The sequence below is a fragment of the Lissotriton vulgaris genome, chromosome 5 (genome assembly GCF_964263255.1).
Source record: "Lissotriton vulgaris chromosome 5, aLisVul1.2, whole genome shotgun sequence".
In the NCBI taxonomy this organism is placed as follows: domain Eukaryota; kingdom Metazoa; phylum Chordata; class Amphibia; order Caudata; family Salamandridae; genus Lissotriton; species Lissotriton vulgaris.
The window spans coordinates 931,121,760-931,365,552 of record NC_141693.1 but is presented as its reverse complement, the minus strand read 5'-3'; the positions used below and the strand labels follow the sequence as shown (position 1 = coordinate 931,365,552).

General features: G+C 44.5%; 1 protein-coding gene across 1 annotated transcript; it reads left to right on the top strand.

Moving 5' to 3' along the window:
• The first annotated feature begins 365 nt into the window (after positions 1-365).
• PWWP2B (PWWP domain containing 2B) lies at positions 366-137,528 on the top strand. The gene is made up of 3 exons (XM_086922537.1): positions 366-707; positions 106,120-107,769; positions 137,029-137,528. The coding sequence occupies exons 1-2, from the start codon at positions 541-543 to the stop codon at positions 107,747-107,749; spliced, it is 1,797 nt and encodes a 598-aa protein (XP_086778663.1). The 5' UTR covers positions 366-540; the 3' UTR covers positions 107,750-107,769; positions 137,029-137,528.
• Positions 137,529-243,793: the final 106,265 nt, after the last annotated feature.

Here is a 243,793-nt window from a genome sequence, read left to right as displayed (position 1 = left end):
GGTAAGACCTTTTCTCGTGATCCCGCATTATTAAATTCAGAAGAAGCAAAACCGGTTGGTGTTAAGAAAAAATATAATTCTTGATGTAGGCGCGTATCTTAACCTTAACACGCTAACCTTAATCTTTATTTGGTAAACCATGAACGTCCTCGTTATTTCGAAAAAAGGACACAACATGTATGGATCTAAAGTACACTAATGCACATTCAAAGCACCTGAGCTTCAGAGCGCATGGTGTTGACGCAGCTTCCTGCTCCCCGGTGCATCGTCTCCACCGTTGATTTGAGCTTCACAGTTTGCAACCAAGTGTTGCACGGACCCCCTGCACCGTAACCTGCCACCCCCACCCGGAGTAGTCCCCGGAGTGACGTCACGCCCACACCAGCTCTTCCTGTCAGAGGTGACCTCGCCTCCGTGACGTCCCTGCCCCGCCCGGCACGAGTGCCCCGGGAGCGCAGGAGCAGAAGGAGGAGGAGGCGGGGCGGCAGAGGCCGGCTCCGGAGTGACCTGTCGCCGCCACTTGCACTACACAGGCGGGCCATGGCGACGGGGGAGGAGGAGGCGGTGGGGTGCCTCCGAGCCGGGGAGCTGCGGGCCGGCTCCTGGATCTCCGTGCTGCTGGAACAAGTCGTTAACGAGGCGCTGGTGGTGAGCTTCCAGTGGGGGCGGCGGAGCTTCAGCGGGATCCTGCTGGAGAGCACGCAGAAGTAAGAGCCCGTGCGCCGCGATTGCAGAGGGGGAGCTCGGCCTGCGGGACTCTGATGAGCAGCTGGAAGCTGGCCAGGCCCTAATCCAATTAAAGGGGCTGCCTCCTGCCATGATTAACGAAGCGGTAGTGTGCGCAGATACCCCCACCCCCCTCACCATTACAGCTGAGCGTGCAAGTCACAAGAGTGTGGGGCTCAGAAATTGTACTTTACCAGAGCGTATTTGCCCCCCACCCATCTGTGCTCTGCACCGTACCCCTGAGAGCACCCTTCAAACTTATACACGCCGGCAGCCCAAAACTTTATTCTGAAACTTTATAAGGGCTATTATAAAGGAAGGGACGTTAAGCGCTATCAAATGTGAAATTATAAAAATCGTGTTAAATAAGTGCATCTTGTTATGTTAAATGTAACATTTGTCGCTGTCAGATATTTTTACATGGAATTTAGAAGGCGACTTTAAATATCGATCTATTACTTCAACAGTAAAATCACAAGTGAACTGGGCTTTATGTTTATTCTGCGTTTACTGGTTACGTGCACGGTTAAATATTTTTTATTTTAATTTGTGGCAACACTGTTCTATAAGTGGGCGGTACGAAGAGGAGGCGTGTGGTTTTCATGCCGATGTTTATTAGCATTCTTAAAACTGTTAGCCAGTGCACTTGCCTCACGGCATAATACACAAATTGTTTTTTTTAAAACAAGGGTACTATATTATATGTCTAAAGTACTTTGACATCTAATGGTGTTACTTAAATGACCACTTCTAAAAATTCATGCTGGCAAAATCTGTTGACGTTAGGTGATACCTGTATGTCATATCCTAGGAGGACCAGGTCATCCTTTGACCCTTAAGAAGTTGATACCCTGCTTACGAGATATATATATATATTTACTATACTTATGAACAAAGTTACGGTTTAGGCAACATACAAAGGTATTGTCATTATCATCTATTATTTTTTTGGGGTTCTGTTTTTTTATTGTAAAGACATCATACCATATATGACCAGTGTTAAAATTTCACTGTCGGCAGGCCTTTTGCTAGGTTCTAAAACAAATGAAACAAAAAAAATGACGGTGCAGGCCAAATGTAATAAAGAGAACAATTTCAAAAAGGATTTCTAATGTAATAATAATTATAATAATAATAGAAACTCAGAACCCGACAAAGTTGCATTGTCTTTAACTTTTTTTTTTGGTTGAGGCTACCAGAAAGTGCAAGCTGTCTGGTAGCAAAAGACTTATTGTCAGTTTACTAAGATCTTAGAGTGGGGTTAAAGTTCACCTGTTGCTTCATTGATTGACATTTATGGTAATTCGGTAACTTATTGAATGGCTTGCCCTCTTGTATTTGTCTCCCCCCTGGAGCATATTAACATTACTTGTCTTTCCATTGCTTACCTTTAGGGAACTACTTTTTATTAGTAGTGACTCTCTCTTGTCGTTCCTCCCCTCCCCCGCCTTGTGTTGCTCTTGGCAGTCTGGTTTTCTCCTTGCTGTTCTCATAACCATATGCTTCTGTCATTACACACTGTGTTGCTTCCTCCTGCTTGGTGCCCCCTCTGAAGCTTCAATTACCGTCCAACACCTGTGCCTTTATTTTTTTCTTTTTTTATTAAATTGGCTTTTCGCTCTGAAAAATATTTATTTTTATCTACCAATCCAAGAAGCATCGACAATCTTGGATCAGTAAATAAAAAAAGAATGCAAATGGCATTTGCATGCTGGCGCGCACATATGTTCTGACACAGGCACACACCAGTGGAATGAGACGACCATCATTGCGCCCTTTTTCATTTTTAGGTCGCGCCTAGCCCAACTCGCATGCGCTGCTCTATCGGTGACTTCTTGTGAGCACTCCAAAACTTACCCAAAGCTTCTCCTTGTGGGTCTGGCAACTCCCACACATTTGATAGGCCTGTGTGTGTGGCCTTAAATAATGAAAGCACGCAAATGGCCAAAAGCAGGCGCATGTCCCACCTCTTTGTTTACTGGTCACTCCCACAGCGTTTTCCTTGCGGGAGCGAGCAGCGGCGTGCAGGGTGGTATCTGCATTCCTTACATTCCTTGTAATGCGCGCGCACTACTCGCAGTCTTGTCTTTCTCTCAGTCTTCTTGTTATAGGCAGATGCGATCTTATGTGTGGAGTCCAATGAAAGTGGAAATACAACAGGCTGACGTTTCCACTGAGGCATTCAGTTGTAGCCAGAAAATAGCGCTGAATCGGATGTCAGCAAGGGGCACGCGTTAAACGGAAAAGCATATTGCTGACAGAAATGTTCACATCAACAGTGCTACTGTGTACCTGTGAGTCTACAACATCATTAAATGAATCATTTTGTTATTTGAACTAGAGTGGTAACATTTTGCGCTGCTTAGTTGTTGTACAGTAAGCTGCCTATTCAGTGTTCTGGGGGCTGATTGGGATGGCTTGCTCGGCCTTGTGCATTGTGAAAAAAGAGATAGCAACGCGTATGTTTGGTACTGTTACCAAGTGAGTCTGTCACCAAGGATGTGATGCTGGAAACTGAGCAAGTGACGTTAACGAAGCAGCAATACCAGAATGCATTACTCCGTGAAAAGAAAAGCCTGATCTGTCTCCCTGTTCCTTTGTAATATGGAGTCCTCTTGTAACCTATATTAAGTGCCTCCGATTACTTAACCATGGTAACTGGGAAAAGCTGCAAAGTAGCTGGCATCCTTCAGGTTTGCTAACTTGACGGCGTAAATCTAGCAGGAAGCTGTCTCTAAAACCATTATTTGCACGTTGCGTTCAGGTCTGCCTTAACCTCATGGCTGCTAATGGTTTTCCCCTCCTGTGCTGAAAAAACGCAAATACCAGTGTTACATGACGAGCTGGGCTCGTCATCAGCGTGCGAGGAGGCTACACCATGATGAGCCCAGCTCGTCATCGGCCTGGAAGGGGTTAAATGACAACGGACCCCAATAATGCCAAACACTACAAAAATCTGATAGAAGATCTGTACATACCGACATGAGTCAAATGCCATGTGTTTGGGTATTGGTGTGTTCTCGTAAGCACTGCCCATCAAGACGTACCACACTCCAGCGTTTAATTGCACACATTAGGTTAAAGCTCTGAGCATACATCCCTCTTGCTCCTTATCTTTTGCCAGCTACCCCTCCTCTACCCTTATCTGTTCTCACATGCCTTTTCCTTGCTATCACCTACTTGTTGAAATCCCTTCCTCTTTTACGCCCTTCCTTTTCTCACCACTACATCTTTCTATACATTCACAGCTCTCCATTTTCCCTCCCTCTACATCTCGCTAAAAACTCTACTCCTCTCTTCATCTCTCCCGCTTTATTTGGCTCACTCTCACACTTCACTGCCTGCACCCCTCCCCATTCCACTTACCTCTGTCCTCATTGCAAAGCTCTATTACACTGCATAATTTCCACTTGTTCTCCCTCTGGCCAGACTAATTGCAGTGGTCTCTGTCCCAGTCCCTGGTCTTCACTTTTTTGGCCCCCTTCCTTAGGTTCTCCCCCGGTCCTCTCCACCTCAGTTAAAACCCTAGGTATCAAACTCAACTCTCAGCTCTCTTCACTCCCAGGTCAGCTCCGTGGTGTCCTCCTCTTTCCTGTCACTACGCACCATCCGCAAGGTATCTCGCTTCTTTACTTTCGATGCCTTGAAACTGATCATTCTGGCAATGGTCATTTCCCGCCTGGATTATGGCAACGCCCTATATGAGGGGATCCCTGCATATAGTTTACGGCGGTTGCAACTAATCCAGAACCAGGCGGCACGACTGGTGTTCAATCTTCTGAAATCTCACCATGTAACTCCCCTTCTCAGATCTCTACATTGGCTTCCTGTCCGTGAACGCGTCCAGTTTAAACTTGCCTCTATCACCTTTCAAGCACGACTGGGCGCGACTCCGGCCTTTATAACCTCTGAAATTGTTCCCTATGTCTCAACCAGGAAACTGCGCTCCTCCTCGCAATTCCTGCTTTCAGCCCCCCGCTTTCGGAGAAAGAAATGGGGAGGATCCAAGTTTGCAACCCTTGCCCCACTCCTGTGGAACTCCCTTCCTTTTGAGCTAAGATCCATGACTCTGTACCCTCAATTTCGGAAGCAACTTAAAGCCCACCTATTTGTCAAATGTTTTAACTAAACCACTTGATGTTCCCCCCCCCCCCTTCCTATTCTGTTTCCCCCACTCCTACTCTGGAGATCTGTCTATTGCAGCGCCATGAAACCGCTGGTGAAAGTGCGCTATACAAATATTTTAAACTCAAACTCAACTCCCTCCTGGCATGTGTGGCACGCATGGGATATTCTTCACTAGTAACCAGAGATCACACCATACCAAAGCACGCTGGCACCAGAGCAATCCAATTACTGACATCTTAGTTTTTTTCTGTGTACACTAATGTGCATGCAGAACTCCAGCCACAACTCTTGCATAACAAAAGTTTAAAACACTGCATCTGCTGTCAGGTGCCCAATTAGACACAAACTTTAGGGGGGGGGGGGTAATTTTAAACTTGTGGGTGTGGGGGGCTATCTTCAGAACCAGAGGGAAAATCAATTGCAGGCTTCCTTATAGTCTTGTGGCACACTGCGTAATAGGGGACGTTCTTTTCTGTGCCCATATTTGGTCAATGATGTACCACAATCCACTAATATTAGTGTCAGCTACTCCTACTTGACAGGGGTCTACGGTTTTTCTGAATGAGTTGTAACAAAATTAATGAAAAACGCTTCATATTAAACACTTTGGGCCGACAGACCAAGAATCTTTTGGAACCTCAGATTCTTATGTCAAGGACAATCAATAGCGTATTCATACAGCCTGAAAGACTCTAGGTGTTGTAAATGGATATTGTTATCTCTATGTGATTGGAGGTACTTACAAGTGTACAGTGTTAAGCTTAGAGCAGGAGGCATAAAAGGCTCGAGTTAAGTCTTAAAATTGTATCCGTTATGTTTGTTCCCCCTGCATATGTAACTCGATAGACAGCATTGCATTTGTCATTGCTATTTCTAGACCAGGTCTAGCTGCAATTTAACATAGCATATGAAAGCACTTCACAATATACAAGTTCATACTTCCAGTTATATAAAAATAACACTTTAAATACAAACTTCTCAGATCGTGCAATGCACCACATCTCACAAGAAATGAATACTCTGAAACGGGTTGGAATTATCACCGATAAGGGTAAGGAAATACAGTCTCTTATTGTTCTTTCTCGAATAGTTGTATTTCAAGATTTACCCCTTATTTTTATTAGACATAGTGACTCCCTCTATTTTCCTATGTCTTATGTTATTTAGAGTACACTGTGCTTGGATCAGACCATTCAGGTATATAGGCCTATGTACTCTTGAGTAGCCTTTTCCACCATGAAATGTCTTGCATGCTTCAGAATGGTGTTTTTACTTGTTCTACTTCTCTCCGGCAGTTTTATTCAGGCGACGAGTTTAACACTGACTGCACGTTCCAGAGAATTAATTTCTTGTGAGATGTGGTGCATTGCAAGACCTATTTTGGTCCAACATGTTTCATGTTTGTGAATATGTTTAGATTTGTTTGGAATATGATAGGGGTACGCCCCACACCAAATGTTGTGGGTTTCTTTTCCCTTATTTGGTCCCCACGAGAGATGGGTATTGTTAATTTTGTTCTACAGGAACATGTTATCCCCATTTCTTGTCACTCTTTACCGTGTTCTCCGGTCATGTTTTGTATCATTCCCAGCCCTGAAGAGTCAAAGACCACTGTCTCTCTGATGAAGCACGTGTTGTGTTGTTGCTGTGTTAACAACTAATTAAAGAAATACCAAAATATCTACGTTGGACTTTGCTCTATTTTGCTTATATAAATTAGCATTGCTTGTTTTAATACTGTATGTGTGCACGGGATAGATGATCTAATCACTCAAGACCCCACAAGACCAAATGGCCTAGCTGGTCCAGAAACAAAGACCCAAAAGAAACAGAGCCGCAATGTCCTCGAGTGAAGTGAAGGAAATAAATAAATCTTGCCGACTTGTATGACACGTCCACTTCTGTCACCTCTAGCTCCAAGGTACAGGTTATCGCCGGTTTCAGGAGAGATCACCCCTCCAGATCCCCAGCCATCCTCACCAATATCCCAAGGACCCCGCAAATAAAGAATCTCAATAATGAAGGATCCAACACCAACTGCATGCTCATTAACTGCAGGTCGGCCACCATACATGCAACAAAACTGGCTAAGACCATCCTTACTCACGACATAGACATCACGTTTGTTACCGAATCCTGGCTAAACGAGTTCTCTCCCCCATGCATGGACATGCTTGTGCCCCCGGGCTTCGCAATCATCCACAAAGACAGAAGAAAACAACGAGACAGGAGTATAGCAATCGTACATAAGAACAACATCTCCATGATAGAAAATTACACCCTTAAATATAACTTTTGAATGTCTGACTGCCGCTATTAAGATGAGTGACAACAGACAATTACTCTGCCACCTCTTGTACCACCCGCCAGGAAACACCTCCTCTTTCGGAGAATACCTCTCCGACCTGATAACTCATTGCTCATGCCGTGACTCTAACTACATTATCCTAGGTGACCTCAATCTTCACTGGAATGAAGAAAACACGTTAATCAAAACCTTAAACAATCTCCTAAGCAACCTCACCCAATACTGCACAGAGAAAACCCACAACAGAGGCTCAATCCTCGATGCTATTATCACTCAAGCAGACTCAGTCTCCATCGACCACACCTTGCCTGTCGACTGGTCTGACCACCACATAATTCTGTTCCACATGAAGCAAAAGATCCAATCCGAGCCCCGCACAAAGGACCCCCCCCCCCATGTTGGGCGAGAAATCTAAGTCGGATTCCCCTTCCAGATCTGGAGGCAAGGGTAAGCTCCCTCCTCCCCAACAACTCTGGTAAGCTCTCAACAACAGAACTCACCTCCCACTATAACACTACTATGACTTCCATTATGTTTACAAAAGAGGGAGGAGTTTGCTATATTCGATCTGCACATCAACACTTGTCTCTTTGTGATCCAGAGAAGTAATTGTAGATGTATATTATTTTTTGAGTGCAACCTTGATGTAAAATGCTTTTCCTCCTTAAGCATTAACCATGTACAAACCGCCCCACAGCCATGTTGCAGATTGTCACATCCATGTGCGACACAATAACATCAGTGCACATCACATAGTCTCTTTCAACCATGTGCTGTAAGCACGCACGGACACGATTTTCTTTGTCCAAAGGAATCACGTAGTGTAGCCAAAATCCAAACTTTATTTCTTTTAAAACACGGTTCTTGACAGCAGACGCGCGTTTCGCCCCTTATGGGCTTTCTCAAGGCAAATCTCCAATTTGTACAGTACTTTGTCTCCGAATACTTGTGTAGTTCACGCTCCCTTAAAAGGAAGTCCGTCCAATATATATAATCCAATTCTAGTGGCACACTGTCAGAGGTTGCGGTTGTCCTCCTTTATTTTCAATGTGGAGCCATGATAAGTTCCAGAATAAACTCCAAAGAATGTCTCTAACCGAAATCACACCACAATCAGGTTGAAAGAGACTTTGTGATGTGCACTGATGTTATTGTGTCGCACATGACTTCCATTATGGACCAAATAGACCCCATGAAACTAAAGTGTCCGGAACGTACCATCCAGATCATGGTTCAACACAGACATAAACTCTTAAAGAAGAGAACTAAGCGAGGCAGAAAGACTCTGGCAAAAAAAAACATCCTCAATCCTACGAGCTAGATTCAAATCAACACAAAGTTAATACAATAATTACATGGAGTGAAAAAGCGTCCTCCTTTTGCAATGCCCTTCGCAACGCAAAAAACAGACCTACATAACTCTACAATCTCATCAGACAACAAACTTCCAAGCCCCCTTCGACTCAAGTTGTAGTCTCCAAAGACCTGTGTAACAACTTTGCCAATTTCTTCAATGACAAAATCATAATACTCTCCTTGCTCATGCAAAGCAGTCTCCCAGACAGCCAGTCGCCCCCAGAGATAGATGATACCACACTAAAGCAACTCCCTAACTTATGGAACTCTTTCAACCCCATCTCCGAAGCAGAGATCATCAATATGATTTCCACCGCCAAACCCTCAGCACATGCCCTGGTTCCCATACCTGCCCAACTGGCCAAAAAACTCCAACTCTCCCTAGACCCGCACTGGACCAAGATAATAAACAGCTCCTTGAGTACTGGAGTCATGCCAGACTGTCTCAAAGCGGCTAAGCCACACCTCTACTGAAAAAAACGGGCGCTTACATAAACGATCTGCAAAACTTGAGACCTTTCTACAACCTCAGTCTCCTCCTAGTGAAAATCCTGGAAAGATCCTAGGCCCTCGCCAATCAGATTTCATAAAAGGATGCAGTACAGAGACAGCGATCCTAAATATAATAGGTGATCTGCAAAAATCTCTTGATACAGGCTAATGCTGCCTACTCATACTCTTGGACCTATCAGCAGCCTTCGACACGGTTGACCATAAAATACTCCTTAAGACACATCATGAAAGGGCTGGAGCAGAAGAGATGGTATTACAGTGGTTCACCTCTTTTCTACAGAACCGCACCCAAAGTATCAAAATCAAAAACTTCTCTTTGGACCTACACCCCATTAGCAGGGGTGTACCCCCAAGGATCAGTACTCTCCCCGCAACTTTTCAACATATACATGGAACCCCTCCCCACCATACTAAAAAAAATCCAACATACCCTTCTGCCTCTATGCAGACGATACCCAGATCTATCTGGAAACCTCCTCCATTGAAGACTTCAGAGACTGAACGGCGCTTTAAGAGAAGTCCAACACTGGCTATCTCTCAACCACCTAAAACTCAATCCAGACAAGGCAGAAATCCTCCTAATCCCCAATGATGAGGAGAACCCCCAAATCTCAGCATGGCTAAAAGCGATTGATACACTCCACTACAACCCTACCTTGGCTGACTCTGCAAAATCGCTGGGAATCACCCTGGACCCCAAACTTGACATGAACAAACACATCAACACCGCAAAGAACGCCTTCCTCAACCTAAAACTTCTCAACAAAATAAAACCCTTCATCCCTCCGAACGATCTCAAACAAACTGCTCAATCCCTGGTGCTGTCCAGACTGGACTATGGGATTGCAACCCTCACAGGATCAGCTAAATCTCACCTAGCTCCCCTCCGATCTTCTCTGAAATGCAGCAGCCAAAATGGTCACCGGAGTAAAGAAATAAGACCACTTCTCTCCTGCACTCAGAGAGCTAAAATGGCTCCCAATCGAAATGCCGACCAATTTCAGAACTGCCTGCCTCACACACAAAGCGCTGCACACAGGGAAACCCACTTACCTGGCCGCCAAACTCCAGAAGGCAGGTCAGACAAGAAGCCTAAGGAGTACCAACACCCTACTCCTGATCCCTCTAGAACTCGCAAACAAAAAACCGCATCCCGAGCATTCGCAGGAAATGCATACCAGTCCATATCAGGACTAACCACTCCTAATTGCAATTCAAAAGGCAGCTCTACTCTACACTACCTCACTCTCCTCAGGACTATCTCCTATATCCCCTCCCCCCACCTCCTGGTCCAATCCCGTCATGAGTCGTTTTGCTATCTCTGACGTCAAGGCCATGTACATACTATTGTGATAACATACCCTGCGAGTGACACTGTACGCTCTATGACGATCTCATGTGATACGTCCGGATCCATTGTACATACTATTATGTTTATGTATCCTACAAGCGACCATGCTGTAAAGTGCTCTGATATCTACTTGTCTGGCAAGCACTATAAAAAACTCTTAAATAAAGCAGTTTCCCATGCTGCACAGCACCACTGAAAGTAACTGGCAAAGGCAATTGGTCTCAAAGCCAAGACCGATTGGCTTTGCTAATGCTTTTTAAAATAAACACTTGCATAGTGCATTATTATTTTCTACATATCTCTGATCTTTGAACAGTCTGCTTTATTGACTCATAAGCTCTGTGAACTTAGTGGAATTGTACCTTTTTGATCAGGATAATGCCAGGACCGTGTTGGGACAGTAATGCCACACTCATGGTGCTTATGCGAAATAACTAACTGCATGTGAAGCTGGTATCCTGACTTAAGCTTCTCCTAGCTAACACTGTAATCTAGCATGTCCATTGAAGCCTAGACCTATCCATGATGACTGAGGTCCAGAACCTGCCATGTTACTTGGGAGTGGTGCAGCAAGCATGCCCACTATTTTGGCATGGGCTAAAGTCCATATTACAGGTTGTTGATGTAGAGCGGTGGTGACAGCATCCTGGTTTTTAGGTCTCGGCCTGATCCAGCGCATGTGCTGATCTGGTTGAGATATTTAGTAGGCTGCTTGGGAAAGTGCTACTTTCCCGGCGACCAGCTTACCATCGCGTGCACCAGCACGTGCGCGAGGTGCACAGCACCTTTGTCGCACGCGCATCCTTTGCGTGTTCTAGCGTCATCGCGATCACTTTCGCTTTCACAGCGATCGTGATTGCGATGAGGCTGCACTGTAGTCCATCTACACCAGACTTCGTTGAAGTCCTTTTACTATGACTACTATTGTTGTCACCAAACAGCCCTACTTCCCTGTCCATTATTTGTCCCAGTTTCTGTGTTTTAAAAACATAGTCACCATATCCCATTAAGATGCTGTGGCGTGGTTTCGTCTTCGAAGACGCTGTGACCCGGCCAGTAAGATATGGGTGAGAGTTAGAGGGTGAACACAATGAATCCACCCGCCTGCAAGCCCCCAGCACACCACATTCCTACAAGAACTCTCATATCCAGACACTTACAAGTACCTCACCTTGCTACTTTAGGCACACATTCACAGCCTTTCAGGCACTCCTCCAGGCAACCTTCTCCGCCACCCCAGCTTCTTTGCTGCATCCCTAATCTCCCGTCACTTCCCCAGCACTCACGGAATTTGCTAGCGGTGGTGCTGATGTTTAGGGCAGGTCCGCTTTTAGCTGTCCCGCTCCCCGGGGGCTCCCCGTTGGTGGGCACGAGCCTGGTGCCCCCTTGGTTGGTGCTGTCTGCTTCGCAAGGCTGCCCCTGCCGCTCCCAGCTGTTGTGGTTCGGGTCCTCCATGGTCTCGTCGTCCATACTGGCTTCCTCCATGCTGCCTCTCAGCCTCCCGGCCGTAGGTCGCGCGCCCTGCGGCTCATGCTGCCCCTAGCCTCCTCTCACTTTTCCCTCCTTTCAGTGCCCCTCACTCTCAATATCTGTTTAGTAATTTCCATTTGCATCAGCTATTTTCTGTCTTTTCCCTGCTTCTATCCTTCTCCTACCCTCTTTTCTCTCTCCTTTTTCCCTTCTTTTCTTTCATTCTCTCCGTCTTATTCCTTTCACTTACTTATGCTTTGCACCCTCTCTCTTCCGTCTCTTTCCCCCTGTCACTTCCCCTCTCTCGTACCCCGTTTCTCTCTTGCCACCCTTTTGCTCTCCCTATCTAGCCTTTCTTCTTCTGTCTCTTTCCTCCTGTCACTTCCCCTCTCTCGTACCCCGTTTCTCTCTCTTGCCACCCTTTTGCTCTCCCTATCTAGCCTTTCTTCTTCCTTGTCTTCCATTGTTTCATTGCCTCTTCCTCTCTTTCTCTATCCGCCAATGTCTGTGTGTCCTCCTCTCCCTTCTGTCTCCTCCCCCTCTCATTTTGTCCCCCCCCCCCCGCCACCCTCCTCGCCTTGTTTTTTAATGCTCTGTATTTATAACATTGGGTTCTGTAAATCAGTGGTAAAGCCTGGCCACCTGCTCTGGATTCTGTCACGCAACATCGCATATTCTGTACACAGAGACACCTGATAATCACGTTAGTATTTGGGAGCAGGACTGCTCCTTTGGAGGGGTGAACCTTTCAATGGATGCTACAGAATTCCTCTCGGCCCGGATTTTATTCCTGGAATCCACAGAAAAGCTTCCTCTCCAAACTTGCTGAGTAGTTTATGAGCATGAAAATATCAAAGCAAAAAATGTGTCTCCACACACTAATGTATTAAAATAATACAACAATCGCTTTTTAATAACCTTAAAAAAAAAAGCAGTGGTTAGTGTAATGTTGGTATTCTCCCCCACAGGACACTCTGACACATGTAGGTGTAAGTAACTCCGTTTATTATCCTTTCCAAGCAAGATACAAGCTAAGGGCGCCGAGCGTCTAACTGTGTACCGCTCCGGTCGCCAACTGCCGTTTCCTACGTTCGCGCCTTTTACTTTTGCTCTCTCGCGCATGCGCGTCTATCCCGCTCTAGTCTACGGCGTCACGCGTCATCACGTGTACGCCGGTAGACTAGAGCGCACACCACATATCTCCCCCCTTTACCAAACACAAAGTAAAACATTTCCCCCCCAACTATAAGTGTCCTCCAACTGTGAACATAGTCTATGTGGGGGGCCAGGGGGGTCGGCACCAAGCTAGTGTCCGTCCATCACAAAGTCACTATAACGAGAGGGCACCACAACTGCCCTTCCGCTGCGGGTGTGTCTTACCGGCATGTTCTCTCTCGCCTCCGTCTCTCCATGGGACACCCCAGCTTCTCTCACGTCTGTTCCCTGCTCCGCATTCGCTTGTATTCCTCCTCCGTCAGTCGGCCTGGCTCTCAGGACAACTTCTTCATTGTCCTCACCTGCACCTTCCCCTTGGTTGTCTGTGCCGAACTCAGAAAGAGGTCTAACCTCCTGGTGATCCATGCATCTTTCGACTTCCTCGGCCTTGGGCCAGACTAGTATTTTGTTGACTCTGGCCATGCGGTCTTGCGACCAGACCTTGCCATCACTGAGGAGAGCCGCCCTGCCACGCACCTCCTTGACTTGTAGCGGCTGGCTGAATTTGCTTTCGCCCTTCTTCTGTAGGGTGGGGAGTTTGATCCTAACCCACTCCCCTTCTTCCAGCGCCGTTTCCTTCGTGCTGCGTCTCTTGTTGTAGTGTGCTGCGTAGATCTTCTGGGCCTTCTCCAGATTGTGCTGCACCACGGCTGGGGACCACTTGCTGGTGATGGTCTTCTCCCTCCATGCCACGTTGTCCCGGGTGAAGGGATGCCGTCCTCTTAACACTTGGAACGGACTATACCCCACTACAGAGGGCGTTATCCGGTAGGCCCAAATCATGTTCATCATTTCCACCTCCCAGTCCTTTCCTTGCGATATGGCTGCCTGGATGGAGCCCATGAGCACTCTATTGAACCTTTCGACTTGGCCGTTGCAGGCTGGATGGTACACGGCAGTGTGTCTCACCTCGATCCCGTTCCTCTTCATGTATCTTCCCCACTTGTCCGACACAAATTGCGGACCATTGTCGCTGAGGATTGTTTTGGGAATTCCTTCTCTGAGGAACACCCCAGTTAGGAACTTCAAGATCGTGTCTGTGTCCATCGATTCTTGTATGTCCACTTCTGGCCACTTAGAATACTTGTCTATTAACACACAGATGTACTTATTTACTCCTACTGTCCAGGACGGGCCCCAGGATATCTATGGCCACATCCTCCCAAGGGCCATGCGGGGTGTCGAACTTCCCCAGTGCAGGTCGGAGTGGGCGGAGCACCTTGTCCGCTCCTTGGCACTGTCCGCACTCCCGCACTTGTCTCTCGATGTGGGCATCCATTCCTGGCCACCAATACATCTGTTTGACCAACGCCTTGGTTTTCACTATGCCCAGATGCCCCTCGTGGAGCACTTTCAGCAGTCGGGGTATCAGAGTCACTGGGGGCACCACTCTCTCTCCTCTGTACAAGAATATCCCCGAGTCACTCAGGGACAATTCTTCTCTCATCTCATAGAAACGTCGGACACCCTCCGTTAGCTTCTTCTTGTCCGGCCACCCCAACGTGAGATGTCTCCTTACTTCCATCTTCTCCTCATCGAGCTCGTAAGCCGCCTGCCATTCCTGCGCACTGATGGATGACTCATGATCCTCCATGCTGGCGACCATCTCCTCTGTGTCCGGAGTCTCTCCCGGCGCCTCTTCCATGGCCGATGCCCGGCTGAGGTAATCAGCTACCCTGTTCTGCGTACCTGGAAGGTATTCTACGTTGTACGTATAATCTAGCAACTTCAGGGTCATTTTTGCTATTCTCGGGGTGGCTGTGTCATGACCTGATGACGTCAATACTTTGATGAGTGGCTTGTGATCCGTCTGGAGTCTGAATCTCGTGCCCCATATGAACTGACGAAATTTGCTCAACGCCCACGTGACCGCCAGCATCTCCTTTTCAATCACGCTGTACCTCTGTTCCGTCGGGGACAGCACCCGGGATGCGAAACTGATGGTTTCTTTTGTTCCGTCCTCCCTTTCCTGCGCTAAGACAGCCCCCAAGCCCTTGTCGCTTGCGTCTGTCGTTACCATAGTCTTGCCTGTGGGGACATACCCCTGCAGTGGGATGGCATGGCTGATACAGTCTTTAATGGACTCAAATTCGGCCTGGGCCTCCTTATCCCATTCGAATTTTGTATTGTGCCTGGTCAGTTGTCTCATCCTGTACGTTCTCGTGGCAAAATGTCTGACAAACTTGCTGTAATACTCGGCCATTCCCAGGAATGACCGCACTTCCTCTTTGGTAGTTGGGGCTTTGGCGTCCTTTATTGCCTTCACATTTTGCTCCTTCGGCGAGATACCATGCGTTCCTATCTCGTGCCCTAGGTAGGTCACTGAGCGAGACCCAATTCTGCACTTGCTCCACTCCGCCGTCATTCCTTTGCCTTGCAGCACTCCCAGCACTTGATGTAGTTTCTTGTCGTGATCGCCTTTGTCGGAGCCCATCACTAGGACGTCGTCTTGGAAGTATTGCACTCCCGAGATGTCCTTAAACAACTTATGCATCAGCTTCTGGAAAACGGCCGCAGCGGATGCCAGGCCGAAGGGCATTCTCCTGAATTGGTAGCATCCAAAGGGCGTTATGAAAGCTGTGTACTTCCTGCTCGACGGGTGGAGTTCTATCTGGTAGTATGCAGACGTGAGGTCTATGGTGGAAAAATGGGTAATGCCTTTTGTCCTTGCTAGCATCTCCTCTATTCTGGGGAGCGGGAACCTCTCCACTATGAGGTTTTTGTTAAGCTCCCTCAGGTCCACACAGAGCCGGACCTTACCATTGGGCTTTTTTACCACTACCAAGGGCGATAGCCATTCTGCACTGTCCACTGGCTCGATGATATCCAGTTCTTCCAACTTCCGTAGTTCCTGGCGCACTGCCTCACTTGTGGATATCGGTATGTTCCGGACCTTATGCACTACTGGTACTGCTCCCTCCTTAAGGACCATTTTATGCACGAATTTGTCCAGTTTGCCAACCGTGCCCTCAAAAACTTTGGGGTATGCTGCTTTCCAGTCTTCCTCCCTCGAGAGGGGCCATTCGTCTGTTAGCAGGATCTGTTCTTTCCCTCCAGGATTGAGTATTATGCCGAGGACACCTGCGTCTCTCCATCCTAGGACGGATGGGCCCTTTTCCGCTACATACAGGGTGCACGTGGCTGACCGTCCTCTGAATTCGAACTCCAAGTCCCTGCATCCTACCAGTGGAATGGAATCCTCGGTATACGAGATGGGTCTGATGTCCGGCGGCTCCAGGTCGGGTCCTAAGACTGGCGCGAAATCCTCTTCCCATATCGATCTTTGCACTATGGTCCAGGGGGACCCAGAATCCACGGCCACATATACTTTGACGCCCCCGATGCGCATGTCGGTGCGGGGCTTATCCCTTCGCTTCCCGGATACGTCCAGCACTTGATCCTCTATGCATAGCACCAGGTCGTCTTCTTCCTGGTCCTCTTCTTCACTTACGTTGGCTGTGGCCGCGTCGATGCACTTGACCGTGGACTTCGTCCCTTTCTTTCGGCAGACCTTTTCAAAGTGACCGGTCAACCCGCAGAATGAGCACCTGGCGCGAAACGCGGGGCAACGCCTGTCCTGGGCCGCGTGCGCTGCACTGCCACATCGGTAGCACGCAAATTTCGTTCCCTGGCTGGGGCGAGGCATCTGCTTCCCAGACCCTCTTGTGTCCTTCTTCGGGTCTCCGTAGGTGCTTTTGGGCTTGCTGGATTGTGGCGCCTCATCAATTTTGTTGATCATCTGTTTCGGCCCGCTTTCTCTTTTTGCCGCGTCTGCGCCTCTCTTCGACATTTCCGCCTTCTTGACCATCGCCACAACTTCTTTCAGGGTTGTTTCATTCATCGCCCATAGCTTGTCTTGGACTGCTCTGCTGGTGGTGTGCATCACTATTTGGTCTTTGATGTATTCATCCTGCAGGTTCCCATACCTACACGTGATTGCTAGCCGGCGGAGAGCTGCCACATAGTCATCAATGGACTCTCCTGCCTCTTGTTTTCTCTGTTGAAAGTTATAGCGGTCTATCGAGACGCAAACTGCTGGGCGGTAATGGCTGTCCAGGTCGTCCAGTGCGTTCACAAAGACGTCCGTCTCCGCTGCACCCCTCTCTTTGGGCACCAGGTTCTTAAACACCCTGACCCCTTCTGGGCCTAAGTTGTGGAGCAATAGCCTCTTATTTCTTTCCGGCTTGTATTCCCCTTCGCTCTCATCTTCCAGGGCTTCAATGTAATTGAGGAAATATTCCTTCCAGTCTTCCCATTTTAGTTGGGGTTCACCTGGCCTGGTTAGGAACGGGACTGGTGCCATTAGGGCTGACGCCTGATTCGCCATTCTGGCTTCGCCTCTAGGTCCTCCTTCCTGGGCCCTTTGGGTAGGTTCACCGGACGCTCCTGCGCTCACTGCCGTGTCACCTTGACCCCTTGGGCTACCTGGGGTATTGTCCATCGTAGTGTGCGCTGTCTGCGCTGTCCTCCCCCCTTCCTCTGACTTGGGGGTGTCTCCCTTGGTTGCCAGGTTGCTGCCTGGGGGCTCCTGGGGTCTTGGGCCACACTAACCTGGCTTGTGAGGTTGGTGTTTTGTTCCTGGCCGTGCTGCTGCGCTGCTGCCACGCCCTTGCTCTTCCTTGCAGGTCCTGTGCCTTCACTGGCTCGTGGGTGTGGGCTGTGGGGGGTTTTAATTTCCTTGCCGTCGTCCCTGCACCTGGTGGTGTCCGGATCCCAGCCTCGTCGCCACTGTAATGTTGGTATTCTCCCCCACAGGACACTCTGACGCATGTAGGTGTAAGTAACTCCGTTTATTATCCTTTCCAAGCAAGATACAAGCTAAGGGCGCCGAGCGTCTAACTGTGTACCGCTCCGGTCGCCAACTGCCGTTTCCTACGTTCGCGCCTTTTACTTTTGCTCTCTCGCGCATGCGCGTCTATCCCGCTCTAGTCTACGGCGTCACGCGTCATCACGTGTACGCCGGTAGACTAGAGCACACACCACAGTTAGTCGTCGTGAAACATACTTTTGATCAATATATTTCGTGAGCATGGCATTTCATTGCACTCATTTATTTCTTAAATTGGTCACAAAATGATATATCAAATACAGTTGTGAGTCGACTAGAGCGGAGTTTAGGAGAGTGGAGTACAGCGGATCTATTAAGTAGCATGGAGTGGTGTGTATCAGAGTGAAGAGGACACAACAAGGAGTCGGCCTTGTACAATCTCTATGAAGTACAAGCTACCGGAACTCTGCCCCCAAAACACTAGGCAAAACAAGCATTTGCAATGCAATAGGTCTCGTATTATTATAGTTTAAGCTATTGGTGCTGTATTATTTAGCAATGCCAATAGCTCAAACTTTAATAATGCGAGACCTATTGCATTGCAAATGCTTGTTGTATCTTACAGTACTGAACAGACTTTGTTTTTCTGGTGCGGACTGAGTCCGATTTTTATCGGATAAGTCTTGCTCATATGAAACCCAGACCTTTGAGCTGACATCCTGTGTACTTGTAGAGCATATATGTGTACGGTATGCATGGTTGCTAGACTCAATGTTGTTAACTCTTATGGTTGCTTGGACTAGTGGAATGTATTTTGGATAGCCCTTGCTTTGATATGCTACAAGATGGAGGATGGAGTACAGCTTTACCAGGCAGGTGAAGCATATTGCCTGGATTCTTAGAGCTGAAGGGTGGAGCCACCTCTCACACTAAAGTGTAGGAGTATGAGCACAGCCCTACCGTAGAAATTTTGTGAGTACCTGTGAGGTGAGGATTGCTGATTTTGTTCTTCCTCAACACTGTTTGATGGTAGGAGAATGGGCATGAGTCAGCAAATTATTTTTTTAGGGGCATGTAATTTTCTAGGTATGGTACCTTTTTGTTTTTCTCTTAGTGCTACTTAACGAAGCTGATGACAGCCAGGTGCAGAGTATTCACACATTATTGTGCTCGTCTGAGAGCATATCCAGGACCCTCTGCCCCGCTGACATCTTCACATTCTCTGAAGACAGTATCCTTCAAACAGTGTCAAAAATGCTATAAACCTTGTGGGTGTTAATAGATAATAGCAATACAGGGTGATCCATATATAGGTTTGCTAATGGTCATTCTCCTGGGGCCTTGTCAGTAAGTAGGATGTTAGTGGCGACCATATGTCTCTGAGTCTGGATGCACTGGGTAACAGCTCAGCATAAATGGCAGACTGTTCTTGACAATATATCATATCAGTAAGCCAATCCTTACATTTGGGCGCCCTCCCCCTGCTCCACCTACAGGCTACCCGTCTCTTAGCCATCAATAATGCAAGGGCTGTATATCGGCGTTGTGTCAATGGTACATGTTTGACATAAATCAACAACGCAAGCAGTGGTGTAACTTCTATATGCGCATTGGTCATCTGGCTCAAAGCTGTAAAAACATGCCTCAAATATTCATGTATTGCTGGGCAGCTCCAGGACAAGTGTAACAAAACAGCTCGCGGCGCGTGACACCTATCGCACCTATCTGTATCTCGGAGGTGGTGTCTATGCATACCAACCGGAGTGTGGTACAGACTGTGTAGATATTTGTAGTGTATGATGCGTAGCCTGCTGCTGGCCGATATTCGCTCAGTTTGCGAGCAGCAGTATTCCCATTGTTCCTCCGTTAAGTCAATTCCTAACTCCTCTCCCCATTTAGAGTGAGACAGAAAAGTCTCTACATTATGCAGTGTGTATCGCTCGATAAATCAGGGATACTAAACCTCTAGGCGAAGGCTGTTGCAAAAGTGTCTGCAGTGGTGTAAGCATCAGAGGCTCATCTGGGAAGTCAGCATGCATGGATCTAATTCCCTGCTTAAGGCGTATGTATAAAAAAGTCTAATGGAGTGCACTGAGCTCCCTGAAACATACTATCGGAATCACAAAATTGTCCATTCTCATATAGGTCTCCCCAGGTTGTGATGAACGTGCGTTCCTGTAATTTTTGGAACAGTGCTTCTTGCAAGAGGGGCATGTGCGGATGATACAACAGTGGGAGCAGCGGTGAATAAAGTATGGGGGTCTCAAAGAGTTGTGCAATACGCTGCCATGCCGTAATCGTGGCATTGACAGTGGTCTGTGTGCGTTCGCGGGTATTCAAAGTCCTATATAAGGCACCCTCTATCGGTATTGGATGTACAAGCCAGTGTTCAGCTGCCAATTGTGGCAAGTACTTAGATTGTCGGATCCAACAATATAAATAGTGAGCCTGAGCACTAATGTAATAGAGTTCGAAGTCTGGGATACCAAACCCACCCGCTGAATAGGGCTTAGTTAGGACAGTCCATTTCAATCTGGCCTGTTTGCCCTCCTCATACTAATCGAATCAGTTCTGATCTAAGGGATTTTAAAAAATGCCGACCCGGAAAATATGGAATATTTAAAAACAAATAGAGCAGCTGGGCTAGAATCACCATCTTTATCAGTGATGCTCTACCTGCAATTGAGAACGGGAGTGTTATCCAACGGCTCACTTTGTCTGTTATGCGGGTCAGTGCCACCACGTAGTTGAGCCTCATGAGTTCCTCCTTGTTTCTGGTAATGCCAATTCCCAAGTATCGTAGTTCATCCTCGCACCACTCCAGAGGATAGTCCAGAGGAAAGCGCACAACTGAGTCTGTCAATGGGAAGAGGCAAGATTTCCCCCCAGTTTATCTGGACACCTGATAGGCGACCAAAGACAATGAATTCCCTAAGAATTGTGTTCAGATTTTTCTGTGGATCTCGCACATACAGGGTGATTTCATCAGCATACATGGAGATCAAAATTAGTCTCCTGTTGCATTGCAAGGCCATGGCATTGTGGTGCTGTCGCAGTCGCGCTGCCAGTGGTTCTGTCGCCAAGGCAAACAGAAATGGGGAGAGAGGGCATCCCTGCCGTGTGCCCCTAGTAATCGAGGATTTCTGGGACAGCTGTCCATTGATGAGCACCTTAGCTCCCAGTTGATGATACAAGAGACGTATCCAAGACAAAAACAGCGGTGGGAACCCCATGCGGAGCATTATTCCAAAAATGTAGTTCCATTCAATAGAATCGAAGGCCTTAGTGGCGTCTAAAAATATTGCTGCCAAAGGCAATTCAGGGGCAATGTTATTCAAGAGTGTAAAGAGTCCTCAATTTATGGGAAGTGGCTCTGCCAGGGACAAACCCAGATTGATCCGGGAGGATCAAGTGTTCCAGCAGAAGGCTCAGTCGATTGGCAATGAGTTTCGCTAAGATCTTTGCGTCGCATTTGATATGGGAGCGCGGTTGATATGATCCGCATAGGTGGGCTGGTTTGTACGGTTTTAATAGTGAAATGATGAGGGCTTCTCTCATAGAAGGAGGAAGAGAGCCAGCCTCTAAAGACTCCTCGTAGACTTTTCGAAGTATTTGGGCCATTAGATCTATATACGTTTTATAAAATTCCACAGGAATGCCATCCATCCCTGTGGCCTTCCCGGATTGTAGGCCCATTATGGCATCTCGAATTTCATCTAGCTCAAACGGTGCACACAGGACTTTACGTTGCACGTTCCTCAGCCAACCAAGGGCGACATCCCCCAGATAGGCATCTAAGTCCAAGTCTCGTTCACCGGAAGTAGTATACAGGTTTTCATAATGGCTATTAAAGTCCTCAAGTATACTTGCAGTATCACAGCAGCACGTTCCATCCGGCCTTTCCAATTCCACCACGTAGTTGGAATAGCGCGGTTTACAAATTGTATCTGCTAAAGTTTTGCCAAGGCGCTCCCCCTCCCCATAGAGGCGAGCCCTCCAATGTTTATCCTTAAAATGTGTTTCTCTCTGCGCCTCCGCCATGTACTCAGTAAGTTTGGTCCTGAATTCCCTCTGTGTGTCCCGATCTGGTGTATGCGTCAGTGTCGCCTCCAGTACCTTCAGTTCACACTCTAGTCTATAAAGCGTATTAGTAATGTCTTTGAGTATGCCCGATCCCTTAGATATGCAGAACCCTCTCAGTGTAACCTTGAAGGCCTCCCAAATGGTCTCTACGCTCTGCAACGACCCCTTGTTGCGTATGAAAAAGTCTTGAACCTCCTCCCGTAATTCTTCATTGAAGACTGCGTCTAAGAGCATGCGTGTATTAAGTCGCCAGGCGCTGCGCGGTGGGTTGAAATCCACAGATGAGAGTGCGAGCCTGACAGGTACATGGTCGGAGTACGTCCTAGCTAAATGCTGCACTGCACCGATTGCAGGTCCAAGTCCCCGGGATACAATCCAATAGTCTAGTCGTGCCCAAGTGGCGGCATATGCCGTAAAATGTGTTCCCTCCTGTTTCAAGGGGTGTATGTGCCTCCACGCATCTAGCAATTGATTATCTGTAATAATTTCTTTGAGTTAACTACTTGCTTTGGTCCGATGATGCGGAGCGGAATGTGATCTGTCCAGGGTCGGAGCATAAGTGACATTAAAATCTCCACCCCATATAATGTGATTTGACTCAATGTCTCTCACCGCTTCCCACAAGGAAAGGAAGAAATCCGGGGCATCTATATTTGGTCCATAACACACTAACTTGACCGACTCCAACCCCAGGCGTCCCCAGTCCATGCAGTACCTCCCCTGATCATCGCTGGACGACCTAACCAAATGGAAGGGTACTTGTTTCTTAATTAATATGGCTGTACCCCTAGCGTAGCTGGAGTATGAGGAAAAAACACTGTGCATGGCCCATCTAGATGCAAATGTGGTGGCCTTCTGGGGCAAAAAGTGAGTTTCTTGCAGCATTGCTATATGCGTGTGATGTCTGTCTAGATACGCTAACACCTGTTGTTTCTTTCTAGGGTCTCCTAACCCCCTGACGTTCCACGTAATAACATTCAAGTGTGATCCCATGTCGCTAGCCATAGAGGTATGATACAGAAAGATCAAGGTCATGTTCTGCAACACCGTAGCATCTCGCACAATGGGTCACACAATGTCGATCGCGGTGTACTCAGTGCTCCAATTACTTACAAATACATTATACATTCTATCATCTCTAAGCTGCGTATCTCTACCTTCCACAGAATAACCAACTCCCGTTCGTCCCTCCATACCACCCGCCCCTCCCACTGAAGCAACCCCAACATGCCAGCATTATACACCCACCCCACCCTCCCTGAACCCTCTCCCAACAAAGAACAAAGTGCAGCTCCCAACCATAATTATGTGGCAAGATAGCCTGGGGTAATTCCCTCTGGGGGCCATATCTAGGTGGCTACACAACAACTCCTCGCCCTCAGAGCATCCGCAGCCAAGTCTGCAGTTCCATCGGGCATGAAGGGGGCCCGGCGAGCTAGCGTTTAACACCCCAGGGTACACTAATCCATGGTTATACATACTCTCTATTGGGATTGCTCCCCAGCATTTATAACACAACTCACAGGTACAGCATTCTGTTACGAGTTCTACAATAGCCAGAGGCTTCATCACTTCTCTGGTCGTTCCTGCCAGCTGTGATTGTCGGGGATCTTCCTCTCCAGTGCCAGGTCTATTTGAGTGTTTAAGGTGCTTAAGGAAGTCTTCCACCTGCTGCGGTTTTGTGAAGAATCTTTGCTTTCCTTGATGTGTGACCCTCCACTGCGCCGGATACAGGAGGGCATAGTCAATTTGTGCCTTGCGCAGCTTCGCCTTGACATCAAGAAATTTCTGTCGTTCCTCCTGGACCATAGGTGTGAAGTCAGGATAAATAGAAAAGGATTTGCCATCATATGATAGTGATTGTTTGCTACGTGACGCTTTCAATGCCACATCTCGGTCCCTATAGTTTAGGAGTCTAGCAATGATGGGTCTCGGAGTGTCTCCTGGCTTGGGCTTAAGGCTCAATGACCTGTGCGCCCGTTCGAAAATAAATTGGTTAGAAAAGGCTTCCGATCCAATCGCCGTTAGTAACATCTTTTCAACATAGTCCTCCATTCGGCCTGTGTTGGTCGTCTCCGGAATACCTAAAATGCGAATATTATTGCGCCTACTTCTCGCTTTCAAATCCTCGTTCTTTGCTGCAATGACCCTCAACAAGTTATCCAGTCGAGAAAGCTGTGATGTATGTCTGGCAGTCGCATCTTCAGAGTCCGATATACGTCGTTCCGTTTCCTTAATCCTCTCTTCATGCTCATCCATTTTGTGGGCTATGACATCCATCCGCGTCGACATCCTGTCCACTTTGTCCGCTATTGTGGCAAACTCCTAGCGGACCTCTCGTTGGATGTCCTGTTCCTCTGTGGGTTGTTCTGATGGTTCCCCCAGTGATCCATTGCTGCCTGTTTGATCCTGTGTCTCTTACCCCGTACGGATATGCCTCTTAACTGCATCAAAGTTGATTTTCGGCTGTTTCGCATCGGTCTTGCCCATATTGGCTCCGGGCCTATCGGTGCAATCGCCCACTGGGTCGTTACCTTTACACTGAGGCCCGTGTATCGACTGCCGCTGCGGTGGGGACAACGGTGCTTCTAATAATGGAGGTGCGCGACAGGGCCTGGTAGGCACCTTTATAGAGCTACCTCTCTCTGATATTGTGATGGACCCACTGGGCGCTGTGTCTCCGTGAGTATGCCAATGATGTACTGCGTCCTCTTTTACATTACATACCAACCACAGTGTGCCTCCTCAGCTTCATGAGCATCTCGGTAGTCTTGTGTCTGAAGATGGCAGGTCGGGGTGTAGACTACGTCAAATATTAGTATTGTGGTATATTGGTGCCTGATCTGACCCAATCTTACAGCAGTGCCTGCTGTTGCAAAATGCCCTGATGCCAATTAGGCGGGTGAGCAAACCTGCATTGGTTAGGCTGACCTGTAAGCTGTTCCTCCAGGCAACTCTTAATGTGGGCTGCGGTTCATTATGATGTCCGTGGCCTCTAAATGCAAGTTGGACAGTACAGCTTATCTGTTCTGCCAGGTGGCTCTCAGGTCGTGGTCCTGCTCCACGGACTGCCAGAGAGAGAGGGGGGGGGAGTCGCACAAGTGCTTGGGGGTCTTCCCAAGGCTATGCGTTCCCCGAGCGGTCACAGTATATGCTCCATGGTCCAGGCTTTGATTACATCAAGGTTGGATTATGGGAACGTTCTCTATTTGGGAGCCAGCGCCAAGTGCACTCAGAGGCTGCAACGCATTCAGAATGCAGCGGCACGCTTGGTCTTGATGCTGCCCAAGAGACCCCCTCGAAGAAAGCACTGAGAACACTGCACTTGCTTCCAATCAAGGAAAGGGTAATGTTCAAAGCCCTGTGTACTGGCCATCGGATTCTACAAGGGAAAGGGCCTTCATATCTAAACAAACTGATTACCCCGTACCATCCATCCCGACAGCTCAGGTCCAGTCGGACAGGACAGGTCCTAGTTCCTAATTTCAAAAGAGTGCGAATGGGTGGACACTCCTTTCGTGTTCTAGCAGCCCAACAATGGAATAGACTGCCGGTAAATCTCCGGTTGGAGAAGGCAGAGGCAGTTTTCCGCAAAGGGCTGTAAACTCATTTATTTCCCAAGAGTAGGCAAGGAGTTGGTAGGGTAAGGTAGGATTGTGAGGAAGACGTAAGCAACTGTAGGTGAAGCGCTCGGGCTTTACGATGGCTTCTACAGCACGGGGACACACCAGTGTGGTGTAACCAGGCGCTTAACAATTTCAGTTATTATATTATTATTATTATTGTGTCCCCCCGCTTACCCTCCGCCCCGGTGTCTGCCTGTAGTTGTCCTTCCCCGCGAACGCGGCGGGGGGGGGGGGTGCAGGCCGCAGATGTTGTGTCGTCCGCCGCAGGTGTGCAGGTAATTCCTCCGGTCCGGCGAAGGCTCCGGGCTCAGAGACAGTCTCCACCTGCGGCCTATATCCTACGTGTGCAGCCGCAGTCCGGCGTAGCCTCCTCAGCCGGCGTCCGCGTAAGCGTGGCTCCACAGGTCTCTCCCGGTGAAAGTTCAACAGCGCTTCTTGGGTGCAATTTTCAGCCGATTGAGTCAAGTTTCGGTCCACATCTACCGGAGGGGCAGACAAGTCAATTGGATTCCTTGAATGTCCCCGAGGGTGTCAATTAAGAGGATAATTAAGGAATAAAGCCGCCGGGCGGCGAGAGCCTCACACAAAGGTGGCCATTCGCAAGTGCGCCTTCTGCAGATCTTGTCTATACTATAGACCGACCATTTCAGGACAAAGTCTATGGTGGGAAAGCCTTCATGACAGTAAACCATTATTATTATTATTATTATTATTATTATTATTAAACCATTTATTAAGCGCCTGGTTACCCAAAACAGTGTGTCCCCGCGCTGTATACTGCACAAAAAAGCTAAAGGCGAGATAGGGGTAAAACAATTAAGAATTTATAATGGCACCGGGATTAGTCCTGGGGAAAAAGAAAGGTTTTGAGTTTTCTTCGGAACATGCTTTCGGAAGGCTCCATCCGAAGATCGAGCGGGAGATCGTTCCAGCATTTAGCCGCTAAAAATCTGAATGAGCGTCCGCCCATCCTGGCTCTGGTGATTTTAGGAAGTTTGAACATCATCCTTCCGGCTGATCTCAAGTCTCTGGTGGGGCGGTGTATTGTCAGAAGGTTAAGGAGATAGGCCGGACCTTTGCCCTGAGCTATACGATGAGCGAAACAAAGAGACTTAAATTTAATCCGCTCTCTTATAGGTAACCAGTGGAGTTTGGATAGAGCTGATTTACCTGATGCTCTGCGAGGAAGTTTGAGTACTAGGCGAGCTGCAGCATTTTGAGCACATTGAAGTTGGTGCAATCCTTTTTGGCTCAACCCTAGGAGCAGAGCATTACCGAAGTCAAGGTGGGGGGTCACTAAGGCATGCACAATGGTCTTTCTAGAGTCAATTGGCAAAAGATCCAGAATCTTACGGAGAGCTTTCAATATACTGAAGCATCTAGCTGTAACTTTGTTCACGTGTGTTTTATATGAGAGATCTGAGTCCAGTGTTATCCCCAAATTGCGCACTGACTCCACAGGACGAGGGGGACTGCCCAGTTCCATAGGCCACCACATATGCGACCATACTGAAGCAGATTTCCCAACTACCAACAACTCGGTTTTATCGCCATTGAGGCGTAGACAGTTGTGGTTCATCCAGGCTGATACCGATGATAAACAGCTCGAGAAGTTGATGGCATCTCCTCTACACTCAGGCGTGAGCTTTAGTAGCAGTTGTGTGTCGTCGGCATAGCTGACAATGCCCACCCCAAAACTCTCAACTATGCAGCCCAGGGGAGCCATGTAAATGTTAAATAAGGTGGGGCTCAAACTCGAGCGGGAGATCGTTCCAGCATTTAGCCGCTAAAAATCTGAATGAGCGTCCGCCCATCCTGGCTCTGGTGATTTTAGGAAGAAACTTTGAATAGCAGCAGTCTAGATACGACTGACAAGCTAAGCTGCTGTAAGAGCTGATGACCATCCATACATGTGACCGTTTCACCAGTGTGTCTTTGTCTTGTTTCAAAGAGATTTTCCTCATTTTGATATTTGTATGCTTCTTGAATTCTCCCAATGACACAGGTGTTATCTAGAGGATAAGTACTTGACGGTTGTATAAATATTTGTGTAAATAGTGTGTTACATTCCTATAGGGACTAGACATTTTGAACCATTGCAAGTGATGAAAAGTTCTTTCTCTAGCCATTTTAAATTTAAAACACATTTTTACAAAGAAGCCTTGTTTGGTAATAGCTTGCTTAATGAGGCTGAATTCTAGTCTCACTTGTCTGGGGATGCATTTTGTTGAAAGCGATACTTAAAAGAGCTTGCATTTACTCAAGTATTTCTACTTCACACCCACATATGACTTCGCATCCATATGAAATGATTAGGAGTTGATGACCCTCAGTATAGGCAGCAGGGTTTGTCTTCATAAAACCTTATAAAAAGATAAAAAAGCTGAGGTCAGTGCCTGAGCCTTTACTCTGATTGGTTCTTTGTGTGCAGAAAAAGTGCCCATTTTATTTAAATTCTGTTTGCTGGAAAAGTATGTGGTTATTGAGAAACCACGGCCCAGATTTCTTGGTTGAGATTAATTTCAAGTTTATTAGTTACAGTGTATTTACATCCTGTTTTATGAGCCTTTGAAGACTAACTTTTTTCTTGCTCACTATGAGGACATCGTCCGCATAGAATCAACGCTGTCACGTGTTTTCCTACCAATTTGGGCGAATGAGATTTAGCTTTGTCCAAGTCAATTGCTAGGTAAGATATGTAGATGTTGAACAGTGCAGGTACCGAAACACGTCCTTATTTCCCCCTCCTTGTTTATAACCTTACAGAAGACCTTTTTCTGTCACCAATTTTTACCCATACCCATAGTTCAATCTGAAGCTGGTAGAGTCCTCCCAAAAGCTTCGCTGGTATTCCTCATATGGCAGATTTTGCCAAAGCATCTTTCTGTCTATATGATCAAAAACCACCATAAACTCCACAAAACGTCTGCGTAGTGTAATATTGGCTTTAAAGGTTCTGCCAATCACCATAAACCATTCTGTCAGACTGGATATTATCCCCATTCCCGGTCGAAAACAAGTCTGATTATAAACTATTTGATGTCGCTCCTATGCCTGTAAGTTACAATCATGTAAAGCTAGGCAAACTATTTTGCTTTATTTTCTAGCAGAGCGATTAACCTATATTTGATTTGCAATCCCCTATATGTATTTGATGCTATATCGTCTAATGCAAAGATGCAAGTGCAAGTATCTGTTAGTTTTTCATAGCGTAATTAAATTATTTGGCCAAAATACGGTGTTCTTTTTGAAAAGAACTTGGAGCAGACAATTTGGACCAGGGGCTCCATCATCCCTGCTTTTTTTAAATCAATTTTGGGAGTTGTGCAAGCAGGGTAGAGCAATGTGTCTGCAATGTTCCGCTTCTAGCAATTTCCTCTCAATGTTAATGGTAGTGTATTTGCTGAATGGCCTGGAGGAGGAAGTTCGTTCCCTTGTGAGGCAGTATAATGAGTTGAAAGATGGATTACCCACACCAACTCGGTAATGTTTGCATTATGAGCTCTCCTTTCAAGGTTCAAAGCAATATTCCAACATTCTCTGGAATGTTTTATCTCTACTTGCATAGATCTTTGCCCACAATTGATTGTTATGTATCCTTCTGGCTGACCAGACTGCTCTGTTATATTCTTGCCTTGATTTTCTGAATAAAATTACTTTGCCTAAGTTGTTTTGAGTTTTATTGTGGGCCCTATATACTTGTTTTTTTCTTCCTTTTCAACACTTTGAGTTCCAGCATAAACCATTTTGATTTGTGACATCCAGCCCAACTGTCGAGCGTTTTTTCAGGAAGAATACAAAATTTTCTAGCTATCGCAACAAGAATTTAAGATTCTATTAAGGACACGGAGGCGAGGATTATGCTTTCTCATTTCTTTACTGCACAAACAGCAGCCAATGAAAGTAAAACTACAATGGTAAACATTTCCCATGAGGCTTTGAACCTTGCCTCCAATAATAATAACCAATCACAGTAGTTACAAGTATATAAAGTATAGAGACACTAATCTGGCCTCCTCTTTCTTTGCGCGACCAGTCTTGTCATGGTGAACAAAGTCTTTAACTCTCAACGGAGAGAACAGTTCCTTTAGGAATTCTCAACGGAGAATAATCCATAACCATGAAGGAATCATCTTCCGCCAGGAAGGGACAGCAGCACAATCCAAAGAAGGCACTCAACTCTTGTTGGAATCATTTCCGGAAACAGAAAAAGAAGTTTGAGAAAAAGGAGCCCACAAACTACGTTTCTCATAGGGTGGGTACAAAGTTGTTAAACAACATCATTTCAAAACAACTTTACAGTCATATAACTATCCCAACGGGTGGGATAATTCTCGCCTCCGTGTCCTTAATAGAATCTAAAATTCTTGTTGCGATAGTTGGAAAATTTTGTATTCTATGGCAGGACCGGAGGCTTCTGATTATGCTGGTTCAAAGCTCATCAATCACAGCATCAGAAACATGAGGAATAGGTTTTTAATAAAACACTTTAAACTTTGAATCTGAAGACCAATCAGCCGCTTTAAGGATGTCCTCTAAGCGGGAACCTAGTAAATAGGCTTTAGAAGCCATCGCACCTCTAGCTGAATGAGCACCAAACACAGAAATATCGATGCCAGCCTCTGACATAATCCATTTAACCCATCTGGCTAAAGTAGCCGCAGCGACTGGCTTGAAGGGCTTCTGAACAGAGATTAACAACTGGCCTAAAGGATCAACCATGTGTGCCATAGTACGCTCTTCATAACATTTGAGACACTGCAACACACATAGTTTGCTGTTATGTGGAAAGGCGAGATACTCCACTGAGCGTGACATGGTCTTAGTTCGTCGTGTAATAACAAAGGAGACACCCTGAGGAGAAAACATCCTACCAGCTAAATCTAAGGCTCTAACATCTGAAACTCTGCGACATGAAATGAGACACAGCAACATAGTAAGCTTAGCAGAGAGCTGTTTTAAGGATAAATCACCTTAATCGGGCCAGGTTTCCAACAGTGAAAGAACTTTTGTAACCTCCCAAAGCGTGGAATACCTGGGTCGAGGAGGGTTTGCCACCCGCACTCCTTTGAGCAACTTACAAACCAAGGGATGCATCCCCACAGGCTTACCATCAATGTGATCGTGACCAGCAGAAATAGCAGACCTGAAATTATTAACTGACCTGTAGGCCAGACCTGAAGCAGCACATTCAGACAGAAAATTCAACACATCAGTCACATTTGATCCCACGGGATCCACCTGTTTTGGAAGGCACCAACCCACTCATTTCTTCCAAAATGCAGAGTATCGTTTCCGGGTGGAAGGAGCCCACGCCTGTTGCATAAAGCTGGAAGCTTCTCGTGAAAGGCCTGCAAGGCACTCCTGTCTCCAGAGAGCGTCCACACCATTAAGGTCAACTGGTTCTGCAGGATTAAGGGGTGGCAAGATCCCACTGGGTCCTGCAGAAGCGTCGGGAATACCGGGAGCCGGAAGGGAAGGTCCACAGACAACTCCAACAGTGTGGGAAACCACAACTGAGTCAACCAGAACGGAGTCACCAACACTATTGTCGCCCTCTGCCGGCGCACCAAGGCCGCCACTCTCGGGATCAGAGCAAACGGGGGGAACTCATAATTCCTCTGTTGCCCCAAATGGTGAAGGAACGCGTCCGTTCCCATTGCCATCGGATCCGGTCTCCAACTGTAAAACAGGGGAAGATGGGCATTGAGGCGAGAGGCAAACAGGTCTATCTGACAGGGGCCTCGCATAGTCATGATCTGAGCAAACAGCGACGGATGAAGCCTCAAGTCGCTGAAATCTCGAAGAAACCGGGAATTCCAATCCGCCACCTGATTGAATTTCCCCAGAAGGTATTCTGCCACCACAGAGATCTTGCGATCCAGGCAAAAGTGCCAAAATTCCTTCGCAATGTGGACCAACATACGAGACTTCGTCCCTCCTAACCGATTGATGTATCTCACCGCTGAGACATTGTCCATTCGAATGAGTATACAACAATGTCTCTTCAGCGGTAAGACCGACCTGATGGCAAAGGACCCTGCCAACAACTCCAGACAGTTTGTGTAGAGAGAGTTCGTCCGCTGACCACCGTCCTCCTGTGGTAAAGTCTCCACATCGAGCGCCCCAGTCCCATTGACTGCGTCTGATTCGATTACCACGTCTGGGGCTGCGCCGAAGATAGCTCGGCCATTCCAGGCTGACGTGATCTAGCCACCACTGAAGCTCCTCTCGGGCTTCGGGAGAAAGAGGAGGAAGGTGATCGTAGTGAAACTTCCTCTGTAAATAAAATATTTTTAATCTCTGCAGGGCTCTGTAATGTAAGGGGCCCGGGAAAATGGCTTGTATTGACGAAGCCAGAAGGCCCATAATCCTCGCTAGCACCCGCAAGGAGATCTTCTCCTTGGTCAAGGCGGAAACTATTGCCCTCTTGATGGACCTGATCTTGTGAAGAGGGAGGAGCAGTTGAGCTGACACAGTCTATCAGAAAACCTAGGAACTCCATCTGCTGGTTCGGTATCATCACCGACTTCTTGGTATTGATAACGAACCCCAGATTCTGCAAGAGGGACGTCGTCCACTCTACGTGGGAAAGAAGAAGGGACCGATCTTGGGCTAGAATGAGCATGTCGTCTAGGTAAACAATGAGACGCACCCCATCTCTCGGAGGCGAGAGATCACAGGTTTGAGGAGCTTGGTGAATACCCAAGGGGCTGAGGACAGACCAAAGGGAAGCACCTTGTATCGGTACCACTGCCCTTTCCAAGGGAACTGCAAGAATTTTTGATGAGAGGGGCAGATGGGGACTGTCAGATAGGCATCTTTTAAATCTAGACGGACCATCCAGTCGTTTTCAAACAGAAGATCTCGTAAAAGATGGATACCCTCCATCTTGAAATGACGATAAGTGACATAGGGATTGAAGTCTCTTAAATTTAAAACCAGGCGCTGGCCGCCTCCTTTCTTCTGTACCAGGAAGACGTTGCTGCAAAAGCCTTCGGGAATGAAGGGTCCTACAGCAATAGCCCTTTTGGCTAACAATTCTTCCAGCTCTGAGTCGATAAAACTCTGTTCTAGATGGGGAAAAAAGGAGGTTGAGGGGGAAAGGGTTGCAGGGGACATTCCAACATCTCTATCTGGTAGCCCTGCATGGTCTGAAGGACCCAAGCATCTGAGGTGAGACTCGTCCAATTAATTACAAAATGACTCAACCTGCCCCCTAACGGGACCAAAGGACACATTTGACTTACTAGAGGACTGATTGTCAAAATTTTTGTAACCTCTGTTGACCCCTCGATTATAGCGGCCTCTGAAGCCGCGGGATCTTGACGGGTAGAAACCAGCTTGGTCCGGTTCTTGTGTGTACCCTCTGCCACGTCTAGGGGCGTACCCTCTTTGAGGACTGGTATTCGAATAGCGGCCGGTCGAGCGTCCTCTGCCACGCCCGGCCCTATTAGAGACCTGGTGCAACACCCTCTTCAAGGAGGCTTGAGACTCCTCAAGGGACGCAAAAGTATTAACAAATTTAGCAATGTCCTTCACAAAGTTGTCCCCAAACGACTGTCCTTCCGCCAAAGGACCCGGCTCCGACGAAGCCAATTCTATCAACTGAGGATCAATCCGGAGCAAGACTGACTTCCGTCTTTCAGAGGCTAGAGCACAGTTGGCGTTTCCCAGCATGCAGATGGCACGTTGCGCCCAACCTGCTTGGACTTCAGGGTGGATGGCATCCCCTGTCTCTTGAGCTTGTAGGGCCAGTTCCAGGATCTTGGCCAACGGTCCCGAAAGGTCAAGGACCTTATTCTGGCACGCTCTGAGCGCGCGATCAATCCCTTTTTTGGGGTCTTTCTTATATTTCTTCAGAAAGGTGGTCATGGAAGGGTCAATGTCTGGGGTAACGGCCACCTTGTGGGCCAAATCGGGACGGGGGCACTCGGACTTAAGGCGAGCTCCCACCTCTTTATCAAAACCTTTACGGAAATGAGACTCCAGGTATTCCACCACAGGAGGGGGGGGACCCAGTCAGAGGACCTGGGATGTACAATGTCCGCTGGGTCAAAGGAGAAGGGCGAAGGGGTGACAGTAGGAGAGGCATGCTTACACTTCTTAGTGCGCTTGCGAGGAGCAGTATCAGAGGAGTCCGTATCAGTGCCAGTATCAGTAGTGGTGTCATTTGGGGTGGGGGAGGAGAGAGAACGTGAAGGTAAGGCCTTATCAGCAGAGGAAGACTTTTGATTTATATAGTTTATCATAGGATTGGGCATGGGGCCAGGACGGGTCAATAGCCAACTTCTTAGGGGTGGGGAGGCGGGAAAGATCTTTGCCAGGAAGAGGGAGAGGCTTACCAGGGACCAACAGCTCTAATTTCTTGGCCAATGGAAGCAGGGCCGAGGAAAGGGCTTTATCAAGTTTAGCATCCAATTTCTTGTCCATATCCTCCATGGATTCCTCCTCGTTATATTCCTCATTGCCCTGGTAGTCACACGCAGCACCCTCCTCATCGCAGTACTCCGTATCTGCCATAATCACAAGGAATTTTCCAATTCCACTCCAGTCCCCAGAGGGAAGCACAATTGCCAGCCCAGGCAAGGGCGTCTATCAGGGTGAAGTGCCAGGCACAGGAGCCAGAAATACCAGTAACATTTGTAATGAATAAAGTCCAATTCTAGGACTAATGGAGGGAGTAACCCTTCTCCAATCCAGAGAAGGGGTTCCAAAAATGAGTCCCGCTTCCTCACTCACTGGGAAGCAAGGGGTTAATGCTGGGAAGCTCCGGTGCAATTTGCGGTGAAAAAACGCTGCTTATCTGTGTCAAAACAGCCCTTCGGCTCCTGGCCAAACTGCGTGATTCCCCACTTCAGCCGGGGGTAGAGCGTCTAGCAGGCACTATCGGAGGTCTGCGCGCGCACACTGACGCGTGAGACCTCGAAGACGCACGCAGGGCCTCACCGGGCTCCGACGTGCGCCTCCTTCCCCGAGGGGGGGGGGCCAAACCCCTCACAATCGCGGACCGCGAGTCAGGCGGCCGCTAGAAAAGCAGCGATGTCGGGGAAAGAGAGGGGCCTACGGGCGCACCAAAGCTAAGTCGGGGCACGGAGCGGGCAAGAAGACTAAAGGGAGAGAAAAAAGTCGACAACAGAGTCGATCAATAATCGCACTAGCGTCACAAGCAGCGCATATAAGGTGAAAACAATTGAAATATACACCAAATCTGTAATACTAAACAGTTCAGCACGCCAAAGGCGATATCTACAACAATATGCCTGTCTTAGCACAGTAAAAGCATATAAAGTAAGGAGCACTTATCTGGGCTGCGGAGCAGCAAAGAAAGAGGAGGCCAGATTAGTGTCTCTACACTTTATACGCTTTTAACTACTGTGATTGGTTATTATTATTGGAGGCGTGGTTCAAAGCCTCATGGGAAATGTTGTTTTTTACCATTGTAGTTTTACTTTCATTGGCTGCTGTTTGTGCAGTAAAGAAATGAGAAAGCATAATCAGAAGCCTCCGGTCCTGCCATAGAATAGAGATTTTGTTTTTTTTAGTATCTTTACTATAAAGGACCGTAAGGTTGAATGGAGTTGATCCCGGGCTGCTGTACTGTTACTGATAATGTGTCACAATCGGTCATTATTTAATTTGACACGGGTGCATCCAATTTTAGTATTTTTGAGCATACTGAGAATGCTGAGGGTCCATGAACTATTTGCCTGCCGATGGAGTGGCGCCTTGGTGTAGAGGATCATCTGAATCAGGTGGTCACAAGAGGTTTTATCACCCCTCCTACTGGTATGACTATCTGATCTGGGACCTTCCATTCATGCATGATGGTCTTCTTTATGACCTTGAAGGGGGAGGTTTGAATTAAAATCGCCTGAAAGTATGTATTTAGAATTATTATGCTCTGCTTTTAGATCTGTCAATAGGGTTTTTTTTGGCCATGTCATATTTCTCCTTTGCAGCAGGGTCAGTATAGATGTTTAAAACCATTATTACGTTATTCACATTGTGGGACCACTTCTGATATTTCACAGCATGAACCTGTGGAGTATCTAATTGTATTGAGTGGCCTAAACATTGATTTCTGAGATGTAGGTGGTCAAAAGACCCTTTGGGTGCTCTTTTGCCTTAATGTTTACTGTAAATGTGTTATATTCTTTATATCCTAGTAAGGGGATGGGCATGTGTCCTATGGTAAAATTAAGTGAAAGGCTTTTAAAAATGCCATTGGCGTTTGTCTTGTAACAGATTTGCCAGACCACCCTCCTTCCACAAACAGAAAAGTTAACGTAAAAAAGTTTGCATATCCCTAGGTTGGCTCGATACCTTGACCCTATTTCTTTTCATTGGCTCATTGGGAAGGGCGGTGGGTAGGTAAGTCCCATCAGTTTGTTAAGTATCAGTACTATCTTTCTTGACATTAGAACCTGCGTCTTCTGTTGACCCATTGCCTCCCATGACAATGTTTTTTTCTATTGGGTTTTTCAAGATAAAAGGACCATGTTAAAGGATAACTGAATAAAGAAACACAACTTTATTAAGGACAAGGAGGCTAGCATTATGCATATTCTTTTATTCACTACTGAGCAGCAATTTGGGGCATTCCACCACTCCGCCAGCCTTAAATTTTGAAAGTCTGCGAGGAGACCAGTATGCCCTGTGAATTGTAAACAAATGGTTCTGCCTTAAGTTTGCAGATTTAACTATTTTGTGTAACATAGCCATAGTTACTTGCCATTGATTCTCCGTAGCGATGTCCGGCAAGCAATCACCCCACAGGACCTCAGGAAGTAGAAACGGCCCGTCTTCCATCTCGAGTATCGACCAGTACCAAAGGGCAACTTCTTTTTATAGGAGTGAGTTGAAAAGAGTTTTTCTTCAAGCTCATTCTGGACTCCCAACGACATTATCCACTTTACTTGCCCAACTGTAAATCTGTAACTATTTAAATTTTGAAAAACTCCAACCCCAGATCGTCTCGCCTTGCCCCCAGGCAATCAGCTTTCCATCAGGAAATAAATCACCCCAGCGCTCAAGACCCGCCGCTCTCAGAGGAGTAGCCAATGCATCCTTAGACCAGAGAGGTGACCCTGGGGCATCCCATATTGGGGCCATATGGCCATCGTAAGGAATTTTTAATACCCTCCTGATCTTAAACCAGAACTCAGCTGCTTCACGCAAAGTCTTGAGCCTAACTGTCTTGAAAAAAAAACCTTGGATCGGCAAACTTGCACAGAAAACCGTGCTCATTATAATTGCAGCTCTTCACCATTGCAGCAAACATTTTTCCAATAGCTGAAACAAACGGGATCCTTTCGAGGCTCATATAAAAGAGCTGATCTCGCTTTGTAACCTCTTAAACCAATCTTTTTTAAATGCCAGGGGAATTGTTTCAAACAAAAAAGTCAATTTTGACAGCATCACCATCTTTACCAGATTTGTACGGCCATACAAGGTGAGTGGTAAATGAACCCATCCTCGCAAAGTAGCAACTATTTCTCTTTTTATCTTAAAAAAAATAATTTTTGTAAGCTCTCCAATATTGTGTGTAATCCTTACCCCCAAGTATCTCATCTCAGCTTTACATATTACCCCTTCTGTATCTAGATTCCAGGACATGATCTCGGTCTTATCTTCATTTATCTCATAACCTGAGACCAGTCCAAAATCTTTGGCTAATTCTAACAAAGCTTGCATTGATTGCTGCAAATTAGGGGTGTAAATAATTATGTCATCTGCATATAGACCTATTTTCTTAGACCACCCTCCACAACAAAAGAGGGGATATTTTCTGCATTCCTAATCCTGCAAGCAAGGGCTTCTATATACAAATCAAACAATAGGGGAGACGAGGGGCACCCCTGCCGTGTCCCACGCATCACCTTCATGGACTGAGTTAAAATCCCGTTAATCAGTACCTTCGAGGTGGGTGAATGGTATGTGGATAACAAAGAATTGGTAAAGCATGTCCCTAAATTAAGATGACCCAAAAGGGCCTTTAGAAAGGACCAATTTACTCGGTCTAAAGCCTAATGCGGCATCAAGTGCTATTACCGCCAAGGGGAGTTTATAAACCGAGGCCATATCCATTGTGCCTATCAATGAAAAAGTAAGCTCCTTTAAAAATCTGCCCTTAATAAACCCCTTTTGGTCATCGTGTACTAATTTTGAAATAACCAAACTTAACCTGTCAGCCATAATTTTTACAAAAAGTTTGTAATCGCAATTTAGTAGTGATATTGGCCTATAAGAGTCCAAATATTTAGGTGATTTTCCTGGTTTTGGGATTAAAACAATAGTCGCCTCTTTCCATGAATCGGGCAATGCAGCCTTCCCCTGAAAAATGCTATTAAATAGTTGGAGCATTATAGGAGCAATATTACCCATCAAAGTTTTATACACCTCAGCTGGAAGGGCATCCGGCCCAGGAGCCTTGCCTCTCTTTCCCGACTTTATAGCCCTTTCCACTTCCAGTAGAGAGATTTCGCCATTTAAAACCTGCTTAAACTCAGCTGGAAGTGGATCCACAAGCTGTAACCAGCCCCTGATTGCTGAGGATTCAGGATTTAGATCTTCCCTGTAGACTTTCGAAAAATAATCAAAAAAGGCATCTGCTATTCCTTTACTATCTGTGATGGTGGTGTCTGACTCTACCAGTTTCACTTCATTGATGAAATTGCGAACTTGGTCTTTTTTCGCTTTCCATGCTAGAAGTTTACTGCAACCCTCCCCATCGCTAAAATGGGCCAATTGACTAGCTTCCCACTTTTCTTTAATTCTGTGAGTTAAGACTGCCGTAAGATCGGATTTCCACTCTGCCAAATTGTGTAGGGCCTGCTCCCCTATTGTAGATTCGCCAGTGCTTATGATCTTAGCTTCACTCAAGCAAATTTTTCCTTCCAGCTCTAACACTTTACTATGATAAGATCTCTGCTTTTTTGCTCCCAAGGCTCCTAATCTACCTCTCAAAAAAGCCTTGCAGGTTTCCCAAACTGTCTCAATCTTTGCCCTGCCCAAGTTTTTCTCCAAAAAAACCTCTAACTCTTCACTTACAGTTTTTAAGCTTTCCTGATCCAGAAGGACTGTTTGATCTAACCTCCAGGTTGAATCCGATCCGCTCATCTTTAACTTCATAGTCAGTGTGATAGCTGAGTGGTCTGAAATATGAACACCTACGTGTCCCACCGGCTTCACATAATCTTCTAGTCTAGAGTCAAGCAGAAAATAATCTATTCGGGATCTATGCTTATATTTTTTATTATGATATGTATAGCCTAGCCACTGACCTGACTTTACCCTCCAGATATCACACAACCCGTACTGAGTCATCAACAGCCTAACTCTATTGGACATTTTAGAGTTTATCAGCCCTCTCGATTTTTCTGGACGATCTAAATTATTATCCATTACCGTGTTGAAATCTCCTGCCATGATAATTTTCCCTGCAAGACCTAATAACTCACTAGCTAGAGCATCTAGGGGCCCATCATCATCCTGATTAGGACCATAGTACCCGATAATAATTAATGGTTCACCTGCCACCTTTACTTTCAAAATCAACCATCTCCCTTTCACATCTGCCACTGTAGATTCCACAATAAGATTTACTCCTTGCCTAACCAAAACTGCCACCCCTTATAGTTTGAGGCGTATAAAACGAATGAGCAACCCACCTTTGGGCCGAAAAAATTTCCTTACTCTCAGTGGCAGTTAGATGCGTTTCTTGTAAAATAATAATCTGGGCCAATGAATCCTCTAAATACTTTAGTGTTATCCGTCTCCTGGACTTTACACGTAGGCCGTTAACATTCCACGACAAAAGTTTCAATTCTGTTGCACTAGCCCCACTCATCGTACTCAAAACAGAATGCTCCAAACACCCTGTTGACAAATACGCTTCTGAGGAATTTTTTTGCTATTTTCTCCCATATCCTTACCCTCCCCAACCCCACCCCCCTGCTCCTTCCCTGCTACTCCCTACCCCCCCCCCCCTCCCTCCTGTGGAAAACCCAACCGACTTTCCCATGGCCTCGGCCCTTAGGGAGCCTACAGTGGTGGTGCTATGTAACTAACACGTAATAGTGAATATAATATGTACAAGCTAAATCTAAGAGCTATGCTTTAAGCTAACTTTATAGGTTTCCAAGCTACAGGGTTACAGACTCTCCTCTTGAGTCATCTCTTGACATTGCTCAATAAATGTGTCCACTTCTTCAACTACTCGGAAAGAGTACATCTTATTCCGCCACATAACTTTCAAAAATGCCGGAAACTTAAGTTGAACCTTGGCTCCCAAATTCCTAAGAGGCTCCATCAGCTTACCTAGCTCCCACTGTCTGTTAGCCGTAGCAGGTGACAAGTCAGATCTTACTTCGACTTTTGCCCCGTCAACTGGAATACTTTTCTTTTTAAGAGCAGCCGATAACATTTTCTCTTTCAAATTTTACATTAAAAAATGTACTAAAATTTTCCTCGGCTTAGTACGATTTGGATTCAACCTGAAGGGATCACGATGGACCCTTTGTATATCTGCAAAGATCACCTCTTCATCCTCCTCTAGTTCTAGTTCACACTTAAGAAGGTGTACCACATATTTTTTAATGTCTGAATCCTCTTTCCCTTCAGGTAATTTCACAATTTTTAAATTGTTGTGTCTTTGCATATTTTCGAGCCTTTCTACTCTGTCCTCCTGCACCCTCTCTCTAAACTTAATTTCCTCAATTTCCTTACGATTGTCCGCCACAAACTCCCGGATCTTCTTAGCCTCAGCCTTTAACAGCTCAGTACGAGAACTTAGCGCATTAAATTTTGCCTCTAATATGCTACAAGAAGCGCGAATACTTTCTTGATTTATTTTTGAGATCTCGAACCCCTTATGCATATCCATATCTAATTTTTTCAAAAGGGCAATTGCTGGCAAATCTCAAGTTATCTAACTCGATTTTGTTGTCCTCTAAAAAGTTTTGTTCAGGAACAAAGATATTAGTACTCGCTACAGCTTCTGCTAATTCTCCTGGAGGATTCAACTGAGCTATACTAGTTGTTGCTGAGTCTGCTGATTCTTTCTTTTCGTGCTCATCTTGTCCTGACCCGTCCATATCTAACGTAAGAGACTGGTAACGATTGGGACTCAAATGGAAGGACCAGTCTTGGAAGCCCTCAGCGCCGGAAACCTGCCCTTTATCCACCTCAGATTTTGTGCTCTGGCTAGGCTGCACGGGGTTAGGCTTTAATATCAAGGTCTTTGGGACTGTTTTGAAAAACGAATTAAGAGATGGAGTTCTCTTAAGTTTTCGCTCCAAAGTGCTATGCTTCCCTAATTTACTGCACTGTTTAGAACAATTCTTTTTCTTTTGCGCCTTTTTTAAATTGATATCTTGTGGGTTTTTATCTTTAACCTTAGGGGGACCAGTATACTTCGCTAGTGCCTTATCACCACCTCCCTTCCCAGCACTTCTCAATGTGTAGCCTGAGGCACCTACAGTAACAGCTTCAGCCAAATTGCTTAACTCTACTGGAACCTCTATAACAGGGACAGGGACAACAATACCTTCATAATTTTTGGCATCCGTCAAGTCTCTACCCAGTAGGGCTGTGTCCGCTCCCCCAACACCTCTGTAGCCAATTCATGCAGTAGCACGCCGACCTCTCCCCAGCTCGTACGCTGCTCTCCCCAGCAGCCCGGCTCAGCTCTCCCTGCCGCTACCGCTACCACTGACTCCTCCTCCGCCTCACTCCGGCCCGAGATCCTTCAGCCTCCCAGGCCGCCATACACAGCCGAGGCTCCGCAACAACACCACAGCAAACAATGAGGACAGCCGCTCAAACGTCGCCAACACCCGCTCACACCCCGGTAAGCATGGATGCGCGAAAGGAAACCGGGCAAAAAGAAACAAAATATGCCACCTGTGCAAGTAACTCGCACCACCACCGCTCTCTGCACCCGCGACCCTCTGCTAGCCGGTCGCCATGTTTTCCATCAAGGCTATTTTCAATCTTGCCACCAGAATGCACCTAATTATTAATTCCTGATTGACCCTTGGGCATTATGGCAATGATGAGGTTTTTTTCCTGACTTAGAACTCAATGTGTGTGTCATTCTAGTGCCGTTCGATTTGTTTAACCCGTTCGGCGCTTATGACGGAACGGTTCCGTCACGCGCCTCGGGTGAGCTGCGCTAGTGACGGAACGGTTCCGTCACGGCCCGCTCGGCGCGCCTGCGCGGTGCTGATTTTGCGCCTGCGCTCCGCGTTCTATTGAGCAGGCGCGTTCGTGACGGAGCCGTTCCGTCACTAGCACAGCTCACCCGAGGCGCGTGACGGAGCGGTTCCGTCACAAGCGCAGGTGAGCTGTGCGGCCCACCCCCTAGCACTGCGGCGGAATTGGCGCCGCAGTGAAGGGGTTAAAGTTTGTTTCTACTGGCCCGCTCCTAGCTGTTATTGGATTTGAATCAATGAAATCTGTGACCCCTCCTTGTTCCTCCTGATTGGGTTGATGTTTACTTTTATCTCCACTTGCAGACCCCTTTTTAGGTCTCGCCTGTCAATGCTCATTGAGCGGAGCGAGGCTATAGGGGCTTAAACAGAGGTTTAACTAGACTGGCGATTTGATGCTGTGCCCGTGCACTTTTAGGTCAATGCGCAAGCGCATTGAGCTAAAATGCGCGTGCACATCATCAAATCGCCAGCCATCTGTTCCCCAGCTTGGCGCCTCCACTCCTGCTCTCTCCTGGCTGCTCCTCCCCTAATTTTTCACGGCCGGCCGGCCGTACTTTCACTTTCACGGCCGGGAGGCCGTGTCTCGTTTTATTTTATTTACTGTCGGGTCTGCGATCCAACAGTAAATAGAACTTATAATCGGTCCAAGTTTCTTGTTTTGAGGTACCGAGGTTTAAGGTTTTAAATCATTTTTTCCGCTCTTTTGATTTTCACGAGCCCACTACTTTTTTTCTGTGCATTACTTTTGCGCCTGCTCATGTTACAAACCCTCGAATGTAACAAGGCAATTTTTACAGTAGGGAAGATCTGGGCATCTTTTATCCATGCTTTATTTCCTGTGTGTCTTGGGAGTTGCAGTCCTATTATCGCACTCGCATGTCTACCAAGTTCGGCGCAAAGACCAATTTAGATTGGAAGAGCTGCGTACGCATGAACCCGGCAAAGTAAGCGCTGACGGACGACACTACAATGGCAGAGTTTTGCCTGAAACAACTTCTCCATTAAAAACAGTTCTTAACCCTGGTGATTCTCATTTATTACCAAGATGAGATATCATTAAGCATGCATATGAAATTTAATCTTCCAAACCAACATTGCCAGTCTTCTTGACCCACGTAATCTCAACACATTATGCATTTCGATATGTTGTTACTCAGTTCCAAGGGGCATTCCATTTTAAATGAATGCAGTTACCCGAAAGAAAGGCCAATATTGCCTTTAATTTTCGAGGTCACTAAAATGCAAAAGTTTTTCCATTGTACCTATTGTGACTTTGTCTCAATCTTATCTTCTCGAGCTCCATCACTTTTCATATTTGTCATCCGTATACATTTCAGCAACCGTTTTGCCAGGCATGTTAAGCTTAACCAAATACACTCTTCATACATCAACTTGCTGTAAGATTAACAGTGACAGGGCTGCACCAATTCGAACTAAACTGAAAGCCCTGCAAACGGAATACAGTGTAGCAATCCTGAAACCCTCGCACCCCCACACCCTCGCACCCTCACACCCCACCACTCACCCTCACACCCCCTTACCCTCACACCCCCTTACCCTCACATACCATCACTCACCCTCACATACCATCACTCACCCTCACATACCATCACTCACCCCCACATACCATCACTCACCCTCACCCTCCCTCACCCTCACAACCCTCACACCCCCTCACACCCCCTCACCCTCACAACCCTCACACCCCCTCACCCTCACAACCCTCACAACCCCCTCACCTTCACAACCCCCTCACCCTCTCACACCCCCTCACCCGCACAACCCTCACACCCCCTCACCCTCACACTCACACCCCCTCACCCTCACACACCCACCCTCACCCACCCTCACACACCCTCACCAGCATAGCATAACAAAACATAGCATAGCATAACAAAACGCAGCATAGCATAACATAACAAAACACAGCATAACATAACATAACAAAACACAGCATAACATAACAAAACAAAGCATAGCATAACAAAACAAAGCATAGGATAGCAAAACAAAACCTAGCATAACAAAACAAAGCTTAGCATAGCATAGCAAAACAAAGCTTAGCATAGCAAAACAAAGCTTAGCATAGCAAAACAAAGCTTAGCATAGCATAGCAAAACAAAGCTTAGCATAGCATAGCAAAACAAAGCTTAGCATAGCAAAACAAAGCTTAGCATAGCATAGCAAAACAAAGCTTAGCATAGCAAAACAAAGCTTAGCATAGCATAGCAAAACAAAGCTTAGCATAGCATAGCAAAACAAAGCTTAGCATAGCATAGCAAAACAAAGCTTAGCATAGCATAGCATAGCATAGCAAAACAAATCTTAGCATAGCATAGCAAAACAAAGCTTAGCATAGCAGAACAAAGCTTAGCCTAGCATAGCAAAACAAAGCTTAGCATAGCATAGCAAAACAAAGCTTAGCATAGCATAGCAAAACAAAGCTTAGCATAGCATAGCAAAACAAAGCTTAGCATAGCATAGCAAAGCTTAGCATAGCATAGCAAAGCTTAGCATAGCATAGCAAAACAAAGCTTAGCATAGCAAAACAAAGCATAGCATAGCATAGCATAGCAAAACAAAGCTTAGCTTAGCATAGCATAGCATAGCAAAACAAAGCTTAGCTAAACAAAACACAATACAACATAGCTTGGCATAACACAATACAACATAGCTTAGCATAACACAATACAACATAGCTTAGCATAACACAATACAACATAGCTTAGCATAACACAATACAACATAGCTTAGCATAACACAATACAACATAGCTTAGCATAACACAATACAACATAGCTTAGCATAACACAATACAACATAGCATAACACAATACAACATAACATAGCATAACAAAATAAAGCATTGGATGGCAAAACTAAACATAGTATAGCATAACAAAGCATAGCATAGCAAAACATAGCATAGCCTAACAAAACACAGCCTAGCATAACAAATCAAAGCATAGGGTAGCAAAACATAGCATAGCATAAGAAAACAAAACCTAGGATAGCAAAACAAAACCTAGCATAGAATACAGCATCATTCAGCACCACCACAGCATCACTCATTCAAATATGTTCTCTCAATGTTTCAAGCTTTATTACAAATGTCACAAAAAAAAGTTAATATTTCACTTCTGTTCTTGAATTTTCATCACAATAAAATACACAAGTTATTTTCAAAAGTTTAAGCTATTGCCATTATAAATTACAATCACTTTTATTTAAGTATTGATTATTTGAAAAAATTAAGCTATTGTTATTTGTAATATCTATACATCTAAGTCACGTAAATACAAAACATGTTGCATTACAAATGCTATAGGTGTCACATTCGCGAAAGTTATAACTGTTGGCATTGTAAATGACAAAGCTATCAATTTAGCTATTTTAAAAACCAACACATAAATAAAAAAATTGTCATTTACAAGACCAATAGCTCTAACTTTTCTAATGCGAGACCTATTGCATTTCCAATGCTTGTTATTTTTTCATTTCGAATTATGGATGCTGGAACACTTTATATATAGGTGGTTATTTCGAACTTTGGGGGAGGTTTACTGGTTGTTAGCCAATTCTCTCTGTCTCCCTTTCTGGCACTGCTAGCATATCCAGGGGTTTGCTATTAACGTTGTCTAGTGAACTCCTTTTTATTTTTGTGTCTTTTGTGGGGGGGGGGGGGCGGGGGAGTGTGGGGAGGTTTTTGGGGGTTACAGTTTCTGAAACCCATTCTGTGAGTGGAAAATCTATCCATTTGTTTTGATTGAATACGTTTTCTGGGCCTAACCAATTATCATTGGTTGTAGTTAAAGGTGCTGTGGCTCAGTTGTTGGCTTCGTAATCCTGTGTCTGTTTTATCTCTGGCATTGAATCTTTGTTCTGTGGTGTCCTTTTTTTACTAAATATTGAAAAGAATTTGCTCTGATGCGATGTGTGCACTTATGAGGCCTTGCTCTTGGTTGTTAATGTTGGCTTATTTCTGCCTTTCCAAAGTCTTTTGCATTGGTGCTTTGTTGCCGTTCAAGCTTGGATCCTCTTGAGCTTTTTCCAACGACCTTTCACCGTTAGTAATTGTCAATTTAATTGCTATAACTATTTGCCAATGGCCTGACGGTTCACCATTATGTGTTGATGTGGGCGATTTAACCAAGTTGACCACTGAGTCTACAAATATGTTTTCATTAAGCATCTCTTTAGTTGATTTGTTGGTATTCCATGATGTTGATGTTTTTAGGAGAGTTGGCAAATCTTTTTCACAATGACTGACTGCGGAGCATATCATTTGTTGTTTATCTTTTGGCATGGAATGTGCTTTTGTGCATCTTTCTGCTAATTTCAACTGATTTTGATTCTGAGTGCTAGCTGGTGTGGCAGCCGACACTGGTGAGATGATCTGCGCAGATACAGTGGAAGCAAAATTTGAGATTTTTTGAATGGCTGTTTCCCCTTTCAAACTTTGGAGAGGCTATACTTCATTTTGTCCAGTAAATAGTAGGCGGTCACTTCAAGCTTTTGTTCTCCTGTTTTACTTTGGTACATTGAAGATGGGCCATTAATGGTTGCTCGGGTTTTTACGGTGACCTATTATATGAACCCCCATCCCTGTCAAAAGTCACTGATGCTTTGATGGTTTTATTCTTCTCCCCCTTTTTTTCCTAGTCCTTGAAACACTGTCTGCTAGGAGTCAACAAGGGACCACAGCTTTGTATAAAGTAGGAGTTGACTAAGCACTCTCGACTCTTTCTCCTTCCCAAATCGCTGTCTCTTGCTGCAATTCCGTGTGCGACTTTGTGCAGCTTGCCGTAACTTGTGCAGTTGGTAATAAGCCCTTTATTACGGAAGGGAGGAAGACCAGGGCTGGGCATGGTAGAGGTTCTGGGAAGGATCAAGCATATACCCCCTTGGGTCTTGGAGCCAGTGGGTTTGATTATGACTGTGCCAGAGCCCCAGACTTTAACCTAGCCTTCTTCCCAAGCTGGGAAGCTTTTACTCCGCTCGCGGATGGCCACCGTTCACCCTCCTATCGTCTGAGTCTCATCTTCTCTCGCCAGTACCATCCACCAAAGCACCTGCTTCCCGACAGCAAAGTGGCTGGCATTGGTGATGTTTGGTCAGGAAGGTTGATGTCTGTGGACCTAGATCTATTAATTGAAGTATGGGTTTCCCATAGTCAGGCTGCTGGCATCCTGGGTGGGCGGACAGGTGCAGAGGCAACCAGCAGATTCCGCATCTCACACCATACATGCATCTGCTCATCGCTCACTGCAGGTGCTGCTCAGGCACTCTGCTTCTCTGGATTTGACGCCTGCTGGGGAGCATTGAGGTGATGCTGTGGATGTATGATGCGTTCAGTGCGTATGATAGAGGGGCTGTAAGTATCGAAGGCACAAGCTGGATCAGCTCCTGGGTTGACTGCTTTTGTCCTCCAGGCGGCAACACCTTCTGTGCTTTGCCTCTTGTGGCCCTAACACCGCCTCAGGTGAGTCTACCTGCGAGCTTCCAGCTCTGAATCACCCGGTGCATGTGGCATGCTGTACGTCACCATCCCTCTAATACTTTGGCCATTTATATTAATATCCTTCTCCTTGGGAGCTTAAATCCCTTTCTGACTTTCAGTTCGTTCTCTAAAATGGAAACAATAATTTGTATGTCATAGAGAGAAGAAAAAAGTTTGAAACCAAATATATGGACTAGGGCTGCTGATAGGTAGGTATATATGGAGTCTGAATCAGCGAAGACCTGGAGGGACTCTTTGGTATAAGCAAAAGAGGAGGACGGGATAAAATAAAATGAATTGTGTTCAGAGTCCTGAGATGCAATTATCTTTGGATTCACTACAGTGTGGTGGAGCACTGTAAGCTTGACAAATTTGATAATCATAGGGATTAGAGTAGGACTAGCTGACTAGGTGAAGGCAGTGACCTTCTGCTTAGTAGTTGCTGACATTCTTTTTAAGACCATGGGAGGGGATCGTTCTTAAAGTTTCCAATAATGTGAAGGCACCGGAAAGTTAAGGCAGAATAACATAACCATAAGGAGAGTTGAGATGGTAATTGTATATGTGAAGTAAGATGAATAGATAGTTGCACGTTCTGCGAGTCCTGTCAGTGTATAATAGAGAAACCCTCAGGGATGGCAATATAGATATCCAGACAAAGTCAAATGTAACCATGTTTTAGTAGGATATGTTGCATCAGGCTTATTACAGTTAAAGAAGTCCCTGAAATTTAGACTGCGCTTTGGGAGCAATCTAACATTTATCAGAAATTAGTGGGTGTGCCCTTCAGAACAGCCACCTTTATGGTGTCACAGGAATAATGTATATTAACATGTCTTTCTGATTGCACCTGTTGAACTGGTCCACATTATCAGTAATAATAGATTTGGGGCAAGGATACGAATGGCCCTACACAAGCTCACCTCCTAGACTGGTGCTCAGCCAAGTTGATACATAGAAAATACATAAGGTTTTTGTAGGGTGTTAATTTTAACAATAGTTGTCAAATAGTGCATGCGTATAAATTGCATAGCTTTTCAATCAAATTTATTTAAGGCATACCACCACATCAAAAACCATGGTTACGGCAATAACACAACATTTCCTTCAAGTTTCATAACACCATGAGAATATACACATGCAAAAGGTTTAAATCCCCTCATGCATAACGCCCTCAAATCTGAATCCCTTTTGATTGCCCCAAATCTTTCGACCCCCGTAGAAGATTAGATCAAACAACAAACTGCTCTCAGCTGCCTCCCCCCCTATTATTGAACCTACTCGATCTTTAGGCATTATTCTCAACAACGATCTTAATATGCAAGATCCTATCCGTGCAGCCATCAGAGGAGCCAATCGCCAAATAAATATATCTTAAGAAAGATCAAACTCTTCTTGCCCCCAGTGGATTTTCAATTAGCTCTACAATATTTGAACATGTCCAGATTAGATTACAGGAGTGCCACTCTTGCTGAACTTCCCAATGTGACCCAGTTAACCCCTTCCATGCTGGTGACGAACCCCAGCCGTCATGCACTACAGTGCTCGTGTGCTGATGACGGCTGGGGTTCGTCATGGCCCGCCCGTGTTCGGCCGGCGGCCGCACACGGGAAAAATCGCGGCCGCACGGAAGGGGTTAAAGGCCACATTGAACTCAGCGGCCAGTTTTATAACCGGTTCCAGGAGAATTTATCACATTACTCCAGACTCAATTGGCTTCCATGTGAAGCTAGAATCCAGTTAAAGATAGCTTGCATGACGCACAAGGCCCTCCACCACAATACTCCTGTATACTTCGCCAAAAAAAATTGAGTTATCCAGGGGCAGGCGTTTCCTAAGGAGCACTGAGTCCCTTCTATGGAAACCACAGCAGTAAAAAAATAATAATAATAAATAAATTATTGCACCTCCTCTGGCCTTGTCCCTAGAATTTCGAACACCCTATCTCTGGAAATAAGGACAAACCCCTTATCTCTCCACTTAAAAAAAAAAAGCAAAAAAGCTCTTTATCTATAGATTCCTTCTCCAGGAGTGATGATCCTTCTTCAGCGTGGCTATCATTGGGTGGGCTCCAAAGGTTCTTAGAACTGATGATTTACATCCTACTGTATATATGTACTTCATGATAATTTGTTCTCTAATTGTCACTTGTTGTTCTCTTTTACTGCTGTTATATGACTTGATGGCTATATGTATAGCACTCGGGTCATGTTTGCACTATATAAAACGTAAAAAATAAATACAAAATAAAATAAATATTGATGAATGGGTTATTCTTGAATATAGGATATTTTCAGCAAGCGTGTTTCCTAGTGTTTAGTTGCAGATTCTTCAGTGCTGAAAGTGCAAAAACAGAGAATGCAACACTTTTTAGTCAATCTACACATTCTCAAATGAACCATAACTTTCCAAACAGTTTCAGTTTTCAACAGAAACCTCCATGGTGTCTCCCAATAAATGGGTTCGCATTTGTGTTCCAGACATCAATTTTCTAATACTTTAGCAGCATGTTAACTCATTAGCCTCCAATCATAGTCCACATAGGAATGAGCTCCTTGCATTGCATATCTCCTACACAATACTCTTTTTTTGGTTACAATTCCTCTTACTATACACATTTCTAGAGTGCAAAGCAAATTCTAGATATTAAATAATTATATTAGAGTTGACACTGAGTATAACATTTCCTAGCTATCGTGAAAGAAAGTTTCATCTGTATTAAGGACGCAGAAGTGAGGATTATGCTTTTCTCTTCCTTATTTTACTGCTCAGCAGCCTTAAGGAAACATGTAACTACAAAAGACTTCATATCCCACGAGTCTTTGTATAGTTCAGAAAACAACCATAGAGGTAGTCCCATATAAACATCAAGGAACAGCACTTCTCTTTCTTAGGGCGAAACACCTGATTCCGCTTTTCCATTAATAATCTGGTTTCTGTTCCGACCCTGAAAAGACAAGGAGTCAGCGTCTGAAAATTGATAAACATCTGGTATCCCTGTAACCCTGTTTTAAAGAAACCGGTTAATCAGCAATCATAAATTCACAAAACATAAGTTGCCTTACATAGGCATTATCCGGTAACCCTCCAGAGTTATGATACTTAGCCAACGTGTAGATTGCGACTTCGAGGAAGGGTAAGAATAACTAATCCACTGGGTGGGATAATCCTTACCTCCACTTCCTTAATAGAATTGAAACTTTTCTTCACAATAGCTAGGAAATTTCATATTCTATGTCAGGACTGGAGGCTCAGATTATGCTAGATCAAAGCTGATCGACCACCAGATAAGCCATGCCCAAAATAGGTATAAAGTAGAAGACCTTAAAGGTGGAGTCCGAGGACCAATCCGCTGCTCTGAGGATGTCCTGTAGGCATCCCCAAGGGCAAAGGCTTTGTAATCCATGGCTCCCCCTGCTGAATGGGCTCTGAAGGCTGCTGTATCAATGCCCGCTCAAATCCAGCTTCCTGGAGCACCCATCTCACCCAACGGGCAAATGTGGCGACTGTCTCTGCTTTTAAAGGCTTGAGCGAGAGAAAAAGTTGTGACATCCCAAAAGACCTGTATTCTTCCATAATAATCTCGTATGCGCTTAGACAACGTACAACACTCAACTCTGGGTGACCCAGGAAGGCTGGATAGTGAACCACTCTAGTGTTAGACTTTGTACATTGAGCAACTGTGAAGGACATTTTATTCGGTGTGAACACCTGTGCCGTAACCTCCAAGGCCCGGATAACTGATACCTGTTTACACGAGATGAGATAAAGGAGCATCGCTAGGTTACCTGTCAACTCCTTGTGGAAAAGGTAAGAGTTATCCTGCTAAGATTGCAGCAGACATAGCACTGTATTACCCTCCCACAAGGAGGAATTCCTTGGTTAAGGCAGAAGCGACAGGCGTATGCCTCTCAACAATCTACATACCAGAGGATGCCCCCCCACAGCAACCTCCTGAATGTGCATGTGGCCTGCAGATATTGCCGACCTACTTACATTAATCAAACGATAGGCCAAACCTTTGTCTACCAATTCCGACAAGTAGTTGACTACATGGACCACATCGACCCCCAACGGGATCCAAAGCCCGTTGTATACACCAGTGTAACCCTTTTATCCAAGAAGACCTATACCGCTTGACTGTAGATTCTGCCCATGCCTTCCCTAGAAGGGTGGAAGCCTTCACTGAAAGGCTCAGGACTTGCCAAAGTCCCCTGTAATCCTCCAACCCCTTACGTTTAAGGCTGTCCTCCTGAACCAGAGTGTAAGTTGCCCCGGGAATCAGTCAGCAGAAGAGGGGTCTAGGGAAGTTGGAGGGGAAAATCCATAGAAAGTTCCAGAAGAACTGGATACCAGACTTAGAACTCCAATGCGGCGTCACCAGTATGACTTCTGCCTCCGAACCAGTGCAGTGAGCCTGGGTATCATGCCAAACTGAGGAAACGCATAGCCCCTTAACAGTCTCCAGTCTTGCAGGAAGGCATCCTTTGTCTCCGCCAGAGGGTCCGAATGCTAGCTGACAAATCGGGAAATCTAGCAAATGAGACGCAAGGCGAAGAGGTCCACCTGACATGGACTCCACTGAGTCATCAGGCTCTCAAAGATAGCCGGATCCAGCTTCCAGGCACTTGATCCCTTCAAATTTCTGGAGTGCCAGTCCAGCGTCCTGTTGAGTGATCCTGGAAGGCAGTCTGCTGTGACCGATAATTTGTTTTTCAGGCAGTAATGCCAGAGTTCCTTGGCCAAATCTGCCAGGAGCTTGGACCGCGTGCCTCCTAACCGGTTGATATATCTCACAGCAGAGATAATTGTCCATATGTAGTAAGATGGCACAGGAGACCTTGTCGGCCGCCAGACTCCGAATTGCGAAGGATCCGGCCAGAAGCTCAAAGCAGTCGATAGTGTAGCGATTGCTCTTGCGCGGACCAAAGCCCACCTGTAGTAACGCCTCAACAGCGGGCGCCCCAACCCTGACAACTGGCGACTGATTTGATCACCAGATCTGGGACCGATCCGAAAATGGCTCTTTCATTCCAGGCTTGCATATGATCGAGCCACCAATGAAGCGCAATACATGCTTCCTGTGAGAGGGATATCTCCTGTGTATACGTGAGACCACGATGTAAGTGCTACATCTTTAGACACTGTAGGGCCAGGTAATGCAGTGGCCCCGGAAAGATCGCCTGTATCGAAGATGACAACAGACCGACAATCCGAGCTAAGTGGAGTAGAGAGAACTTCTCTTTCGCCAGGGTTCACCGCAGTTCCCTCTGGATGAGACGAATCTTCTGCTTGGGCAATCGGAGGCACTGCTGTACTGTGTCAAACTCGAGGCCCAAGAAGCTCATTTGTTGTGCTGGCACATAATCCGATTTCTGGTCGTTCAGGATGAACCCAGATTCTGTAGAAATTTCTGATTGAGTTTGAGCTGAGAGATCAAGGTGAGCTCCACCTGGTGCATCAAAAGAATGTCATCCAGGTACACTATGCGGTGCCCACCTCAAAGCAGGAGCCATTCCATGGCTGGCCTCAGCACCTCATTGAAGCACCAAGGAGCTGACGACGGCCAAAGTGGCAGACAAGTGAAATTGTATATGACCTTGCCCCATTGAAACTGTAGAAACCCTCTGTAGGGTGGTAAAATTGGGACCGTAAGGTAGGCATCTGTTAGGTTGAGCCGAACCAACCAATCGTTTGGCAGCAAAACATCTTCTGAGAAGGTGAATGCCTTCCATTTTGAAGTGGCGATACACCACCCATTGGTTGAAGTCTCGGAGGTTGATCAACGGCCTGTACCCCTTGTCATTCTTGTCGACAATGAAGATGTTGCTCAGGACCCTTGTCCTTCTCATCGACAATGAAGATGTTGCTCAGGAAACCCTCGGGGTGGAGGGTTGTGCGCATGATGGCCCCTTTGCTTAGGAGATCTTGTATTTCCCGGTCTACCACCTGCACACATGTGAGAAAACTAAAGGTCTGGGGCTAGGGAATTGATGGGGAATCCTATGTAACTCGATATTGAAGCCCATCACAGTCTGCAAAAACCAAGCATCCTCTGTAATTGCTGCCCAGTTGTGTCGGAACCACTGCAATCTTCTCCCCACCTCTGGTATGAAAAAAGGGTCAGTCCTTACTGGTGGGTCCAACAGGTGCGTTGTTGGCTCCTTGGGGGTTGCCTCTTCCCCGGGGCCCTCTACTGTGGCCTCTCGAGGGAAAAAACCCTCCGAATTTCCATTGGTCCTGCCATTGCATGGATCGCTCAGTCTGGAGATTGTGGGGGTTAGAGTTGGAAGGACGGCCGAAGGCGCGCCCCTACCTCTTCCGACCCCCCCCCCCCCAAACAAATTGCTGGCTGAACACTTCCTTTATTGACTGGTGTGCCTTGTCCAGGGAGGAGAAGGTGTTAACAGTTCTTTAATATTATCATAGCTAAGGATTCCCCCAATTATTATTTCTTTTAGGTCTAGAGGAGGGGGAAAGAACAAAATATACACTGTAAAGAAACCTCTGGACTGACCTAACTGGTTTCAACAAATTGGTATAACTCTAAATAAACGTTTTTCTACACGGACACAGCAAAACTTTATCGCACCCCCGCTGCAGTTACCGATATTGCCGAATTTGCATAATTGCTTTGTATCTCGATAGCGCACCCCCGCTGCTCTCACTGTTATTGGACATTTGTACTGCTGGCTTGCATTATAATAATAGTCGTTCTGCACTGTGTCATTGCTTAACTATAGTACAACTCCGTGTAGGGCCGCCGGCCATTTTGTTGTTTGTTGTTATTATCTCGCCCTGCCCGGGTCTCCACCCCGCTCCCGCCTTCCCTGCTGACCCTCCCTCGCCCCTCCCCTATCCACTATCCACTTATGACAGATGCACATCCGCGCAGCGGTCGCGCCGAGACCGCGCCTAGCGCCCGAACCCCTGGTCCACGCAATGCCCAGCCCTCCCGCATCACATACGAAGCCTCCACCCTCATAGCCCTTAACCCCGGCCGCCACCCCAACTGCGCCCAAGCCGCTCCTGGACTCACCCATGGACCCTTCTCCTGCTACTCCTGCAAGTTCGACGGCACCAAGAACAACTCCTCATCCACTAACACCAAACCGAGATCTGACCCCAACCACCTAAAATGCATCCTGCTCAACACCCGCTCAGTCCACAGACACGCCATCGACCTCTGGAACCTACTAGACACCATCTCTCCCGACGTCGCCTTCCTAACAGAAACATGGATGAACGCCTCATCAGCCCCAGACATCACCATTGCCATCCCGGAAGGATACAAGATCATCCGTAAGGACCGCACCGACCAAACTGGAGGAGGCATCGCCATCGTCCATAAGAACTCCATCCGCATCTCTACCAGCTCAGACGTCAACCTTGCCAGCACCGAACACCTTCACTTCCAGATCCACACCGACCCCAAGACCACACTCAGAGGCACCCTCCTCTACCGACCTCCAGGATCCCGCGCACAATTCATTGACGACATCACCGACTTTATCACCCCACATGCCCTCCCCTCCAAGGAATACATTCTACTGGGGGACCTCAACTTTCACCTGGAAAATTGCAATGACAGCAACGCCACCACCCTTTTGGACAATCTCGCCAACCTCGGACTCAAACAACTTGTTAATACCCCCACCCACATCGCAGGTCACACACTCGACCCTATCTTCTCCTCCAGCAAACATATCTCCTTCAGTCACACCACAACTCTACATTGGACGGACCACAGCTGCGTTCACTTTACCTACAATAAGACCACAACTCACAACCTCCCTCATCCTGAAACTGGAACAAAATCACCATCGACCAGATCTCCTCATCGCTGCTTCAAAACCCCCTTGTCCACTCCTCAAACCCCGACCAAGCAGCCATTAACCTCACCCAATGGCTATCCAACAGCGCCGACATCCTAGCACCGTTGAAAAAACGTCAAACCAAAGTAGGCAGCAAAAACGCCTCCTGGTTCAACGATGATCTTAAGAAATCGAAGAAACTCTGTCGCTCCCTCGAGAAGGCCTGGAAAAAGACCCAAACACCAGCACCAGGGACGCCTTCAAAAACGCCACCCGCATACACCACCAACTGATCCGGACTGCCAAGAAAGCCGCATTCAAAGACCGACTAGATAACAACGCCCACAACAGCAAGGAATTATTCAACATCGTCAAAGAATTTACCAACCCCTCAGCCAACTCCAACGACATCACCCCCTCTCAAGCCCTCTGCGTCTCCCTAGCTTCCTTCTTCCACAACAAAATCGCAGAAATACACAACAGCTTCGACAACCGACCCGGAGACCAACCCACCCAACCCTCCGCCGTACCTTCACCCCCCTTGAACATCCTTAATGACTGGAACCCTATCTCCACTGAGGACACCATCTCCACTGAGGACACCATCCGCCTGATGAACTCCATCCACTCAGGATCCCCCACAGACCCATGCCCTCACCACATCTTCAACAAAGCTGATTCCATCATAGCACCACACCTCCGAGACGTCATCAACTGCTCCCTCAACTCCGCCACCTTCCCAGAAAGCTGGAAACACGCCGAACTCAGCACCCTTCTGAAAAAACCCACAGCGGACCCCACCGAACTCAAAAAACTACCGACCCATCTCGCTCCTACCATTCCCGGCCAAAGTCATCGAGAAAGCCATCAACAACCAGCTCGCCGCCTTCCTCGAAACCAACAAATCCCTCGACCCCTCACAGTCCGGCTTCAGAGCCAAACACAGCACGGAGACCGCCCTCATCGCCGCAACAGACGATATTCGAACTCTACTGGACAATGGAGACACAGTCGCCCTCATCCTCCTCGACCTCTCCGCAGCCTTCGACACAGTCTGCCATAACACCCTTCTACAGCGCCTCAGAAACATCGGAATCCAAGGAAAAGCACTGGAATGGATCACCTCGTTCCTCACCGGAAGAACCCAGAGAGTCCGCCTCCCACCATTCAAGTCAGAGGCCACTGAAGTCATCTGCGGCGTACCACAAGGATCCTCTCTCAGCCCCACCCTCTTCAACGTATACATGAGCCCCCTCGCAGCCATCGCACGCCAACACAACCTCAACATCATCTCCTACGCTGATGACACCTAACTGATCCTCTCACTCACCAAAGACCCTAATACCGCCAAAACCAACCTACATGAAGGAATGAAAGAAGTAGCCGAATGGATGAAGCATAGCCGTCTAAAACTTAACTCAGATAAAACAGAAGTCCTTATCTTAGGAACCTCCCCCTCCGCCTGGGATGACTCCTGGTGGCCAGAGGCTCTTGGAAATGCACCCATCCCGACGGATCACGCACGGAACCTGGGCGTCATCTTAGACTCCTCACTCTCGATGTCCAGACAGGTCAGCGCCGTCTCATCATCTTGCTTCAACATTCTTCGCATGCTCAAAAAAACATTTCGCTGGATCCCCACCGAAACCAGAAAAACGGTCACCCATGCACTGGTTACAAGCCACCTGGACTACGGAAACACCCTATACGCCGGTACCACCGCAAAACTCCAGAAAAAACTCCAACGCATCAGCCAGACTCATACTAGACATCCCGCGTAAAGACCACATCTCCAGTCACCTGAAAAAACTCCACTGGCTCCCCGTCAATAAGAGGATTACTTTCCGCCTCCTAACCCACGCACACAAAGCACTTTACGAACTCGGACCCGATTGCCTCAACACACGACTTTCCTTCTACACCCCCCCCCCCCCGCCAGCTACGATCCTCCAACCAAGCCCTTGCTACCGTACCTCGCATCAATAAAACCACCATGGGAGGTAGATCATTCTCCTACCTGGCTGCTAAAACCTGGAACTCACTCCCCACTCACCTTCGTCTCACTCAGAACCATTTAGCATTCAGAAAGCAACTTAAAACTTGGATATTTGACAAGTAATTATCCACCCTTCCTCAAGCGCCTTGAGACCCTCTGGGTATGTAGCGCGCTATATAAATCCATTTGACTTGACTTGACTTGACATGTAGCACCCCCACCTAAACATTCCATAATAAAAGTAAAGCTAAAAAAGGCAGCTTTATTCATTCATCCATGTCTGTCTCACCAATCAAACTACTCAGGTTTCAGGTTTTAGAGTCTTTATTTCGATATCAAAATCCTAAAAGATAACATTTAAAACCTATGTAAGAATTTTAAACAGCTTAACAATATTCCTTTCCTTTATAACAGCATTTTACAGTAACAGCAACATTGTCATAATTCATTATAATTAGACTAAAAACACTTTTGAGGTTAAAAATGTTATTAGACATCCAAGAAATACAAAGACAAACCTGACCAAAAGATATGAAAAAAGAATTTTAAAAAATACAAAATAAGTAAAACCATTCCTAATACAATGTACATTATCCTGCATTTTGGGAAAACGGTTATACTTTTAGTGAACAAATTGGGAAGCCCTATTAATGGTTTTGTCTGCTTCTTGCCCTAATGGCCCAAGCCCACCCTAAAAATGTGGCTATGCTCACCACGAACACCTCTGAGGTGTTAGTTTTTAAAACCCAAATAGCCTCAGAGGACCTTCTGAAAGGGAGGCGCTGAAACAGAGGTTTTATCCATTTTGTTCGTGGCGCTGAGTAGGTCGGGCAGACAAACAAGAAATGACCCTCAGTTTCCTTATGACCTGGACACCAACTGCAAAGTTCTGTTGCTCCATTAACCCAATTTTTTGTGAAAGAATTCAGTGGCAGAGCTCCTACCCGAAACTGATGGTAAAGTTTCTTATCCAGCGGTCTGGTGATAATATCCCAATAAGTCTCACGGGAGGGATCCAACTTAATGGTCAGAAACCTTCCCGTTAGACTAGCAGAGCTGGAAGCAGTCACCAACGATTGACGGACCGAGGCCCAGTACAATGCCTTGAATTCCTGTTTGGAGGGAAAGGGATTAGTACTCAGAGATACCCACAGCTGTTCCAGTCCCATTTCGACCAGAATGGTTTTTACCGTTTGTAGCCAGGGAATTCTCCCGGAACCCCCAATTGACCTAACTTCAGCCAGTTCCTTCGCAAAGAGGGTAAGGTCAGGGGAGGTCCATATACGCCTCCAAAAGGCCACCAATCTAAATCTTGCCATCTCGTTAATTAGGTTGCACCCCAGATCCTGGCAGAGGGGTATAGAAGGGGAGGATTGAGGTAACCCTACCAAGCTCCGTAAGAACTTACACTGAATTTTGAATAGGCTAGAGAGATCCATGTATCCCCAGAGATCTGCGCCATATAGGATTGCAGCATTAATCTTAGTGTCATAAATCTTTAATGCTGGAGTGACCCGTTTTGTAATCGATCTCTTTTGCTCGCTCAAAAGGCAGCCAGTTAGTCGGGCAAGTAAAAGCTGTTGAGCACCTACTTGCTCTTTCCATCGCAAGCGACGGTCCAGGGTAACCCCCAAGTCATGGTCTCAACTTGATCCAAGTTGACTCCACTCATACTTACAGAGCTCCGAACAGAATGACTCCTAGTGAGGACCATAAACTTGGTATTACCCACATTTACCTTAAGGTCATTGATGACAAAGAACTCCTCAAAGCGGTCCAGAGCCCGCTGTAAACCACTACGTGTTTTAGAGAGGAGTAAAGTGTCGTCGGCAAAGATAAGCATTGGGTACCTTGTCCCTGCCAGCGAAGGGGCATCAGTGGGAGTGTCTGCGAAGAATTTGACTACTTGATCGATAAATAACAGGAAGAGTGTTGGCGCCAGGACACACCCCTGACGGACTCCTCGAGTCACGGGGAAGGATTCCGTCACTTGTCCCTGGCCTCCCCACCTCACCCTTGCATAGTTGTCCTCATGCATTTTACCTATTAGATCAAGTAGTTCCATTGGTAATCCTAAATGCCTCAAAACACACCACAATTTATCCCTCGGCACTAGATCGAAAGCGGACTTCAGATCAATAAACGCGGCAAAGATGGTTCCACCGCCGAGCAAAACCACCTTCCAGTAGATTAGACCGAATCTAAACACCGGGTCGATGGTGCTCGTACCCGATCTGAAGCCCGCTTGCATAGGAGATAGGATATCCTCTAGTTTAATCCAACCTTGAACTCTGCCCAAAACCATACGTGCAACTACTTTTTGGAGTGAGTCAATGAGACTGATCGGGCGATAGTTGCCCGGGTTGGACTTGCCGCCTTTTTTGTAGATTGGGAGAATCTCCGCCCCCTTCCACGACTTGGGGATTCTAGCCCCTTTAGCTATTGCATTTGCGATCTTGGTTATGTACGGCACCCAAAGGGCGGGCTGGCTTTAAACAAGTCAGCAGGGATTAAATCCATCCCTGGTGCTTTCCCCCGCTGGGTCAAGCCCAGAGCTAGTTCTACCTCAATTTTTGAAAATATCAGTTTCTCCCCACAAATAGGTGTCAAGGGCACCTCACCCAATCTAAAGGGGGTTCAGAGTTCTCAACACTGAATTGGGCCGAGTAATGGTTCACCCAAGCTTCAGGGGGCACATGGTTTGTAGGAGTACGGGAGTCTGAGTCCTTGTCCCATTTTACTAGTTCCCAAAACTTAGTCTGGTTATTCGAAGTGGAGGCATCCAAAAGATCTGACCAGTACATATCCTCCCACTCCCGTTTGGCTTCCCACTGAATTTTCTTATATTGCACCCTAGCTGCCTTAACAACACACATGTTCCGGGACTTAACCGCTTTGACAAGATGACTATGGGCCTCCCTGCACTTTTTATTGTACCATTTCTGGCGGGGGCGTATAATTTAGCGGTTCTCTTCTGACATGGTAGAGAAAGGAGAAGCTTAAGCTGATCAAAACAACACTCATGGAGGTCAATAATAGTGTTCTCAGAGCTACCCCCCACTGAATCATCAGGCAGTATTTCGTTTAACATGTTGGAAACCACAGTCTCAATGCTCTCCTGTAGGGTCTCATCCCCCGCTAGCCTAGACCATTTTAGCCTCCTTCGGTCATTAGTCAAGACGACATCCCCTGTCCGGGAGATGTCTGGTTCCTTCAATCTTTTCATTCCCGGCAACCTTAACTTGAGTATCAAGGGGTTATGATCGCTTTCTGGGCGGGGTACCACTTCCATGTCTACCAACAGAGGCCAAAATTCCAACTTTAACAAGAAATAATCTATCCGACTTTTCCTTAGTCCATTGTCGAAGGTATAATTGGCACCTAGATCAGATGAAGAGCGGCCATTTACAGCCCTTAGCCCCCAGGTTAAACATAGAGCCATCCAGTTCAAGGCAGCCTCAGTCGCATTAACAATTTTATTGGTCATCAAATCCGGAATATTCCAAGCTGCGTCCTCTGCGGACCCCCAGCTATCCCCGGCAACATAAAGCGGCTCAAAAGTACAATTCAAGTCTCCTGCTAAAAGGATAAAATTTTCTCTACTCAGTCCAGCAAGGTATTTGTCCAATACATCCAGAATACCAGGGCAGCGGCCGCCAGGTAAGCCTCGTGCGTATATTTTTTAAATAATCAAGTCCCGATGGCCATCCTTACTCAATTTAATGGCTAGAAGGTCCGGGTTCTCTACAAATATCTCAGTTGGATGATAACCCGATGACTGCTTCACCCAAATCACCAACCTCCCTGATGCTCGCCCTTTACTACCCCTAATAGCTGGTTTGAAAAAATTTACAAGACCTGCCCTATGAATTGGATCTGGTGCCCAAGTTTCCTGTAATAAAACAACATCAAATTTGTCAACAAACTCCAACCAGTCTTCAGAGTACATGCGTCCCTTAACCCCTGCAACATTCCAGGATACTATATTAAATGTTTCAGATGGGGGAACTGCGATGGGATCTGGGTGATGAACCATAGATGCTGATACAGCCAGGATCGCCAATTCACTCCCTTTTCCTGCCCTACTCTCCTTGTTGTCAACATTATCCAAACTTTCCCCCACCAACATGACCTCTATTGAATCCTCAGCAGCTGCTGCAGCATATTCCTCGGTTGCTTGTACCCCCAGACTTGCCTCTTCATAATTTACAAGAGGTGGGACCCCCCGGCTTGGCATCGCTGCCACATTCCCACAGTCCTCAACAGACTTAATCTTCCTAGTCTGTTTATGAAGTTAGTCTATAGCCTCAAGGTCGGAAAGGGGCCCAAAATGGTTAAAAAGTAGAGGATATTGCTGGGGGTGTGGTGTTCTTGCTATAGGGTACCTCCTAGCTGGTGGTCTCATGTGAGTGGGGCCTAATGGAAGATTACTATGTCTTTGAGGGTAGAAATAAGCAAGCCCCAAAGTTTGTACGTCCCCCTGTCTAGCAAACCTGGCTTCCCTTCGAATGGTATCCACCACCCAAGGATCCTTGAACAAAATTAATATACAGTCGCCCTCCAAGTCTTTGGTGCCATATCCCACCCAATCAACTCTCCTTAAGAGAATTTCAGTGGGAGATGAAAGTGGTAAGGGGCGGTTTTTATTCAACCAGAATATCACCTTGTTGCGTAGATCCCCATATGACTCCTTAGTACCAACTTTTAACGGGGCAACACCTGTTAGTACTATTGTGTATTGGGTTGCCTCCGGGGGTAAGTCTGCGCGGGGAATAGTATACTTATTTTGTCTCCCCACAATTGGGGTTTTGATGGTCTGGTGATTAACTATTTGCCCTGGGGGTGGCTGTAAAAAAATACTAGGGTTAGGTTTTGCCCGATCATCCGACCGGGATACTTGGGACCTATCTGGATTGGGTTTAGCAATGACCTTCTTAAGAGCCTGTGACAAAGTGCCTACAGCTGCGGTGCTGGGATTATCTCTAGGCCTTCCCCCCGCTGTCGGTTTGCTAATAACTACCCCTGTTGGTACTGGGTTAGTGGCTTTACTAGTGGATGCATTGTTTATACATCTTGTTTTAATTACTAACTGTGTAGGAACCCCTCCCACTGGACTGGGGATAGTTAACTTTTGTAGCAAGCCCAGATTTGTGCTCACTACAGTCTCCAGAGCATCTATTTTGGAGGTCATCAACCTAGTTCGTTCCAAAACAGGGAGCAGGAGGGTTTTAATCATAGCCTCCATTTTTACCAATAGGACTTCGTCACTATTAAGGCATGTTGGGCAGGGATTAGATGACCCCAAGGGAATAAAGGAAGGGCATAGCACGTTAGGGAATACAGAAGGTATTTGTGGATCTGGGGGATGCTCAAGGGCGGAAGCATCAGTACAAGATGGATCATTTAGTTTGGGCATCTTATGGTCTCTCCCCCCCTGGTGACTCAAATCTTGCTTTCTCTTGCGGGATATTGATCCTGATCCAGAGGGGTCAACCTCTACTGGAAGATTCGAGACAGCATTATTAGATAAATGTAGAATTTCTAAACTAAAGTCGTTTTCCCCGCTATTCTGAGTTTCATCCCCCCCGCATGACTGAGTATCATCCAAGTTCTGGTCAACATTAACCGGAAGAACTGAAGGACCCACCCCCTCTCCTTCTATGTGAACTAGTGCCTCAGTAGTAACAAAGTGTACACAATTTGATGATGCATGGGCAGCAGGACTGGTAATTGTTGCCATCCCACCCAACGAGGAGCGCTTACCGCTAACTAGATCTAAGGAAAGTCTTTTTTCCACCATCGCTATTTCCTTTTCCAATATCCCTGTTGCTCGGGTGATGAAAGCATCAAGTGGCCCCGAAACAACTCCCTTAGTTGTTTGTATTTGGACTGTACGATCTTTGCCTGATCTTAAAGGCATGTTACAATCTACTTGGGCCAGCTGTGCCTATATTGTATCTCCCACGCTAATAATATCAGAAGTACATGTAACTCTATGGAACCCACACAATGAAAGTGATATACCTTCTACCTAAACACAATTTGTAAGGGGTTTCGTTTGCTTCGTTCCTTGAATAGAATGAACGGGCAGGGGGGGTGGGCCCCGGCCCGGTCTCTTCCGTAATCGAACGGCCTCAAACGGCCCGCTCTTTGCCCCGTCTTCTGCCCGAACTTCGTCCCGCGCGCGTCCCGCTGCGCGAGACGGATAGACTGGTTTTATCCTCCCAGGCGAGGGGGCGTAGCCGCTGCGGGAAGAGGCTGCAGGTGTGGGAGATCGCCTCCCAGTCCCGCAGCGGTGTAGGCGGTGTGGGCGGGTCCGGGGTCCAGCAGCAGCCGAGGAGCGGGAGCCGCGACCAGGGAACAAGAGTGCAAAATCCAGCAACGTTCCAGGAGAAGGAAAGCAGCCCCCAGTCAGGTCAGCCCCAAACACTCATACATACTATCTCTTACATACTACGCACAAAGGATCTAGGAAAACAGACAACCAACCAAGTTTGCAAAAGCCCCCAAGGGGGATGTTGTTTAGATGTTGTATACAGATGCCTGCCCCAAAATTATCATATGCTATCCTTCTTTTGGGGATCCTTCTTAGTTGGATTTTCGGTTGTCTGTGAGTCCAAAGGTTTCTTTACAGTGTAACAGTTCTTTTATAAACAGGTCTCCAAAGAGATCTCCGTTTGCCACGGGCCCGGCTTTTGTAGAGGCCAGCTCGCCAAGTCTGGGCTTAATCTTGATCAATAGAGAGTGTCTACGCTCTGTTGATAATGTGCGATTCGCATTGCCAAGGAAACATAAGGCTCTCTGCGCCCATCCCGAGAGGATTGCAGGATCTATCAAGTGGCCTGTCTCTTTGCCATCCTCCGCCATGTCTCTTATTACGACCCCTGCACATCCAAAACCTTGTCTTGGCAGGGCTGCCAGGAATGGTCGAGACCCTTCTAAGGACCTTTGATGAACTTGCTGATAAAGGTGGCTATTCTGGCTTAAGTTTCCGGGTACTCGCCACTTTATTCAGCAGCGATGGTCGTGGGCATTCCGCCTTTAGAAGGCCGTGGACCTCCTGGTCCATCTGCTTCCAAATCCGGCTAGCCACATAGGACGCCATGATGGACGCCGTTACCCAGTCCGGAGAGCTGGGATGATTATATGGCCTCCCGGTTAAGCATACCCGAGATATCTGCAGAGTCCTGGGTTTGAGGTACATCCATCCGGGGTTTTTTGGCGCCTCCTTACGGTCGCCAGGGTCTACTCTGACCAGGCTCTTTGTCTGAGTCCCTGTCTAGGACGTCCGTGTCTTCCCCGGTACTGTCATCTGCCCCTCCTTGAGGGCAGAATTCCTCTTCGGGGGTCCCCTCCAGCTGGGAATCCTCTTGCACCTTGAGATTATCCAGGCGTCTCTTAAGAAAGGCCTGGCGCAGCCTCTCATAGGTATCTGGAGAGGCTGCAGTCGTAGGAGCCTTGGCATTGCCTTTGCCCGTTGAGGGCCCTTTTGCACCAGCCATGGTCTCCCTTCAGTCTTCCTCAGTAGAGGTGACCACCGTGCCCTGGACCGTGAGTTCAATAATGTGGCGACGCAAGGGTTCTAGGGCCAAGGATACCGCTTTCTCCAGGGATACATTAATCTCATCCACCAGTCCCATGTGAATGGGGAGGAGTGAGGGCTCCTCTTCTGCGTGCTCCCAAAAATTGAATTCACCTGCCATAGTACGGAGGACCGAGATGAGCCCCTTATAAACTTAATAGCACAGGTGCAATGCCCCCAAATAGTCACAGAACCGGTTAATAATACAGGCCCAGAGAGGCAGTTGGATGAGCCATGGCTTGTCTCTAAACCCACAATATTCCGAGTTGAAAGTGACTTGTCGCTCCGCGGAACAACCGCTGCACTGGAGCCCCTAAAGGATGCAAGGCAGTGAAATAGAACCTTTGACTCCCGCCAGGCGTGCAAAAAACTGACAGCCTTCTTCTGAAAGGAAACTGTTATACGCGCGGTACGACGGGAGTCGAGGAATGTCAAGAATGCAGAGGGGCTATCCTTTAACGCGATCTAAGCGCTCCTCCGAGGGAGAGCGACGCGAGTGAACTAAGAGGAACTGCTGTTCCTTTATGTTTATATGATTCTGCCCTATCCCTATCCTACTTCCAAATAGATTCTTCAACACACTCAAATCACATCTCATCAAGCTTGCGTGGGGTGAAAAGAGACCTAGAGTACGCTGGGACACTATGACACCCCCATACGAGAGGGGTGGTTTTGGCGCCCCAGACTTCATGCTTTATTATCTAGTCACACAATGCAGATTCGCTCACAGTTTTTATCACCCGGACGCTCAAATTCCCTATAATAAACCAAAGACTGACCTGGTGCTTCCAACCCCCCTACATGCTTTCCTGCCCCAGGGGTTTCCCCGGGACCCCGTGACATCCAGACAGTGTCAATGAGTTGGGCATGGCGTAAATTGTTGAGAATCACGGGGGTCCAACCCTCTTCTCCTCTGAAATTCCAATTGCAAATAAACTGTGCCTTCCCGTTCTGGAGGACAAATTAGTTCTGCGCACATTGTCATCCCGTTCTATCACCAAGTTCAGGGACTTGTTCCTGGACGGACATGTATTTACTAACGCGCGGGGGGTTTGGTGAGGCGTCCTTTATGGAGCGATTTGTTTTTACTAGAGTTCGTAGTGCACTCCGCGCCAAAATCATGGAGTTTCCGCTGGAGCCTGAGTCCTTTGCTCCTCTGGTGCTTTTAATGTCTAGCACAAGTGGGGACCAACTAAACTCAAAGCTGTATAAAACAAGGTGGCCCTTGTCCTGACTCGCAACACTAATATTCTTGAGGCATGGGAACGAGATCTAGGACATCTAATTTTAGATGACCAGTGGTCATTCTGCTGTACTCAGACCAGAGAGGTATCACTCAACAATAGGCATTAATTCATTCATTTTAAATATTTTTGGAGAGTTTATATGTCGCCTGTGAGACTCCACGCCATTGATCCCAGTCGCCACCACAGGTGCTTAACCCCTTCACTGCGGCGGCTATTCCACCGCAGTGCTAAGGGGGCGGAGGGGCGCGCGGCGGGCGCATGCTGGTGACAGAACCGCTCCGTCACCAGCCGCGGTTGCGCTGTGCTCATGACGGAGCGGTTCCGTCACGGCCCCACCCGCTCAATGGAAGGTTCAGCGCAGGTGCGGAATCCGCGCAGGCGCGGAATCCGTGCCGCGCAGGCGTTCCGAGCTTGCCGTGACGGAACCGCTCCGTCATGAGCACAGCGCAACCGCGGCTGATGACGGAGTGGTTCCGTCACCAGCAGGGAAGGGGTTAAAATATGGCAGCCCACATGCTGACTTTGCCCACCTAACGTCGAACTGTCCTAAGATCGGGGACTTTTGGGAAGGCAATATTTAGGTTAATTACTCAGAAGACACACTTGGAGATTGATCCCACTCCAGAGGTTGCGCTGCTAGGCTATGTATTAAACATGCCAAAGAACTGACGCAAGTTCATCGCCCTGGAGCTATTACTTGCTAATCATGAGAATGCTCTTAAGTGGGGCAGCAGGCTACCACCTACTACTAACGCTTAGCTATTGAGCCTTACTTTCAGCAACACTAATTGTGAACTCTATGCCACAATGCAGCCCCCATCATTGAATAGACTTCCGGAAATCCATTGGGACTACAGACAGGTTCGATATGGCTGGGGGTGAGGGAATAATTATAATGCAAATGGAAATGTGAATGATACAAAACTATCTGTCTTTTTTATTTCTTGACTGTATATGTGCACAATGTCTTGATACAGATATGTTGATTTGTGATTGAATTGTTTTGCAGTGAATTACTACAGCCAGATGATGTATATGTCAGAAAATGATAAACTAAAAGTTTTAAAATATATATATCTATATCTAGCAGTTTTGTTCTATGCCATGGACTTCTGTGGCAATGTGTGCTTTTGGAGACCCACCAATATTATTGCTTTATGCCATTGTTTGTTTTATTGGTGAGGGCCTGGCAACTCCCACAACGTTTGCAAAAACCATATCAAAACTAGACACGCTGTGACATAACCAAAAGTCTGACCATCAATATCAGTCCAGTTGGCTTTGCCAATGCTTGTTTATTTTTGTTTCCCATTATCATGTTGAAACTGGTTGCACTGATTTTCCATTTTGAATATTGTTTGGGAAATTGTAGCATGCACCAACCCATTTTAATAAATGATGCTTCAAAGATATGATTCCTTCAATTTCAGTCGTTAAGCAAAACCTTTTTTTCCTAGTTGCTTATTTTTGTGAACATTTTATTTTGAAAGTAAAGGATCATCAATCTTGCTTTCAGGCTTCTCAACATTCTTGCATCTAATTAGAGAGCATTTTATGTAACCTCATATTGTTAAACTTTGCAAATTTGCAAACGTGTGTACACATTTTCACTGGAACCACTGTCAGTAGTGCAGTCCGAGCTAACATTTCTCTAGAGCGCTCACCCATATAAGAAAGGCTTTGAATTTATGAACCATAAATACAAGTTGGAACGGCATGAACATATGGACACAAGTATTACCTTACTGCTGACCATGCCCTTCTTGATCAATACTGGTACTGTAAACTGGCAGCAAAAGGGTTTGTGCTGCAGGGTGTTAGACCTACTTGTTCCAAGGACAAAGTAAACATGAAATCTTGGGTACATAGCAATGTCCTTGACCCCAATGTCCAAGTCTAAGTCTGGAGGTCATCAACGTCCAGACGACTCAAACCCGGTGTTCATCGACGCCGGAGCCAATGCCCACGCTTCCCCAACACGTTGCTGCCGTGCCCCCCCCCCCCCCCCCTCCCTCCCGGACTCCTCTGACGTCGCTGCGACCTCCACACGGTGTCGATCGGTGCCAGCCACAACAACTCCTCCTTGTCAAGAGGTTGACGTTTCTCTGAATTGCACGGGTCGGGGGCCGATGGTGCAAGTGCCTTGTGTTGCCTGGCCTTCGGGTCAGTCTCAGAATCCTCAACTTTTGTTGTCAAGTGGACGGCTTAGTCTCCAACCGTCTCCTACGGACGGTTTATTATCACCTAACCGGATGGCAACTGAAACTAGTGCTGCTTACGCACGTGCTATTCGCAGAGCGGCTGCTATTTTTTTATTTCAACCTCTTGTGGTCCCCCTGCTTTCTGATTCTTTAATGGATCTGCTCTATATGGAGCCTATTGAGGTGGAGCCTTTGCTGCCATTTGGCGGCTGTTTATTTGACATTTTGCGTGACACATGGGCAAGGACCTCTTCTCGTGACCCTGTTGATCGGGCTATTGCTTGTAGGCACCATTCTGCTCCAGAAGATCCACTCTGCCTGTCCAGTCACTCTTCGGCTCAGGGACTCATTGTTCAGGCGGTCTTCGACTTAATCTTCATCCGCCATGCCATTATTGCCTCCCATTAGTGAGTCTAGGTGGCTGGACATGTGTGCTCGACAACATTTTGCCCCTACCAGTGCTAGCATCCGCACATTGAATACTGCGTGTGTGTTCGCACTTGCATCCTCGACCATTTGGGACTTGGTTGAGAACCATCTCCCTTCTGTTCCAGAGGAGCTGCGGCCACAGTTGCTTTGGCTTCTGCTTGATGGCAGGGGTATGGCGCACATTTCACTCTTTTCTTCCCTTGATGCCACTGACTCTGTGGGATGAGCTCTTGCTCGATCTGTGGCTTTGCGCTGCCATGCATGGCTGTGCGACAGTAGTTTCCCGGATAATGTTCGGGATGCCCTCCGAGATCTACCGTTCAATGGTGTGGACCTTTTTGATCGCCACGCGGATTCGGCAGTCTCCCTGATTGCAATAAATCTTGCACCTTTCTCTGCCTTATTTTACTAAACCTATATAACACACTGGTATAGTAGGTCACCCGGTTTATGTTGCGGCTGTTAGGCCATCTCTTATTTGTTAACATTCAGCCATAAGGGTGGTTTGATCTTCTTTTCAGACTGTGTTTTGTGCCCAAGAGGATCCCCTTATCAAGGGTGGACACTTACCCTATGTGGGGTATATGCTGGTACTGGACGACTGCCTTTGCCTTGGTACACTCCTATGGAGTATTCCTCGCGGACATCCTTCGGGGAGTTCTTCTCGGTCTTTTATCCTGCGATCCTACTGTTAGCATCGCTCTATTGCACTTCGGGTGCCTTTTGGTCCCGCTTGTCTACAGTGCTTCTGACCCTGCTTTTACAGCTCACACCTTCTACGCTGCTATGCGGCAATGCTTAGTACTATTAGTACAGCCATGGGCACGCAGTCCTACTAGATTACCATTTATATCTCCTACAGCAGTTTTTCCACATGAACCGGTGCACTTACATTGATCCTAACTGTTTCCGCTGTCTTGCCTGGTTGTCTCCCACCTAGCTTGCAGGGAACCGTGGTTCCTCCTGGGCAAGGGGAGGATGTTGCTCATTACCTTATCCAGTTTCTTTCTTTCTTTTCTGAATCTGCTCTGTCTTGCACAGAGAATGCATGCAGGCTCTTTCCTTCAAGGGGTGTCCGTGGTCACTAACCCAGTCTGCTTATGCCACCACCTATGTGGTGGGCGTTGCCCTCTTGATATCATGCGCTTCGGAGCTGTTCACGCTGCCCTGCAGGAGGTCTTCCTTTTCTGCGTGTGGCTCCGACGTCCACATGTTTTACTTAGGTGCCTTCCGGTATGCTTAGATATCTTCCAGTGTCGCTCCTACTTTGCCGCTAGGATGTGTGCCATTATCCCTTTCGCCGGTTGTAACAGACCGCCTATGTCTTGGCGAGTCTTCTATTTTGCTACCGGCCTTCTGGCCATGGATTGGTTGTCTGGCAATGTTGTCACATGTATCTATCTGGTGTAGCTTGACCAGTGGTTCTTCCACTATTCTACATACTGGCCCGGTATGCACTATCTGTCATACCGGTTGCCATCTCTCTGGGGTTTGCTTACAAGCGACACATTGCATCTGGTGGATCTCTCAAACCCTAGGCCCAGTTCTACTTTTGGCGGTGTCATGAGATTCCTTTTAATTCCAGCATATCTAGTATGCATTTTCTTGTTCCATACCGGCACTTGCTAGGCAGGAGTCATCCTCTTGCCTCCGGTACCCCATGTATCTTTGCAGGTTCAACAGTGTTTTTTCCACTGTTTTGCCTGGTCCACAGATAATTGCTTTTTGTTTTCTGTCGACACCTCGGATCCCTCAGGCCCTAGGCTTGGTTCTTTTTCCCTTTTTGAAGTTGTGGACTCTTGCTCCAGCACTGGCATTCTGGCTCTGGGCTTTCCCTCTCTCAACCCGATTTACACAAAAAGGGTTTTCATGATGTTCTTATCGGCTTATGGAACCTTTGCCTTCCGTTGTTCTCCACTCTCTTCAGAGCTTCATTGTCTAGGGGTTAGCTGCGCTGACATTACTGTCACCACTGTGCTTCGTCAGGTAATTAACGGCACTGTTTTAGTCACATTGTTGATGGTTAGGTTCTCTCTGGGACTTGATGGGGTTCAGTCGCAGACCCACCTCCTCTACGCGTACTTACCTTTTGGTAACGATGTATCTGGTAGAGACAGTCTAGCCGCAGACTCCTTAACACCCCCCGTCCTCCCCGTTCTGGGAGGACCTTGTCAGGTTTGGCTTTCTATACTCGCCTCCCTTTGGGTGGCTTGACCTTCGGCAGGGTGACCTTTTCTTTTCATTCTGACACAGAATGCTTCATCTATCTTCATTGCTGCTCTGCCCATTCTCGGGATTGGAAGGTATGCTAATACGTCATGTGTCTTTTCCAGCCCTCGGCCTGGATTGTGCGGTGTTAAATCTTTCATGTTTTTCCCTCCGCCCGCTCTCCCCTTTCCCATCGCCTTGGGGTCATTTACCACCCCAGCGACCCATTGGTTCAAGTCTATTGGCTCTGCCACATTCTATATGTTCTCTTATTAGGGTTACTACATCGGTCTCTGGTGACGTCTTGTGGTGCGTTATCCTTAACCCTTTGTTCCGGACTTGTTGTCCTTCATGATTCTACATTATGGGTGTGGACTTTGTTGTCTGCCAGACAGTTTTTTTTTTACATCCTCATCTCCCTCCACAGGTGATTTGGTCTTCGCTTAGTGGGGTTGTTTTTCAGAGCAGTGCTCTGCTCTTCCTTTTTCTACTTTTCAACATCCAGTGCCTGGCACTGTCCTTTCTGGGGCTGTTTTTTCACCTTTCAATTCCTTTTTTCATCATTTTTGCACACTTTTCCCATATTCTCACAGTTTTTGGTGATGGCTCCCCTCTGTGACGTGGAAAAGTTTCTCCGAAGAAAACTCACGTCCGTGCGCCTGGAGGGGCATATATGGCTCCGCTGACGTCATGTCCGTGGACGTCGTCAGGGCGGAGTCGTGCGGGGCTGCCCCCTGGCGCGCAGAGGTGCTGCTGTGGAATATTTTCCGGATCCAGTCTGACGCCTGGGGATATTCGAAGATAAGAAATCTGCGGCTAAACTATGTCTCTACCAGATACATTGTTACCGAAGGTAAGTAACTCGTTTGTTGTGGCTATATACATGTTGGATTAAATGATGTGTTCCCTCTTAAAGAGGTCATGGCCTAGCAGTTCAGGCTGCACTGTTCTGTTGGAGCAGAACCAAGACCGATTCTAATATGGTGGGTCTTGGTCTAGAGTGGCATAATGGATAAAAACAGATTGTAGCCCGAGTGATTTCATTACAAGATCGGAGGCTACCATTATGTTATAAGCTTTTATTGCTGCCCCAACATGCAACCCTCGACAAGATAAGTGTTTCTTATGCCTTTAATGCTTTATTGATATCTTCTAGCCTATAGCTTTTGTGCTTGTGTGTATAGGTTTCTCTTTTGTCAATTCAATTTATGGTTGGGCTGGGTGAGTATTAAGTGTAGGTTTATGTTATCCTTTTGTTTTTCTCTCTCTTTATTATTTTTAGATTAAAAGTTTTCGTCCCTTACCTAATCAGCCTTTAGTCCTTTAGTCAATCTGGCCTTTTCATTATCTTCGGCCCCTTCGCGGCAGTCATTGCTCCGTTGGAGAATGTGCTTTTGAAAATATTTCTGGAGACATGGCGCGGAAGCTTTTGCTCCCCTATCAGACCCTCCGTCTCTCCAAATTAAAGGGATTGTCTCCCTTAATCTTCCTTTTCTGTGAAAGTGGCGGCCTAGCAACCTCCTCGTTGCTGACTGGGGCAGCTGTCCTCCCTGTCTCTCTTATCCAGGTGATGCGCAAGTTATACTTATTTCCCGGATACCGCTGCCAGCCAGTTACATACTCTGTTATGTTTTGAAGGTCGGGGTTCAGCAGCTTCCTTTCGACTGAGGGCAGTTAAGAAATCATTATACTTGAGCTCTCCCTTCTGACTTCAGTTGGAATTTATTCATTTATTTATGAACTGTTGACAACAGGCTGACGGCGGTATTAGTTACCGGTCCAACGTTTTTGTTGCACCTACGTTACGTTCACAGAGTGCAAGGTCATGGTTAATGTGGGCCTTTGCTACTCTGTTTTCTCTGCCTTGTGGTGCACATGGTGTTTTTTTTTTCCTGCCTGATTCTATTGATATCCTGATCTTCCTTGGCAAATCAGGAATGGAGGGCTAGAACTCCCAGTCCCATCCGGTGGCTGATTTCATGGCACAATCCATAAAAATGTTTTTGGAAGAGGAACGCGGGTCATCTGTGAGAGAGGTGGTGGACGTCTCACCGGCTAAGAGAAAGAGGGCGTTGAACTATTTTTCCTTCTTTGATGGGGACTCCCCTTCTATCTCTGAACTTAGTGGAGGGGGAAAAGGTTTCCCACAAGAGGAAGCCTACTGAGAATGTATTAAGTCACGCCTACGGCAGAGGTAGCCTTTGCAGTACATTAGAAAGTGGTGTTCCTAGCAGCACAAAAGGAAGGGGCCACCTTGACTGGGCACAGCTAAGGTTTTTCTTAGCTGCATGCTTGGAAAAAGTGACCTTCATGGCAAAATGTTGCCGACAGGTTAAAATCCACTACAGATAATACAGACTATGATGACATGGAATGGGACGAATATGTTTGATTCGCAAGACAGCTGTGAACTGTTAAGACACCTGGATGATGACCTTGAACGGGCTTCTACTTCTAATGAGGTAATGGAACCCCTATGGGGAGAGGTGTTTAACTCCACAAGGTTAGAACCTCAACGCAGTGCGGAGTGGTGGCCAATGGACTACATTGCTAAATACCTAAAACATTGGATCAGAAAGTCCTTGAACAAGGAGATCCGCAATTTGCCGTTGGCTGAATGCCATAGACCGTCTACTGATAACAAGACCTGAAATACTCCTAACCTAGACCCGGAACTTATGACATTGTTGTTTAAGTTCGATAAGGACCCTAGAAAGGGACTTGAGAAGTGCCTGAAACGGTGTCCGGCCAATGTCCTCGACATCCTGGGTCCTCTCACCCGCATCTTTGATATGGCCGAAGAGGTCCGGGACAAGAATGGCAGAGTTAATTTAGATCTGTTGAGGAGTAATACCAATGCGAGCATCATAACAGAAAGGCATAAAGCAGTCCTTATGAGGATGACTCCCAAGATCGCGGACCTGTCCACTAGAGAGGACACAGGGAACCCCAAATGGGGGAAACCTTTGTGAAGTCCTTAGGGAAATACATTGTGCTTTACTGAAGGCAGTAGAGGTGGCAATCAGATATGTGAAGGGTCTTTGGATCCTGGGCTGTTTTTAGACTGGCTGACAGTAGGTGGCTTACTTTCAGCCAGGGGGTTTACAAGTCGGAATTTTACGCACTAGATTCAAGGAACTATGGTATCTATGGCAGGGGCTACTGCCCCAATTAAATCTTCTATCCCTAGAGAAGGAGAAGCTCAAGATCCTGTTGTGGAAGATCTAGGCCTTCAGGCTCCTGGCCACAAGGAGAGGAGTGCTGGTTCTTCCCAGGTAAAGGTAGGGGTAAATTTGAATACTTACCCACAATTGGGAGAGAATTGCAGGAGATGCTTGGGTTTTAGAAAACGTTTTTGGTTTCAGGATAGAGTCCTTGGATTTACCTCTTCAGGTCATGCAGCCCAAGGAGTTGGCATTGGATGCAGAAAAGATGTCTCCGATAGATTCAGATAGTCCCAGATGTTAGAAAAAGGGGCTTTGATTTGTGTCGCAGATCAAGAAAGATCACAAGGTTTGCAAGTAGAGTTTTTCTACTAAAGAAAAGGGACAGATTGTGACGTCCTGTGATACATTTTGTGGGAGCTGAGCACATTTCTGATCAACATTTTTGCTCTATAGGCACTTGAAGATGGAGGGTGGCCATCTCTTAGGAAACATTTTGTAGTTGATTGATTGGTTGATGAAGTTTAATCTGAAGGACGCTTACTTCACAATACCCTTGGATGGGGACAGCCAGAAGGACCTGCGATTCAGCTGGAGGAGAGTTCTTTAACAGTTCCTCAGTCTCCCTTTCAGGCTGTCCTAAGCTCCGGTGTGTTTCACCGAAGTGTTGCATACAGTGGTTGCTTCGTCAGACAGAGGGGCTTCTGGTTAATAATTTACTTGGATGACATTTTGTTAATGTCCCAGGACAGACTAGAACGTCTAGAATATTTGGCTAGGACGATCGATCTCTCGGAGAGTCTGTGTTTCATACTGAATACAGAAAAGCCTGTCATGGTCCCCACTCAGTATCTAGAATTCTTGGGTTTCTAGGTAGATACTCTGTTGTCCCAATTGGTTCTCCGACAGAAGAAGGTGACAAAATTTAAAGGAGGTGAGAGAGTGTTGTCAAAGACTATGCGAGAATTTGTTTAGGTTTATGGTATGGGGACTTCCCCTTTTAGTGGACCCTCAAGAGGATTTAGAATGGTGATTGAGGAATATTGAGAATTGGAACGGCAAAGCCATCTTCAGGAATGTCCCCGACCTAGTCAGGGAATCAGATGCCAGAAATTTGGGCTGGGGAGCACGTTTGAACGATTTACAAACAGGCCAAAAGTGGTGCAAGGAGGAACAGTTACATCACATAAATTGTTTAGAAATATTAGCTGGGCTGAATGCTTTGATGAGCTTCAGGGAGTTGTTTGTAAACTCTGTCACACTGAATCGGCTAGACAAAGTTAACAGCAGTATCTTGTATAAACCACTTGGGCAGTTCGAGGTCAAAGACTCTGGTGGATATGGTATGACTAATTTGGTGTTTCTGTTGGGATCACAAGATTGTGTTAAGAGCAGTACTTATCCCAGTCCTTCAGAATGTAAGGGCAGATTGGAATTTCAGATATGTCTGAGACTCCAGCGACTAGAAGTTAAATCCAGAGGTTTCTGGGATTATGTGGTCTGGTTCAAGTAGATTTGTTTGCAAGCAGGTTTACCAGTGGGCGCCATTCTGCAGGACTGGGGAGAGACCGGAGGTAATGCCCCCCCCCCCCCCACACCTTCTCCATGAATCAGAAAGTGTGAGCAAAGTATGGTTGAAAGCTTTCAACAATATTTTGGTGACTCCTTTTTGGAGGTCACTAGTTAGGTACCCAAGGGATGATGGATCTCGCAGTCGCCATACCTCCGGTTGTCTTGGTATCTTTGGGCTTTCTGGTGGATTCAAACGGAGAAGAGCATTCTTTGGTTTTAGAGGAGAAAGTGAAACTTCTTGTCTACAAGATTTCCAGGTTTCAAGCGGATATTCAGACCTTTTAAGGAGAATCTAAGAGTCTACTGGATAAGTCTCGATTCCCAGGAACAAGGAAAAGATACAGAGTTGTTTGGAAGAAATGGTGTAGTTGGTGCCAGGAAAGGGGTTCCGATCCTGTGAAGGCTCATGTACCCGAGGTAGCCAACTACCTAGCGGTCATGTTTATCTATGTTTACATATAGGACAAGTTATTGTTAAAGATCTGTCATTTTCGCTGGTCATGCTATGCTTAATAATTTCGCCATACGGAGTAATCCTCTAATAAGAAGATTGATGAAGGGTGTTAGATTATGGCAACATACCAAGGCTCTTTATGAATTTCTTTGGATGGACATGTTTACATTGCTGTTATAATAATCTGCTTGTCTTTGGTTCCATATCACACAAGGGTTACGACAACAAAAAATGTTTTAATGTCATTTTTATTCTGTATCTGAATTATGACGTTTTCATCATGGTGGTACGTTCCACTCTTTTAATGATTTCAACAGATCAAATAAAAGTATTTTTATCATTATCTTATAGTTGGATGTCAAATTAATTTTTAAGTTATTTACTTCATAGCCAGGTAATGATTACCTTTCTTTTAAACAAATCTCCTGCAAGCTTTTTTTCTGTTTGATTTCCTTCAAAAGGGTTTTGGCTTTTAAAACTTTAGAAATCTCGAATAGATTTTATTCTCCAGTATGGGTGCACCTTGACATTTGAAAGAGAATAAAGACCATGTCTAATTCAGTTTTCTACCCTTTTTTCATGGTAAAGAACAACTGCTAATGTCTTATGGTAAACCCAAAAGGGCAGTGTTTACGGCTACATTAGCTAGGTGGGTGTGTATGCTTATGAGTTCAGCAGGTTTAGATCTTTCCAGGTTTGGTGCCCACTCTTCCAGAGGCACCATGGCTAGTAAAGTTTTCTGGGCAGGAGGGTTATTACCAAATATCTTAAAAGCAGCAGATTGGTTGAATGCAAATACTTTCGCAAAAACATACTTATCTTGTTGCGGAGCAGCGGATAAAAAAAGGATGACTGCATGCACTTGATGTATTATATGTTCTGCACATTCTATTGCTTTATGATGTGTTACTGTTCTTTAACGGGCTGCATGTTGAGGCATCAATAAAAGATTATTGCATAATGTTAGCCTCCGTTATCTTTATTGAAATCAAGATTCTTTTTGCATGTTAATTGGAGGATCACCATTGCAAGTGAGACAATCATTTCCTCAGTCGTGTTTGTTGGATTGATTGATTTGTTGGACATTTAAGAGGGACTAAGGAGTTTTACTGTTCACCTGCCTAGTCTGATGAAGAAGTCTATTTCCTAAGATGTGGAGCGTTCTTCAGCTCAGATACCATTGCACAATTGAATGAAATTGATTTTTTTAGGAGAATATAAGGGACTAGTTACGTTTTTTTTTATTCTATGTTACTGCTAAAATGTGTAGTTGAAAGACTAGCCGGGTCTTCTTGATCCTCCTCCCATTTATTAGTTTTGATCTTTCCGAATAAGTATGAGCAGATGTGTCACATGCGAGAGCTGGTGTAAGCACTTCAAAAATGTGTGTGTCATATAACTACATACCTTGGGAAATAATCTGCAAGAGAGTATGTTTCTATTTTGTTGGCCACAGCTCTTTGTGTAAAATCAGTTATTTTATTGGTTCATAAATCAGTCTTGAAAGCATCTCTTCAGACTTCTGTAGAGTGTATCTTTCTTTGTGATAATGCACCAGTGAACTCTCATTATGCCTTGATGTAGAACTATCATAAAATGGGCAATAGGATTTATCTTTTGTTCGCTAATTACTAGGAACTTGTGAGATTGTGAAGTTGATATTTGGAAAATTTGTGAAATGATAATACTCTGTTGATAAATAAAGAATTTGTGAACTATTAATAATTGAAGAAAACTAATGGAGGCTGTTTCATTTAACAAAAAGGAAGGACAGTTTGAACAACAAGAAATAGCTAAAACATTGAAAATATGGAAAATTAAATTGAAGCTTCTTGTAAATGATGATGCCTTGGAAAGGAGGCCATTAAATATCAGGACTCGTAATATGTGCTTCTCAGTCAAAAAGCTAAAAGCTCTGTACAAAAATGCAGTTCTTGGGAGGTGGGCAAGCTCTGGTATACAGATTAATAAGAATGGAAAATAGTCTGAAAATTAGATTAAATATCAATTGACCAAAGTGACTCCGTATTGTTCAATAAGGTTTTTCAATTGTTTTGTAGTGATCCAAATAAGAAGGGATGTGCGGATCATGCCATGATTTTGTCATTACATTTCGAAGACAGTGGCTTCGGAACGTTCCTGTCTCTACTCAGTATATGTTCTCCACCATACCCTAAACACAGAAGGTTTAAACATTTGTGATGGATGGCTTTATTAAGTAGATTTTATAAATGTTTTAAAGGTGCCTTCTGGTGACTGATGTCCCAATAGATCTAAATATGCTTTGGTAAATGCAGGAGGTTTCGCCTGTGTGATTAATAAGCTGTTTTTTGTTGTAATTTGTAGCTTGGTTAGCAGATGTGAAATGAAAGTTACTGAAAGGTAAAAACAGTTTAATGATATTTATTGACTGTGACATTTTGTACGTGATGTGCATCTATGATTACATTTTAAAATAAAGAATTGTAGAGGAAGGCGAGCGAGTTAAATGAGGTGGTGATGGACGGAGCATCTGAACCAATCAAACACTCACTCCCAGTCAACAGATCTGGGTTTAATCCATCACCGTTCTTTAGCCCACTCTACCACCCCAGTTCAGACATGGCCATATGCAAATCAGTCTGACTCTGTGCCTCATGGGAACAGTCCAGCCCGAACTGCCACGCCATGCCTTCCCTGGACCGGAAACAAGCTTCCGAGGACCGGTTTCTGGCATTTCAGTCGTCTTCAGCCCGACTTGCTTGAACCCAGTGGCAAAGTGAGCAAGGGACTCACGTCTGAGCATACCATGCCAATTTATGGCGATCAAAGCGGTACAAAAGGGGGTGGTGATGGACGGAGCATCTGAACCAATTCACTCACTGATCGAACACACAGAGCAATGGTATTAGGCCATCTTGCATTATGTGAAACAAAGAAAATTTTTAAGGAGCAGTAGTGAGCTTTTGAAAAACTGCAGTATTCACCAACTTCTTCGTGCTCGCAGTCCGATTGGAAAACATAACAATGTATTTATTTTATTTTTAGTAGCCTCAACCGGAGGCCGTTCCAGACCTGAATGTGTAGGGGAAGAGCGGAAGGCGGGGATCGAAAGATTGCAAGCATGGCCGCACTGTGGGGACCAGACTAGTTTTACCAAGGCATTTGTACAGTACACTTCCTAAAATCGAAAAAGCCGCTGCAATCCTATATTGTGAACATGGGCTTAGAAATCATCATACAATAAACCATTGTTTCCTGTTACATGTGCGAGCAAGTTACAAACCATGCAGACTCACTGAAATGTAAACCTTTCTTGTTAATCGGAGCACCACTGACATGAAAAACAAAAACGTAATGTATAAGTGCACCCTGCTCCGGGCTCTGCTAAGGCATACCAGAGGCCCATGGCAAGACTAACCTGTAAATCGTACCTGCGCCGTAATCCCACCACTCTAAACGTCAAACAAAAGACCATACCTTTCATAGCGCTCACATTTAAAGGCCTTGGCTGGTGCCTCGGTGTAGAGGCAATGTTCGGTTTTCAGTCTTCGGCGCTCTTTCCATATTGGGCCTAGACTGAAAAGTTTTTGCCCCTTTAATGCCGAAGGCTAGAAGGAGCATTTTCGTCGGCTTTTGGAGTTTAAACAACACCACCCCGATGAGATAATAGGAAAATGCAGGGACAAAGGGTCGATTTGTCGTTTTAAGGTTAAATTAAATATGCCCCTTTTTCTTGCTTTCAAAGCGGGGCTTTCAGATGCAAAGGTTCTGCTAAGTGAAGTGTCGGAGGCATTGCCCAGGTGTTTGATTTCGAAAGGAAATGGGCATTAATTCGCGGTGCGAAAGACCAGTTTAAGACTCCCTACACTGGAAAAGTGCTGTTGTGTAATTTTTTTTCCTCTTTCGACCCATGCTATGACAAAAGTATCACTGATTTTATTACGCGACGAGCCAATCAAGTCTGTAAAAGAACGGAAGTAGGCGAAAATTAGATTTAATTAGCAAGTGTATAGTTTGCTTAACAGAATGAATGCACAGTGCTAAATCGTTTGCACCCACTCAGACTATTCTGATGGGCCTATCGGGACGAAAATGCGCCTCAACTCGAGGACAATTGCTACTGATTTGCCTGCTGTTCAGACAAGAGCCAACATCCTCTGTAGCAAGTGTGTTAAGGCGGACTGAACATTAATTCAGAGGCCATAGTAGGTTCCTGTCGATCAAAACTCTTAATGAAGACCTATAATAAACCACATCTCCGGTCAAACTGCAAGGCAACGCAACAACAAAGCAGCAACAAAAAACAGACCAAACATGAACCAGCAGATTAATTTCAGTTATTCAAAATTCTTACACAGTTTTCCCTTCAGGCCCTCTGTTTGCACTTTCTTTACTGCTGCTATGCAAATATGTGCCGGCCTCTGATGCAGTGCTCTGGATTGCAACCAAAAGGGAGCACTAGAATCAGCGCCACTGGTGAGTGCACTGCTTGGTTTCCAAACAAAAGGGAGCACCATAAGGTAGCCCTGCTTCGGCCCAGAGGAGACTGGTTGAATGTGCATTACGATCAGAGCATTGGCTTTCCACAGAGGTGATGATATGCTTAAAAGAAGTTCCAGCTCTTATGAAAACAGTACTTGGGCCACAGGAGACTGATAAGAGAAACACGAGAAACAACAGGAAGCATTATGCTACAGTCAATAGAAACAGAGGAGAAGTAAGTGGCAAGCATGCAAACCAATGAAAAGCAAGGGCCAGATGTAAGCACATTTTAAGATTCATATTAAATACAATCTTTCTAATACTGAACGTTTACAGTTTTTGGTGCGACTCGCTTTTGCAATGACCATAAACAAAGCACAAGGACAATCGCTGCAAGTGTGTGGACTAGATTTGGAGAATCAGTGCTTCTCACATGGACAACTGTATGTGGCCAGCTCACGCGTCTGAAAACCTTCTGATGTATTTGTGTACGCACCAGACGGAAAAACAAAAAATACCATGTATCTACAAGCACTCGAATAAATAAACAGAATTAAAACAACACTTTAAAATGTTTTCCATATTAAAATGAATATGTTTCAATAAAAATTACACAATGTAAATTGAATGTTATTGTGAGAAGTTGGCCTGGTATATAATGCTCACTAATTCTTAGTGATCACTTTGTACCATGCCAAGCAACCCTTATGGTGATGGTTGTAATTCAACCTTGTAGACCAGTTATCCTAGTGGTAACGTGGACAAAGCAGTCTTAGGCTAAACTCTGAAAGGCATGTGAAGCCAGCTGTTATACCATACACAACCCCCTTGAATACCAAATGAAAGGGACACCACACAGATATATATTGAAAATATATATTGATTTATTAACTATAAAATCCCCTGGACTCTTTATGAGCACAGAAGCACAAGCGTTAAATCACAAGACAGTTTAAAATACACAAAAGTTGCACAATATGGATGAGCCCTAGGGGCCACCTAAACCATATACTAAGAAAGTGGTATAAGAGATACCAATAGGAAAGGGAACAGGCCTAGGGCCTTGGGAATCGCTGGAGCTATTCGAGACTAGCAGTGACTAAGTCGGGAAAGGCCCGCGGGACTCGGGTGCAGTGTTCAAAGTGCACGCACTTTCCAATGCAAAGTCTATGGTGCGTAAAAAGTACAAAGTTAGAAAGTTAGGAACCTTCCGAGTGACCTATGGAGCTGAAACTTAAGACACAGGCCCTTGAGATGTGTACCAGTGTAGGAGCACTGGCGGAGCTGAGTTACTTCACCCACAGGAAGCGGGTGCACAGGGTCGAAGTAGTGTCGGGTTTCGTCACGCTGGTCGATGGTGCTTGGAGCTGAAGATGCTGCAGGCGGCTCGATGTGAAGAGTTCCGGTGGATCCAAGGGTGGATCTGAAGATGTGAAGACCTGAAAGCAGAGGGGACAATGTTCAAAGTCACTAGCCAGTGACTACCGTGGAACCAGATTGGAACCAGGCGATGTCGGGTGCAAACAGGCATTGTCGGGTAGCTTCTCTCTGCAGCCACGTGGACACCGGGGGTCGAGGACGTCCAGGAGTCGGTTACGAGCTGTCCCACGCAGGCTTCTCGCTGTTGGCGGTGTCGGCGACCTGATCGGAGCAAACAGGCCTTGGCTAATGCAAGCCACGCAGGAGTCAAAATATGCTTAACACTCGGACCAGCAAGGTCAGAGCGAGTGCTCCTTTTCACAGGAGCTTGGGTAGGTCTGGAGCAACCAGACCTGCTGTGTAAATCGTCGGTTTCGTCGCCAAGATGGCCGCTGACCACGTGGCTAGTGGCCGGGATGGCGCGTCGAGTGGCACAATGCAAAAGGGCCCCACGCAGATCGTGGAGATGCTGGAGGGCTGATCTTCGGTGCAAGGGCTGCTCGGTGGTGGGGGTTCTCAGTCCCCAAAGCACAATGTCGAGGATACCTCAGAAGCTGCGCAGTCAGCTTTTCGAGTGTCTTCCAAGAGGTCCGGTCCCACGTCACTCGGTGCCTCCACGGGTCCCTTCTTTGCAGGGACTGTGGATCGGGCTCTGAGAGGTCTGGGAGTCTGGTTCTTGTCGGGCTCTGGGCTCGGGCTCCGGCGGGAGGCGGCGGCAAAGCAGACGTCGAGTTGCTGATTGGTGCCTGTGTTCACAGGGTGGCCACTCCTAGGCCACAAGGGAGATTCTCTTCAGTCTTCTGAGCAGCAGAATGTCGAAGTCCAGTCTTCTTCTTTGTTTAAAGTTGATTCAGGATGATCTGCTGTGCAATGGCACTGCTCCCACTCTTATTCCCAATCTGAGGGGTGGATCACCTACTAGGTCCCTCCTCTGGGAGGAACCAGGAAGGGGGCGGTTACACCCCCTTTCCTTTGTCCAGCTCCTCGCCAGGCCTGGGTCTGGAAAGTCCCAGGACCGGTTTGGACTGGCCTATGCACGGGGACACCTTGTGTGCCCCGGGCATGTCTGATTCTATTCAGCCCTGTCCTACCCAATACACAAAACCCTGTCTGGGGTGGTGCTCGCACCTCCCAAGGCAGGAAACCCTTTGTCCAGGCCACCATCTGCCGAGTTTCGGTCAGCAGCAGGAGGCCAGACTCGTGTCTGTGGTGGCAGCATCCATTTTGTGATGCTGAGGCTCTGGTTAACTTTAACTGGGGTTAAGGCTACACACATGTCGTGTCCCTCTAGAAGGGTGGAATGCTATCCCCGTCGACAGAACTGTCGAGGGGATAGTATTCCAATTCGTATGACACCTTACTCGACATGTTTTGATAAAGCCAAACCAAAGATAGCATTTAACCGCGAGGATTATAATGCACTTAAGAGTATATAGTATGGCAATATCCCGGAACAGCTTAGGGAGTGGTTCCCGACAGCTACAGACAGGCTCAGCTCATGCTAGAGCACCATCTCACATATTTCCAAGCACTCTGCCTCCAGGATTGATGAGGCCTTCCATAGGAGTGGCTGATAGGAACATATGTGTCCAGTTTAGGGTTAGATATAGGGATACTATATCTAAGCAAGAGGTGATTACACCAACTTACCCCAGCTGAGTGACAGGCCAGTTGTGTCAAATCTGGAGGCCAGGCCAGGAGTGGCACAATCCATGCTGCAGCCCCTGGTAGGCCTTGGAAACACCTATGCCCTTGGTACCTAGGGTACACTGTTACAGGGGCCAACAAGGTGAACCAATCCCAATTGTGTTATGCACCTAAGGTACATGGAGTCCATTTTAAGGAGAGAGCATTCAGCCTGGGGCCCTGAATAGCAGGATCCCAGGCCAACTAAGTCAAAAACCAGCTAAACACCAGGCAAAAAGTTTGGGGGTAACCATAGTCAGATATCCACCTTCCTACAGTTATCATAACAAGTTTCCTTAAATTTCCTTTCTTCTGAGATCGCAGCAATGCGTACGCTAGTTAAATATAAAAATGATGGCTGTGTATTCATTGTTCAGAGTGTGTGTACTGTTAGGTCAGCATAATATAAACATTCTTGCAAAGTCATCCGAAGAAAGCAACAGTCAATAACCTGCTATTGCTACTCCTTGTAAGCACTTCTTTTAGGACGTTTAAAACTGCACAAATACCCCTGAACACCAACGTCATTTGATGCAGGATTATTTTGACAGGAGTACAACACCCAGTGGCAATGGCAGTATATTCGAACCATTGTCACAATGAAAGTTAAGCTTTAGAGTACTCACCCTACCTGCAAATGTCTTGCATTAATGGCTGACTCGCTCTCACTGACTATCACACTCACTGACACTCTCACAGACTCCAACACTCTCACTGACACTCTCACAGACTCGCTCTCTCACGAACACTCACAATGACTCTCTCTGACTCTCACTCACACGGACTCTCACTCACACGGACTCTCACTCACACGGACTCTCACTCACACGGACTCTCACTCACACGGACTCTCACTCACACGGACTCTCACTCACACGGACTCTCACTCACACGGACTCTCACTCACACGGACTCTCACTCACACGGACTCTCACTCACACGGACTCTCACTCACACGGACTCTCACTGACACGGACTCTCACTGACACGGACTCTCACTGACACGGACTCTCACTGACACGGACTCTCACTGACACGGACTCTCACTGACACGGACTCTCACTCACACGGACTCTCACTCACACGGACTCTCACTCACACGGACTCTCACTCACTGACTCTCACTCACTGACTCTCACTCACTGACTCTCACTCACTCACTGACTCTCAGTCACTCACTGACTCTCAGTCACTCACTGACTCTCAGTCACTCACTGACTCTCAGTCACTCACTGACTCTCAGTCACTCACTGACTCTCAGTCACTCACTGACTCTCAGTCACTCACTGACTCTCACTCACTGACTCACTCTCACTGACTCACTGACTCACTCTCACTGACTCACTCTCACTGACTCACTGACTCACTCTCACTGACTCACTGACTCACTCTCACTGACTCACTGACTCACTCTCACTGACTCACTCTCACTGACTCACTCTCACTGACTCACTCTCACTGACTCACTCTCACTGACTCTCTGACTCACTCTCACTGACTCTCTGACTCACTCTCACTGACTCTCTGACTCACTCTCACTGACTCTCTGACTCACTCTCACTGACTCTCTGACTCACTCTCACTGACTCTCTGACTCACTCTCACTGACTCTCTGACTCACTCTCACTGACTCACTGACTCACTCTCACTGACTCACTCTCACTGACTCACTCTCACTGACTCACTCTCACTGACTCACTCTCACTGACTCACTGACTCACTGACTCACTCACTCACTCTCACTGACTCACTCTCACTGACTCACTCTCACTGACTCACTCTCACTGACTCACTCTCACTGACTCACTCTCACTGACTCACTCTCACTGACTCACTCTCACTGACTCACTCTCACTGACTCACTCTCACTGACTCACTCTCTCACTGTCACTAACAGACTCTCACTGAATCACTCACTGTCACTAACATACTCTCACTGACCGACTCACTCACTGTCACTAACAGACTCTCACTGAATCACTCACTGTCACTAACATACTCTCACTGAATCACTCACTGTCACTAACATACTCTCACTGACCGACTCACCCACTCTCTCTCACTCAGTAACTGACTCTCCCACTCACTCACTGACTCTTCCACTCATTCTCACTCACTCACTCTCAACACATATTGCATAACAAATGCAATAGGTGTCACATTTCCGAACGTTTAAGCTATTGGCATTGTAAATGACAATGCTATTAATGTATCTATTTTCAAAACCAACACATAAATAATGTCATTTACAATGCCAATAGCTCAAACTTCCCTAATGCGAGACCTATTGCATTGCAAATGCTTGTTATTCAAGGTAGTAGTAGAACTGAAAGTAGTTATTTACAGTGGAAGTACAGCCTTACGAGCACACACCTTGTTTGTTCCTTTGTTTTTTTTCCAGTTAATTGCAAGTTAGTTTTGAATGACGGCCTGCACCTATACAGAATGCGGAAGCATGAACTGTGAAGGCTACTATGGAGTATGAGACCTATGTTATGTAATTTGAAATGTTAGGTGGTTTTAAACATACTTTGCTGGGTTCAAGAAATGGTTTAGGTGGTCCCTATACACATTCAGTTTTTTAAATCCAGAGATTATCTGGTAATGTTTACGATCATTATGGCTCATTTCTTGCCACTGTACTTCTAATTCTCTGAATGTGCATCATTTTATAACGTATATTTTTAATTCCCATTTAACCTGCTGTATGCTGAGCATTTGTAGAACTATAATAACCTGCCACCATAATTGTTTTGACAGGTTTTTGTGATTTTCTGAATTGTGTTGTGGATATGTAGTAATGTACTCATATCAGTGTTTATTACTCTTACTGTAGACCAGGTTTGTTTAGTGTAGTGTTATAGTGAGGAAGGTGATCTGGGGCCGAACGCTGCAGGGACTCGAAGTTCCAGGAGTCCCTGCTTCCACCTGGACACGCGTTCGCCCGCAGGCCCCGCCCACCGGACATTCCACACCTGGTAAGCCTTCCGTTGTCCTAGCTCCACGGGTGCTGCTATTGAACTAAGGAGCGTGGAGGAATTACCTGCTGTTACCTTCTGCTCTCTGAGGACGCACTGGAGAAGAGGAGGCTGACCGCAGTTACATCTCGCCTCACCCGCTTCGCGGGTTACGCTTCGCTGTCAGGAGCGGGGGCTAAGCTGTTGTAGTTGGGCCAGGTCTGCTGCCTGTGTCTTGGTGGCACAGTGAGGAAGGTGATCTGGGGCCGAACGCTGCAGGTGATCTGAGTCCCTGCTTCCTCCTGGACACGCGTTCGCCCGCAAGCCCCGCCCACCGGACATTCCACGTGCTATAAATTAGGATCTGGCACCCGCGTCGCGGGAGCGTCCCGGGAGAAGCCCGGGACAAGTGCTGGACCGTCTGTGGCCATCAGGGGCCAGAAGAGGCCGGGCTGGGCCCCCCCTTTTTCATCTATGGCTGAACTTTGCCAGAGACATCCATAAGTGAGGTGCGAGACATTCTTTGATCTGGTTATTCATTTCGATTGCTAATATTATTTCTGTCCGGGATCTGCCTAACTTTATTAAGCCTTAGTTCATCGATATGGCTAAAGCCAACTCTAAAATGTGCCCTGGGGACGGGGACTTTGGATTATTTTTTGAAACGGGCAGAATCTGTTGTGGCTAAGGAAATCGAACTAGTAGTAAGGAGTTTATCCTTGGATCCATCTTGCCAAACCGTTCTCCCGATATTAACTACAGAGACTTCTGTATGCACCGTCTCTCCCCCTGATCCTATGGATTCCTCTCAGGCTTCAAATGGGTCAGCGTAAGATGTTAGTTTATCAATCTCCTCTGGCTCTTCTCCTGCACCTAGTCTACCTCCCTCACCCCCAGCTACACGTACTAGGCAGCTACGGGCTATGTCGGCCATTAGTAGCAAAGTTTTATCAGTGAAAAGAAAGGCTAGTAACACCCCTAAAGGAAGCCGTCAACAAGCAAAACAGCCTAGGAGCAAAAATTCTGCATTTGGGTTGGGTAGACAGGAAGAAATTGTCACAAACCAGGTTATTGAGGGCAGGGCTCAAGGAGGAAATGAGCATAACGCGCAAGATGTAGCAAACACTATGGGGCGTAAGATGTCTGAGTTCATGAGGCTTATGAACGAACGGTTGAGGGTACTTATCTCTCCAGTAATGGATAAACTTGAGCAAATAGACGGTAGACTTAATGTTATTGAAAAATACTTTTCACATCAGAAAGTTCCAACAACCGGGATTAATTTACCTGAAGTGCATTCTTTGAGTGCACTTACAACTACAGTCACTGATCTGGTGGATTCTATGATTACCCCAGTACCCCAAGCCATAGCACCTAATATTCCATCTACAGCTATAGGAGCTAAACAAGGAGCAAAGTTTGGTCCTAGGGGCCCAGTGGGGAGATTAAGTCCTTTAGCACAGGCCCCTACAAGGGAGTCTTCGCTGCATCTCCCTCCGGAGGCATGCCCGTAGTCTATAATCTTGGCAAATGTCCGGAAAACTCAGGGTGGTGGAGAGGAACACTGGACCACACAACAAAATAAAGCCATCCATTTCTTAACTAATAAAACGGTGTTAGGGGAACACTTGTTTAATAATTTCAAAATGGTGAGAAGGGTACCATGGGTGGGTAAGACTAAGAAGATCATGAAGGGTGACTGTGTTGTTGTGAGTTTTGGCTGCCCCGAATTGGTTGACAATATACTGAGGCAGACCGGATCAGCTAGGATTTACCATGACTATGTTAACGTACTCCCATTGGTTTTTTTACCCACCTCATAAACCTGGAGCTAATAGTAAGGGAGAGCACAGCACCCAGATAGTTCCCTCCACTAGTTCTGTTGCATTGAGCAACAGATATGAGGCCCTAAGTTCACTGGATGCTAATGACTGACTCTGTGGCGGAAAAACTTTGGACCAGGGAATAGCCTGTCCAGTTGACTATCACAGAGTGTGCTCGCCTTCTGAACTTGGGTTGCAGGGTTCTATTTTTTCCGCAGTGATAGACAGCACCGCATCCACTGGTCCAGGAGATACTAATATTGCCCCCAGAGAAGTAGGCCAATTGGGAGCTAGAGAAGTAAGTAAGTAGGTAAAAGTTTTATTTGCACAATTAATTAAAATCATTGCAAAGTGCACTCGCAGAAATGACCATTACATAGTAAAAAAGGGGAGGAGCTACACAGATCAATTACAAACACAGAAGAATTGTAAATTAAAAGGACATATGATAATGTCACTAGGGAAGAAACAAACTCAAACTGGGTCAGAAGACAAAGTTAGGGGAATTAATTTCTGAGATAAGCTAGAGAAGACTGGGACCCCGTGGCAGGGGGATCCCCAGACTTTCCTAAGAGAGCCGCTGACCACACCTTAACATCATTGGTCTCATGGAATGTGGCAGGCTTCAAGAGTAAGGTCACATCTACAGATTGGCTGACATTTCTTGATGGGAGGGATTTAGTGCTCCTCCAGGAAACCTTGTTGCATGCTCCAGAGTACAGACCTGGATTCCTTAGTTTTAGTATCCTTGCGATCCCAAGCCAGCATGGAAGAGCAAAAGGTGGCCTTTTAACGTGGGTCAGACAAGACAGTAGATATAATGTGACCCAATTAGACTCCAAAAGTAGTGATATATTGTTAATCCAAATTTGTTGCCCCGATCGCAAAGATCTTTTTGTCTTTAATGTTTACTCAAGGGGCATGCAGGGGGGGGGGAAATCGTCCAAAACTGTTGAAGAATTAGAAACCCTCCTTGAGTTTTATTCCATTAAAGGTAATACTATAGTAGCTGGAGATTTCAATTGTTGTTTTGAACCGCTGGATAGCAATGATGTGGACCTCACTCAAGAAGATAGCATATGGAACATCCTTCAGTTGACACTTTCGCCAATCAAAAAATGGACAGAGGCTGCTTTACAGCTTAAGGTCCTGTGTGTTGGACTAGGACTGAGAGCAATTAATGGCAGATCAGCTTCTGACAAACATGGGGCTTTTACTTTTAACAATGGCTTACGTAAGAGCCGTATTGACTACATATTCACCAATAAAGAGAATTGGTCCAACTTAGAGGACATGGTGGTTTTAGAAAGGGTTTAAAGCGATCATGATCCGCTTTGCCTTACATTTATTTTATGGGAACCCTTAAGGGAGGAAAGTCCTCCTGATAGGGTTGACATCGTTCTAACAAACGATGCCAGGCGCATTAGATGGGCGAATTGTTCAACGAATGAGGCCAAGTTAGCAGCAATGAGAGAGCTGACCATCCAGGCGACAAATGATCATCCAAAAATGTATAAATCAGGAGGGGGTCGTGGCAGATCTAAATCTGATCCGATTTAATAAACTCAGGGCTTTTTTCATAAAAAAGGGCCCTTTAAAGTCAAATAGGCCTGTTAAGAAGGAAGATCAGTGGTACGGGAAGTCGTGCAGGACGGCGTACAAAGCTCTGGCCGTGGCAATAAAAACTAAAGATAGAGCCAGAGTTAAAAGTGCTTGTGCACTTTACAAAAAAGCTCAATATGATGCTAAACGTGCTTGGGATGAGGAGTACTGGAGGGAGCTGTATTGCGCAAGTAGGGAATGTTCAATGTGTACCTTTTGGGATATGGTCAAGTGGGGTAGGGGGATCCAAAGGGGCGAACCAACCAATTATGTTTCGCCTGACCTTTGGGTCTCCCATTATGCCAGTCAGTTTGCATCTCAAGAAACTACCATGGAAGTAACTGAGGGTCCCGTGCTCTCTAACTTGGGCATAGCTCCCTTACACTTCGAGATAATAGAGGTGAGAAAGGTTTTGAATTGCATCCCCAAGGGCAGTGCACCTGGACTGGATTCTATTCCAGCCGACCTTTTTATGCACGGCAAAGAGCTTTGGGAACCATATATCCAACCCCTAGCAAATGGTATAGCCAATGGCTCGCCTATACCAATTACCTGGAAGGGTGCGGAGATAATACCGATTTACAACAAGCATTGGAAATGCAATAGGTCTCGCAATAGAAAAGTTGGAGCTATTGGTTTTGTAATTGACAATTTATTTTTAATGTGTGGGTCTTTAAAATTGCAAAAGTAATAGCTTTGTGATTGACAATGCCAATACTTTAAGCTTTTTTAAATGTGACACCTATAGCATTTGTAATGCTAAATGTTTTGTATGTACGTGACTTAGATGTATTCATTTACCAAATACAAATGGTTTTTTATTTTTTAAATAATTAAGACTGAAATAAAAGCAATTGTGAACATCTCTAAAGTAAAAGCATATCTCCACCACAATAAGTGACACGCAACAGATATTCACAAACATTCTTGTCTCACGTTGCTACATCCAGAAATCTGCTTTTCTAATATGATGGTAAAAGGGGGCTGCATCCACCACTGCGCCTTTGCTTAATTACTACCATACATTTCAACATTTTAGATTTGAAAAGTGAGAGGTTGACAAAAAATCAGGGGAATTAATTCCCTATTGACTTTTATTGAAGCAGAGGCAATTTCATGCGGGAGACGGGTAAAATAAAGATGTTTGAGTGTTCAGAAATCTGGGTTCTCCCGGCGCAATCGGGTGTGTTGGCATGTGTGTTTACTACAAAGACATGGAACGGCGCCAGACAAAAATGTATCGTGATTCAACCACAGCGCTCACATTATGCGACATGGCCCCTGTTCTCGTTGTGCCCGTCAATTGCTTATTCGCACTGCTGCAGCTGTGTATTATTTTCTAGATGCGTAAAGGTTAAAATCAAAGTACATTTCAGCATCAGTTTTTCTAATACACAGCAGAGGTATTCATATATTTATTTCTGGTCAGCATAAGAGAGTTGTGTGAAAAAAAATCAAAGAAAGAAAAAGAGTGCATTTGCGTGAACTATTCTGTGTGTGTGTGTATGTGTGTGTGTGTGTGTGTGGGTGTGTGTGTGTGTGTGTGTGTGTGTGTATATATATATATATATTCACTGAAAAAACCATAGGTTTCACACCAGTTATAGTTAGGAATTAGCATTTTAAAAACCTATGAAATTCACTGAAAAAACCATAGGTTTCACACCAGTTATAGTTAGCTGGAAATTTTACTGATATAAAACCATTGAAATTCCCACGTTATAGTTAGTCGGACTCACTATAACTTGCGCGTACAATGCACTGCTGATGACATCACTCATGACATCACTGATGAGACCATCCAGTGAATGTGTGTCTTTCTGAAAAATAAATTTGTATTATATATGTATTTGTAAAGGTCGATGGAAGAATAAATGTTTAAATAAGTGTGTAAATGGATGTTTTTTTAAAAAAAATTGGTTGGGTAACTGGCATATTATGTGTATCTTAGTGAATACATATATTAGCGAGTATTGTTTAAATATTTAAATGTTTGTATCAGTGTTTCTCTTTGTGTATAAGTGGCTGCATGGGGTTGGTGACTGACTCACTGTTTGTATGTGTTTTGAAGACAGCATATGTGCAGGACTGTATGGGTGGATGAGTGTATATATGTGTGTGTTAGTGAGTGAATGACTGTCTCACTAGTGTCTTCATTAGTAACGACATATGTTTTAATCTAGTATATGTGAGTATTGATGTATATAAGTGAGTATAGTATATATAGTGCGAGATTGTCGGAGTTCCTGTGTAAATAAGTATGTGTTTCTATAAGTGATTGTTTAAGAGAGTAAGTATGGGTAAGTTTCCTTAGAAGTAAGGTGGCAGTGTGTGTATAAATGTATATGCAAATAAATGGATGTTTAATAGTTTATTTGCATGTGTGAGTATGTGTGTGAGTAACTTTTGGATGATTGCTGATGTGTAACAGGATGTGTAGGTGTATCACTACATATGATGAGTGAGTATATATGAGTGACTATATAGAACTGTTGGTGAATGAGTGGATGTGTATATAGATGGTGGAATTACTGAATTGGTTGTTGTTACTGGTTTGGGTATCTCCATTTTTTTGAAAATGTTTGTTTCTATTTTTGAATATGTGTTTCAAGCGTTACATTACACTGAAATTAGGTCTGTCACTCTGTCACAAGGATGGTGTCATCAGTGATGTCATGAGTGATGTCATCAGCAGTGCATTGTACGCGCAAGTTATAGTGAGTCCGACTAACTATAACGTGGGAATTTCAATGGTTTTATATCAGTAAAATTTCCAGCTAACTATAACTGGTGTGAAACCTATGGTTTTTTCAGTGAATTTCATAGGTTTTTAAAATGCTAATTCCTAACTATAACTGGTGTGAAACCTATGGTTTTTTCAGTGAATTTCATAGGTTTTTTAAATGCTAATTCCTAACTATAACTGGTGTGAAACCTATGGTTTTTTCAGTGAATTTCATAGGTTTTTTTAATGCTAATTCCTTTGTATATCGAGTTTCTAACCTTTTTTTTTTTACAATTTGCTGTTTTTTTTAAGTATTCATTTTTTTTAATATTTTTTTCTTTTGCGCTCTGGGTGCGCGCTCCTGGAAGCTTTCAGCTAAGCTCTCCTGTAAGCTTCTCCGAGAGCTCATCTGAAAGCGCACCCAGAGCGCAACTGTCGTTCGTGAAAAAAAAATATGAATGAAAAGTTAATAATAATGCAAAACATTTCGTACCATACAAATAAAATTTGTTTTTTTTAATATTGAAAATGATTATGCATTTCTATTAAAGATTGATGACGTCACTTCGGCGCGCAACGTACGTGCCCTCGGAAGCGCCTACGTGCGCGGCTCCTAAACGCACGCAAAAGCGCCTACGATCGCGCCACGTGTGCGCCCCGGAAGCGCCTACGATCGCGGCACGTTTGCGCCCCGGAAGCGCCTACGATCGCGCCACGTGTGCGCCCCGGAAGCGCCTACAATCGCGCAGCGTAAACGCACCCGGAAGTGCACCCGAGCGCGCAGCGTAAGCGCGTCGGGTCATGTGACCCTAAAATAACACTTTTCATTGGTTGCTAACAGTTTTTTTTTACAATGAATGAAATCCCCACCCATTTCCTTCACTTCTTCTTTCACTTTTGTGACTGAAAGACCTACCTTTTTTGCTGCTCCTTTTTTCTTGGTTCATCATGGCTGCCAGATCATCCAGCAGTGAAGATGACTTCATTGATGAAGAGCCACCTACCCCAAAGGTGAAGGGACATTTCATTTGGAAATTTTTTAAGTTTCCAGAAGGCCAGAAGAAGGTGAATGCACCAAAAGTAGAGTGCAGGATCTGCAAAAAGGTCCTGTCACGGGGTAACCCCCTAAAGAAATACTCTTTTGGCAACTTCACTATGATTCGCCATGTGGAGACCAGGCACCCCCAGAATTTTGCCCGAGAAAGTGTCAGGGCTCTGGCACAGGAGGTTCCCAGAGGTGGGGCCTCTACATCAACAGGAGGAACAACTTCTTCTGGAAGAGACCAATCTCAGGGGCAGGTGCCAAACATCCAACCTGCATTCAACCATGGGGTCGTCAGATGCAGATACTGCAATCAACTCCTCACCTATGGGGAGCAAAGTGTCCTGCTCATGGTTCGGGCATTAGAGAACCATCACTGCCCTTCCCACCCCTAATTTTTTTCTTTTCTTTTTGCTCCTGTTGAGCAGTTTCTATTCCCTGTTTTTGTTCCTCTTCAGTTAAAAGAAGAAAACCAAAAGTTCTTTTCAGAACTACCTCCAATTCTCATCAAAGAGCTATAATCTTTAAAAATGAAGAGTAAGTGAAATATAGTGCATTGATAATTGAAAGGAGAATGAGTAAGAAAGAACAGAAAGGTATGAGAGGTGAAAGGAAGTGAAGTAGGAGGACTGAAAGAAGGTGAGTGTTAGAAAAGAAATTTATGACACAGTGAATAAACTGGAGGCCTCATTTCTGAAAAGTGACGCATCGCTACGTGAAAATAGCGATGCGTCACTTATCTGGACGCACTCCTTATGACATTCCACATATGTCATATTTAATATATGACTAATCAATTCGCAAGGAGTTACAGATATGTCAGTATTTCTGACATATCTCTAAACACAAAAGTAACGCATTGCAGGAGTGCGTCACAAAAGTGACGCAACTCCAGTAATGTGTCCTTTCACATGGAAAAAGCACCATGTGAAAGGTTTGCTGAGAAGCAGGCGCAAGATTTTGGCGCAACTGCATCCTAAAAGTGACGCACTGCGTCATTATTAGCAAGCTTTTTGCAAGGAACACCCCCTCTGCATGCATTATACCTGACACTATTTTTTAAAAAGTGACGCATCTAGGTACATGGGTCACTTTTTAAAACTCTGCGCCATATTGTATCTGCATCAGGTATAATGTATGCAGAGGGGGCAATCCCTCGCAAAAAGCTTGGTAATAACAACGTACTGAAATCTATGAGATTTCCCTGCGTCATTTTTTGGATGCTATTGCGTCAAAATTTTGCGCCGGCCTCGCATCACTTTTATGTTTACACATATGTCAGAAATACTGACGTATCTGTAACTCCTTGCAACATGATTCGTCATACATTAAATATGACACATCTGGAATGTCATAAGGACTGTGTACAGAAAAGTGACGCATCACACCAGCAGTGTAATAAAATGTGCCTCGTTGCACTATATTTAAAGGATGCAACAGCATCCTAAAAGTGACGCAGTGAAATCTCAAACATTTCACTGCGTCGCTATTACAAAGCTTTTTGTGGGGGAACACCCCCTCTGCATACATTATACCTGACGCTATTTTTAAAAAGTGACGCATCTAGGTACATGGGTCACTTTTTAAAACTCTGCGCCATATTGTATCTGCAACATGATTCGTCATACATTAAATATGACACATCTGGAACGTCATAAGGAGTGCGCACAGAAAAGTGACGCATAACACCAGCAGTGTAATAAAATGTACCTCGTTGCACTATATTTAAAAAGTGACGCATCTAGATAGATGCGTCACTTTTTGAATATTGCATAACAATGCGCATTTTTTTACACCGCTGGTGCGTCACAAAAATTGACGCACAGGAAGCGCAAAACTAACAGCGCAAGGCCTTCATAAATATAGTCCTGGATTTAGGGGGTCAGAGGGGGTCTACTCTTCCCCCTTATGATCCAATCAGCTTCCTGCGCGCAAGTCGCTCGTCGCGCCTGGAGCGCTCTCCCGTGCGCGCACGGGAGAGCGCATATGCCCGCGCAAAACGAAAAAAAAATTTTAATGCCCTGCAGGACCCTATTTTAGTCCCTACATCAAACCTAGGGGGTCAGAGGGGGTCTACTCTTCCCCCTTATGGTCATTTGCCCCTTTTTTTTTCAAACCCCTTCTGTCTCGATTTTACCGAGACACAAGATGGCGGCCGCTCCGCACTGTTTAGAATGTTTACAGACAACTGAGATCCAATCAGCTTCCTGCGCGCAAGTCGCGTGTCGCGCCTGGAGCGCACTCCCGTGCGCGCACGGGAGCGCGGCTATAGATATATATATTTTTTTGAACCTTAATTACTTAAAATCCACTGGAGCACATATCTTGAGACATAGCAAAGGCACATCGGGCTACCAGTCCCTACAATTTTGCCAAGTTTGGTGGAAATCCATTCAGCCGTTCGGGCTAAAAGTGAAATCGACCGCCCTATGGAAATTAACATGGGGAAAACGCGTTTTGGGACCCCCCTTTTATCTCGGCCCCCGCTTGACGAATCCCCCCCAAACTTTCAGGGAAGGACCGGACCGCCATGAGACCATTTTCCTGAAAATTTCAGGCAGATTCGTCAACCGGCGCCAAAGTTATTCAAAATAGAATGTTGAGATTTAACATTGAAAATTATCCTAACTATAACTACCTACTGGCGACCGCCAGTAGGTAATATATATATATATATATATATATATATATATATATATATATATATATTATACATTTCTGCAAAAAGAAGAGAGGAATGCCTAACTATTAACGGTGCATTTGCTCTGCAGCATCTGGAGGGTTGAGGGCTGGGTGCAGAGGGGGAGAGCTTGCAAAGAGCTGCACGCGCCCTTAGGCCGAAATCTCAGCATTGTGTTGAGTCTTGCTGCAGATAAGAAAGCGGCTCGGCATGAAGTTGTCTGGCAAAGCTCAACTCTCCAGGGGCCGCCAAGAGATTCACATTTTATAAGGACTCTGGTCGTGCATGCTGTTTGGTTTGTTTTCCTGACGGGAGATATTTGCTTCCTGCAGCAATAGTTCTAATAGTGGGAGTTGTGTGAGGAGGAAACGGGGGTCACATCGTGTTATAGAGCGCCCAGCTGCTCCTAATCACTGGGACACATTATTTTCCAAGGAAGTAAACATGGAATGTAACTTGAAAAGAAGTTATGTAAGATTTTGCGTTTCAATCATTTTGTCTGTTAAGGGATCCGGTCGAGATGAAAGTCCAGTGGTCAGTATTCTGGAAAATTTACAAACACATCGATTAGAAAATATTTGCTGGAATAATGACTGTTAAAAAAGTACTTTTATCTCTATGATCCCGATAGATGTCTAATGTTAAGGTATTTACGCGTGAATCTCGGAGGGTTAGCTTGTGCCGAGAGAGCAGAGAAGGGGAGGGGGGAGGAGAAATGCGACACGGCGGGCAGGGGAGGGGGCCGAGCGGGGAGAGCGGCGATGAGGGTGTGAAGCAGCAGGGGCCTTTGAAGTGAAGCTAAGCTTCACTTCATAGGTGTGGGAGGCGTGCTGCTGTGGAACAGATGGCGATTTGATGATGTGCACGCGCAGTGTAGGTCAATGCGCTTGCGCATTGACCTAAAAGCGCACGGGCACAGCACCAAATCGCCAGTTGGGATACTAGTTGGGTAAAGTCTGTTTTAAGTCGCTATAGTCTTGCTCTGCTCAATGCGAATGCGCATTTAGAGGCAAGACCTAAAAAGGAGGAGCGCTCTGATCCAGGAAATTACAGGCCTATCAGTTTGATAGATAGTATCCAGAAGGTGGTAGCAAGGCTTGTTCTGCAGAGAATCCTAGGTTGGATTGAGGAGGAAGAAGTACTGTCACCTCTCCAGGCAGGATTCCGTAGTCACACAAGTACTATAGACCAAGTTTTTAGATTTCTTTTAATTTATTCGCGGGTGGTAGTCCTTGGGGGTGGTATGCTCTTTGCGGCGTTCGTCGACCTTAAATCGACGTTTGATTTGGTGCCTCGAGAAAAAATGTGGGCAGCTTTTGCAGAGCAGGGCATGCCACTTAGCATCTTGTCCTTCCTTAAGAAATTACATGAGGACAATTTTTCCCAAATCCGATGGAACCAACAGTGTAATGTTACAGATAAATTCCCTATAGAGAGGGGAGTACGCCAAGGGTGCGTACTAGCCCCGACCCTCTTCTCATTATACATCAACAGGGTGATCAGCTACTTTATGCACCGACGACGTCCCAAAGTTGGATGGTGAGCTGATCTCCCTGTTGATGTTTGCAGATGACACACTTTTGATTTCTAAAACGCAGCAGGGCCTTCAACAAGCCATTGATGTGTTTGAGGTCTTTTGCAAGGGCCATAGACTTGCAGTAAATGTTAGCAAGACCAAGTTTATGGTGCTTCACAAGTCCAAATATGTTAGAGGTAATGTGACAATGAATGGGGTAAGATTAGAACAGACTCAGGTTTTTTCGTACCTGGGCATCACCCTCGCATCCAAATTAGATTGGAAACCACACGTCACTCAGTTGGTTACTAAGCACGCTCAGCTAACAGGAGCTTTAACTAAGGAATCATTCCTTCCCAACACAAGGCCAATATCGCCCGTATTGAAAATTTATGATGCTAAAATAGCCACAGCAGTTTTATATGGGGCGGAATTGTGGGGTTTCAGCAATCTTGCTCACTTTACTAGGTCCCAAAATAAGTTCTTATGTGGGGTCACTGGCCTTCCAGTGTCAACCCCATTGACTCCCCTTTTCTATGATTTGGGCACCCAGCACCTGGAGGATAAGGCCCTCTATAGACCAGTGGCGTACTGGAGGAGATTGTGGGTAACCCCACAACTCTCCCAGTATGCGAGGGCCTTCCTAGATGTTAAAAATGCCGATAAGGCTCACAAAATCCAATGGCTGCGGGAGGTAAAGTCCATCTATTCTGCCATGGGCTTGGTTAGCTTATGGGAGGATCCTACAATCAATATCTTCCCCCCAGAAAAATCTTAAGAGATCTCTATTGGAGCCTGGTCACCATGAAGAGATTTGGTTCCACCATTGGTCCGTCATTGACTGCGGATTTCTTGGAACTTAAAAACTCGCCTGCGTATAAGGATTATTGGGATTATATTACTGTCCCAGAGGCTAGAAAGAGATACCATCAATTTAGGGTAGGAACACTACCAACTAATTCCTTCGCTTCTAAATGGAGAGAAGGACTTATTCCCACCTGTCCTTTCTGCCCCACTCAAAAGGACACCATTGGGCACAACTTATTCATTTGCACTGAGTATAAAGTTCCTAGACGGATCTGGTTAAAACCTATCTGTTTACAGCTTAGTCTCCAAACAGGCTGTGAGGCATTAAGAATTCTTAAAACTGACACTACACAGTCCGTGGTTATTGCAGTGGCTAAGTTTTTACATTGGACATGGAGAATCCGTATAAGTAAAACATGTCCAAGATGATTATTTTTAGCCTTCTACTGTGTACATATTCTATCTGTAGTCCTTTTTTTTAAAATAAAAATTATTTTAACTTTAGTCTAATGTGTATAATGGAAGCTCGAATATATAACACACTAAACTTAACTGAATTTAAATTATATTTTTAACTTTGTGGGTCGGATTGTTGTTTTGCTACAAAGCCCTGGGATGTTTTACCCAAATTGGAGTTTTGTAATTAATTATTATATATGCTGGATTATACGGTTTCTGTTTTAATCTTCCTGAAATTTTGCATTAGTACTGTTGTCTTTTATGATTCATCATCGAAATAAAGACTTTTTGATTGATTGATTGACTCTCCCACTCTCTGACTGACTCTTCCACTCATTCTCACACACTGACTCACTCACTCTCAACACATATTGCATAACAAATGCAATAGGTGTCACATTTACGACGGTTTAAGCTATTGGCATTGTAAATGACAATGCTATTAATGTATCTATTTTCAAAACCAACACACAAATAAAAAATGTCATTTACAATGCCAATAGCTCAAACTTCCCTAATGCGAGACCTATTGCATTGCAAATGCTTGTTATTCAAGGTAGTAGTAGAACTGAAAGTAGTTATTTACAGTGGAAGTACAGCCTTACGAGCACACACCTTGTTTGTACCTTTGTTTTTTTCCAGTTAATTGCAAGTTAATTTTGAATGACAGCCTGCACGTATACAGAATGCGGAAGCAGGAACTGTGAAGGCTACTATGGAGTATGAGACCTATGTTATGTAATTTGAAATGTTAGGTGGTTTTAAACATACTTTGCTGGGTTCAAGAAATGGTTTAGGTGGTCCCTATACACATTCAGTTTTTTAAATCCAGAGATTATCTGGTAATGTTTACGATCATTATGGCTCATTTCTTGCCACTGTACTTCTAATTCTCTGAATGTGCATCGTTTTATAACGTATATTTTTAATTCCCATTTAACCTGCTGTATGCTGAGCATTTGTAGAACTATAACCTGCCACCATAATTGTTTTGACAGGTTTTTGTGATTTTCTGAATTGTGCTGTGGATATGTAGTAATGTACTCATATCAGGGTTTAATACTCTTACTGTAGACCAGGTTTGTTTAGTGTAGTGGTATAGTTTGTTCAGCTTTAGTTCTATTTTTGTGGCTAAAGAAACAATATTGTGGGGGATTTTTGTGAGCTCTCAATTCTTCTTCCTATTTTAATTTATAGAGTTTGTATTTACATATCTTTGCAATATCTACTTAAACTCTTATTTACTGTAAACTGGTCTCTACGGATCATATTGTGTACAGTGCATTTTGGGGTTTCCTTAACTTTTTTATGTATAACATTATGTGAGATTAAAAAGAAAAAGCAATGAGAAGGTAAAGGTGTATATGGAGGGCAAAAAGAAAAGTGGGGGTTTACAAATACGTTGTTCATGTTTTATTTCCTGGAACTTAAATGGCCTTAACAATCCATTCAAGACCAATAATATTCTGTATCTGCAATATAATGCAATCCACTGTATTGTGCCACCATGGGTGCTAGTAATCGCCATTCCAGCCCTGCACGAGCAGCCTGTCTGCTCAAGAGTGACTCTGCACACATGTGCTGCAGGGCCACACCACAGCCATAATATAATTAAGTCATTCTTAAGGATGTCCTCCTAGGCCTAGAAGTTAGAGTGCATTATATTAAAGGAGAAGATGTATAAGTTTATACATATGTATCCTTACAGCAATCCTGTAAAGTAAGGTATTACTGTAATGACCGGTGGTCCATTGAGTAATATGGGCTGGCTACCGAGATAACATGAGGTAGCCAGCTCCATTATTATACATCCGAATTGTGTTCTGTTTGGTGTCAAACACAGTCTGTTTTCTCGTCATAAATGGAGCGCACGTCGCTAGCCCCTCCTCCGGATCGCCCCTCGGGACTCTAGTACTTGCAGTTCTTCAGTGGATCACCCAGGTGGGTGCAAGTCGGTACTTGTAGGACTGATGAATCTCTAGACCCGATACATGTCCCGGGTAAGGATATCGCCCGAGACATGTCTCGGGTTTCGGGAATACTTCCCTCATCAGTAGAGAAAGATTGTTTAGGGGTGGAAGAGAAGGCCGCCACACAACAGTCAAAGGCCTCGATGCCAGAACCGGCACGCAGGTGCGTCTTCCAAGAGCCCGTCGGCTCAAAGCTCAAGGGAGCCGTATTGTGTTTTGTCATAAATGGAGCGCACACCGCTAGCCCCTCCTCCGGATCGCCCCTCGGGACTCTGGTACTTGCAGTTCTTCAGTGGATCACCCAGGTGGGTGCAAGTCGGTATTTGTAGGACTGATGAATCTCTAGACCCGATACATGTCCCTAAACAATCTTTCTCTACTGATGAGGGAAGTCATCCCGAAACCCGAGACATGTCTCGGGCAATATCCTAAAACCCGGGACATGTATCGGGTCTAGAGATTCATCAGTCCTACAAGTACCGACTTGCACCCACCTGGGTGACCCACTGAAGAACTGCAAGTACCAGAGTCCCGAGGGGCGATCCGGAGGAGGGGCTAGCAGTGTGCGCTCCATTTATGACGAAACAGTCTGTTTTCTCCCCAACACAATTCTCGTGTCTAGGCTGAACTTGCATGTACAGGGGTCCCCCTTGAGTGGGTGCCCCCCTAGGATACAGTGACCCAGTGCTTTGGCGGACTCCCTGAGCCGGTTGCTGCCAAGACAAGAGTCTGCCCTCCTGCTGGTCATTCGAGCTCATCCACAGGATGGGCGACATCAGACCTTTGCAGGGCGCAGGTTACACCTCCACCCTCCCGCAATGGCTAGTGAAAAAGCTATAAAAGTGGTGAGTCTCAAAGGCATCAACACTGTTGCTGTGTAATGAACTTCCCACCCTGTTCAGCCCGGCAGGCTGTATAGTCAAGTAGTCTGGAGCTGTACTACCTAAAAGTGTAGCCACACCTTTAGGATGGGTTAGGAGGTCTGTACACAGCCAAGGAAGGACTCTGTCATGTTGGCAGACCCTAAAATGGAGAACTATGGGTAGAAAGGTGATTTACACCCACCGGGTGTTGTCACCTCGGGAGCAGATTAGCTGCGAGGACCAGTAGCCCATTGGCTACTGGCCCTCACACCCTTAAAGCCCCCTAAGCTAGGATTTATCGGGCTCCCTTGGCACCAGAACTTCAGTTCTGATTTAGAATCTGAGAAGGGGCACAAAGACAATGCAGTCCCCGACAACAGGACTGTGAACTCGTTCTCCATGTGAAGATAGGACTCTTAGGTGCCCTGAAGAGACCATATGCTAGAACCGTGTGCTCGACGTGTGTCCATGGAGAAAGCTTGTTACTTCCAGGAAGAGGGGCTACAGTGGACACCAGAAACCGAAGCAGACTCCCTTGGATTGGTGGACCAGTCCTCTGCAAACTGCAGGCAAATCGAAGTGTTGCGTGACAAGAATTGCGATGGCTGGGCCTGTTGAAAGTGAGCCCAAAGAGAAGTGGTGTCCTGCAAGCCCAGAGTTGTAGCTAACCTTTCTCCCAGTTTCAAGCCACTTCTCCACTCCTGTCGACCTCTAGCCAAGGCTTGGTGATCGGCAGTCGGGTAATCGACCCCGGGAGTGACATCTTCAGACTCATCGCAGTTCACAGCAACTGACCTTATCAACTACCCCGCTACTATGTTCTGCATCCTGAAGTTGAAGTTGTCAAGTGTGTGTCAAGACATCTTTGGCGCGGCCTGCCCCAATGATTGACAGCTTCCAACTACCTATGCATCTGGCGCTGCTGAGCAAGGTACAAGAAATCCAGCTGTTGATCCCTTGTCCCAGGACTCCAAAGGCTTCTACTCCCCATGGGTAGAGTGGAACTCCATCTCCAAGTGTGTCTTTGTCCGGTGCTGCAAGTTTGACCGCTTTTGCATATCCCGTTCAGTACCAAGGACAGCCAAGTCACCTCTGCACTTGGACTCCCTGGGCCAGTTAACAAAGTAATGACTTGGAATTTGGTCAAGGGACCTTCATGGCCTTATCCACAAGAGGGTTCTTTATTTTTGAACACTTCAAAAACCCACAACTCCGGTTGTATGTATAATTCAAAGTTCATTTTGTTGCCTATATTGATATAAAATACACTTTATTTCTATAAATTGGCGTCAAGGTTTCTTTCAAGTTGTGTCACTTACTTATTGTCAATGTTGGTACTGTGAAATGCTTAACACATGTTCCTCTAAGTACGCCTGACTGCCCTGTGGCACAATACCAAGACTGAGCTAAGGCAGCGATCCACTTTTGTGTATTGTGTTAGTATTACATAAGGCCCACTGACCTTATTACATAATGCTTCCACTTTACAACAGTTGCCCTTTGCGCTACAGTTCTAGAACAGTAGAATATTTCAGCCACTTTTCAAGCCTAGTTTTCCTGCATCTTTGGCTTAGGAGACGCTAGCCGCCAATGTGGCACAGGTTTTCGAGGGTGTCTCTGAACCTTGCAGCCAACTTGTAAGTGCATGAACTCCTAGAGTGCCTCAAAAAGGTGTTGGTGTTGATAATTGCACTTGCTCATGTGGCCATCATCTAGTAAGAGGCTATTTCGATTGTTGCGAGTGGTTAGTAGATTGTAAGTTTGTTGTGTGGCCTCCATAGGATGTGTTGGTGGTCATGCATGAGGCCTTCAACTATGTTGTAGTGAACTTGTGGTTGCTCTAAATCATCTTCTGGTTGATGCTCACATTTCTGTTCCAGTGAAGATGTCTGGTTGATTGTGGTGTGTACTTGTTCTCTGGGCAAAGTGGGGAGGTTACAATGTCTTCGGTGAGGGACTTCAATCTTGAACTACAGTTTTGTGGCTACGTCTAAGCCTTGTGTGCAACAGAAGAATGTGGGATAGATAGAGTAAGATGGCTTCTGTAGTCTCCTGCAGTGACCTGGGCAAATGACAACAAGATCACCAAGAACCACCAACGTGTAGCGATAGGGGACCAGTGTGGAACAGTTTTTCCTTCTCTGGCTTTGTTTCTAAAGTCTTAGGTGGAACATTATTGTTGATTCTCTGTGGTGGGTCTGAAGTTCTTGGCAGCACTAAATAGAAAATAAATCCTTTCATCAAAGAAAAACTTTAGTTTCAGTAGTAGTAGCCTATGTACAGATTGACAGCAGTATCTTTCAACTGGGTGATGGTAACAACATTCATTTAGAACAGAGGTCTTCAAACTTTTTGATGCCGAGACCCCCTTGTAAAACCTTTTTAGGCTTAAGGACCCCCTACCGACAAAAGTTTCTAGAAACTGGTACTCCTCATCATCAACTTTTGACAACCATAAATGCGCCTGTTAGACCTCATCACATCCCTCCATCATTCATCCACCCACACTTTCACACATCCATCCATCCACCCTTTCATCCTCCCATCCATACATCCATCCTTCATCCATCCACCCTTTCATCCTTCCATCCATACATCCATCATTCATCCATCCACCCTTTCATCCATCCATTCATCCATCCATTCACCCATCATTCATCCACCCATCTTTTTACACATCCATCCACCCTTTCATTCATCCATCCACCCTTTCATTCATCCATCCATCCTTCATCCGTCCACCCTTTCATTCTTCCATCCATACATCTATCCTTCACCAATCTATCCTTCACCAATCTATCCTTCATCCATCCACCCTTTCATCCTTCCATCCATACATCCATCATTCATTCATCCATCCACCCTTTCATCCATCCATTCACCCTTCATTCATCCATCTTTTTACACATCCATCCATCATCCATCCGTCCACCCTTTCATCCATCCGCCCACCCTTTCATTCATCCGCCCACCCTTTCATTCTTCCATCCATACATCTATCCTTTATCAATCTATCCTTCATCCATCCACCCTTTCATCCTTCCACCCTTCCATCCATACATCCATCATTCATCCATCCACCCTTTCATTCATCCATCCACTCATCATTCATCCACCCACCTTTCACACATCCATCCATCCTTCAGCCTTTCATCCATCCATCCACTCATCATTCATCCACCCACCTTTTCTGTGCCTCTCTCATGGGGGGGATCAGTCTCTCTCTGCGTCGTCTTCCTTCTTTCCCGCTCATGGGAGGACATCTCTGTGCCTCCCTGCTGGGGGCGTGGGACGTGTCACGGGACCCACAGCTCCAGGTGCGCAACATCCATTGAACTCAAAGGGCTACACTACAGCCACTCCCCCATCCCCCTCCCCCTCAGCCCCACCCCCCCTCCAGCTCCCCCTAGCTCGTGTATGTGAGCCCGGCTGTAACAGCTTCAGGGACACACACACAGTCACACCCAAGTACTTGACAGGTCTTTAAAAGACCTTTTACTTGTTAATGAGGCGTTGATGTTTTTCACACGTCGGTGTGAATTAGGCCTCCGCCGTGAGCACCCTCGATCAGCCCAATGCCAGGAACTGCACTCTGCAGAATCTGCGACTCCCTTCCCAGGACTCCACGACCCCCCTGGGGGTCGCGCCCCACAGATTGAAGACCGCTGCTTTAGAAGAATATGAGACTGCAAAGTAGAGCCATGTTTCTAAAACTCATTTACACATTCATATTTTGAATTGAATTCTGTTGCTAGGTATTAAGGAATGGAGTACATTTTCTTTGAATATGACAAGTCCATGAAATAAATTATGAGAACTCTTATAAGTGCATTGAAGTAATTATTGACTTCTGAATTGTTTTGATGTTGTATTCGCTTGCAATGCAGCTAATAAAATAGACCTATCTATCTGAAAATTGTTACTTAAACGTTTATTCAGTAAAAATGTAAGATGCATTCCATCAATTCATTGTTCTTCAAAGTGAATATTTCAATAAAGAGTCAATTCATGTCTCTTTCAATAAAGAGACATGAATTGACCTTGAAAACTTAGCATGAAAAGTACTCATTTGTAAACGACCGGCAACTGTTCTCCATTTCTTATAATATGTATTTTTCGTATCAATTAATGTGTTCTAAAGACTTCTGACTGCATGTACTTCTTTTGTACTGAAATAGGTCCGGGGTCTTTTGTGTCCCGCCGCCTTTGCTGCCGAAGCAAGATGATCCTCCTCCTAGCAGTGAAGTTAATGGGATTCATGAAGAAGGAGACCTTGAACAGCCACAGCTCGAAATTCCATATCCTTCAAGTGGTACCTTCCAGAAGAGAATCTGTGATTCAGATCCTCCATCAGTACCACCACCAGGAACACCTTCGACTTATCCTCCCTATTTTGAAGGAGCCCCTTTTCCTCCTCCAATATGGCTAAGGCATTCCTACAACCAGTGGGTACCTCAGCCCCCTCCAAGGGCTATAAAAAGAACAAAGAGGCGGTTGTCCCGAAATAGAGATTCTGGGAGACTAATAATGAGCACAATTAGGCTGCGACCACGACAGGTACTTTGTGAAAAGTGTAAAAATACTTTAAATCCTGAAAATGATGACCAGGGTAGTCCTAGCATGCACACAGTTGGAACGCTTGACATTCAGGGCAAAGATCAGAAAAGGGATGAAGAATTGGAATTTGATGACAGAAAAGGTAAAAAAGAAATGAAAGAAGTTGAGCATGTTTCTCAAGAATTAGTGCCAAGAAGTCCAGTAATAAAGATATCTTTCAGTACACCACAAGGGAAAGGGGAAGTGGTGGAAATTCCTTCACGGGCCATTGGGTCCGTTGAGCCATTTTGCCCAAGACGTATACTTCAGAATGGAGGAGGTGACCAACCCAAAAAAATTGACTTTGAACGGATTCAAGAAACCAGCAGTTGTGTGGAGAAGTGTGAAAGTAGTGAGCTAATTTCCATTCCAAAACTGAAACTGACAAGGCCTATGCATTCCAGCACCGATGCACCCCCTCCTAAAATCAGACTAAAACCCCATCGTTTGGCAAATGGAGGAGGTGTTTCAGTGTATAAAGCAGAACTCATCAATGAACTAAATATTTTTCAGTGCAGTAAAGAGTCTGAGTCGGCACCATTTTCCACAAACATGTCATTGGATAAAAATGCTTTTGCTGAAGTGTCTTCAGGAAGCTCTGGTGAAGATGATGACTTTAAGGGATTCCCTCACTGTAGAAATGGACACAGCAATTTAAACTTACTTATGAACTATCACAAAAGAAACTTGGATTCCTCAAGCATTTCAGTATGTAGCAATGACAGTTTAGATGATTCCTCAAAGTCTTCGAGTTCAGAACTCACATCGCCTGTGTCTGACTTTTTAACCTGCGATGATGTGTCTTCATCTTCGAAAGATGGACATAAGACTGTGCCACCGTTAACAGTAAGGTTGCACACTAAATGTGTTTCTATGTGTGTCAGTGATGAAGGAAAAACATTTACGATAGGAGATATTGTGTGGGGTAAGAACCATGGTTTTCCCTGGTGGCCTGCAAGCATTCTCAGCATTATCACCAGCCAGAGGGAATGTGGAGAGCCCCCCTGGCAAGAAGCAAAGGTTTCCTGGTTTGGTTCCCCAACAACATCATTTATATCTGTTTCAAAACTGTGTTCTTTCAGTGAGTTTTTCAAACTGCGGTTTAATCGAAAGAAAAAAGGGTTGTATCGAAAAGCTATTATAGAAGCTGCTAATGCTGTGGAACATCTTAGTCCAGAAATAAGGGAACTCCTACTGCAGTGTGATACGTAGCAGTTTAACTGTGAGGAAAGGTGAGTATTTTGTGGACTTTGTCTAATTGCCTGCAGTGGATCACATCAATTAAGTATATTCTGAAAAACGTTAGGTGCAAATTACTGTTATCCATTGTTCAGCATTACATATTTCAAACATTGTAATGTGGTATAAACATCAGGAGGGCAGATTATGTGATTGAGCGAGAAAATTCCAGTTATGTTTTCTTTGTTCATTTAGTATTAATGTTGTAAAGAATCCAATAGTAAAATGTGGATTCCCTTTGTACGATAATCCGCATGAAGTTTAATTGAAACTTGGATCCTGCTGCAGTCCTACACAGACAATCCAACTGTTTAATTTAGTTAAATCTGTTTTTGACTAGATAATGACTCTTCTGTTTCACCTTGGGCCATAATCTGTTGAGTTGGCAATCTCAGCTATTGTGAACACTGGAACAGTTCTTCAGTAGAAATGCATTCTCTTGAAGTATTATGCATCTCCTACACTCTACGCTTATCACAGTAAAATGTGTTTTTCCTATGCGACTGTAGTTCTGGCAATGATAGCTGGACTAAGAGACCAATATGACAATCTGTTTTCCAGCCACAAATTTGGAAAATCTACTTTAAGTTGTTTCTTAACCCCTTTAATTGTTTGGCTCCACCCAGTGCTGAACCTTTTATTTTGTGGCTGTGGTAGTTCACACTTAGGGCACCATAAAGTTTTTTTCACATAAGGTATCCACCCCAAATGTGTGTCCTTTTTCCCCAGCATCCTGGGAATTCTAAAGGTTCACAAAATTCCAAATTCAGCAAGAGCTCATATGTTTAGATCCCTCAATGTTTTCCCAAAGAAATTGACAGTTGAAATAAAGACATTTTGAAAATGAGAATGAAAAAGTGGCCATTTGTGACTTTTTCATCTGTAAACTTTTTGTCACAATAGCTGATTTTTGAAAGCAATATAACATTACGTCTACTAGACCCTTCTGGTTGTGGAGGTTTTAGGTTCTCCCTTAACCCACAGTACCCACAGCCAACAACTGAGCTGCATGCACTCTTCAATGGTTTTCATTGTGTACCAAGTATAAACCAATTCATTTGGTAGAGAAAAATATTAGTAGGAAACCTATGTATTTCTGAAATGTGCACAAGATATGTTTTTAAGAGCTATGGTTATTTGTCCCTCTCCAGATTTGTGAGTACCCATACCAGCATATGATTAAGAAGGTATTTTTCAAAATGTCTTCGTTCTTGCGTAGTGGCTTACATTTGGAATGCACATTTGTAGCAAAATCCAATTGGTAATAACCTACTATTCTATGCTCCCACATGCCTTCTGATAAAAATGGTACCTCACTTGTATGAGTACGCCTAGTGCCTGTGGGAGAAAAGGGCCCAAAACGCAACATGACACATCACATTTTTCCTCAGAAAAATTGCACTTTTTTGCAAGATCGGGATTTCTGGATTTTTGGACTTTCTGCCCTGGAGTCAATTCCGCAGTGGTAGAAGTTTGGTCATACCACTGCTTCACGACATCCTGGCTGGTTTCTAAGTTGTAGGAAGCTTGCTTCCACAACTTAGCTACTTGGCTTCTGAAGGCCACCTTGTAGCTCACTTCATTTTGGAGAATCTTCTTCGGACCTTGCTCCCACCCCTCCACCAAAATCAGAGGTCCTCTGACAGGTTTCCCATACAAAAGGTCAAAGGGGCTGAAGCCTACTCCCTTCTTTTGTACCTCCCTGTAACCAAACGTGCATGGCAAGTACTGATGCAGTGAAAGTAAAAAGGCCCAATCAGCTTGTTTTACTTTCAATTTAGTGTAATGTCAATACACTAAGGGCTAAAAAAAGACTCTGGAAGCTCTTCGAGAGTTTAAAATATAATAAAGGAATCCCTCTGGTGGACTGCATCAGAGGCCTCTAGATGCCGGTTCAGTGGCCGACATGCACTGAGGAGATAGTGTGGATGTCAGTCTGTCTGACACTCGCATTGAAGGGGTTAAGAAAAAAATGTGAAATATTAATTTTGATGTCCGTCTCTTCAAAAAGTTAAATATTTTCTGCAAATAACCAATTGAGCTCCTCAATGTTAAGCCATGTATGTTTCAAGATGCAAGGCAGCTCCTCATCAGGGGTTTACTGGAGCACATGTCAACATTTTCTGGCTTGGTGGCTGAAAATGCAATGCTGATTATGAGATTGGCAAACAGGAAAATCTGTTTCCCCAGTGGTATACGAAATACACAGTTATTTTAGTCTGGCGTTATTCAGTTAGAACTTAGTGACTGATTGGCCCTATTCTATATGTGTTGAACCTGTTTTGGGGCGCATGTGAGGGGTAGATAGACCAGGTATGCTATTTATTTAAGGGTATTCACCCCTGTAGAGAGATCATACTGCTGTACGGATGTTGCATGAATTTGTTTCTCTTCTGCTTTTGAATCAACAGTTTCTTAATTCTATATCCACCCTCTTCTTTTTCATCCTTCTACCCCTGCATTGTTATATCTGAAGAACAAGTAATATTCTGTTACTGAATGTTGAAGACGCACATGCCTGTGATGTTAATATTGAAAAGTTATATTTTCTGTGGTTAAGTTGTGATTTACAGGTAAATCTTTGTTTTAATATAATACATTTACAACCCTCTTGGGATGTAAAAAGCATACCTGCTTCTCAGTTGCTTTGGATCATGATAGAAACCCATAAAAGGTCAAGTCTGGATTGAATAGAAGATGTGGCATTAGTCTGAGCTGTTTTTGTTATCAAACTGCTTTTAAAAATATATTGCAAACATTTACTTCAATATGCAGTATCCTCTACAATTGAGTACCTATTTGGTGTCTGATTTTTGCAGTCGCCCAAGAGATGTTGTGTGGTTTCTAGGTAATTTAATCCTCCAAAGTAACATGGTACTTGAGTTTAAATCTAAAGATTGATATTTTCTGCGTTAAACCAAGAAACAAATCTATGTATGGACTGGGAATAATGTTGCCTGGAAATGGTCACAAAGGCTTAAGAATGCCACTCTCACTTTTATTGATCTTTAGTTGGCATGAGAGCACATTTTCAGAAGATATGGGGCCCTTTGAAATGTTGTTCCACCTATCACGAAAGTACAGTGTTATTACACCTTTGTGATATTGAATCCCTATATAATTAATGTGTATGAGATTTAGATACATAAAAAATAAACATTGAACATAAACACCATGGATTTAGAACACTGGGAATGAGAATGAAATGTCCTTGAGAGGTGAAGGGTACTTTTTTATTTAAAACAGATGGGGGAATCTTATCACATAGTGATGACTAATGTCATTTGTTTATCATTAACATTTTAAGACATTTTGAGTACCCTTCACCAGGAAATTAGAAATGCTGTCAGATAAACAATGATCAGATAGTCCACACCATAAATATTATGCTTTGTGAAGGTTGTAGTAAGGTCCTTATAGGTATTAGGGTCTACAAATGTAGGAAATGGCACACCCAGCGAAAGAGCTTGTGATTCTGGGCCACTTACAGAGTGTGGGTTTCCTAAATTATAATTATATGGGTGTTATTTGCTTCAGTGATAAAGAATTCCAGAAAAGAGTGGCTGCTCTAGAGAGTGACTGTTGTGGAATGTTGTGCGGTAGTGCTTTGACCTTTTTCCTCAACTGAATTGTCAAGTAAACTGATTTGACATACTCTCGGAACTTGTTCAAAGCATACAGGCCTGGAACCTTTGAGACCCAGATGTCCGTAACTTGATTCTGATCTTTTCAGTGTTTGTTTCTCACATGCTGAGAAGGAATCCAATCCTTCCCTTCATCAAGCATGAAATGTGATGCTAAAAAAAGATCATGGATGCTATAGGAATCTAACACTGCAGGTAGTTGGAATTTTTTTGTTGGCCAGATGTTTTCAAACATTTGCCCACCCGGAGTTGTGCAAGGAAGGCCCTTGTATTGCTGGCCTCCTGGGTATCTATGACCAAATGGACGTCTTGCTGGTCGGTTTGTAAATGTTCTCGTGTATAGGGTGCAATGGTTATGTCCTTTGTCTAATCAAGGTCTCCACAAACTGCTGTGATTCCTGATTCTGAGCTCTGGTACTGCTGTTTAATTGCACCGTTGGATACACAAGCCAGGTCTTGCGTTGGAGTTCTTACTGGACGGCTGGGGACAAGAGCACACTTTCTTTCCCATTTATCAGATAGGTTTCCAAGCGAACTGTGGAACACAGGTAAAACCTTTGTTCTTTTGTTTTACAGTTCATCCCTCTGTCTACACTAGAGTTTCACATTTACATGGATCTTTATTGATTTTAGAGCAACAAACGCATTTTAATGTGTTGTATCCAAGCTTTATATTCTGGACCACTGAGTTCAGGTTAAGAGAGGGATGCTGCAGTTTCTGCCAGGTTCAGCACTCGCCAGGGGTTATCATAGGAATGCTTTTATGTATCTGTTTGCCATGTATCTTAGGAACAGACTGGCAAATGGAACTTTCCTGCTAAAGTTATGTGGCTTGTCTCTTACTATATTTAAGTATGCAGACTACATTGCCACACCAAAAATACATGTAGGGTTACAGCCCATATTGTTTGCCATCGAAGCATAATGTAATGAAAGACATTTGGCTGAGAGTATCACAACTAATATTCGAAAATTTGACTCAAAACCTTTGAATTTGGGAAGATGAGTGACCGCTGTAAATGCTTTTGTCTGCGCATTGAGAAAAGAGGCGGCTATCTTCTGTATTTCTCCTTCCGAAAGTTAAAGGGAACATACAAATTTTGCTTTATATCCAAGGAACTATCTGGTCCACCCTAGTGCCAATTTTGAGTATTACCGAAGCTAAAAATACGTTGGCTTTGACTTAGTGAAATAAGGTCTATTGAGGCAAGCTATGAAGATGGACGGCCCGGTCCCAATGAAATTCATGTTCAGTTACCCATTGTGCTGGCTCAAGCCAAAATTATGCTTAAACTTGACCTTTCGAAACCAGCATGTGCAACTAAATCTAGTTTTCCAACTAGTTTTATGTAGAATCTGGGGTATGCCTTAGTGCATGCTAAAACTCATGTTGTGGACTTGGATTGTATTGTTAAATGAGTCCCCAGATATCCTTGGTGAGTGAACATGGACTACACATTGAAGTTACTTGCTAATCAGCAGAAATGGGATGGAGGCCACTGAGTTTGTTGCCTTTAAAAAAAAATAGTGGATTGAATTAGATTGATGTCTCTTAAAAATGGGAAAGAATATTACTGGGGTCCAATAGATCAGGTCATTGAAAGGTCCACATACACCATTTTATTTCTATATTTTGGAACGGAGATCCAGCTGGTGTAAATCTTTGACCCCCAAGAAATGTCCCTCATGTGGTTCTTGACCCTTGGTGTGACCTCAGTGGAACTCAATTAAAGTTTTTTGGCTCTTTGCAATTGCGAAAGGGCCCATTGGTGCCAAAACCTTGTTACTCGCATAGCCCACCAACACAAAGTTCCGTCAATCCGACTCTTGCCGCTGCAGCATCACCGGCTTACTGGGGGTGCCACTGTAAAGCTCTGGCCTGACTGTTGGTGACACCAGGCCTGCTATCCTCACTATATCAACCGTCTGCGACACTTCCCTGAATCTCGCGGCCCGCTCCACCTCTTTGCGCTGGTCTGATAGGTAGCTTTTCAACAGGATTAACCTGGTCCCTGTATTTGGCTTGCGCTCCCTCGTAGTCCGCTTGAACTTGTGACTTTCTCTCGGTCTCACACGACCAGAAGGCTGTGTGGGGCACTGCCAGGGTTTTTGGCTCTATTTTCACTCAAATATTTAAACATGTATATCTTCAGTTCTACTTATTGGATTTTTGTCCTTTTGGTCTTGATTTTTTTTACTATAGATTGCTGTATTTTTTTAAGTTGGTGTGAGAGTTTCCTTTTGTTAGGTTTACATTTTATTACTGTTTGAAGCACTGCATAAATACTTTACACATTGCCTCTGTTAAAGCCTGACTGCTCTGTCCAGCTACCAGAGAGCTGAGCACAGGCTAATTTGGGGGTTACCTGTGCCTCACCATAAAAAAGGATTGCGGTGGCTGCTTGTGTAGTATATTACCCCCCTCAACCAATCTCCCAATTTCTCACTAGTGTTCAGCTTTGAGGATTCGCAATTTTGTGCAGTGCCATACAGTAATTTTATGTTGCACTATCAACCTATATAAATAGTTTGAGACCATTTTGAGTTCTCTAAATTCTCTTTGATTGGCTTCTGTTGCTTTTTTCCAATCTACTCTCATTGCTACTAGATGACTGTCTCTGATCATACTTGCAGCAATAGAATTTGTGCTGGCCAACTTGGAAAATTACACTGTGACTGAGCTTAAACAGCAATGCGAGGAGAAGGAACTCCCCGCCAAGAAGGGTATCAAGAAGTTGAAGCTGCAGGAAGCTTTGTGGGACTGGTGGGAGGTTCACCAGTTGGTGTGTGATTTGACTTGTGTTTTCACTTTTTTACTGTTTGGGGTGCTGCTCAAATACTTTACACATTGTTAAGCCTGACTGTTCGTGTACTGAGTACTAATAAGATAAGCAAGGAGTGACTTTGTTTGATTAACTTCTAAAAGTGGCTGGTTTTACCATACTCCCCCCCCCCCCCCCCCCCCAACCCCTGTACCGGTCACTGCTCTATAGCGTATTCCTGATGTATAAAACACAATAGTCATAAAACGAAGACAATTGATAGGGAAGTACTGTGTAGGTGGCCTCGGCATATCAAAAGACCTAGTGCTCTTTTTCGGTGGTCATTTGTGAATTTCCATGTGAAAGAACGTCATAAGAAATGATATGTCCTGAAGCATAGATTCTGCTTCATCACCATAGAAGAAAATCTATTATATAGGACCTTCAATTTTGGCAGAGCCTGGAAGAAATGAAGGAAGGCAAATCCTCCTTACATTTTAGTATATAATTGCTGAACCTGCTGTCTTGTTTTAGAAGATCTGTATAAATATGTGGATCAAAGCCTATTCTCTTGAAAGATGTTCCCCTCTAGGGAAAGTGGGCCTTTGCTTGGAAAACCTATGGGTTGTTAAGATGGGAAATTAGTAAGATTTCTTCTGGGAAAGGCTAGGTTTAATGCACAAAGATGCCATCTTCAAGAAGACCTCAATGTTTGAATCAGTTTGGGATTTTTTGAGGTGCAGGCCTACTTCAAGAAAATAGCCTTGTTTATGATCCTCCGGCCCAGAACATTTGATTGGAGCTTTGTACTGGAATTATTGCATCATTTGAGCTCTAAGAAATTATCTTTCACTGTATCTTTTGCAATATTATACCAAAGGTTACTGATTCTGTTAACTCTTTGACCTGGGTCTTCTGTTGATTCAACTGAGTGAAGATTTTAAATTCTTTCTCTTAATTTTGAGTTACTTTTATCTTCTCCTTAATTCTGTTTTGAGACGTTCATGGGCTTGTACTGCATCTCTGCAATATCTGAGCTTGAGAGAGATTAGTGCCCTTGCCTTGAGCTGGAGTTTAAAATGGCTGTGACATACATCATACAGGATAAAGGTTTATTCAATCTGAATGCTCTATTTCTGCCTTTAGTACCTTCTCCTGGCAAGGTATAATGAATACCTTTAATATTAACTCGCACCATGTCTTTCTAAGCATATTTCTTTTCTTGAATAGAGGAGTTTGTTGCCAGTTTAGAGTATTTTGCTGCTGTTTGATGTCGGACTCCGATTACCCCTTCCAAAGTGAGGTTTTTTCAGTAAATCTCTTCTCTATGAAGCAAGTAGAATATCTACTACTGATTCATAAGGATGGGTTTTTACTGGTAATGTGGTGTAAAGAAAATAGTTGCATGGTACACCCTGTATGGTCTGGCATTCAGCTATTATTGCTTGTAACCGAGTATTCCCTCTTACCTCCATTCTGTTATTTGCTATGGACAGGGCCTGTTGTTGGCCGGAATCTCTGTCAACAGAAGATCCCTTCATATAGAGAATGTTTTTGAGGCTTGGTTGTTTAGCATTGTGGTACCCTTCTGAAACTGTTAGATGAAATTATCATTTAAGCATTTTTCACTTAACTCTTTACTGTAGTTGGTACGATTTACAGAAGCAACAGCCTTGCCAATAGGTAAACGTTCAAGAAAGTACATGTGTTATATTAAAAAATTATTTTTTCTGTAAAATATGCTTGATATTTATTTCAAGAATCTAAATGGAAAGGATTTACATAGTTTGTAGTTTGGATTAGCAGAACATTTTCTCAATCAACTAAACATAAATGTGATTAGAAGATTTTCATTTCCAGATCAGAAGCTAGAAGGTTGAGTTGCATGCCAGTGTTGTCTTCAAAAACATCTAAAACATCCATTAACGCCTATCTCATTTTCAAAGTTAATATTCATACACATTAAATTTTGTATCTCCAGAATATTTGATTTATTTGTGTTAATAGTCTCTATCATTGCATCTTCATTAACACTGAAATTCACTACCCAGTCCATTATTTAGAAGCACTTATTCCATTTTATTACTTACTACAACAAAGCTAGAAAATAAATATAGCATTTATTGGACATTACAAATCTGCGTGAAACAGACAGAATTGTGGACCCTAATGCTTTTTTAATTTACTGGCTTTTTAAAAGCGAACAAAAAGAAAATAATTTTGATTAGCAAGAGTCCTCACGTGAGGCTTTGCTGTCAGTTTAAGCATCCAAAAACGTTCTCAAATCCAGAATGCAGCACTATAACAACCATTCATTTTTAGTTTTTTCCTGTTGTCAGTAGTACCTCAGAACACAGGGCTCTGACATTTCATCTACTATTCTCACATTAGCTCACTGTGACATGGCGATTTTATGGTTTTTTTTTTCTTTCATGCTGTATTTTAATACTGTTTTGCATCTGGTTATAACTGAGTCCGCATTTATACTCATTGTTCTTTGCTTAGTCAATGGAGACTAATTTTTAGGTCTCAGCTACAGACCTCTTCAGCGGTCAGACCTATTGTTTGCTGTATGGAGTGGAATGTGGCACAGCTCTTTGGTCCGGAGTGGCTGACTTTGTTATGTGTCTCAATTGTCTGTCTAGATTCAGTCGCCTTCCTCCATATTCATGTTTTTGTTTCACACAGGAGCGTTTCTGACTTGGGTATCTTGTTGGTTGACGTTTAACGTTTCACTACTGACCTCTTTTCAGAAAATAACATTTTCATTTACTTAAAGCACTCCATGGCAGGGCATATGTTTCCTTGCTTTCTCCCACCATGTGCTACTTCCCCATTCGGCTTCACTTTTCATCCGTGCTCTTCAAATTGATCTTCCGAACTCGTCCTTTGTTACCTGCCTCTCCCGTTCTGGCTCCTTTTTAGGTCACGCCTGATCCAGCGCATGCTCTGCTCTGGCGAGACTTATAGTAAGGCTTCAGAAAATGCTACCACTGTGGCGATGAGCTTGCGGTTAGGCGAGCTCTTCCTTCATGGCTCATTAGGTGCATCGCTCCGTGATAACTTTCACTTTGACGGGCGCAGCTGAAGGCAGGATTTGCTGTTTCTCCGAGCTGCGACTCCATCACCATGGCAACACTGGGTCGGCTAACAGTGCTGCACTGTCACCTACTTGGTAGCAAAGGTACATAATGGCATCTCTTTCAGGCTCTTTCCAGTCCGTGAAATCATCCAGATCTGAAGGGCCATAAATCTACAGACGACAACAGCGCGCGATGGCGATCTTGATCAGTTTCACTTTCACGGCTGCGCCCGTTTCACGGCTGCGCGGCCGTGAAAGTGCAACTGATCAACATCGCGATTGGGCCCTCCACCCCCCTTACCACAGTAATCAAAATAATTGTACATAAAAATACGTGCACTGTAGCAGAGCGCGTCTTTAATTTTACTTTTGGGCCGTCCGCGCTTCTACTTCTTCCACCCCCCTCTCCACAGTGATTCACGGAAAGCACCCTCACCTAGCCAGGGGAGTCTCCGAGCTCTAGGCCACCCCTTTTTCAGGCCGTTGAAGTGCGCCTTCTGTAGTATTCATTGCGGGGGATTTCTTCCGCTGAGCACCCACTGTCATTCGGACCTGCATGGCTGCTTCGGGGTCACACCCCCTCACTGCTCCGGTGCTTGATGCATTCGCCAGAGTACACTCCTCTCTTTTCGGTCGCGAAGAGCAGCCCCCTACCTCTGCTGGTCTCGCTGCATTCTCGTCAGAACAGGCCTCCACCCGCCAGAGCAAGCCTCTCGGCCCGCCCGTCAGCACTCCACCAATACGGGGGAAGCAGGGACCCACTGCATCATTGACGTTGGCGCTGGAGTTGAATGCAGCTTTCACCCGCTCCATTCTGCGTTTCACCAGCGGTCCGCCCTAGACTCCAGCTGATCCAAGCCGGTTCACTCTGCTAACTTTGTCTGCAGGAGCATGCAGTTAGGCAGGCCATGCCTCGCGGTCTAGGCCGCCGTGCTTTGTCTAGTTCAGGAGGCCCGCTCCACTCTCGACGGACCCCTACCGATTGTACCGGCGGGCAATGTCAGGTCATCACCCACTGGATAACCGTGCAGCGAAAGGATGGTGTAACGGATGATAGGGGGATTGGCACGGCTGGCTGCTGGAACCCCTTCAAGATGCAGCCCTCCGAGTTGGCTGCTGGCGTTGCCCAAACAAATCCAACTCCTGATGGTACTGAAATTATGAGAGCTGACTAATGCAGTTTGGTAATGCTGGTGAATCCGTGGCAGAAGTGTGGTTGCTGAAATTAAACTGCTGATTAGACTGATGGTCGTGGTATTTGCTGTTGTGCCAGTTGTGTGCCAATGTGCTATGCAGATAAACAGGGCACTTCTAATAACGGTTGTCTTTGAAGCTGCCTCTTTTCAATTTCATTTGAAAACGCTGTGTTCATGATCTCCCTCCAGTACTTATTGACATCCCTTATTAAAAGGTAGGAAAATCAGATATTGCAGATATGTAACCGAGCTCGAGATTAGAAGAACACTTTGGAGACACCTATCTCTGTGTTTGTCCTGGGATATGTCTTAAAATGCAGTATTATGCTGCAGACAAGACCGATAGAACTTAGAGAATGAAAAACAATAAACCCCAATAAATTGATGGGGGGCAATGATACCCGTCCTACTTAGTGTGACATTATAAGTGTTTTGCCATGCAACAGTTGATGTTGTTGCACCAAGGATATTGTGCTGCATAACTAAGTACTTATAAGGTCCCAAAAGCGAGACCTATTGGCTATGCCAATGCTGGTTATTTTTTTTTACTCCTTTTTATCTTTCTCCAATGCTCCCTACCACTTGCTGCCTGACACCCTCTGACCTCATCGCCCTCGCTTAATATTTTATTTTTCTACTTGGTGGCATCTGTCGTGCTATTGACAGTTCCACAACTGTTTGACCATTTCAAGATAGCTGCTTAGGAATGTGCTTGCACATGTATGCATGTTAGGCACCTAGGAATGGGTTTGTATCATCTAACCAAAATAATCAGGAGATGGCCACCTATGCCATATGCTCTCATCCACTGTGGCTGTCTTTGAACTGGATTTATTAAAATACAACATGCACCGTCAAAGGTTGCCGATGTGAATGCAAGCCTGTCAATGATGACCATTTTTAAACAACATTTTTCAAAAACCTTACGGATATATTCAAAGAGATTCTTTTTAGGTTGGATAGCTACTAATGTCATTAGTACCCCTGAAGTCTACAAGAAAACACACTGTTACCAAACCAAAAAAAAACATGGGTGTAGAATTGCCATCATCTAAAAGGACATCACCCACTGCACGACCTCTCAGACGACTCAACCGCTATAATAGAGCATCTCAACTTCCAACTCAACACAGACGGAAAAGGTACCATCAGGGGCACCCTCCTCTACAGACCATCAGGACCTCGCCCCAGCTTCTGCAGCCCCATCCCTGACCTCATCACCCTAGTTGCCATTAATTCTGAGCACTATATCTTCCTTAAGGGATCTTAACTTTCACCTCAACAACCCCACGGACACCAATACAACCAACTTCCTGGAAAGCATGAGCAACATCAGCCTCAAGCAACTCTTCATCGACCCTACCCACATCGCAGGACACATGCTTAACCAAATTTTTATGTCTAGTGACAGTCAAGTGCACTGATGTCTCGCAGCTCACCTGGACCGGCCACTACAGCATCCACCTCACCATTTTGGAACCTACCAGCACTGACACCATGCCCCCAGCTCTGCGTACAGAAACTGGAAAAAGACACAGAAGACCAGTGGAACAACACGCTCCACTCCCATCTCCCAGGCACAACATCCAGCCAAGAACAGGCTGCAAATAACTTCTTCCAGTGGATCACAGAATGTACCAACACAATCACCCCTGCCAAACCAGACACATCCAGCGGATATGCCAGAAGAGACAGCTGGCTTACAGCGGAGCTGAAATCCACCAAATGCATCTGACGGCAACTAGAAAGGAAGTGGCAAAGCAGTATAGAGACAGGAGGCCACACCACCATCAAGACAGCACTCCACCAGTACTACCGCCTCCTGAAAGAAACAGAAAAGAAAGCCCTAGTAGACCACATAGAAGCCATCACAAATCACAGCGTGGGGCTCTTTTCTATCGTGAAGGAGTTCTCCAACCCCCCAGCTGCCGGAAACCACATTACCCCCTTTCAAAATGTGTGTGTCACCCTGACTGACTTCTTCCACAACAAGATCTCTGCATCTATGAAAACTTAAAACCGCAAGCCTCCATCGCCGACAGCCTCAGCCTGCTCACACCCGAACACAAAACCCAAACACCTGCTCACCCATTGTGACCATCTCATGACTAAAGGCACAATTTTCATCATGAACGCCATGCACTCGGGAGCACCCAGAAACCACTGTCCCCACCACATCTTCAACCTCGGGAGCAAGACAATTGTTACGAGCTCAAGAAAGTCCTGAAGACTTCGCTTACCTCGGTCTCCTTCCCTAAGGGCTGGAAACATGCTGAAGTGAGGCCCCTCCTGAAGAAACCATCCGCTGACCCTGCCGAATCGAAGAACTACAGGCCCATCTCCCTGCTCCTGTTTGCAGCAAAAGTTCTTAAGAAGGCAATCAGCCAGCAACTTACAGAACACCTAGAACACATCAACCTAGTGGACCCCTCTCAATCCGGATTCTGAGCCAACCACTGCACTGAGACAGCCCTGATTGCAGCCACTGATGACATCAGAGCCCTCCTGGACTGCGGCGAAATGGCAGCTCCCATCCTCCTGGACCAGTCAGCTGTCTGCAACACCATCTCCCATCACAATCTGTTCAAAAAGACTACACTAAATCAGAATCCAGGGGTACGCCCTCAAATGGGTCGACTCATAACTTACAGGAAGACCCCAAAGAATGTGTCTTCCGGTGTTCACCTCGGAACCCAAGGTGATCAGTGGCATCCCCCAAGGATCGTCCCTCAGTCACACCCTCTTCAACACGTACATGACCCCTCTGTCCAACACAGTCAGATCAGCCAGACTTAACATTCTCCTACGCCGACAACACCCTGCTCATCCTCTCGCTGTCAGCAATTCTAGAAGGGCCTCAAGACTTGGCTGTTCGAATGAACAGACCACCACGAAACAGCAACTCCAGCGCCTTGAGACTCATAGAGGTTATTTGCTGTGCTTTAAAACTCCTTCCATGATTGATTGAATGTCATGCATCCATGGCAGCCCGCTTTGAATTCATTTGGAATATTTTATTAATCTCATACCATGGTGGCCACTTTAGATGCTTGTGTAATCATAACTATTTATCTCCCATAAAAGCATTGACAAAGCCAGTAGGTTTTGCTGCTGTGACCTATTGGCTTGTCTGTTATGGACTGTCTCAAGCAGCAATCAGATGTCAGGAGACCTGTTTTCGGCTATTGCAATGTGCCAGCTATAAATCTGCTTGGTTGCCATCTTATTTCTTGAACAGAAGAAGTAATATGTTGCTCTATTTCTTACATTGCATACATGCATTGCATGTACTGCATACATTGCCTGATTCATATTATACGACTTCAGTGACAGATACAACGAAACAATTAAGCTTTTAACATCAAATGTGTTTTGTACATTTTCTTGCAAACTAAGTGCCGTTTTTGCCTCATGGTCCTACATATGAACTGCATAGAATCTTGTTAGTCAACACCCCTCCTATCCCTCACTTACCACATTTCCTCTACTATCTGATCTTTCCCCCTTCTTCCCTTTGTCCCGTCTCATTGATCCTCACTCTGCCCCTTCTCTCATGCACCCTCTCATGCACCCATCAGCAGATCCAGATTACATTGTTAAATAGTTGTTCTCCCATAATATAGAAAAATGTTTACACGTTTGCCATTATTCTTAGCCTGTGCATCCACTCTGCTCATGGCCAGTGTGCATTTTATTTTTTCCAATCATTCGATATATGCGGTCCATTATATAACCTATAAGTGAATGTCTTTAAAGGTCATATCAATGTTCTCTTTTTTTTGGTATTCACAAGCAAATCATTTAATAGTAACTTAATGACTGCACATACTCCGACATCGGGGCAGAGTACTCCTAAAAAAAAATATATACTTGTGCTGAAAAGATGTCCTGTAATAGATGGAGCCCCTTCATCATGAAACTGCGGTAAACAGCCATTTATTGAAGCCGCTTAGGTTTATCACTGGACTCAGACTTGTCTTTTTTTTCTACCTTGAAAAGATTTCTCAAGAACCCTCATGTGTGTAAAAAAGTAGGGGACAATTAGTCCCTTGTCCAGGAGAGCTGTTACCTCTTGGGTAATAAGGTTTTAGTTTGTTTCATAATAGATGGGTTTTTGGTTCTGGTGTGAATTGGAATTCCATATGACTTTCTCTGAAACCTGGAGACCGTTTGCAGAACCGAAGCAACCTGGTATTTCCCTCCATCTGTGAATGAACAGCCTCAACAAACTTCCCACATGTGGTAGGCAAGAAGGGGTACGCCTTGCCTGTAGTTCCTTCTGGGGCGTTAGCTACATCTCAGAATCTTTCTCTGCGTTCCAGACCAGCTCCTCTTTTCGGAAAAAAACTCCAAATTTTTTCCTCGTCCTAGAGTTACCTTGCTCTTATCTTGATGTTTGATATCTCTGAGAGGCTGAAAAGAAAGTAAGGCTGAGCACCTGATTTTCTCTACCGGCCCTACCAAAAACCTTCTTCATGGTTTGTTGAGCCTTATCCAAAAAAAAAGTGGTCACAGATGTAAACAGTTCTTATATGAAGGGATTTCTGAAAAGACACTCTAATGGCACCAGACCTGCCTCGGAAATTGCGAGATCACCCAACTTGGGATTTATTTTATATCTGGAGAGAAAGAGCACAGTTTGCATTCCCAGAAAGCATATAGACCTCTGTGCCTATCCCGACAAGATGACTGAGGATATCAAGTTGCCAGTATTCTAGGCCTCCTCTGCTTTGTTTAAAAGTTGTGTTAGTGGCCCCCAGATAATTTAGAAGCTTGACTTGGTAGACGTTCCAGGAATGAGCTATCCCTTATTTGGGGCCCTTTAGGAACTTGGATATGAAGGTCTCCATATTACCATCTATTTCGAGAGTCTGACCACTTTATCTTCAAAGATTGGTCTTCCCAATTTCGCCTTCAGCGGCCCTAACCTCCTTGGCCATGGGCTTTCTTATTCTGCTGCTCATGTACTGGGACACTTTTGCCACCAGTGCCCATTTGTCTGAGGGTAGATGGTAAATGTCTTCCGGATCCAGCATGCTAACCTGCCCTTGGACCTCTACTGCTCCCGCTGTAGGAGAACTCTCCAACCTGGAATGTGTGGGACCCTCCGGTCTCCATGGTCTTCTAGGATCTGTTCATCTTCCGAGTCCTCATCACGGTCAGCCGATTCTTCCCCAATGTCGAAACCATCTTCAAGCAGAATACCTGTTTTCTGTTGGGGTAGTACAAGGAAATTTGTGATTAGAAGGGTACACAAGTGTGCTATTTTAAACATTCCTATTTAAAAACGCCTGTCTGAGGCTTTCAGAGTTGTATGAACGAGGGAAGGACCGTGCCTTGGCCTTGCAGTGAGTTCTTGGAGCTCTCTGAGGTTCAAGCAGCCCAAAGGGAATAGTGCCATCACCCAGTGAGGGGGATCATGCTGCGCTTGGCCGTCGGCAGTAGGATTTTCCTGCTCTAGAGCATGAGACCTTGCTCTTTGGTATGACGCATCAGTAGAGTCGACCATATTCATCTTGAATGAAGGAGAAATTGCTCCTCCTAAATGTCTTTATTAGGACTGCCCTTCCTTATTCCTGCCATGTTTATCAGGAGTGTATATCATTTTAAACTGGTGAGGAAAGAATGTATGGCCCACAAACTTCTTTGTTAATGTAGGAAAAGAAACGGGCTTTTGCCTGGTATTACCCGTTTGATATATTGGGCTCATGTGAAAAAATAGGCCTTGCAAGACAAGTTCAGCCTCTGCGGAAAAAGAAGGGGAAATCGGCACACTAGCGTTCATGTCTGCTGCTAATACATGCAGGCAATAGTATTGACAAAGCTCTGGACTCAAGTGTAGTGAAAGAATGCACATTTCGGCCCCAAGACACCAAATTATGGTGTGGAATCTGTCTCCTCTCTGATACCTTAAGAGGAAAGCAGCAGGGCTCCTGACCGATCGAGCCTTCGCTCACAGTGCCCCTAGAAGTGTCAACATGTAACCATGCTTCTGTGATTCCGGACTTCTGCGAAGCTCTCTGTACAGCGGGGTGGGGACCTGAAATACACTGCCTTAGTTCGCTGAAATTAAATTTACTAAGGGCTCACAAAAGAGGTATGCGCCACAGCTGAAAGCACACATTTAAATGTTACAATATTTGGAAATAAATTGGGTACAGCATTAAGCTTGCATTATTACTTGAAACCAGTACCATATGACATAGGCAGTTGATAGATTTTCTTGTATAGAGTTGCATTTCATACGGAAAGTCTCACAAACCTGCAGTACCGCTGAGGACAAATCACCATCCCTTCCCTGCAGCCCAGGTGAATACCAGACAGAAGGGTCGGCCAGGCTACACTTCTTGGCCTTGCATTCTGGGATCTACAGTGTTGAAGCGAAAGGTCGTTCTTCCTCTGAAGACTGGTGTATATAAATGCTCCATATTGAATGGGACTTCAGCTAAAGCTTTTCTTAAACTAGCAATCAGCAAATCCAACCAGTCTTACCTGTGAAATGCTTTTGTCAACCTATTGACTTTCCTAGTGCTTGTTGCTGATAATAAAGAGTCTGCAAAACCAAAAAACAAGCTGTTGCAAAGCAATAGGTCTCGCATTTACAAGAGTTTGAGCTATTGGCATTGTAAATGATAATGCCTTTTAGTTAAATGTTGTTTTTAAAACGGATAAATAAAAGGCATTGTCATTTACAATGACAATAGCTTAAACTCTCGATAATGCAAGATCTATTGCATTACAAATGCCTTCGGCGCTCGTGCTATAATTTTCTTTAAAGTGTCCGAAGGGAGCGTTTTTCAGGCAGTACAAAGCTATTTGAAAATATAGTGCTGGAAGGCTGTAATGAAGGCCTACGATTAACAACACCCGTAACAGGCGGTGTTGCCATGGGAGGTTACAAAATAAGACCAGGCAGAACTAGGGAGAGACTTGAAGTATTCTCAATAATTCCAGGAGAGAATATGGTTCTTTAAATGAAGTTTTAATCCAGGAATAAAGGATCCCATCCACATACAATGCCAGCAGACATCAACTGACAACAATGGAACATCTCTGACACTAGCATTGACATAGCTAGTGATGTACATGAGATTCTATTAAAGCTGTAGAGCTAAATATCACACATCCTCCTCCCTTAAAACAAATGAGAATGTAAAAATAAATAACTAAATAAGATATAATAATTACACAACATAACAAGATGTACATATTATACAAAATCAGTAAGATAACCAGGCCTTTTAGACACACGTGTAGAAGACCTAATGTTACCAGAAACATTTGCTCTACCTTTCTCCAAATTCTCATCCTTGGAATCAAAAGTCGGTCCATCTTGCAATTTCCTTCTAACAACAACAATTCTATTTAGATTCCATATACGATGATCTTGGGTTTGCACTGCATTGTTGAAAATTTTGATAACTTTAATAGGCTTCATAAACTTTGTTTCAGAAGAACCCACCATGCCAGGTCGTCTCACCATGACCATATCTCCAACACAAACAACAGTTTTTTTTACATTCTTTTTAACATCAAAATATGCTTTTCTACGTTCTGCCTTATCCTTCTCATTTTCAAGAATTTCATCATTGTTGCACACACATTCTTTACCCTTGGACACTTCGTACTTATTAACCCAGAAAGGTTCAACCTGCGTGTTCGGAATTCTCCCACGAAACAACAAAAATGGAGTCTTACCAGTTGTGGCATGAGGAGTATAACGGTATTCCTCTACCTTTTCTAAAACACATTTCTTCCAGTCAGCGGACAAATTTTTAGCTAGACTAATAGTGTCCTTAATTACTTTATTAAATCTCTCAACCATACCGTTGGCCTCGGGGTGGTAAAGAGAACAGGTCTTGTGAGTAATACCCTTAGAGGATAAGTAACGCTCCATTTCTTTGGAAACAAACTGCACACCGTTATCTGACAAGATGGTTACCGGAAGACCTTCTCTGCAGAATAATTCACTCAAGCATTGAATAATTCTACTCGAATCGATTCCTGACAAAAAAAACACCTCTGGCCATCTTGAGTACATGTCTATAACCACTAGAATGAAAACTTGGGAATCTCTATGTTGTATAGGACCCACAAGATCTAGAGCTATGTCCTGCCAAGGACCATTAGGCCTTCTTCTTAAAAACATCGGTTGTGTGTGTGCACTGTAAGACTTGTCACTGACATTACAATGAATACAATCCCTAATTACTCTTTCAACCATTTTGTCCATACCCGGCCACCAATAGGACATGCGAAGCCTCTCCTTACTTTTGGATAGACCTGAATGAGCAACATGGACCAAATCAATCAAGTCCTTTCTAAGACTAGATGGAGGGATCAACCTCGTCCCACGAAACAGTAGGTCATTGTCAACAGATAATTCACTACGTACCGTCCAAAAAGGTTTAGTCAGAACAGAACCAACTTTGCAGCTGACCCAACCAGTTCTCAATAAAGATATAATCTCACATAGAGTAAGATCTTTTGCTAACTCCTCAGACCATTTTTTCTCAGATAGAAATTCATAATCCACAGCACACACCAACTCATCATCTAGATCCAAACAATCGTTTTCCAATTCTCCACTAGGAACCAAACGAGAGAGAACATCTGCTATTCCATTGTCAACACCTGGGATGTATTGAATACCAAAACTATACTCCTGTAGACCAATAACCCACTTTGATATCCTCCCAGAAACCAGATCCAAACCTTTCTTGCTAAAAATCTCTACTAAGGGTTTATGATCAGTATAAACATCGAAGACCAAACCCCAAAGAAATTTCTTTAGCTTCCTTATTGCCCAAAACACAGCTAATGCTTCCCTCTCTACAACAGAATAACGAGTCTCAGCATCCCTCAAACTCCTAGACAGAAACATTATGGTTTGCATGCCTTCTGGACCATTCTGCTTCAAAACGGCACCCAATCCTTTTTCACTCGCATCAGTGACTAGAATAGACTTGAGTTTAGGGTTAAAGCTTTTCAACGCAGGGGCACTATTTAATCTTTGTTTGATTTTAACAAACTCGTTCTGACATTCCTCAGACCACTCAAATTCCACACCTTTCCTCAACAAACACCTCATGTTTACTGTTAATTCAGCAAATCCTTTGACGAATTTTGCATAATATTCTATCATGCCTAACAGCTTCATGAGTTCCGATTTATTTTCTGGTGCCACCATTTTGTCTATAGTGTCTACCAATTCGGATTTGGGTTTTACGCCATCACGTGAAATGTTATGTCCTAAGTAATTAATGGAATCAGACCTAAACTTACATTTACTTGCTTTTACAGTGAGATTGTGTTTACTGAATCTTTCTAATACCACATTCAATGTTGCATCATGGTCAGAAATATTATCTGCAAAGATTAACACGTCATCTTGATATATACAAACGCCTGAAACATCTTTTAACACCTTTTCCATAACACGTTGAAACACAGAAGAAGCAGAGACTAAGCCAAATGGCATCCTTTTGAATCTATAGGTGCCAAAAGGCGTAATGAAAGAAGTAAGATCTCTGCAAGACTCCTCTAATTCAATCTGGTGATAGGCAGAGGTAAGATCTATTGTGCTAAAGACTTTAGCATTTCCTAATAAAACTAATAACTCTGCAATGTTAGGTAAAGGATATCTATCAACAATTACACATTTGTTTAATTGCCTGAGGTCAATGCATAAACGCAAATCTCCATTCGGTTTTCGCGCTGCGACAACTGGGGCCATCCATTCACAGCCTTCTATTTCTTCAATTATGCCATTTTCCATGAGTTTTCCAATTTCTACTTTCATATCTTCTTTTACAGCTAAAGGTACACTCCGGACTTTACAGCTTACCGGAACAGAGTCATCTCTAACTCTTATCTTATGTTGATAACCTTTAAGACAACCTAGAGTTTCTTTAAAAACATTAGGAAATTTCTTTTTTAATCCACATGTGAATTTATCTTCTAATGACTTCTCTTCAATTGATTTCTTGTCATCAATTACTTTTTCTTCACCATTTATAACATGTTTTTCCTCCTCATTAGTCACATTGAGAACTCTATCTCTTAATTGTATGCAAGGAGTGGCATTAGGATCTAAATATACACCCATATCACCTAAATGAAACCAGCTGATTAAACTGTCACCTTTCTTTGAGACATACACTTTACCGGCTACATACCTAGACTTATACTCTATGAGACCCATAAAATAACCATGTAGTTTTATAGGTTTTTTGTCATATCCCAATGGAATAATGTCAGGTTTCATAAGGGAAACCTTACCTTTCAACTTCTTGGTGAAAAATTCATCAGAAACGATGGTAATTTTGGCACCAGAATCGAATAAAACTTTAGTTTTTTCACCCTCAACTAATATTTCATCAATAGGATCAGGTTTTTTACGTGAGACCCCACCATCGCCAATGGCATTAACCACTTCAATATCACAATCAGATCCTGAAGAAGTTCTTTCAAAAATATCTACCTCCTTTACCTTAGATCTAATTTTTGTTTTGCACAGAGAAGAAACATGACCCTTTAACTTACATTTGGAACATGTTTGTTTTAGAGCAGGACATTTCTTGTCATTTGCTAGATGACCTGGTTTCCCGCATCTGAAACATTTGAAATCAGAACCAGATTTTTTGAACTCTGGTCTAGAGGCATCTTTAACATATTTATCATTTTTAGTTCTTACCACCTGGACTTTATTTTCTTTTTCAGCATTCTTTTTGATTATAGCCACACATTTAAGAGAATGCTCAATACGCTTGGCAATAGTTAATACTTCATCAAGGGATGGCTCATCCTTTAGCCATAATTCATCTCGAACTTTTTCTATCCCACAACCAAACATAAATTGATCACGAATACGTTCATCAATTAATGCTCCAAATTTGCATGAAGATGCAAGCTTTCTTAAACGGGTTACATAGGATTCAATAGTTTCTTCATCATTTTGCATACATTTAGTGAATTGATATCTTTCAAGAATAGTACTAACTTTGGGCAAAAAGTGTATATCTAATTTCTTTATACTAATCTCATATTCATTTAAATTATTTGCGTCTGCAGGAGAAAGATCAGGCAAATCATCAAAAATATCTTGGCCTTCAGATCCTAGACAATGAAGCAATAAAGAACATTTTCTCTCAGCACTGAGAGAAGTCCCACAGACCTTGGCATAACGTTCAAAAACCACTTTCCATTTTTTCCATTTAATTGGAGGTTCACCAGGGCTAGACAAAAAGAATGGAGCAGCTGTAACATTTTGCATAGTGTTAAATTCAGTAAAACAACAAAAAAAAAATATTATGACTTGTTTTTGCGAACTATTGCCCTTGTTTGACAAAATATACAGGAAATGCAATACCCAATCAAAATGCACAAACCAAAAATGTATGAGCCAATCAAATGCTTCGTATTGAAATTTTTCAGAATAGCTGCAGATGGCTGAAGATAGCAAAGAAGAGAAGGTAATATTTAAAATCCTTCAAACAATAGGTATTACTTTGTAAATACTGGTTATAGTTTAAATGTGCCAATAGCGTAGAAAAGGCTATTTGTTTTCTTCAGTGATAATCCCTTTCTTTAAGCTTGGTTGCACGTAGTAGTAATTCTCTTCAAGTTTGGCTGCACACGTTTTAGTCACACGCTAAATTGTTAAGAAGCTACAAATTCAGCTGCACACGTTTTCACAATGAGATCTCTATATACTGAGAAGCGGCAGTCTTTAACGCTCTGGTGATCGCGTTTTAATCACTGTCAATTGGCAAGCACGCCGCCTTCACGAAGAGTTTGTTTATTCAGAGACGATGTGATGACAGCCTTTTACAACTCAGCCGCTTGTGCTTGTGTTTGAAGTTCAATAGAAGTCAATTACCAAGCACGCGAGCGAAAATGCCATGACGCCGCTTGTGTTAAATTACGTGTTTGAATTCAATTAAAGGCTGAGCTCGTTTTCGGTCATTTCATTTCTTTTGCGCAGATGCGGAAGAGGCTGCTCGCGCTTGTTTATTTTTAATTGAGGGTCGCGCTGGCAGGAATAACAGCTGAAAGAATATTACGAGCCTTTTAACGTTTGAGTAATCACTTGGTTGCTCGCGCTTGGCTCGGGGTACTTTCAGAGACGGCAGAAGGCTGCTCGCGCTTGTTTACTTTTGATTGAAGATCGCGCTGGCAGGAATAACAGCTGAAAAGTCTACGAGCCTCTCGCGCACGGCACCAATAATTAAACACTAATGGATTCCACGTTACAAAGATTAAAACGATGTCAAATAGTCGGGAATCAATTGTTAAAAAAAATGAGACAAGGCTTAAACAGGAATAAAGGCTGAAAATGCAAATCCAAGCAAGTTTAAGCAATCAATAACATTGGCAGCTCGCAGATCAGAAGATAAATAAGGGCTTGAGTAGAGCAGAGAGTTAATTCAAAGTTTAACAGGACACAACATCTACTCACGAAGTTTACAGTCAAGATTATTGATGTTGGAAGTTGATATGATTGATGCTGGTTGCCAGTTAATGAAGGTTGATTTGTTCATACTCCTCAGAAAAACTGTTGTTAGGATCCATGTATTCCTTTAGAAAGTTTCCAATGCCGACTACGCCAGTGAAGTATTCTCAATAATTCCAGGAGAGAATATGGTTCTTTAAATGAAGTTTTAATCCAGGAATAAAGGATCCCATCCACATACAATGCCAGCAGACATCAACTGACAACAATGGAACATCTCTATGACACTAGCATTGACATAGCTAGTGATGTACATGAGATTCTATTAAAGCTGCAGAGCTAAATATCACAAGACTACTAAGCCTATTGACCAATGAACAGTCACAGTTTACAGTGGATAATGACGCAAGCAATTAAAAAATATGGGCAGAGTGGGCGGAGCTTCAAGTCCCTACATACAGCATGCGTAGCAAGCTGGTGGACAATTTTTCTGTTTGTTAATTTATTGTGCCAAGATGTTGTACACTGGCCATTGTAAGCTAAGCTAAAAAATGTGCTGAAGCACATTCTGATGAAAGATAAGAGCAACCAGTTAGCAGCTGCCGTGCCCATGTAAAAAGAAAAATATAACCGTTAACAAAACAAAACTAACAGAGCTATCACTTGGGAATCACGATCGGGAGAAGTGGAGGAGCAGGGCATTGGGGTAGTGTTGAAGTAACTAAATGCTGCCAAGCAAAATTGGGAAGAATCAGTGTTGTGGTCGACCTCCCAATTCTGAGCACACCCAGATAGATTCCCTTCGCCCCAAGAGAATAATGCATATTGCACCCCTTTCGAGAAAAGGAAAATGGACAGGTCTCTCACTGTTCTCTGACGAGTTAGTCAGATTCTTGCCAGATAAACTTATCTGCAGGGTTCCATGTATATACTTGAAACCACACTTCGGCCCCTGGAAACAGTAGACGAATGGTTGTTTGGTGTTTCATAATAAAAAGTTATTTAATATGTACATAAGGCACTGTGCAGATTTTGTGAAAAGTTTCATTTATATTGGTTCCATTTGAAACAATTGTTTAGTTTGAAGCCTATTACCTCAGTATGAGTGGGGTAGTAGGCTGCCCTTTCTTTTTTAAATTATAATATAGGTCAGCATCAAATGATGATCATCATCTTGTTGCAACGTATGTCTATTTTATGAGCTCTTGTCCTATCAAATACTTTAATTGAGGAGCTATAGCCATTGGGAAATGCTCCAATAAAATTAAGCCTAATGTAATCCATGAAATGACTTGAAATGGTGGATTCTTTCCCATGTTTGGGAGTCATTTTTGATACATTGCTCAATTGGATGCCCCTTTTTCGTGTGTTTATTTGTAAGTATCAAAGAGTGAATCTTGTAGGGTACTAAAGTACACGAGACATGGGAGCATGTATTTTTAAAGTATATTAGGCCAAAAGCCCTGGCACTGTCCAATATAGTGCAAGCAGATTAGGTCAGATCCGCTTTTATAGATGATTTTGAAATTCTATTTTGAAATTGAATATTAGATCTCCCTTCTGCTGTTTATATTTTTTTATTGCCACCAGTAGACGGGGCTGTGAGACTGTAAAGATCAGATCAAATGTGCTCAAATTTCACTCTAGTTCTCTCCATAGGTTAACCCTCAGGCAGCACAGTCGAGAGATTCTTATATACATGATCTGGGAGTTGGTGGAGAGGCAGTCATTGCATCTTCTCTCCTTGTTGAGTTATTTTGGTAAGGTTACTTGTTGCTTAGTGCTCTTTGTGAAAGGACCATTCATGCCAACTTGCCACAGCTGCTGATCAGTGAATTGCTAACATATACTTGGATCATGTCATGTGGGAAAAGGAAAAATTTGGCGTTTGGAAATCTTCAGAGAGGATATATGTGAGAAATTAGGTTATATGCGGAGAGGGGTGGAAGCTCCACTGTATAAAAACGGTCCTGGTCAGGGTAAACCATAAAAGTCATAAAATAAGCCTCTGCTTAAACCTCCGGTAGCATGGCACAAACCTGTCCGGCTTATCTTAGTGGGAATGTGTAAAATATTTACTCTTCCCTTTTACCATAAAAAAGGGATAAGGCAACCCAAGAAAAATCCAAAACTTATTAAAATGGAGGAAAAATGGAAAAGATAGCAAAACGAGAAAAAACCAGTCAGTCGAACCGGAGCTATGAGTTTTGAATGTTTTAGCTGAGAACAGCACCAAAAATCACAAAGCGCCACTCACGTGTATCTGGTTGTGCTGGACTGGAGGAAAAATCCCAAGTTCAGGCTTATCGTGATTGAGTGTGAAAATGATATAGGGACCAGGAATACTTACTCTCCTAAGTCCGTGGAGGAGTGCCGTTTACAACGGCTGAGGCGGTGAGAAGGCTGTCAGCACGAGAAGCAGAGCAGGCATTGCGGTTGATGCAGCGTGAAGAGCTTGTCTCACTGGAGCTTCACGTTGGTGGTTTTGCTGTTGGTATGAAGAGGAGGTCCTGCTGGAACCTCTTGTTGAGTGTAGTCAAGTGCCATGGATTCTCAGCACTGAGAGGTCACTTGGTGGTCGCCAGGGTCCCAAAACATTTGTGTCTTCACCTTTTCTTCAGAAAGTGTACACTCTGAATGCCAGTGAAGGACCCAGGAGGCACCTCAAGGCTTCTCTTGTGTAAAAGGACTTGTGCCAGCTGCACAGCCTTACCAGGTCCAGGTAAATCCAGTTGGTGCAGGTCAGTTGCAGGTAGGCGTCTGGAAGCATGTCTTGTCCCAGTAGCGCGAACAGGAGGTAAGCCAACTGACCCTTACAGTCACTTCTGGGGAGCCTGGGTTCATGGGCTCAGGCAAGCAGGTCCAGTCTACTTTCAGACAGCAGGACAGTCCTTCTGAATCTTCACTGGTCAATGTGTGTTCTGATGAGAGGCTCTGAAGGTTCCTTTTATTCCTGGTGCCTTTGTGTGGGGAATTCCCTAGCTTACCCCAAAACTGATCCTGGTCAGTTCTTCCCCCTCTGCTGTTCCTGGGTCCAAACTGTCTGGGGATACCAGGCAGGCCTGGTGTCGGGTTCTTTTGTGGGTTCTGCTGGCGGTTCCCTTTAATGTGTAATGAAGGCAGGGCACAACTCCTCATGTAAATTCTCACCCTCCACATCTAGGCTTCTTTTGTCTCCGTGTCTAAAAGCAATACACTAAACACGGGCGTGCCATGCACATTCAAGTGACCCACATTCATGTGACCCTGTACACAGACAGAAGGCACAATTGTTTTAGAGCCGAAAAATGTCAATCTTCTAAAAGTGGCACTTTCAGAATAGTAATGTAAAATTAGACTTTACCATCAAAGAAGATTTGAACTCGAATTAATTATTTGAGTATAAGCAGCATTTCTCTATCTGTTCTAAACCTCAGTTATGACTTGTTAGTATGATGAGGGATCCCAGTGTTTGGTTATAGGAAAGATTGCCTTACAGCAGTGAAAAACGACTGTGTTTAAAAGCAAGCTTACTTTTTAAATCCACGGCACCCTGCCCTCTGCACCTTTTTATGGCCTATTGTAGGAGTAAATTAAAAAGGAATGTTTAAGCTTGGCAAAAGGTGTAATTTGCCTGGTCAAAATATCAGGTTTCAATTGCACTATACCCTAAGACATGTTTTAAAAGGATGCTTTAGTGGGTAGCACAATGAGCACTGTAGCCCATTAGTAGCATTTGATTTACTGGACCGAAGTGCATGTGGTGCCATACACTAGGGATTTACAAGTAATAGTATACCAATCAGATGTAGGTCAGTGCTACCATATTTAAAATGACATCACAAGCACTTTACCCCTGATTAACAGGAGTAAATGGCTCAGACCCTAAAAGCCAACAAATACAAAGGAGGGCAGAGGAAGTTAAAAGTCTGGGGTGACCCTGCAGAAGGGAACAGGCTTAACAGTGTACATCATAAAGTACTGTACTGGTCAAGAATGCTACCTGAACCGGATTCTGATAACAGATTAGCTTTGTTTGGTGACTCGTTTTAATAAGGTCCGATTAGCAGGCATGGTCAGCTTTCCTAAAACGAGAACGTCAAAGTTCTTGGCTCATGGACACCTATGGGATTTCTCTCTCTGCTCAATCCTATGAGCGCTTTTTTTCCCTTACGCCTTTTTTATCCTGGCTAACCTCAAATATCTAAAACTTCATTCAAGATCTGTAGTGCAGCGGCATTTGTCAATGTATGAACATTAAACTTTACTCTATTGTGCTGTGCTGTTTTTAAATGTCTTGAGGCAGTCATCAAGATTAGAGAGAGCCTTATTGCAAAGTACAGATATGGTAGAAATGGGATTTAGACGTGCCTTGATTTTTTTTTTTTTTTTTTTTTTTTACATTTTTGTGATGAGAATTATTCTTTCTCATGATGTAAATTAACTGTTTATATTGCATTTATTGTGTTTTTATAACTTTTTGTTGAAATAAACTAAACTGATTGATTACCCTTCCAAGTTACTTTAATAGTCTCTTTTACCAGAAGTTGGAATAAATTCTATAGAGAGAATGTCCTCAAAATTAATTTCCAAGGAAGCTATTTCTGATTATAGCAGTTTAATTATTTTGCTGTGACTTCAGATATCATACCTTCTACGCGATAGAGAGTGGTCTGTAAAATAAGTCACCACAGTTCGGTTTTCCTTTGCAAATGCTCCATGCAGAGTTTTTTGGGCCTTTTTTAGGTTTTCATTTTAGATCGAGCCTTTGGAAAATACCTATTGCAAGCTTACAGAGAAGATAGGGGGCATGTAGTCCACCCATTGGTTACCAGTGGTTAGCTTTCATGTCAATCTCAATTGCTTCTTCTTTCATTACTTTTTTTTATCAGCCCTGTGTTTGTCCCTCCGATACGGCATAGCGTCCTTACCATCTCATTGATTGGCTGGCTTCTATGCATCTTCCGTTTGCCTTTACTTTTTTTTCTTTTTGTTTAAACACTCCGTTCGAGTGCATGGGTTGCCCAGCTGCCTCCTTTGTGTTTTCATCCCCCACTCACTCTTGAAATTTGTTTCTGTTCCCCCCCACCTGCACTCGTGTTGCTCTCTGGCTTGTGCACTTCTGGTGCTTACGCCACAACTCCATGTTGTTAATTCACCCATGTTCCCACACTCTTGTTTCTTATCCTTCGCACTCTGTGTTGCTGCACCCCTGTCACATCCCATTTTCGCAATCCCCTTATCTTACAAAAATTATTTTCTGAAGGCTTTCGCAGTGCTTTTCTTTTTTGTGGATCCATCTCGTATCGCTAAGTAAGCATGTGTGTTGAACGTGTGTTCATTCCTACAAAGTGAGGTGGTGGTGGAATCACTTTTTTTTGTTTTTTTCGTCAGCCATGCTGCACAGCAGTCATGATGCTGTGCAGCGTGGCTAAAAATATTAGCAAAGCCAAAAGATCTTGTAGGCAAGACCCCTTTGCCAGTTTACTCAGTCTGTCTACCTCATTACACTTGTATAGGTTCCAATCACGTGTAATTGACACTTCTTTGGTGATTTTAATATCCGTATGCTGGGGCTGCATGGTTTATTGGTTTATGTGCAGCAACATAGAACTTGCAGAAGTTACTCAAAATATCTGATTTTTCCAGTTGCAGTTTGGCTTGATTTAAAAAAAAAATTGACTGGACCGGTCGAGGCTCTGGAGGGCTCACTAAAGAATGAATTGGGGTGGAGTGAACAAGAAGGAAAATTCTGTCTTGAGCGGTTGTTCACTCTGTTGTCATCACACGGCCTGTGACAAGTTCAGGTGGTTCCTCTGTAAACAGTAGTTTTGTAGGGAGAAAGTTATCAACACATTGGATTGATAAGTTCAGGTGACTCCTTGAAGAGCTTTGGTTTTGTAGGAAGAAACGAAACTGCTTTATTGTAAGTACACTTTCCTTTCAAAGGTTTTTTCTTTTGTTTGAATTATTTTTGCGTTCTTTTGACTGAGATGTTTAAAAAGCCAACCATTGGAAAGTTTCAGTGTGTTTATGCACGTACATATTAATAGTTGAAACGAGGAGTGTATTGGCAACACGCTTATTTGTCATCTTCTTAAATGATGTAATCCATGTATTTTTCGTTCCTTAAAGGTAACGAATACCCAAGCACAGCTGTTCTACTTAAGTTTCACTGTGTCTGCACACATCGAGGCGTGTCCTCAACAAGTTTCTGGAGGTTGCCGTGAGGACGCCGCAGGACGAGTTGTTTTTCCCCAGACTGTACCGACAACTTTGAAGTACGAAAGTCACATCACCAGAGCGAAGAGGCCTTTGGATGGTTCTGAGAAAAACCTCGATGGCATGTTAAAATAAATAGACTGAGTGTATTGTTCAAATGATGAAAACAAGGCAAAACACGCACACAGTCCTGCAACGTCTAATGTGTTTGTTACTTTTCTCCACATTGCAATACGTCTGTTGCTGCTGTTTCTTTAATTAAAATATTTCACTAAATCTTGACATTGACATTAACTTGTAAAGAACGAAATGGGCGACGTTGCCTTATGTAAAGGAGTTATGTGCCAATGATGGAAATCTAGAAACAAACGATTGCTGTCTTTGCACTAAATAAAGCTTTTTTTTGCGAAACACAATCCTAGTCATTACATTTTAACACCATATAATCTGTTTGTTAGTCATTGTTCACTTCATGACCAATGTTTCTGATAAATGGTAAGTGCCGTTTTTTTTACTACTGCTTTCACTGTTCATTCACCAGTTATAAGTTCTTTGAACCTTTTGCACTTCTTTCAATAAAACCACTCTCCAAAAAACATCTACCTCATTAGGTTCAAGTCTCAAATAGTATTCTGTACAGGCATGAAGTGAAGAACAACTCATATTTTTGTGATGTATTTTCATCTTTGCACTATGATTAAGCTTGTTCGTTCATGAGGTCTGGTTGCAGGCAACTTTATATTTTTAAGAGTTAATGTCAGTACAACAAACAATATGCAGTTTTGGGTCAGACCTCTTCATTCATTGATTGCTTTTGGTCAGCGATTATCTATGTGTTGAGTCTTTTATATTTTGGAAGTGCTCACTGCATTTTTTTATTTTTATTTGCAGTTTTCAATTTACATTGGTGATTGGCGCTAAAATAATCTGACCCCTGACCTGACGGTGTGCTTCCTGTCTTCGATTTCTGGGCTTCTCAGTTGGGCCGGCAGGGATCTGCACAGAGCCTAGTTTTTTTAACAGTAATTTTTATTGATCTTTTCAACTAGGCCATAACATACAGCACAGAGCGACATCATAAGCAATACCAAAGCGTACTATAGTCCCCATTTAACAGACATGTTAATGATGCATAAACACATACGTTTACTATAAAGTGATTAAAAACCATCTTAAAACAAGAAAAAAACACCCACCCAATGAGCCCTTCGATGACTCCGTCCTAGGCTGAAGTCAGGGGGTTACGGGTGTCAGCAGTTTTGTTGTGCGACTGTGGGCCCTAAGTTATGACATCTGATCGAAAGGGGATCTGAATTGCGTGGATCACGCTAGATTGTGACCTAAATGATGATACTGTGCCTTTCTCCATAAAGTATAGATGGTCTATATCGAGAGGCTTCATCATGGTCCCAACTAAGGGCGCTTAGTATAGTCTGTCCTCACCTGACAGTGCTCCCATCCGGGCCTCCCAGTCACAGAAGGGGGACTCCACCACGTCCGACCCAGTCCAGCCACCAGCCCACGCAAGCTGCCCAGCCTCTGCGTGGCAGCGGACGTCGGGCCCAGCCACGCGGGTCTGGGAACCAGCGAGCGAATCTCTCTCCCCCCCCCCCCACCCCCCCCCCCTGCCCGCAGCAACTTCCAAACCCTCCTAGTCTGACCCTTCATGCCCATCAGCAGCCAGTAGGTTGTAGGTTTTGCCATCACCTCCCCCACTGGCAATCCATCCCGTCAGACAGGTGGGTTTTGCTACTCCCCTTTGAGACTACCCCTCCCTCCATGCCACCTTCTTTCGATCACTTGGCGTTTCTCTGCCCGTAAGTTTCAGCTCTCTTGGCCTAGGGTCCCGCCACCAGAAGTAGAAGTAGGAGAAGGAGAAGTTCAAAATGCTAGCCTTGGCTCAGGTCCTCTCTGCCTTTGACCCTGGAGACTAGATGGTTGCGTTGTACTTGCAGGACGCTTATTTTCATATCCCCATCCTGCCAGCCCGCATACGTTACCTAAAGTTGCACCTGACTCTCATTCGCTTCCTTTCATCGGAGCTGTGCTGGACACAGTGCAGTTTCGGACGTATCCTTCCGAGCAGCGTGTCCGGGATATTTGGCTATGATGCCAATGTTTCAGCCTCTATCCTGGATTTCAGTGAGAATGTATTAATATTTGTCATATTAATACATATCAGGGAACTCAAATCTAGGAGACTAATCCAGGACATGTTTTACGTGTAATGTCTATGGAAATAGCTCTATCCCTTGATTATGTGATTCCAGGCGTCGACGCGTTTCAGGGCATTAGCCTGGTGGTTCAACACCTGGCAGGTTCTCTGAACCCCAGGGCGGATGAACTCGGCCGCCGGTGCCCGGTGGATTACAAATGGCGTCTTCACTCAGAGGCGGTGCAAGGTCTCTTTCAGCAGTGGGGAGAGCCGTGGTTAGACCTGTTCGCCACCAAAGAGAATGCGCAATGTCAGCAGTTTTGCACGTTGGAGTTTTCAAGGCGGCACTTGCTCGGCGACGCTTTTTAGTGCAGGTGGAGTTGTGGCCTCCTGTACGCCTTTCCGCCTGTACCACTTCTGCCCCGAGTGCTGAAGAAGATCAAGCGTGACCGGCCTAATTATTTTTGTGGCACTGGACTCTGCACAAAGCATCTGGTACCCCGAGCTCCTAAACATGGCCATCGATCCTCAGATCATACTGCCCCTTCGGGAGGATCTACTGTCTGAGGAACAGGGAATGGTTCTCCTTCCGAACCTGGCCAGTCTCCACCACCTTGCATGGAGATTGAGCAGTGACAATTGACTGCATTTGACCGTATTTCTGAAGTTTGCAGTGCACAGCAAATGCTGTGGATCTCCTTTCTTCCCCTCTTCTGAGGTTATTTTGTTCCTTCTTTCTTTGGTCCAGCAGGGCACTGCTCTGGGCATTCTTAAAGGCTACCTGGCAGCCATTTCTGCTTTTCTTCGGCTACCCGATCAGCCATCTTTTTTCAAGTCCCCTATTGTGAGTAGGTTCTTTAAAGGCATTAGTCTTCTCTTTCCTCCATCTCCTTTCATAGTGCCTCAGTGGGACTTGAACCTTTTTTTGACTTATCTTATGTGCTCTGCCTTTGAGCCTCTTCCAACTGTCCTCTTAGGCTTCTCACTCTTACGACTGCTTTTCTTTTTGCCAGCTCCTCTGCTTGCAGAGTGAGTGAGCTTCAGGCTCTTTCTTCTAAGCTCCCTTTCTTCTCGGTTTATCCGGACAAAGTGGTGCTTCAAACGCGGCCGGCCCTCGTTCCTGCCTAAAGTTGTTACTCCTTTTCACATCGGACAGACTATTACTCTGCCCACCTTTTTCCTGCCTCCACTCCCTTCCAAGGAGGAGGAAAGACTCCACCGTCTGGACCTTAAACGTGTGCTGTCATTCTACCTTGGCCACGTAAAGGATTTCCGGGTAGACAATCAACTCTTCGTTGGCTATGTGGGTTCCAAGAAACGTTTGGCTGTGCAAAAGGGTACCATCTCTTGATGGGTTGTCCTTTGTATCCAGAATTGTTACGCTTTAGCTGAAAAGAAGCCTCTAGTCCTTCCATTAGAGCTACGGCAACAACTACTGCTTTGTCGCATGTTGTCCCACTCCTCGACATCTGCCAGGCGGCTGCGTGGGCTTCTATGCACACATTCCCCAGACATTACTGCCTGGATAGTCATGCCCGGAGGGACGGCTACTTTGCCCGTTCTGTCCTCCAGGACTTTCTGGTGTGAACTTGATCAGCAGTACCTCCTCCGGGGTTGATATTGCTAGGGTAACTATTCTAAGGTAAGTAATCTATAAGTAATAGGCTATTCCAGATGAACAAGTTACTTAACTTCGGTAACGATGTATCTGTAAGAGACATATGTTAGTTATAGATTCCTTACCGCCCAACCCATCCTCCCTGCTCTGCTAACTGGCTTCTAGGGATAGGGATTCCCTTGCAGGGCCCTAGTGTGGCGCACCAGTTGTCAGTGTCTTTCATGGCTCTGCACTTTTTGTGTGGAAAGTAGTGTCAGAACTGATGTCAGCGTGCAGGGGCAGCGTTTAAGTAGGCACCACGACGTCATCCGGGCAACCACGGCACCGCCAACAGACGCAGAGTCGACCGACACCACCTACCGACGCGCAGACGTATTGCTGAAGAAAACTTCTCCGGATCAAGTCTGATGCCTGGGGGTAATTCTAAGATAAGAAATCTATAACTAATATAGGTCTCTTACACATACATCATTACCGAAGGAAGGAAAGCAACTTGTTTATTTGGTATAATTTATCGTGATTTAGACCTAGTGAAAGCGGGAAAACAATTTGTTAGTCAAGCTTGTACATCTAGCCCAAATGCTTATGAGGAGACATGTCCACCGATACATATTCCCAGATGGCTCTTAGGGCTCCCAGTTTCGCAAGCAGTGTTCAAGGGCCAATGCAAAAAAGATTGACAATTGGCAAACCTGCCTGATGCCCCTGGCGATAGCATACTCCTTCGAGGTGCGTCTCCGTGATATTTTTTTGGGTGCTGCCTATCAGGGTAGGTCCAAAGACCTAACGGTTTGATGTAGAGTAAATTTACTCCAAACATATGGTATTGAAGGCTTGTTCTAAGTCTATAGCAATAAAGGTCAAGGGGAAACATGGCTGCAGCAGGCTGAGCTGCCGTAGTGCTCCGGTTTCAGGTGCTCGCAGTGTTTAGTCTTCTATCCATGAAGGTTCGAGATGCTGAATGAGGAGATAAGGAGCCATACATTTTCATTACTTGCCTCTTTTCTTCGCTGTTTGCTGTTTATTGTTTTGCCTCATGGTCCATCGGCTCTGCAGGGTTGGTGCTCGCGGTCAGGCCGGGGCCGGGTTGGAGCTGAGCGGAGTGGCGGATTAGTTTGGAGCTCGCCCTTGCCCTTGCGGCTGTTTGTTGCTGCTCCGTGGTCCATCGGCTCCAAGTGTTGGTGCTTCACCGGTCGCCCGGGGCGGAGCAGCGGATTCGCTTTGAGCTCACCTTTGCCCTTGCAGCTGTTTTTCTTTCTTTCCCCGTGGCCCATCCGTTCTGCAGGGTCAGCGTTTGCCGGCCGGATCGGAGCAGAGTGGAGCAGCGGCTTAAATTGGACCCACCCTTGTCTGCGCTCTTGTTGGGCGGTCTCCAGTGTTGGTGCTAGCTGCCCCGATCCTCTATGTGTTTCGAGGAGGCAGCTTCAACAGGTTTGCTGCCCATACAGCAGCAAGGTTTGCTGCATTGGGGTTTGGCCGCCCTGGAGCTCCGTAAGGGGAGACTGATTCGGAGCCTTCTGCAGATTACCTGGGGTTTCGTTGAGGGAGCTGGTGACACCAGTTATACGGAGTCTCAAGGGCAGCAGACTGAGTAAGACTGTACTGTTGAGGTGAGCCCTGAGCAGGGGGAAGAGCATGATGTACTGGTTCATTTAGTTCCATCGAAAACGGGTCCAGTAACACGGAGGAAAGGAAAACGAGGGTCAACAGCGAAAGTCTACCCTAAGGTACAATAAGTACATGCCGAGTGTGTGAGTGACCTACCTTCAACAGCTAAAAATGTAAGGCCAGGCTCTGCTAGTGGCATAAAGGGGATTGGCTCTGTGCCGAATTTGCGGGCTAAATCTCAGTCTTGGTTACAAAAAGGATCTGAAGAGAGTTTCTCCACTAGTAACAACTAAGGGCGTAACTTAGTGTGTAAATAGCTGGTTACAAGGCTTGAGTCACAGTTCTGCTGAGGTTGAAAGTAACAAGAGCAAGCCCTCCTCTTTTTTAAATGCTGAAGTTAAAGCTAAGCGTGCAAAGGGGGGCAAGTTGGCAAAAGTCACCAAAGCTGCTTTCTTGAGCTCAAGCACAAGTGTAGAAATTACGTCTTCTTTAAGGTCTTACTTTAAGGTGGTCCCTCAAGTCCTTGATCTAACGAAGGAGCTACCTTTATCTGACCTTAATATTCCCCTTTTGCCTGCCTCGGTCTCAGCCCTTTTCTCTTTCTTTATCTGTCTCAGAGGGCAACATACTTGGTCAGGGCAATATGTCTTCTAACAGCATGACCTCGGAAGTTACACATGAGTGAGATAATGGTATAGAAGCTGAGAGCAGGCCAGTGGACCAAGTCGATCAGGAGGAAATACAGCAACAGCTGTAGCAGTCTCCAGAGATTCTGGCTGACTTAGATCAACCAGATCCAAGGGTGGCTTTACATGATGACTTGGCTCCATTGGCAAGTGGCCCACAGGGAGAGTCTAGCTCCATTTCGGCTGAGATCTCATTAAAATCTATGTTTGCCTCTCTATCTTTGGATATGAAAAAGGGGTTCAAGGTTTCTGTAGCCAATCAGTCAGAGATAAGGAATTTTTGCGAATCTCTGGACAACAAAATTGACGGTCTCAACTCTAGGACTACAGCTTTAGAGGAAACTGTGGCGGGACTTTCCTTACATTTAGACCAAGCCAAGACAGATATTGCGAACCTCAAAAAAGAAGATCTCGCCCTCTGAGAGAATGGAGACGCTGGAGAATAACGCGAGGCGTAACAATCTACGAATTCTTAACGTCCCTGAAGAGAGTGAGGGTTCCGATGTAAAACAGTACATTATCACGCTCTTAAGGGATTCGCTACATCTTGAACAGTCAGTGGAAAATCTGAGTTTGGATATCCAAAGAATCCACAGGGAGCCTTTTAGGAAAAATCTGCAAAGATCTAAACCTAGGAAAATCCTACTCCACTTTCACACCTACTTCCCTTAAAGAGATGATCCTTAGTCAGGACCTTAAACAAAAGTCTTTGAGTGGTCAGGGCTTTACCTTCCAGGTAAGTTCAGATCTTTCTAGGGCAACTCTGCATAAACAATGGGAGTTGGGGAGGAGACTGGGCGCCTTTAAGTAGTTTGGTGGCTCCGCTCAGCTTAAGATCCCGGCCGCATTAAAGATCATGTACAATTATAAAATGCATTTCACTTTCAACCTCCCTGGGTCGACAGATCACAATAAATCCTGCACTGGTAATCTTTGTAGTTATGGATGGGGTGATGGGTTCTCACAAATATCTCCTCTTCTGCTCTATGCTTCTGGCCAGAAGAGAAATTTGTAAAAAATGGAAGGACTCCATACCACCATCTCTTTCCGATTGGCAGGCATCGACGTTACAGATCTCAAAACTTGATCTATTGAGATCAGGGAACTTAAATAAGAGAGCCTTTTGGCATCTTCTGAAGTGGAACCAACTAGGAATCATATGGGTTTCCCCCCCCCCCGTTTGGTCCAATGACTGCTGCCTTCGGAATCCTTTGGTTCTTTCTCTACTGGCATACCCTGGCCTGTTGATCTCTAACTAAGGGCAGGTATACCTGTGCAGCAAAACAGTGCCTTAATGTTTGCGGACTGTGGGTCCTTGATCGCGATTTCACGGATTAGGTGACTCTGTAATAATACTGGTCTACCTATCCAGCTTTCTGAGGCAGTGTGTCGCTCTCTACTTGACTTTGTCGGTGCAACCAGGGCAGACAATGAGGTTTTATAGTTTTTTTATTTTTTGTTCTGTTAGTGGCGGGGAAAAATCTCTGTTCTGTTCAGGAGATATGAAAAGGAGTGTGTCTAATTCCTTCACGCCTGATTACTGGGAGGGTGGGGGAGAATAATAGCTCATGATGTTCTTTGAAGGTTAAATGTTTTTTTTGCATCTGAACCCAATGCCATCTCCGATTAATTAAGGTCATAAGTGGAGGATCTAAAAGTAGATGTTTAACTAGCTAGGTAACCGCCTCCCTGCTCTCACCCTTCTGTGTGATGTGGGATTTGAGAGTTTTATATAGCGTTGGCTATACCCGGAGGTATCAGAGCGCTTTTACATAAGGTTCGACGGGAATTACAAAATGACATCATTTACACGTTACATCATTTACTAGAAAAAACATTTCAAGAGCGTAGAAGACGAAATAAGTGGCGCTTAGAAGGGTAAGGGGTGGGGTAAAGGAGTAGGAGGTAGATAGGATGGAGAGACGAAGGAGAGTCTGCCCAAAGTCCGGCTGGGTAGGTGACAGCCAAGGAGGAAGTCCACAGCCCATCTCCTCTTTAGTTATTGGGTAGCTCCACCGGGCATCCGCCAAACAGCTACGTCTCAACGAGAAAACAATTAAAGAGACAAAGAGGAGGGAAAATAACAGATCAGGGAGAGTTGGAAGTCCAAAGGAAGGAGATAGCAGCGTAGGAGAAGACGAGACAAATGCCAGAAGACCGGCTGGGTAGGTGACTGCCAAAGCTGTGTGCCAGAGCCAGTCCCCCCTATAGCTGTCGGAGCAGCTCCAACGGGGATCCGCCATGCGGTTTGGACTCCGCCGGCAAATGGTGAGGAACAGGAGTAGGTCTTTGTTGATCACTGTGGCTCTGAGGCTGGGGTTTTTCAACCACAAGGCTTGTCCATGTGAGATCAGTGGCCGCCATTGTAGGGTCAGGCGCTGAGTGTTGTTCAAGTCCCTTGTTGTTTAAAGACAGACCAGTTCCCTGGATAGAGATTATGGTCAAACCGGGCGACTACAAGATGATCCAGGGAAGAGGTCACCAGTTGAAGAAAGCCGAAAGGTCCTGCCCTAGGAAAAAGCAGCCTGGGCGCCTTGTTGTGGTCAGGCTCGGCCGGGAATCAATGATTGTTTCGAGCAAGCCCTATGGTAACCAGGGCAGGTCCAGTCCCCCTCCAGCGATAGTTATGGGCCGATTGGGTAAATACACAAAATCCCCACACACCGTCGGCTCTAAGGAGTCATCGGAAACCCGAGGCGCCATCTAGTCCAGCGTGTCCACTCCCTGGGGCTAGGTCTGGGATACTCTATTTCCCGTCCAGAGTGAAGGCTCAATGCAGTCTCCGCACTCCGCTCCTTTAGGGGCACTCCCCACGCTATCAGGCTAGCGCAATCTCAAGAAGTCAACAGGGAGCCCTGTCCTGGCTTAATATGCGTGGGGGGTGCAGGAAGCAATCCACAGGTCAGGGGAGCACTTCAGTATTTGCACCTCCCTTCACCACTGCTGCATACTCCTGCTCCCTGGTCTAAATGCGCCCATGCTCCTGTACTGGGCACCACAGTCCACCCGTGTCATTAGCTGGAGGGGTGTTAAAACAAATCCCCAGGTCTCCACCCCGCTCTCATGCTCGACAAAAAGCTGATGTCTTCTTGGCTTCGTCATATGTTGGGGGTGAGCGCTGTAATTAAAATCCTCTCCCGGTCCTGTAACCTGTCTCACCCATCTGCTGTGGCCACGGCCCACCATCCACACACTGCGGTCGGGCCACACAGGCAGATGGAGGCTGCAGATCCGGCGATCACGGGCTGCACCTTCGGTGTAACCGACTCTCCTGAGCTGCGGGCGCCTGCCGGGGAAGATGAAAGGCCAGCAGGGGGCCCGCTCCTGATGTCGTGGCCCCGCACTATTACCTCATAACGTGGGTCCGTTTCACATCGGGCTCCTGATGTTGCGGTCCCCGCACTTCTACTGTTTCACCTCGGGCGCCATCTTGAGGCGCTATCGCCATCGGAGGATATTGCCGATATCAAGGCAGAGCAGCTGCTGGAAGTATCGGCGGCCACAGTGGCAGACGCTCCAGATCGTCCGATGTTGGCATTTGGTCCTTTCTGGTAATTTAGTGAGGCTTGAAGGGCTGCGTTAGGGGCTTACATGGAGCTGAAGCTCTGTGGAAGCTCTGTGTGTCCGTTTAGCAAACTTCACATTGTCAGTGCACTGAATATGTTCTAGATTTTAGAAGGTCTGCATGAGCTTTATGCTCCACCGACCGTTCACCCTCCTTAGCAGCGTCAGTGCTATACTCTTTTATCAGCATCCGTAACTGGTAATCTGCTGTTTGGAGGTCTAGTGTTTTACGCACTCCTATAGTGGAGTGCATACAGTTTCATCTAATAACCACTTTAAACGCCTCCTATTCAGTGAGATTAGAAGAGGCGCAGGCCTCTTTTTTGAAATAGTCTATTGCATGCTGCAGTTAATCACAAAATATTGGATCCTCCAGCTATGCTGGCTTTAGTCTCCAGGTAGGAATTGTTGTAAATACTGTTTCAGCTCCAGGTCCATTGTTTATTGATTTCTGTTTATATTTGATGATCTGATACAAACTTCTAGCTGCAGCTTCCTTACCTTTGAATTTCCCAAGTGTCAGACTGGATCCAGGAATTATTGCTTGAGCAGTACCCCAGCACGCTGTTGGGTGGCTCTGTTCGGTCCTACGTGACGTTGCAGGCATCGGAAGTGATGTCACGTCCCCATAAGAGATGCCACACAGGCGTTGGTTCTTTTCTTTACGCTCCAGTTAGTTCTGTTCCAGAGAAGAGATACCCCTATGTTTCTTTTTGACAGGCTTTATCCTCTAGACTGGTAGGTTTCAAGCAGTGTGGCACCTGTCACCACACCATTTCAGTTACCGACCCTCATCTTGTTTACTCATGGTGTCTCGAGCACAACTGTGACTTGATGTTGTGCTTGGGCTGGCGGGCCATGGCACAGAAGGCTCTGAGGGAGCAATCATGAAGCTCCTTGACGCCTGCCAGTGGATGCCATTGAGCGTGACTACTCGGAGGTCCTGGTCACGATCGAGGAAGAAAATGTGGCGTGAACGCTCCAGGACCCAAAGTCCTCTTCGTCGCATTTGAGGTCGTCCGTACACCCTGGGAATAGACCGAAGAAAAAGAATCCAAATGGATTTTGACTTCACCTAGTCTGTCTACGAGACCGGTGGGGAGCATCAACGCTCCTGAAGAATCGTTACAGGTCCGACTCCACGCCCCCTCCCATTTCCACAAGTCCAGGTGCCGTGTTTTTGAGCGGGCCGACTCCTCTGGTGCGCCTTCAGGCACCAAGCTGATGGCTCCGGCCTTGACAACTGTGGGGTCTCATGGATCCGATTCCGGGTTGGCACCGGTCGTGCCAATGCGACCTTCTTCATCGCCGATCCCAAAGTCGATGATCCTGGCGCCGCCAGCCTCAGTCTGATACCCGACTACTCCGAATTGGGTCAACGTCGACTCCGGCACCGACGGAGGCCAGAAGTTCTGCATCATTGCCTGTCCATTTGGAAGAGGTTTCAGTTATGGGAGAAGAATCTGAGGGTTCTCTGGACCCTTTAGAACACCAGTTGGACGCTCCTTGTGAATAATTAGACTGATATGAGGAGCTTGGAGAGGTCAATGGACTGGACACATCTCCAGATACTGGTATGCTCTCACCTAATTTGGCTACGGAAGAGGGCGCATTTTATGCTATTCTGGTGAAGAGGGCAGTGGAGGTCCTTGGCCCGCCCTTAGTGCAGACTGACTCGCTGGGTTGTGTAGTTTCCTCAACAGTGGCATTACGGTGCCACTCCTAGCTGAGAACATCTGGCTTTTTCGGGGATGTCCAGGCCAACCTTATGGACATGCCTTTTGATGTGACTCTTCTCTTTGGACAGAAAGCAGATTCAGCACTGGAGCGTTTCAAGGAATCACGGGCTGCGGGCAGGTTCTTGGACTTCTAAGTAACACCTCGCTTCCAGTCTGCCTCTCACTCCTTTCATGGCAAGGGAAGGGGTTTTCAACCACATCAGCCATACCTCAGCCCTGCACAGCCTCCTCAAGTTGTGCATGGACGCGGTGCATTCTTACCTCGTGGGTATGGAAGTCTGAAGTCATCCACTTGTCACTCCTCTGCAGATGTTGCCTCCAAGCTTTCCTAGTTTGAAGGAGAATTCAACATCATCTCCCCGCTGGTGGTCCATAACATCGGACAAATCTGTCTTGGAAATCATTCAGGATAGCAACACTCTTTCTTTTCCCTCCTCCTTTACGCCCGACTCAAGTACATGTGGCAGAGGATCATGTGTTATTTCTCCAAGAGGAAGTTACAGCTCTCCTAGCCAAGGGGACTAGAGAGAAGGTTCTAATTTCAGAAGTAGGCAGTGAATGTTACTCCCGCTACTTTCTGATGCCAAAAAAGGAACAAAGGTTTGCGTCCTATTCTAGGCCTCCGGACCGTCCATCTCTTCCTCAAAAAGAAATTCAAGATGCTCAAAGCTGGCTCAGGTCTTGTCTGCTGTAGACCGCGGGGATTAGCTCTGGTGATCGTAAACCGAGATTTTCATTGAAACAGAATCCCCGCTCCATCAAATTTTTAGCAGATGGATGGTTTGTTATGAGAAGAGGTGTAATAGATACCAGAAGTTAGTGTAATGCCCTAGTCCCAAGTTTGAAGATTGACTTGATGCTGTGTAGAAGGCGGTTGCTCTATTGAATGTATGAGTATCAATAGGGTTATGCGTTGCAGTAGTTGACTTTTTTTCTCCATATGTTGAAGAATAGTGTTGCATGAATTGGAGATGTTTATGTGCTTAAGAAGAAGTTGAAGAGGTTTCGGACTCTGAAAAAGTCCAAGATCCCAGGATAGATAATTTAGTTGATTTATGGTTTTCTTGTCTGCTAAAGACATTTGGTGTAGATCATGAGGTACTGTTGACTGCTCGATTCAAGATAGGGATTATAACACTTAGTTGTGAATGTAGGAATATCGATTGATGTTGGCAGAACCCATAAATACTTGGCTGGCATACATTTGTGCCTCCATGTCACTAAAATTGCCAGTTGCTTTTCCTTTGGTGTTGAGGAGTTTCTTAAGTGTTCCTGACAGGAAGACAATATTATCTCCACATGATGTAATGATGGGACATGCAATGATACTCCCTGCTGTACCTGTTAATGCACTTTTGGTCAACACAGGTGACATGATACTCTGTTACTGAAGGGATTTGCTGATGTGGTGCATTTTGCCTGTCACCAGATTGAAGTGCTACCTTGAATCTGCAACAAGAACAGTGCCATGACATGTGTCCAGGTGACTGTGTGTTGACCCAGATCACTTGCAAAGGTGTTTCTTGGAACCGAGATGGAAAGGCTAGGTGATTCTCATCACAAACACTGCTGTTAAGTGTGCCGAAGTTCCACCTGGGTACTTGCAATGCACACTTGGAGAGTAGGAAATCCATATGAAGAAATAGTCTCTTTGAGCCAGAACGACGAGCACTGGTGTCTGAATCACCGCAAGCTGGTCAATTGCAAGGAGCAATACAAAAAAAGGAGAAAGGGGTGAAGACCCGCAGACAGTCTTACCAATTCCGGTTTGTGTGCTTTCACAAAGTAGTAATAAAGTCTCTGAAGAAGAGACAAGAACTTAACCTGATGAAACAGTTGAGACTGCACCACAACAAATAGACAATCCGGGTGAAGGAAAAAGTTCTGGATCAAGATGAGTCACCCATAATGCTAAATGGCCACAAAATGATGGTCAAAGGAGACTGAGAACAAGTGCAACAGTTGAACGCATACCAGCGACTATTGAGAGGAAACAGTCAAGTGGTGTAAGTGACAAAGAAGATGATCAGCAGACAAGAAGATCAAATAGAACACTAGTGGCTTGTAGAAGGTGTTCTGCACCTAAATGGACATACTGCACGAGTGAAGTGAGGATTTGATTAACCTGTAATCTGAACTGTTTGAGTCCCCATTACCTCGCAATAAAAACAAATTTGGATAAAGGTGTTTGAAAAAGATTTCTGAAAAGAAGCCAGAGTTGGAGAGACATTATTAAATAAAAGTGCAAAAGACTGAAATAAAAAATATTTTAAAAGAATTAAGATGATTCCCTAGGTCCAAGGCTTCTGTGGAAAAGTATGGAGAACACATTTAGAGAAGACTGAGAAGAGTTGAGGTTGACTATATGAAGATTGCTGTAAATGAAAAGCTAAAAGAACTAAATGCAAAAAGAAACTGCTTACAACAATACTCAAGAAGCTGCCTGAAGAAAAAAAAATCTGAACTGAACTATTGCTACTATATTTTTGCTTAATGATCTGACTGCAGACAAACATGTGGTTCCTCAACGGGGCTAGTGCAAGATTATGTGTATTACATTTTTAATAGCAGTGTTCATGATTATAACAATATTAATAGTATTTTATATCACACCATAGAAGGAGAAAATTACTTCGAAACTTGCTCCTATCACATCGGCACACTCACCAGATGAGGAAAAATGTAGGCAGAATTTGTCAATTAAAAGAAAGGCAATTACTCAACATGTTTATTCTAGATCAGTTCAAGAATACAAACGGGAACTAGGCACAATGGACTGCTATGTCTGCGCACACTGGACCTCCATCAGCTGCAGGAGTTGCATATCTCCACATGTCTTTCAAACGCAATCACTTGTAGTATTTTGCTTAGCTTAGTGTATAGGCGAGAACACTCAGTATTGCTACTCAAAAATGACTTGATTCTTTTGAAAATTTTCCATTACAGTAAAGCATGAATCTATACCCACAGGCAAAAGAAATGTGCACAGCTTCCTATTATTTCAGACCATCATTGCCTATAGATGGCCATCTTGCCACAGATTCCTTACCTTTGAATTTCCTAGACTAGTCAGACTGGATCTGGAAGATTTTTGTGTGAGCAGTACCCCTGCACACCGGTAGGTATTGTTGATCGGCTTGGTGAGGTGTTGCCTGCACCGGAAGTGATATCCGCATCATCTGTATAGGAGCCACATGGTACATCATCTATATAGATGCCTAATGGCGAGCTGGCGTCAGTTCTTTTCTTTCTGCACCAGTTGGCACTGATCCGGAGAAAGAGCTACCCGTCTTGGAAAATTCTTTTTGGAGGAATTTTTTCTTCTGGTGTGTCTAGTTGATTTCTTCGAGGAAGACAGGTTTTAAATCTTCTGGCTCCTGTCATCACGCCAAATCCATTACTAACCCACATCCGATGTGTCTGTGGTGTCTTGAGCGCAACCACAACTCCAAGTCAAGCTCGGACTGCCAGGCAATGGCACCAACGGCTTTGAGGGAGTGGTCCCTGTATCTGCTAGAGGCCTAGCAGGTGATACCTTTGAGTTCTTTTCCCCAATCGAGAGGGAGTTGCAAACCCACTTCAAGAGCCAAACTCCTCTTCTGCCCATTTCAGGTCATCGGGACATTCAGGCAAGAATGATAACCAGGACAAGAAATCGAAGCTTTCTTCCACTTCTCCTTGTCTGTCGACAGACATGACAAAGGAGCATCAACGTTCGAGGCACTGTCCTTCGGAATCATTGCCAGGACCAACTCCGTGCCTCCCAACCTTTGTGGGAGCTAGAGTGACCCCACCTCCCCTAAAAAAAATTTGAGGCCTTGTGCCACATTCTTGAGTGGACCGAACCCTCCTTCCCGCCTTTGGACACTGAGGGGGCCTTATCGGGTTTTGTGCCAGCGGCTTAAGCCCCAGCATGTGTATCTGATCCCAAATTCAGACTGGTGCCTGTCATGCCACAGCAACCTCCCCCAACGCTGGTCCCAACACTGAAGATTCTGATGCCAGCGGCGCAGGCTCCATTTAAATCCATGAGTCTGACATGGAGCTGGAACGGCATTAATCAATGCTGATTCTGGTAACCCGTGGGTCCTAGGTCGGTGCCTGAGCCTATTTTGAATGGCTAGGCTTTCAGGAAGATTGGAAGGGGTCACTGGACTCCTTAGAATACCGGTTAGAAGGCAGGAAATGAACTGGTGTGAGGAACTCAGGATGCCAGTGATCTAGACACATCCCCAGATAATAGTATGCTTTCTTCTTTACCATGTCTACAGAGGAGGAAGGTCCAGGTTCTCAAGTTGCCCTCGGTGGCAGTCAAGACTAACACCTTGAAAGAAGTGCTACAGCTGGGAGTTTCTTATTCCGAATCCTTGCTTTTTAATGAAGCATTTATAGATGTTCTACTGGGATCCTGGTCCATGCCCAGCACAGGAGATCCTCAGTGGGACACAGTTGAGCAAGTGCTGCCACAGGTCCTGGAGGAGACCCAGGCATTGCTCTCCTAAGTGGTCAAGGAAGGGAGAGATGCAGCAAAGTACACCATTTGGTGTGATTTGGATATGACCGACTCACTTGGCAGGACAGTTGCGACTGCTGTGGCACTTAGATATCATACCTGGCTCAGAACATCTGGCTTTTCAGGGGATGGCTAACTTCCCTCATGGACATGCCTTTTGATGGCAACCGTCTTCCCGGAAGACCAGGCATACTGCGCTGGAGCGCTTTTAGGACTTGAGGGCTACTACTAAGTCCATAGGCCTCTCCGTGGCTCTGCGTCAACACCAGTCTGTCTATCGCCCCTATTGTGGCAATGGAAGAGGTTTTCAATCACTCCAACCATAATCCAGCCACCCCCCCACGTGAGGTTCCCAGACTGTGTAGGGGCGGGGACGCGGTTCTTATGGACCCGTAGTTCAGGTAGCCAGAGGTCTGCCACATCCACTAATCCGCCTGCATTGCAGGCTGTAAGTCCTCCTAATCTTTCTCTACAAGATTACGGGCATCCAATTGTTAGCATAATAGCGTATAATCTCCACCACTGGCAGACTATAACAGATAGGTGGGTCTTCCATATCATTTGGAACCCTTCCCTTCAAATCCTCCCTTTCCCTCTTTGCCTCCAACTCATGAACGGCTGACTGAGGATCATTTGTCCTTGCTTCACAAGAAAGTCACAGCTCTCTTGGCCAAAGAAGCTGTGGAGAAGTTTCTGGTGTCAGAAGTAGGCAGTTGTTGCTATTCCCACTACTTTCTGATTTCCAAGAAGAACAAAGGGCTTTGCCCAAATTATAGATTTGAGGACTCTTAACGTCTTCCTCAAGAAGATGTTCCAGATGCTTACATTGTCTTAGGTATTGTCTAATCATATACACAAAAAAGAGGGGATAGAGGTACTTCTTTTCTGTCCTCCCTTATTAGTAACCATACACACAAAAGGGAAAAAGGAGGAAGTGAAATATCCTATCAAATCAAGAATCTCACATGATGAAAAAAACATGGTTCTTTAAAAATGCCCTCACTAGTAGTGGCATGCTTAAGCATTGAGCGTGCTACGACATTCCTGCACAGATCAATGCCAGGGATGGAACAAAGGGATTTAGGAAAGACAATACACACATATAGAGAGATCTACACTGCAGAGCTGAATAGTGAATAGATCTTCCTCAGGGACGTACCGGATTCTCTTTAATATTGGGCTCCTGGATATGATTGAAAAGTTATTAAGTGGGGGTATTAGTGCCCCTTCATCCCTGCTATCTTGTCGACCTGTTTTGGCCGCTCTCCGTCTGCCAACTGGGTTGTTTGGACTTCCTCAGGGTGAGAGATCCCACATGCTTTTCCACCTGTTACTTTTAGTATTTGTTTGTGAAATGGGTATACATGTATCCAATATGCAATGACCTTACTTGTCACTCCTATGTAACCACACTATGAGTGATCCAAGTTTCTATGAGAATTTCTTTGAAACTGGAGGGCGAACTGGAGCTTTCTCCATGTAGTCACACAGTTATCAAGGAGTAGACGCCGATTCTCTACGTGAACGCGGGGAAGTGGCGTCCATCCCTTGATAACTGTGTGACTACAGGAAGACACAGCAGTTTGCACTCCAGTTTCAGAGAAATTCTCAATTTGAAACATTGGATCATCCGTGGTGTGGTTACATAGGTGTGACAGGTAAGGTCATCGCACAAAATATTAATTTTCTTCCTTTTTCCCTTTTGTGTGTATGCATCAGGTTTTGTTTAACCTGAACCCAGGAAACTAGAAGGTAGCATTAGACTTGCAGGATGCCTATTTTTGTTTTCCCGCCCTGTCTGCCCATCAGCATTACCTACTGTTTACGGTAGGCCACAAGCATTTTTAATTCATTGTGCTCCCTTTTGGCCTTATCAGTGCCTCTCTGGTGTTCACCAAGGTGATGTTGATGGTACAGCTCATGTGCGCAGATCAGGGGTGCCAATCTTTTCCTGTCTCAGAGACTGGCTTCTTAAGGCGGGATCGCCCCAGGCTGTCGTCTCCCACCTCCAGACTATGGCGAACCTTTTGCCTTCACTGTGGGTCACTATCATTGTGCCAAAGTCACAGCTGACTCCCTCTCAGATGCTCCCTTTTATCTGAGCAGTTTCAGGAAAGCCCAGGATATTCATGCTATGACCGATGTGTCCGCCTCTATCCTGGATTTTCGTGAGATTGACTCTGTGGCTGCTTGGACTCTTGGCCTCCTGCATCCTGCTAGTGACGAATGGCATATGTGAGCTCTGCAGTGGAACTTAAAAGTTTCAGTGGGCGCAGCACCAGGGAAATCTCTCTGATAGGGTCCAGATCTTGGAGGGAACTGCAAAAGACCTGTAGTGTTGGTTAACAAACTGCTATTGGATCAGAGGCAGAACTCTCTCCCTTCCCCCAACAGATCTCATAGTAGTGACGGATGCGTCACTCCTGGGATGGGGCAGCCGTCTTGGAGGGGTGGAAATCAAAGTTCTCTGGTCTCCGGCAGAATCCAGATTTCAAATAAATATGCTGGAACTCTGAGGGATCTGACTGGTATTGAAATCCTTTCTACCCTCCAACAAGGGATTGCTGGTACAAGTGTTCATGTACAACACAACCGCCATGTGGCGCTGCAACAAATAGGGCAGGGTCGGGCCATGACCATTTGCCAAGAGGCCCTGTATCACTAGAAATGGCTGGACCAGCAGGGCATATCCCTTGTGGGTCACCACGTGGAAGGTTCTCTGAAAGCCAGTGCAGAAGAACTCTGCCGTCGATGCATAGCGGATTATGAATGACGTCTCCATCTGGAGATGGTACAAGGTATCTTTCTGCAGTGAGGAAGCCTTGGTTAGATCTGTTCCCCTCTACTGAGAACGTGCAATGTCAGCAGATTTGCACACTGGAGTTTCTAAGGTGGCTCTTACTCAGACACTTTTCGTCTCAAGTATAGCTCTGACCTCCTGTACGTCTTTCTGCTCCTAACACTTCTGCCCAGAGTTCTCAAGAAGATTAGTAACAACCAGGACCAAGTCATTCCTGTGGCTCCAGACTGGGCACAGAGAGTCTTGTATTACCAAGCTTCTCAGCATGAGAATGGATCCTCTGATCAGCTGCCCCTTTGGGAGGATCTTCTTTCGCAGCAGGGGGAGTTCTCCACCCAAGCCTGTCTATGTGGACATGGAGCGGCGACAGTTGACAGCTTTCAACCTTCCTCCTGAACCTCCTCCACTGTTATACTGGCAGGCAGACGTACCTCCATCAAGATGGTATAAGCCTGCAGGTGAAACAAATTTGTATTGTACTGAAAAGTCTATTGAGCCTCTTTCGGCTTCTCTTTCTGATGTCCTTTTTATTCTTACCCGAGCCCAGCAGGGCTCTGTTTTGGGCACTCTAAAGGGCTACCTTTCTGCTCTGTCTGCCTTCTTGAGGCTGCCCGCCCAGCCCTCTATGAGTGAGTCCCCTATTGTGACTCTGTTTCTTAAAGGTCTTGTAAATATGTTTCCCCCTCTCCTTTCACTGTGCCACAAAGGGACCTTGAATTGGTTCTCACTTTTTTAATGTGTGCTCCATCTGAGCCTCTTCATAATTGTCCCTTCCGGCCACTCACCATCAAGATAGCCTTTCTAGTGGCAATAACATCAGTCCAGAGGGTACAGAACCGGACCATTACGTGCTGGGTCGTTCTGTATTAAAATCTGCTACTTTTTGGCCAAGAAGCAGCCCCTAACGGCTTTAGGGCTTGTACGAGGCTGGCTTAGTTTGTGGTGCACACTTAAAGGAGTGATGCACCTTGCACTAATCCAGGCAACCCTTATGGTGATTTTAGTGGTCTTTGGTAAACTGAAAAGGTCTCAAATAGGTAGCTGTGGAAAGCAGCCTTCAGGCTGATCTTGAAGGAATGTAAAGCAGCTTGTTTTACCACATTTAATCAAGCGTGTAGATTACATGAGAAAGAACCACACAATATTTGTCAAAAATATGTATTTATTATTACAATCACTATCACTTGTAATATCTCCTAACGAGAAATGTCAACAATACAGATAAGAATACTTCAAAGAAATCAGGTATCTAGCACAAATATACATAGGGCTCCAGGGGGAGACCAAACCATATACTAAACAAGTGGAATGCGAACTGCAAAGGACAACGGAACATGGACCAAAGGACTTAGAAGAGCTTGGAGAACATGGAACCACCCAAAATTAGTACCCAGGTACCCCAAGGAGGCAGTGTGAAGAGTGGAAACAGTTTGTTCAATGAAAGCCAATGGAGAAGTCACAGTTGCAGTTTTAAAGACAGAGGACCCTTCCCAGAGGACCCTGAAAAAAACCCTTTGGAGGACAGAATGTTGGAGAGCCATGGATGCCCCGGTAAACTGATTACCTGCACCGTGTGAAGTGACATCGGAACCTCTTCTAGATGACAGTGAAAGACTCTGGAAGAAAGGTCTCTGTGAACGTCTGTGAAGATGTCTATTAGAATTCAAGAGTGGATTCTGGAAGAGGAGAACCTGCAACCAGAGGCGACCGAGTCTAAGCCACCAGGTGGTGACCCGGAGGCACGGAAGCACAATGCCCATCCTTGGCAGGAAGTTCAGAAGAGTTCACAAGGACCTTGTCACTGCAGCTGTGGGGACCGGGCGACACTGTGGAAGACCAAGAGCCTACACAAGCTATCCCATGTCGGATGTCAGTGTCCAAGTGGTCAGTGTCCGGCGGGAGCACTAACAAGTCTTGGTAGCCACAAATGGTGTGCAAGACGAAAAGATACAAATGTTGGGACCAACAAGGTCCAAGAGGCTCACCACATGCAGGTGAGTCAGATCAGGCCCTTAGCAAGCAGGGGATCCCACTATAGCGGAAGACTACCTTTGAGAGGCCCCACAGTCTGAGGACACAGGAGTCGTAAGAGGACCTAAGGTAGCTCACCAAATATGGCGGCCTACGATCCAAAGGATGTTGACCTTCGAGGGATTAGGTGCTGGAGGCTAGATCTTCTTGTAGCCTGAAGATCTCTGGAGTGCAGAGCCAACAAGCCTTTGCAACAGCAAGTCAACGCAGTGCACAGGGTTTTCGACCCAGCGTCTCTGTTGAGGGATAAAGTCCTCCAAATTGCAAGGAAGACAGGTCAAGCCTCTGAGGAGCCACAGATCTGCCACCAGTGCTTCTGAGCCTCAGGAAGTTCATAGGACGACAGAAGCAGCAGACTGATCAGCTTCGATGATGTGCCTGCAGAAAGTGACTCCTTCAGTCCAAGGGACATTACTTCATATTTCCTTGATGCCCACAGGTCCCTGGAGAGCCTGAGAGAAGCACAGACACAGACGAGACCGAATACTTGCAGAACAGCGAGACCAGAAGCAGCAAGTCTTCCTTGATGTAGTCTCTGTTCCAGGTGAAGTCCAAGTGTCCAGACGATCGAAGAGTATCTTGGTTTCAGAGGTGAATTTTGTTCCTTGGTGAATCTGAGGACCCACCCAAGGGGGAGCCCTTAAATAACCAAGCAAAGGTTTGGAACGACTCTGGGATCCCTCCCAGAGGAGGGGTTAGACAGAGGGGCGGATACTCCCCTTTCCTTTGTCCAGTTTTGTGCCTAAGCGGGAACCAAGGGTTCCTGAACGGGCTCAAACCGGTGTATGGGAGGACCTCACCAAATGCCTTTCAATGTAGTTTGGTGGTGCTGTAATGCGTTACACCGTAGCCCAATACACTAAGCCCTGTCTGTGAGGTGGCTCCCTGTGACAGGAAACCTATTGGTCTACCGTCCTCTGCTTGGCTCAGCAGCAGGAGGGCAGAACAGTGTCTTTTTTCGGCAGCAGCAAACTAGCTTGCTGGCAGACCTTGAAAGGCTGTAACCGGGAGTTCAGGGGACTCCTTTAAGGAGTTCCCCAATCATGGGATCATACCTCCCAACACCGGACTCTGTGTTGGGGTATGATTTCAACATGTTTTATACCAAACATTACCAGGTATGCGCAGCCATTATATAGTTAGACGTCTCGTAATGACTGATATCCACTATAAGTCTTAAAATATCTGACTGCACTTAAGAAGCCTGGATAATCAACTCAGGGGTTTGTAGGGGTGTCCTGCTCTTAAGGGGGTATCCTCACACTTATAACCCAGCACCCTGCCCTCAGGACTGAAGGGCCTACCATTGGCGTAACTTATAGGCTTTAAGTGCATTGACCTCAGATATAAAGAAACATATCTGTCATGAGAAGTGCAAGCACCATCTTACAGAGGCTACAATGGCAGGGCCGTAGTCAGACTTTGAGTACTCCCATGGGTGGCACAATACATGCTGCAGCCCATGGGAGACCCCTGGTGTGCCTATGCCCTGGATACCATATACTAGGGACTTATCAGGGTACACCAGTAGCCAATTGTGGAGGTACCAAAGCCATTTTGAGGGATAGAGCACATGTGCTGGGGTCCTGCTTAGCAGGATCCTAGCAAACTATAGTCAAAACATACTGACACCTGGCAAAAAGTGTGGTGTCCCTTAAAAGAACAGTCCTACTTTCCTACAGGGCTCATTCTAACAGGGCTAAAGCTGCTACCACTGCTTTAGCACGTAGAGTCTGAGTCCACGGCATCTCCCAGGCAGCAATGTGGGCTCCCATGCACATGTTTACCAAACACTACTACCTGGACAGTCTGGTCCAAAGGGATGGACACTCCACCAGTTCGGTCCTGCAGAACATTTTAGCTTAGAATTTGTCCTCAGCCTAACACCGGGGATGGTTTTGCTTGGGAATCTATTCAAAGATAAGTAATCTGTGGCTAAATATCTCTATCAGATGAGCAAGTTGCTTACCTTCAGTGACACATTATCTGGTAGAGACAAGCTCTAGACGCAGCATCCTTATTGACCAACCCATCCTCCCCTCTCGGCAGTACTATTTTTAGGGTCCGAACTGATCCCAAACTCGGACCCTAGTTTGGACGCACTAGTTTCAGTATAATTCCTGGCTCCATGCTCCTGTCGTGGAAAGTCGTGAAAAGTGCCTGACGTTTGCGCGGAGAGGTGGCATCTATATAGGTGGCACGGACATTACTTCCAGTGCGGATACTGCCGCGTGGATCTGATCAACGCCACCAAGCGGCGTGCAGGGGTATTGCTCACGCAAAAATCTTCTGGATTCAGTCTGACGCCTGGGAAGTTCAAAGGTAAGGAATCTGCGGCTAGATCTGGTCTCCACCAGATAATGCGTTACCAAAGGTAAGTAACTTGTTCAACTTTCATGATGAGTCCCTTAGAGAAAATATTCATTAGAGGGAAGACTAACAAATATTTCACGTAGTAAAAACAGGGAGAAAGACATTTTGAAAAACGTTTGGAAGAAAGAAGATGAATTTAGAAATAGAATGGTATACCCAAAACTAAAATTAGTCGGGAATCAAAAGGGTAACAATTGTGTTTACAGCAGAAGAAACTAAATTAGCAATAGACCTGTCAGTGACAAGTAGAGTAGACGTGAGTAAGAGTCAACCCCATGCGTGATACAGGCCGTTTACGCAAGGTGAGTTGTCATTGGAGATAATTATTATGCTCTGGGGAAACGGGAGTGCATGTTACATTGCTCTCTCATTCACACTCAACAACTAATTTTTATAGATGATTGGCTTATGCACTAGTGTGCTATTATCGAGTGCACGCAATTAGGTTTACACATCAATATATTATTTGGCGCTCCTCGAGTAAGGCATCCTGGCTATAGTGAGAGGTGGATATAAGGTTTTCGTCACAGTAGACTTGGATCACAAGCATATTTCAATGAGAAATATATCCACAGGGATTTCGTTTATTTTCCACAGAGCGTGCCCATACATCGGTGTTGTGTACACATGTTAGTTTAGAAGACCCATTAATCCTCGCCTGCATTGTTGCAGCTCCTGAGTTGACTGTATTTACAGTGAGAGTACGGATTAATCACACAGTTGCCATTTATCACAGTAAGTATATTGACGTAGTTTCAGTCATTCAGGTTTACTCCATGAGTAGTTGGTACTTTTCTGAACAAGCTGATAGGTTTTCCTATTTTTTCCATCAGGGCCATCGCGTCAGGTTTTCTTTTCATCACGTTCAGTGATCTTCAATTTTATTTTTCAGTACACGTGAGTCCTGTCGAAGACAGGGACCTCGTTTCCTGTTCTTTCACTAAGTGATGTCTTTCAGATTTCGCAATTAATCACGTGACCGTCTCTTTTGGAGTAAGGATGTTTTATCTAAAGAGGTGGCAGGGGTTTGTATATTTCACATAGACATGGTGTTCTCTTGGTGGCGTAGCTACTATTCAAATCGCTTTTCAATCCTCCTTGTCACTTTTGACCTCTATAATAAGCTCATACAGTGCTATCTAGTGTTGCTGGCTCTGTCCACTTTGTTTGTAAATAGAACTGCCTGCTTACACTGATTATAAACGAGTATTTTGAGCCATTTAGCTTGTACTCTTGAAATATATTGCTACAATGAGTTGATATAATCTTTTGTTTCTTACAGTGCCCCTGAAGAAGGGAACCCCCCGAAATGCATTGGGCTTTTTATTTTAAATTGTGTTTTTTCATCATCTGCTTGTCTTTTGAGTCTTGTTTTAATTGACATGATTGATTGTACCTTTATGTCTTTATAATCACCACACAATTACGTTGATGTATTTGTTTTATTCACTACCATATACAAATTTATCAGTTTCTTGGATCTGTAATATAAATGTACAGCTTGAAGAAATATAAGATTACTTTTTGAAAAGACTCTCATGAGTGATTACTAGGTTAAGTAACAATGGATTAATTGTTTCTAATGGTAATACTTTAACCACGTATTGCGTTTGGAATACTAGTGGAGTTTCCACCAGAGGTTGATCATAAAAGTAAAGTGCACCATACTGCGATTGCTACAATAGTTAATTGTGGATGCGTTAACAATTGATGTGTGCACTGATGGCTGGTGGTGTGTGTGCCTGGTGGAAGCATGCACTGCTGGCTGGAGGTGTGTGTGCTTGGTGGAAACGTGCACTGATGGCTGGTGGTGTGTGTGCCTGGTAAAAGCGTGCACAGACGGCTGGTGGTGTGTGTGCCTGGTAAAAGCGTGCACTGACGGCTGGTGGTGTTTGTGCCCAGTGAAAGCGTGCACTGACGGCTGGTGGCGTTTGTGCTCGGTGAAAGTGCGCACTGATGGTTGGTGGGGTGGTGAGTGTATGGTGGTGAGAGTGTGGTGTGAGTGTGTGTGGTGTGTGTGTGGTCTTATGTGTGTGTGTGTGTGTGGTGGACTTAGTTCAGGTTTTCGGACCCTGCACACTCTCACACTTCCCCTACACACTCACACCCTGCTCACCCTGCACACTCACACACTGCTCACCCTGCACACTTACACAATGTTCACCCTGCACACTCACACACTGCTCACCCTACACACACACACACACACACACACTGCTCACCCTACACACTCTCACACTGCTCACCCTGCATACTCACACACTGTTCACCCTGCATGCTCACACACTGCTCACCCTGCATGCTCACACACTGCTCACCCTGTACGCTCACACACTGCTCACCCTGTACGCTCACACACTGCTCACCCTACACATTCACACACTGCTCACCCTACGTAATGTGAAAAGACCTAGCTCTGCCCTTTGTCCTGTGTTGTAATCGTACAGTAGGTTGTGAGTAGTTGCGCTTGATTGGTTGGGGCGTCCCCTCCTTGCTGCTCCCTTCACAGAGGGCTGCCTCCATGAAGCTCCCAAGACACGTGTTCAGCTGTTCTTTGTTTTAGCTCCTGTGTGTCAGTGCACCGTGTGAGCGCACAAGCATACCCTGCTCTCTCTGGAACACTCACTCTGCTGTCACTCTCACTCTGCAGTCACACATGCTGTCACTCTCACTCTGCAGTCACTCATGCTGTCACTCTCACTCTGCTGTCACTCTCACTCTGCTGTCACTCTACAGTCACTCATGCTGTCACTCTCACTCATGCAGTCACTCACACTCATGCAGTCACTCACACTCTGCAATCACCCTCACTCTGCAGTCACTCACACTCTGCAGTCACTCTCACTCTGCAGTCACTCCCACTCTGCTGTCACTCTCACTCTGCAGTCACTCCCACTCTGCTGTCACTCTCACTCTGCTGTCACTCTCACTCTGCAGTCACTCTCACTCTGCAGTCACTCACACTCTGCAGTCACTCACACTCTGCAGTCACTCACACTCTGCAGTCACTCATACTCTGCAGTCACTCATACTCTGCAGTCACTCATACTCTGCAGTCACTCATACTCTGCAGTCACTCATACTCTGCAGTCACTCATACTCTGCAGTCACGCATACTCTGCAGTCACTCATACTCTGCAGTCACTCATACTCTGCAGTCACTCATACTCTGCAGTCACTCATACTCTGCAGTCACTCTCACTCATGCAGTCACTCAAGGAGAAAATAAAAAATTGGTGAAAAAGGCGCGAAAGAAAGAGGTAAAACACGAAAGGGGGTTAAAAAATAAAAGGTCAAAGGATGAAATGAACATGGAAAAGGCATGCGGTTTGGGAAAAAGTCATCATGAAGTAAGTGCAAGGAAAAGTGGTAGAAAGGAAGGAGCCAGAGCTGTGGCAGAGGGAGGGGACAGGAACGAACTGAGCCAAACAGGAGCAGAGGGACTGGCGACGGGAAGAAAGCCAGGCAGATAGAGCCCGTGGAATGGGAGATGGTTGCAAAGCAAGACAGTCAGTGATAGAGGCAGGAGATTTAATGAGGAACGAGTAAACAAGAGGGAGAGAGCACAAGGCAACTGCAGAAATGTGCCTGCCCGAGGCCACCCGGTGGCCATCAGGAGGGCGGGCCTTTAGTCGCGGAGGGCTGCCCCGTCCCGAAATGTGGTCAGCCACTCCTCCCCAGGGTAGGCGTTGCCCAGTTGGAGGTGGGCGGGTCAGGTGACGCGCGTCCTGGGCGGCAGGCAGGGAGAGGGGGTATATCTCTCCCCCTCGCCATTGCTCAGGCCTCTTTGCTGCTCCGGACGTCGCGCGCACTACGTCGGGGGACACTCTTTTTTCTCGTCTTTTCCGGCCTAGGTGGTCGCGCCGAGGAGCTGCTGCGTTTGTCAGGCGTCTTGTTCCCGGTCCTTCTCTTTTACGTGGTGAGTGGTTTAGGGACACTCTTGTCGTCCTCGTTTAGCTGGCTTAGTGGGATCGTGCCGAGGAGCGGCTGCAGTTGTCTTTCTAGACGTCGTGTCCCTGATCTGCCCTGCTTTTGGTAAGTGGCGGGGCATTCCCAGCCTCCTCCAGTCGTCCCCTTACCATGGGTGACATGGGCTTAGTGGCCCGGTTTGCATGGCCTGGCTGGATTACACGTGGGCCAGGTTTGTCTGCCTTGGCGATGGGGGCAGTGGTTTTCCGGCCGGGTCCACCGTGCTGTGTGCAATAAGAGTATTGTGGAGGGTTCCGAGTGGTGAAGATAGTTCTGAGAAACGATTTGTGTCCTCATATGGCAAAGCTGGTGCTATGTGAAGCGCGCTGATGCACTATTTGTGTTGGAATTAGCCGCGTTAGGGTAATCTAAAGGGTGGCAGAAGTTCTTCTTTGAGTGTGTCGGGGCATGAGAGCGCTTGTTGGTTGCAGCCAGGCGGGCATACTAATTTGGTTGTATCGGCCTTTCAGTCGGTAGTTGCGGAGTGTGCACTTTCGGTGTTCGACGGTTTAAAACATTACAGGTGTGCTTAGGCGCCAGCACTTCATTCAGTGTTCAGAGCAGATTGCGTGTTTTATTTGCTATATTAAGACTGTTCATTATGCGGATGCGGAGCGCCCGTGCAGCCTAGTGTTGGCCGGTGAGCATGATCAGATGATCGTTGCGAGGTACCCGGCTATTATTTGATTCATCGTAGGGTTGTGCAGCGAAGCAGTGTACAGCGGATCAGTGGGCACTGCTTTTGCTTTGAGTTTTGACCGCTTTTCTTTAAGCTCAAAAAGCGGACCTCTGAGGCTTACACGTGTCCAGTTCGTAGGTGTAAGGTTCTTGGGGCGATCACGTTAGCTATGCCCCGGTATGAAGCTGTTGTGCACCAAGTGTACGCCTTTTTAAATGTGTCATTGTTCAAGTTGGAATTAAAATGTTTTATGGGGACCACTGGCCAAGTGGGGTGTAGAGCACCCGTAGAGGCCTTTTCACGTCGTAGAGCGATGAACTTCCAGGCGCTTTCAGCCAGTGCCGCGAAACAGATCCCCACAGTTATAATTTTAGGTGGGAAGAATTGGCAATTTTCCACATGGCCACAAGTGTTTTGTTTTATGCTTGTGTCCCAATATCGAGCACGGTGGTGGACCCAGCACGTGTGAGCCTCTTGCCAAGAGGCCTTTATGTGATAACTGTGTATGGGATGAGAAGTGTATTTTGGCAAATGCTCTTTGGCCACGAAATGGGTGTCTTTTCAATTTCAACATGTGGCATGGAATTTCAGCAGGATGGATAAGCCTATTCTGTGTGCTAAGTTGTGGAGGGTGTCCGTATTTACTAATGGTGTATAGTATCTTCGGGCCATAGTACATCTGCCCATTTGTGTCACTTATTCATTTAAACACGTGGCATTGCAGTTTTGTGTGCAATGTGGTGGATGGTGTTCGTATTTACGAAGGGGTATAGTATCCTTCGGCCATAGCATCTCTAGACCCATTCGAGTGACTTGTTCATTTTACACGTGGCGTCGCTTTTGTCAGCGCGATGGGTAATCTTTTCGTGCGCAAATGTTCGAAGGTGTCCGTATTTGCAAAAAGTGGAAAGTTTCAGTAGGCCATAGTACCTCGAGGCACTATCGGGTGACTTAATCAGGTTTACACGTGGCATTGCAATTTAGGTGCGAGGGGTAAGCCTATTCCGTGCGCAATCTGGTTAATGGTGTACATGTTTACAAATGGTGTATAGTATCTTTGGGCCATAGTATCTCGAGGCCCAATCGAGTGACTTATGTCTGCTAACACGTGACACCGCATATTAGCGCGATGGTTATGCTTCTACGTGCGCAATATTTGTTCATGGTGTCCGTATTTTCATATGGGGTATGGTATCATGTGGCCATGGTATATAGAGGCCCAATCGAGTGATCTATTCAGGTTGCAAGTGGCTCGGCAGATTTCAGCGCGAGAGGTAAGCCATTTACGCGCGTAATTTGTTACCAGTGTCCTTATTAAATGGGGTGAGGAGTAACATTATGCCATAGTATCTGAGGCCCGTGGCGCGGTTTGCTTGGGCAACTACGCAATCACGTTCAGGTCCTCGGGCTGCTCTTTTGGGGTGCGTGCTGCGTAAAAGATTGATCCTGGATATTTCAGCAGGCCTGTTGTAGACGTTGTGCTAGGCAGCGAGACATGAGCAATCCTTGTAACAACAACTATAATGAGATGCGTTTGCGTGTATGGAGGGATGTATTGTTAAGGGAGGATTGCTTACGGCTCAGACCGGTAAAGACTAACAGATGTTGACATTTGCGAAAACGTATCACTTGTCCGGTTTTATGAGGGCCAAGTTACGTGTTAGGAGTCATAGCTCTTTCATTTCAGGTTGCCTCGGTTGCCGTAATGCAGGGTTCATCTGCGCAGTTACATGTAGCATGGACAGGAGTCCGTAATACGAGGTTCTTCTGCGCATTTTCAGGTTCTTTGGACACGAGTACTTCCAAGTTGTGGCGTTCCATATCCTCTGGCAACTTTTCTCTGTGGCACTTCGTGGGTGATGTCTCCTTGGCGTCTGCCCCTCCTTACAGGCGGGATACAAGGCCTTCTTGTACAGGTGTTGCCTGGCGTTGGCTCAGTCTAATTGCAGTTGTTGGGGTGGGGGCGGGAAGTGAGACATTCCCCGTTTTCCGCCCCCCCTTTTTCGGGTCCGTCTTTGGCCACACGGTTCCCGTGTTAGCCCAACGAGAGGCCCCCGCCCACGCTGATCTATAGGCTGTCCTACCTTTGGAGTTCTTTGCACGGCCAGTTTCTTTTATTTCTATGCTAATTCATGCGCCGTCTGACCCAGGGTCTCAGAGCGCTTCACTACGGGTACAGTATTGACACTCATGGCGGGGAAATAAGTGAAGTGAGCAAGTTCAGAGCAAGCTCAAAGGACATGCGGCAAAGTGTCAGTAGATAGAGTCCGAGTGACATAGTTAGCAAACGTACTTTACAGAGGGTATCAGTGAGACGTGTCCAGGCTTCAAAAGCATAGGGTTAGCATTCCCATTTGCCCTATTGTCTCCTGGTAGCTTCGGCCAGTACAACAGGGCGTCCCCCGATAGTTAGTGCGGGTCAGTAATTTAGACTACATCGGGTGCAACGCAAGTCGAGGCATGCGCGAGGTCATCGGGGTGCTTCCTACACCCTGCTGTTGGCTACCGTTGGTCACAGAGGCCGTTTTTTTTGGCGTCTTTTCAATTTTGTCTCCAATATTATCCAGCCTCTCATCTTTGCCGATGAACGGGTAACGTTCCTGGGAGCTTTTTGCCCTGCCGCATCGTCTGGGGTATAGGGCCATGCCTCTCAGCAGGCATGATGCGTTGTGATTTACAGTAATGCAAAGGCGATCATTCCAGTGCTGTAGGAGGCGATGGAGACCGGGTGGTAGGATTGGTAGTAACTCCAGTGCGCCTTCTGCCCCCGCACTGCGCTCCTGAAGGCGGCAGAGCGCTTCACCTAGGAACAGTAATGTCACAGGAGGAGATATTTACAAATGTACAGATTACAAAGCTGTATTTCAGGAGATAAGAGGCGTGTGGATGTTAAACAATCGAACCTAGATCTGGCGCAAACTTTTTCTAGGTCTGAGTGCCGCATATAAGAACCGATTTTCATTATACTAGCCATGGCTATGCTTCCATCAGGCTGCGGGGCAGGAGCTGTATTCGTTTAGTCAAGGGTGTTGTTTATAGCGCGATCTTTGCACATAGGTGTCAGAGCGCATCACTGAGAGTCAGTTGCATCACATTTACGCTGGGCGAATAATCTTATATTAGACAGAATCATTCACAGATGCCTAGGAAAGGTGGTGAGCGGTAGCTTTTCAATGTTACACAAGCTATGAGGTGCCAGTGGGGATTGTGTACACCTGTATGAAGTTCATGTGTGAGTGTGAGGCAACCAGGCTAGCAGCAAGCCGACTCTGCATGTATACTCAGTAAGTACATACCTTTGAGTGCCTGCATTAGTTTAGAAGATATACTGAGTTTGTATACGGTTTGTGTACCTGCAGTTGGGGTGCGGTACATCAACGAGTGTACTCTGCGTAAGGCCGCTAGAGGTACTTGTGACTGGGTGCCCCTGTGCAAGAGGTGTGATACATCAGGCAAGCAGCAAGCTAGAACTGTATGATGGGATTAATGTGTACGTGTAACTGAGGACCCATGTTAAGAATTTGGGTTCTTCCAGACAAACAGTGAGCCTGCTATGCATGAGGTGACCAGTATGTGCAGGTGCCCGGTATCCAGTTCTAGGACATATGCGAGACTCCAGCCAAGCAAATGCTACTGCATAGTGTGGACAATATTTACACACAACTGTTTGCTGGGGTATAGGAGATGTGCAGTACTTAGGCCACCAGCGTACAGACACGGGAAGATGTGGCTAAACTATTCTGGGTTTGTGTGCCCATCTTTAGGGGACGTTGACAGAGCAAGCCGTCCACTGTGTGATAAATGTATACATGTGACTGTGTGCAGGTTTGTAGGAGAGGTGGTCGCACCAAACCCTGCATGCTGTGGTCTGATGGCACGTAAATGTGTGGCCATACAGAGGAGTTGCATGGAACAAGACACTGTGTGAGGTGTGCCTGTCACCCACAGGTGAGGTGCCGAGCAACGGGTCATGTGTGCACAGCAGACTTTTGTATGACTGCTCGGTCCGGGAGAGGTGCGTAATTGTGCGCTCAGGGTACATATATGTGTTGGACACCTGCTCTTGGGCTTTGGTAGGGTCATTGGGAGCGTTATGAATGGAATACTTCGAACATTACCTTCAAAACAGGATAGTGCTGCTACTGTCGGTTCAGTATGTACGTAGGCCACAACAGTGTAGCATCTGTGTACCATAGATTTCAGTCACGTGTTCAGTACTTAGCGTCCTGGGGGTCTGTTCACATACAGTGTAGAGCAGACACTTCCTAGAATTATATGTCTAAGTGGGGCGTTGTCTCCAGGGCCATTTCCTGCGTGTGCTTGGCGCACGCCCTCCCCCCTGCAGTCCGGGGAAGGTGATAGGCCACTCTATCACCGAACAAGTGGCATTGCCAGCATTTCAGCTTCCCTCAACCCAGCGGCCAGATGTCTTTGCTCTACACCCCTTCACGCTGTCTCCCCCCGGTAGCATGCTATGGTTCCTTGTATCAAACATATCTCCGTTTTGCTGCCGGGTCTACCGTGGTGCATTTGGGAGGGGCCCTCATTTCTTTCCCCGCTTAGCGTGCGGGGGCTCATATGATCTATCTGGTATTCCACCACCCATTGGCTCGTTTCACTATATGGGTGGTGACTTGGCCATTGGGTCCCTATCAGGATTTGGTCACACAGCTTCTTTATCATGTTTAGTGTGGTGGGACCCCCCCTGGCTGATGTGTACAGCCTCGTGTATAACCCTGAGTAACCATTAGATTCCATTGGAGCCCCTCCCACGGTAGAGAAGTTGGCCGAGGTACTGATGTCCCCATTTCTGGGGGCACCCTGGTTCAGTCGCATAAACCTCTTTTCGGGGGGGGGTTGTAAGTCAACATTATAGACAAGCTTCCTTGAGGTAGCATGGACTAAGCAGCCGCCAGGCCGAACTAGGGGGCATTTCATGTCAGCTGTTTCACCTTTGCTTCCTGTGTATCATAGGTAAGGCCACCACGCAAGTGACATACTATAAATCTATGTATTTCACTTTTGAAGATCTCTCTGTACTCTTCTGGAGCATAGTGGCACAAGCGTTTAAACACAGCTCAGTTTTCAGTTGAATTTTGGAGTACCGCGTTCGGCAGAAGTTGTACATTCTGGATGTTGCCTGCTGATGCTTGATGTGTAGGTGTGTTGAGGATCTCAGTGGCATGCTCTGGTTCTGCTATTGCATAGATATAGGAAGCATTACCAGCAGGGGAGGCCCCCGCATCACCTGGTCTTTTACCTAGGGGTATGACCTCACGATCCTGGGATAGTCTTCACCATTGCGGTGGAGGTATTAGTACCCGGGGGTACTATGCTGATTGTGTCAGATGTGCATGGGTTTCAGCAGGTATGTCACTGCAGGTCTGTATCTTAAAGGGGCACTTGATCCTGTCACAGCAATCCCTTGGTGGTGGTCGTAAGTCTCCCTTACAGACAAGCTCTCCGAGGTAGCATGGCCTAGCTGCTTTGAGATTAAAACCCAAGAGGCCAGGTGTAGCCAGTGGTTTTCCCATGGCATTCATTCAAGCATATGTAGGGACATCGCCCAAGTATTATAGTATTATATGTACGGATCCCTTCGAGGCCCCTGTGATCTTGTGAGTTAGCGGCACAAGCGTTCTATGTAACACACTTCCTCTATGATATGCGGAGGACGGCGTTAAAGCAGTGTGTAACTCACCGGGGTGGGTCTGCTGACGCTTTGTGTAAGGTGTGTGGTGGAGTTTCAGTGGCATGTGCTGAAGCGCCGTCGCACGATACGAATAGTCTTCAGCAGTGGGGCCCCTCCTCTCCTTTGTCATTTGCTGGTAGTATGACCTTACGTATCGGGGTTGGTTACTCTAATGTGGTAAAGGAATAAGGACTCGGGGGTATCTGCAGATTAGTGGCAGAGGGGCCTGGGTTTCTTCAGACAGGCAATGTTCATGTCTGGAGCTAAGGTCGGTTGGAGGTGGAAAGGGTCCACCGCTCCCCTGTCATTTTGGTATTTTCCGTGGGACTGGCGAGAAGCTCTATATAACTAGGGTTGCAAGTTCCCTAAGAAGCAAAGTGGTGGGGGGCCCGGACGGCGACGGTGGCCGCCGGCCGGGCTGTGGCGGAGTTACAGGGCGATCCAGAAGCAGAGAGGTACAACACTGTACTTCAGCGGGGACATAAGGGTGCCAGAGCCTAACCTAGAGCCTCATGGGAGGTCCAGGAATCCGTGTCGGCGCCCCAGTAGTCCTTCGGGCGGTTGTGGGCCTGTGCAACCGGGGGTTTACCTAGATACGCCCCGCAAGGGGCGTGAGTAGTTTTATTACCATAATGGTGCAGCAGTTGGGTTGTTCGTCACTGTGCTGATTGGCTCAACAGGCGGGCAGGTGGCGAGAATGCGGCCTGCCCTTGGATCGCCCGTAAGATAACCCACCGTGATTACATAATGTTGTATGTAATAATAAACCTGCAGCAACTTTTCCCAACCTTAACACTTGTGTCTGTGTGTTATTGGCGGTATGTTGGATATGTTGGGGCGGGGGGTCCTGTGGCCCTGAAGTGACTATGTGCCTGCCCGAGGTCACCCGGTGGCCATCAGAAGGGCGGGCCTTTAGTCGCGGAGGGCTGCCCCGGTCCCGTAATGTGGTCAGCCACTCCTCCCCAGGGTAGGCGTTGCCCGGTTGGAGGTGGGCGGGTCAGGTGACGCGCATCCAGGGCGACAGGCAGGGAGAGGGGGTATATCTCTCCCCCTCGCCATTGCTCAGGCCTCTTTGCTGCTCCGGACCTCGCGCGCACTACGTCAGGGACACTCTTTTCCCTTCCTACCTCTAACCCAGAGTGTCAGCTAGGGGGGGGGGGCTCCTAAGGGAGTTTTTAATGTGTTCCTTTTTCGTTACAGGCGGAGTTACAGGGCGATCCGGAAGCAACACTGTATTTCAGCGGGCACATAGGGGTGCCAGAGCCTAACCTAGAACCTCATGGGAGGTCCAGGAATCAGTGTCGGCGCCCCAGTAGTCCTTCGGGCGGTTGTGGGCCTGTGCAACCGGGGGTTTGCCTAGATACAACCCGCAGGGGCGTGAGTAGTTTTATTACCATAATGGTGCAGCAGTTGGGTGGTTCGCCACTGTGCTGATTGGCTCAACAGGTGGGCAGGTGGCGAGAATGCGGCCTGCCCTTGGATCGCCCGTAAGATAACCCACTGTGATTACATAATGTTGTATGGAATAATAAACCTGCAGCAACTTTCCCCAACCTTAACACTTGTGTCTGTGTATTATTTGCGGGATGTTGTATATGTTGGGGCGGGGGGTCCTGTGGCCCTGAAGTGACTGAAGTGACTAAAAGAAAGGCGCGCCTCCATAATACAAGATACAGCTCACTATGCTGGGCTGCAATAATTGTAAACAAGCAGATTCAGAATCATTGCAGAGGACTTCGACTTGCATACAACGGCAGGCCAGGCTATTGTTTCTGAAAGGAGCTCTGACTAGCACGGCAGCAGCACCTTCTCTCTAGCAGGCCCAAACAGCCTTTAGAAGCTTCCGATAGTAGCACCATTAATGCAAAGAAAAACATCTGCATTGCATTAATAACACACCGAAGAGGTGTTCACTGTCTGACTTTCCCATACACAAGTACATTATACTCAAATTAAAAAGGTGAAAACCTCATTAATTGTTGGGGCAAGGGCAGACTTCATGAAGCTGTATGATTTGAGTACCGGGGCAGTGGTTGTGGGGGCTTCAACTATCATCTTCTGCCCACGTGTATTTGTTGTTACACGGGATTGAAGGTCTCTGTGAGAACCCTTCTGCAAACAGTTCTTTGCACCTGTGAGGAAGGCTGTAAATTACTGTACTTTTAATAGAGACATGGTTACACGGTGTTCTGCACAAATAATGTAGAACACGACGCAAAAGAGCAATAAGCGTGATATATTGCCCGTAAGAGCGTGCAGCAGGCATAAGAAAAACACAGAGAAAAGGAAAGTACAATGGAATTAAACTCGTAATTTGTTGCAAATATGCGGCACACCTGCAGAACCTGTAAATCAGTCAACCAAACACTAGGAGAAATTAACGCCGCCTCTCAAATATTGGTCCAAAATCTGCGCCAAGGTAACTCCAACGGGATCCGGCAGGATATTTAGAGGAACCAATCTAAAGTGATTTATTGTCCCTCTGCTCGATTTCACTTAGAATGGCTCGTCGGGCTTTATGGGGGAGAAACAACAGTTATAATGAACAATGAGAAGGAGGAATCCTAAATTTGTAGATTTTGACAATAAAAAAGTAGGTGTGTGTATTGGCGGGATTAGCAAAGCCTCTTTTTGGACTAAATATTTACCGTTAACATAACACCCACTTTCAAGGGTATAATTACTAACTAATTGCCAGGATGGGGTAGACATGACAAATTGTCCCTTTCCTGTCTTCTGAGTTTGGGGGTGGGGGTACTGGAAAATTGAAAACTATGACCTGCTTATGTTGTAAAGCATGTTTATCCGCTTTAAGACAAATAATGATGTATGTTTCAAGGTAAAAGTTACAATGCTAAAACTTAAAAGCCTTTACGATGGCCATTTGATTTTCTCAGCGTCGGCACAGAATGATACCCGATGAAGACCAGTGTGATGTCAACCCTGCATCGGCTATAGAAGAAAAAAAATGCTGTGGGATAGCAAAAATGCTCATCATCATGGAACATACTTACGTATTTATCACATGCACGATGTATGATTATGCAGTTTTGTCCACAAGTTGCATACAACAGATTGTGACTTGCCTTCCACACCCCCTATTTTGTCCAAAACAATTCACTGTTATACAAACAAACCAATGCATTAAAATACGTATCCATTTGTTAATTAAATATTCGATCCATAAATAGGCCAAACTCGATTTGGTAATGAGAAGCAGCATTACCATTTTTTTGTTTTTTTAACCTAACACGAAACAATTTGTGGTAAAATACGCCATTTAAAATGTGAAATAGTAGTGAAAAACGCTTCCTAATGAAGACAGTAGCGAAGAAAAATATTATTTCTGATCTTTAAATTAGTCTGTAATTCGCAAAAAAAATCCCTCACCTCTCTACACATAAGCAATTAGGTATATATAATTGTGTGTTTATCAGTATGCTTTCATGTAGACCACATTATATTTGGTTGCAATTACAGTAAAAAGAACAGTAATTAATACATATGGAGTAGGAGACTTTACATTCCTGGTCCGAGGAGAGGGGAAGGAAGAATCTTTGATGGGTCTGTGCTGCACGAAACAACTAAAAAATAGATCGAAAGCGATCGCCACTGTGAGCAACAGCCGCGATACTTCAAAACATATGGGCTCTGGTGCGCGTAACAGACACCAATAGGCCATGGGCGGAGCTACACGACCGCCCATGGCCTATTGCGTGTTCTTTTCAAAAACAGCACGCACGCGAAAGCCAATGAAAATGGACCTTGGAAATAACATGCACAAACTGCGTGGAATTTCCAGGTCCATTTTCAAATCCCCGGGAAAAGGACTCTCGCTGCGCGACACTGTATGCACAGTGTACGGCAGGCCCGAGTACTAAAAAAGGGTAATTTTATAAAACACATACATTAACCGTAGTCAGGTGACATAAAAAATTCATTCTAATATAGATAAAGACGTATTTAAAGTAAAACAGTCACCCATAAAATACATTTGAACTCTTAGGTGAGATTAGATAGGATGGCAGCCACGGTAAGAGGATCCATTAATTCAGCAAGACCTAGACTAATGGTACCACCTCCACAAGTACAGTAAGAAGAAGAAAGGGGTGAAGAATTGTGAGTCAAAAAATAGATTCAAAAGGGAAAAGATGGCGGGCTGCTAACGGGCAGGTCGCGGATATACTTGAGTGCGTCTCAGAAGGCAATGAATTGTCCGTAGAAAGACTGTAGGAAACCAAAACACAATCTGAATTTGGGAATTGGAAAAATACCTTGGGCAGTGTGGCGGTTGATCGGCTGATCAGGTGTCCACGGGAGAACCGGGCTTTCCTACAGTGTTCTGTGGCTATCGCTGGAAACACGGCAGAGCAGTCGTGGGGGAGGGCGACGCGGGAGCTGCGGAGGGGTCGGCGCGCTGCTGCAAGGTTTCTCTTACTGGGCAGAGGAGGAGGAATCAGAGACAGCGGTGTTGGGTTTGGTGCCTGAGCCGAAATTGCAGTTGAGGGGCGTTGCAACAGTGAAGAGCGGGTGGAGTGTGAGGAGAGCAGGGAGAGCGGTGAGGTTTGGACGTCAGATAAGGAGAGAACCCCCGCAAGAGACGGTAAGTGTAGGGAGAAAAGTAAAAGCGTAAAAAAGAAGTGAGGAGGGTGCAGGCATTTCAGGTTCCAAGGGAATATCAAGATAAACTCTTAGGAGCGCATGGAAAGCGAGTGGTGGAGGAGCCCTGGAGTTGTTTAGTCCGGTCTTGGTAGACGAGGAAGGTGAAACAGTGAGGCATAAAGAGGTTAAAACCAAAGACGTAAGCAGGTCTGGGTCTACTATTGCTCACAATGAGATTCTAAAGACACCCATCCCTGACCATAAGATTAAGGTCACTCCCTCGCTCAGGACATATTTTAAGGGCTTCCCGAAAAATCTAATTTTGGGCAAAGCAAGGTCTTGAAGAGTTAAATAAAAATCCAGAAGGAGTAAGTGAAAGGATGGAGTAGACAAATATGGGCGACTGGTCTAGACGTTGGAGTCCAAACCGTTATGAGGTTTTGGCGCTGGCCGCAAATATTAGGACTATATCAACAGATTAGGTAGACTCAGGCACTAGTGAAAAAGAGGCCGGGGGAGTCAGGGTAATGCGGAGAGGGGAGACCAATCTGTCCAGTCGGTCAGTGCACTTCTTACTACTCTCATGCTTGAAATAAAGAGCAGATTTGAAACCTCAGAGTCCAACCAGAAAGAGATCAGAGCTGCTTGTGAAATTTTGGAAAAGAAAATTGATGATTAAAGTAACAGAACCTCGATGTTAGAAGGTGAGGTCAAAGGTCTTAAAGAGATAGTTAAAGCTAATACAGTTGAAATTGAGAGTCTCAAAACAAGGGAGAAAGAACAGCAGGAGAGGGTCGCAAAGCTAGAGAGCTTTCAAAGGAGGAATAACTTGAAGATCTCAAAAATCCTGGAGGGCAAAGGAGAAGATATTAAAACCTTTATAGTAAAGTTAATTAAGAGAGAAATGCAGGTGGAGGAAATCGAATAAGAGATCGCAAGAGACATTCAAAGGATTCATATGGACCCTTACAGACTTAACATGAATTGGGCTAAACCAAGGAGAATCCTACCTAATTTTCTAACCTACACACTTAAGGAGAAGATCCTGGCCAAGGCATTGAGGAAAAAAACGATGTATGTGGACAGGGCTAGGTTTGAAATTAGATCTGACTTGTCTAGTCTCACCTACAATAGGCAGTGGGAGCTGGGAAAAAAATCGAGCCTTTAAAAAAGTTGGGGGCTTCGATTCAGCTGAAATTCCCCTCTTTTCTGAAAGTGATGTTCGACAATAGAATGCACACTTTTCGATTTGTTGAGGAGGTGGATAAGTTTATCGAATCAATTCAGCCTTGGGGCTAGAAAGTCAATATGGCATAAAGGGGCTCTGTAGGGTTTTTGTAGTGTTAATATAGGTAATTAACGTGTTAAAATTAAAGATAATTGAGTCCTACATAGTATATGTATAAGTTTTATTTATTTTAGGTTTGCTTTACGAGACGCACTTTGGGGGATGCCCATAGGGCTTAGGCCATGAAGAATCGGGTAGGGTTTTCCATGGGGAGGGGGGAAGGTGTAGGGTGCACAGGGTGGGGAGCATAAGGGAAAAAATTAAAAAAAAGTCCTCAGAAGCGTTGTTGGTATTACACTATACCAGTGTGTGGAGCCTGCTCTTGATTAATATGGGTGAGAAAAGAATAAGGGAGATAAAAATTATTTCATGGAACGTGAATGGACTTCGGGTGAAAGGTAGGCTAGAGAGAATTCTGCAATATCTAAGGGATTGTCCTGCACAAATTGTTATTTTACAAGAGACACACCTAACGGAATAAGAATGTAGAGAGCTATTCAAAGCTAGAAGATGGTTTTCTCTGTTTCTTCATACAGAACAGACAGTAGTTACAAAAGGAGTGGCTATCTTGGGTAAACAAGGGATGAACATTTCTGTTGAGAGTAAAATCTCAAGTATAGCAGGCAGATGGTTGGTGGGTAAAGTAAATATTTTGGACAGAAATGTACACTAGTTGGGTATTATGGTCCAAATCTGGATGATACTGGCCCGCTGGAGGATTTATCTACTGAACTTAAAAAATGTCCAGATCCAATCTTTATGGCAGGTTATTTTAATGCGGTTTTAGGTCATAAAATAGATAGGTCCCTGAACAGGAGAGCAGTAGTTAACCCCAAGATGTAGAAATTGTTAAGATTAATTATGGCCCAAATGGGACTTAGCTACATTTAGCGTATTAAGGCAGGAATTCAGAAAGGCTTTACGTTTTACAATAAAAAATATAGACATTTCTTATGTATCGACTACTTTCTGGTAGATGATAAATTAAAAGATCAAGTTATAGATGTGAATAGGAGTGCACCTCAGCAATTCTATCACATTTGAAGGTGGTCGAGAGGTCTGTTCAATGTAGGTGCACATTAGATTGCTCGATATTATTAGAAGAAGGGTTTTAGATATTCTGAAGGAAGAGACAAAGGATTTTCTTTTTAATAATCTGGGTTCATCTATGTTAGGAATAGTATGGGATTCATACAAGGCCTTTCTAAGAGTTAGATTGGGTTCTCTTGTGGCAGGAAAAATGCAGGCATACCATAAAAAGGGGCTTGGAAAAGATCCTTGGTGAAATAAATAAGATAAAAATAAATCTAACTGGAATTTTGCAGGACAGGGTCAGAAAGAAATGGGAGTCCAGTTGATTAGCTCATTTCGAGTATGAGGTAGCTCATTTTGAGTATGGGGAAGGTTGTGGCAAATTGTTAGCCTGGAAGGCTAAGAATGACCAAGTCAGGAATACGATTAAAGGAATTAGGTGTGGACAATCGGGTAACCTTATTGAAGAGAGTCAGGGTATCGGATCGGTTTTCTTCAGTCATTTTCAGAAAGTATATCAAGAGGATCTGAATGTGACGGAAGTAGAAGCACTGAAGTGGCTAGGTCAAGAGCATTTTGACCCCTTACCAGTTGAACAGAGGGAACTGCTGAACGATAAGATAAAATGCAGAGAGGTGGAAGAGGCAATTGGTGAGGGCAAGAAAGTGAAGGCACCTGGACCAGATGGTCTTCCTCATTAAGTTTATAAAGCCCTTGCTAGTGTATTAAGCCCCGTATTATGCGATCTGCTTAACGCAATATTCCTGACAAATGTGGTAATGCCGAATTTCTGGAAAGAGGCCATTATAACCTTAATACCCAAAACAGGAAAATGCCCTAAAAAGTGTTACTATTAAAATTGTGACTGAGCTTTTTGCTAAGCTTTTTGCAAACGTTTTAGCTAAAAGATTGAATGAGGTTGTCACAATTGGTACATGAGAATCAAAAGGGGTTCATTAGAGGCAGACTGTTAAAAGAGCTTACATACGCTCTTGTAGGGTCTATTGATTTGGCCTCTACTTATGAGCTTCCCTTGGCAGTCATGACCCTGGATGCTGTCAAGGCATTTGATCAGGTGAATTGGGTTTATTTACAGGCAGTGGTCAAATCTCTTAATCTGGGCCCTAATGTTGGTAACATTTTGAGGGGAATATATTCTGGTCAATGTGGGACTGACAAAAGCTGTCCAGATTACAAGGGGTACAAGGCAGGGTTGCCTTTGTTGTTTTATTTGTACATTGAAGCATTGGCCAGGAAAATTAGGAAGAATACGAACATCTCTCCTTTTGATTTTAATGACTGGAGCAAGAAAGTAGGATTCTATGCAGACAATATTTTAATTTTCACGACCACCTTAAAAGAATCCCTGAGTTCAGTTTTAACTTTAACAGCAGATTTTGGCAAAGTCTCAGGATATGATATAATCAAGGAGAAAACGAAGGTCATGGCCTGGCATACAGAGGTTGGAGAGATAAAAGTGTAAGAAGGAAATGAGATACCTTAGTAGTAAAATTACCCATGATATTACAATACTGACCAAAGGAAACTTTGAAAAAGTGAGGAAAGAAGTGACAGGCTAGCTAAAGAGTTGTGCACATTTTCCGTTAAAATTGTTTGGTCGAGTTAATCTCGTAAAATTATAATTCTGCCAAAGTTTACTTTCTTGTTCGACTGGTTTATTAAGATACAAAAGCAAACTAACACTTTTATTCGGGAATCCAAAGGAGCACAGATATCTTGGAAGAAACTTAGAAGGAGGCTGTTGAAAAGGGGCCAGCTTTGCCAGATCATCTTCTTTATTCCTATACTTTCTTATTGAATAATGGCAGAATGTTACTGAATAGTCCTACAAATACGAAGATTGGTAAAATGTTTGCAGTTATGTTAAAGAAAGAGAAAGGAGCAGACTGTGGCTACGTGTATAAATATGCAGATCCTAAAGATTTTTTAAAAGTCAGGTTGAGGATTTTAAGGAGTATGGCTGAGACATGGTATAGGATTAGAAAGGTCACAAAACTGCCATATTTTAGCCACTTAGCCCCTATATGGGAATCTCCGGGCTCTCGGGAATGGACAAAAGATGTTTTGGCACTGCTATTGAAAGAGGCTGGTATATTGAGATGGAACAATTACTCAAGGACGGCGACCTGATTACCTGGGAATGGTGTGTACAGGAAATGGCCCATGGCATTTCAAGATTTAAGTTTTTGCAAATACAAAGTTGGTATCAAGCGGAAAATATAGAAATAGGAGAACCCAATGAATTTGAGGAGAAATTGCTGTCGGGGTCGTACCATATAAAGAAACTGCGATGTGGTACTGGTTTATGGTAAAGATGGAGGATGGGGCTTTCACCCTACCACATGATCTCTGGGAAGGATGCTTGCCGGAGTCTACGCTGGACGACCAATGGCAAGTATCTATGTCTATGTTATACAAAGTAGTCAAACCTGCATACCTGAGAAGGAATCATCTCTTTACGATTCATAGGGCTTACTGGACCCCCCAAAGATTAAATTTAGGTCTCGGGTGATGTGGCGGGCCCAAAGTGTCGCAGTAAGAAGGAAGACGTCTTGCACATGTTTGTATACTGTCTGAGGATTCAACCATTCTGGGAGGCCGTGAGTAATGTGTTAACTAATGTTTTGAACTTGCAAGTCAAAGAAAGTGTCTTATTGGTTATTTTTGGGAGCTTGGATTCGCAAACTACAGCTAACAATGATTTTGCTAAACTGATGTTTTATGCCATGTTTTTGGCACGTAGAGAGATCTGCAAACAATGGGTATCACAGTCTCCTCCAAGCTGTGCTGATTGGCTAAAAGCTGTGAAAAATGTGGCCATGTTAGACATCTCAGAAAAGGGGAAGAAGAGGTATGAATTTTGGGGCTCCCTTCTTACGCTGGTGCGAGCAATAAGTAAGAATGAAGATCTAGGGTCCAATGATTAAGCCTCTCGCCACCTCGGCTGGCTCCATTCTGCTTCGAGCAGTGAAGCTTGTGTAGTTTGGTGTACATTGGAAATAAAGGAGGATGGATCTCGCTATCTAAGGGCGTTTTGGATGCAAATAAAAGAGCAAATCCCCTTCTCATTCCTTTTCTCAGTAAATGAGGCCTGAGACACCCAGTGGTGGAAACGTTGGTAGAAAGGTGTAAAGGAGGCAAATGAGGACAAACGTACTGAACGTCACATTTGATGATCTGTGTGATGTGAGATCTGAACTGTATGAACCTTCCTAATGTTATAGCTTTGAAAGAAAATTTGAAGAGTCAAAATTAATAACTGCAAACTATTAAAAAGCTGAAAGAAAACCAATAACTGATCAATGATAAGGAACTGTCCAGTTAGACGTTTATTATTTTAATTTCTTATTGTACAGAAGATCAACATAGACCAGAGGCTGTAGTTGAAGAGTAGGGATAACAATATAGAAGACCACAGAGTAGGCTTAAGGATTGTATATTTAGAAATCTGAACTTTCAAAACTAAGTTGTCTTAAAAAGCTACTAATGAAATCCTACATTGAACTGTTGAACTTTATTACACCTAGCCTGATTCAAGAGAAATGTGTTGCAATAGAAATTGGTTTTAATATATTATGTGCTCAATCTTCTTGATAACAGAAATAATGTTTACTATAGTATTTGTGGGATTTTATTTAACCCCAGAAGTAGATCATAGATCAAATAATACAACTAAGCCACATGCATACCTTAATGATGAAGACCAACTAAGAACTTCTTTTGGTGACTACAAGAAAGATGATTTTTCCACAAATGTTTACTCTAGATTGGTACAAGAATACACTCATACTTTAGACGTGTTAGAATAAAAAAAATATGCTTTTGCATTGTTTTATTTAAGTTAGCATTCACATGCTATTTTGTGTATGGGCGCCATTTTAAATCATGATCGTAATTATTCCTTTGCTATAAAAACGGTTATTTTAAGTTATGTTGCTTCTCTTTGATTTCGGCTACACTAATTAATGCACAGTTCTTATTAGTGCATATCTTTTCCCTTTAGATATAGTTCCTCTCCCACTAGTCTAGCGGTGGACACAGGCAGAGTGACCATGAATGGTAGATAATGTGTGCCCGGCCTCAGAATCAAAACTTACTCCTTTGTAATTTACTGTCCAGCTGCATCTGCTTGAAAAATTCCATGGTGGGCGTGCTCTGTTTGGTTTTGAAGTCCACATAATGTATCGTCTTGCTTGTTGATGTCAGTCCCTCTGCAGCACTCCTAACAGACTGGGCTCCACTGAGTGTATCTGAATAAAAAGATATTGGTTTGTATTCTCTACTGTTCAGACCGACTCTTCATTTGGTATGGAAGGCTGACAGGTGGTACTGAATGGCCCGGGTGATCCTATTTGGGCGATTTCCTGGCGAACAGGGACTCTTTCTGGTGAATGACCCATCCTCTTTTGCGGACAGGGGGTAGGTCGAGGACATCGTCTGGTCAGATGGGCGGATCAGGGATCCCTGTACGAAGAATTCCTGGTACTGGCAGCTGCCCCTTCTGTCCTGCCATACAGTGCCTCGCCAAGTGATCATCTTGACTGGAGTCCTGAACGGCGAAACCTTTGGATCCGACCGTTTGGTGTGAAGAGTCAGCAATGGAGAATCCATTTGTTTGACATGCATATATCAGGTGAGTTTCTTTTGGTTCTTTGTGGATATGGTACCATTTTGGTCTGTATTTGGTATGGTCTGAGGACAGTCTTTTGGATAAAAGCATTTGCAATTGTTTTGCCAGGCATAGAATAGTGAGTTTGTTCTCTTTGAGAATGCCTGGTGTTAGTAAACAGTTTTCTTGGTGTTGTCACTGTTGTTCTGCTGATGCTCGGTTGGAAGAAGCTCAGCCGGCGCTTCCAGAAGGTACTTCGAATTTTGATATGTATGTGAAGCATGGTCTTGGCCCTATTATGTTTAGTACATTATGGCACAAATATACAAGACACAATGCCGAGTTGCAGTGGAGGTTGACGAGCACTTTCGAGGAACAGAAAATTGAGTATGTACAAGAACAGTTGCTTAAGATACAAAGTAGGCAATCTATGTTTGATTCCTTTAGAACGTTTCAGAAAGCTGCTAGACAGCAGCGATTGAAGGTAGAGAAAGAAGCCCGTAACGGGAAAATGCAGACATTGACTCAGAAAGCTGTAGCATATGATCGGAAAAACAGGAGAAGGGAGTTGAAGGTGAAGATAGGAGGTTTCAATTGCATGTTGATAAATTGTATGTGGTACAGGAAGAAGATGACACTTTTGTGGAAGAATTGTTAGATACCCTACCCCTGCCTCCATATGCCCCACAAAGGAATTATCCTACTGCCCAGGTATCCTCGCAGCAGCCCATTACTGTTGCTTCTACTGTCTCTATACCTGCATCTACCACTATCCTTTCAACTAATGTAGCTTCGGCTCCTCCTCCTTCTATGTCTCTGCTGTCTGAGGCAACTGTGACTGTTAGTACCCCTGCCACACCTATTGTAAAAGCATCCCTCTCGCCAGCTATTCTTCCTGCGGTGCAATTATCAGCGACGATAGATCCTGTTACATCGATTGCTTCTCCCACTATGGTTTTTCATCTTTTGACATTAGTAAGTAGCGAAACACCAATACGTGGATTTGAAGTCAGGGATTGGATGAAAATTAAGGAGCGCATGGGACCATTAGTGTGATCTGATGTGGGAGATGATGAGAAACAGGCACTAGCTAATTAGGCTGTGTCAGATTTGGGTGTTCTCTAGTTGGCACAGGTGGGTACTTGTGAAAAATAGGGACCCTTGCGTCTAGTCAGGGTAAGGGGGATACGCTCCTAAAATAACCCCTGCTCACCCCCTTGGTAGCTTGGCACGAGCAGACAGGCTTATCGCAGAGACGGTGTGTAAAGCATTTGTGAACACATACAGTAACCCAGTGACAACACTACAAATGGACACCACACAGGTCTATATAAAAAATAAGTATTCTTTATATAGACTTAACACATTACCATTAAACGGCAGAAATCGACAAAACTATACTTAAAAATTGGAGTTTTAGCTTAGTTCAGTTCTTAAGATGCGACACTTTGCATCAATGTACCTTACAATGTGTTGCGCTTCCACAACAAATAATGTTGCAGCAATGGAAATGCGGCAAAGTTCTGGTGCAAAGAAATAAAGACGTGAAGATCTTCCAGATGCGGCACGCTTCTCTGATGATGTGAGAAGTCTCGATTTGATGCCTCAGCTGCAGCGGCGACACTCTTTTTCAGCAATGCAACGGCAACAGCTTCAGCTGCGACACTCTTCGACATTTGCGAGAAGCTTCCGCACAATGCGACAACTACAGCGGCAACATCCTTGTTTAGAAATGCGACGGCAACTGCTCCGACGGCTGCGTGCTTCTCCGGGGATGCGAGGCGCTTTCCTCGATGCAGTGCAATGCGACAGCGACAGCGGCGACACCCTTGTTTAGAGATGCGACAGCAGCCATAGCGACACGCTTCATCCTCGTTGCTCGTTGCGAGACACTTCTCTCGATGCTGTGCAATACGACAGCTCCAGCGGCGACACCCTTGTTCAGAAGTGCGACGGCAGCAGCAGCGATGGCGACACGCTTCCTCTTCTTTGCGAGATGCTTCTCTCTATGTGGTTCAATACGACAGCTCCAGCGGGGACACCCTTGTTCAGAAGTGAGACAGCAGCAGCAGCGACACGTTTCTTCCTCGTTGAGTCGCGCTTCCAGCTCCTTACGACACGCAGTCCCTCAGAAGGCCCAACACAGCAGCAGGCACTTCCAAAGAACTCTGGGGAGCTGGGGTTTGAAGTCTGTTGTCCCTGATACTTCAGCAGGAGGCAAGCTCCCTTTCCAAGCCCTTGGAGATCCTTCACAAGTTGAAAATAAAGTACACAAAGTTCCTTTCTCCTTCCTTTGGCAGTCAGGCAACGACTGCAGGCTTTCTTCAGGTTCCTCTCCTCAGCAAAGGTTACTAATTGTAGTCCAAAAGTGATCTAATTTCTTGGGAGAAGGGTCCAATTTTTTCTACCCCAAAATCCTTTGTCCTCTGAGGGCAGAGGGGCCTTTGCCCAGTCCAAACCAGTTCTGGAGCACTATGTTTACATGACTTCTTTCCTTTCACAGTGCAGGGCAGAAACATCACACGCCCCACAGGAGATGGAGCCAGCATTGTGGATGGAAAGCACAGCCCTGGAGCACTTTGTTGGCATGATTCCTTCTCTTCTTTCACTGTGCAGGGCAGAGACATCAGACACACCACAGGGGGTGGAGCCAGCACTGTGGGGAGCAGGCACTGTGCTATTCAGGTCCTAGGTGCAACTCCTCCCTCCCATCTAGATGCAGATCTCTCTATTCACCACTGGGCGGACTCACCCTGTCTCCTGGAATCCCCCAGCCCTGTCACTCAAAACTCCAGACAAGGAATACGCATCCTAGCAGAGGCAGGCTTGGAAGGTTAGACAAGAAAATACCTACTTTCTAAAAGTGGTATTTTCAAACACAGAATGTTAAAACCAACTTCACTAAAAGATGTATTTTATCATTCTGAGTTCACGCATACTAAACTCTTTTTCTTTTTTTTAAATAGTAAAAGTAATCTTTATTGTACAGTTAATTAAAACTCACAATTTAAAGCTCACCGTTTAAAAGTATAAAATAACTTTTAAGCTTTAAAATACATAAGTCAGCGTTATCTCGCATTATGTGTTAATAAGTGAAGTTCATGTTTTCAGTCTAGTTTTTCAGGTTTATTCTGTATGCCACAGTCCCAATGGCTATCTCTGTTAAATGCACTAGATGTAGTCTGTCTCCGCGTTTTGCTGATGTTTTAGTCTTCCAGCCACTATATCAAAATATTTTGAGAGACGGCAGTTTAACTGGGTCTCCTGCGGGTTAAAACACAGTTTGACTGCCTGCCTACAAGTCCTGATGCCCTTCTGGTTCCATTTGGCTCGTAGTAAAGCTCGCCTTTTGTCCGTTAAGCCTGGGCAAATACAAATTATATGTATTAGGTCCTCGGGTCCTGTTCTACAAAAACAACAGGTTTGCTCTTCTTGTCTCCTTTTCCAAGGTGCCAGGTGAGGGAGGATTGGTAGGATACCAAACCTTAGCCTTAAAAAAAAATCTTTTATCTTTTGTTTAATTCCCCTGTGTAAGTAAACTTGTGGTTTAAGTGCTTTATAGTCATTCAGCACTATCCAGCCGTGTGCCCTCTTTGCCAGAGTTTCCTTGTCTTCTGTTAAGGATATCATTTTCGTTACTTTGGTTACGACCTTTTTAAAGCTCTTGTGATATACTGGCGATTCCCAGAGATTGGTCAGTTCAAGTTTCTCTAGGGATTCCAACAGGTACTCTCTGGCTGATGATTGCGCTCGTTGTAGCAGCTCGATCCAAAGGTGGGCATTTAGAGTTCCTTGCTCTGCGTCTCGAACCTTGTGCCAACATTTTATGTAGATGCCCCTTCTTTCCACTGTCTGCTTCTGGAGGCCAAATTCGAGGTGTATTTGGGCAGGTGACACATAGTTGGGTAGCTGGAAAATTGCTCTATATGTTCTGCTAATCACTTTATCTAGAATCAATGCTTTTTTTTCGTGTGTTGGTTCGCTCCCATATGTCAACATGGGCTAAAATCGTGCTCTGATTACTTGTAGGAGGGGGTCAAGAGTGCAGTCTGGTAAAATGTTCTTCAGAGGCTTCATCGCAAGATAACTCATAGTTCCCTTTCGATGCAGGGTCTCTAATTGAGGTTTAAACGAGCCTCTGTTGTCGACTAGTACCCCAAGGTACTTATAGCTTGTTACCTGGTCCAGTTTATGCCCTTCCAGATGCCAAGTGATTTTCCTGGTCTTATTGTAGTTCACGGTCATGGTTTTTGTTTTTGTTAAGTTAATGCTTAGTCCCTTGCGTTGCGAAAATGTACTGGTAGTGTTCAGAAGGTGCTGAAGGCCAATTGGATTCCAGCATATTAGGACTCGGTCATCAGCGTAAAGGAGATTGGACAGTGAGATGTCTCCCAGTCTTGGGGCATGTGAGTTTGTGTTGTCCAATTCCACTAGAAGGTCTGCTAGGAAGACATTAAACATCATGGGGGCTAGGACGCACCCTTGTTTCAACCCTTTGGAGGTGTTAATCCACCTTGAGAGATGCGTCCCATCTCCCAGATTAATCTTGACCCAGGTGTTAGTATGAAGTAAGATCAGCTGTTTCATGAGATGACTTGGTATTCCCCATTTTTCCAACTTTTACCATAACTTGGCCCGATCCACGTGGTCAAATGCTGCACTGTAATCTATAAAACATAAAAATTGTGAAGTCTTTGCTGTTTTTGCTGCGTCTTCCAACAGGGTTAGCGCCATGATGTTAGTGGTGGTGCCCTGTCCTCTACAGAATCCTGTTTGATTTACCGGGATTATTTGTTTTGAAGATGCCCAAGATGTCAAATCCTCCAGTACTAGGCCGGCGTAGTACTTTGCCTCTATATCAATTAGGGCAATCAGCCGGTAATTGCAAGGGTTACTCCTGTCGCCCTGTTTATAGATTGGACTTCTGATCGTGCCTTTCCAGGATGCCGGGCTGGTTTCTAGCTCTTGAATGCCCTTGAAAACTGGTACCAGTATGTTACTCCAAAATTCAATGTCGTGCTTGAACATTATTGGAGGTATACCATTTGGTCCTGGTGCTCCTTCCGACTTGCCCTTCTTTATTTGTATTTTTATCCGAGCCGCTGCTATATTAGTATTGTTTTCTCTGCTATTTGATGTTATTTTTGGGCTTATATTTCCTGCTCCAACTTCGTCCTTTTGTTTTTGCCGTTTTACGTCCCATATGATGTCTTTCCTAGTTCCTTGTTTGGCCTTTCCTATGCTCATGACCTTCTGTTCTATCTCCATTTTCTGTGGTTTCTCTTCTATTGAGTTTCCCTCTTGCTTTTTGTCATTAAAGTGATTGTACAGGTAATTTGCCCACTCTATGAATGAGCTTATTCCATGGTGACCTGGCCGTTGGAGACTATGAATTGTCCGCCAGAACCTGGCACTGTTTTTCTGTTTCGAATCGTGCGCTATTTTTGCCCAGAAATCATCATTCACCTGTTTTTTCTTTTCCCAGATCAACTTTTTTAGCCTGGCTTTTAAATTGCGTAACTCCCTTTGCAGGGCTTCATTTTGTGGTTGTGCTCGAAGTCGTTTTAAAATTTTATTTATTCTACGTTTGAATCTTTTTGTCTCAGGCTAATTTATCTTTCCTGATGTGGGCCCATGAGAGTTTCCTTTGAAGGTCTTTGGTTTTGTGGCATGCTTAGTCCCAACGGCCTTCGTGTACTCCTCCCATGCTTCAATTGGGGTTGTAGTCAGGTTGACTTGATGAATTAATTCCTTCGCACTTGTGGATAGTTCTTCAATCTTGTCTGGTTTGTACCTTATTTGTGTAAACTCCGGGGTGTATTTGAGCCCAACGCTTACCCTTGTTTCCATATGGCTTCCTTCGGTTACGCTTAGCACAATTTTTTGCGGTAGATGGTCGCTTTGGTCGTTATCACCCAATCTGAATGACTTGATGATGTCAAACAGGGGGAGAGTTGCAAGGGTATAATCTAGATGAGAAGAGATGGTTGTTGAGTGAAAGGTTGATGTTGGTGGGGTGTCCTCTTTGAATCGACCGTTCAGTACCCTTAGGTTTAGTTGCTCTAAGTCCTTTAGTAATTGATTTGAGTACCTTGTTTGTTTATTTGGAAATGCTTGGGCTTGGTTTGGTATTCCCCATGCTATGTTGAGTTCCTGTGCCAGTTCGTCTTCTAATGCAGTTCCGAAGAGAAAAAGATTGAAGTCTCCTGCCAGGATCAAGTTTTCCACATCTCTCTCTTCTATGATTCTTGCTGTTTCCTTGACCAATTAATTTGCCCCTTCCTGTCTGTGCCTCGAGTGTAATTATGAGTTGACTATAACAAGTAGCTGATCCACCTTTCTGATTCTGATTGTTATGGCTATTGCCTGTATTGCACTTGGAGGTGGTTTTGATCTTTATCTCGTCTGTTGTTCCTTTAATAGGAATTGAGGAAAATATCATCGAACCGCCCGCACAATGACCAAAAGTTGAGGTCCTAGTGAGGTCCTAGTGGCTGGTACTATTTGTGACGTGTATCCTTCAAGGGCTATCCTGTGCTCTTCCCAGTTTTCTTGAAGTAATATCAAGTCGAATGTCCTTAAGTAATTTAATATTTCCGGATCCTCCAGCTTATTCATCAGACCGTTGGTATTCCAGATACATATTCTAAGATTAATCGGATCAATATGTAGTGATGTCTTGGCGGGTGACCCTTGTCATTACCCTCCCCCGTTTGTTATTGTTCGCTGTATGTTAGCCAATGTGGGGACTGGTGGTTGTGTTATTACAGTTTTAGTGTATAAGAGCTTTCCGTGGGGCCCTGGTGACTGGCTAAGAGCTCCTATTAGAGTTGATGTTACTGTATAAAATTGTTCTTTTTTTCTTTCCTCTAAAAAGGGTGTTGAATAGGCTAATCTTTTTACTAGTTCCAATTTTATTCCCCACTGAGAGAATTTGATAGTTTCTCCTAGAATCCGATCGGCCAGCTCATTTGATATCCATGTTGTCTTTGTAGTTTCTTGATTGAGGGGATTGCTTGTAGATTGGAATTCGATTGCAAGCAAGTCTGTTGAATTGATGTCTTCCAGTTCCTTAATTGAGTGGACAAGTTTTAATATGTTGCCTATATTTAAGGTGTCCACTCCTCCTCTGGATTTGTATTCTTGGTCAAATAATATTGTGTCTGTCTCCTTTGATGTGGTGGCCCTGGTTTCTTGGGCTGAGGATACCTCGTGATGTTTAACCCGGTCGGAGAGTTGGCTGTTATTTTTACTGTTTGATGTAGCAGTTTCAGCTCCGTTGAATTCTTCCCTGGTTTCTTGGGCTCAGGATATCTCATGATGTTTAACCCTGTCGGAGAGTTGGTTGTTATTTTTCCTGTTTGATGTGGCAGCTTCAGCTCTGTTGAGTTCTTCCGTTAGCTGCTCTAGAGCCAGCTGCTTCCCGCTTTGTATTCTTTCCCTTAATTGACTGTCCGTCTCCTTTCCCTACTACGTTCATCACTTTCTGACTCAGCTCTTTCCCATTGTTGCATACGTGTTGCCATTCTACCCTCCTTTTGCCCAGGCTGTTCACTTGTCATCTCTGATAGTTCTTTTGGCATTGGAACTTTTGCTTTATTTATAATTTTTGTGATTTTCAGCTTCTTTTTCAAAGGCGGAGTCTGCTCAACCTGGATGGATGTTGACACTTTCTTTACTGGTTCTACTGGTCCCTGCGTTTCTGCTTTCTGGTTCTCCTCTTGGTTGATTACTGTCGTCATTTTGCTGCTCCTGCCCTTCCTTTTTTATTTCCGGCGAGTTTGTGCGTTCATAAGTGCCTCAACGCTGTCTCTTCAGTAGTTTGAGTTACTTAAGATGGAGTTTTCTGGGGATTGTTTGGGATTGAGAGGGCAGTTTTCTTCTTTTTGCAGTCTAGTCTGCTTGTCTTTAATTCCTTTTACTTGTTTGTTTTGGGCTGTGTTTCCCGCTTTAACTTTAGCTGTTAAGTCTGACATTGTGTTTGGTTTCAAGTTTGCCAAGAGGTTCCCTAACATTGTCGGTAGCGTTGATAACTTGTCTATTATTGGGGCACAGACGCATTCTGTTCTTACTAGCTCAGAGAGTTGTGCTGCTTCCTGTCCCCTTTTTATGAGGCAATTTAAATCTCCTAGTTTCCTCCCTATCCCAGAGGTGAATTCTGCTAGTGTTTGAAGTACTGTTAACTGCATGTCTAGTTTGTCAAATTGATATTGCGGTAATGTTGCTGATAATTGAATCATATTTAATAAGGATGCCCAAAATGTATTTGACAGACTTTTGCTCCCTTCTCCATACATGCTGGTATTTCATCTGTGTTGATGTTTCTGACGGGTTTTAGACTATATGAGGCCACTAAATCTTCCCACTCTTAAAGGTCATATTGCTGCCTGCAGTGTGCGAATCCTCCTGTTGCTGATTCAGGGTTGAGTTGAATTGGACAATTTCCCTCTGTTCTTTAGCGGATGATAAAGTGCCTGTTTTTGTGTTCTTTAGCATTGGTGAGGGACTACTTTTTGACTGAGGTGTTATAGTCCTTACGTCCAGTTCGTTTTGAGTTTTTTGTTATGGGAGAGATGTTGACTGGTCACCTCAGTCGTTCGATCCCTGGTGTTCTGGAGTTCTTGCAGGTTCTGTTGCCCTGTCCATTTTAACCCCACTGGGTGATGTTTCCTTGCCTTGAGGGCTTTTTGATTGGTTATCTGTTGGGCTACTATCATTTGACAGCCAATGACAGACCTCTCTCACATCAATGCAAACCACTACATCTCTTGAACAACTTCAACAAACCCTTCACCCGGTTTGTGACTTTTCAGTGCCATGCAACGGAACAAGCTTTCCAGGGTTTGAAGATGGAGCCTTCTTACTTAAAACAAGCATTGGCATAGCCAATAGGTCTCGCCTTTGGGATATTATAAGTGTTTAGCCATGCAACAGTTGATGTTGCACCAAGGATATTGTGCTGCATAATTAAATACTTATAAGGTCCCAAAGGCGAGACCTATTGGCTATGCCAATGCTTGTTTAATATTAACTTATTGCTTTTATTCTTTTATTACGTGCATTTGTGTAGTGTTCCTCATGGTGGCACGTTTCACCCTGGATGATGTGGTTTATTTCATTGTGGTATGTTCCACCCTTTTATGATTTTAACAAATCAAATAAAAGTATCTTATTATTCATTCGCGTTCAAGGTTAGCATCAAATTCAGACCTGGATACCCTTAGTCGCTTCATCCTCTCTTGGCTAACAAAGTCCATAAAAAACCAGGAAGTAGCTCTCATTTAGTTAATGCAGTTTTTTATTTAATAAGCTTAATTGCAGAGTCAATGCGATTGGCAGACTTTCATACAAATTAAGCAAGAACCCTGGGTGCTATGCCTTCATTTAGAGTGAGTAATTTGCCTCATTGCTATGGTGTACACAGGATGCCACGAGGCAGTCATACTGCATGCCATCAGCACTGATGTGCTAACAACAAACTGCATCAGTCGCTCCCGGCACATGTTATAGTCAACATTATTGGAAACATTTCAAATGGCTGACGTCCATGTCTATTTTGACAGCGCTCCACGCTGTGCAGAGCGCTTTACTACTGGCAATCAAGTAACTGCTCTAAAAATGACAAATGCGCACACTGTTTCTTTTTAAAGCACTAAAATGGCTGAAAACGTCTACTATGCTCATCAACGAATTCCAATGAAGTCATTCTGTCGAAATAGAGAAAACAGACTTTGTAAAAGGAAAAATAGCCTAGAAAGAAGGAGTGAAGTCTCCTTTTAACCTGCCAGTGAAGCGTGAAGCTCCCAGCGAAGACAGATGAATGCCCACAGCTTCTTCATTGGATACTGATAGGGGTAACTCACAAGTGGGCACAAGACACAGTGGATGAGAATGAGTAGAAGAAATCACCATATAGTGTCACTTGCATCTGAGGCGTGAGTCAGTGCCAAGCAAAAAGTCGGTACATCTAATACAGTTTAACTGCATGCCAAACCCTAATTAACCCGCGCCCTGTGCCTCAGAGGTAGAAACTGTTCTCTTCTTAGGTGTATTGCAATAGTGCACCATAAATGAAGATGCACCATAAAGGACGAACTGCATGGCAGTAAATCATCCAAAACAAGACAGTAAGGTTGATCCTTGCTTGTCACTCCGGACAAATATTACCCATAAATCTCTTGCACTCTTCTGCTCACTGTGCAGGAAAGTCAAGCTCCAGAAGGCGATCAAAACCTTGACAGAAATTCAGTGACTGCTGAAGCTTCATCACACATGGCCGAAATGCAGAGAGCTTGGAATCTGGATATAGCTTGGCTGCAGCCACTCACATGGGTTACTTAAGAAACCAGCATTGGCAAAGTCAATAGGTCTCTCCTATGGGCGAGCTATTGGCTTCAGCAATCGGGAGGGGGTGGGTAACGGAATGCTTTTAAAAAGTGCTAGGAAGCATCCTGAAACAGAATTTGGGTTGGAGGAAGAAATAGGATGGGGGTTGGGGGGACAGGATGAGGGTGGGTGAAGGGTAAAAGAAATAGGATGGGGTGGAGGGAAAGAAACAGCGTCGGGGAGAGGAGAAGAAACAGGATGGGATGGGGTGGGGGTGGAGAGGAAATAGGATAGATTGGGGAGGGGAGAAGAAACAGGATGGGGAGGGGAAAAGAAACAAGGTGGCGCAGAGCGAGAGGAGAAGAAACAGGATGGGGTGGAGAGGGGAAGAAGAAACAGGATGGGGTGGGGGAGGGGGATAGGAGGGCAAAATTACAGGATGGGGTGGGGAGGGGATAACATCCAGGATGGATTGGGGAGAAGAAAGAGGGTGTGGAGGAGAAACAGGATGGAGTTGAGGTAGGGGAGAAGAAACAGGATGGTTTGGGTAAGGGGAGAGGAGAAGAAACAGGATTGATGTGGAGGAGGGAAGACGGAACAGGATGGGGTGGAGTGGAGGGGAAAGAAACAGGATGGGTGGCTGGAGAGGGGAAAAACAGAATTAGGTGGGTGAGAGAAGAGGAGAGAAGAAACAGGATGGAGTTGGAGAGGGAAAGATACAGGATAGTGGGCGTAGGGGAGAAGAAACAGGATGGGGTGGTGGAGGGCAAAAGAAACAGGATGGGGTGGGGAGATGGCAAAAAAGTGCAATCAAATAGCCCCTGAATCACAGCACAAGCAGTGGATTGCCAGCGGAGAGACAATAATCAAATTTTATTAATCTGTGCATTGCCAGTGTGCCCCAGAATGTAAAGGAAGTGATGCATAGCAAGCACTTTCAAATTAGAAGTCAGCAAAATAGAGGGACGATGAAAATGAATGGTAGGTAAGTAATGGGCCAGTGCCAAGCCCATTATTGAACACAAGAGTCTCACAAGCGAGCACACATAGCGCATGCTCACACAGGCTCGACTTAGTGGCACCAGACTACTGATGGATATTTCAACCTGCACAGTTTGACACGAAGCATGAGGGGGAAGCCTATCACTAAAAAGGGAAAACAAACAAAGGTACTAGTGCCACAATCCATTAATGATTTTAAATCTCCTTAAAATATAATTGATCTATTAGCCGCATTACACTGCATGATAGGGTCATTTTTGATGGTTTGCTGGAATTCTTATACTTGGCTAACCATTCTGAGGTCAGGCAGCAAGAGGATGGGTACTCCAAGACCGAAACACAGAAACCCACAATCAAGGGCGAGATCAGGAGAAAATCTGCAGCTATAAAATTTATGGGAGTGATAAATGTGGCTCTCCTTCCCCAGTCTCTTAGGACATTTATTATATAAATTTCACTTGAGATGGTAGCTGTCATCAAATGAGTTCTCAGATTACATCAACAAGTTCTAAGGAGGAACTGTACTTAAAAAATAAACACAAACACCATGGCTATTTGGCAGCACTTAATGTACCAAGAGATGAGAGAAGCTCCCAGGAGCAAGTACTGCCTTTTTATTTTGCTACATGATTACATTTTGAGCAGATCACTAAATTACTTTTTCTGGTCAGCAATTTTTCAATTCATTTGACAACTTTCCTTCAGTGTGGCTGGAACATTTGTTATGTTCTTCTCCCCTCCTCAGTGCATAACTTCTTATTTGAACGATGCTACAGAAATCATAGAGTAACTTTTTGTCCTGATGAGGATCTGCTGTTATCTGCTAAACAAGGGTTGAAACGTTTAATTCTGTGTGGTTAGGCTGCATTCTATTGGATACTTTGTGCCTCTTGAATGTAAGATACGTTGTAATAGGGTTTTTGCTCTTCTCCAATTAGATCTGATTGAACCAAACCAGATGTTTTTTTTTTCATATGCCACATTATTTTCCCTTTAATCGAAGTCACGTATTACTTTTAATATTTTGAGCAGATATCATTGAAGGGTGTGCCTTTTGTGATTTTTTTAAAATATGTTTAAGCATCGAAGTAGGTTATGCTATAACGAAAAATAAAGATGCCCTTAATTAGAGAACACAGGTCAGTTATACAGTGCCTATGATACACAGTTATAATATATTATTTATGTCTCAAATTTTTTTTCAATTATGGGGCATAGCACTTATGGTTATAAAACTGTATATCTATTGTACAAAATCTAGGATTCCTTGGGCAGCCTATTTTTTATACTGATGCATGTGCAGCCAGATTTAGACAGTCTTCCCCACACCACCAATCAGAACTAAGCCTTAACTGTTCAAGCTTTCTGTTGGGTACACTTCAATGCTTGTTGGAAATCTTAGGCTCAGACGCCCCTGAATTCTACTGACTCAGCCACGCCTTAGAACACCATGACGACTGTAAACCACAATTCAACAAGTGTTAATTTTATACGTCGGCATCAGAGCAGTTCTTTAAACAACATTTTCTGTGGTGGAAGGGGGATGTGGTTTTAGCTTGACAGCTTTAAATTAAGTCAATAAGAGGATGCAGACGACTGCAGACGTGCGGAGCACAGCTCAGGAATAAATCATTAGGGCACTAAAATGGGCACCATGGCAGAGTGCAATGAGGAAGTGATGAGTCATTGATATGGTGAATGAAACTGTCCTTATCTCAGTTAACGCATTACACTACTTGCTTGCGATCGTTAATTAAATGGCCTTCCTTACCTGAATACATCCAGGTTTCTTGGGCTAGGCTTCTTGAGCCAATGAATACCTAATTTGTATCAGATTTTCAGACCGACTAACACTTCCTCTAGTTTCATGAAGCTGTTCAACCACTGAAGAGCGCTCTATGTATTTCACTATGTAATAAGCTTACTGAGGACCAAGAATTTCTTGCCAAACACCTTCTGAAATATCTCTCTCCTACTAACTAAAATACTTGAGTCCGATGCCCAAATCTCTTCTGAACTCTAGGAAGTGACCAAAAAAATAGAATCCTATATATATATCCCAATACTGAGCAAGATTATGAGGCAGGCAAACAGGACAGTCATTTCGGAAATTCCACCTCATGAGGTAATACAGAAATTCTTACATTTCTTCATTCCATCTGTATATCCTTCTTTTTTTTAATCTTTCCCTCTCTCGTTTATCTTTCAGTTCCATATTTTTTTCCTTCCTTCTATTCTTTCATTCTGTACTTTTTCCATCCATCCATCCTTCTCTCTAGCCCACTTTAGTCCTAATTTTATCATCCGGACAATGTCACAGGATTTATCACTTTCTGACCCCCTCATCAATGTCTACATGCAGTAAGTTTTCACGACAATCTGGCATGCCGAGGGTCTGCTTCCTATACATAAAAATTCTTAAAAGTCACCAATTAACTGGGCATTCTTTAAAAAATCATGGCATGAATGTTAAGTGCACAGAAATGGATATATCAGAATTGGACCTGTCTTAATGACTCCAAGAATGAGGTATTATTCTCGGGCCTAGGCAATCCACCCTTGCTACCTTTCAAGTGGCCTTCATCCCTGTGCCCACCGCCCAAGCTCTCTCACATGTTCTCAACCTCGGTACCTTGATACAAAATTGTCATTCACTAAACAAGTGACAAATGTGAAAAATAATATATCCACCCTCAAGTCATCCTCAACAAAATCCTGCCTTTGATACTTGTGCTACTAAATATTGTTAAGGTCAACTGTGATGAAGTCCTCTCTCAATGATTTTAACACAATCGAAGTGGCCTGTATGTTAGGATAGTGGACAAAGTCCAAGAACTGGCAAAAAGCACACCTGTCTAAAGACTGAGCTGAAGACCATGTTACTAGTTTAAAAGCCCTTTGCAGTCATGCTTGTTCACACCTCACCAATTTGCTAATTCCTGCTTCAAGAAGTGACGTGACTGCTGAAATTCATCTCTCCTGATCAAACAGGGCAAGATGCCACCTGAGTAACACACTGTACCGTTCATCACTCCTCCTCTGCCTCGTTAGTTCAGAGCTCGGCTACCCTGACTCAGCCATGCAACAATGGTTTGGTGTCTTGACACAATTATCAAAAAGAGGAAGCCATCAATAGCATAGCTTCTGGAAATTCGGCTGCAGGAGAATTAAGTATTAGGCACTGATCGGCCTGGTTCTTGCGGCTGGTACAGTTTCTTGCCTGAATTGGATCCAGCTGCCGTGGATCCAGAGAGTCCCTTCCCTCAATGTCATGATGGGCCAGGGGGTGAAGAACACTAAGATGCAACCTGTGGCTCCATCAACTTCTGATGGTGCTGTGGCCGGGATGGTCTCCTTGGCGCTGCCGTCAGTGTGCTGCGGATCTGGCCAGGAAGACAAAACCGGGGAGTCTGCCAGAAAAGGAAAATGGTAGATCAGCTGGAAAAAGAAAGCACAACGGTCCACCAACAGAGTCTTGCATTTAGGAGGTGGGTGCTCGCAGCCTTCCATTGTTACCTTGTTTGCAGCTACTCATATTGTGGGCTCTAAATGAGCTGCCCAAGAGAAAGTGACATCAATTGGCATGATGGTTTCTCTTTCTGGAGCTCAGATACAGCCAGGCAACGGACGCATGAGAGATATTCCCAGAGAAAGCTCAGAGTCACTGGTGCCCTAGGTACAGGAGGGTTCACTGATACAAAGGCCTACATATGAGGCAAAGACAGGTGAAGGCTCTAAAAGCAATGTAGAGTCACACAAGGTGATAGCTCCTCCCTGGATTCCAATCAGCAGTAGCATAATGAAGTAAATACTTGTGCTAAAAACTCTGGTATTCCCTCAACTACTACTGGAAGTAATCCTGTGGATCAGAGGCAAGGAGTGGTTATGTCCCCCTAGATTTTTGGGCACAATTTTGTTTTCATTAACAGATGAATCTCATTCCTCGAATCAGGACATTATTTTGAAGAGCAATGAGTAGGTCTCAAATACAAGTAGCAGTAGCTCAATTGTGAATTCACTGTTAACGCAGAAAAAAAATCTTCACAAAAAAAAGAAATAAGAGGGGGAGCAGTCAACAACTAAAATGAGAATACTCCGCTATGCAGCTTACCTATCCTGATGAGAAAAAGCTTGGATAAAAAAATAGGTCAGGAAGGGTGTGTATATGGGGGAGCCTATGGATCCCTCTCATGCTACTAACTTTCACTCCATAAAACAGCTACAGGAGGAAGTCAGGAAAGATAGCCGGAGGGCAAGAGTAGCCTCTAAAAACCTGAATAGGGAAGTGGAATAAAACCTGTGTAGGTATTGCAGATTGGTCAAGAATTGTGGAAGGGCAGAATGAGAGCTATGAGATGGACGTTAGCTCACTGAAAATCCAAAGTACATCTCAAGTTGCCTTCATGTCTGATGTCATGTGGAAACTAGAAGACCAGGAAAATAGGCAATGGAGGAACAATCTACGATTTTTGGGGATACCAGAGGGGGTTTGAGGGGACTATTCATCATGAACCTCCTGAAGGTGGAAGGGACTATTTACCATGAACCTCCTGAAGGGCGCATTCTCTGATTTGATAAAATGGGACTGGGACATGGAATTTCAGCGCACACATCATTTTCCCTTAATGATGAGAAAGCGCCAATCAAATGAAGTTGAGAGGCCTCAATCAATGCTTGTATATTTTGGGAACTTCCAGCTATAGCAATATATTTACAACCAAGCTCACCCGAACACTAAAAAAAACATGAGGGGTTGTCTTTTTTTGTTAAGCCAGATTTCACACATGCCACTGTTTAGCATAGATGGTGCCTGCGACAACTGTTTCCCCCATTTCAGAAAATTTGTGCTGAAGTTTAGATACAAAACCCAGCAACATTGAAAGTTATGTTTAACGGGCAAACTTGCAGTTTTACTTCAGAAATCCAAGCTCAGGAATATTCTAAAGAGCTCAGCAGTGGCCAGATAACATTAGATATTTCCGAGTGGGGGTCTATGGATGCACTGACAAGGGATCTATATAATGGCAATAAGTGAGAAAAGGGTGTGTTAAAGTTGAATTTCTCAATTATCTTTTTTCTTCTGGCAGGGGAGAGTGGAGCTGTGGGTTTTTTGGGCAGGTGTACATCATTCAGGCATGGCCTGATTGCTTTCTCTTTCTTTGGTGGGGATAGGGGTGGGGTTGAAGTTCAGGGTGTGGTGGGCCATTGGGGTCGGGCCATTGGGGTGGGTGGGAAAAGGAGGCCTCACACATTAAAGGGTTTTTGAGATGGGGAAAGAGTTTGTTATTTCTTCTTTTTTAGAAGATAGATGTAGAGCTTTACATATAAGTTATAGGAGCGGCATGCAGTACGTGGAAGCCAGGATGACCTGATGGTGGGAAAGGGGAAATTGTGGATTGCTACCCTTAATATCTGCGACTTGAATGATGCCAGGAAGCAGCATAGAGTTTCTCAAGGGCTTCAATTGCTACAAGCGGACATAATTTGTTTGCAAGAAACCCATATAAATGGTGCACGGAAGGATGTGCTAAAATCTCTGGGTTACAGATAGATCGCAGGGACCTCACAAGGTACACGCACTTGTGGGATGGCAATTTTAGACCGCATAACATGATACAAGTCAAACAAACATGAGTGGTTTCGCATGCAAGATGAATTATTGCTGAATATTTTTCCTCAACATATATCCCTTTTACACTATGTTCAAAATATGGAAGCATAGCAGATGATACGAGCGTATTTGATTGGTTATCAAATGAGCTTGCACATTGGTCTTTGCCAATCATAATGTGTGAAGTTTATGGCGGGATCATGGGCTGATCGATGTATGGTACAGTAAAAGATCTGATTATTATGGGTATACATATCACTCTGCCCTGCATCAGTCTCGTGCCCTACTAGGCTATTTTTTTGTATCAACTGCTCTAATTCAGGATGGTCTGACTGAGCATTAACTGCGGTTTTCGTCAGACCATAACCCTCTAGTATTGGAGATCCAGGGGATTCCTGAGTTTCTGAAGAGGAAAATAGGTAGTGCATCAACAGAGGTTGTGTGGGACACTCTGAAGGAGTGCATCTGGGGGGAGACACTGCAGTTATATTTAAATTAGGGGAAATACGAAAAAAGACTTCTCAGGATGGCCGAATAATCTGGCTTTGGCTGAGAAAAAGCTGGTAGTAGCTGTGCAGCAGGCGAACAAGGTGGAGGAGGCCCAAATGGAGGTAGTATTGGCTAAGGCAGTGATAAGGGAAATATTTGTTAAAAAAGCAGCACATAAATTAGTCGTGTGTAGAGAAAAGTCCTATGAATGTAGTGAAAAAGTAGGACAACATCTAGCAATGAGAACAAGACAGGAAAATGTATACTATGAAGTACAAGTAATCAGGGATCCAATATACAGGATGGTTTCAGATCCGAGATGAATAAGAGCTATTAGAAGGGCCTCTGTCTTGGGAGGAGATCCTTTTTACAATGACAAGTTTACAAGCAGGGAACGAAGCTGGTACAGATGCTATACCCTCCAAATTTTATAATGTATTTTAAGGTCAAATTAAGGAATATATTATAACTCTTTTCAAGCAAATATATAAGGGTGTAGCCCCTTATAGCTATTGGTCTCTCTCTACAATTATTGTATTTCCAAAGAAGAATAAACCTACTCAGGAGCTTGGCTCTTACTGCCCGATTACTCTAATTAATGGGGACTGGAAAATCTACTCAAAAATCCTAGCTACACATTTGTCACAAGTGATTCATGAGATTGTTCTAAATGGCAGGACAGGTTTATTGCTGGGAGAGGTACAACAGATCACATTAGAAGAGTCATCTCTGTTATTGATGCAATGCAAGTGACAGGATATCCTATGGCTTTGATCCTGCTTGACATGGCAAAAGCCTTCAATAGGGTCTCCTGGTACTATCTTTGGGTTACCCGGCAGAGAATGGGTATAGGTCCAGACTTTATTCAGGCAGTAAAAGCTCTGTATGTTGAGCCATGTGTATTTATAAATGGGAAAATCTCAAGGGGAACGCAGCAAGCTGTCCCTGATCCCGGTTATTATTTGTGTTGTATATCGATCCTTTGATAATGAGACTGGAAAATAATAAAGCTATTCACTCGGTTCATATGCAAGGTTATAACACTACGACTATCAACGTTATCAAAGAAGAGGTTGTGAGGTTGTGAAGTTCGGGAACATCTCTGGGTACTCTTTAAATAAAGACAAGACACAAATTATCATCAATGAGAAGACTCACTTGGTGGATAACTGAGTTGTTAAAATCGCTGTGTATTTTGGTGTTAGCCTAACTACTAACACAGATGAAATTGTTGAAGAAAATTTGGCTCCTCTGCTTGGTAAGACCAAAACGTGCATTTTATGCCAAATAACTTGCATCTATCCCTGGTGTGTAGATGTATTGTAGTTAAGATTATATTTTTTCCAAACATTCAGTATTTATTTAGAGCTATACCATTAGAATGTTCTAATCAGTAGTTGAAAAAAGCTTGATGGTATATTCTCTCAATTTTTATGGGTCACTTCTAGACCTAAAAGATTGTTAAAATTTCTGTCACTTCCAAAAGAAAGGGGACGGGCCCTTCCTAACCTTGAGCTCTATTACTGGGCCACTACCATGCAGTACTGCTCTATTCTACGACAGGAGCGACCCAGCGGAGAAGTGCAGGATTATATTCCCTCTCCCTTTGAATTGTTAATCAGCGTAGAAGCCTGTGGTTGCCTCTGGCGACAGATGGAACTAGATTATTATAAAAAAAAGTGCTTTAAGACTCTTTTGGGCACTTTTAATGTATGGACGTTGGCTTGTAGATTGATGGGTATAGGCATATTTAATTTTTATACGCCCCTCAGGAATAACAAGAATATACCAGGGATCTTCAGGCACTATTATATGATTACCTGGATTAATGCCGGAGTTAACAAACCAGGGGTATTTTTCTCTTTGACCAACATTATGTTATTTAATTAACTTAACCTAACTGGTCATGATAAAGCTATTCACACAGGAGCACCCGTAGACATTTCACAACGCATGGGAAAAGTAGAGAGGAGGGAACAACACCAGCAGTTAACACAGGCAGCTTTCAGGATAACCTGAGGGGTTGGGCCCAACCTGCGAATTACTGGCATGTTTACTACAATGCAGCATTGACTGTGGCAGTAATCTCGACCGGAGGGCTGGAAAGTGCACACAGGACTGGATACTGTAGTGAATAGATGGGATCTACTTACTTGACAAGTGCATTGGCCCAGCGCTCAAGCAAGTAAAGGGGCACATAGGGTATATCTGCATGCCTTGACCCTAAATGCAGCTAAAAGGGCTACAGCATTTTGGAGTGGACAAAGGAGGACCCACCACAAGCACAAGAACGATTACTAGTAAGTCCACCTGCCATACTTCAACAAGAAATAACAATTGGGGAGTGAGGCACGAACCATCGGGCGACCAAAGGGGAAGCTGCCTCCTAGCAACAAGCAGTGGAACCAGAACACTCAATGCACACACCCTCGCTTGACTTCAAACCGCCCACTAATGCTTGCAAACCTCGGGACAAGCTGAATTTAATTCTACAAGACGTGAGGGAGTCTCATAAGGCCATAGAGCAACAGATTGCTTCGCTTATGATGGGCTTCTTGCTCCTCATGGCTACCACACCAAACTGGCACCTACACTGAAGACCATCAGTCTAACGTTGGAGGAGCTCTTACCCCAACATAAGGAGCATGAGTCGCAAATCCAATAGTTACAATGACAAATCAATGGACTACAAGACAGAGTCGACGATACCGAGGGAAGAACTAGGCGGAATAATGTACAGGTCATTGGGCTTCCAGAAAGCAGTGAGGGATCCACTGCTGCCAGGTTAATGGAGCAATGGTTCTGCAAATATGTAGCCCCGGAAGGTTTATCTGAATTGTTCTGTGTAGAAAGGGCCCACAGAATCCCCACTGGCAGACATAAGGTGAGAGCTCCGCCGAGGCCGTTGATATCCAGGATTCTGAATCGTAGAGATTGGGATGTCCTACTCCTAAAAGCTAGAGAGCGAGCACAGATACACTTCGAGAATCACTGCATGTCACTATAGCCGGATTATACCCTCATGGTCCAGCACCAACGGTCCTCCTATCAACCTGTCAAGAAGAAATTACTAGCTCTGAATCTCAAATTTGCATTCCTCTTTCCGTCTCGTTTGAAAACTATCCACGAGCAGAAGACATACTCTTTCGATAATCCGGATGAGGTAGCAGAATGGATAGAAGTTATGGATCCTACCTCCATGTTAAACAATACATCTCAAAGCCCACCAAATAGCCCCGGCAAATAACTGGGGAGGCGGTCACATCACACCATCAAAGCCGCCTGCAGGTCGCAAATGATCAGTCCTTCCCACGAACAGGCTCAACAGAGCAAAGAAGAGGCGCTGGCAGCAGCAAGCACGTTCAGAGAAGGTGTCCTCCACACCGTATTGGAATCCTCAGAGGGAAGTACTGTGCAATCAGACTCTGAGGGCAGCATCACCTTATTCCCCACTGTAACGCCTAAGACTGCGAATGACTTGCTGGACTAGTGTGGCCCACGGAAAATAACTTTGCAGGCTACCTAGACATGAAATGCAGCAGCGATGGCACATATCATTATCAAGTAAATCCTTTTTTAAGGCTAATTTGGAAAGTAATGACGCAAGTATGAGTCCCGGGCTCCTCAGGGCTCAAATACATGAGTGCTACACCATGGATGGCGAAAGTGACACCCCCCAACCAATTGCGAATGCACCATACAAATGTGGCAATGTTTGCACAGTTGCGTTTTTAGTTTGGACCAGCATAGTTCAATGACTGGACCTTGTATTTACAGTTAAGGGGAAGCATAGGGGTCCAGACACACAACTGATGCCACGTCCTGGGCTGCGGTGCTTTTTAACTACTTTGACTCTGCACATAACTGTTACCACCAACCACACATGTTTGGCTCTTACAACTCAGTTACCTGGAATGTGCGGGGCTAGGCTCAATACAAAAATGACATAGGCTACATGCACAACTGATTAGGCGAAAGGCGCAAATAGTATTCCTGCAGGAATCCCATCTCACAGAGACAGAAGTAGGGAAAATATGAAAGAAATGGAAGGGGCAGATATACTCTACCTCTACTAACTACTCCACCTTTGCTAGATGCGTGAAGATCTGGATTAGGTATGGGGTCCCAATCAAGGAACTAGAGAGGAGGGTAGACTCACATGGCAGGTACATATTCGTGCATTGGATACTTGATGGCATCTATGTAGTAATGGGTAACCTAGTCGCCCCAAATTTAGGTCAGGATAAATTCTTCATGAGCTTAAATACGATATTGGCGGATTGGGTTGGGCACCCATGGATTATAGGGGGAGACTGCAACGCGGTCATGGATACATTACTAGATCGATCACACCCCCTCTCCATGGAACAGGATCCATAAATCAGGCAGAGGCTCTCAGTCGGTAGGTAGATGGATGGGCACTGGGTGATGTGTGGAGAATGCAGAACTCGACAAGTAAGGAATATTCATTCTACTCCCAAGTTCACCAATTGCATACCGATTAGACAGACTACTATGCTCACTTACCATAGTCACGTAAGTGACATATGCCACTTACCTAGCAAAATCCTTCTCAGATCATAACCCATTAGAGATCTCCTTTAATTGGAGCAGAATCCCCACACCGGACCCCACATGGAAGCTATGGCCCCAAACGTTGGAAGACACAGTATTTTGCAACACTCTGTCCAATGGCATCAACAATTACTTCGAAGACAATAAGAACACTGCATCGCGATTTTAGTTGAGTGGGACGCACTCAAAGCACTCATAAGAGGTACAGCGATAAGTGCCACGGTGGGCTCAAGACAGGAATTACATAATAGCCTGAAAGATTTGGAGAATAAACTGAACACATTAGAACTGGAACCGGTGCATGAGCCTACGAAAAAAGCCACCCAAACTGGAGAAATTGTACAGTAGGTCACTGGAGAAATTGTACAGTAGGTCACTGGAGAGAGGCCACCTCCCCCTACCACCATGCAAGTATTAGTGATGTCCCTTCCCAAGCCAGGGAGTGACACGTCAGGCCTAGCAAGTTACCGTCCACTATCTAAACTGGCTACAGAATATAAAATATTATGCAAAATATTGGCAAATAGACTTCTCCCCTACCTAAATAAGCTTATCCACATGGATCAATGCACCTTTGTACCAGCTCGCATCACATCCTTGAGCACTAGGCGGCTGCATCACATCATAGCGGCTACCTATGAGAATTATGACAACGTGGGATGTCTTGCACTTGGCTTGAAACAGGCATTCGATACCCTTACATTGAAATATATGTTTAAGGCAATGGAGAAATTTGGCCTTCCCCAGTAGTATCTCCAATGGATAAAATTACCATATGTAGTCCCTACTGAAAGAGTTCGCACTAGCGGCCATATATCGGGTGTACCAAGTATGTCGGGGTACAAGGCAAGGATGCCCTCTGTCCCCACTACTATTCGTGCTAGTGCTAGAACCACTGGTCCTAAGGTTGCGCCAGGAGGCGGGGCAAATTGGGATTCAAATAGGCACATCTACACATTTGGTATCAGCCTAGGCGGACAATATCATTATATATGCGCATGACCTACTGGGCCTGTTAGAGACAATCCCTAGTATCTTCTCCCGGTTTGAGCACATATCAGGCTTAGCTATCAACGAGGCCAAATCGAACGTCTTCTTCTTCTGGAATAATGCCCACCCAGACACGATCAGCTTCGGGTCATATACCATACCGCTGGCACAGCACACGTTTTAATACATAGGCATAAATGTCTATAGAGCTCATGCAGACATGCTTGAAGGCAACTTTACTAGAGCGATTGGGGCAATATGGTACAAAGTGGCCTTCTGGACTGCTCTGCCATTATCGGCAATGGGCAGGGTACCTGTGTCTAAAATGGTGGTTATCCCCCGACTTCTATACTACTTCACCAATCTACCAATAATAATCCCCTCTTCTACCTTTCAAATCTTAGGCACTATACTCACAGACCTAATTTGGGGGCCTGGAAGACCAAGGGTGAGCCTAAAGAAAATGCAACTGGAGACGGCCAATGGGGGATTGGAAGGGGGCACCAGCTTTTAAGGCCTACTACCATGTGAGTCAGCTACGATGGTTGTCCTACTGGACAGTGGGCCACAACCTACAAGAGATAGGATACACTAGGCAAGATATCAATCAGGGGACTCTCCACACATTATTACTGCCAAAGAGTAAAATCCCCACAGATGCACCGCCTTTACTGAAGACAGCGTTACCATGCTGCAAAAAAGCACTGCAATACACGTACCAATGCCCTCCATATGCTTGTAACATTCCACTGTTGGAAATCTCGCTACCCAGCGGTATGCTCACGAGACGCAGGATCTCGGCATGGTCTAATGAAGGGGTCAACACGTTCGGGGCACTATTCAATAATAAAATACTCCTTGACCATCAAATGTTTGTACAGGACACTGGGGTGCCCAACCATTTATACATGGTGCATGCAGGTGTAATACAAATCCTGAAAAAACAGTTGGTCCTTCAGAGGGAGGAACCCTTATTAAAGGATTATATGTTGGCACCAGGGCACATGCAGGAGTACTTCTTACTGATTTGCGGGCTAAATGGTCTGAGGACATAGGACGGGAGGTTTCTGATAAGGAGTGGGCCAATATTCTGGAACACCCTAAAACAGTGACCAGTAATGTGAAATTTAAAATATCCAATACATGGTTCTCCATAGGGCATACCTTACACCAAGATGCCTGCAACGGATGTTTCCAGACACACAATATTGCTGCCCTCGGTGCAAATAGAAGAAGCAGATCCAGCCCATATGCTACGATCCTGTCCGTGTCTCGGAGTGTACTGGGGGGAGGTACGACAGGACATAGAAACAGCCACGCACCTTCACATTCTGGACACAGCAGCGGAATGTCTGCTAGGCCTTCGCAAACGCACAGCCCCACAGACGGTCCAACTCAGATTTCTAGATCTAGCCCTCATCATAGCCAAGCGGTCAAAAACCATGAAATGGAAATAATTAAAACCTCCTGAAATCTCACAGCAGATACATAGTGACCAGCTATAGTATCAAAAGTAGCAATCCAGAGCAGGCCTAACCAGGCCACATGCCCACCAGCGCTACACGTATAGAACAAGTTAGCCTAAGACATGGACTCATACCTGGACATGGATAACATAGGTCAGGACGGGAAGGGAGACATGAGTGGGGTGGGCGATTGTTATAAATCAAAAGCCAATCATTCCAAACATTACAGTGTGCACAACTACAGAAATGTACTATGTATACGATTGATATAATACTAACTGTACCAATCTAGCCACTGGATATGTGATGCATGTACTCCTATACTGTAAACATCGGAACAGAAGGAGATGTAATGTCTACATATAACATAATGTATGCACCGGATATAACATAGAAAATCAATAAAGTTGTGTTTAAAAAAATCATGGCTCTGTTTTATTCATTCATTATTACCTATGAGAGCACCTGATATTAAAGAATTCAGGATGTGTGCTGTACAAAAACCTCTTGTGCTTGATTTTAATGGGATACATATTGGGTGCGCATGACAACTGACTTTCCTCTTAGTTCACTAGAGTTGTTGTGGTCGGGGGAGGCCGTAAAGTTTATAAGTTCATGTGTAACAACTATCACTTTGAATAAATTCCTCTCAATGCAGTGATATAAACGATTTACTAAGGTGAAACCTTTACACACGTTAAAGAAATACACTTTTCCGAATTCGACCAGCCCCTTCCTTGTTAAGGTATTTCCTTGGCACTTTAGGTGTATGTCCACGTAGGGAAGGTACCCTTTGCTTACTGCACTCAGTTTCAGTTTATAACTTTATTCGAATGTTTTAAAAACATCATAAAAGTATACAGTTAAAACATTACATATACATGATAAACAAAGTGATGAACAGGGATAGCTTTGTCACATGGTGTGGGAGTTGCTGCACATGAATTTACGGGAAAACCATACTAAGTCTAGCTCTAATGGATTTCAAAAATGAAAGTAGCAGTAAAAAAACATATATCTGGACTTGAAAGTGAGAAAAGAAGCCTCATAGCGTTACCTGTAGTATACATGGAGTATTTAAGGAACATAGGCTTAAGATAACAAATACGCTGCGCTTTATACAAAGGACAGAGTAGTAAAAAGTGCGGTGTGCTTTGTTTGGTAAAACCGTCACATGGACAAGGAGTAACTGGGTGAGATTTCATTGTTGGGAAGGCAACCAGGTTATGGGCTATACCTAATCTCAATCTTGAGAGAACAAACTGATGAGACTGTCTGTGGATAACATTAAGGTACATGGGTATATCACGACTATCATCTTTCAGTGAGTAATGAAAAGTATGTGTGGAATATTCTCTGGTAGCATTACTTCGCACATCCGATTTCGCCCTAAGATAATCGTTTTTTAGTTCCTGCTTGCTCAGAGAATTCAAACAGGTGGGGTCGTTACATATGTCCATGTCAAACAGATCCTTAACAGTTGAGATCACATATTTTAACCATGGGATACTTAAAACTTTATCCAAGAGTAAACAGCCCTTGATAATGTCTTTAGTAAAGGCAGTTTCCGTCTTGGTAAAAATGGATTTCCATACCAACAATGGCCTTAATCCGGTTAGATCGGACAGGTAATCCAGGTCTAGTCCGAATGGTTTAAAACAGTAGATGCCGAGGAGGGAAGACAAAGCAGCCGTTTGAGGAACTTATTTTCTACAATTTGCAGGGCCCTTACGTTGCAGTGTCCCCACACCCCCGAACCATACAATGCTATCGAGGTACATCTGTGCTTGTATATAGTCAGCATGTCAACAATACGGCAGCTTCCTACTTTAGAGGCAAAGCGGAAGACGCCTAGGGATGCTTTCCCCATTCTGGCTTTGACATTTATCTCCTCTGGAGCCCACGATCCTCTGTCATTAAAAGTAACACCCAAATAACAAAAATTGGTAACAGTCTCAATATGGTTTTCCTTAAAACAAAAGGGTTTAAAAAGTTTCAGCTTTTTCCCACACACCATGACAAAGGTTTTGGAATTATTGATTTTAAGTTTCCTTCTCTGTATAAAATCATAAAACCCGTCCATCAGTTTTTGGAGGCCTATAGGAGTCCTAGATAGTAGGACAGTATCGTCGGCATAGAGTAATACCGGTATGGGAGTGCCTCCTACTTGGGGGGCATCAGCATGGATTTGCTTTAGTTCTTGCTTAACCGAGTTAATGAAGAGCGAGAAAAGCAACGGGGCCAATACACATCCCTGTCGGATACCAGATCTTACTCTAATCTTTCGTGTGCACTCCCCCACTGGACCATAGCGAATTTGGGCAGATAAATTAGAATAAAGTGTGGCTAAAAAATGAATAATGTCAGGGGGGGCTCCCATACCCAATAAAGTTGACCATAACAAGGCATGGTCAACCAGATCAAATGCGCTAGAAAGATCCGCGAAACACAAAAATAGAGATCCCGGTTTGGCCTTGGTATATTTCCCTATTAAAAGGTTCAAGTTGATACATTGTTCAATCGTACCAAGGCCCTTTCTAAAGCCATATTGGGATAGGGCAAGAATATGGTTATCTAAGGCCCAATCTTCCAAACATGCTAACAGGACCCTACTCAAGATTTTTAGTGAGGAATCCAGAAGGGAGATAGGGCGGTAGTTCTTAGCCTCTCCTCTATCCCCCTTCTTATAGATTGGAATAATAATGGATTCACCCCAGGTAGAGGGAGCCCTGTTATCCATAGCGGCGTTAAAAGCTATGGTCAATAATGGACTCCAGAGGGCTGGATCGAATTTATATAGGTCGATTGGTACCCCATCTGGGCCCGGAGCCTTTCCCCCTTTACTATTCATTATTGCCATATCCACCTCGTGGATCGTGATTCTCGGAGTTTCAACTGGGGTAATACAATTAATATAAGAATTATCATTGGGTTCTCCAGTTGGGTCAAAGATCCCTGAGAAGTGAGACACCCAGCCATCTTCGCTAACTTGGGCGGTAAGAACTGGGAATTCCTCTTTTTGTAGGAATGGGCTATTGATGGTACTCCAGAACAGTTTGCTGTCCCGGAGGGCTGCAGCTTTGCTCAGATCTTCCCAGGCTATTTCTCTTAGTTCTTGTTTCCTGAGTTTTAGCTCATTTTTGTAATTAGCCCTCAGGGATGTGACTGCTTCCCTGTCTCTGGGGATGGTGGAGAGGGCAAGTTTAAGGGCTTTTAGTGCCCTTGTACATGCTTGGTTAAACCAACCCTGTGTATCCCGTTTAGTTTGGGCCTTCTTGGTGGTAAGGGTTTGCTTAATTATGGCGCCCAATTTCTCAAAGTTATTTACGGATTGTTCTGGTGGGGCTTCCGTATCAAGGCAACTAAGTATCATATTTAGGCCAGCTTTCACAACACTACGGTGTAGATTCTCTGATTTTTCCCCACACCACTTGATGCGTGCCCCATTTGGTCTACATGGGATAATGTCGTCAACAACCCTACCGGAAAGTACATTCCTAGAGAGCTCACAGTATATGATCATAGTAAGAGCATTGTGGTCGCTCAGACCGAGGTCTAAGATCTGTGGGACCGAACAATGGGGAGCTAACCGGTTGGAGATGAGCAGAAAATCAATGATAGAGGTAGTATTTCTCCCCGTGAAGGTGGGGGCCAAGTTACCCTCATTATCAGGGGCATGTTGGTGAATGGATACATCAGATTTTAACATCAGGTTGTTAAGGGAAGTGCCGTATGGAGAGTGTAGAAAGTGTAGTAGATTCTCCCCGTTATCCCCATCGTATCCACATGTAGTTGAGTAGGAGAGGGGGCAAGTTCTGATGTTAAAGTCTCCCCCCCAAACAATATCATAGGATACAGCCGATTTGCAGAGAATTGAGTCCATAACAGATTCAAGTTCATCTACTACAGTAGTACTGGAAGGGTCAAAGATGTTATTGTAGTGGTTAATCAATAGTAAATTTCTGTCCCTACCTACCAATATTTCCAGGATTTGCGAATGGGACCCCACTATATGACTTTTCCTTACATGTATAGGGAGGTGTACAGATAATAAGATCAGTAATCCACCTTTGGCCCTCCCCATTACAGATTCTACCGCATTACAGTTGTATGAAACAAAACCATCATAGAAAATATCTTCCACTGACCACGTTTCTTGCAGACATAGGATGTCAAAGTCCATAATGTGCTCCCTCCAACCCAGGGCTGAAGCTTTTTGCCGCCACCCAGCAATGTTCCAGCTCGCCAATGAATATCCCTTTAACCTTGGGTCCTGTACTGTATTAGTGTGGATAAATGGGATAAAAGGTGTAGTGTGGGCCATATCGGAAGGAATCTGGTCCGGTTCAGTGGAGATAGCTGGGGTAGGAATGGTGGGAAGGGTTTCCAAGCATTGTGTAGTATGGGCCATATCGGATGGGATCTGGTCCGGTTTGGTGGAGATAGCTGGGGTAGGAAGGGTTTCCAAACATTGGGTTGGTAATTTAACCGTAGGTAGGGCTTCAGTGTTAGCTGGGACATGGGTCGGCTCCAAGGAGGAAGAGACGGGGTGTAGTTAGTCGACTCCCTCTAAGCCTTCTAAGCAACCAAAGCGGTTGTAATCCGTGAAGGGGTGGAATTGGGGTACGTATTGGGGTTGTCTAGGTGGTCTGGCATCGTATGCTCGTTGCCTGCCCCTCCGTTCCACAACGGTCCAGTCCCCTCTTCTCGGGTGGTGGCGAGGGTTAGTTGGTTGAAAAAAATAAGAAACTGGAAGGGTCTGGATGGTTGAATCGAAGGATCTGTTGAAGCCTGCACAAATGTGGGATACTGTACGGGGGTCTCTGAAACTGACGGTTAGGCAGTCCCCATTGATGTTTTTAGGGGTCTTGCCTATCCAAGGAACCCTCCTGACCATAATAATTTCGTTGTGTAAGTGGCCCGGGAGGGGTCTGTTCCAGTTGAGCCATTTGATTACCTTGCTTTTCAGGGAGCTAAAGGTTTCTGATTCCCCTGTTTCTAGTGGTGGTACTCCAGCTAGGATGACAGTAAACCGATTAGCCTTCGGTGGGAGATCAGGCCGTCTAGGTCTAGGGGTATTGTGTACCTCATTCGGAGGTCCCTGGTTTCCCTCAACCATATAGACTGATGGATTAGATTGACTTGGTTGATGACTCGCCACGTTCTCGGCGGTTGAATTACTGGGCATAGAGGGAGTTGGTAAGCAGGTATTCAGTGGGGGGATATTTAGTTGGTTCGGGTTCAGGTTGGGAGGAGCAGGGATCGAAGGAGTTGAGGTAGTCGGAGGGATATATTGACTGTGGGGGTTACCAAGGGTGGCTAAAATGGAGGCAGTTGTTTTCTCTACGTTGGATATTCTGGAACATAACCTATCCAGTTTAGCCTCTAATGGGGATATAATTGATTTAAGTAAAGCCACGGCCCATTCCATGGATATTTCTCTACCCGGGGGGGAGACATCATGGGGGTTAGTAGTGGTCTGGGGTGGCTCCCCCCGCACCTTGGCTGATTTTACAGACCTTCCCGTTTTAGTTTCTTTCTTGTTATACACTCTTTTCCGTTTCCTAACTGCACCCTCTCTCTCCCCTTGTCTCTTATTTTCAGTAATGCTCACTTCAAGGTGGGATGAAAGGGAAACATTATTGCTTACGGGGACACAGTTAATGTCGGCCACAGTGTCAGTTGTGGTAACCAGGGTAGCCAAGGTGCCAGGGTCTTCTCTAGGCGGGGATGTTACCTCCGTAATAGCAGACTGGTCGCTATTTCTATTGGGCGTTTTGGCGTTAGCAAGGGGTCCTATGGATGAGCGTTTAAGAGAAATGAGTTCAGTTGACAAACGCTTTTCCAGGATGACTATCTCCTTGTCTATGATATTATTGGCCCTTATGAGGAATTTCTCCATACCTCCGGCGGTTGACAGGCTTCCGGTTAACGAGGATTTGATCCTGTTGTCTCTACCAGCCATTGCCCTTAAATAAAGAGACTCACACAGGTTAGAGGGATGGCCCGGTCCGGTCACTCCGGGTCACGAACGGCCACAAACGGTCCCGCCCTTGTCCCAGGCTTCTCCCGGCGCCCTCCTGTGCGCTCCCACTAGCGGGTACTGTCTATCCCTTATATAGATGGTCCGTTGGTTTGCAGGCGGGGCGTGGTGGACAGGGAGAACGGCCAGGTGTTGGTGGGCGGGCGCGGTGTGCAGAGGCTTCTGGTCCTAGAAGTCCTGCTCCGCGCGCTCGCAGTCCTGGTCCAGTCCACGCAGCTCGATCCTGCTCCCTGCAGTCACAGGAGCGCAGCGGGACCCGCGAAGCGGGTTCCGCAAGTAGTTGAAGAAAAACAAGGGTCCAGAGATGCCCTCTCACCACGGCAGCAGCAGTCTCCGCTTACAGGCGTCCCACGGCGATCTCTCCACTCCGCCCTTTACAAGAGCTGCAGGCGGGGCGTGGTGGACAGGGAGAGCGGCCAGGTGTTGGTGGGCGGGCGCGGTGTGCAGAGGCTTCTGGTCCTAGAAGTCCTGCTCCGCGCGCTCGCAGCCCTGGTCCAGTCCACGCAGCTCGATCCTGCTCCCTGCAGTCACTGGAGCGCAGCGGGACCCGCAAAGCGGGTTCCGCAAGTAGTTGAAGAAAAACAAGGGTCCAGAGATGCCCTCTCACCACGGCAGCAGCAGTCTCCGCTTACAGGCGTCCCACGGCGATCTCTCCACTCCGCCCTTTACAAGAGCTGCAGGCGGGGCGTGGTGGACAGGGAGAGCGGCCAGGTGTTGGTGGGTGGGCGCGGTGTGCAGAGGCTTCTGGTCCTAGAAGTCCTGCTCCACGCGCTCGCAGCCCTGGTCCAGTCCACGCAGCTCGATCCTGCTCCCTGCAGTCACTGGAGCGCAGCGGGACCCGCGAAGCGGGTTCCGCAAGTAGTTGAAGAAAAACAAGGGTCCAGAGATGCCCTCTCACCACGGCAGCAGCAGTCTCCGCTTACAGGCGTCCCACTGCACTCAGTTCGGGTGTCTGCAGAGGAAATGGCAGAGTGGAATACCCTTTCAGTGCCTCGTGCGAGTTTAAAATTCTCTTGCTGGTTTTAATTTGTCTATTTCCTCTTACGTCACCATGAAAGGAATGCCTCAGTCCACTTCAAAACAGAAAAACTCCCCCCCTCCGATTATTGGGAACACACATGCAGTTATTATAAAATGCTGTTTGCGTGTCGCAAAAGGAGTTGCACAGCAATATGCATAATAGTGAACGATAGCCACAAGTACTCCATAGTTCACCAGTTGGTCCAGTTTATTTCGACATTTTATCCATATTGTTAACCATCACGTCAAGGCAAAGTTTCTATTATTTCATTCTTCTTAATACTTTGCTCAGGCATGATTAGAAACTTCTTAATTCCCAACGTTCAAAATTATCCAATGCATTTCGGTCATCCTGACCTTCTTCGGAGGGTCTCTACAATGTTAAAGATGAATATCAATGTATATATTAACCAACCTCTCATTTATGATTTTCACAATGAACATTGCTCCTGCTCCTAAAAAGGGCTATCTAACAGTGTATTTAACCGTACAAGTAGTTACTTGTCACGATGTTCACTGCCCCATCCTGCAATCACGAGCTTCCCGCTGAAACTGCCCCAGTTGTCTTGACGCATACCTCTATATGCCCTCCTCGTAAACATCGCGCTGGTAACCATTTAAAAATAACAACTACAGCGTGCCAAGTGTAAACTGAACTCTCCTCCCCACCGAAAACCCTCTCGTGTCACCCGACCAAAGAATTGCACTGAAAACCCTTTAGAACTAACGAGTGTGTGCCGCGTATGAGCCTACTCTTCTTCCCACCAAAAACCTCTCGTATCTCCAACCTTAAATGCATCCTTTACAAAAAAAACACAGATCCTTAAGTGTCCGCTACATACCTTATCTCACTTCGGCACCCATTGTAATCACGCAGCTCCCTATGTATCTCAAGGTTAAAAATATGGATGAAATGTCGAAATAAACTGGACAAACTGGTAAATTATGGAGCACTTGTGGATATCGTTCACTATTGTTCATTTTGCTGTGCAACTTCTTTTGGGACACGCAAACAGCGTGCCACGACATGGACTCTTAAATATGTCGGCGCTTTTTGGAACGGATCGCAACGGAGTGCTGCGCGCTAAACAGAGAGAAAATAACAATGTTTGATGATTTAAAAAAGACAAGGGTGTGCTTCAGGTGCAACAGACTTGATTGTTATTATAAAATGGACATGCACTGAATTCAGTGCGGAATTCAGGTTGATGACCGCATCCCATAGTTCTCTCGAGTTTTATACTTAGTAGGTACCCTTGAACGAAAGAAAGGGTAAATATTTGTGAGGAGTGTGCTGGCCCTAGAGAAGCAAACATTGGTTTTAGATCCCTTCAGTTTGGAGCTGTTCTCCCCCACCCACATTTGCCTAATTGAGGCCCCTACTTATTGCTTGAAATTTCCCAAATGGAAATCTTGTTACACTCACTGGCAAGGATGCTGTATCCCTGGGCGGAAATTGTGAAACCACTTCGGGCGCTCTAAGCATTCCTCTCGTGGGCGCTTCCAGAGACCTGGGTGCGCCGCACCTGGAGGTGTCCTTCCCACAGGCGGAGACACCCGTCGCCCCTTGTGTAAAAGCCCTCACTCCACGGGAGCCGGTCGGGCCAGCATAGCATTCCAGACTTCCACATCAGACAAGGCGGAGCTCGTGCTGGTGCAGGCCGAGTTGTTGTGAGAACTAGCTGTAACGCCGTGTCTTCTTTACAATTCTGTAAAGACTCAGGAGAAAAGATTATACACGAATTTTGTCAATATAATTCGAAACAAATTCTAGAAGCTCCTCAGAGGTGGGTGGAGTCCCTATATATGTGTTAATCCCAATCAAAGAAGGCGCCAATGTCAGTAAAACCCCGGATTCCCAGTCCAAGATGGTGCTTCCTTCCTGTTGATGTGATTCCCTGCTAAGACATATGTCGCAACACATTCCATAAGTAGTTTTTCATCACATTCATTGTTCCTTTTACACTCCTTCCTCCTTCAGGCTACTCATCGGGATTCCAGACACTGAAGTTTGCTTCAGTCCAGTAATATTTCTCAGAATCTACCTCCAGTCATCCAGTATTTTTGATCAGCTCCTGCTTTCAAACATCTAGTTTTTAATTGTTTTAGCTTCTGCTTTCAAACATTTACCATCACATTGTTTTTTTTATGCCGCAAGGTTTCTCATCCTATTGACGAGTTCATTCGAGGAGCACCTGTTGCCTGTCAAGTGTACAGTTAGCAAGGGGGCATTGTTGCTACCAGAAGGAGTCGTTCGTATATCTAGCAATCAAAGAAGGATAAGACCCGCGGCCTCTGTATCGAGTCCTTGGCACACCTGTACCACTATCAGCATTCTGTAGGCCTATCTGGAGGAGGTTGTCCCGCACATCTTCTTATGAAATCTTGGTTTTGAGTATGGGCCTAAACCAATAATAAAGTGGTATGGTAGACAAGTAATAGGGTAGTGTTTGTTGGGATCTTTGGAGGTGTAGGCTGATATTTTTGAGGAGCACTGTTATGAAGGAGCGCTTCAAAGTGATTCAGACCGGGCAATATGTTAGGAAACTGTTAATAAATTGGTTGGCTAGTGTGTGTGAGCTGCAACTATGGAGGCAGGGCTGGAGGTGCGAGAGTCGTTCCAAAGTCTGAGACCTTTAAAAAGAGTGAGGAAGTTGGGTAATGTTAAAGGTGTGAAACAGAGGTGCTTAGATCTTATCTTCTCTCAGTTATCTACCTTGCACACGCATGGTCTGTTCCGGTTCTACATTTCTAAGAGGCAGATTTCTTTTTTTTTTTTTTTTAAAACACTTCAACTATAGAAGAGGACACCTCTTTTTCCAGAAAGATAGATAATATCATTTTAGACAACATTTTAGACAACCTAACTTAATACCGTATCTAGACCTGATCATAGTCTCTTCGGGTGCTCCTAACCTGTATCTGGCAATCTGAAAGTCATTTTAGCCTTCAGTCAGTCTATGATGCCCCTGGTGGTGAACAATGTCATAAAAATCGTTTTAACTACATTTGCACAGTCCACGAAATCAGTGGTCATCTCCAAAATCGATGTATACAATGGAATCTATGCATGATTTCCAGAAGGGGTGATATGCAAGCCCAAAACAAACCAAATCAATAGTCCTTGTATCACACCCTGGACTGAAGCACCCCGGGCAAATCTCACCCACTTTAATGTTTCTCAACTGACTTTGACTAAGCAACAGGTAGCATTTCACACTCAATGCATTGTCCATAAAGGTCTTCAACATGCGTAACTTCTCATGTTCGCAATTTGAAGATAGTGCACCAGCCCTCTAGGCGCAAAACGTCAGTCACCCAAAACAGTCTCCTCATCCACACTGCATATTTTAGGGAAGAAGGTTTCACATACAAGTATCCTTCCTCTGAAATGCTCTTTCAGTTCCCTTCTGCCTTAAAGACATTTATCGGTGAACCCCAAAACCACATCTCTTGAGGCATGTCTTTGGACTAACTGAGAATTATAACCACTAATTCGGACATGCTGCCTTCAGTAAACTTTCAATCCGATTTGAATTCTAGTAACCTTCATCCCTACCCTATACATTATTTGAAACCCCTTGACGATAGTGTCAAAACTGCACAAGAACACTAAAATGCATGTAATAACCTATTGATATTGAGATGACTGACACACTTGGTTGACAAAAAGCCAGGGGAAGTTATTACTCTCCCATTTGAGCCTCCTTTCAAGTCCTTCGTCAAAATAGAAAAACATCTCACATTTAATAACTTGGAGGCTTCTCTCAGGATGAGTTTCTTTCATCTCATTCCTTACTGACAAGTGGTGAGCACAACTCCTTATCAGGCCTTAAAAAGAACCAGCACGGATGTGACAAGCTGACTATGACTAACTGGCAGAGATAAACGGCTATGTGACTGCATATACGAGCTATCTCTGAGTTTGCAAAACTCCGAAACTCATGCATGGGCAAAAAGATGCTTTCTGTATTCCATACTGAGGAACCTTAAGACTTGACTGAACCTGATATGATTTTTAGCAAAGCGAGAAAAAAGACAACAAACTGAGTAAAATATCTAATATAATTTGGTGTTTAAATAAACTCTCCCTTTTCTCTGTTCTCCGCCAATAGTAAATTGCATATTCATATCAAAATTCAAAACTAGTGATTGATTTTATTTTTTTGAAGAATAGTTGTCCTCATGGTTGGCAGCAAAAGTTGGTTCAAGCATATAGTAGCCCACATTTCCAGGAATGGATAGCAGGTCTTGACCTAATCCTCAGTGCCTATGTGTTTTCTTGGTGCCATTTAAGGACATTATTTTCTGAAGCATGTCTTGAAAAGCCCACCCAGCAGAGCTGTGTGCCATGCTGTTCCGTCTACAACGGAGGGGCTGAGGTGTGAGGGTTGTGCATCTGACAGGTGTTGCTGGACCTGATGGGGATACCAGGTCTGATGCTGACTGAAGTAGAACAACTATAGACCTTCAATGAGCTGATTAGGGCCAAAGCAACGCCTTAACCATCGACAGCAAACACAACAGTAATCTAAACTGACTGAAACCTACAGGGTCACACAGAACAGCCACCTCCCGCCGGAGCGCAGCAACCAGTTTCAATTAAAATCTCGGTTTACCATCATCCGGGCTAATTCCCACTGTCACTCAAGAAATAGATCTTTGCTGTTGTTTTAGAGGTCAGGAGCTGTGCATTACAAGCATTAAAATCACAATCACCAATCTATTTTCAGTCAATAAAGAGAGTTTGGTACGAGTAAAAGGGTTTTGTTTTTTACAATCTTTAATAAATAATCTTTATTAAGGTCACAAGTTAATTTAATTAATCTCAGTTGTTCGAATCTCATTGGAAATCAAAAATCAATAAGTAGTCAATAAATCACAATAAAACCACATTAAACATGTTCCATAATGGAAACAATCCCTATTCTAAGAATCGGGGAAAAGATGTAGGTCAGAACCCATAAAGAGTTCTAGTTTGAGAGAGAGTGAAAGAGAGAAAACATTAAGGTTTTGCATCAAAAATCAATTTAATAAATCAACAATCAATCAAAACATAACTTCTCATAAAGAGAAGTTCATGAACTCAGTAGAGTCTCTGAGCAGTGTGGAATGGGGACAGTGGATACATTGGAAAAGTCCAGCAAAAGTCTGGGTCTGCTCTAGGAACACACACTATTGTAGACTACACATTTGATCAATGTGCAGCTTGTGGTTTTCTTCCTTCTTCAGCCAGTCAGTCACCTTCAGATATTCTCATGGTACCAGGATCACTCCTCATCTTCTCATAAAAAAACACAATGGCTCTACATAGCCGCTTTCAATGTCGCTTATTGCATATCATCTAGTGGTTACATTTAGACTACTGGTAATACATTTTCTTGTTCAAAGCTACTTTCCCATGCATGAGGACATTTTTAACCTCTATCTTCTAAATACCAAAACGTAGTTATTTATTAGCAGTGATTGTTGTGCAAAAAGAAACCTTTGCAGGTTTAGGTTAAAAAAACATTTATGCAAACATCATTCATTATGAAAACATGGAAAGGTCAAGAAATTAATATTTGCTGCTCATTAAACATTTTCTAGTCATGTCAGATGTTGCTTCAACCATTTGAGGACTAATACGAGTAAACATAGCTGCCTATTACTATTTTCCATTTAAGCACATTTTTTCATTAAAGACTGTACATTAATTATTCATGTTAAAATAAACTGTATTATTTGTTTGATATTATTACTCACTCCTTTGATAGTCTCTAAGTAAGAGCGATAGTGAGCTATATGATGGTATACCACCGTGTGGTCGGATGGGAAAGAAATGAAAGTAGATCCTATATAGGCATTAAATGCTGTTGGTGTTCTGCAGATAGTTTTCTGGGGTGCAACACATGCTGTGTAATGTGTTTATGTTTATTATCACCAGTTATTGGTCGTGAGATAGTGCTCCTTATTCAAGTGATCTGTACTCGTGCTTGGTTTGGGTATGGAAACCGTCTTCTGCACGAGTATGTGTGCTGGTATTCTGGGTCAAACTGCTCTTTGGTCGAGTTCAAAAGTGAAGACTATATTTCTATTGGAAAAAAACTAGTTTGTTTCTTTTCTAAATGGAGCATAAAATAATATACAGCCTAGAAGAGATGACAGATTTTAGTTTTGATATTTGAAGTTATTAGCTTTTAAGTATACTTAGGACCCCTCCACTGGCCCAACTGACCAATAAAGGGACTTATTGGTGTTTGAAAGCTTTGAGCATAAATAGGAGTGAACTTTATGAGTGTTTTGTGTCTGCAAGAATGCATGTGCTTTTTTAGTCTTTTTGATAAACAAACGGTTTTTATGTTATCGTTAGTTTCTGTCACTAGTTATTTGTATGCCTCAAAGATTCTTCGGGTAAAACTGTGCTTTTTGGAGTCTTTGCTGCAGTACGTTGACTTAGTGATGATTCCTTTAAATCTTGCCATGTGTGTATGTGCTGTTTGTATTGCAGCGGCCTCTATGCTGAAGGTGTTCTGTGCTGTCTGGCTGTTGGGTTGAGCATTTTGAGCATTTCATTGTTATTTCTGGGTGCAAATTTATAAACGTTTTTGCTCTTTCAGAAAACTGATGTGGGAAGATGTCTTGAAAACACTACGCGGTAGGTATAATTGTAATAACTGTCTTGGGGCAGAACATGTCTGTCGTTCCTAAATCTATATTTGTAAGCAAATTCGTATTTCATTGATTTTATGTTCATTAACGATTTGGCCTATGTTGAGAATTAAGATGATTGTTGAGGTTATTAACATTTTTACATGTATATAGCCTAAGTCACTTTCCTATATTGGAAAAACGGGTACAACTGCCTTTTGTAGTTTTGTTCTGTACTCAGTGATTACTTTTAGACACAAATAAGGTTCAGGTATGGCTGTATGATGCAACACATGCCTTTACCACGCATGCCCTAACCATGCAGCCTTTACACCGCATATATTTTTACCGCGCATGCCTTTACCATGAAAATACACAGCATTATATTAGAGTTACCATTACCAAGAGTAGCTTTACTGCACATGAACTTAGCACGTAATCCTTTAAAATGTTATTTTTTTAAAAATACAAATTAATACGCTAACAAAAAAGAACTATTCAATAATTAAAAATGGCCCTGAAAACATCTGTCCAATTCTAAAGAAAAGCACTAAAATTAGGTTAAACAATTACATTTCCAAGCAAACACATACATTTAGGAAAAATAAATACAGTAATGCATGAAAAACACAAAATCGTATAAAATCTCTTTGCAACCTCAGCTACACTACAAAGAAGGAAAGACAACATATCCCTGTGTATATAAGCATTCATTTGGATTATATGTATGAATCTAGATATGTGTGTTCCTTTGAATAAATGTGCATAATAATTATGTTTATAAATAGATGTATATTCATTAGGTCTGCTTAACAAATGTACATATTAATTATGGTCATATTATTCTATGTTTAACATGCATATAGGTCACTGTATAAATAAGTACATTTTTATCATGAGTGTCTGCAATTGGTTCACTACTAAATTATAAAAAGGAAAAAAATACAAACACAAATAAATTAGCTTATGGTACAGAAACACTTGAAAGTCTAAGCATAATAAATACAACTTAAACCTAGACATATTACTTCCTTATAAAGTATACACTTTCCATGATCTTATGTATCTTTATATTTATTACTTTACTCCTAATTCAGCATCTCCAATGCACTACCCTATATCTCATCCTATACCTCTCTCAATATATCCTCTACCTCATCCCAAACCCCATTCTGCTACTATGATCCCTATAATAATGTTTCCTAGACTCATCCCTCCTCTACCTCTCCTTCCATCATCTTAAACCTGTTTTGCTATTCAGATCTCCCAAACAAGCCTTTTTTAAACCCTCCCCTCATGTATCCCACCTAGACTTATCCCATACCTCATCTTTCTCCCTAATCCACTTCTAGAGACTCTTTCCCCATCCATCTCTCCTTTACTCATTCCAAACCTCTTCCTACTGCTATGATCTTCAAATAAACACTTTCTAGACCCTTCTCTCCCCTCTATCCCTCCACTATTCTTTTCTGTCCAACTAACCGACTCACACGTCCACCGCTCAAATTAATTTCATATTTCCCTAGATTAATTCATCATTAATCCTTTCGGGTTCCGGAGGAGTGTGCTATCGCTGAAAAGCACTTTGATGCCTCATCAGGGGTAGTAAGTGCTAGTTAAATGGAATTACAGTCTTAAATACCAAGACATCAAAAGCACAACAAACTATCAAACAAGTACATTTTTCACATGAAATACAAATGAAACTTAACAACCACATTCTATTTTCAAAACAGGAAATTAACTTAGAATTCTTTTCCAGTTTGAAGAGTTTTAAATAACTTTTTTTCTCAACAGATTCCAACAGTTAACCCTTCAATTGTTTTATCTCCCTAGAGGAACAAACAACAATTTGGAAAAATGTACGATACCACAACATCACACTCATAAATTCTTCTCTTTCAGATCTTTAAAAAATTGGAAATGCTCATAATGCCAGCTATATTCCTTCCAAAATAATATAATAGATGTTTGAAAAATGGTGGTCATATTTATGGAAAGGAGAGATTAACTGAGCCCAGGGGCATTTGTAAGTGGGTTGATTTCTCATCCTGTTGCAAAGACAGAGAGGTTACTCTTGGTGACATAGTGAAAAGAACCACAGAGCATAACCTCTCTACAACTGTAATTGTAGTAAGAGAAAATACAGATTAAGTCACTTGCTGCCACCTCCAATGAGCCCGGTGGCTCAGTTTTAAGGGGTGGTTGCCCAGAACATCTCCATGCACATTGCCAGTGGTATCCCCACAATCACAAATCTAAGAATAATGGTGCACCTGCAAAGGCAGACAGTAATCCCCAAAGAGTAACTCCTCAAACCTCCTCTGCTATTAACATACCACTTGAACTAATAGAATCCTTTAATCATGAACCTTGTCTTCTCTAATACACCAAAGGGCATGGAGAGCACACCACCAGGGTTGGAATTTCAAATAATGTGGAGGGAGACATGACAGGCTTTAGGGATTCAATCACAGGGCTAAAATGTTTCAAAATGGGGAGGGATCCTGTCTCCTTGCACCTGTAAAGGTCACGGGGAGCCGCTCCCCGCTGCCAATTACTTCAATTAAGGGCAGGGGCATGCGCAGCCACTTTCCCTGAGCCATTAATGGCCCTGGGGACCATATGCCCCAGGGCCGGCTCACATGATATATCCCAGAGAGCCCACTCCCAGGACATAACAGTTTCCCTGCCAGCACCGACCCAGGCAGGGAAACCTGCGTTTTCTCCCGCTTGGTGGGAGCATTTTTAAATGTCCCAACAAGCAGGAGCAAACGCAAAGTCTGCCACTAGCTGGAGGGAACTTTAAAAATGTCCCACCAGCTGGGAGCAAGCTTTTATCCTGTTTCATTGCCCACACTCATACGGGTGGAGAAACAAATAATGATATTTGTCTAGCCTGAGGGAGCAGGATTTGTAGCTGCTCCCTGCAGGCAGGAGCAATATCAGCTTCAGTTGCATGCGGTGAGCTGAACGGGGGATGTCTGTTTCATAAGGTATTTAGGATTCTTTCCCGAAAATGCTTGGGAGAAAGCCTCACCTCTTCCTGGCCACTGCTCAGGGTTGGAGTGATCCTGAGCTGAGGGATCCTAAATACCTTATGAAACAGACATCCCCCGTCTGGAAAATCCAATGTACGGTAGGATGTTTTGTATCATTAATTTGTGTTCATTTTTGTTTTTTTCACTAAGCTTAGGTCAAGCTTAATTGCAGTAGTGTTCAAGAGGTCCTGACGAAAGCCGGGTACACTTTCCTACAATGGCTGAAACATGTTGACCAAATACCATTCTTAATAGACGGTTAATGTGTCAAACTGTCTCACACTCATTTTAATTTTGACACCATGATTTTCCCTAATAAAGTTTTCCTTAAATCATGGTAGCCAATTTTACATCTCACTTTTTGATTTTTTTTGCACATATTTTTTCTCATTGCAATTTAACATCCCACACCATTCCAAACTGATTTGACTTTTGGTATGATCCATCACTGGTGGTTCCTTGGGTTTGGTAAAGCACATAATTTCAACAGGTGTGTGGCTCCTTAACCGGACCATCTTTGGTTCTATCTCAGATGATGAAGCTCTGCCATATGGGTGGGCTGATGGGATTCATTTCCTTTTTGTTGTACACACTTTACAGGTAGACACAGAGTCCGTCACATTTTTCTTTGCCCTCATTAGTTGTACAGACCATTGACAGTCCTTTTGTATTGTTACAAATTCCAGCACCCGAATATAGGAATATAGCCCCAAATGATACTCTTTAGGCTGAAAAGTAAAAGCCAGAGCTGCCGTCTGTGGAACTCGGGAACAAGGTTCAAGTCCTGGCATCAGCTCAACACCCTGGGATTCTGGGCAAATCACTTAAACCCGCTGTGACTAAAAAAGGGGAAAAAAGCTATATGGCCTTGTGTAATGTAACGTGGTGCTCATGTAAAGTGATCTAATGTCTTTGGGCCAAGATCACGCTATATAAAATCTGAAGGGGAAAAAAAAAGAAAAAGTATGTTGGGAATACTGTCCGTGTTGCCAGCACCAGATTTGCTGAAATCAAGTGACTGGCCTACTTCAAACACACAGCGTGCAGGTCACCCTGAAAAAGTAGACAGATATCATGTATTTCAATCTGGTTGTGGCTGCTTTCCAGCACTATGATGTAATTACTCAATTTTTAAATCTAGCAAGTAGAGCAAATGAGGGGTATCCAATCAAATTTCGGATCAAAAACCTTTTATTGAGTCTGATCCATCCAGGCTGGCCCAGTGAAATATGCTGAATTTACCCCAGTGTAATTTGCCTACACCAGAACCTACTCAACAGTGCTCATACATATTCTGCTTTCTGTTCAGAGCAGCAACCTGCATGAGAAGACTTCCTTATTTTCACTTCCAGCTGGGTCCAAAATAAAGGCCTAATTTAAAGGGCCATCAGCCCTCCTTTTATTGGGCTATCATCTGGCTGGTAGCTATCTGTAGCATAATACCTAAATAACAAAGTAATTGACTGAAACATTGGAATACTTGTTATCATGTCACAAATACTAAACAGAAACCATGATTTGGAGTAAGGTTTTTGACTTTGCTCAACCTCTGCATATGAGAGATACCCAGACACGTAGGAATGTTGAATGTATCGATCTTTTATGAGTAATTACACAAATAGTGATTTCCTTAGCAGTTACTTTTTTATTTAATTCTTTTATAGTGGTACTTGCGCCAGTAAAGGATATCAGAAAGCTTTACATCACATGGACACATTATTTAAAGACAATACATCATATACGTGTGTAAATCAATATAAAGAAATATTACATGAAGTGACAGGTTGGGGGGGAGATTAATGAACCAGACTGATCTGTGCTACAGGTTATTTTTGCATCCAAAAATATATTGCAATGGGTGCAGGATGCTGTTTAGAAATTAGAGGAGGATTGGATGCTGCTAGCCTAGATTGGTGAAAACTGGATGGACAATAGTAGTATTGGGGTTTACATGCTACCATGTTAGTATTATACTGTATCAAAGTTCATGATCAATATACTCACAGCACAGACAACAAATGCACGCATTGTACTAAAGACTAGGCTGATCACAATGTCTGGAAATGTAGCTGACAACATTGGATAGTCATACAGAAACAAAGGTTGCATAAGACGATGAGAGTCACAAAGCTTAGGAGTCACATATCATCTGGAAGTAATTGTGGACTTAGGCGGCAATATTTGGCAGCATTATCCTTATACCTTTTCTTTGTTGTGATTAGGTTTTCTTGAGCTGAGTGTTGTATTTTTCTTAGATGTTCCTGAAATTCCTGTTTTACTGGTCTCGAAAGAGGTGGAATCAAATCTAAAGTGATCATTCTAGGACGTATTCCATTTGCACAGTAAATGGAGGAATACACGGTATAGGTGCTAGTAGCACTACTATACACAAATTCAGCAATTCATAAGGCGTTAACCCAAGCTTTATCAGTTTGGAGCACGTGGCAATGCAATATCTGCTCCAAACTCTGGTTGACCCCTTCAATATGACCATCTGTTTATGGATGATGACAAGAGGATAATCTAGCCTCTATTTACAAATCTCCAGAATTTAGAAATTAATTGTGACCCTTGATATAAACTTATAACAGATAGGATGCCGTGTAGTTAGACCTCCGTCTGTAAAGACACTATTGCGATTAAGAGGACGTGGCTAAACCCTTTAGTGGGTTGAAATTGGTCATTTTGTTTAAATGAGCAACAGCTACCAAAAGAGTTATGAATTCTCCTTGTGATTTTGGCAATTTAACAATAAAATATAGTGATAATGTCCCACGGCTGGGGTGATATGGGTAAGGATGAAAAAGTCTGTTAGGGACCAAATGAGCGATATTCCCTTCAGTACCCATTGTGCATGTTTTTACACATTCCTTGGTGTTTGTAGAGATAGTTGGCTGCCACAATGTCAGAGAAATTCCTGAGTTTTCTATTACCCCGGATGCCTTACAATTATACTTTTTTTTTTAATTGAAATGTTTAACATAGAGATATTTCAAATAAATAAGCACGAGTCCCCCCCTCCCCCCCGGACAGCGAATAGGAATATGTAACAAAATTGGACATTTCAACTCAATTCCATGATCCCCTGGTACCCTGCCTCTCACTGGTCGCCCGATATTTGTAGGAAAGTGTATGCTTGTATGCTATTCCAACCTGGCACTTCTACCCACGGGGAGAGACAATAGTGTGCTGGCCCTGTCTAAGCCGATTTGCTCCAATCTTTGCAGAGTGGGCCATCAATAGCCACTCATGTTGCAAATACTGGAATAATATCATCCCCTGTCAGTCAAAGCATTTACTCTAAGGATTCCTTCTCTGCATGAAGAGTCAGATAAATCATGAGCAGTCCCCAAATGTCTTTAGGTCTTGAGCAGATAGGGGACAACTCCCAGAATACATAGAGTTTTCTTGGCCCTGCCATGATACTTGAGTGAGACAATTTCATTGCTTGAGCTTTTAACAAGATAGTTGAAAGACAAAGCACCTTTGACTTAGCATAACTTGGAATGAATAACCCTCTTGGGATCCTGTAAAATGCATTGAACCTTTGAGTCAGAGAGGCAGTTTTGTGACTGGTTCTTAAACTCTGGTACCGTAACTGCTCCTAATATTTTCTCTGAGGGGATAATTAATGGAGGGGTAGTATTTGTCTAAGTTGCTGCGTACACATACCGGGATAAAGCATCAACTTTTCAATTTTTCTTTTCCGGACGGAAGTGAATGACGAAGTTGAAGTCATTAAAAAATTGTGCCCCCCTTAAATGACAAGCGGATATTGCCTGGGCTGATTTGAAGAATTAGAGATTCCAAGGATCAGTAAGAATTGTAACTATGTGAAATGGCCCAAGAAGACAGGCCCTCCATTACTCAAATGGCATCATTATGGTGAGTAATTCTATATCGGCTACTGTATCATTTTGTTCAGCTTGACTTCGTCTTTGTGGGAAATAGGCTACTATGTGTAATTCTCGGATTTTAGTGTTTCGTTGTAACAATACCTTTCCCACAGCCATATGAAAGGCATCAGTCTGTACCAGTAAAGGTTGCTCGAAATCTGGTAGACCAGGTCTGGGCCACTCACATATTTTTGCGTTCTCTGCAACTTCATTCCAGTGGAATTTGACATAATTCCTGAAAAGGTTGTTGTTTGGGGTCACATTATTTGAAAAATATTCAACTTCAAAAACTATAGTACCTCCTTCACACTTTGGAGTGACTTCCAGTGTTCTATGGCTTCCACTTTCTTTGGGTTCATCTGAATCCATGACAGAGTGATAATGAATCCTAAGAATTAGATTTTTGTGAATTGAAGGACCAGCAAATGAGAGAAGGAGGCAGAGATACCCTGGAAGACTGGGCTTAAAATGCCTCAGTCCTCAGAGTAAACAGATTACTCACCTCATGCTTGGAAAAAACTGCCACTTTTGGCACCGTTCCTGCACTCATCATTGCTTTTACAATACAAATTTGGTTGTGATATCAGGGAAAATTTGAAGGTACTCAGTGTGTGTCTCTACACTGCTATGCAGTACTTCTACTACTAGGTTCTGCAGCAGAGTTATTAGGCTAGAGGATTGCACCATAATGGCTTGGTTGCGCAGGTCCAACGTTATAATGACAGGTGTTAAAAATAAAACACATGTCAAAAGTCTAAAGTCCAACTAACGTTTAATGCCAAATAGCATGATGTACCTCAAAAAGATCAAAGACAACTGTCATTTCAACTGACCAGCGCTCTCGTTATCAAATGGTCCTTTTGAGCCAAGAGCTAAAATGCAATGAAAATAGCTTACTATATATGCAATTCATATGCATGCAAGTGAATGGAGTATGACCATGTGACAGAAATTAGTTACACTTACCTAATGTACAGGTGTCAGGATCTCCCTCTCAAGGAAGCGCAGATCATCTTTTTTTTTGAAAATCTTTTTGTTAAGTTCACTCATAAGGCCATGCAATTCCAGAACCGTTGGTAATACTTTATACGATATAAATATCATAAAGTAACATACATACATTTTTAATGACAAGTAAAAAGTTTAGGATGGCAATTAATAACCAGTTCTTGATAAAATGAGATTAAAAACAATACAAGGATATGTATACTCAAGTTAAAACAGATGTTTTGACAATCTCTCATTCCATAGCAGCAATATAAAAACAGCGATTCTGCTCCCACAAGCTCGAAACATTGTTACTATTTAACAACTTGGAGCGGGTAAGACAGGCGCTTGATAAGTATTTAGCAACTCCGCATACAACAACCAGAGATGTTGTGTCAGTTGAAAGAACCACATATGCATGTACATCATTAGGTTGCTTTGACATATTAATGTACCCCAAGAGGTGTATAGGGCATTCCGCCTCCCAGGACTGAAAAAGGAACAGTACCATCACATCAAACGGAACCAGATTAAAACATATATTGGAGCCCAAACTTACATTCTCTTTTGAATTAGGCTATTGCATAGTTCACAAAACCCCCAAGATAATTCTGTATTTACGCCATGGTGCCCATATCTTCTCCCACTTTTTGACGCATCCCCTACTATTGCATTCTGTCTCCTCAGCTCTTTGGCACCAGTCCAGATCTCTCTTCCATTCATTCAAAGATAGTGGTTGGGGAGCACCCCATCTCCTTGCAATGTTTCTCTTAGCGACCCCTGCCGCTAGGGCCAACCAGAGACCGATGTATCTGGGACAGTCTTTCCCTTCATCATCAATAGGAGCAATCTAGCGTCCATTGGGACATCTACTCAGGACACTTTGAACATTACTGTTATGACCGTCTGCCAGTAACGGGTGATTCCAGGGCACTCCAATAGGATGTGGAAAAAGGAACCCTTCTGCTGGCATCCCTTAGGAAAAAGCGCTGCCTGTGCCCTACCCTATTTGTGTAGACATGTGCAGGGGTAGGAGGAGCTATGCTGTGTCTTGAGGTGAACCAGCCGGAATCTTGTATGGATTGCAAATCCTCTAGGGCTCTGTAGTTCCTCCAGCCATTCTTCATCATCTATATTCCCTAAGTCATCAATCCATGCATCACGTACGGCCGCTGGGGGGTCTGGTATGTTGTTTATTAATTTGCGGTATGTCATGTAAGTCGCATTTTCCAGGGATGGGGTCAATCAACAGTCTGCCTTCCAAAGGGGAGTGGTCGGGAATGAGTGTGCCCCGCCGGATGAGTCCCCGCAGGGCGTGTGTCAGCCTCAGATAGTGATATCTTTGCATCGGATCAAGCTTTATTCCTGTTGTAAGCCTTCAAAGGGGAGGGGAGCCCCACTCCTCTACACATCTCCCAGGTGGTCGATGAAATTTTGCCTGTCAACCCCTGAAGCTTTTTAAAGCAGCCACCTCCTTCAGAGGTTCCCCAACCCACAGGGGTGTCTAACTGGTTAGTTTCCCTTGCCATCCCAGAAACCTGTTTGCCTCGCTCCAGCACGCCACCACCGTCGCAGTATGTGTAGGCCACTCTGGACTTACCCTTCGGGCATACAGGAGCAGCTCACAGTTCCCTCCCGACATGGCATCCCTGTCCACCTTGGAGGCCGCCGGTTCATTACTGTCTGAATAGACAGAATCATTTATTACTAGCAGGCGCAGATCATCCTTGAAGGGAAGATATCATTCATGTGTAAAATACAATTTCCATTATTTCTCACAAAATCCTTTGCCTGGTTTGAAATTAAGGTTGGGCTCTTGCAGAATGTGCCAAGTACAACACTGAGCAGTATAGCTTTCCCAACTGCTAAGGTCGTAAAAGTCTTGCAAACAATTTAAGGTCCAGAGAAGCTTCAAACAAATCGAAGGCCACATTGATATTTGATTAGTAGTTAATACATTCATAAATACATATGCGGTTGTTAACATAACTGTTCATATTAATATATGAATATAATAAAAGCAGATTCTACATTTTGTTCACAAGGGGCTGTCCACAATAAGCCAAGAATGATTACTAATATGCCAAGGTATGCCCCACCAATCTAGATATGTCTCCCCCATATGAGGTGATCTCAGACTCTTCTCAGTCTTCCAAGCACAAATTGCAGGCCCTGCAATGCACTCAGCAATCACTGTGATTAACACTGCTAGGCCTTTAACACAGGTAAACATCATGCAGTGAAATTATGCAAGTGCTAGCCACACCCTTCCTGTCCACTTCCAACTTTTGACTGGCTCACACGTAAACACCAGTGCCATTAAAACAGATGGCCGACGTGTACCTGTAAAAAGACGCACAAAGGCAAGATAAGAAAGAAGCAAAAGATCAGGCAAAGGTTCTCAAATGTTCTCATTACATGAACACATGACTATCAGTAAAGATTGTCATACTTGTTTTTGCTGTTGCGCAGTCTAATTTTTCATTTTGCTTATTCATATCAATTATACAGATAAAGTGGCACATGATGGTAGTACCTTGACTGCAAGCACTCACCCTTTTGTTGTGCTGCACATAATCCTGAAAAACAAGTTTACAAGTTGTATGACTGAGGAACGTATTCAGAGCTTTTATTGGTCTGTACAACAAGTCTCACTTAAAAGTAGATTCGATGATAGATTAGAATAGCAAACTGAAGAGTTTAATAAAAGAATATTTGGTGTGGGTGAAATTGTAAGTGCTAATGGGAAATTAGATTTGAGTCAGTTTTCTTAGAAGAAAATGTTCTGCAAAAGTTAATTCACATATATATATACCTTAGAAAATCATTATCCTCTATTCATTATCCTCTTGCCCCTCAAATTAGTAACGTGTAACATTCTGTCAATCTCTCTGATAGCAAAAAAATGCTAGAACAAGACACAGGATCTGCACCTTTGTTTCATAGACTTAAAAGCTCCATTCGACAGTGTGGACCGGAAACTATTGTGGGCAAAATTAAAAGCCTGGGACATACTGGAGACAATCTTAAGGGGTCTATTGTTATTTTATACAGATATTTGAGTTTGAGTGAAACTTGGAAATGGTGCTAGAATCTCAAGAAAAGTTAAATTACTACAGGCCTGAAACAGGGGTGTGTGTTCGCCCCTCACCTGTTTAACTCATATCAGACCTATCTGGAAAGCTCAACAGAATTAACTCCCATTCACCATACTTTAGTAAGTTACTTCTCTCGCACCTTGCTATACAGACAATATTGTCCTCTTAAGTCTAACTAAGGTTGGCCTGACCAGGCTATTAAGCAAACTTTCTCAGTTTCTGCCCACAAAAAAGCTGAAACTCAACATATCAACAACGAAAACAATGCTTATTACCAACCAGCGCAGCGAGCCCTACAACACAGCTAGAAGGCAAACTATTGGAAAATGTATCAAGCTACAAGTACTTGGGATGCTATATAGATGACAAGTTATCCCTTTGTGACCAGAAAATCTACATTGCACAAAGAGCGGGCCCTTAAGTTAGCCTTCAGTTCGTTGGCAAAGAAGTTGGGGGGGACCACCACTAAGGCCGCTCTAGTCGATCATATGCGCCAAAGCACTGCCAGCCTTATCTTATGCTACCGCTGCTATGCATGGGAAAGATTCGGAGATTCTTAATAACCTAATAACAGGCATTTATAAAAAGGTTCTTCAACTCCCATGACCGCCTCGCCAGCGCAAATGCACCTAGAATTCGGGTTAATGAATGAATCATTGGGTAGACTTTATACGTATATAAAGGTGTGGTACCGGATAAAACAAAATACGAAGGAAAATAGCCTCAGCGAATCATTATGGTTGGAACTGGAAAAGGATATAAAAAATCCCCGGCCAACCAATTTTTGGACAGCGCACTTAAGGCAACTTGTACAAATGATCTCTGGAATAAAAACATTTGTTTTCCAATATTCAAGCTGGCACTAAATAAAGCGGAAAAATGTCATTTGCTGACATTGGACAAAAGCATTTTCTTCCAAAGATCTCACTCGTGGACAGTGATTAATAACTACAAAGTCCTTAAACCATCGGCCTACCTATATTCTACATACTCTATCCAAATAAAAATACAACTTATGGCACCGTCAAAAGAATGCCGTCTTTGCGGCAATCAAAAAAAATCGTATTCATCTCATATGTCACTGTAAGAAACTGCAACCAGGCGAGTCACTTTCTTAAGGAGAGCTTTCTTGGATAGTGGAATAAGCTCCTGTAGACCTGCCATCATTAGAGGAATGGATCCATCTGACCCCCAATTGAACTGTAAACTGATAAAGCTTCAACGCGCTCACGACCAAGCAGTGAAAGCAGAAGCAATTTAATGAGGTAACCTTAACAGGGGAGGAAAGATACTTCCACTCGCTACTGTACAGAGGAGGAGACGACACAGGCGGCCATCACCGATTACCTGAATTAACAAAGTGGCCCCCCTTCAGTAGTATTGCCAGTACAGTTTTGCTAGTTAAGGGACTAAGACTTACAGATGTAACTCATAGCCAGATAGGAAGTAAATAATTAGACGGACGCCAACATTTTTTACTTTTATCACATGCACTTTATTGATATTTTAGCATGCTTAGCTAGCAAAACAATGAAGAGCCAAGTTGACACACTTTATACACTGATTTTACACTTGCTGATTTTTATACACAAATTTTAGCTTGTTTTACATTTTTGAGTGAAGGATGTTGTCTTATGTAAAATTGTTATGGTTTTAACTGACTATACAATAAATTAATATTAATAGTAATGTGTGTGGGAATCAGGAGTAATATTTGTTCTTAAATCAGAAATTAGAATAAGAATGTTCAGCTGACAGTAGCTTTAATATTAATTTGAAACTACAACGATTTTTAAGAAAGGTGAGATAGAGACCTAATTTTGCCAAGATTCCCATTCCCACCATTAATAAGATGGAGGCTACATGGTTCGGACCCCCCTCCACATTTACACCACCTAAACATTTGATGTCACATAAGGCACTAGTTTTTTTAACAAGTTGTACTCCGGGATGTCAAGGAGCTTCTTTACCAAAAAGAGTTTTTAAAGTATAACATCAGCAAGAAGGAACTCATGAGTCTAGAATCATTGAAGAGGAACATGGATATTGTTATCAAGAGAGAGGGCAAATAGGTGTCAGTACTCTCTGGATTCTGAAGTACAGCCACTTTTGGCTAGTATTATAGCCATGTTCAATTGAATTTTACTGCTTTTAAATTTGCTTTTATCTTCTTCATTTAAATTGTTTGCCACTAGCACTTTACAAATACCAGTTTAACCATAGAGACGACCGCTCTCCTCGAAGGTCATAGAGTGTATAGGACAGCGTTCTGGCTGCTCGGGTACGCTTATTTATGGTGGCAGCAGCGTCGACACGCAGCGGACACGTGCAGCAGGTGCGCCGCTGGGGTGCCAAAAGGTGCGCCAAAGAAAAGCCCGTCTGCGCCCGACAGGGGCCGGGAACCCTGCCCAAATCGCCATTGATCACCCAAAACACCTGAGGTATAATGCAGGTGAAATAGTGCAGCTTAGGCCCACCCTGTCCCCTCTGTGAGCTCATACCCTGGAGCCGGACAGTCCCACAGGAGTTGGAGAGGTGTGCCCGCATAGTAATTTTGCCCTAAATAGGCATCTATACAACAACAGCGTAATACAGGACACCCAAGGGACGAATGGATATTGGAAAATTGGGCTTATAACAGCAGGTCCCTTTCAAGGCACAAAGTAGAGATTGGGCTGTTACTAGAGGAAGAATCTATTGATGTACTGTTCAAAACAGAAACTTGGCTTAAAGAGAGTTCAATACTGGATATCATCATGGCCCTCCGCCCGGGGTACGGTATTAGCAGACAGGACTGGCTGGAAAAGATAGGCGGATGGGTGGCCATCATCTTTAAAGAACAGTTTAGTTGCTCTATCACACCCCTAACAGTAACCAATTGTGCCGCTGTGCAATTTGGAATCACACTCTCCTTTCCACACTCTTTCTCCGGAATTCTCATTTACAGGCCTCCAGGGCCATGTAGCGTGTTTTTAGATGCTTTCCCTGATCTTCTATCCAGTTTCATCATAGGGAAAGGAGCTTTCACCACACTTGGTGACTTCAATATTCACCTTGATGAGATTTACAATCCATCCGCCAACAGACTTCTATCAAACCTGGAAGCCTTGCAACTTACCATCCACACATGAAAAAGGGCACATACTCGACCCTCTCTTTTCTAATGACCCTAAAATACAGGTGCTCACTTCTCTCCCAGTCCCTTGTCTCATTTCTATATTCAAAAACTTCCACTCAACCACCTTTGAGTGGTGATATGAACTTAGGCAGAAAATGGCCCAGGGTCGTACCAGATAGATGGGTTAACTTCTTAGGGTCCTCTACACCCCCGCCAATACAAGACCCTAACGAGGCCTACATGCTCTGGTTAGACTGGATAAATCATTCGGTGGACAAATGCTTTCAGAAACCCAGACTTATAGCACAACGCAAGCCCCCAAGAGCCGCATGGTTCAATAGCCAGTTAGCTTCCCAAAAAATAAGGTGCAAGAAACTTGAAATGAACTGGAGGAAGACATGTACCCCAGACCTTAGGATTCAACATAAAAGATCCGTCAGACAATAACGCGATGATATAAAGAAGCTAGCCCAGGCTAAACATTATGAGGAGAGGATTAACATGACTTCCAACTCCCCAAAGAACTATTTAAAATCGTGAAGTCACTTACTACGATTGAGAAGGCATCCCTCTGCATCAATCATCCAAGGAATATGCAATGAGTTAGCCGCCTTCTTTCAAAACAAAGTGGAAAACTTATATAATTCATTGCATGCTAGCTCCATGGGTGGACCTGAAGTGGGGCAGGGTACATCTTGTGGGCCACACCGTATTCCAACACAGACCCATCAGGCCCAATAACCGCTCCTGTACTAAATAATTGTTTGGCCTTTAACAAAAATCACACGGATCACCTCTTGAGGAACATTAAGTCTGGCACACCTCTTGATCCCGCACTCCGCACATTCTACTCCAGGGCAGGGCCTGTATCCTTTACTCAATGGCAGATCTTATCTCTCTATCACTCAGGACCAGGATAGTCCCCATGAAGTGGAAACATGCTATTGTGACACTCCTGCTTAAGAAGCCTCATCTAGATCCCACGGTACTGGGGAATTTCCACCGCATCTCACTGCTGCCGATTTTGGGCAACGTAGTAGAGAAACATGTTAATAGTACCATTTCACGGTATCTGGAGGAGAACAACATCTTGCATCAGACTCAGATGGGCTTCAGTCCGTAACATAGTACGGAGTCTGCACTCCGCGCGGTCACCGAAAAACTCAAAATGCTACTTGATCAAGGGGCTCTGCCGCAATTCTGCTTCTTGACTTAAGCGCAGCTTTTGATACCATGGATCACAGTACCCTAATGCACAGATTAAGGAAGTTCGGTATCCAGGACAAAGCTATCCAATGGCTAGCCTCCTTCCTAGGTTGTAGATCCTTCCAGATTATGGCATTCATCAACCTATCAGACACGTTCTCGGCCCCATGTGGAGTTCCACAGGGCTCGGCACTCAGCCCCACTTTGTTTAACATTTATATGCGTCCGCAAGCACAAATTGTGCAGGAGTTTGGGATGTCAATTGTGTCATACGCTGAAGACACTCAACTAGTAGTTTCAGTATTGGGGGAGACGAACTCCAAGCATCTTCAATTGGTGCCATGCATAGAAAAGGTGGCAAGCTGGATGCCCAGCTGCAGCCTAAAGCTTAATGACCATAAAACAGAACTGATGTTCCTGGGCAATTTCCCTGGGTCATGGGCCAGGATTAGCTGGCCAGAAGATTGAGGCGCACCCCCTGCCCTCAAACCCCTCATAAAGAATCTGGGGATGTGGTTTGACCACAACCTATCCATGGAAACCCAAGCTAAAAAACTTGCAGCTACCTACTTTGGCATAGGTTGTATGAACCGCAAGATCATCAATTATTATCACAGAACAGACAGGGAGAATGGTGATCCAGGCTTTGGTGGTCTCACGCCTGGACTACAGCAACTCCCTGTATTTGGGGGTCCCCAAAATACGTGGTCAACAGACTGCAAGTTGCCCAAAATGTGGCATCTAGGTTACTCCTGAAGATAACAAGAGAGTAGTCAGTGAGAGCTTCTCGGAAGAAGCTGCACTGGCTGCCTGTCCAATCGAGGATTACATTCAAAGACCTCTGCTTAGCCCATGAATCCATGAATAACAGGGGTCCAGCTCTGTTAAAGACACTCATTTCCCCATATGTTCCCAACTGGTCCCTCAGCTCTTCATCCGACTTCCTCATGAATCATGATAAAGAGATGGAGATGGAGAGGGAGCTCCTTCTCATACCTGGTTCCAAAGCTCTGGTACTCAATGACCACAGAACTGAGACTCTTAAAAGAGGAACGTAGTTTCAGGAAAAAACTTAAGACTTGCTGTTCCCATGATTTCTCTTACTTACCACCCTGACTCATCTCTTCAGTGCTGGGAAGTCATTGGGCAGTCATGTGCTTTACAAATCCCTAAAACATAAGCATAAGTCTGCAGATAAGGGTAGAGCTAAAGTGATACAGAGCGGGGAGGATTAGAACACAGAAGTACTGACACATCTAAGTGCAAAAGAAAGTTAGGGTCAGCTACAAATAGAACCCACAAAGGAAGCCACTAAATTGATCAAACGACTGACACAGGAGGGGCTAACTGAAGGTTATCTAAGTGAATTTTAATTTGAATTCCTTAATAAGAAATATCCATGTGTGCTTACAATATAACACCCCTAAAATACACAAACTCTTGTAGAAATCCACTGGAAGGCCGATAGTGTCAGCTTGAAGGTTTTTCTTAGAACCTTTATGAAAGTACATTGACTTATTGTTTAAACCATGGGTGCATATCAACAAGTCATACATAAGAGACACCATGAAAGACATCAACATTTTTTAGATTAAGCATTTTATCGAATCAGACTAATTTTTGGTGACGCTGGACATAGTCTCACAATATAAGAGTATTCACAGAAGCAGGCCCTTGAGGTAGCACCAGAGGTTCTGAATAAGAAGGAGACTCCCTCTTGAGTCCCCACAGACCGTATAGTGGATCTATTAAGAATAGCATTGACCAAAAACCTTTTTGTTTAAAAAATTATTATTATTTTCAGACCAAGGAGGTTGCAATGGGATATGGATTTGCTCTGGATCTAGCCAACCTCTCCATGGATAAGTATGAGTGCACTCACATACATATATACTACGACAACGCTTTTTAGACAGCATTACATTATGCAAGATGTATATAGATGATATGCTGATTATATGGAGAGGTGAAGAACATGAACTAACTGATTTTTTCTTATGGTTAAATGAAATGTCTCCAGATTTCATATTCACTGTTACCTACAGTAGAGAGATACATGTTGGCATCTCAGTATCAGAAAAGAGGATGGAAAACTATGCATCTATTTGTAATTTCCCTGCCTTGGTACCCAATTAATGCAAGGGGTCCTTGGGTTCTGATTATGGAAAACAAAACATAACACTATTTAGGAAGACAACTAAACATAACACAGCTTTGAGATACAAAAGCCATCACCCTAGAAACCTAATGGACAATTTCCCATATGCCCATTTCTCAGCATCAGAAGAAACTGTTCCTGCAGGACTACCTACTTTAAGGAATAAGAACTTTTACTTAAGAGATTACAAGAACCAGGCTACCCCAAGAGTGTTTTGAAACAGGCTACTAATAGAGCTTGGGACTGTCCTCATGACACCCTCCTTGAGACATGTGATACATTAGACACAACAGGAGGAAGGAGGATTTGTGTAACTGCATTCTGTACCCATAGTAATGATATCAAAAAGATAATAAATAAACATTGGGACTTTTGGATGAGTTGAATACAGAGGGAAAACCACTGTAAGCCTTTAAAAAGGAAGAAGTGTGAGGGACTTTATGGTCAGTTCAGTGCTCAAGACACCTAATCCTCCTATTTTGAGATCCCAGTCGAAATTACCTTCCAAAGTAGGTCACTACAAATGTGGGAGATGCAAGGCATGCGAGTTGGCAATGGAAAATAAGGGATTCAAACATAAGGAACACAACTACAGTCACCACACCAATTGCAACAGTACTGACATGGTATATGCCATTAAATGCAATAGGCTGTACATAGGGCAACACATCAGAGAGTAAAGACAAGGATTCTACAACATTCAGGAGGATTCGCTGTAGAGTACAGGGGGTTCCACTAGTTAAACACTTTGTTTCGTCTGATTACCCTGTTGAGAGCATAGGATGGTTTGTTTTGGAAAAGGTTATTCCTAACCTAAGAGAAGGTGGCACATCAAACGAACTGAATATGAGGGAGCACAAATGGACAAGTGTTGGGTACCATGAACAAAGGACTGAAAGAAATTGAGGATATTTCCAGAAAGGTAACACTACTGTGTAATGGCCGAATTTGGATCTGTAGATATGAAATAGTTCGTTTTCATTATCACTTTTAATCTATGTCTATTTAACTCTGCATGTAATTCAAGTTGGATGCATAATGTATGCCCTTCTTTGTTTGCATAGACAATTGTGAAATCATTTGGTTGATATTTGTCAGATGCTGAATGTGAGTCCTTCTGGAATTACTTCAAGTGTAAAATCATTTGGTTGATATGCATTATATAAGAATGATTATCTGTAGCAATGTACAATCTTTAACTCAAGCACAACTGTAATCTATGACGTGCTGGTTCACCAAACTATTGTCACGTGGAGGTATTGGGCCTGGTCAAGTAATGCAATTTTACATGCTCACGTTCTTAAGTTACCTTCTCTCCCTAAACATGGTAACATTTGACACACATTTCATTTGGGTGCACATACTGGATAGCATTCTTCAAATTCAGTTTTGCTTACAATACCACTTTATAGGCACTCTATCAGGACATCTTGAACATTCTGTACAAGGGCTAAGTTTAGCACATACGATGCTGTTACTTGTTTTTGCCGCTCGGCCACAGAGCTATCACAATAGAATAAACAATAGAGGCCTGGCCTGGGTTTCAGCATGGCAACATGGAGGATAATATTATATATATGACATCATGGCTCTGTTTAGACAGAGGAGCATTTCGCTCTCACTGAGAGGTCGATCCATACCGGAACTCCAGCTCAGAGGATTCCTATTTACCTCATGTGAGGGAAGCTGCCCGACTTTACACCATGACGGGCAGCTTGATGACACTAACCCATAGGTAACAGGGAGTTAGTTCACCCTTCAGGGATTTAGTCGATTTACTCACCCGGTAACTGGACATAATATCGACTACATAATATCGAATGGACAAAATATCGATGTAAAAATATCGACATTAACAAAATATCGACTGTAGGAATATCGTTGGACAAAATATCGACTAAAAAAAAGACAATATAATATCGTTCACAAAAATATCGAATCAAAAATATCGACTAGAAAAAATATCGACAAATAGTCAAAGTAAAAAATATCGAGAATAATTAGAAAAAATGTAAAAAAAATAAATAAATGTATTAATAAAAATATTATTTGTAGTTAATGTTTAGGAGCGGGTTGTGGGTTTATAGGGGAATAGGGTGGGAAGTAATTTAATAATAATTAATTAATTAATATATGTTTGTTAATTTTTTACAAATATTTTAATTGGTAATTAATCAATATTATTAGTAAATTAATTAATTATTGATTTTGGCATATGTTTTAAAATAATTAATTGGTTATTCATGAATACTAATTAGTTCATTATTTTATTAATTGTTTGCATATTATTTTAATTAAAATTATTAGTAAATTAATTGACTAATTATTTTAGCATTATTTTTTAATTAATTAATTGGTTATTAATTAATTATAATTAGGTAATTATTTCATTAATTGTTTGCATATTATTTTAATTAATTAATTGGTAATTAATTAATTTACATTGGTTAATTACAATAATTGTAGTTAATTTATTATAATCAATAATATTTTGTTAATTAATTAATTGGAAATTAATAGTATTAATTAATAAATTATATTAATTAGAGCTAATGTGCTAATATATATATCATTATTTGTTTTTGTTAATTATTATTTATGTTTTTATTTAAATATTTGTCTTTAATGTTGTGTAAAAGAGTTTTTTGTAGGGTTCTGGGTCAGTTTTAACATCTTTGTTAAAGGGGTATTTTTTTGGGTTCTGGGTCAGTTTTCAGTTTGTGGGTAAAGGGGTATTTAGAGGGTTCAGGGTCAGTGTTCTGTTTTTGGGTAAAGGTGTATTTTTTTGGATCAGGGTCAGTTTTCAGTTTGTGGGTAAAGGGGTTTTTAAAGGGTTCTGGGTCAGTTTTCAGTTTGTGGGTAAAGGGGTATTTAGAGGGTTCAGGGTCAGTTTTCAGTTCTTGGGTGAAGGGGTTTTTAAAGGGTTCAGGGTCAGTTTTCAGTTTGTGGGTAAAGGGGTATTTAGAGGGTTCAAGGTCAGTTTTCTGTTCTTGGGGAAAGGTGTATTTTCTGGGATCAGGGTCAGTTTTTAGTTTGTAGGTAAAGGAGTATTTATAGGGTTCAGGGTCAGTTTTCAGTTTGTAGGTAAAGGGGTATTTATAGGGATCAGGGTCAGTTTTCAGTTTGTAGGTAAAGGGGTATTTATAGGGTTCAGGGTCAGTTTTCAGTTCTTGGGGAAAGGTGTATTTTTTGGGATCAGAGTCAGTTTTTAGTTTGTAGGTAAAGGGGTATTGTGGGAGGGCAGGCTTGATAAACAGGCGAGGAGGCTGAAGAATGGGTTTAAAGGAAGGTTTATTAAGGATTGGTAAAGAAGTTGAAGGTTGTTGAGTTATAGGCTTTTGAGATTGTATGGCGTCATCCGAGTCTGACGAGGATGTTGATGTTCGATCTTCGCTGTGTCCGTGATCGTGATGTTTTCCCCGGAGGCTCATAGGAAAGAAAGAAATGAAAAGGAGCCGTTAGAATAAAGTAGTGTTAGGTCCAAAAAGTCATAACATCCTAACGTTACAACTTAAGCGTTTTGGTGAACAGTCCTGCACACAGTAAGGACTATAAAAAAGAACAAGATAGGGTTTTTATCACCCTCGAAATGATAGTCTTCTATTATTCTAGTTCTAAGGTTCGATTATCAGGATGGGCTTACAATAACATAGGATTCGACCTAAGGCAGTGTTATTTTCACAAAGAACGCATAAATTACCACTTTGTTGAACGCTACCTCCACCCGTGCGTTACCACCCTCTCCCGACTGTTCCCAGTTTACAATCACTAACCTGGCTCCGCCGTAACTCTCCTGAGTCACGGCCGCTCTCCAGCCACCTCCAGACACCACCAATCTTCGGACCACGTTTCTTCTTCGTCCTCGTTGGCTCCGGTTGTCCAATTCTCCCTTCGGTTGTGTTCCGCGTCTTCTTCCTGCTTTACACCGGGTCCCGCGTTTTCCTGCTTGAATTCGGGTCCCGCGTCTTCCTGCTTGAAACCGGGTCCCGCGTCTTCCTGCTTCAATTCGGGTCCCGCGTCTTCCTGCTTGAATTCGGGTCCCGCGTTTTCCTGCTTGAATTCGGGTCCCGCGTCTTCCTTCCACGTTGTCCTGGTTCCACCTCCTTCTCTCCCGTAACGGTTATTCCACTCCCCTCTTATTGGTCCTGAGGAACTGTTTCCGGTCGTCGAGGGAGGGATTTCCGGGTCGTATCCCCGTTCGTAACCCTGCGAAGATAGAGGAGAGGAGCCTGGATGTCGTAGTCGGAAAGGTCTGGTAGGCAAACTCTCACATCCCCTTTCCCTTGCTGTCTTTCTTCTAAGGGGAAACCTTTCTTGTGGGTATCTGGACAAATAGTCCGCATTTCCTTGTTCTTGACCTTTCCTATGTCGTGTCTGAAATAGGTAAGGTTGAAAAGAGAGGAACCACCTCAGCACTCTCTCGTTGTGTCCTTTGTTTCGTGCTAGCCATTCTAAGGGAGCATGGTCTGTGAACAAAGTAAATTCTCTTCCCTCTAAATAATACCGTAATGTCTCGATAGCCCATTTGATGGCAAGGGCTTCTTTTTCGATCGTGGCATAGTTTTTCTCTCGAGGAAACAGCTTGCGGCTAATATACAAAATAGGTTTCTCTCCTTGTGGTGTTCCTTGCGATAGCACAGCCCCTAGTCCTTGATCTGAAGCATCCGTTTGTAAAATAAACGGTCGTGAATAGTCGGGACTAATCAAGACAGTGTCAGACGTTAAAGATTGTTTTAGGGCTTCGAAGGACTGTTGAACGGGCTTGGGGGGACTTTGTAGAACTTGTTCGGTGTTGCACTGTTTTTGCAACAAATCAGTCAGTGGTGCTACCAACTGTGAAAATTGTGGGATGAACCTTCTATAGTATCCCAGTAACCCCAAGAAGGCCCGTAGATCCTTCTTTGTCTTGGGGAAAGGGATATGGGAAATGGCCGACAATTTTGAAGGTTGTGGTCGTATAACCCTTCTCCCAACAGATAGCCCAAATACTTCACAGTTTGAGCTGCCAAATGACTTTTGGCGGGGTTAATCTCCAGTCCTTGTGAACCCAGTGTGTGTACTACTGCGGCAAGATGTTCTAAATGCTGTTCCCACGAATCACTATATATGATGATATCATCAATATAGGCTCCCGCGAATCTTTCATAGGGCCTTAGTATTGTATTCATGGCCCGCTGAAAAGTGGCAGGAGCTCCGTGTAACCCAAAAGGTAACATCCGAAATTGGTACAACCCATCTGGTGTGGAAAAGGCTGTTTTTTCCCTGTCTTCTTTTTTCAATGGAATTTGCCAATATCCTTTGCATAAGTCCAAAGTGCTAATGTATTTGGCTTTTCCTATTCTTTCAACCATTTCATCCACTCTAGGGAGCGGGTAGGTATCTAATTCTGAAATTGTATTCACTTCTCTAAAGTCTATGCAAAATCGAATAGATCCATCAGGCTTTGGCACAAGTACAATGGGAGAATTCCATTCACTGTTGGATGTTTCTATAATACCCATCTGTGACATCTTTTGTACCTCTTCTCTTATTGTCTGCCTCCTGGCTTCGGGTATCCGATAGGGTCTTAATCTAACCTTTTTCCCCGGGGTGGTCCTTATAGCATGTTCAGTTAGATTAGTCACACCCGGTGTATTGGAAAAGATGGATTCGTGAGACTGTAATTTTTTCACTAGCTCCCTGGTTAAAGACCCTGGCAAGTCTGGATCGATACACTGTTTGAAAAGGGGCTCTTGAAGCTCAACAGAGTGACCTGCTGCCGGTGCTGGTCCCTCCCATTTCTTAAGCAAGTTCACATGGTATATCTGAGAGATTTTTTTGTTACTGTCTACCTCAATTCGCTAAGTTACGGGTGTAACTTGTTGTAATATAGGATAGGGACCCTGCCATTGCCCTAATAACTTCTGATCCGAGGAGGACATCATAAGCAGTACCAGGTCTCCCACCTGGAAAGTTCTGAGTTTGGCTTTCTTGTCATATTGTGTCTTTTGTGCGTTCTGTGCCTCCTCTAAGTTGTTACGGACAATTTCTCGCATTTGACTTA

Excerpts from the sequence above, each read along its gene's own strand:
- PWWP2B (XM_086922537.1), top strand. The coding sequence starts at position 541 with ATGGCGACGGGGGAGGAGGAGGCGGTGGGGTGCCTCCGAGCCGGGGAG. Across the intron at positions 708-106,119 it reads CTGCTGGAGAGCACGCAGAA|GTCCGGGGTCTTTTGTGTCC; the intron begins GTAAGAGCCCGT and ends GTACTGAAATAG.